Source organism: Peromyscus leucopus, chromosome 8a, assembly GCF_004664715.2.
Source record: "Peromyscus leucopus breed LL Stock chromosome 8a, UCI_PerLeu_2.1, whole genome shotgun sequence".
Lineage (NCBI taxonomy): Eukaryota > Metazoa > Chordata > Mammalia > Rodentia > Cricetidae > Peromyscus > Peromyscus leucopus.
In genome coordinates, this window is record NC_051085.1 from 5,661,632 (window position 1) to 5,938,692 (window position 277,061).

A 277,061-nucleotide genomic window follows, 5' to 3' on the forward strand; every position below is an offset into this window, starting at 1 on the left:
AAAGTCTAGACCAATGGTTTAACAAAATCACTTTGCCAGTATCCCTTCTACCCAACCCCAAGATGCCAAAGCATGTAATTCCCAGCATGTGGTTTTTCCCTATAAAAACTCTCTACCCCTGGGCTCACTGCCTCTGCATCTCCCTCCATCTGCCTGGTGGTGGCCCAGGTTGAATCTGACAACAAAAAGACCCTTATGTGCTTGCATCAGAAACCAGCTCCTCGGTCCCTGGAGGTTTCGAGAAATGGGTGCAACACAGAAACTACCAGTTTCCCGCCTCACTTAATCTCTTGCTCTCTTTTGTGGTGCTGGGAATCAAATACAGGGCCTTGCTCATGCTAAACAAGTGCTCTGCCAGGGGGGTCACCTAAGCCCTGGGCCCCAAAATCTCCTATGTTGTGCTTTTTGTTTGGATTTGGTTTTCTTTTTTGAGTCAGGGTGTGGTGGGCAGCCATTCCAACCTTGATCTGGAAGTTCCAACCCCCACTGAGGCTTCGGTAACTGTCATGCCTACAAGGCAGGGCTGAGAGAGGACGCTGAAGACCTGAGATCCGGGTGCACCGTCTCTTTTGGTTCCTGAACCCTGGATGCTGGAGGTAGACCGAGCAGAGTTCTCCAGAGAACACCGCTGGCCCGCACTACATCTTCCCTAGACCCTGTGACCTACCTATCCCTTCATTTGTAAGTTACGCCACTAAATAAACCTTCCTTTTAACTATGTGGAGTGGCCTTAATAATTTCACTAATATCAGGTTCTTATATAGTCCAGGCTAGCTTCACATTTTCTGTGTAGCTAAGGATGACCTTGCGCTTCTGATCCTCCTGCCTCCACCTCCTGAGAGCTAAGATTGCAGCATGTGCCCCCACACAGGCAGTACTGGGCACCAAACCAAGGACTTCATGTAAGCTGCCTATGTCCCCAGCCCTAAACCTTCTTTCAAATTCTTCAGTTTAGGGATAGAGAGATGGCTGGGGGTTAAGAGTACTTACTGGATTTAACCCTGCCCCCACATGGCATTCATGGTGGTCTGAAACTCCAGTTCCAAGGGCACCAGTGCCCTCTTCTCGTCTCCATGGGCACCAAACAGGCAGGTGCCACACAAACATATCTGCAGCCAAAATACTCATGCAGGCAAAACAAAATGAAACAATCTTCAATTTGAAAAGTTTGCTTTTGGGCCAAGAAGATGGCTCAGCAGGTGAAGTCACTTGCTTCTCAAGGCAGGTGACCTAAATTCAATCCCAAGAACCCATGTAAAAATGAAAGGAAGCTGGGCGGTGGTGGCGCACGCCTTTAACCCCAGCACTCAGGAGGCAGAGCCAGGCGAATCTCTGTGAGTTCGAGGCCAGCCTGGTCTACAGAGTGAGTTCCAGGAAAGGCGCAAAGCTACACAGAGAAACCCTGTCTTGAAAAACCAGAAAAAAAAAGAAAGAAAAAAAAAAAAAAAAAAAGAAAAAAGGAAAGGCTGGGTGGTGTAGCAAAGCCCTTGAGTCCCAGCACTGGGAGGCAGGGGCAGGAGGATCTCTGTGAAGTCATTTCAAGAGGGTGGTGCAGAGAGGGACTTCATGTTTGCTTCAAAAATCGTCCCACAAGGCTGGCACTGGTCCGGATGTACGGACTCAGTCACCAACAGCCTGCTGTGAGTTAACTGGAAGGTTTTTTAGAGATAGTCTATGTAACATTCATTGATTGGCTGGAACTCGCTGTGTAGACCAGGCTGGTCTAGTTACTGGGATCCGCCTGCCTCTGCCTCCTGAGTGCTGAGATTAAACCTCGCCCGGCAAGGAGGTTTTTTCCTAAAGCTGGAGGAAGACAAACAGCAAAGAGAAGGGTTTTAGGCACAGGAAGAAAGGAGCATGTACGGCCAGTAAAGAAGAGAGTGGGGATTTCAGAACAGGATGCGGGGTTGGGAAGCTGGCTCAGCAGGGAAGGGCATTTTGTTGTTGCAAGTTTGAGAAGCTGGGTTCCTAGTCCAGCACTCCTGTAAATAGCTGGCTATGTTCAGGGACGTGTCTGTAACTCCAGTGTGTTACACTGGCGCGGGGGGGGGGGGGGGGGGGGGATATGCTGGGAGACAGGTGGGTCGCAGTGCATGTAGATAGCACTTGGGAGATGGAGCCAGGGATATCAGGAGCTCAAGGCCAGTTTGTGATACAGGAGACGCCATTTTTTTTTTTTTTTAAAGGAGGGGACAGAACAGAGATCATAGAAAGCAGAAAGGTGGGTGTCGAACAAGAATCCAGCATGTCACCTAAGGCAGATGGAATGGTAGGTTACATGTGAGGCAGCTGGGTCAGAAGCTCACCATTTAGCTCCCCGTCTTCTGTCAGAGGCGCTCAGGGTTCCCCTTTCCTCCTCTGGATCTTCTTTCTGCAGCACGTTTACTAGATGGTCAGAAACGCTAACTTTTATTTGTTTATTTATTTTTTCTTTCAGACAGGATCTATTTAGTTCAAGCTGGCCTTTGAACTCACTCTGTAGCCTAGCCAGGCTGCCTCAGCCTCCCAAAGTGCTGGGTTCCAGGTGCGGCCACTCCAGGGTGACACAAACTCACAAAGTCAAGCAAACCTGGGAGGGACTACTTTGTTTAAGCTCACTGTATAGAGGGGGACATTGAGTGATTGAGGAGTGACTTTTGAAAGGCCACACAGTGAACTAGATCTGAGGCATGGCGCGGCTCCCTGTCTTGTGTAGCTACCCAGCAGCATCCAGACTCCTCCTTGTGGGAAGTTAATGATTAGAACCCAGCCAGAGCTATAGTATTGGAGCCCTAGTTACTAATTAAGCCAAGTTCTCCGAGAAGAGCCATTTCGAACAGAGTGGAATGCTCTATGGCAATCTAAGGACTACAGAACAAGGTAGTGTGTAAGCCGTTCAATTATCATGGAGCCCACTCATCATACCTTAGCCTCTGTAGGTCCCATTTTCTCCTCACTGCATGCCACATGCCGGGTCTGGACGAAGCTTTTGGGAGGAGGATCAACTCAAATAACTTCCCCTAGTGTTTGAGTGAGGTGGGTAATACAATCTGCTACTGTGTTTGCTGTCTCCAGATAGGGCTGTAATTACACCACACAAGCAGGGAGGCAGCCGAGTCTCGGTGGAGATCATTTATGTAAACTCAGCCCTCTTGTCAGCGGCATCCTCACATTGCATTGTGCAAACCACAGAAACCAGCTCCCGTGAACCTCGCCGAGGCAGTGTCCGATTGCAGCCTGTGTGATTTCTTCTGTTCTTTCTGCAACTCTGGGTCTGTGGCTCAAGACCAAACAGTGACATTCTGAGGTTAAAACAGAACTCCCAACCAATGAAGTCCCACCACAATCATTACATTCCTGAACGCTGTAAAAACCAGAGGTAGTCTCTAAATCAGTGTCATAAGTCAATACACTGTATTTGAAATTAAAACATTGGCCTTTGAAATGTGTCGTGCTTGTTTTTTTTTTTTGAGACAGGGTTTCTCTATGTAGCTTTGAAGCCTTTCCTGGAACTCACTCTGTAGACCAGGCTGGCCTTGAACTCACAGAGGTCCGCCTGCCTCTGCCTCTCAGTGCTGGGATTAAAGGCGTGTGCCACCACCACCTAGCTGTCTTGCTTATTTTTGAGACAAGGTTTCTCTGTAGCCCTGGTTGTCCAACAACTCACTCTGTAGACCAGGTTGGCCTCAAGCTCAGAGATCCACCTGCTTCTGCCTCCCAAGAGTTGAGATTAAAGGCGTGTGCCACCAGGCTAGGCTTGAAATGTGTCCTAGACTTGATCTTTAAGAAAGAAAGGCAGACAATTTCTGATACAATTGAATCAACACTTGGCAACATTTTAATACCCAACTTAAAGTATTTGGCAACTTTTTAACATTTTCCTCACCTCTCCCAAACCCGATAAAAACCACAATGCACAAGCCTCTCACATTATACCCACAGAGACATGATTTTGAGACTGCAGCCACGCCTATTTTCCCTTAACTCGTAGAACGATTCTTTACTCCAATGGACTGGACTGGTCATCAGGTTTTGATGTGTCCTCCCTGGCTGGCATCCAGTGTTTCTCTTGACACCTGCAGCCTCCAGCTTGCTCTGTCCTCTTCAGAAGGAAAACCACAGCCATCGCCCTGGCGCCATCCCTGGCTTGGTCCAATCAATAAGGGCTTATTTCCTGTCCATTTGCTGAGGTCACAGGAGTGAGTCTCATTAATTATTTCTGTTGCTGCAGCCTCAAGTGTGCTCTGGCGTGACAAGTGAAAACTGTGTGACCTTTTTTCCTTCTCATTTTGTTTGTAGTGGTTCCAAAAAGATAGATTCATTAAGTAACCGAGATAAAAGAACAGGAAAAAAAATACTTACGTTTTAAAAATCATTAACATCTTAGTTATTTCATCACAAAGCTCTCCTGTCCACCCCATTCTCTGGGATTTCAGCTAAGGAACAATAGTGTCTTTTTAATTTGGTGTCATGAAAATCTGGTCACAGCAAACACAATGTTTTCTAAAGCTGATCTGGCCTCTGAGGGAGGGAAGCTCTCCAGGGCCTCCAGGGCCTTGTTTCCATGGTAACGACACAGGTCAATAGCTGAAGTCACACCTTTGCCAGCTTTGATTGTTTCTCGCAACTGTTAAGAAATAAAAGCACAATAAGTCAGTTTTTGGTGGTGCAGCGAGGACTACAATTTAGCTGGGCTATGTGCTGGGAACAAAGAAAGGACAGACGTGAATCCAGTGTTTCTGCACGGAGGAAAAAGGCCATCATTCCAGGTCATCTCAGCACCGTCCCTAAGGCTGCAGGAGTGAGCTCCAGGGCAGCACCTAGGCTGCAGTCAGCCCCACCACATCTCCTCCCACACCCACCCCTTGATCTGCTGAGAGGGCCATCCGTGCTGGGAGGGCAGGAGAAGGCCAAGGGGGACTTCTCTGGCATTTGGAATTCAGCAGCCCGGTGTTTCATTCCAGGAAGCCTCCTCTAACATCTTCATGCAAATTTAGATTAAAACAGTAACAGACAACAACCAAAACCTCATGTTAACACAGTAATCGAAACGAAAATTCAAGGAAGACATCTATTATTAAATCTGACTATGACTTATTTAAAACAAAAAAACTCTACTTGGAAAGAATGAAACAAAGCATTTTTGTAAAGAATAAAATAAGCTCTCGTGCCGGGCGGTGGTGGCGCACGCCTTTAATCCCAGCACTCGGGAGGCAGAGCCAGGTGGATCTCTGTGAGTTCGAGGCCAGCCTGGGCTACCAAGTGAGTTCCAGGAAAGGCGCAAAGCTACACAGAGAAACCTTGTCTCGAAAAACAAAAACAAAAACAAAAACAAAAAAAAAAAAAAAAAAAAAACAAAAAAAAAGCTCTCACTACCCAACAAACTGACTTCCAATTTCTCTCTGTGACTGTAAGAAGGACCAAGGCTGAGGAGGAGTGGCACTCACCCTTAATCCCAGCACTTGGAAGGCAGAAGCAGGTGGATTTCTGGGAGTTAGAGGCCAGCCTGGACTGCATGGCCAAACCCTATTTCAAAAACCAACCAACCAACCAACAAAAAACAAAAAGAGGGGTGTAGATCTGGCCCAGCGTGTGCTGTTCCTCAGAGGACCTAGGTTCAGTTGCCGGCACTATGCGGGCAGCTCCCAACAGCTGTACTCCAGCTCCAGGGGATCTGGCTTCCACAGGCAATGGCCCTCCTGAGTACAGACCCATACACATAACTAATGATAAAAAATCTTAAGAGAATCAAACAGAATGATTACGACTTAGGGCTGGAAAAGGCTCCCTCTGTTGTCCTTCAATTACTATGCTCCAGTGTGATAGTCTTATCAGTGAACTCTTGGAAGGCATCTCTCATTCCTGCAGTCAGGCACCAGGCAGCCCAGGCTAGCTTACCAGAGGCTGAATCCTAGAGCCTGGGTGGGGCCAGGAACAAGACTCCATCTATGAGTCATGGAAGATGCATGCTACTTATGGCTGCAGCAAGGAACTGCCCTTGTGAATTCCTCTAGGGCTTTCCCTCTGGCACTGGGGACAGCCACATAGCAGAGATACTCTTCAGCCTGGATACCTGAGTCACAGCAGGGAGTGCTGCATGTCTCTCCTGCCTGGGACAGATGTGGACATTTTCTTTTTGTTTTTTTGAGACAGGGTTTCTCTGTGTAGCCCTGGCTGTCCTGTTACTCACTCTGTAGACCAGGCTGGCCTGGAACTCAGACAGGCCTACCTCTGCCTCCTTGAGTGCGGGGATTAAAAGCGCGTGCCACCACGGCTCGGCTCTGATGTGGACATTTCCACTGATGCCCTCCTCATGGGCCCTCATGCATGCAGCTCCGTTGGAGCTCTGATTTATGCTTCATTCTTTTCTACTGTGCTACTGGGGAATCTCATCAGCCCCCAGCTAGGTTATATTTCACAATTACCTCCTAAAGAGCTTTCCCAAACCATCCTGCACTCCCATACTCCATCCACCACGCCACATTGGCAAGAAGATTTGCAATTTCTACTATACTGCAAATACAGTCTTGTCTAAAATCTGTTGCTACCTTCTGACGGCCTTAGCAGTCCAAGCTGTTCCAGGAGAATGTCAGTCCTTTTCCAGTCTTGCTCTACCCAGCTTCATTTTCTCCCGTCATGCCTTTGCTCATGCGTTAAGGGGAATAACTTGCATTTTCCAGAGCTGACATACCGGCTCTCCTGGGGTCATCTTTCCATGTGTAGTAAGCCCCCCAGATCTCACTTGGATGGAAGGCCCTCTGCTCTAGGATGACGGCACTAGGAGTTAGCTGCTCTTCTTCCTCTATGCTTCCAGATTATCCTGTGTACTCCTGGAGCACAGTATTATTACAGTGTTGTGTTCTCATTTTCTCATTACTCACTGACTTCCTTGTGAGACTTTAAGCTACATACTGCATAATTCATGAAACAGGAATAAAAACTATATGCTGGCTTATTATTCTAATTATACAATCAAGAGGTCAGAGGTCCAGAGAAACTCGGTGACTCAGGATAATGGATGGAACGTAGCAAAGCTGAGATCAGAGGTCACATTTTTAATTTTCAGTTTTTCTTACACCGTGAGCACATGCACCCGTGTGTGTGTGTGTGTGCGTGTGTGTGTGTGTGCGTGTGCGTGTGTGTGTGTGTGTGTGTGTGTGTGTGTATGTGTGTGTATCCACCAAATCATGGATGATGAGATCAGGCTCTCTCCTTCTACCTTTACGTGGATTCTGGGGGTCAAACTCATACCAAGCTTGTGCAGCAAGTGCCTTTACCTTCTAAGCCCTTTCACTTTTTGGGGGGGCAGGGGGCAATATTACTTTGCCTGTCCTACTCACTACAGTCCCTGTCTGCCTTACACTTCAGCCTCTCCCAAGAGGTGGGATTACAAGCACGTACCACCACGCACCTCGGAGGCTGCATTCTCTGATGCCGTATTCTCCAGAGCCACTACTAAACTTCAGATTCTGGGCACCCACACCGAGAGTATTCCAGCCTAGGTTTCCCTAGTTCCCCGCCAATGGCAGAGTGCACAGTCAGCTTCAAGTTTCTGTTGTAGCTTTGCCGTTTGAGGGAAGCCCCTCAACTGTTCTCAGCTCCAAGTGAAGATGGCATCAGTTCCTCGGGGGAGGGTTAGGGGCTTCCTGAGAGAGCACAGATCACCGCGTGGTGTAAGTCACTTTTCAGCTCAGCCTCTTTAGCTCTCCTCCGAGGCCTCAGCTGTTGTGGCCTAGGCCATTCCCCCTAATCAGATCAGATCTGTTTGGGTTTGACACACACAGGAACCTCAAAGGCAGCTGGACTCAGATCCTGAAAACACTTAGTAGGTAGAGTATGCCACCATTCTTTATCGGCAATCTCCTTGGACCTTAATGGACAAGTCAATATTTTAAATTCTAGGCTGGCAACTGCAGGCCTGTGGATATCTACAATAATTATGCTGAGTTTCTAAGAACTCAAGGAGCACCTACTGCATGCAAGAGTGGAATGATCCTTTTCTGCTCATGGATCAGGAGCTAATTGAAGAGAAACCGAAACGCAGCAACACCAAGGCACTAATGTGGAGTATAGGTGCAGGACAGCTAACCAGGAGGGACTCCAGAAAGCCTTGCAGAGTGGGCTTGGATGAGCAGGGGCAGGGGCAGGGGCAGCAAGAGGACTGCAGGGAGAGAGGGAGAGAGGGCGGCAGAGGGCGGCAGGCAGGGTGTGCGGGAAGGGACGCAGCTGAGGAGGGCACAGCTTGCAGAATCAGAGTCAGGGGACCCAGGGCAGCTCTGAACCAGGCTAAGACGTTTGTAATTCTTCTTCTTTTCTTCTTCTTCTTCTTCTTCTTCTTCTTCTTCTTCTTCTTCTTCTTCTTCTTCTTCTTCTTCTTCTTCTTCTTCTTCATCTTCTTCTTCATCTTCTCCTCCTCCTCCTCCTCCTCCTTCTTTTTTGAGACAGGGTTTCTCTGTGTAGCTTTGCGCCTTTCCTGGAGCTCACTTGGTAGCCCAGGCTGGCCTCGAACTCACAGAGATCCACCTGGCTCTGCCTCCTGAGTGCTGGGATTAAAGGCGTGCGCCACCAATGCCCGGCTTCTTCTTCTTTTAAATATAGAATATTTGAGAGCTACAATGCTGTGTGTGGTAGGTACTGCATCCCTGTAATCCAAGCATCCTAGCACTTTGAAGTTGGAAACAGGAGGATCAGGAGTTCAAGGCCATGTAAGAGGGGGGACGGAGGGAGGGAGAAAGGGAGAGGGGGAGAGAGAGAGAGACAGAAAAGAAGAGGGGGGAGAGAGAGAGAGAGGGAGAGAAGCTGCAGGCAGTGGTATGCTTGTAAATTAGCCCTCCATGCAGCATTTGAAGATTTCTGTGGTATACTATGTCTATCGTGGTTGATTTCAAGCTGCCATGGGGCATGGGGTCACAAAATTCTTAAATATTTAATAATCACCATTAGGACTGGGCTTGGGCACACCCTGGGCAGCAGGGCGCTTCGCCCTGGTTTTCACTTGTGTCTCCAAAGAACGTTCGTTCACATAACCACAACACTGCGATCCCACAGCAGAGCTAGCTAGCAACATCTTCAAAATCATTGTACTAGTTACTATTACTGTGTGTGTATGTGAGAGGGAACACTGGCCCGCGCATGCCACGCTGTGAATGTGGGGACCAGAGGACAGTTTCAGGACTTGCTTCTCTTCTTGCTTCATGGGCTCTGGAAATGAAACTGGTTCTCAGGCTTCCAACAAGTGCTTTTACCTGCTGAGGCCCTTGCCAGCCCTGAGAGTGAACTAGAACAGTTAGATAATTCTGTTATCTTGGCTTTAGTTCTTGTCTTAGCCTCAGCCCAGTATTTTTAACTAAAAAGAAAACGTGTGTGGGTTTTCTGTCTGCATGTACCACGCTCATGCAGCGCCCGAGGAGGCCAGAAAAGGGTGTGGATCTCCCAGAACTGGACTCACAGACAGTTGTGAGCTGCCGTGTGGGTGCTGGGAGTTGAACCCAGAACCTCTGGAAGAGTAGCCAGTGCTTTTAACTGCTGAGCTGTCTCTCCAGCTCAGCCTAATGAGTTTTGAATGAAATAAAGAAATAAAAAAGGAAGGACATGACTGCTCCTAGGTTTGGTGGAGGAGAAAGTTTATTACAGATATGAGGGAGAGCACAGCCAGAGGCAGGGACATCTGGGAGAGTCCAGGGTGAATATGGCACTGACCTAGGCCATTTGAGGAGAAGGGGGACGGGAGAGGAACCACTGACCAAGACGGGTGGCCTGGGCCAAGAGACTGGCATAGCCAAAATGGCTGATTTATATAGGGGCCAGAGGAGCTGGGGGGAGAGAAGCCCACAGGCTGGAGAGAAAGTTCAGGGTAGGGGGTGGGTACCCTAGTCAGGAAGGCCTTGTGAGGGATGCAGGGAGACCCTGGAGCCAGCATCTGCTTTGATATGTTAATGGATACTTCCATCCATTTGTCCCAGGTTTGAGACCTAAAAGTTTTCAGCCTTTTTTTTTTTTTTCAAATGATGATCAAAGTTCACATATTACATTTGTCTGCAATGACATTTTTGGCTTTTCTTTGCTTGTTTTGAGATAGGCTCTTACTAAGTAGCCTCTGGCTGGAAAGATCCTCTTGCCTTTGCCTCCCATTGCTGGAATTACAGGCATGTACCACCATGCTCAATTCTGGAACAACATTTTAGTATCTTTATTATTTGATCCTTGTCTGTTTTTCTTTTTCCTTTGGAGACAGAGTTTTGTTATGCATCCTTGTGTGTGAGCTAGTTTTGTGTCAACTTGAACAAGCTAAGTTGTCTGGGGAGAGGACCCTCAGTTGATATACCGCCTCCATCCAGATGCCCGTAAGAGCTCTGTAGGACACTGTCTTGATTAATGATTGACGTGGGTGGCTCAGTGGTGATGCTGCCCTGGAGAGGGTGGTTTGAGTGGTATAAGCAGCAGGCTGACATGAGCAAGCCAGAAAACAGCGTTCTTTCATAGCTTCTGCTTCAGTTCCTGCTTCCAGGTTCCTGTCCTGAGTTTCTGCCCTGACTTCCCTCAGTGACAGCATGTGACCTGAGTTGTAAGAAATAAACCCTTTCCTCTCCAAGCCGTTTTTGGTCATCACAGTAATAGAAACCCTAACTAAGCAAGGCTGTCCTGAAACTTGCTATGTAGTCAAGGCAGGCCTTGAACTTCTCCTAGTGCTCTTGCCTCTGTCTTCTGGGTACCAGATTATAGGCGTGGGGACACTGTGCCCAACGACACAGTCATTTAAAAAGAAACAGGCTATGCTGTAGATTATTTTTAAAATAATTTATTTTTATTTTCTGTGCATTGGTGGCCTGCATGTGTGTCTGTGTGAGGGGTCAGATCCTGGAGTTACAGACACTTGTCAGCTGCCATGTGGGTGCTGGGAACTGAACCTGGGTCTTTTGGAAGAGCAGTCAGTCGTTGCTGTAAAATATTTTTATGTTGCCAGGCGGTGGTGGCGCACACCTTTAACCCCAGCACTCGGGAGGCAGATCTCTGTGAGTTCGAGGCCAGCCTGATCTACAGAGTGAGTTCCAGGACAGGCACGAAAACTACATGGAGAAACCCTGTCTCAAAAAAAAAAAAAAAAAAAAAAAAAACAAAAAAAAAAAACAAAAACAAAAAAAAAAAAGAATTTTTATGTTGTAAGATATTTTGTGAATTTTATTTTACTTTTGAGACAGAGTCTCATGTAGTCTAGGCTGGCCACCAACTCACTGTGTAGCCAAGGATAATCCTTGAGCTTCTGACCTCCCTGTCTTTACCTTCTGAGTGCAGGGATTACAGGCCTATGTGCCACCTGCCTCCTTTATTGAGCCCAGGGATTCATATATGCTAGGCAACTGTTCTTTCAACTGAACTACACCTCTAACCCTTCTGTGAACTTTACCGAAACAGGTTCAACTGAATATTTGATGGTAGCTATAGAGCATTTAATCTTGTAGTCTGGTAGACCACTTTCCCTAGAATGTTCAAAGCCTTAAATTTCATTCCCCCCAGAGCCCAAGGGTGGAATGGCAGAACTAACTCTCAAAAGGTGTCCTCTGATCACAACACATAAACCCTGGCACACATATGCCACACACACATCACAATAGATAGTGTAACATTATGGGTAAAATGTTCTTTGAAAAGATACATTAATTTGAGCTTTAAAAAGCTGATAAGATTCACATAGGCAACTTTAAAAAACCAATGTGGGCACATGCTTTTAATCTTAGCACTCAGGAGGTAACAGGACCAGGCTGGTCTGCATAGCAAGCTACAGGTCAGCCAGGACTACACAGTGAGAGCCCGTCTTAGAAAAGAAAGAAAGGACCAGATGCCACTAGACGTGGTGGTTCACAGCTGTAATCCCAGCATGCCGGTATGTCTGTCTGTCTGTCTGTCTGTCTGTCTGTCTGTCTGTCTGTCTCTCTCTCTCTCTCACACACACACACACACACACACACACACACACACTCTGTAGGTGCCAAGGTCCCACTCACAAAGATGGAGTTAAAACCTGAGAAACACTTCCTAGATCACCCCCTGTTGTAGAATATTATTTTAAGGTGTGTTACTTTTGTTTATGCTGCATTTGTTTAACTCTGTGGAACTGTGTTACTGTGCCTGTCTAAAACACCGGATGGTCTAATAAAGAGCTAAATGGCCAATAGTGAGGCAGGAGAAAGGATAGGCGGGGCTGGCAGACAGAAGAAATAGAAGGAGAAATCTGAGAGGAAAGAAGAAATGAGAAAGGAAGGAGGAGGACTCCAGGGGCCAGCCACCCAGCCATGGAGTAAGAGTGAAAGTAAAATATACAGATGTAAGAAAAGGAAGAAGCCCAGAGGCAAAACACAGATGGGCTAATTTAAGTTAAGGAAAGCTGGCCAGGACAGGACAAGTCAAGCTAAGGCTGGGAATTTATAAATAAGAATAAGCTTCTGTGTGTGATTTGTTTGGGAGTTTGGTGGTGGGGCCCTCCAAAAGAGCAAAAACAACCAACAATACTTTGGCATCCAATATAGGGCCCGGATTTCCATGTAGGGCTTAAGAAAGCTGGAAAAAAAAAAAAAAAAAAAAGAGGCTACGGCTCCTTTAAGAGTTTTCTGCCCTCTGGCAAGCCCTTGAGCAGCCAGTCCATTAAGCAGGAACAAAAAATTAAGTAAAAACGCCTGCCACAGTGCATGCATCAGCATTCTAGAGCTCTAGGAAGGCTGAATGCAGTTCTTGGTCACCTACCTCTGACTGGGCCCTGGGTTTTAGACGTGGCTTTCAGGACCTGAGAAGGGGCGGAGCCAGCTAAGAGCTACTCACAGAGAATCAAAGTGTAGATTAGCAGTTTAAAGGTTTGCTCACATGGTCAAAAAGGCTAAAAGATATGCAGTAAAAGAGGTCCAGATGGGAAAAAAAAACTCTAAACAGTTACAGTGTGTTTTACAATGTATGTAGGCTTAAGAAACAAAGGAAAAGGGTATAGTCATAGAAAAAAAATGAATAGTTTATAAAATAGTCTTTAAAGAGAGAGTTAAAAAAAAAAGGAATAAGTCATGTAGAGCTGGGAAATATGCAGGGAGTCTGGATCCTGTATACTATTGTGTTAATTTTGAATTTTTTGATTGCTGATGGGCAAGAGACAGCTGCTGACAGACATGGGATTACGAACAGGACTGCAAAACTGAACCAGTCTAGATACCTTAGGGATATCTTAACTTCAAAAAAGAAATAAAAAAGAGTATTTTTCAAATGGAAATAAAAAATGCTTTGGAGTTTTGTTCCCATAGGAGACGAGAGATTGTGGATTCCTTCTAGAATGAGATGGATCATATTTGATCAGGGAAGACCTCCCGAATCTTTTTTTTTTTTTTTTGGTTTTTCAAGACAGGGTTTCTCTGTGTAGCTTTGCGCCTTTCCTGGGACTCACTTGGTAGTCCAGGCCTGGAACTCACAGAGATCCGCCTGCCTCTGCCTCCCGAGTGCTGGGATTAAAGGCGTCGCCACCACCGGCGACCTCCCGAATCTTGACAGGTGATATCTATCAACAAAGATTATAGCTGGTCTTCCCAGGACTTGATCATTACCTCAAAATTTTCTCAGGGATCCCTGGGGATGCCTTCACCCACAGACAACAGGAAGCATTTGGAGAACACAACATCCACATTCCCAAGAGGGGTGTGGGAGGCTTTTGGTTATTTGGTGGGTTATGGTTATGTTTCTTATCATTTAGGGGAATATAGGAATATAGGATAAAAAGATAACTATTAATCTCAGATATTTTGAATTGGCATAAATTTTGGTATATTAATACAAATTTAAGGTAATTTTTGTTACAACATATTGTGTATATGTTTCTACTCTTGTTTAAAGGATTTTGTATACTGACGCAAATTTAAAGTTAATTTTGTTACACTGTATATATATTTCTATTCTTGTTTGGGGTATTGTGCTTATGCAGGTGATTTAAAAATGCAATGTGTGAATAAGAAATGAGGTTAGTAGTTAATCTATAATAATCAAACTTGTAGCACATTAATTATGTTTTCTAGGTTAAATAGGTATATTTTAGATAGATAAATGGTCTTCAAATACTTCAAAGACCTATAGAATATGGCATTTAAAATGTTTTGTTAACATAAGATTTTTCATGATAATGAGATACATCTATCTGCTCCTGGCAACACCAATTTACTTCAGAGATGATGGGCACTGAAGAAACTGCTTATGGAGTTTGCTTCCTTGTGGCAAGGTTAGCCACTGGGCAAAGAAACTGCTCTTTCCTTTGAATGCTGACAATGTGTTGTGCAGACGGGACATGCAGGACACACAGGAAAGTGACTGATGAACTTTGCCAAAACAAGGCAGAACAGTCCTTCAAGGTTCCTGCTTCATAGAAGAAACTGTCAGACATTCTGCAGGACACAGAGGAAAGTGATTGACAAACTTTGCCAATATAGGTGCGACAGTCTTTGATATTTCTTGCTTCACTGAAGAGTCTGCCAGACCCTATGAGCCTGTAGGCTGAAGATGGATGCCCAAATCTTACAGAGGAACTTTGGGTGATTTTCCATGCAGCAAGATATCTCTGTCATTCTAGAGTTTTTGGAAGTTGTCTGCAATGCACTTTTTGTTTACTTGAATAATAATATATCCTTCTGGGGTCTTTGATGGAGTTGAAGACTAGATAGTTACAGCTGCAGTTTTCCTTAGATATGATAGAAAGTAAATCAGGTATAACATTTTAGATTCACTAAGATAGGATAGATTATGGAGTATTTTCTTTAAATTTACAAGACACAAATGAATTGGAATTCAGTACATTGTGAATGTAATCTTTACTTGATAATTGTTCTTACTGTATATAGTCTTAACTATGTCAAAGTTAAAACCTTTCAACTCCCTCCAGGGATTATCCTAATTTGAGTGCACTTTACTTCATGGGGCATTTATTTTGGGTTACTGTGTTTTATTAATTTTGCTATTGCCTAGGCTGGCCTAGAGTTCCTCGGTTCATATGATTCTTCTGCCAGTCTTCCAAGTGGCTGGGATTACAGAGATGGCGCCTGGGATTATACCATATGACACCCGGTAAGAGCACAATAATACCCATGTGCTGGTTAGATGGCTTCAAAAGGTGTTTGTCGTATGAGCCTGGGGACCTGAGTTCAACCCTCAGGACTGAGGCAAAGGTAGAAGGAGAGAACGGACTCACCACAGCTGTCCTCTGACCTCCACATCCACACCGTGGCACAGGTGCCCACACGTCATGTACATACACAGGCACAGTAACAACAAATAAGCAGATTTTTAAAATTCAAAAACCACTTCTTCACTGCTGGCTTCACGCATATTTTGACCGGCCAAAGCCAAAGCTGATGGACAGAAAGCATTTTGGTTCGAAGGCTTAAAACCACTCTCGACACAGGATACAACACAGGAGATATAAGACACACACACACATACAACACACACATACAACACACACACACATACACACACATACAACACACACACACATACACACACATACAACACACACACACACACAAAGGCGATTTGAAAACCACTTCAGACACAGGACATATAAGACACACACATATATACAACACACACACACATATACAGCACACACATACATATACAACACATACACACACACATATATAACACACATACATAAATACAAAAAGGTGGCTTGTCAGTCTGTTTATTTCTCTGATACAGCACTTATGGGCACTAAAATAATTAAATCTAGATGCCAACCTTATAACTGTGGAAGTGCAGTCCACCTGAAATAAATTAAGCAAATCCCCTGCTAGAGGATCCAATTAAAGACATGCACAAAGAGAAGAGCGGGAAAGACGAAGTGCATTCTTAACATTTATTAAACACCTTCTGAGCAACACATGCTGCTCATGTGAGACCTGTCTGCTCTTGGAAGTTCAAGTTCTTTTAAAACATTAAAGAAGTTGCTGGTTATGGTGACCCCCCACGTCTCTAACTGTAGCACTTGGGAGGCAGAGGCAGGTGGATTCTGTGAGTTTGAGGCCAGTGTGGGCTACATAGTAAGATCCAGGCCAGCCAGAGTTATATAGTGAGACCTTGTCTCAAAAACAGGCCAAAAAAAAAAAAAAAAAAAAAAAAAAAAAAACCCTCAAAATCTCCAAGGGGGGTTCCTGGCATGGGATGTGACTGGTTAGAGGTGGAGGCAGCAGCCATTCTGCTCAAGGACACCAGGGAAACAACACCCCACCTCCTATCTCATGTTACCAGAGGATACTGGGATGGGATGACCAGTGATGGAGACAAGAGCCCACAGAGAACCAAACAACCAACCAGCCTTCCTTCCTTCCTTCCTTCCTTCCTCCCTCCCTCCCTCCCTCCCTCCCTCCCTCCCTCCCTCCCTTCCTTCCTTCCTCCCTCCTTCCCTCCCTCCCTTCCACAATCCTCCTGCCTCAGCCTACAAGGGCTGGAAATACATGCAAGCCACCACCCCTGGTCAGAGAATTTTTTCATAGGTTTTTCTATGTAGTCCAGGCTAGCCCTGAAATTATGGTTCTCTTGCTTCAGATTCCCGGGACAGGAATTCCAGGCTGTGATGATAACCCTACTGATTAGAAAGTAGGAACACTTTTTGCTTACTTATGGCCACACATTTGGATAGAAAGGTGACGAGCATCTTGAAAACAAACAAAAAGCATGTCCTCTTGACGCTAGAGGAAAGCCAGGCTTGGTGGATTGCATCTATAACCCTAGTACCGAGTATGTAGTGCTATGAAGTGAGCTGTGGGCCAGGCTGCGCTACACAGGAGACCCTCTGTCAGAAACCAAAGCCCAAACCAAACCAAGTGACCATCATTATAGTCTCAGACACAAGGTGACAGCTGAGGAGGTACAGTGCAAACAGATCAGCGAAGCACCATCTAGGGTCATGAGCAGGAACGGGCCCAGAGAGGAAGAGCTGAGAAGCCAGGGCTCAGCAGCAGCACTCCCGCCTCCCTGTGGGGCATGGCTGGCACGTGCTCTGTACACAGCCCCAGGTGGTGACTGGGCTCTCCCGGATTTGCAGGCCCTGGCAGAGGAGAGGGCCACAGCTGTACAAACCGAAGACAGAATTGTCCGCTGGACACAGCCAACACAAACCAAAACACTCCTTTTTCTTTTCCTTTTTGGGCAGGCAAGGCTGGCCCTGAACTCCTTCTTCCAACCCCCGGGTGCTGGCTTTCTGATTTTTGTTTGTTTGTTTGTTTTTACAGCAATCCTCCTACAACTCACACCTAAGAACACTGGTGTGTGCCACCATGCCATGGTGCTGTAAGTGGCTTTAGACATTTTAATTTATTATTGCTGTGTGTGTGGGTAGTGGGGTGAATGTGGGTGCGTGTTTGTCACAGCTGTGTGGAGGTTCGGAGGATGACTTTCAGGAGTTGGTTTTCTCCTCTTTCCACTGTGGTCCAGGGATCCAGTTCAGGACACCAGGCCTGGGAAACAAATGCTTTACCTGGTGAGCCATCTTACCAACACTGCTGACAAGCCTTTAACAATTATGGTTTTGTTACGGCATCTAATGAGTTTAAGAGAATTATTAATGCCATGAACAGACAGACGGAGGGGAAAAAGCATGAGGGTTCTGAGGAGAGTTCAGGCCTGAGACTAGAGATGCACAGCATGGCCAGGTTTTGGAAGAGACTCAGAGCCTCTTTGAAAATTTTGTATTGTTAATGGTATGTATACTAATTGTATGTTAATTGTGTATATATACATGTGTCTGTTAGAATGTGCACATGAGGGGCTGGAGAGATGACTCAGAGGTTAAGAGCACTGCTTGTTCTTCCGAAGGTCCTGAGTTCAATTCCCAGCAACCACATAGTGGCTCACAATCATCTGTAATGAGATCTGGTGCCCTCTTCTGGCCTGCAGGGATATATGCAGGCAGAACACTGTATACATAATAAATAAAATTAAAAAAAAAAAAGAATGCGCACATGAGTGCAGGTACCCACAGAGTCCAGAAGAGGGTGTCAGAACCCCTGTGACTGGAGTTACAGGTGTTGGGAGAGCACCCAGGTCCTCTGCAAGAGCAGTGGACTGTATTGACTGCTGAGTGATCTCTCCGGTCCTTGGTAAGGGCTTTACAGTATTGTTCCAGACAGAAAAATGTTCAGAAACAATCTGCCGCTAAGGCCCAACTTTAGAATCCCACAGGACTTGACTGATGGTCGAGAGGAGTTGGGGTTGATGACAAAAACCAGGATTTAAAAGTGTAAAGTCCGAGACAGTCGTGGTGACATGTACTTAGTTCCAGCACCCAGGAGGCCGAGCGAAGACAATTCTGAGTTTGGGTAAACACATAAACAAAGCTGTGCCTACTGTTTTCTGCTCAACAGACAGATAAACTGACTAACAATAAATGAATTAGGGGCTGGAGAGATGCTCAGGGTTAAGAGCACTTGCTCTCCCAGAGGACCTGAGTTTGGATCCCGGCACCCACGTCAAGCAGCTCACAACTGCCTCTTACACTATCAGGGGTCCAGTGTCTGCTTCCGGCCTCCATGGGCACCTGCCCGCACATGCACGTGTGTACAAGCAGAGATCTACCATGCACACATAAATAACAAAAAACACTATCAGGGCCATGTCTGCCCGGCCTCCATGGGCACCTGCCCGCACATGCACGTGTGTACAAGCAGAGATCTACCATGCACACATAAATAACAGTAAGAAGTAAATCTAAAACAAAGAAAAAAAGACTAAGTAGGAACTGGAGAGTGCTGCTGAGTGGTTAAGAGCATTCTGTGGTGGCTCACAAGTGGTGGTCATTTCAGTTCAGGGAATCTGACACCCTCTTCTGACTTCCATGGACACCACCAGGAACACACATGTGGTACACATGCATGTATGCTGGCAAAATACTTACATATCTAATATATAAAAAGTAAAATAAAAATAAATTAGTTTGAGTCTGTAAGCTGAACAAGAACAAGAAGTAGCCTCTAGTATCTGAAATGACAAATCTGCTATTAACGGAAGACAGACAGGAAATAGAGCAGCTGCGGAGCGAGGTGAAAACCGTAAAACTGCGGGTGGGATGGTGGCACACACCTGTAACCCCAGCACCAGGGGACGCGTGAGGATCAGAAATTCAGGTCATCCTTAGCTACACAGCAAATCCAAGGCCAGTGTGGGCCACATAAGACCATGGAAGGAAGGAAGGAAGGAAACAGACAGACTGAAATATACACTCGGAACACAACCCTGAAAGGAGACACTGTACACTGAACCAGCCAGTCCCAGGTTGTCAAGGAGGCCTTGGCTGCAGCTGTGAGCTCGGGACTCATTTTCGTCTAGCTTCTGCATCTGTCTCTCTCCAAGATCACCCATTCCCATCCTGAACATAACATTAGACCCCAAGACAAGCGACTGTGGGTCACCCAGCAAGCCCCTCCCTCATCAGCTCTGTTCGCTTCCTAAGAGCTCCCTCCACCTCCGTCTCCACCCAGGGCACCGTCACAGTGTCCACCCACTCTACTCTGCTCTGTGTGCAGGGACTGCACATGAACGTCCTTCCCAGCTACTGAAGGGCTGTGAAGACTCCCAAGAGGTGACAGCAGCTGACTCACGTCTTCAAGCAGGGACAAAAGTGACTCCAGTGATGATGAGACAGAGGGCCACGGATGCTAGGAAGACAGCCATTTCATTGTCATGGTGTCCCCAGCAGAGGTTCATTTTCTTAGAGCGGAGCCCAAGCCCTTGCAAATATCAAGCTCACGCTTTTTCACTGAGCTACACCTGCTCTCATCCCCAGGGTTGGGAGTAAAATGGCCTACTGAACGAGAACTACAAATTGAGATCAAGCCACACTTCACACTGATGGGCAGTGATTCGAAGGCTGTGCAAGAGCAGGAGAGGGACAGCGAGAGCACGCAGCAGCCCAAGAGCACGCAGCATCCCATGAACAAGCCAATCATAAGCCATTCAAGACTGAGAGGCAAACTGGGGCTTGGGACCCAGGCATCGCTGGGCTGCTCTTTTCGCCCCACACCCCAGTGCCACAGAGAGTGCCTCAATGTGGGAGAGAGTGTGTAGTCCTTCTGTTAAAAATTGCATTTTTGAAACAGGCACTGAATTCTCTAAAGTAGCTGAGGATGACCTTGAACTTCTTGATCCTCCTGCCTCCACCTCCTGAATGCTGAGATTATAGGCATGCACCACCACACCTTTTACTTTTATTTTTAGATTTTATTTTTCCTGTATATGGATGTTTTGACTGCATGTATGTCTGTGTACCCCATGCATGCCTGGTGTCATCAGAGGTCAGAGAAAGGTGTCTGACCCCTTGTGGCTGGTATTACAGATGGTTGTGACCCACCAAGTGGGTGCTGGGAATTGAACCCAGGTCCTCTGGAAGAGCAGTCAGTGCTCTTAACTGCTGAGCCATCTTTCTAGGGGATTGAGCCCAGGGCTTCAGCATGCCAGGCAAGCACTCTTCAAAGGGATATATGTCCTCAGCCTACACTCCGTCTTTTGTTTATTTTAAATTTATCATTACTGTGTGAGACCTGTGTGTAGTCTCATGTACCATGCACACATATGGAGGTCAGAGGGCACGCTTGGAACTGGTTCATTCATCTTTACGTGAGTCGGGGATCAAACTCTGATTGCCAGCAAGCCTCTTTAAGCACTGAATGAATACCTTTTTTTTGGGGGGGGGGGCATTTGACTCTTAGCTTCAGAAATAGCAGTGATTTTAAGGTTTAAATTTTGGAAAGTCAATCCTTCATGGCTAAGTCAGGGTTTGGTAAAGAACATGATAATACGGACTGGAACCTATGAGAGGTGCACACTAGAAAACGTTTGACAGTGCATTCGTACTGCAGATGAAAGCATCTCTAGCGCCATGCGGCCAGCACTCAATACTGGCTTTCTTTCCTTTACCACATCTCTATGAGCTACTTAAATGAAGATGAAGGGGGAATGCATATGGAAATTTAATTTTCAAGATGTCACACTGCCAGAGAGACAGCTTACAAATGGACAACATCAAGACTGGAATGGTTCTGACATGCTGGACAACAAACCATTGCTAGCCAATGAAATGTTCAACAGTGCTAATGGTGTAGCTGTGCACCTGGGTTTAAATAATTGTAAAAGTAAAAACTGATTTGGCAGGGACTCATAGAAAGTCTCAGAATCTCTGAAAACTACATTCTTTATCTAAGCCAAGACCATGTTGTAGATATAAAAGGCAAATGCACACTTTGTAAGCACTACCAGATGGTCCTGTCCAAAATACAGGTGTGGATGGTCTCACTGCTGTCTTTGAAAGTTAACTTAAATTTAAAACCAATGTTTAAGCTAGGCATGGGAGTGCATACCTTAATCTCAGCACTGGGGGCTGAGGCAAGGCAACCACGTCAATAACACAAGGGCATTCTCAAACACTACAAACACGAACATTAATATAGGGAGACCTGTATTTGTTGCTTTTCTTTTGCTGTGATAGAACATGATGACGCGTGGAACTTGTAAAAAGGAAGTATGTTTTGGCCTGCAGTTCCAGAGGGGCATCCATGATGGCGAGGGAGGAACGGCAGGAAGTTAACAGTCACATCTGCAAACACAGGCATGAACTGAGGTGGGGCAGCTTACGAGTCTCACAGTGCCCTCCAGCAGTGGACTCCTCCAACAGTGCTGCACCACCTCTCCAAACAGCACCACCAACTGGGGCCACGTGTTCAAATCCCCACCAGCCTATGAGAACATTCTCAGTCAAGCTATCACTCCCCTTCAAAACAAAACAAAACTGGGTCTTACAGACTGGCCTAATACTAGCTACCCGAGGAGCAGGATTGTACCTCCAAGGTCAACCTATGCTAATGGCTGGCAAACATATTAGTAGTTAAAAGCACTTGCTACCATGCCTGATAACCTGAGTTTGACTGCTGGACCCACACAGTGGAAGGAGACCCAAATAGTAAAAGAAGACAACCAACTCTTCTGGGTTGTGCACATGCATACTCTACTGCTGTGGGATAACGCTTTTGTACACTGGTTTAATAAAACACTGATTGGCCAGTAGCCAGGCAGGAAGTATAGGCGGGATAAGCAGATAAGAATTCTGGGAAGAGGAAGGCTGAGTCAGGAGACGCCAGGCCACCATCCAGGCAGCAGCATGTAATGGCACACAGGTAAAGCCACAGAACATGTGGTGATGAACAGAAATGGACTGAGTTTAAATGTAGGAGCTAGTCAATGGGAAGCCTGAGCTGATGGCCGAGCAGTTTTAATGAATATAAGCCTCTGTGTGTTTACTTGGGTCTGAGCGGCTGCGGACCTGGTGGGACACAGGAAAAACTACAGCTACAAATGGCACCAAAACGCAGGGCAAGAGTTTCCACCTAAAACCTGAGAAAGCTTAAAAAAAAAAAAAAAGGTTCTAAAATGGAGCTAAAAACAGCTGACTAGTGTCTCTCTCAGGCCAGCCACAGCCTGCGGGCTTGAGCTACTGTATGGCGGGTTTGTAGCATGTGGGCTTGACCGGCAGCATGGCTGCAGATTCCTGCCACAGCGGCACCATCTCCAAGCAGCACAGTGTACTGCATCATGACAGATTTAGCTTTTGCTAGTATACACACACACACACACACACACACACACACACACACACACACACACACACACGTTTCTGGGCTACACACTGCTGGATGAAAACATAGACTCTCTGCTGCCCATACTTGGTGGTGAGCCTGGTTCCCAGAGCTGGTGGTAAACATACCACAGCCATGTTGGGAAGCTGAGGTGGGCGGAGCCAGCAGCCAAAGCTGCCATTTCAGTCCTAGTAATGCTGCAGTTTAAAGCAATAGATTCACAATAAGACAGATTTAGATGGAACAAGACTTTAAATGGTTTATAGTGTGTGTAAAAATGTACATAGTCTTGGAAGAGAGAAGAAAATGAATATAGACAGTTATATAAAGAAATAGTTTTAAAAAATAAAGTCTTTAAAGGTAGTATAAAAAATAAGCCACATAAAGATGGATATTATACAGAGAATCTGGATTGTGTTGTTTTTGATATTTTTAATTGTAGAAAGACATTGATTGTAAAAAGGCTGCTAAATTAAGCAAATATGTGTATTTTAAAGGCATTCTGACTTCAAAATTTGGATCTAAGGATATGTTGCTTTGGAAAGGAGGCTCTGCTTTTGTTTCCACAGGAAGCAAGCAGCTGTGAATTTGTTCCAGGTGGATCAGGTTTGATCAAGCCAGACCTCCTGAACATGAACAGATGGTGTCTATCAACAAAGGTTATAGCCGGTCTTCCCAGGACTTGACCATTATCTCGAATTTCTTAGGATCCCCTTAAGACTACCAGTGCCCCCTATCAGCAAGAAGTAGCCTAGAACACTACGCCCACATTTCAAAAAAAAATGGATTATGGATGTTTGCCTTTGTTTAGGTTGTTGGTTACAAATTGTTATTGTTCACAGTCAGTCTCTTTCTAAAAGACAAAAGGAGGATATGATATAGAAATATAGGATATAGATATGATAGGATGAAAGGGTAGAGTATTGAATCTACAGGCTGTAGTTGTCTCTAAACAGGTGTACACAAATCTTGTCAGGAGTGAACCAAAATACAGGTCAGCGTACTTGTTTTAGGACTAGGGCAGGGAGCACTTCCTCAGGGGGCACCATTGCGCTGTGTACTAGGCAGCCTTTGTGATGAGCCTGGCTTTATGATGTTGTCACGAACAGTCCAGTCCTTTCACTGAGCTAGGAAGCCAAGGGTTGAGGGACAGGGATTTACTTAGCCCAGTCTCTACTTGACACACACACCACCAACTGTGTTTGCTGGTCCTGCCAGCTCTACTGTTACCTCAGTAATTCTGCTTGAAAATCAAGGGTGCCCAGCCCCCTGGTTATACAGAAAAGATGGCTAAGCACATTACCCAGGATCAATACTCTGTCAGATGGAAATGGGGGAGGCTTGGTGTGCTTGCAGGAGCTGTACAGAAAACACTGGGGGATGGCTTCAGATACACCAATTACAGAGATTATAGCTTTCTCATGGACCAGACAGCTCGATAGCTCAAAACCCCTCAATTCTGCATAAAACCAGACTATAAGAATAGTGTATGAGTTTGCCAATGACAAAGACTTCTGACTTACTAAAACCACGTTCAAGCTATACAGAAGTGTCCCTCTTTTCTTCTCTCTCATAATTTCAGAAAATCTATTCCTCTCCACTGTTTTTTTAAGAGGAGGAAAAAGCACTCCCTTTTTATCTACTTCAAACCCATTTTAATGACCCAAACCAGCTCTCCTAGGGGTCAGAAGGCTCTACCCTCTACATAAAGACACACAGGCTCTCCCTGTGCACAGGTGGTTCCCGATGCCACAAACTGGGAGAAATAATTGAATGCAGCTATCCCACAGAGCAGCACACTCACGGACAGCATTAGCCTGCAGGGCATTCTTCCACAGCTTTCCAGACTACGAGTCTAAAGATCTCCCCAGCTAGGGCTTTGTTTCAACCCAAGAGGTACAAGGAAGGGAAGACGTAACCATTTGGTTACACATATAGATCAGGAGATCTTATGGAAGGGGGACAGTACACAGAGGGTGATATAAAGGAGAAAAGGGATTAACTGGGAGGGGCATTTAAGTGGAGAGAAAGAGGAGGGTAGGGCAGAGGAGGGGGTGGAGTGAGGGTTAACGAACACTAAGGATGCTTGAAAAGTCATATGGAAACCTATTTTTTTCTTTCTTTCTTCCTTCCTTTCTTTCTTTCTCTCTCTCTCTCTCTCTTTTTTTTTTTTTAAGAGAGGGTTTCTCTGTGTAACTGCCCTGGCTGTCCTGGAACTCTATACACCAGGCTGGCTTCAAACTCACAGGGATCCCCCTGCCTCTGCCTCCAGAGCGTTGGGATTAAAGGCATGTGCTACCACACCCAACTCAGGAAACCTACTATTTTAACACACATGCATGCACACAATTTATTGGCATTACCCTACAGAGAAGGTAATTTGCCATAGGTTGCCAAATAAAAGCCCAGTTTTAATTGTGGAATACCTGCCCTCAAACTGTTGTTCAAGGGACCTTGGAGGCCCCGGAACAACAGGCCATTGCCATTGCTCTAATTTGCCCACCAGAACTTGATAGTTAGACCTTATGCTTAAGACACCAAAAACTTCGGTCACAGAAAATGGAGAAATCGAGTTGGCATTGACCAAGAAGTGTCCCTCCTGCTGGCTGGCTTTCATAGTACCAGAAGGTGCTGTGCAGGTTGCTCAGGGACAAAAGTCATCGACAGTTACTCAGTTGTGAACACTATGAGCTATCCAATAAGGAACGGCTGGCAAGAAATGCCCATGAATGCAATAGAGGCATGAATGTCATGGGGATAACCAACTGCTTTCTGATTGGATTAAAGTTCTTCTCCATAGGAGGAAATGCCTCATGCTGTAAATCTGGCTCTAGGGTGAACCTAATACTATTATTTTGCTAAAGAGAAATAATGTCACCTGCTCTGTAAACTTGTATTTCGACACCCATAGATTAGTGCAGATCTCAGATTTCATCAGAGAAGCTTCTCTGTGCAACAGAGAGTGTTTAATGCAGCAGCTCACAATTGGTCCAAGTGCAGAGAACACGTGTCTATGGAGTGCTTGACCACAACGGAACATCTGTATCTTACTCCATCCCCAGGAATCAGGTCTATCATGGAAGAGGAGGTGGAAAAAGTATAAGAACCAGAGATCAGGGAGAACCAAAGTGAAACCATGTCTTCTGGACACAACAGGATCATTGCACTCGTGAACTAACACAGTTAATCTGCACAAGATTAGACCAGTCAATGGTACAGCATAGAGGGAGGAGGACTCATGAACCTCTATCCTTAGCTGAGGAACTAACTACTGACTCTCTCTCTCTCTCTCTCTCTCTCTCTCTCTCTCTCTCTCTCTCTGTGTGTGTGTGTGTGTGTGTGTATTCTTTAAGGGTGTGGCCCCTGGAAGGCTGCTTCAGTGGATAGCCACACATACAAGTATATGGGCAAAACAAACTGGACTCAGTGGGTTATTAAAGAAAAACCAGGCAAAACAAAACAACAAAAAAACCAAGAAATTAAATTGGGAGGGAGGGTTAGGGGAGTGGGTGTTAGATCTGAAAGGAATTGAGGGAGAGTTAAGAGGTACTAAATATGATTACAGTACATTGTATGCATTATGGAATTCTCAAAGAATTATTAAAATATTATAATATCTAGGAGTTGACACATACTTTTAATCTCAATACTCAGGAGGCAGAGGCAGGCAGAGCCCTGTGGGTTTGATGTCATCCTGGTCTACAGAGTGAGTTCCAGTCTAGCTGGGTTGCATAGTAAGACTGTCTCAAAAATATATATAAATTAATATCTCGATCTCTATCTATATAGATCTAGATATATAAACATATATACTTGAGAGAAAATAAGAGGAACAAAGGAGGAGTCTAGTAGGTCTTATGAATTGGTCCAGGGAGATGTACAAACAGATGGAGCATCTTTAGTTATTTATCCATCCATTTATTCAACAAATATTTATTGGGAAGCAATTGTGTGTGAGGCCATAAGCCTTCAGAGTACAGTGATAAACACACACACACAATTCATGATTGCAACCAAGAATTAGTCTTCAACAATAGAATCTGCTGTAGCCTCAAGAGAAATGTTAAGTATTAAAATATGAAAGCCAGGGGCTGGAGAGATGTCCTAGACCCTGGCTCAGTTCCCAGCGCTCACACGGCGGCTCACAACTACCTGTAACTCCAGAGGATTCAAGGCTGCCCTCTTTTGGGCTGAGGGTCTGCATGCATGTGGTGCACAGACAAACACGTAGACAAAACACTCAAGGGGCTGGAGAGACGGCTCAAACAAAAAAGTGAATTTGAGAATGGCCTGGGCTGGCTGTGGCGGTGCACACTGGTAGGATTTGCTGAAGGGGAGGTGGGGCACTGCAGGATCACAAGTACGAGGCCAGCCTGGTCTACAGAGCAAGCTCCAGGACAGTTGGGTATCATAAAAAAAAGAAAAAAAAAAAAAAAAAAAAAAAAAAAGAAAAGGAAAACAGAACAGGATGGATTGTTCCACTAATTATTATTATTACTGTGAGCTAACCAATTTAACACTTTATCTAAAACATTATAAAGCAAATATCAACAGCAAGGAATATTTGAAGAAAAATAAGAGCAATTTACAAGGGCCAATATTCAAACAGTATCAACAGAAGTTGGGCTAATAACTGAGAAGGAGACATACTTTATAATGCTATAATGTCATAAAAGAGGCTTATCATGGAAATCACTTAATAATTTTATTCATGATCCACAAGGAATAGATATAATGATCACTGACTCTACTGATGTCATTGAGGTGTGTAGGATTGCTAATACCCAGAGAACGAGAATCTAATTTAAAAATAACATTAGGAAATTAGAGGACTACATCGCCAAAGCAAGACAATGCCACCGGGAGTGTGACGCTGCGCACTTGAATAAGGAGGGCACGTCAGGAGAGCTCATGGGAAGAAACACTGCCTGAGGAGACTGGTTATTGCCCGTGTGACTAGAAAAGGTTATTTTGAGACAGGATATTGCTATGTAGCCCAGGCTAGTCTTAAGCTATGCGGGGCTAAAGCTGGCCTGGAAGTGAACGTCCTCCCATCCCTACTTTACAGGAGGGCATCACTCTCGGCATTGGAGAGGAAAAAAAAATTTTTTTTCTTTTTTTTTTTGAGATAAGTATCATGTATCTTAGGCTGGTGGTAAGTTCCTCATCCTTCTGTCTCCACTTCCTAGATTACAGACGTGCACCACTGTGCCCAGCCCCCACTTCCCCAGCACTGGATTACAGACGTGCACCACTGTGCCCAGCCCCCACTTCCCCAGCACTGGATTACAGATGTGCACCACTGTGCCCAGCCCCCACTTCCCCAGCACTGGATTACAGATGTGCACCACTGTGCCCAGCCCCACTTCCCCAGCACTGGATTACAGATGTGCACCACTGTGCCCAGTCCCCACTTCCCCAGCACTGGATAACAGATGTGCACCACTGTGCCCAGTCCCTATTCTCCAAGCACTGAATTTAGACGTGTACCATGTCTAAAAAGAAATAATTTTTTTTGACAAAAAAGTTTCATATGTCAAAAATCTTTTTTTTTTTTTTTTTTTTTTTTTTTTTTTTTTTTTTTTTTTTTTAGTTTTTGGAGACAGGGTTTCTCTGTGTAGCTTTGCGCCTTTCCTGGAACTCACTTGGTAGCCCAGGCTGGCCTTGAACTCATAGAGATCTGCCTGCCTCTGCCTCCCGAGTGCTGGGATTAAAAGCGTGTGCCACCACCGCCTGGCCAAAAATCTTCTTAATAACATTTATTTGTTTTAAAATATTTTATTTTTTATTTTATGTGTATGGGTGTTTTGCCTGCATGTATATCTGTGCACCAGGGATGTTCCTGTTGCCTGGGGCGGGGGGAGCTAGATCTCCTGAAATAGAGTTACAGACAGTTATGAGTCTCCATGCGGGTGCTGGGAATTGAGTGTGGGTCCTCTGGAAGAAGAGGCTGAGCCCAGCACAAAAGCCTTTACCTTCGGCTCTGGACAGCAACTGGTCAGTGAGGGGCTCAGCAGCTGAGAGCATGCGCTGCTTCTGCAGAGGACCTGAGTTTGGTGCCCAGCTCCCAGGTTGCGGGGCTCAGAACTGCCTATAACTCCAGCTCCAGGGAATCCAACATCCTCGCACTCATATACGCGCACACACACACATATACACATAAAAAATAAATCTATAAAAAAGTTGCTGGGGATGGAGAGATGGATCAGTGGTTAAGAGCATTGACTGCTCTTCCAGAGGACCTGGGTTCAATTCCCAGCACCCACATGGCATCTCATAACTGTCTGCAACTCCAGTTCCAGGAGACTTGATTACCCATGGCAATACACCAATGCACATAAAAATAAATAATAGTAAGTTGCTATAAACTGTCTTAAGCCAACACAAATTTACTATTTAAATAATAAAGAAAAAAGAAGTCGATCAATTATTATTTTTCTATCACCTTGAAGAAAATTTGAAATCAAAGCAATGACTGCTAAAAACTGACTGAAGTAAACTGTTACAAACAGATTAGTAGGACCTAGTGGCGCACATCTTTAGTCCCAGCACTGAGAAAGCAGAGGCAGGTGGTTCTCTGTGATTTCTAGGCCAGCCTGGTCTACATGGTGAGCCCCAGGTTAGCCACGCCTAAGCAGTGAGACTCTGTCTCAAAAGAGAAACAAACAAACAAACAAACAAAAAAACAGACTAAAGACAGTCTACTCATGTTGCTTGTCAGAACCGTGACTGCCCGGAGAAAAACAGCCAGCTTAACAGTGACTGACAGGAAGCGGGGCCTGGGGAGTCCCCGGAAGGAAGGCAGTTCTGGCCTGCAGTGCAGTGCTTTTCCTGGTGGGGCCACGAGAGCCACGCGTCCAGGCCTGTCCCTGGACTGGCTTTCCTCCTGCTCAGTCGTGCTCAGCTCCTCGGCTGCTCCAGGAGGACAGCACAAAAACAACTCACACTTCCCAGCTGGGTGTGGTGGTGGCTCAGCTGGAAATCCCATTACTCAGGAGGCTGAGGCAGGTGAATCACTCACTACGAGTTCATGGCCAGGGTGGGCGAGAGTGAAACCTTGTCTCAAAAAAACAAAAACAAGAGCTGGCGAGATGGCTCAGCAGACACAGGCACCTGCTCGGTAAGCCTGGCGGCCTTGTCACCCACGTGTCTCTCTCTGTCTCTCTCACAGACATGCACGCACGCACGCACACGCATGCACGCACGCACGCAGACAGCAAAGCCAGACCCTCACAAACAAGTTCTATCCCCAGATGTGATTCCTGCCTGTTGCCACAGATATAAGCAATTTCCTAGAAGCTTAGATTTAAATTCTGGACACTTCACGAGACACAAGACTTTAGACAGTTTATTTTCAATTCTCACCAGTTTAGGCCATATCCCCCCCCACCCCGGGAGCTGAGGACCGAACCCAGGGCCACCACTGAGCTAAATCCCCAAACCCTAGGCCATAATCTTAAAAGGAAAAAAAAATCCAATTCAAATCAGAGCCTATAATTAAAAAGTGAAAACCTTTAAAAACTACAATGTATTTCTTCTTTACAACATGCCTTTATTCACATATTGTAGTGTGCTAGTCTCCAGTCTTTATTAGCCATGGACTTTATTAAACATTGTACAGTTACACCCACGTCATACGGTTTCTGCAATTGGAGTTTTCCTTTCAAAGGCTGCTATAAACATCTTGTCTCCTGCACTGCAAGCCCTTCAGGAACAAGGCAGGACAGAGAAGGTCAATGCAGCGAGGCAGTCTCCATAATTACCACTAATTAAAACAGGAACACTAATGGTAAAATATCTTCAGGAGACTGGAGGAAATGAGAGACTCCGCGCCTACCCTGATGCTGACACAAAGTCCCAGGACAGGAGAAGCAGCATCTGCCCCAGAAAAGGGGACAGGGAGGAGGAAACAGCAACATCTGGTGTCTAATTGTGCCAATATGAAAACTTCGCAGGGCCAGCGATCCAGGGCTGTGGGAACGCGTGCCACAGAAACTGTCTGTTAGAAATAAGTCAATAAGCACAAAAACAAACAAGTCTGGCTTTGTGTGTAAAGAAGGAGCGATAGTACTTCAATTTTTTCAATACTCAGTTTCCAAAAAAAAAAAAAAAAAAAAAAAAAGGATTCGGGACTCAGTTTCTAACAGCTCAGTTGAAGCATTTATAAACAATAAAAAGAAATGGCTACCAGGGCAAGTCTTGGGAGGGAGAATCATGAAGTAAGAGGAAATACTCTTTTTCTTCTCAAAGGAAGGGATGATGTGACTATGTGAATGCAAATGTTAGTGGACATCTTTGCTGGTGGGAAGAGAATTTTAATGTGCACTTTATGCAAATACATCTTTCAAGGACTTCGGGAGGCTAAGAGGGCAGGAGAGAGCAGCGGCTACCAGGCCCTGATTCTGAGAGGCATCGGTGGCACAGCTGGAACCTGCTGTCCTGGACCAGGAACCAACCCTGAGAGGCAGCAGGAGCCGAGCCTGCCATCCCAAGGGTCGCTCTTACACTTGGCAGGGAACTGGATGCCCACAGAATTCCTATCTGCAGGACTTTTCCTTGCCCAGTGCGTATCCTTGAGCTGTTCTGGGTTTAGAGGGAACCTCCTAAGAGGACGTTAGGGGGCTGGAGAGATGGCTTCAGAGTTAAGAACGCATTCTGCTCTTCCCAAGAACCTGAACTCAGTTCCTAACCCCTCCTGTAATTCCATTCCCAGGATATATATCTGATGTCCTCTTATGGCTTCCATGGGTAGACGCACCCACTGTTTACACAGGTATACAAGGAGGTAAGATACAGACACACACACACACAATAAAATAAAGAACCTAAACAGCACAACAACAACAGGGCCAGTGAGCCGGCTCAGTGGGTGAAAGGCCACCCTGACAACCGGAATTCACTCTCCAGATCCGACTGCGTGGAGGAGAGCACTCACTCCTGAGCTTCCTGTGGGTGTGCACCATGCACTCTCACACATACCTCTCACACAATAATAACAAAAATAAACTTTTTCAAAAAGCGGGGGGAAAAACCCACCTCACTTGTGTATTGAGTCACAGGCCAAACGATAGGAAATGCAGAATAAAGCAGAGTAAGTGTAAAAGGAGCCATTGGGACTACAGTCTCCGTGTCTGCACGAGCATGAATGTCAAAGGCCATCTAAGGCTCGGCTCAGGCACTCGGGAAAGAAGGAACAGAAGGCAAACTCCACAGTGCTTCACAGAGTCTGGTTTTGATCAAGCGATTTTTGCCAAAACCTGTATAGCTGAAGCAACGATGTAAAAGAAACCGGGAACAAGTCTGTGTCTCTGTGATGGAGATATTTAAACAAGCCATCTTGAAAATGTTAAAAAATTAAAATTGTACAAAGTCGAACCATAGGTGCCATGTTTTGCCTGAAGTGGTAAAAATACCATCTGCCTCAGTCTTTTAGCAGCAGCTTATTTCAGTAGCAGCCGGCTCAACGATGGCAGACACGCGCCCGCCCGCTCGGCTCCAGCTGGGGAAATACACAGACGTTTGTAGATGTTGTTCTAAGAGTCGTCAACATACTCGCTTTCTTTTAGACATGTATGTTAGTTGCCATAGCAAACCAAGTGTGAACGTGGTCCGAGAGGCTTCTGCACCAGCCCCGGGGCATACCAGGGATTCCTGCAATTCAATAGGTGGTAGGTACCCTTCCCTCCAGCACTGAGCAGAATCAGCAGTGCTTAATGCTGGGGGGGGGGGCAGCTGAGGGACAGGGAATAGTCTGAGAGCTGTCCACCCAGGCATACAGACCGGGCACCGTCACTAACTGTCACACAGCACTGTGTGCAAGACCAAATCTTGGCACAAGCTACGTGGTCACAATTCAGTTCTGGTAAGCACGTTGCATCTTACAAACCTCTTTTTGGAGTCTTTTTTTTTTTTTTATGTGCATTGGTGTTTTGCCTGCATGTGTGAGGGTATTGGATCCCCTGCAAATGGAGTCACAGACAGTTGTGAGTTGCCATGTAGGTGCTGGGATTGAACCTGGGTCCTCTGGAAGAGCAGCCAGTGTTCTTAACTGCTGAGCCATCTCTCCAGCCCCTTTCTGGAGTCTTAACTGTGCAAGTAAGACAGCTATTCATTTCCATCTGACATTCTAGAACTGCCACCCTTGCCCAGCTACCTCAAGGGGAAGGATTTAATGAATGGAAACTTGTTGTGTGCTTTGCTACCTTAAGAATAAAGATACCACGGCAGCATAAAACATCACATCTAGGATTGAATGCAACCAGAACTCAGTTAAAAAGTAATGCAAAGCCAGGGGTGGTGGCACACGCCTCTAATTCCAGCACTCAGGAGGCCGAGGCGGGAGGCTGAGGAATTCTAGGTCAGTTTGGGTTACATAGTGAAATCCTGTTATAAAACTAAACACATGCCCAAATAAAAAAGGAACAGAAACTTAATATCTTACCCAGTGAATGTGAAAAGTATTCTGGAAATCAAGTTGGACTGATGTAAAAATGATCACCTTTCCAGCCCTCCCTTATATCCTCCTCATCTCAGACTGGTAGATTTGAGTGATGGGGTATAAAGCTAGCATGAACAACTGAAATTAATTTTTTATAGTTTTCTGAAACTGATTTTTTTCTTTTCGGATAAAATTAGGCTCTTGGGAATGAAGGAGATTTCAGCAGCAAATAAGTTTCAGCACAATCTCCTGAAATGGCTGCTGAGTTCTTCAAATTCTATCTTAGAGATAATCCTATCAGGGACCCCCACGCCACCTACCACGCTGCCTGCATTAGCTCGAGCGAACATCCGTCATTAGCAATGAGACCACACGGAGCAGAACAGAGCTGGAGACCTGAAGTCATCATGTCTGTGCTTCCTCAACCCCACAGTGCACTGCAAATGTCACCACGAGCGGCACCTTCCACATCTATTTCCTGTGAGAGAAGGACAGACTGTCCCCTCCTCTCCCTGTAATGCCTGGGCTTACATTTGTGTCAGGGTGACAAGATCTGGTTAATTACTGGAATCTATCCAGACCAACTGTGCTTTGCCTTTAAGTGTCACAATAGCACTAGAAATTCAGGGGACACTTTTTGTCTGCTGAGCAACAGTGACCCAGCTTTGGGAGAGGCAACCAAGGCAAGCAGGGGCTGGCCATATTCTACAGTGAGTGTGCTCTTAGAAGTTCTGAGCCTCCAACTGTGGACCTCACACTAACACACGCACATGCACACGCACATGCACACGCACCCACGCACGCACGCAAACTCAAGCACTGACAGCCTGGGCTGGGAGTAGATGCACCTGTGAGTGTGGTTGGACAGGCTGCTGCTTTCAGAATACTCACATTCTGCTGGGAAAGAAACAGTCACACTGATGGTCGGCTTAGATCAGGACAGTGCTAAGAAAGAGAGGAGAGGAGTGTCTAGACAGGGAGGCTTGAGTCAGGGAAACTGTGGTGTCAGGCCTGTGGACGCTTGTTCATGTGGTCCTCATGGTATTAGCACAAGGAAGTACAAGGTAGCCGGGCGGTGGTGGTGGTGGCGGCGGCGGCGGCGGCGGCGGCTCACGCCTCCCAGCACTTGGGAGGCAGAGACAGGTGGATCTCTGTTTGAGGCCAGCCTGGACTACAGAGTGAGATTCAGGATAGACTCCAAAACTACCCAGAGAAACCCTGTCTTGAAAAACAAACAAAAAGAAAACACAAGGTAATTAAGTGACTCATACCAGGTTCTGCAGCAAGTTGGTAGGTCTAGAAATGCCTTTTCTTTTTCTTTTTTGAGACAGGGAACTCATTATATAGGCCAGGCTGGCCTCAAACTTACAAAGATCAATCTGCCTCTGCCTCCCTCATGCTGGGATTAAAGGTGTGCACCACCACCACCCGGCTGTCAAAGTCCTTCTTTGAGAAATTCTATGGAGTGGTTAAGAGCACTGGCTGCTCTTCTAGATGACCAGGTTCAGTTCCCAGCACCCACACAGCAGCTTCCAACTGTCTGTCACTCCAGTTCCAGGAGATCTGGTGCCCTCACACTGACACCAATGCACATAAAAAAATAAATAAATAAAAAGAAAAACTCTAGGAAGTCTGTAAGTGCTCAGTAGTCACCTCCCCAGATGTTCGGACTCACGCCGGCTTTTCACCGTCCTTGTCTCCCTTACCCCAGCCTTCTGGAGCTCACTTCCTCCCACTGTACTCCACAGGCTCCATTCATTCAGTACTAGGCAGGAAGTGTTAGGCACCAGTTACAAAGGCCAAACACCAACAACAACAAACACCAACCGACCAACCAAACCACCCCCCAAACAAAAGCAAACCCAGCCCTGTCCTTGCCCTCAAAGAGCTCACAGTCTACCCTCTCAGCATGGGTCGCTGTAAACAACGATGACATAATGAGAGACGTACAGTGTCTAAGATAGAGGGAAGTGGCTGATCCAGCCCGGACAAGCGCAGAGGCCTCCTTACAGGCGATGATGCTGAGTTTCATGTTATAGGAGGGACAGGAGGATGCAGAAAGCATCCTTGGAAACTATCTTCCCAGCAGAGCAGACAGTAAGAGCCAGACTCAGAAAACAAAGCCAGGTCTGTGACGCAAGCAAGCCTGTAATTCCAGCTCCTTGGGAGGCCGAGGCAAAAGCAATGCAAGCTCCAGGGCTGCCTGGGCCAGCAGGCCAAGTTCAAGGCCAGGCTGGTCACAGCGAGGCTGTCTCAAGATAAGAAGGGGGGCTGGAGATGTGGCCAAGTGGCACAAGTGGCAGAGGGCTTGTCTAGTGTGAGTGAGGCGCTCGGTTCAACCCCCAGGAACAGAACACGACAAAAGGGAAGACACAGAGAACTGAAGAGTGTGCAACGTGCTCTGGTGCTGCTGCTGGGGAGATGGGAGGTGAAGCTGGAGTCTTCCCAGAGGTGGATTACACAACCCTACCTAAGCAGCCCCGCGAGCTCTGAGTACCCTGCAGACGGCCAGTCGGGGGTTGGAAGCAGCACACTGGAAGTGTGCACCTTACCTGGCAATGGGTCTGTGGTGACAAAAGAGGCAGGGAGACCAGGTGGTCGGATTTTCTGTGAGTCACATGGGGAGATGTGAGTCCAAGCAAGGGGAAGAGGCGGGGGATGAGAAAATGTGGGGTTTGAAACTGTGTGATCTAGTAATAGCACACAGTAAGCGGGTGCAGTTTCTCACACAGTTGACTTACGGTAGGAAGACAGTGTCAGCAACATCAGAGTAAGTAGAGTGGACTAAGGCACAGCACCGAGTGTGAGCTAGACCCTGCTGAGAGCAGCGCTCTGGGGAGAGTGCCTTATCAACAGAGGCTCGTGGATGACCTTTAACGAACCGATGGCTTTGGTGTGAAGTGAAAGGCTGTATGGGAACTCAAGTCTTTTACTCAACCTTGCTGTGAACTTGGAACTGCTCTAAGAAGCAAAGCCATGAAATAATAACATTTAAATAGCCTAGAGATGCTAAACTGGGTTGCTGATGCTGGAAGGCCCAAGAAGACATGTCCAGAGCCACAATCAACAAAGTTCAAAGCCACCATGAGGCTCAACCTTACATCCAAGACACGACAGAAAGGAAGCTAAGATACATGCCACTAAGAGTAACGTATGGAAACCAGCTCTAGGTTTACAGACCTTCCATTACCTAGTCTTCTTAGAGGCGCAAAGACTTGTGTGGCAGAGCAAGGTCATGAGTTGGAGCAAAACATGGAGCCTCAGGCATGCACCTCTGGGCTGCCTGTGGAGTGCAGAGTCCACTCAGCCTCAGAAAGCGCAGACACTTGTAGATGTGCTCACCCTCCAGATACTCTTGCTTGTCACATAAGTCACATGGTTAGCATGGCCCTTCAGCTAAGCAGCCATATACATGCTGTACACTTGAAAAATGTTCCTTTTTGCCCTGAGGGGAAAACAGAGTGTCACCTAAATGTGTTCACAGGCCATACTGTGTCCTGAGCTCTAACGTCTTGCAGATTTATTTATTTAAAAGGCTTTTTAATATTTATTCATTATTTTATGTGTATGTATATGTACCAAGTGTGTGCCTGGTACCCCTTGAAGATCAGAAGAGGGCTTCAGATCCCCTTGCAGGGTTACAAACAGTTGTGAGCTGCCACGTGGGTGCTGAGAATCAAAATACAGTCCTCTGTAAGAGCAACAAGTACTCTTAACTGCTGAGCTTATTCTCCAGCCCCTCACAGGTTTATAGTTTTGGTTTTCATGAGATAATGTCTCTTAACATAAACCTGGCTGTTCTGGATCTCACTGTGTGGATGAAGCAGGTCTTGAACTTGTTATGTAGCCCAAGATGATTTTGAAAACTCGTGATCCTCCTGCTTCCTCCTCTCAAATACTGGGATCACAAGCATGTGCCACTAGGCTTGGTTTCATGTGGTGCTGGGAATGAAACCCAGGACACCGCACATGTGAGGTAAGCGCTCTGCTGAGGTACACAGATCCACATCTTACTTAATTGTATTTATTTAATTTAATTTCACTGGGTGTATCGGTGTGTGTGCACATCAGTTTCTCCTTCCATTGTGTTGGTTCCAGGGATGGACTGGATCATCAGGCTTGATGGCAAGTGCCTTCACCTGCTAACCCATTTCATCGCCATCCCCTTTTAACTAAAAATTAACAAATATTTATTATAATTGCGTGTGGGTGTATGATGTGACGGTATGAGTGTAGGCACAGGTGGAGGTCAGAGGACAGCTCTGGGAGCTGGTTCTGTCTGTCCACTGTGTGGTCCAGAGACCGATCTCAGGCTGCAGACTTGCAAGACCACTTTACCCACTCAGCTACCTGATTGGCTCAAAGGTTCTTTAAATTCAATCATTCTTTTCTGTTTTGGAGATGAGGTCTCATGCAGTGCTGGCCTCAAATTCCTGATCCTCCTGTCTACCTCCCAAGTGCTAGATTGTAAGTGTCTGCTATGGTGCCTACCATATTTTAAGAAAGGAAGGAGATGTGTCAAAATGACCTGGGGAGGCTGTCAATCATCCTGTCTGGCCAACCTTGCTCTCTTTCTCTCTCTCTCTTTTTTTTTTTTTTAAGACAGGGTTTCTCTGTGTAGCTTTGCACCTTTCTTGGATCTCGCTCTGTAGACCAGGCTGGCCTTGAACTCACAAAGATCCGCCTGCCTCTGCCTCCCGAGTGCTGGGATTAAAGGTGTGCGCCACTACTGCCCGGCTAGACTTGGGTCCTCTTGATTTCACAGCATGCACTCTCACCTGCTGAACCACTGTCTGAGCCCTGACCCTCTCTTTTAACAATATGCTTGCCAGTGACTTTATAACTTATACAATGCTCATAGTTCTAGAGGCTGGAAAATACAAGTGTGGTGGTTTGAATAGGAACGGCCCCCATGTGTGTGAATGCTTGGCCCGTAGGGAGTGGCACCATTAGCAGGTGTGGCCTTGTTGGAGGAAGTGTGTCACTGTAGAAGTGGGCTTTGAGGACTCATATATGCTCAAGCTATGCTCAGTGTGGCAGTTTACTTCCTGTTGCCTGCAGATCAAGATGTAGAACTCTCAGCTGCTTCTCCAGCACCATGCCTGCCTGCATGCCACCATGCTTCTTTCCATGACTAAATCTTGCCATGATGAACTAAACCTCAGAAGCTATAAGCCTGCCCCAGTTAAATGTTTTCCTTTATAAGAGTTGCCGTGGTCACGGTGTCTCTTCACAGCAATAAAACCAAACCTAAGACAATAAGACACATCATAACATGGTGTGTTTTGTTGTGTGCACTTTCAAAAGCTCCACAAGTGATGTGGAATTTGTGCTCACACAGTCCATGTTGTACCATGTGTCACTGATGCTATGGTTTGAATGTGCCCCAAACTTGATTCCCCAATTGATATGCTGACGGTTTGGGGAGGGGAACCTTTAGGGTGCAATCAGGACTAAGTGAGATTGTGAAGGCAGGGTCCCCATGATGCATTAGAGGAGATACCCCGCTAGCATGCCTGTTAGCATTTAGGCATCTGTACTGGCTGCCCTCAGGGTCCTGACAGGATAAACCTCAGCTGCAGTCACTAAGAGCACCCCCTGTGCACATTAGCTACGTTTCCTTATAAAAGGTGGGCCTTGCCCACTTCCTGTCTCTTTCTCTTTCTTCACTCTCATCCCCAGGTACCGGCCTCTGCCCCTTCTCCCCTCCCCTCAATAAACCTCCCATGTGGCCCTGTTGTATGGTGTGACTCCTCCCCACCATTTTAAAAACACAACAATGCCTGCTACTTCTAACCACATAATGCCCTCCATCTTTCAGGAGCTGGTTCTTTCCTTCTACCATGTGGGTCCTGGGGATCTAACTCAGCCCATCAAGTGTGGCTTCAATAAGCTTGGCTGCAAGCACCTTTACCTGCTGCGCCATCTTGCTGGCCCTTACCATTTTATTCCCGATATCTAACACACTGTATGGAATAAATACACACTGTTGAACGAATCTTATTTTATCTGCTAATGACAATCTCTCAGCTTTAAACATCATGATTCTTTTTAACTTATTCAAATTAAAAAATTATGTATTTTCTTGTGTATGGGTGTTTTGCCTGCATGCATGTTTATACGCCATGCATGTGAGGTGAGAAGAGGGTGTGGTATTCCCTGGAACTGGAGTACAGATGGCTGTGAGCCATGGTTTAGGTGCTGGCAAGCTAATCCATTCTATCTATCTGTCTGTCTGTCTATCTGTCTATCTATCTATCTATCTATCTATCTATCTATCTATCTATCTATCTATCTATCTATCTATCTTTGAGACAGGGTCTCACTATGCCGTTCTGGCTGGAATGGTAGTCTCTTTGTAGATCAGACTGGCCTAAACTTACAGAGATCTGATTGTTTTTGCCTCAGATTAAAAGCTTGTGCACCATGCCCAGACATAATGCTTCTTTTTTGACGTTTCACATGTAAAAAGTGACCAAACTGTATAGTAGGATGCATGCAATCTACCCACCTTAGTGTAGTTCAATCTTCCTTTTTCTTGAGCCTAAAATAGAAAAGGAGAAATTAATTTGCTAGTTCTGTTTTTCCACCTTTCTTTTAGGACTTATCTAGTGTCTTGTTTCTTAAAGGATAAAATTCATGGGGCTGAGAAGATGGCTCACTGGCTGAGAGCATGTGCTGCTCTTTCGTTGAACACAAGTTTGGTTCCCAGCATCCATGTCAGGTGATCCACAATCACCTGTAACTGCAGTTCCTGGGGCAACTGATGCTTCTAGTCTCAGCAGCCACCTGGCCCCACATGCACACACATTGAACCACATTCCTACCTATAGCCAGTGATTTCTTTTTCTTTTCTTTTTTCTTAAAGATTTATTTATTTATTATATATACAGTGTTCTTTCTGCCTGCATGTATCCCTGCAGGCCAGAAGAGGGCACCATATCTCATTATGGATGGTTGTGAGCCACCATGTGATTGCTGGGAATTGAACTCAGGACCTCTGGAAGAGCAGCCAGTGCTCTTAACCACTGAGCCATCTCTCCAGCCCATGGTTTCTTTTTCTATATATACATTTATATGTAATCTGAAGAGTTCTTTCAACTTTTGTTTGAAATTTATACACATATATACAAACATAAACACACATGCACACATTACATGCATGTACATACAATACGTGTGCATGCATGCACACACACACAAATACACACACACACATACAGATTCATTTGCCCCTGCAGGCAGGCATGGAAGCTAGAAGTTGATATTAAGACTTCTTTAATTGCATCAATCACTTCTCTACTGTACTAATTTATTTATTGAGGTAAGGTCTCACAGCTTGCCTTTGGGCCGTAAGGTACACTGTTACAATATGCTTCACCCTGGAGCCATTTTCCTCCACACTTTGTTTACAGACCAATTACCACAGAGATTTCTAGCACTGTGAAGCACTGTGATGGACACACACTATTTTCAAACCGAGGACTCCCATTTTCTTTGTATTTCCAGCTTGTGTGCGCCCCCCCTCCACCCAGCAGAGATGTCTACACTGGCCAGCAGGCACTGGATGTAGGAAGAGGCCCACAGCACAACAGCCAGTTTCTGCAGACAGACAGACAACCTGACCAGACTGTGACTACTGCTGTATGGCCCACCTCAGTGTCCTTTGAATTTTATTTCTTGTTTTTTTTTTTTTTTTGAGACAGGGATTCACTATGTGGTCCAGGCTGACTTAGAACTTCTGATCCTCCTGCCTCAGTCTCCTGAGTATTGGGATTATAGGCATGTGCCAGCATACTTGATCTGAATATCCTTTTTATTTGTTTTCAGCAAACATTTTAGGTCTGTGAAACTATTTCATCTAGATTGCTTAGCTAGCGTGTAAAAGGATAATTTCTTTCAGAAAACAAATATGGCAAATATTTAAACATTTAGATGTAAATAATACATATTCTATTCCCAGTTGATACATACGTACATATATGCAGCAGGGAGTAGCCACTGCCATAAAGGTTTTTATAAAAAGCTCCAGAGTTCTAGGGAGAGTTAGAAGCGAAGAGCACAGTCTGATTCCTCGCCGTCACATCAGTGGTGTCATCCAGTCAGCGAACACTCCAGGAGCAACTGCTGCCCGGGAGGCCGTGCTCGGGCACAGGGGGGCCGTGCTCGGGCACAGCCGTGACAGAGCAGACGAGCCCCTGACTGCTCACGGACGTGGGAATCACACAGTGTTCTCTTAGGCAGGCTTCACAGAGACCCCCCTGAACGAAAGCTCCATGAGGGCCCCGAATCCGCTCTTTCCTTCTCACTAGATTGGTGTCTGAATGAATGGGTGGATGGAGATGAACGTCTTCTGTTAAACACGTTGCTTTGTACTGTCTCTTCCAGAGAATGAACTAGTTTACTACCGCTAGGAAAGCTGGATGAACTGATATATGGTAACAAGGAGTCCTTATTGATGCCCTACAAACGTGTGTGTATTGTATGCGTGTGAGCATGTGGGTGTCCATGGCCATTCTGCACACGTGTGGAGGTCAGAGAAAATGCAGGCTGTCTTCCAACTGTTCCCCACCTTATTACCTTGATACAGGTCTCTAGCTCAGTCGGAAGCTCTCATTTTTGGCCAAGCTAGCTGGACAGTGAGCTCTTGGGACCCACCTGTCTTTGCCCCTTAATGCTGTAAAGGTTCAGGCATGTGCAGGCGTGCCCGGCTTCATGTGGATGCCTGGCATCTGAACTCAGGCTCCCAGACATTACGCTTGCACAGCAAGTGCTCTTATCCACCAAGCATCTTACTAGCTCCCAGCAAGTTCCACCTATGTTGTCCAGTGTCGCTTCCTTTCTGTTTACAGGCAGGTAACAGAGAATCTAGAGTACCAACTTTACAAAACAACCTCAAAGGCTCTGTTAACACAGACGAGCAAAGGCCTCCAACTGGACTCTCAGATGGCTCCGTGGAGAAGGGCACTTAGTGCTAAGTCTACGATTCTCAAGACCCACATGGTCTAGAGCGAGAATTAACTCCTTTGACTTCTACATGTATGGTACGTGTGTACACACACACACACACACACACACACACACACACACACACACGTAAATATAAAAATTAAAAAAAAAAAAAGAATACTGGACAGATCAGAAGTTCCCAGATTCTGGGCTCTCTCAGATTCCAGGCTGGTGGTTTTAGAATCACCCAGGTAGATTGTGAAAAGCAGAGATTCCAGTTCTCTTTCTGAGAGACTGATTTGTCCGAGACCGCTGGCCTGCTGTACGTCTAGCATCCTCTCTGATTATGCTGCTTTTTGCGTCAGTGTTACTGGGAGAACAGCTACAGGGGCTCCCTAGGTCCTGAGGAGAACGCACCGCTGTGACTTCCCCTTCTCTGGCACCTGTCACTTGTCATGTGCATTTCCAGCAGAGCAAGATATTGTGAAGATAACTTTCTCACTGTTCGGGGCCCGAAACACGCGAACACAAAACAAGGCTGTGATCCAGGGCCAGCCCTGCACCTCCCCCGCCACAGCGTTCCTCTCCCCCCTGTGAATTCTGCCTCGACTGACGATCCCCGGGGGCTTCATTAGGAGGGTCTTCAGAAGGGGCTCACTCATCTCTCTGCCTCCTGCGGGGGTCCTTTTCAGTCCAGGTCAGGAGCTAAGAAAGTAACTTTTCCCAGTCTTTAGCAGTTGACAGAGAATGTGGGGTTTGAACCTTGTTTTCTCTTCTAAAAATATGAAAATAGACAAGAGCATGCTCCAGTGCTCACGGCACAGTGCTCACGGCACAGAACTCCTCAGACAGCCTTGGTGAACACTGTAAAACAATGTTGCCTACAAAAGCACCCCCAGACCAGGCTCTGATCAGGGGGTGCGGGAAGGATTCATTCCAAAGGGTTATACTCAGGTGCATGTGGACCACGGCAGACAGATTCCTGTTGGTAAGCAATGGACACATAGTATGGACATGTGCTTTCTGTAAGTCAGGTAACAAAGGATTAGGTGACATAAATGAACTGTTCCCAATTCCCAACTACTATTGTCTACACGTTGAAGGTGCAGATCGGGACACCTTTTTTTCTAAACATACAAAAATGAATATTCCACTGTGGGGGAGGAGGGGATTGCAAGAGACTGATCATCTCTACCGATCAGGCTATTTCCCCCAAACGTTATCCGTTATGTCTTACTTTGTATCTTAGGCTGGCCTTGAACTCACAGCAATCCTCTTATAGCTTTTCAGCTGCTGGTATTCCAGGCCTGCCGTGCTGGGGATTGGACCTAGGGCTTCATGTGTGACAGGCAAACTAACCAAGCCACATCCCTGGCCCAAAGGGTGTCTTTTTAAATCTCCAGGAAAAACTATTGCCTTCCCTCTAACCTTTTTCTCCTATATCGATGAGGACACAACCTAGGCCTCCCTCGAGCTAGGCGAGTGCTCTGCACTCAGCTCCGCCTCCAGCACCCCAACCTTTCTGTTGCCACTCACCCATCTTTCCTAAGTTACTGCACACTCGCTACCTTTGACTGTTCTCTTTCTCTAGGTGATCATTTGCTATTCGGGATTAAGTTACAGTTGCTATGTTGTGTGTGGTCATTAAAACAAGAGTGTTGTAAGTTCAAGGACAAGCTGAGCTACACCCAGTTTGAACAGTCTCGCCCTACAAAAACTATACTCTGTTGCTCACCTCTTTTAAAACTATTTATGTATGTGTACCACATCAGTGCAGTACCCACAGAGGCGAGAAGTGGTGTCAGGTTCCCCTGGAACTGAAGTTACAGGCCACTGTAAGCTGCTGATAGAGGTGCTGGTGACTGACCTAGACCTCTGCAAAAGCAGACAGTATACTCCTAATGCCAAGAATCTCTTCAGGGAAGCCATCTTGGCTGGTGACCTCACCAAGATGGAAGCCACCATGTGATAAACTTTTCAAGGTCCTTTTAATTCTCTGTGTTTCCTAGCCTCTAGAGGGCCAGAACTTAAAGGAAAAGAAAAGAAAACAAACAAATAAACAAACAAAAACAAAAAAGAAAACAAAAAAAACCCTCTCCAGCCCGATGTTCATCTTAATACTTCAGCATTTACCTTCTAAGAACACAGCATCCCCTGCGTAACCACAAAGTCATCATCACATCAATAAGTCCGTCATTCATTATACATGATATTTATATATGCTATACCTATATACAGATGTATTAAATTTTATTTTTATGTGTGTGGGTGTTTTACCTGCATATATGTACTCAAATGTATGGTGCCTATGTTGGCCAGGTAGGGAGGCAGGTCCCCTAGAACTGGCAATACGGATGGTTTTGAGCTGCCATGTGGGTGAGGAGGGCTCACCTGGGAGCTCTATGTAAGAGCAGCAAGTCCTCTTAACTGCTGAGCCATCTCCCCAACCCCTCATCTTATTACAGTTTTATGTTTCATTCTTTTCCCACAGTGGTCAGTAGGCAAGATAATTATACACATGACTTCTCCCCACATAGTGAAGTTACCTATTAGCCTGTCTCTGTAGTATTGATGCTAAGCATGTCCACTGCTCCCCTATGGGTTTAATAAGTTGTATGTAGGCTCTGTTTGCTTCTTTACTCACCATTCAACCAACCATCCACTCATCCACTCATCCACTCATCCACTCACCCACCCACTCACCCACCCACCTACCCATCCATCCATCCATCCATCCATCCATCCATCCATCCATCCATCCATCCATCCATCCATCCATCCAGGAAGGGTGTCACTCTATAGCCCAGGCTGACTTCAGACTTGTGATGCTCCTGCCTCTGCCTCCAGAGTACCATCCATTATTTGAACTGTCCACTGATGACTCTTTATATTAGTCACTCTCTCCTCACTATCATAAAACTCCTAACAAAAACAAGGTAAGGAGAAAGGGTTGTTTTGGCTCACTGTGAGGGAGCACAGCGCCCCCATGATGGGGAAGGGAGGCAGTCATGTAGCTGAAGTTTTCCTGGTCCTGCTCGGCTTCCTTGGTCCCGCAGTCCCGCAGCCGCTCAAACCCAAATGAACACACAGAGGCTTATATTAATTAAAACTGCTCAGCCATTAGCTCAGGCCTACCACTGACTAGCTCTTACACTTAAACTCAGCCCATTTCTGTTAATCTATATGTTGCCACATGTTCCATGGCTTTACCTGTGTGCCATTACACGCTGCTCCCTGGACGGCAGGCTGGCGTCTACTCTCAGCCTTCCTCTTCCCAGACTTTTCCTTGTCTGCTTATCTCGCCTATACTTCCTGCCTGGCTACTGGCCAATCATCATTTTATTAAACCAGTGTACAAAAGCATTATTCCACAGCACAGTCAGGAAGCAGAGAGATGAATGCTGGGCCCAGGACTGTTGCCTCGCACAGCTGGGTGGGTCATTCCACAGTCTAATCTAGCAACACCCTCATAGACATGCCCAGAGGTTTGTTTCCATGATGAGTCTAAATCCCATCAAGTCGACAATCAAGATCAATCACTACACCCTTGTTTGGCTACAAGAATGACATGTTTTAAAAAGTTTTCTGCTTTTATACTGGTAAAAGTATCAATGACCACTGGGTCCTTTATAGAAAGCAAAAAAGAATTTGTTTTGCTTTTTGAGACAAGGTCTCACTTTGTAGCCCAGGCTGAACCTCAAACTTGTAGCAACCCTCCTGCCTCAGCCTCCTGAGCTGGAATTCCAGGTGTGTACTCCCATGCCCTGCACGGAGAAAACAGATCTTCCTGAAAACCATTCCCGGGGCGTCTGCACTGAGAGGGCCCGAGAGGGGAAGTATAGTGCACATCTAAAAAGGAGGTTCCAGAGGGCAAAGGGCAAATGGGGAAGCACATCTCCACCCTCCTCCAGAATGGTTTGCATACAGTGAGACAGAATAGACCAGATCCACTTGCCCTGTAGTTAGAGCAGCTCACAGTTCTGGCTAAGCAGAAGCAGGCTTCCTGCGGCCAGGCTGTCCAGTTACAAAGCCTGGGAAGCAGCAGAACACAGGGGAGGCTCGCCATGCTGTCTGAACCATTCTTGTCTATCAGTGATACAGCACAGGAGGCATCTGACAAGGAAGTCATCCTCAGAGGATTGCTAGACACGGGACAGTGTTTAGAAGGAGTCTGGTGGAAGATCCACCTCACTCCTCTCTCCCCATCTCTTTCCCTAAACCCGCCCCTTCAAAGCCTGCCAAACACAGCTCCTCCCTCAGAGAGGCTCAAGGCCACTCCCAAGGGGAATATATAAATGGCATCCCAGAAAACAGACTTGTGGTTCTTGCGATCTCCTGTCCCTGTCTCCTCTCTGCAGGGCCAGGGAATCGCCTGGGAGTGCTTTACCCATTAAACCTGGGCTTTCCAATTTGGGCTGATTTGGTTTGTCACAACTGGGGAGAGGCCTTCAGGAGGCCTAAAACTTATCAGATTGTACCAGTTCTTCATTTGGGAAAGCTTACCAGTAACAGGAGGGACATGTCAAAGATGGCGGAAGTAGTTCTTCCGTCTCCTCCTTCGGCCCACTGGGAAGCGAGGGAGCAATACATAGACATGGACAACTATGGTGACCAACTCTTAAAAGAGAAGGAAGGGGCTGGTGTTTTTTATTTAATAAATCTCTCTGCTTAGAGATCTTAATTATCCTTTGCAATCTGATTTCCTATGCTTTTGGAGAATCTGGGGGAGACATGAACTTAAAGTTGCCCAGTTTGACCAGGAGAAAACAAACAAACAAAAATCTACTGCTGCCTCAGAACAGCCACGAGCAAGAAGCCAGGCTAACCATAGAGGTGGTTTTGCTGTAGAAGGCCCCGAGACGATGGCTGTCAACCTGTAGGGCGCACCTCAAGCTCACTATGTTGAGACTCTAACAGACTGGCTTTTCCATTTATGTTCCTCTTCCTGTTACCCAACCTTGGCACCCTGCTTGCCTCCGACTGCCTCTCCCAGCCCATACCTGCCAGCTCCTCTACTCTTCCCAGCTTATAGTTCTAGCTCTGGCACAGTTCTCCTTGAACTTCCTTAACTCCCCATTCTCACTGACAGTCCCCTGCTTCAGACGCGGCACCATCGGCAGGGTCCTCCAAGTGTCTTACCTGGTCTCTAGCATCTGCTCGTCCCTCCGATCCCATCGATGTAACCATTCCCATCTTCAGAATCAAGCCCTTCTTCAGGAGCTAGGTCACACGCCACCATTCCCAATGCCCTGTCCACCCCTCCCCCGGCATTAATTACATGATATTCACACATCTGTACATTACAATCTCAGTATATTTCTCCTACCACCTCAATAAAAACAAGACCTCAAGGCAAATTACTGCTGCACCCTCTTTAGTCAGTGTCTTCATTCTCTGTCAGTACAACATATGAACGCACGCGCACACACACACACACACACACACATACACACACATACACACACACACATACACACATACACACACATATACACACACATACACACACAATAGTTGTGGTCATTTGTTGGAGACAGGGTCTTTTTAAAAACATACTTTTTATTTTTTATTTTATGTGTATGGTGTATGTTTTGGCTGCATGTATGTCTGTGTGCCATATGTGTGTCTGGCACCCATAGAAGTCAGAAGAAGGCATTGGATCCCCTGGAGCTGGAGATATAAATGGCTATGAGCCGACATGTGGGTGCTGGGAATTGAACCCAGGTCCTCTGGAAGATCAGTCAGTGCTCTTAACTGCTGAGCCATCTCTCCAGCCCAAGACAGGTTCTTGATATGTAGCCCAGGCTGGCCTCTAACTAAAAATCTGCCTCCCTCTGTCTCCTGTGTGCTGGGGTTCTTCTTATCACAATTTATTTATGTGGTTTTGGGACAGGGTCTCAAGTAGCTCAGGCTGGCCTCAAACATCCTAGGTAGCTAAGGATGACCTTTGACTTGTGATCCTCCTATCCACACTTCCTGCGTGCTAGGATTGCAGGTGTGCACCACCATGCTAAGTTTTATGTGGTGCTGGGAACTGAACCAGGGTGTTGGACATGCAATGACCTTAACAACTGAGCTACATCTCTAGCCCATGGTGGGATTACTTAAGGAATATTTTAATTCAGAAGATATCCAGGCTTATGTCATAATCTGCAGTCACTCCATATAGTTCTTTCAAATACTCACAACATTACTTCTTAGAAATGCCTCAGAGTGACGCAGGCATGATGGCCTAACCTGTATCCTAGCACTTGGGAGGTGGAGGAAAGACTTCAGGAATTCAAGATCATTTCAGGAGCTAGGCTGGGATCCATCAGACAGTCTCAATCAATCATACACATGCTCTTCCCCACAACAAGAAATGATTCAAATTATCTTTAAAAACTAGGAGAATTTCACATATGCAACTAATGAGTGCTACTACTGTGTATCGCCTTAATATAAGAAACTGCATGTATTTTCATGCATAGTGAACTTATCTGGCAGTCTTTGTTTTCTTTTTTGAATAAAAAGTAACAGAGAATATCCAGGGACAGTGAGTTACAGCTCAGCAACGGTAATGTGTGATACGCTTAAGGTATTTTATGGCTAGTTATGACAGTGTCAGAATGTTGCAAGCCTAAGTGACATTTCAGTACTTTCAGGAACAGCCAAGAATATAATCATAATTCTTATTTCTTCAGGTGACTTATAATGGCAGCAGAAAACTAGTGGGATCATTAAAAATAAAGCTTGCTGACCTGCAATAGCCCCTGGATGCCCCGAGAGAGCCGGGACATTGCTGTTCTCTGAAGGATACAGTCTTTTATAAGAGTCAAAATGAAAACTGAGTAATGACTTACCTCCCCAGGTGAATCACCCATTCACTAACTGTATTTTCACCTGATCATTATTTTTCAGCAGCTACCAATTTAAATTTAAAATTAAGGTAGTGAGGGATCTGTTGAATTCAGTATGGAGACAATGCTCAACAGACATCCAGCTGTTATGGGGCCCGGGTTTCGTTCCGAAATCTCTCCTGAGGAAGGATGTATGTGCTCATGCCTCAGGGACTGGCAGTACAGCATCTAATCAAGACGGCTGCAGGAGGGCTTGGAGGGAGGCAACGCCTGCTACAAAAATTCCAAGGTGGTGCTCTAGCTTCCCCATGCTGAAGAAAAAGTCATCTTCTCGCTTCCGTAGCCGGTCAATAGTCCTCCCTCCCTACACAGAAAATCAAACCTGCTGGACAGAGCAGAAAGTAACTCTACATGTGATAAGGAGATATCACATGGGTCTCCCAGCATCAGGAACAAGATTTTGTTTCCAAAAGCATTTCTTCTAGATTTATTTATTGTATGTGGATGAGTGCACCCTTTGTGGCTCACGCCGGCAGCGGACTGAAGGGGTGTTAGGTTCCCTGGACCCAGAGTTACAGACTGAATCATTATGGAGGTGAGGGAACCACACCAGGGTCCTGAGCAAGAGCAACAAGTGCTCTCGGCTCATGGGTCATCCTGTCGGCCCCCGTTCTCTTCTGAGACAGTGTTAATGCTCTGTGGCTCTCCCTGGACAGGAACTCTGTACACCAGGCTGGCTTTGAGCTCAGAGACCATTTACCTCTGCCTCCTGAGTGCTGGGAAAGGCATGTGCCATCATAGCTGGCTTTTAACTGCATTATTTTTACATTCCTATTATTTTCGAGGGAGGGCACATCATGTGTGGTGGTAAGAAGACAGGGTATGGGAGTGCTTTCTTCTCCCACCCTGAATGTGCTCAGGTCCTCAGGCTTGGCAGCAGGCGTCAGCTGCCTCACCCCACCAGTCCTGGTGTAAGTGTTAACAGAGATCTACCTTTTTCTTGTATTGCATCTCTTAAGAAATCTGTGTTTCAGATTCACTGGAGAACTAAACATACTTTAGAAATCACCCAGTTCAATGCCATAAATTTACAGAAGATAATAAAAAGGATATGAGAGAATGTGATTCCAGTTACACAATGCTGCAGAGGCCAAATCAGAACCTAGGCCTTCTAACTCCCATCTTCCATGGGCACTTTGCTTATACCAATTTGACTTTATTTGACAAAACAGGCTGCCACCAAACAGCCTTACCCAGAGACAACCAAATGTGCACACACATACACACTTTTGGACAAATGGGTAACTACACCAAGTACCTGTTCCAGGATTAGTGGTAATTAATAAATGAATTTGCTATTACTCTTAAGGATCTTACAGTCAAATTCAAAATTGGAGGGAGACAGGATCACAGAAATAATGGAAGGGTAAATCACTGAACACACTGGAGTTTATCAAGTAACCCTCTTTGGAATTTAGAGTCTTAAATGACAGATTGTGTGTACTAAGAGGCATTCACGGAACCAGATCATTATCTTACTGAGGGTCACACAAACATGTAACTGCAATCTAGGTGACTAAGATAACTCAAGGAAAGCATTTTTTAATCTGAAGAAGGAGATCCCCACATAGTCAGAAACTAATTGCTCTAAGTGAGTGAGTCTCTTTTCTCTTTCCCGAGGACTCCTTCACTACTCAGACAGGAAAGCTAGTGGCCGGCCAACAAACCAGTGTTTCCCAGGGGATGAGGACTTGCAAGGGTCTACTAGGCACCTGGGGCAGAGGGTGGAAATTGCTTACAGCATCATCTCAGTGCTTACCGGCCTCCACAGCAGAGCCATTTGAATCGAGTTGATGCTCAGGAGACATGCTTTTCCAAATCGGTTCCCTTTAAATATAAAATCAGTCTGGGGACAATGACTTAGATTTTAGGAAATTTTACCAACTGTTTGGGTTTTCCTAGACTACTCTTGCGAAGATTTACAACTATGTATGTCTGCAAAAAACCCACGAGTGCTAAGATGCCTTCCCCTAAAATTCATATCTATGTTATGCCTTCATAAATATCTCTAACTCTAAAGGAGAGCTGTTAACTTTCCTTTAACTTATTCAGTGTATCTTTCAACCAAAATGTAAATCTGCAATGTATTCTAATGCAACCCAATTAGAGTTAGTAAGTTAGTAGCACCATCTGTATGTATGTATGTATGTATGTATGTATGTATGTGATGTATGTATGTGTGTCTATATATACATATATATATATTTTCAGTTCAGCTGCCAAAATAACCTCATATACAACCTCAGCTGTGTGATAGTTCATTGGCTCATACTTTTTCATGTGTTTGTTTGTTTTGAAACAGGGTCTCATGAAGCTGGGGATGACCATGAACTCCTGATCCTCTTGATTCTACCCTGGGATTTCAGGGATAAGCCACCGAACCCATCTCACAAATTTGTAAATGGGTCAATTTCAATTTTTTTCCTTTTACAATTAATATTTTAGTATGTTTTTCCCACATCTCTGAAAGCTTTCTTATGACTGAGGCCTAGGAGTGAAATTAAATTATAGTTTTAAAACAAAAACAAATAGTATTTAAAAGTCATGCAGTATAAAACTCTTAAAAAGAAAGGCCCAGCACCCTGAAGATCTTCTCTTTAGTCTTTTCTTCTATTTTCAAATTTCTTTCCTGATTTAAAAATTTTAGACATTATCCATTGATTATCCATTGATACATGAAAGAAATATTAAATCTTACACTTCCCGGCTACCTTCCTCCTACTCAATCATACTTTTTGGTTAGTCCATATTCTAACTGGTGCTAGATGATGAGAAGTTCAACCCCTTTGTGGCTTTGGACTGCAGCAAACCCCACAAAAGCCTCTCCAAGGCCCTCCGTATGTGGGAAGGCTGTGTGTCTTTCCCATTCCCCAGGGAACTGCTGCAGTAGACACCTGCTCCCTTCCTACCGGGAAGGACGGTGCCATTGAGGGGGTTCAAAGACACTGCAAAGGCCAGCAAATGGCAGGGTAGTTCAGATACCGAGAAGAAGAAATGCGACACTAATATCCAGAGCAGGGTGAGAAGGCACCCACACCATAGTCCTTGTAGGCATTCACCTGAGCTAGGCGCTTATCGCTAGGCTAAAGCTGGAAGAGGGCTGAAGAAAACTCCTGAATGCAGAGCCAAGTCTCAGCAAATTAGACGAGAAAGGCAAACCTGAGGAAGAGCTTGGTGAAGAAGGCAAGCAAGAATGGCACCAGATCTGGCACAGTGTGGGCTGACTGAGCTTTCCACATCATGTGTGTTCTGTGGAACTTGGCATGATGTCTCTCGAATGCTTTTCACTCTCATTTTGGCTCAATTAATCTACTTTTACAAATTTGATTAATAATTTTTGAATAAAAATTGGAAATGTTTCCTAACTCTAAATGGTATTTGCATCATTTCATAAACAAAATCCAATTCTTATAAAATATTCAGGACTTAAATTTTTATGCTATATAAATATTAGTCTCGAAGCCATATGGAACATTGTGATTACACTTTCTTTCTTATGCATTTTTAATTTTTCTCTACAGACAGGCTAATAATTGCTTCATTTTATTCCATGTATTCAGTGTGGCTGTTTTTTTACTGTTGTGTAGTTCTGGGGATTGAACCTAGGGTCGCACACATGCAAGACAGCCCTTTAAAACCAAACTCACCCGGCCTATCCTATTTCTCCTTTCTATTTTGAGAGAGGGCCTCACTAAATTGCTCAGCGTGGCCTTGAATTCTCTCTCTAGCTCAGGTAGGCCTTGAACTTGGGATCTGCCTGCTTTAGCCTTCTGAGAAACTGGGATTCCAGGCTTCGCACATTCTGCCACTCAATTCCTTGGACACTCTTTTTTGGGAAAGGGAGTCTTTGAGATAGGGTTTACCTGTGCAGCCTCGGCTGTCCTAGAACTGGCTTTATAGACCAGGCTGGTCTTGAACTCTCAGAGATCCCCCTGCTCTGCCTCCAGAGTGCTGGGGTTAAAGGTGTGTACTACCACTTCTTGGCTAGACACTCTTGAATAGAAAGGTGAGGGAGGTCTTTGACCTCTTGCCTCGATTCCCTGTGGGCCTTTGGGGCTAGATGGCGTGAGCCCACGAGGCTGCTGGGAACTGAACTGGGGTCTTCTGCAATGTTAGCACGTGCTCGTAAGCACTGGGCCATCTTTCTAACTCCTAATTTTTATTTTTTTATTTTTCAGACAGGGTCTCATGTAGCCCAGGCTGGCCTCAAATTGGATAGTGTAGCTGAGAACGACCTTGAACTCCGAATCCTCCTGCTCTCGCCAACAAATGCTGGGGATACAGGTGGGAACCACCACGCCTGGCCGTCTATAACTCTCAACATGGCTGAGGATATCAGGTAACTTATCAATCCCAGTCTCTACTCCAGTGGGGCAGGGCAGATGGCTCAGCAAGTGTTTGGACCCCCAGAACCACAGGAAGGCTAGATGCAGGAACGTAGTCTGTTATCAAAGTGCTCCGGTGGGGAGATGGGAAGCAGAGACAGGAAAGGCCTAGGAGCCCATGGTGAACAACAAAAGGCCTGCCTCAAACATACTGGGAGCAAGGCCTGACATCTGAGGTTGTCCTTTCACCTCCACATGTGGGCTGTGCATGTGTGCAGTCACTGCCATACACCAACACCCTCACACTCATGAACACACACACACACACACACACACACACACACCACTTTAAAAAAGAGAGGAGTTTCTCCTGGAGCTCTCTGTCCTCTTGTCTCAGTGAAGCTTGCATACATAGCCATCAGCCCAAGACTTGACAGCATGATACATAGGGAAGCATGGTACTTAGGGATTCAGACTGACTCTGCAGCTGAACTGTTTGGGCTTGAATACTGGATATACAACTTGGTTGCTGTGTGACACCTCAATAATTACTTAATCTCTCTGTGCCTCAGACTCTTAATTGGAAAAAAAACTTGATGTATGGTATGTGCTGCTTGTAGGCCTTATTATTGTTTATGTCTGCGTCTAATGACCTACTTTTTAGACCTTATTTCATTTATTTATTTATTTTTTGGTTTTTCAAGACAGGGTTTCTCTGTGTAGCCCTGGCTGTCCTGGAACTCACTTTGTAGACCAGGCTGGCCTCGAACTCACAGAGATCCACCTGCCTCTGCCTCCCGAGTGCTGGGATTAAAAGCATGTGCCACCACCACTCGGCTGACTTTATTGTTTTTTAACGATGCTGAGGCTGAACCCAGGGCTTTCCGAATACCTCTGAGACATGTCTTCAACCCTGTATTTATCTTGATAGAATACAGTCCATACTCTCAAGAACAAGGACAGGGAAAGTATGGTTCCCGAGTCTCTGTAGATCTTGGATCTCACAATGTCCCTTCCTTATCATCATGAGCACAGGGAACGTAGGGACACGTCTCCATGCCCAGCTGCTTATTTGACTATTCTAAGCTTGTTTTGTTTTATTTTTAATTCATTTTTACTTTTTATAAAAGCACTTTGCTTGTGTGTATGGCTGTGTACTACATGTGTGCCTGGTGACCCCAGAGGCCAGAAGAGGGCATCAGATCCCCTGGAACTAGAGTTACAGACAGTTGTGAGTCACCTAGTGGGTGATGGAAAATGAACCTGGGTCCTCTAGAGAGCAACAAGTGCTCCTGACCATTGAGTTATCTCTCCAACCCCACAAGCTTCTTACTAAATAAATCTGCATTATTTTTATGTTTTACAATCCAATTTCTTGTTCTGGGTTTGTCCTTTTTCACATACGACCTGGTCCAGTTTCTAGGCTTACTACTGTGCTGAGGGTACTATCACAGTGTGTCTAAAATGTCTGAATTGTCTTGGTTCCTCTAAGTTCCCTTTCATCAGTTTGGTTTAGACTCTCTTTAATGGCGGTCATTTTCTCAGTGCCCTGTGGTCCTCTCTTCCATATTCTTCTCCACGGTGAGGCAGCTGAGACTCTCCATGGGGCATGCTGAGACAGGTCCTTGTAGGGGACTGTTCACGGATACAGGATGTTTACTGAGTGGTCCCTAAACTGCCCCTTTGCCACCCTTTTCTGTGGGGCTGGACAGCTTCCTAAGAATGAACGCTTCCCGCTTTCTCGGGTGAGTATGAGCGACTTGAAGCATTTTGAGAGTCAGTACAGGAGGAGGTTAGGAGAGGAGAAATTTCATCGTTCAGAATTCGGATCCTCACTTAGGCTCTGTTGTAAGGCTGCTCCCCTATCGCACCCTCAGCTGTGCCTGTAACCATTCCCACATCCACAGACTTACACAACACTGCCAATCACAACCACAAAGTTAAATAAATCCCACGGGACTCTGGATGGAAAGGGGTCCAGTTTCTGCAGCAGTTTCTGTACTAAGAGAGCAGACAGGCCTCTCCGGTGCCAGCCCCGGTCTACGCCCCTTTGCTCCCCCACTTCAGCAGGCTCCCGACCCTTCTGGCTTTGACAATGTCTCAGAATGGGTGTTCAAGGCCCAAGTTTGTTTTAAAATAACCCCAGGAGCTAACAGACGGAGCTCCTGCCATTGTGCAATGTGCACAGGAGTCCACAGATGGGAAACTGCCGTCAGTTCAAGGGTGCTGCTACTACCATATCCAATTCCCGAAAGCCATCAGGAAAAATCCCAAAGTTAATTAGCATTCGCAACAGGCACCAGTGCCGCGCTGCAGCATCCATGCATTCAGACAAGCAAATACACTAGTGTGGCCTCGAGCTTACAACGAATGGTTTACCACGCAAACATGGAGGTTACAAGGGATCCACCTGTAAAGAAAACGGGCTTCCAGCATGCATTAGGAATTGTCTTCTAAGATCAACTACATACCAAGGGTATCGAAAGTAGGAATGATTTCAACTTACCTCTCCAATCTGCTTAATCCACAAATCTCTTCCAAGAAGCTCTTGATGTAAGACTACAGGTGCTGAGTTCAGGTTAAAAGTCGTGGAGCCACTGGTCTGGTCTTTCATAAAAGGCTGGAGGTCAGAATTGATCTAGAAGGAGCAGTCAGGGGAGGTGCATGAGTACAATGTATCAGTTCAGGAAGCACCAGTCACAGTGTCTCCATGCACTGTAACAGGACTGTAACAGGAGTTAATGAGCATCAGCATCCTGGGCGGCTTAGCGACGACGATCTTTAAAATTCTTCAGAATTTCATTTTCATAGTGTGTGTGCCTCTGGGGATGAGCGTAGGACCTGTGTGTAAGCAGTCACTCTGCCATGGAGCTACATCCTTAGCTCCTTCTCCTTTAAGTGAAAGGTAGAGACTTAAATAAACACTTAATAAATACAACCAGTTTATAAAGAAACCCAAGTTTTACAAAAATATGAAAAATTCATCTGGAAATGACACACACACACATATACACACACAGAGACACATAGACACACATACACGTATATGCACACACAGACACAAACATGTATGTATTCCTGCCTTGTGTGAGTTACGTAACATCTGAAAGTATGTGACTGAAATTTTGGGAGTAGTATGCTGTTTTCTGAGGCAGAGTCTTTCTATTATGGAACTCTGGCTGCACCAGGTAACCGAAAATTTAAAGTCGGATGGAGGACCACAAAGCAACGGGTCTAGTGGTATTTTATTGTTCATATGTCTTTGAAAAGAATGAGTTATTAAGTATTTCTCCCTTTTAGCCTCTCCTACTCTTGGGAATGCTCTCACGTTTTCTAATAAATTTATGCTCCAGTGTTGATAAAAAAAAATTAAATCACATATTAAAATTAAAGCTTTCAATTTTATTCAGTACAATTTTATGAACTTTTCATAATTTGTCTATCATACAGATTTAGAAGGGAACTATAGCAAAAATAAAAAATAGTCTACCATTCTGTGGAGGTGATATTACATGTTATTTAGTAATTTGAAGGAGTTATTTCAGAATTATTTCAGGTAGTAAGAAAACGTAAACATCAAAATTACATAGTATTTGCCAATTATACTGCTTATATAATAACTACCACCCTCTCTGACAGACAATTTTACACATACAATAAACATTTTTCAAGATATAAAAGCAGCTTATTAAGTGCCAGCAGTTTTCTGTGTACATTTATCATATTTCAGTATGCAGAAGATACCTTATGACTCATGGCCATGTGCTTCCCATACTGAAATGCCATGTCTTGGACCTCAGCATCATGCTTCGCTAATTCCATTGCGGCCTGGCAGCTCTTCGCCAGCAAGGCACAATGGGACAGAAAAGTCTGCTCCTTCCAGGTCGAGATTCCAATATTCTCTGTGATAGAATGGCCCTAAAAATGGAGAAAGGCCAAGATGAAAAGGCTTAGGTAAATGTACTTGTGTTTTTGAAAGATAAAAGCTTTAAGAGCTGGACAGGTCTGGGTGGTGTACAGTTGCAATCCCAGTAAAAGGCAGGAGGACTATAAATTCCAGGCTAGGTAGAGCTACATGTCTTAAGAAAACAAAAACAGAAAAACAAAACAAAAAACAAAGTAAGGAACAATTCCAAACACTCCCACTTCCTCAACAAGACAGAACTAAGAAGCTGAGCCCTGGCTCTAGGCACCAAGAGCAGCGCACTGGGTGACTGTTTCATTTGGGGTAAAAGCACTTTCTGTAAATTTTAAGCTTGAGAACTTGTATAACATATATACTATCATTTAAAACAAACGTATAGAAGCTTAGGCCTCTAAATTGATGCCTGTCAGTTCTTGAATGTCACTGAGTGTTCTGAAACCGAGGATCCTGCTGCATTCAACTCATATGGGAATAGTAAGGGCATAAAGAAGACAGCATACACCAGGGAAACTAGAATTACTACAAACAAGAAGACTTTTGAATATACCAGCAGAGGGCACAATCAATAACACAGTCAACTATAAAACTAATCAGAAAGTGTTATAGACAAGGTCTTTTATTCTACTATATACACATATATTTAAAAACAGAGAGCTGAGCATGGTGTCACATACCTGGGGAGGCAGAAGGATCAAGAGTTCAAGGCCAGCTTGGACCACATGAGACTGTTTCAAAAACCAGACCCAAACAATACAACAAATTAAAGGCTATGAATACGTTTGGTCCCGATGGGATGAAGGTGAGTGAGTGAATATAAAGATGCATCATGTTCAAGTGAGTGGGACCCAGGAAGCTAGTCCAGGGCAGTTAACAGCACCATCCCGTCCTGAAAACAGGCAAGTGGATTCTAAACACCACAAAGGAGGAGGAACATGCATGCTCCGTTCCCTGGCCAGTGCCACATAACTACCAGCTGAGCTTCACTGTGAACCAGAAGAAACCTCTCCTTTCAAAAGCAAGGAAGGGTGGATGGGAGAAGGAAGGGTGTCTCAGTCACTGTTCTATTGCTGTGAAGAGACACCATGACCAAGGCAACTCTCAGAGGAAGTGTTTAAATTGGGAGCGTGCTTACAGTTTTAGAGTGTCAGTCCATGATCATGATGATAGGAAACAGACAGACACGGTGCTGGAGCCGTAGGGAGCTTTAACATCCCGATCCATCTGCAGCAGTTGAAGAGAGAGACACTGGTCTGGGCACAGGCCTTTGAAACCTCAAAGCCCATCCCCAGCAACACACTTCCTCCTCTGATTAGGCCACACCTCCCAATCCTTCTACTCCTTCTCAACAGTTCCACTCCCTGGTGACTAAGCATTCAAATATATGAGCATACAGAGGCCATTCTTATGCAAACAACCACAGAGGGGTAAAGGCAGGAAAGAAAGGAGAAGGAGAGAAGGAAGGAGAACATCAAGGACAATCTTGAGAAAAGAAGGCCATGTACCATTATATGAGTCTGGAGTGGGGTATGGCAAACAGGAACAATGAAGTTCACCTAGCCCCACCTGATAATGAGGTGCTAACAAGACTCAGAAATTAAAAAAACTATGGTGGTATTTTATTTGTACTGAAATGTGATTTTGATTGTATGTTAATAAATAAAGTTACCCGGGGGTCAGAGCTATTAGAGCCATAGAAAGAGCGTGGCAGTGGTGGCACACGCCTTTAATCCCATAGATCTCTGTGTGTTCAGGGATACAGCCAGCATTGGAGACACACGCCTTTAAGACCTAGAGGGCTGTACATACAGACAGTGACGAGGCAGTCACGTGCACCGCAGGAGGAAGGGTAAGATTTTAAGCTCTGAGCTCTGACCTCTTGGCTTTCTCTTTTACATTGGTTCTGAATTTCTTATTTAATAAGACGGTTGGTTACATCTACAAAAAACAAAAAACTGGAGTTGAAGAGATGGCTCCAGGGAGCACTTCCACTCTTGTAGAAGACCTGAGTTCAGTCTCTAGCATCCATGTTGGGTGGCTCACAAACACCTCTAACTCCAGTTCCAAAGGATTCAAGTCTCTTCTGGCCTCTTTGGGCATGTATAGATCTACATGTGAGTGTCTATGCATACATACAAATATATGTATACATACACATAGTTAAAGATGGAAAATAAAAATATGTCTTTTGTACAGACAGATAATGGAACAAAACAGGAAGTCCAGACAACCACCAAACCATATGCCAAGTTCACTCTATTTTATGGAAGAGTTGAGTTGGACCCCGCAGTAAATGTATCATTACTAGAAAGAACTATGTGGATAAAAGTAAGATCTGATCTGCTCACCTGTCACAGGTAAGTCAGCCTTCTAAATCCCTGGAATCTGTGCAGGTCACCTTGCACAACACCCAGGCTTTAACGACCAGATGGAATTTAGGATTAACTGGTGGGCAGTCTGTAACAGGGTCTTTACTTCTCTGTTTGAGGCAAGGTCTCAGGTAGTTTAGGTAGACCTTGAACTCACTATGCAGCCAGATGAGCTTGCTCCTGATTCCCCTGCCTTCAGCTCCTCAGTGCTGGATCAGTTATGCACACTCACGCCTTATTTACACGTCCTAGTAAGAGAGGCGCCAGAATCAGGGCTGTAAAACAGCACTAGGAGCCAAGCAATGAAGGTTAAAACTAGGAAAGGGTCTGGGCAGTGGTGGCCCATGCCTTTGGAGGCAGAGGCAGGCTGGTCTCTAAGTTCGAGGCCAGTTTTGTCTACAGAGTGAGTTCCAGGACAGCCAGAGCTACGCAGAGAAACACTGTATGAAAAACCAACTTCTCCCCCCTCCAAAAAAAAAAAAAAACAAAAAAAAACAAAACAAAAAAACCTAGGATAGGCAAGGGCATGGATTTCCCTACAGAAGTCTCCAGAAGGGATACATTTCTGTCCCCTTCTTGATTTTGTGGCTTCTCATACTTGGCTGATGGAGGGGGAAACTAGATGGAAATTTCTGCATTTCTATCAAAATTACACTAATGTATTTGCTCCACTACCTAGGTATGCATTACACACACGTACAATAGAACCAGTAGAAGGTCACAGTCTCTGATCATCTAGCTGCTGCAGTGATGTCTGTTTAAAAACAGAATCCAGAATCACACCAGCCTGTAGGCTATGTGCACTGCTGAAATCACCCCGGCCTGAAGGCTATGTGCACTGCTGGAATCACCCCGGCCTGTAGGATATATGTACTGCTGGAATCACACCGGCCTGTAGCCTATGTGCATGGCTGAAATCACACCAGCCTGCAGGATATATGTACTGCTGGAATCACCCCGGCCTGTAGGATATATGTACTGCTGGAATCACACCGACCTGTAGGATATATGTACTGCTGGAATCACACCGGCCTGTAGGCTATGTGCACTGCTGGAATCACACCAGCCTGTAGGCTATGTGCACTGCTGGAATCACACCAGCCTGTAGGATATGTGCACGACTAGATCCTCACTGCTTTCTGTTCTCTGCTCAACATTCCACTTCCCTTTAGCCATCAATCTACTTCACTTTCTGGCCTTTCTCTCCTTCCTCTGCTTTAAACAGTGTCTCTTTGATCATGTCAGACTCCTCACAGCCTCCTCTGGTGAAGGACTTATTGTCTGTCTCCTTCATCAGAGTATAAGTCCATGAGAACAAGGATGGCAGTCATCCTCTAGGGACCCACAGGCACAAAGCTGGGTGGACATGTAAGCACCTACAACAGCAGGTGAGGTATGTAATATGTATTCATCAAATCTCTTCTCCGTCTTTGGTATTTCCTCTTTCTGTTTCCTTTGTGCTCCCTACCTTGGCTGAAATAAATAATCAAAATCACTATCATTTAGTGCCTTTTGTTCGCTCATACAATCTAATACCTCTAAATCCTAACAGTTAACCTTCCCTCTTATGGTTAACAAGCAATACATGTTTGCCCCAATTCTTACCCCAAATGTCCTCCATGAGACTCGTATCGCACTTACACAGGACACTTAGTTATTTCTTGAATACTACTTTTATATTTGTAGGAATTTTGAAATAATATCCTTCCTCTTCAAAGGGATTATTTCTCTGTCCACTAAGCTGAATATCTCCAGTATAAAATATACTTTGAAGAATATTCTCAAATATTCCCACAAATATCTGCTTCTTTTGAAAAATATTGCCCAGTTGCAGTTTGATCCAGGGCTAAATTCCCCTAGTTGTATGAGTGATTATATATCTGTTCCTCTGACAGTTGACCATAGGTCACTCCTAGTCACTTTCATATTTTTTAATCATTTAGGCATCATGTAATTTTTAATAACTTCTAGTTAAGTGACTAGAATCCTGCTTTTCAGTTGAATTTACTATGTAGTGATGTGTTAATTTTAATTTTAAACCTAAAGGCTACAACTAACATGGAACATCTTGTATGATATTAGCGGACCAGCCTTAATATTACATATCCCAGGGGCTCAGGAGAGAGAACTACTAACGGCGAGGACTATTTTCAGGAAATAGAATCTCAGCACACCGAGCTCTATAGTCCACTTGCTTTAATTCCTCTGGCATAACATCCTATTTACACAGCTTCAGTTCTGTTCTCGTGCCTAGCTCCTTTCTTGCCTGATTTCTCTCTATTTATCTACTGCTCCCTCTAAGTTCTGTCTTAATTCTCTTGTCTTAATTCTGCCTCATCTAGGTCCTTTTCATCTCATTCTTACCCAGCTAGTACTTCCCCATCTGACTCTTCCTCATCTTCCATCTCATCCACACGTTCTCTCTGGTCAAAATCCTCCTTGTCCCTCTCCGTTCTCCATCTCTCCGTCCCCCCAAGTCTCTCCAGAGTCCAGTTATAAACCCAAGCAATAGCAGTCCCCTGGTTGAGCAAGGTCACCAAGCTTGAATTCTTGGGTGGTCATAAAGGCAGGTAAGAGTTTCCTCAGGCAGTGATTGTCAGGCTTCCGGGGTCAAAACGAGGGGTGATTAAGAGTCACATAGAGGGGCAGAAATTGTTAATTATCATTTGCAACCCAAAAGGGAAGTGACTAATGAATTAACTAAAGGTAATTTGGGTAATATCTAAGAAGAGGGATCTTATGTGCTCAACTATAATCTTAAACGTGATTGGTAGAAAATGTTAAAAATCTATAAGTTGCTAGGTCAATGGGAGAAAATAAAACTGTCTTCTTTTTTCCTGTGGCTCCTATCTGTTCAAGCTATCTGCCGTTTTTTTCTGCAGGGTGGGGGAAGGTGTGTTCAGTTGCTAGGCAACCTGTATACAGCTGGATGCCTTTGGTGATAGTTGAAGGGAGATCTGGAACTAGAGGTAAAATTTGAGAAAGGAGGTAATTAAGCTTAATTGGCACATCCGCCAGGCCTTCTCAAACAGGTAGTCTGAACACTTAAGTCTGTTCTTAGAGAGTACAGAGATATCTCTGATCAGGCACTTTCCTCCATCTGGGGATGGACCTGGCCGGATGCTGCCAATGACGATAATTACAGGGAGGCTTGAACTGGGGTTCTGGCTCTGCATAGCTTCAGTGAACAATGTTATCTAAATATTCCTTTGGTAGAGGGGAAATGGTGCCCAATAAATGATGGAAAAGCTACAATAGCACATGAGAAACTCATAGCAGGAAACGGCTGATAGTCAAAAGTCAAATATCACCAAGGCTCTTTGAGCCTCGGCTTGACCTCTGGAAGGCCCTCGGCTTCTTCCAGGTATTAGTTTTGTCATAATCAGCTGAAATCCCGCTTTGTATATTTTTTGTGGCTTGCAGCAGAACTACTCATACACGGTATGCAGGGATGAACCTCAAACAGGGTGCTAACTGAGGAGAAATGACGCAGCACACATATGACAGCTCACCAATGTGTGTAACTCCGGTCAGAGGGAACCTGCTGTCCTTTTCTGATCTCCACGGGACCAGGTACACACAAGGTACACACATGCATACATGTAGGTGCATACATTAAAAAAAAAACAAAAACAAAGAGTTACTTGAAAAAAATTACTCAATTTATGACTCTTGATCAATTTTGGTTGTTTGTGTAACACACTCACTTATGCATCATGGGCCAGATCTCTGCAAAGCAATCCAGATATGAAGACTGATAAGCAGCTTGTCCTCAACAACCTCATGGTCCAGGGATAGAAAAAACAGAAACATCTGCACATAGAAGACAAAGCTTTCGACACATTAGGGGTGGCTACCATACCATTTTCTTGGTATTTTAAAATTACATATTAATTTTAACTGTGTATTACTGTATATGTGTATATGTAATTGTGTACATGTAAAAGGCTAATTGCAGGGCCTGAAACCACGGAAGATTTAGTTCTGTTCATTACATATTTCTTACTGGGATTTAGACTCCTTATTATTCATCACTTTTATATTTTTAAATTATTCATGGAACATACAATCCCTGAAAAAGATTATTCAGATAACCAGAAACAATTAATTTATGGTCCCCTGAAATCTACTGCCATAACTTAATTGGACCATAAGTTAATAACTCTGCTCCTAAGTTAATCAGAAATGTTATTCCCTGAACATCAAGTTATTACCTATTATGAATTTGGTTATTAATGAAGCAAAACCCGTCTATTCATTTCTACCAGATTGTCACGTATATACTAGGTAAATAAGCTCTAGGAAAATTAAGGTATAATTTTAAAATGCCAAGAAACTGGTATGACAGCCCACATCTAAACCAGTCTCTTTAAACATCAGATATATAAAATGGGTGCGAAGTGGCTGAATGTAGTCAGAATAAGAGATTAGGATATACTTACTGCAGCACAGAATGTGCAGGTTTAAAAAACATTTTAAATTTATTCTTTGAGAATCCCACACATGCAATCTTATTTATTTATTGACTTGTATATTTATTTTGAGCTGGGTTTCATGTGGGCTAGATTGGCCCTCAACTTCATACGTTCAAGGGTGATCTTGAACTCTGGATCTTCTCACATCTACCCCAAGTGCTGGGATATGGACATATGCCACCATACCCTGCGACAGAAAGTTTTCTTTTTCCCTTTGTGGTACTGGGGATTGAACCAAGGACTTCCAGTATGCCAGGTAAACACACTATCATTGTGTTATACCCTGAGAGAGAGAGAGAGAGAGAGAGAGAGAGAGAGAGAGAGAGAGAGAGAGAGAGAGAGAGAGAGAGAGAGAGTCTTGACTATATAGTTTAGGGTGGCCCTGTAATTGTTATTCTCTTCTTTAGCAATGTAAGTGCTAGGATTCTAGGCTTGTGTTGCAATGCCCAGCCTTACAAAGTTTGTTTGTATATTTATCTATTTATTTGTTTGTTTGCGATAGGTTCTCTCTCTCTATAGCCTTGGTGTCCTAGAACTCATAGAGGACTGCCTACTTTTGCCTCCCAAATGCTGGGATTAAGGGAGAGTAGAACCATCCTGTCCCTACATGAAGACTTTACTGAAGATTTATTTTATATAAAAAGATGATATACTCAGTGAATATTTACTCTTGATGGACTTCCTTTATTTTAGGAAGGGGTAATATATGTCATTATACATATTGAATAACCGTCAGAGGTATCTTAATTAGACTACTGTAACTTTGCCTGGGTAAAGGTGTTTGAAATAACTGACAGTGGGTTGATGTTGCCCGAGATAGCAGCACTAGTGGTATGTTCCCATGAGTATGGACATCAGGGATGGGATGGCTGTGGACACTGGTGTGTTAGTAAGAATCTGCTTCTCTCTCACTTTTTGTCAGTGAGTTGCACACTCTGAGTTGCTTTGCTCATGCGGTAAAACATTTGTTTCTACTCATGGGAGACCATTTGTTACTGTGGCTGTGCGGTAGGTCCTTCAAGGTTAGGCCCATGGTCACTGAACAAACACACCTAATGTGGGTTGGATAAGTGACTAGATTCCCTTAATACCACATTCTAATGCTTAAATTACTTCATTTGAATTGGTTTTACTTAGAGGGGGTGAGGGGGTTGCAGGGTCTCATAGAGTTCCAGGCTCGCCTGGAATTCATCACATAGCAGAGGAAGGCCTTGAATTTCCGAGTGCTGGGATTACAGGGGAGGCTGCCATGCTTAGCACACCTGGAAATAGAGTAAGGGGCTGGAGGGACGGCTCAGTCATTAAGAGCACATACTGCTCTTGTGAGGATTTCAGCACCCACGTCAAGTGCCCACAACTGCCTGTCCCTCCAGCTCCAAGAATCTGACACCTGGAATTTGAGGGCAATGTATTCATGTGTACTCTGCCACATATAGATAATTAAAAATAAATAAATCTTAAATATGAAAGTAAGACAAATATAGAAAAACTTCTCAACTCTCTGAAGTTCGGGGCTAGGAGGAAGTCAAGGAGACAAAGGGAGCCTGATTTGTCCTGTTGGTTAATGACATGATGATGACATTTTTGTATTACTTAACATGTAGTTAAAACTTAAAACCCCAAGTACGTAGTATCATAATTCTTTTTTTTTTTTAAGTTTTATTTATTTGTTATGTATACTTGCATGTATCCCTGCAGGCCAGAAGAGGGAGCCAGATCTCATTACAGATTGTTGTGAGCCACCATGTGGTTGCTGGGAATTGAACTCAGGTCCTTGGAAGAACAGTCAGTGTTCTTAACCTCTGAGCCATCTCCCCAGCCCACGTATCATAATTCTTAATTACTTAATAGGGAAAGAAGTTCAAGAACATATTTTGAGCAAGACCAGGCACAAATAAGTGGTAGAGATACTCCTCAGATATACGGCAGCTGGATTCTATTTTGCTTAACATATAACAGAAATATATGCATGCTTAATATGATTTTTAATTTGAAAAGTTTTATGTGTATGAGTGTTTTGTCTGCATGCATGTCTGAGTACCACACATATGCCTAGTATCTATAGAGGCTAGAGGAAGGTATCAAATCCCTTGGACCTGGAGTTATAGACAGTTATGAGCCACTATGTGGGTGCTGGGACTTGAACAAGGGTCCTCAGGAAGAGTATCAAGTGCTCTTACCCACTGAGCCATCTCGCCTGCTCTCTTAATATCTTCTAGGGTAAAAAGGTTGTTAGGAGTGAATGATGCATGTCATTAATATTTAGAAAAAAGGCACTTAACCCTCTATACAAGCTTAGTAGAAATGCATTAAAGAGGACTGTAATGAGTATGTCTTCAGGAATCATTAGGCAATACTTGGGGGAAAAGGATGGTGTGTTAACAGCCTCATCTAATAGGACAAAAATCATTTATTTTGATTTATATCCTAGTCACACAGGAGATAGTAAAGTAGGTATCTGTAAGTTTCCCATTCACATAAATCATTTAAAAAGCAACTGGAAAGTTGTGACAAATGTCATCACTAAAACTCTTCAGAAGTGTTTCTAGGGGCTGGGGACATGGCTGAGTGGGTAAAGTGCTTGCTGTTCAAGTATGACCTGGGCTTCGATCCCTAGCATCCATGTCCAGCCAGCGTGCATCTGTAGCCCCAGCTCCAAGGGTGAGAAAGAAGGGCAGAGACAGGTGGGTCCCGGGGGCTCATGGCTCAGCTAGTCTAGCTGAAGCAGCAAACTCTGGGTTCAGTGAGAGACCCTGTCTCAAAAAGAGTAAATCTTTCCTCTTGACTTCCTCAGGATTTGACAGCAGTGAGTGAAACTAATACATGCTCCTGAGCCTATTCCAGGGATTCCTAGCAGGAAGCTTTAATTCCTTGCCACAAGGCCGCTATGCAGGACTAGTTACAAGATATGAGAACTGGTTTTCCAAAGGGAGTGAGGGACTGACGAGGAAATGCAAGAGCAGAGAGAGCTGGAAAGGAGAGCACAGGGAATACTAAGGGTGGGGCTCACTGATGATCTGGGGGGCTGGCTACCACAGATGGAGTCTGTGATTACATTTATTGGTTCAACAGTCCCAACAGTTTAGTCTCTTCAAACAGTCTACCAAATTGCATTCCAGAAAGAGGCTTCTGAGCCACATACTGACTGGCCAACTTTGAGACTGTCTTGCCTCTGACCAAAATTACTATTTGGTTGTTAACAAGTAAAAAGTACACATCATTACAACCAGAGAAGTCATTTCACTGATTAGCTGATTGCATTTCTTCTTTTACACCTTGATCCATGCATAAATTTAGCTTAAGTGAGGACGAGCAGGCAGCGGGGTAAAGCCAAGTGTAGCCTATGTGTCACTGACGATGGAGTGAGGCACAAATAAGGTACTCTTGACTACTGCTACAAATGAACATCTGTGTCTTCTCAAATGGAAACATTGAAGCCATGGTCCTAAGCATTGCTATTCTTTACAAGAAAGTAATTAAGGTTACATGAGGTCATAAGTCAGTGGCCCCAACCAGTAAGATTAGTGCCCTTGATCATTATTAGATACCAAAACTCTCTACTACTGTAAGACAAACTGCTAAACAGTCTGATTAATAAAGACCGGAGCCAGATATTGGGAATATCTGGAATAGGACAAGCCAAAGCCAACCTTACCTTACAGACCCTCAGCTTCCAAACAGACCTACTTCCTGTATATCCATGCCTTTCTGTTCAGCTAACTCATTTCCTCTCTCCACCCAGCTACATCACTTCCTCTTCCTGCCCAACTGTCACTTCCTGTCTGTCTGTACAGACCTCCAGACCATTATGGTTAACTAGTGTTGGAATTTAAGGCGTGTGCCACCATTGCCTGATTTCTATGACTAATATAGTGGCTGGCTTTTTTCCTCTGATCCTCAGATAAACTTTTTTGGGGAACACAGATAAAATATCACCTCATACTACTGTCTTTCTTTGCCATGTGAGGATACCTCTAGACAGGGGATGTCCTCAGACAAGGAATAGAGCCCTCACTAGAGATGAAACTGCCTGGAACTTTAAATATGTAGTCTCTGGACCATGATAAATAAATGTCTACTATGTATGGCAAGCCCAGCTGACTTACACAGTTACACTCTCTCTACAGTTAAGAACTTAAACTAGTAGTCTTTAATATTTTTTCTTTTTTTGCTGGGCAGTGGTGATACACACCTTTAATCCCAACACTTGGGAAGCAGAGGCAGGCAGATGTCTGTGAGTTCCAGGCCAGCCTGGTGTACAGAGCGAGTTCTAGGCCAGCCAGGCTACACACTGTAGAGGGTGTGTGCTGAATGGATTTCTTTCTTTGCAGCCAGGTCTTACTACATGCCCTGGCCGGGCTGAAGCCTGCAGTGCGCTTCCGTCTCTGCAGTGAAGCCAGTGACTGTGGGGAGCAGCATCCCTCTTCGCTTTTGACTGTGCCGCACTGTGAACAGCTGCTCTGCACTCCGCCCACTGGGCTTCCCTGCCATGATAGACACACCCAGAGTATGAGCCAAGGCAAACCTTTCCTTCCTCAAGTTGCTGTCAGATACTCTGTGACTAGTAAACATATTTATACACCTCTTCCCATATCTTTCAGCATAGTCTGAAAAACCAGAATGTTAATAAATTGTCTTACAGGTTTTTGAAAATATCTACATTCTGGTTATCCATTTCAATTCATCTCAAAATTAGTGGCATAAAACAACAGTCATTTTATTATTTGCAGATATTTTTGTGGGTCAGAACTTTAAATGAGGCTCTGTGAAGATGGTATATCTCTGTGTCATAATGGATCTCAGTTGGGAAGGCCAGAGATACTTGGGGTCAGTCGGAAGGCTGGTTTGTTTGTTGAGACAAAATACCCAACAAGATGCTCTCAAGGGAAGGAGAGTTTATTCTGGCTTATGGTTCCAGGAGACACAGTCCCTAGCGGGAGGCTAGCTCGTCCCAACGCAGTCAGAGTCAGGAAACAGAAGGAGAAGAAAGTAAAGCTTGGCTGTAGAACCTCAAGGCTTCTCCCCCAGTGTCCCACTTCGGTTCCACAATCTTCCCAATCAGTGCCAACTGGAGACAAGCCATAAAACACAGGAGCCAATGGGGGCATTTTACTTTTAAACCACAACAGCTGGGGATAACTCCAGTGGCTGGGGGTGGACTAGCTGAACTGCCAGGGATCTGATTCCAGCGAGACGAATTATTCACGCACTCGCCAATCAGTCCCATCTGGTCCTGGAGAGTCTAGGAAACTTTTCACAGACAGTGGTTGAGTCCCAAGGAGGTACTGTGAGAAGGAATGCTTCAGGAGAGCAATGAGAGACCCTCCAGTGACTGGGGGGCCTCACGGGACCACTCCAGTGATAGTCCACTGCCTGTGGTGTTCTTAATCCCTCTAAAATTCCCAGGAAAAAACATGAGTTCCCATCACCAAATAGGAGGCTATGGGAAGAGACTAAAAAAATTTCTGTTCCCCTCATTTTTAACTAATATAGGCTATTATTATTATCTTTATTATTTATTTGTTTGTCTTTTGAGACAGGGTTCCATGTAGAGCAGACACTAGACTCACACTCACCTCTGTGTCACTAAGAATGGCTTTGGACTTCTGATCAGTCTGCCTCTATCATCTGAGGACTGGGATTGCAGGACTGCTCCATTATGCTTGGTCCATGTGGTATGGGGATGAAACCCAGGGTTCCACGCATGCTAGGCAAGCTCTCCACTAACTGAGATTCATCTCTAGCCCTCTTTTTTTTTGAGACTGGGTCACCTACATCTCGGGCTGGCCTTAAAATTTCTATGTCATGGAGGATGACCTTGAATTCCTGACCTTAGTTCAGTTCACACATCTGGTCCTGCATGTGCTCACCCTGAGATGTTCATGAGGGTTCAGGAGGGAGTGTTGAGTAAACAGCTAGCGTCAGCTTCAGAGCTCAGGAGTGGCTGGGAGAGAGGCAGAGTGGAGACTCAGTTACGTACAGATAGGTCCTGACCGAGGGCGTGGGTTCCACTTCCGAGATTGTTCTTGTCCTCTGAACAGAACGGTATTCTTTAATCTTTCAGGACTCCTCTCTCTCTCTCTCTCTCTCTCTCTCTCTCTCTCTCTCTCTCTCTCTCTCTCTCTCTCTTTCTGACTGTCAGACTGGGTGGCAAGCACCCTTACACACTTAGCTATCCCATCAGCTCAGCTCTATTGCTAATAAAGGGTTCATAATGACAACCCGACCAGATTCCAATAGAAACAACTGAATTAGATCTTATACTCCAATCTCTTCACTATGTCAACTATCAGGAGATGGAGTTCCTTTTCTGAGCGAGAGTGTCTTTACTAAGACACCACCGCTACTCTCTGGTTTCTAAGTGAGGTTGAAAACCAGTTGTTTGTAATTTTTTGTTGAAAGCACCACTCTTACATAATGGTTTAACAAAAAGAGAAACGGCTGGGCGGTGGTGGCGCACGCCTTTAATCCCAGCACTCAGGAGGCAGAGGCAGGCGGATCTCTGTGAGTTTGAGGCCAGCTTGGTCTCCAAAGCGAGTTCCAGGAAAGGCACAACAGCTACACAGAGAAACCCTGTCTCGAAGAAAAGATTCTTCTAAAGTGCCTGGATCAAACTCAGGACCTGGTACCTGCTAAGCAGTCACTTGAGCAATATCCCCAGCCCTTTGTTTAATGTTTGGAAAAAACAACAAGAACTCTCTGTAGCATTAGTAATCAAATAATGCAAACTCCAGAACTATTGTCTTTTAGTGTTCGTCAAGAAGAAATGATGCTAAATTCAAAATCCAATCACAGCAGAGAAGGGTTGTGCTACAGTCACTCCAACTTGCTCCCCATAGTCTCCATTTCATTTATCCTTCTCTGTGCACCAGTACCCATTTACTCGGCAGTCTCCAAGGATGAATCTCCACTCCCATCTCTGAGCTCTTGACGTTTGTATCTGAAAAGTCTGCCAGACGCCCACATTAATCTAACCTCAAGTACACTGATGCACTTTTCTCTAACAGCAATCCTCCTTTACAGCGACTTTATCACCTTTTCCTCCCGGTCAACCAGGCACAGAGCTGGTGTCAATTTTTATTTCTTGTCCCATGACTGGCGTGCTTGACACACACCCCGATGAGCACTTAGTATAGCGACAACACAAAGGCACTTATATTTCACAAGGGGGGGAGGGTGTTGTGTTTGTTATTTTATAAAAAAGATGTTATAATGTAGGTCAAAAAGTCTTTTGGTCTAGCACTTCTGGCTAAAATACATGGAACAGGATGATCACAGTCAGTGTCCTATTGCTGTGAAGAGACGCCATGACCTCAGCAACTCTGATAAAGCCAAGTATTTAATTGCGGGCTGGCTTACAGTTTAGAGCTTTAGTCCATTATGGTCATGGAGGGAAGCATGGCAGCACACAGGCAGACATGGTGCTGGAGGAGGAGCTGAGAGTTCCACATCCTGATTTGGAGGGCAGAGGGTGGGGGAGGGGAGGAGAGAGAAGAAGAGAGAGCCAGAGCAAGCGAGAGACAGAGACAGAGAGAGGAGGGAGAGAGAGAAAGAGAGGGAGAGAGAGAGAGAGGGAGAGAGAGAGAGAGAGTTACATATATACATACAAACAGACAGACAGACAGACACTGGGCCTGGCTTGGGCCTGTGAACCCAAAGCCCACTTCCAGTGACATACTTTTTCCAACAAGGCCACACCCCTAATCCTTTCAAATAGCGACACTCCCTGGTGACTAAGCATTCAAATCTACGAGCCTATGGGGGCCATTCCTATTCAAACCACCACACTCCACTCCTTAGCTCCCATAGGCTTGCAGCCATATCATAACGCAAAAATGCATTCAGTTCAACTTCAAACGTCCCCACTGTATCATAGTCTCAACACTGTTTAAGAGTCCAAAGTTCAAATCTCTTCTGAGAGTCATGGCAATCTCTTAACTATAAATGTTATTTATTAAGCAGCACATTGTTATTCATTAAGCGGTGCTGTTTACCATGTGAGAAAAGCCACAAGGTACGACAAAACCCACTGTAAGAGTTTATGAGGGGAAGGGAACAGAAGGGGGTGCTTAGGCCTATGGAAAGATCGTGCAGGAAAAAAGGGTGGAGGGATGAGTGGGACCTGCTTTTATAGATTCCCCGCACACGCGCATAAGGGCTTACATAGCTATGCCACACAGATGCACAAGTTACGTGATCATGCAGCACTGCGGATTATGTAGGATGTAAGGCCCTGGGATGACTAAGCATCTTGCCAGCACATGCATGGTCATGGGGGAGTGGCTAGGAGTTCTAACAGTAACCCCAGTATAAACAAAACAAAGAAGCAGATCACATACTTCCAACACACAGTGGCACAGGAAATACATACCATTCCAAAAGGAAAGAATGGGAGTATATCGAGAAAATACTGGAATAAAGCAAAATCTAAACCCAGCAGGGCAAACTCCAAACTCTGCACCTCCATGTCTAATGTCAGAGTGCTCTTTAGATCTCCAACTCTTTTCAGCTTTGTTGATTGCAACACACTTCTCTATCTTAGGCTGGTTCTACTCCCTGTTAGCAGCGTTCCTAAAAAGGATCAAATCATTTAGATAATTTTGGAGTCAATGATGCTAAAGGTTAATGTGCCTGATAACGGAGCTGTCAAAAACATGGAGGAGAATCAGATAGAACTAGAAGGAGAAATAGAAATAATCCACAATTAAACTCACTAATTAATTAACTATGCTAGGCTTCGTTCTTTTCCAGACAGTTTCACGTCCCCAGGCTGGCCCTGAATTCCTGATCCTCCTGTCTCTATCTCCTGTGTGCTAGGATTACAGGCATGCACCCTATGGCCAGTGAAAAACCATTATACAGACTCCAATACACCTTTCTCTCAGTGACTGACAGAGCAAGCAAATGAAAACAACAAGTCGTGAATACTTAAATGACATCACCCACCAAACGGCTTAGTGGCTGTTGAGCTCCAGGAACAACAGAATGTGTGCTCCCTTTAACTGAACATGGAACACTTAGCCAGACACATTATATCTGGGCCATAAACAAGCCTACAATAAATTTAAAGTAACTCAAATTGGGCTAGAGAGATGGCTCAGTAGTTAAGAGCACTCGTTGTTCTTTGAGAGGGCCTGAGTTCAATTCCCAGCACCCACATGGCAGCTCACAACTGTCTGTAACTTCACTTGCAGTGGATCTGATGCCCTCTTCTGGCCTCTGTGGGCACTAGGCATGCACATATTGAACACACATATATGCAGGCAAAACACCCAAACACATAAAATAAAATAAGATAAAATAAGTTAAAAATAACTCAGATTTGATCAAAAGTTTTCTAATAACAATAGCATTATAAATCAATAATAATAAATCAAGACACCTGGAAAATATTCCACATATTCAAAAACAAAGTAACAAATTTCTTAACCACAAGTCAAAGAAAAAAAATGAAAATGAAAACTGGTAAGTGGTTTGATGTGTGTGAAATGAAAGGCAACATAACAGAGATTTCTGGGATACCATTAAAGTAGCATACAGGATTGTCATCCAACTAGAACATCCTAGCTGAAATACTGGAAAAATTCAACTTCTAACTTAAACCCCAAGGAAGAAAGAGAGAAAGCATAAACTCCTAGTATTAGGAATGAAAGGAGTTACAAATTCTGTGCCAGTGAATCTGCTACCTTGTGTGAAATAACATCTTCCTATGGGACATAAATTGACTGCCAAAGCTCCTGTGAAGGACACAGTTTAAACAGTTCAGTAACTATTAGGGCAATCGAACCCGTAGTGATAAACAAACACACCTATTCCCACACAGACCCACACAGCTTCACTGTGAGGGTGGCGAATGTTTCACTATCGTCTTGATACTCACACCAGGCAGATATACAGTCAATCCCAAATAATACCAATATTTTCACTGAACACAGATATACATATTAACAAAATCTTAGCATTGCAAAGTCAATAATTTATAATTTATAAAAAAGAGATGGTATTATGCTCAAGTAGGGCTGTATGGTCTCATATTTGAAAAATCAATATTTGCCATATTCATAGATTATAAAATAATCTAAAAGGGTATGTATGAGGCCACAAATTCTATTTTTACTATAGCAAATAAATAAATAAATAAATAAACCCCCAAACAAACCAAAAACCTCAAAGAAAGAAAAACATTTTTAAAAAATGGCCATTTCAATAGTTATTGAGAAAAAAATTCTATAGAAATCATGTGTGAACACACACACCCAACATCAATTTTTTTTAATTATTTTTATTATTTTTTTTTAATTTTTTGAAGGTACAATCTTGCTTGGCAGCCCAAGTTGGCCTCAAAGTTTTGATTCTCTTTTGTGTGCCACTATGGCTGTCTTAAAATCCAGTGCTAACTCCTGGCAAAATTCTTAGGAAGCCAGGGAACTTCTCTGCTAAGCAAGGGACTCTAAAAAAAGGCAAGAGGATCTGGGGAAACAGTTGAGTCATGCACGTGTGTGGACTGCGTTTTCATCCAAAACCTACGCAAAGCACTTGGTTTTCATTCCAGTGCTGCTATGGCAAGAAAGGAGCATCCTCTGCAAGCTTGGAGGTGAGTTAGGCTCTCATTTGCAGCAGTGAACAACAGGATCCCCTGCTCCAAACGAAGAGGAACGTGAGGACTAACACCTGAGGTTATCCTCTGACCTCCACAGAGGTGCAAGAAATGTGTGTGCCTGCATACACAAGCAAGCACATCTCTCTCTCTCTCTCTCTCTCTCTCTCTCTCTCTCTCTCTCTCTCTCTCTCTCTCTCTCTCACACACACACACACACACACACACACACACACACACGCACACACCAAAACAAAAGAAAAATAAAGCCCTAGAACCAAAAGGCCTGCAGGTAACATCGGGCTGTCCATCCCTATCACTTCTACATTATACACTTATATAGGATGTGGTTGTTGGGTTGAGGATTTCCTTTTACCCCACACAAGTTAATAAGCTAGCTTTTATTATTTTATGAATGGTAGTAAAAACACAATGCTCTTGAGTTAGAGAGGAAGGACTGTGCAAGGAACATGTGCACCATGTGTTTGCATTAGTTACTTTTGATCCAACTCCTGCAGAGGCAATATAACGGTTTAGATGGATGCTATGATTTTGGAGGCATTAGTCAAAGCTGAAGACCCGAGTTGGGAAGATTTGAAGGCGTGGGTCAAAGCTGAAGACTGGAGTTGGGAAGATCTACTGCTTTTGTTGCAAGCAGTAAGCAAGATTGTTAGCTCATCTTTCAAAGCAACAGACTACATGAAATTTCTGAAAAATGTCCTAGGGAGGGTCTGCAAGGTAGTTCAGCAGGCAAGGATACCTGCTGCCAAGACGGATGCCTCAAGTTCAATCCCCAGGACTGACATGGTTGAACTGACTGGTGAAAGTTGTCGTCTGACCTTACACATGACCTCCACAGTGACCTCCACAGTGGCACGCACACGCTCATATACATATACAAAATAAAGAAATAAAATGTTAAAAAAAACCTTGCAGTTTTGGATAACCTTGAAATATGTGTAGTAATGACAGTGATCTAGGGAACATTTTCTCTACCAATATTACCTAGTGCAAGAAGACAAGAAAAAGAAACAAAAAAAGCATTTACTTTGAAAAGAAGGGTTTGTTTATTCAAAAGGGGTTATGACTGTCTACATGGGGGTTCCACAGAATCTACAAAATCAAAGGCTATTATGACTAACAAACTAGTAAGATTGTAGGATGCAAGATAAAACAACAATGAACCAACAACCAACAAAACTGCCCAACCCCCCCAAAATCTCCCCAACATCACACAGCCCAATTAAAATGGGCAAAGTATTTATAGAGGCAGTCCACTAAAGGGTATTAATAGCAAATAAACATGAAAAGATGCAAGACGCTCAACACTGTTGTGGCTAAAACCACAATGAGCTTAAACCGCAAGATAGACCAAAATTATATTTTAGAATGTCACATTAAGTTTTAGCAAGGTGTGGAAAAACTGGAATTCTCATACATGGCTGACAGAAATGTAAAATGACTCAGCAGGTGAAAGCATGTCTTCAGGTCTCTATTGCTGTGATCAAACACCATGACCAAAGCAACTTGCGGAGGAAAGGAACTATTCCATTTACACTTCCAGGCAACAGTCCATCACTGAGGGAAGCCAGGGCAGGAACTCAAGGCAGGAACCTGGAGGCAGGAGCTGATGCAGAAGCCATGGAGGGTGCTGCTTACTGACTTGCTCATGGCTTGCCCCGCCTGTTTTCTTATAGCACCCAGGACCACAAGCCTGGGGTGGCACCACCCACAGTGAGCTGGTACCTTCTACATCGGTCATCAATCAAGAAAATGCACCATAGGCCTATCTGGTGGGCATGCTTTTTTAATTGAGATTTCTCTTTCAAAATGACTTTAGTTTGTGTCAAGTTCATGGAAACTAGCCAGCACAGAGTACTATATACCCATTGTATGACACACAAAGTCCTCTATTAGGTTTCTATCCAAAAGAAACTAAATAGCAACATGATTATTCCTAGGTAAACCCAAGAGAAACAGTACATATTTACATGGGCTGTTCACATATGAATGCTGCCCATTTAGAATACTTTAACACTGGAAACATCTCAAATGTTCACTAGTAGGTGGATCATAGACTGTGGTAGATCCCTACAACTGAATACTACTTAGCAGTAATGAACTATTTATATATGTAGGATGGATGCATTTCAATATAACTATTCAAAGACCCCAGTCAAAGTATTGATATTTCTAGATCCATTTATATAAACTCTATCAACTTAATTGTGACAACAGTTTCTTTGGTCCATGCATAACATATATCTAGACATCAGGCAGTGTACTTTTAAGTATTTCTAGTTTATTGTATATTAATAATCCCTCCAAAAATATGAGAAAAATCTTCCATTACAATCATTCTAGATCTTTTGAAATAATTAATTTAGCAACAGGTGGGTGGGGGCCACTACTGATATGCCAGGTACTGTTTTGGTATTAGAAACACAGTGGCACTTACATTCTTGTAGGAAGAGACTCAAAGTTGGTAAGGATGATAAAAAACACCAGATGGTAACACTTTTGATTAAGATAAAAATAATTAAGTAAATATCTATTAAAATATTTCCAACTGGGTATGTAGCGTGGATTCTGAAAAGGTAATGCCAGCAGTGGTATGAATGCCGAGAAGGGCAGAATGTCAACCATACAGTAGTTCCCTTGTTTGTCCTTCTCCAGTTTCTACGATGGTATCAGCTCGACATTCTGGCAGATCTTCCACCATCGTCATAAATCATCCCTGTGGGTTCCTCTTTTTTTTTTTTTTTTTTTTTTTTAAGATAGGAGCTCAGTTTGTAGCCCTGGCTGACCCAGAACTCACTATGTAGAACAGGCTGGCCTCAAACCCAAGAGATCTACATGTGTTGTAGAATATTATTTCAAGGTGTGTTACTTTTGTTTATGCTCTGGAATGTTTGTTTAATGATGTCAAGATGTGTTTGATTAAATAAAATTCACTTGCAGTCAGAAGGCTGCGTCAGCAACTAGCTGACAGGAAGTAGAAGGGAGGAGCCAGGTGAGAAAGGGTTTATAAGGAGGGGCGAGGAGAAGCAAGAGGGCTTTTTGGAGGACATGAGCAAGGAGAGGAGGTGAGCGACTTGCTATTCAGCCTCTGAAGAGCAGAATTCCACCTTAACTTTGGATCTTGGTTCTTTAGAGGGAGAGAGGTTTAGTTAAGTTCCCTTCATAGCACTGGAAGTGTCCGGGCCTGAGGAAACATAATTCCCTCTGGCTACGGCCCTTGCGGCCTAAGCACTGCTGGTAGTAGTGGAGTTACAGCTACTGATTCAGACCGCTGTGGCTTAAAAGGCAGCAACAATTTTAATAAAGGACAGTGTACCTGCCTCTGCCTCTAGAGAGCTGGGATTCCAGGCGTGCACCACCATGCGGTGCAGTGTTTTTTTTCCCTGCTCCTTTATTGCTACGTGAAAGAAACCCGATTTCAACTGTTTTATCATGTCATTCCTCTCCCTACAATGCCCTCCATTCTATACATCCCCTCCATCCTTCAATGTCTCCATTCTATACATCTCTTCCATCCTTCAATGTCTGCATTCCATACATCTCCTCCATCCTTCAATGTCTGCATTCTATAATCCCCTCCATCCTTCAATGTCTACATTCTGTACATCTCCTCCATCCTTCAATGTCTCCATTGTATACATCTCCTCCATCCTTCAATGTCTGCATTCCATACATCTCCTCCATCCTTCAATGTCTCCATTCTATACATCTCCTCCATCCTTCAATGTCTGCATTCCGTACATCTCCTCCATCCTTCAATGTCTCCATTCTATACATCTCTTCCATCCTTCAATGTCTGCATTCTATACATCTCTTCCATCCTTCAATGTCTGCATTCCATACATCTCCTCCATCCTTCAATGTCTCCATTCTATACATCTCCTCCATCCTTCAGTGTCTCCATTCTGTACATCTCCATCCTTCAATGTCTCCATTCTATACATCCCCTCCATCCTTCAATGTCTCCATTCTATACATCTCTTCCATCCTTCAATGTCTGCATTCCATACATCTCCTCCATCCTTCAATGTCTCCATTCTATACATCTCCTCCATCCTTCAGTGTCTCCATTCTGTACATCTCCATCCTTCAATGTCTCCATTCTGTACATCTCCTCCATCCTTCAATGTCTGCATTCTATACATCTCTTCCATCCTTCAATGTCTCCATTCTATACATCTCTTCCATCCTTCAATGTCTGCATTCTATACATCTCCTCCATCCTTCAATGTCTCCATTCTGTACATGTTCTCCATCCTTCAATGTCTCCATTCTATACATCTCCTCCATCCTTCAATGTCTCCATTCTGTACATCTCCTCCATCCTTCAATGTCTCCATTCTATACATCTCCTCCATCCTTCAATGTCTGCATTCCGTACATCTCCTCCATCCTTCAATGTCTCCATTCTATACATCTCCTCCATCCTTCAATGTCTCCATTCTGTACATCTCCATCCTTCAATGTCTCCATTCTGTACATCTCCTCCATCCTTCAATGTCTACATTCTGTACATCTTCTCCATCCTTCAATGTCTTCATTCTATACATCTCTTCCATCCTTCAATGTCTGCATTATATAATCCCCTCCATCCTTCAATGTCTGCATTCTGTACATCTCCTCCATCCTTCAATGTCTCCATTCTGTACATCTCTTCTATCCTTCAATGTCTCCATTCTACACATCTCCTCCATCCTTCAATGTCTGCAATCCATACATCTCCTCCATCCTCCAATATCTGCATTCTATACAACTCCTCCATCTTTCAATGTCTGTCTCATACAGCTGACCCTTTTTAAAAAGATTTTCTGATTTCCCCACCTAGATGTGACATCTTGTTTACATTTCTCTCCTGTCATTTTCTCCTTGAGCACAATTATCTTGCTATTACATTTTAGACAATGGCATAGAGCTCTGCAGGCAGGAACAGCACCTCTGATTTCTAGAAGACTCAGTTACCTTATTTTTATATTTGACTCGAAAGCTGCCTAAGCGTCAAAGGAAAGAAGTATAAACATCAGACAATAAAAGAAAAAGACTTATCTTGCCCCAGAAATTCTATGACTAATATGTAAAGTATAAACTCTGCTTAAAAAACCCAGTCTGGATCTCTACAATTTCAGTGGCTGTTAATTATCCAGAGAACTAGAGTAAAGCCTCTTATTTGGGGTCCAGGGCCAAGCCCCCAGCATAGTCTGCATGAAGACAGGGAAGCAGTGGCTGTTTCTCTTCTTAGTATCAGCGAGGCAGAGGCATGGCTTCACAAAGGACTGTGGGTAAATTCCTAAGGCAGAAGCAGTAATCGGTGAAGAAGAAACAGATACAATTTCAGAAAATGGGCATGTTAGCAGTCCTAACCCACTACTCCAATTTTTAAATTGTTTTTAAGTGTATTTATTTTTATGTATATGGTGTTTTGTCTGCCTGTATTTCTGTTCTAGTTTTATTTTATGTGCAGTGCCAGTGAAGGCCAGAAGAGGGCACTGGATCCCCTGGGACAGGTGTCACAGATGGCTAGGAGCCTCAGTGTGGATACTGGGAATCGAACCCGAGTCCTGCTGGAAGGGCAGTGAGTGTTCCCAACCACTCTCTCTGTCCAGTTCCTGTCCCCCAGGTCTGAGGATGTTAGGAAATCACCTCGAAGGCTATAGGGTCGAATCACAGTTACAGTAAAAAATAATTAGAATGGAGCCCGGCAGGGGTGGCGCACGCCTTTAATTCCAGCACTCGGGAAGCAGAAGCAGGCGGATCTCTGTGAGTTCGAGGCCAGCCTGGGCTATAGAGCGAGGTCCAGGAAAGGCGCAAAGCTACACAGAGAAACCCTGTCTCGAAAAAACAACAACAAAAACAAAACAAAACAAAGCACATGTGTAGATGTAACATATTCTTCAGAGTTTGTGTGTGAGAGTGGAGCTGCTGGAAACTTAACTACGGTCTTGGCACAGTCTAGGCAAGTACTTTACCACTAAGCTTCATCTTTAGCTCTAGATTTTTTTAAATGCAAACTGTGAAATACAGCAGAGTTATATGCATGAAACACAAAATTTGTATAATGGTTCAGTAATTTATAGTATAGTACTATAAATAAACTATTAAATAGCCACTCAAATCATACTTTGAAAACATTTTTAAAAAATATTTTTTAATAATATATTTTATTTCATGTGCATTGGTGCTTTTGTCTGCATGTGTCTCTGTGAGGGTGTCAGGTCCCTTGGAACTGGAGTTACAGACAGTTGTGAGCTGCCATGTGGGTGCTGGGAATTGAACCTCGGTCCTCTGGAAGAGCAGTCAGTGTCTTAACCACTGAGACATCTCTCCAGCCCCTATTATATATTATTTTATATAGGTACTTTGTATGTCTGGTGTGTGTCTCATGCCTTTGGAGGCCAGGAGAGGGCATCAGATATCCTGGGACTGGAGTAACAAAGTTGTGAGCTGTCACGTGGGTCTCTTCTGGACCTTTTGCAGTGTCTCGATTATGGTTTAGACTTTAACAGTCTCACTAGGCAGCGCTGGGTGGCCTGGAACTCTCTCTGGAGATCAGGTTTGTCCTGAACTTGCATCCGTCCTCCTCTGCCTCACAAGTGTTAAGATCACAGGTCTGTGTCATCATATGTGGCAGCATTTTTAATTCTTTATTGATCATGTAGTTCTTTTACTAATGAGAAACAAGTGGTAACTTTGTTGAAATGTTTAGCTATTCTGGTTTGTGACTCCAAAGTCAATGTTAAGGTATAGATTTCTCAAGTACAATGAGAACATTAGTGTTCTGTATGAGCAGAACTTACATTTGTAAAGCACTTGCCTACTGTGCATGAGACTCTGGTTTGCATCCCATACTGACCCTCCCAAGGAAAGTATTCTGGCAGTTTGTTATCTGCAATCTTTAAACAAAGGTTCTTGCTGTGGGATGCCTTTCTATATGCTGTGAATATGTGTTGCTGTGATTGGTTGATACATAAAGCTACACTGGTCTATGGCAGGGCAGGATAAAGTTAAGAAGGGTGGAGTTGGGGAGATGCCAGCCTGCCACCCAAGGAGCAATAAGATGCCAGTAGACTGGTAATGCCATGGCAACATACAGATTAATAGAAATGGGTTGCATTAAGTAAGAAGCGCTAGTTAACAAGAAGCCTGACCCATAGGCCATACAGTTTATAAGTAATATAAGCCTTCGTGTGTTTACTTGGGACCAAGTGGCTGCGGGAGGTGGGTGGTGGGAGAGATTTGTCCCTACCAAGGGGCTGGACAGGACCAGAGAAACTTAAAGCTACAGGTTCTAGTCTTGGCATTAATTTTAAAACCACACAGTACTATCAGTAAGAAGATCAAGAACATCAGAGCTGACCTGTGCAGTAGTTTTTTCACTGTCTTAGGGGCAGGAGCGGCATGGTTCCCCTTTGCACCACTGATACATATGATAATGCTTAGAGAGTTTCACTGACTGCATTTGAATTACTGCAAACAGTAGCTTGCTTTTTAATCTATGTATAGTTGGGAGTTTAAGAAGACACTTTATTCCTTGCTATAAAAATGAACTGGTGTGAGAATTGGAAACTGTGTATAATAAAGCAGCATGGGCTGGCAATGCAAATATATGGTAAATGACCATTTAAAATGCCGCTTCTCTACTTAACTGGTTTATTTTCTTTGCTTCTCTTCCTCCTCATTTTTTTTTTTAAAGATTCATTGTTTTTGTGTATGTATGTGTGTTTGCCTGAGTTTATGTTATGTGTACCACATACAGGCAGGTGCCCCAGGAGGCCAGAGGGTCTCAGATTCCTTGAAATGAGTTAAAGGCATTGTGAGATGCCTAAGTTGGGTGCTAGGAATTGAACTCAGGTCCTCGGAAAGAACTGCAAGAGCTCTTAACCCCTGGGCTATCTCTCCAGCTTCATCTTTTTCTTTCTTTCTTTTTTGAGACAGGGTTTTACTATGCAACCTTGGTTGGCCTGGAACTCTATAGACCAGGCTGGCCTCTGCCTCCCAAACACTGGGATTAAAGGTGTGTACACTACACCTTGCTTTTAATTGGTATCTTTAATTAGCTATTATAGAAAAAAATGAGGTAAAAAGTTTTTTTTCTTATACAGATTTTTAAAAAGTCCAAGGGTTAATTTATATATATATGTATATATACATATATATATATATTATTTTACAATACCATTCAGTTCTACATATCAGCCATGGGTTCCCCTATTCTCCACCCTCCCACCCCCTCCCCTTACCCCCAGCCTATCCTCCATTCCCACCTCCTCCAGGACAAGTCCTCCCCCGAGGACTGCGATCAACCTGGTAGACTCAGTCCAGGCAGGTCCAGTCCCTTCCTCCCAGACTGAGCCAAGTGTCCCTGCATAAGCCCCAGGTTTCAAACAGCCAACTCATGCAATGAGCACAGAACTTGGTCCCACTGCCTAGATGCCTCCCAAACTGATCAAGCCAATCAACTGTTTCACCTATTCAGACGGCCTGATCCAGCTGGGGGCCCCTCAGCCTTTGGTTCATAGTTCATGTGTTTCCATTCATTTGGCTATTTTTTTTCAATAATTGAGTAAAACTGAAATTTATTATATGCCACAGTCGTCCTAGGGACCTCCATGCTATATATATAGCCTCTATGGTTCTATGGGTTGTGGTCTGATTGTTCTTTATTTTATATCTAGAATCTACCTATGAGTGAGTACATACCATAACTGTCTTTCTGGGTTTGGGTTACCTCATTCAGGATGATTTTTTCTAGTTCTATCCATTTGCCTGCAAATTTCATGCTTTCATTGTTTTTCTCTGCTGAGTAGTACTCCATTGTGTATATGTACCACATTTTTTTCATCCATTCTTCCGTTGATGGGCATCTAGGTTGTTTCCAGGTTCTGGCTATTACAAATAGTGCTGCTGTGAACATAGCTGAGCATGTATCTTTATGGTATGAATCAGCATTCCTTGGGTATATGCCCAAGAGTGGGATGGCTGGGTCTTGAGGTAGTTCGATTCCTAATTTTCTGAGAAACCGCCATACTGATTTCCACAGTGGTTGTACAAGTTTACATTCCCACCAACAGTGGAGGAGTGTTCCCTTTGCTCCACATCCTCTCCAACATTGGTTGTCATTGGTGTTTTTGATCGTAGCCATTCTAACAGGTGTAAGGTGGTATCTCAGAGTCGTTTTGATTTGCATTTCTCTGATGATTAAGGATGTTGACCAAGGGTTAATTTTTATTATAAGGAAGAAATGGCTCACAAGCTAGTAAATGCAAAAGTAAAAATATTTTTACAATAAGTAGAGCAAAGGATGAATTTCCTAAATTACTTTGCATGTTTCCATGATCACAATTTACCTATAATGTGTTAAATACTAGTAGTGTAAGTTGTGTGTTTTCACTGCTTTAAGGAAGATTAGGTATATATAAAGCACTTCTGGAGAAGGTGATTTATAAAGCACCCAGTTCCAATTACCTCTCACTTTAATGCACTCAGAGTCCCAGAGATACTGCTCCACAGAACGCTAACTCACTACTACCAGATCTCCATCACTGCATTAACTTGGCACATAGAAAACAGACTGCCATTGTATTCTTTATCCCTAGAGGGATGAGACGATCTGCAGCTCACTTGAATCTCAAAGCAATTCTGTGATGAATCGATGAATTGGTTCAAGGCTGAGGAGGTTGAGCAACAGAGACCCACAGCATGGGCCTCACTTCCCATATGACCTCTGCTTGTCCTGACTTCTCAGTCATGCCAGAGCATGCCAGCCCGGTCTGTGTGTTTGTGTGTGTGGGAGGGGCTGTGATCTCTCCCTTTCCTGGAATGGCAAGCACATTCAGGAAGGCTGGGCCAGGCACTGGGCTCTGGTTAGGAAGGAAAATGGGGTTAACTTAAACTGGACCTGGGGTGCGAATGGAAGCTGTACGAATCACTCCAACTGCTGTGGTCCACTATGTACTTTTGTTTTCATTATTGAAAAATCACTGATCTCCCAATGGTGTAGCTCTATTCTGAATCTTAACTGCTTTGAAAAGATTCAAGTGCTTTAAAGGACCTTGATGGGGGTGGGGGTGGGGTGGGGTGGGGCAGATGAACAAGGCATTGTTGTGTATTCTTTTGAGACAATGTATTAGCTAATGAGAAAACATCAGTAACCCTTCAAAGTCTTTGTTGTTTCTTCTGTTCTCTTTCCAAACACATCATATATTTTAAAAATTGCATGAGACTTGGAATAAAAAAAACCAACCAACTACCCTGAGTTCAAATCTAACCCTCTAACCCTCAGACAAATTAATGAGTTTTAGACATTCAGCTTTGATGCTGTTTATCAGCTGTAAATAATAATAATTTCATTCACAAAGTGCGATTATCCCACGAGTGTGGCCCGTTCATCTGATGTGTGAAGGATGTCCTGTGAAACTGCTGCTGCTGTCTGTCTGACAGAGTACTAACAACTGTTCCCACGATCACTAGTGAAGCGGGCAACCACAGCGCACAGGCAGAGGAGTGGGTAAATTCACCAGACCAACAGCAACGCTCACTTCAAGATCTCAAGTGAGTGTGGCACACCTATGACCTCAGGGGGGCAGGGGAAGGCTAAGGAAGGCAGAGGCAGGAGGATTACACTGGGTACACTTGCTTTTGTCTCTCTGAGGCAGTCCCACTTTATATCTCAGGCCTAGATGGTATTATGTAGTTCAGGTTAGCCTTGAATTCATGGCAGACTGTTTTGAGTCCAGCCAAACTTATCAAGACATTTTGTCTCAACAAGTAAACACCCTAAAAAACAAAATGGACAGAGATTAGTAACTAATGAATACCTTATATGGGATTGAGTTGAGTGCCTCTGAAACATGCCAGGCGAGAACAACGTCTAACCGCATCAACAGGTCACTGTAGAGATGATTTGGTGAGACCTTAGGTAAGGCCTATGGAAGCTGTCAAATCAGGGTTGGTTAAGGCAGAGTGGGGTAGAGAGCGAGGCTAAGAGCAGAGCGCTGCAGTTCCAATCCTTGGCAGTAAGTTGTGTAACCTTGAAAGATCATTCAACCTTTTCTACATTTCCATCTTCTCTCTCTCTCTCTCTCTCTCTCTCTCTCTCTCTCTCTCTCTCTCTCTCTCTCTCTCTCTCAGATCAAATGAAGAAGCAGGCAAATCATTTAAAAGGTCACTTGCTTAGCTGCCATCATCTTCACACTTCCGTTGAGTAGGCCAGATCATTTGCTATCACCCTTCAGTCACAGACAGAGCGCCACTCTTGTCTTTGAAAAACCTTGCAAAGAGGCTCGCTGTGCTCTACATCTTGTGAGGTCCCCACACACCCACATGCTGCTTAGGTGAGGTCAGCTATGCCTCTTGGGGATAGTGCTCCCCTGAATCAAATGCTAGCAATGCCCACGGTACAAACTTCTTCACATTTACTAACCACTGTTGTAACTTTCCAGAGTTCGTTACTTCAGATTAAAAAAACGTCTTTTAAATCTAAGTTGCTCATGCCCTGTTTCACTTCTAGTAAAATCTGACTTTATTTTTTTTCAAGTGGACGTGTTAATGCTTAGGATGTGCACACACATGTATTTTTTTCTAGTTTGCAGTGAGTGAAATCTGCTAACACAGGCGTTAAGGACGTTAGAATAACGAGCCATTGAGAGGACTCCCTTCTAACAGCAGGTATCACAGTAAATGACGGTGCCGGGCAACGGAGCATGCACCTCATATCTAATTCCCACTGAAATGAAGTAACTGCATTTCAAGGAAATAAAACCTAACCTTTCTTGAGATGACCTGTTAAGTGAGTCAAAAAGCCCTAATTCTGAACCTATAAAATTAATCAAAACAATCCAAGTGTGCAATGGTCCTAGTTTCTATCACAGAGAGTCTAATAACGCGGTAAATTCTGGACCTTGGATAGAAAGCCGCTTTGCTCTCCTGCCCGCCCTTCCTGCCAGCCAAGCCGGAGCGCACAGACACAGGGCCTTCTTTCTCTGGGCCCAGCCCCTCCGCACAAACGCTCCTTCCTGCCAGCTGCCCTTCCGACTGCTACCTGCCAGCCAGCAGTGCCCTGGTGTCGCCCGGCTGCTGCAGACTGAACAGATTGGGGTTCCAGCCAGAGGAGAGGAGGTTGCACTAATTGGCTAAAGCTGCCATGTACCGAGCGTATGGCCATGAATTTGTAGCCAAAACACTAACCCCCCCCCCCCCCCAAAAAAATCACAGAGTTTAAACATGAAACAAGAATGAAATGTTTGTTGTCTGCCCCTGGCTCTGCAGCAGCACTTTTACCTAACACTTGACAACAAGCCTGCAATTCTGTACCTTGGCCGAAGTAGAGTTTTCCTGGTATACTCCGTGTACCAAGTCCTTAAGAGCACTTGTTAAAAGTTCCACAACCTAAAAGACAAGAAGAAAAAAAAATTGAAAGAACAATTCAAATGTGTAGCTCTTTTTTTTTTTTTTTTTTTTAAACTTCAGGAGGCTTGGTCATGATGCAGGATTTGTGTTTGACAAAAAAACTGGAGTTATGTGCAAAGATTCTGGCAAATGGATTGCCCACCTGGACATTAAGGCTGTGATCCAACTTTTTTCTCGTCATAATTCAAGCAAAAAGAAAATCTTATAAGCATAGCATTTCACCAATAAACATGAAAATCCAGTAGCTACCATTTTGAACCTAATTTTAAATTTCACATAATGAATGGACTATTAGCTCAATTTCTTTTCTGGATGTTTATTTCTGTCAAGTGGATACTTTTCCAGTAGCCTATTCTGGGAACCATTACAATGCTAATTCTCATACTTAATTCTGAGAGAACACACAACAGTAAGAAAACGGCTCCCCTTTTACATGTCTGTTCTACTGCACTTAAAACACACGGAGCGGGACGTGGCACTCCCCAGGCAAAGCGGGCAGATCTCTGTGAGTTCAAGGCCATCCTGGACTATGTGTAGTCCAAATTACAAAATGGCCGGCGCTATGAGAAAGACCCTGTTCTCAGAAAAACCCAACTGTTGTGGAGTATTTACCAGAGAAGACGCCTGGACACGGGTTTAAGACAATAGAAAGTTTTCATTAGTCGGCTGGTGACTACACGGAATGTCTGGGATTCCTGAAAGCCCCAAGCCTTTCTCAGGGTATGCTTTTAAGCACAAAAATCAAGTCCTCAGTTGGCATACTCAGTTACCAAGAACAGGCAGCCGGAGCACAACCACAGAAGCCAATAGCAAGGTTGGTGGATTCAGAGACTTTCACAACTCTGGACTTGCGTGGGTCAGGCCCTCGTTTCAGTTTTGGCAGGTGGTGCCGTCTATGTGTTCAGTTTACAACCTGAACAACGGTACTGCCATCCTGGAGTCAGGTGTGCTAAGGTCCCGGAGCTTACTAAGTCTGGGCCTGGCACACCAACAACAATAAAAAATGCACTATGGGTGTATTTGTATAGGACCCTGGGTCAAATATACCACAAACACTGAAAATTTTGACAGAACTCTAAATATTGAGAGCAAATTTATTATTTGGCCAACTACAAGAAAATAAACAAAGAAACAAACCTAAGCAAATCAGAGGTGTTGAACCTGTTTGTGAATCAAGCAGAAAACAGGAAGTGGTCTCTTTGTAAGTGTTCACATGAAGCATCTTCATTCAAGATGCTCACATAGCTGGATAACTGGTGATGTTCAATGCAGCCATTTCAAACAGTTCTTCAAGGCTGCCCCACCCTCTCCTCCCCGGTCTTCACACTGGTCTATTTAACTTCCTATGCTACAGCAGCCTGTATCTGGTTTCTACTCTTGGCTTCCTAAAATTCAGCTCAGTTCTGATTGAATTAAAGGATTTGGTTTCAGCTTTTATCATAGCTGTAATTGAAGTAAGCCAAGGGATACACACTCAAACATGAAGATACTTTAATTTCAGATACCTCGTATTTAATAAGCATTTTCTTAGAGGCAAGTGACATCGATTTGAAGACTTGCTTTAAAATTTTAACACATGAACATTTAGCTCTATTTACATTCATACTGCATACTGCTACTGATATGGAAATTTTGCTGATTAAAGGCAGTTTTTTTTTTTCTATCTCTGCACTCAAGCTAATTTGTGAGACCCACAGTCTCCCCCTCTTCTTCAAACCACATTGTCCTTTAGGAAACTAAATACTTAAGGAATATTATAGCTATATAAGCTACAGAGGAACTGGAAGCACAATGATCCTACAATACTACCAGATGTGCTGAGTTATTTAAGTGGGGAACAGAGAAAAATGAATGGATGTTTTTCCCCTGAAAGTATCAGATAAGCCCTATTCCCAAATCCAGAAGGATTGAATATCGCCAATAGGTCTAGGAAAGACTGTAACTAAACACACAGCATCAGATTGGATTACAGTTTATACAAGCAACATCCCAAGATCTCCTTGATGGCTGGACACATAATACAGATCAATCATTCGCTAAGAGATGCCATGGTTCTGAAACAGTCGGAGCTTGAGAGTAGCACTGGTAACATGAAGAGGGATTTACCAGAGAAAGTCCAGCGTGGACTTGTGGAAATGATGGCATGAGCTTTTAACAGCAGATCTGGCTCTGGATGACCTGAAATTTCCCCCTGAAATTCCAGACGAGGCAAAAGCAACAAAAGCATGTTGTTCTGACTCTTTTCTCTTAACACAATTGTTATGTTCATAGTTGACTAATGAACTATACTTATAGCTGGCTGTATCTGAACATATACCTCTAGCTATGGCAACCAGAAAAGAGAAACAAAAGGGATAGCATGAAAAACCGGAACAGCCTAAAGGAGTTGACTGTATCCTAGGCTAACGTGTCCACTGTACATGTAAAATGTCTTTTCATAGCCTGGAATGTTCATTTAAATAATCATAACAAAGAAAAATGAATTTAATTTTCAACCTGCTTTAAAACTGCAAATATTTATATAAAGAACTCATTCATAATGCAGTAAATTCATTTAACATTTGTTTGTTCCAGTACTGGTTGGAACTCACTATGTGGGCTAGGCTGGCCTTGAACTTAAAGAGATCTTCCTGTCTCTGCCTTTGGAGTGCTGGAATTATAGGCATGCCTGGTTCAGACTCTTAAAAAAAAAAAAAAACCAAAAAACCAAAAAACACCAAACCTCAAACCAAACCCCATTTTATTTATGAGCACGTGTGTGCTTGCTCGTCTGTATGCGCACCACATGCTTACATGTGTCCATGGAGCCAGAAGAGGGTCTCCTGGGACTGGAGTTACAAGCAGCTCACAGTTGCCTGATGTGGGTGCGGGACCAAATTCAGATCCCCTGCAAGAACAATGAACGGTCTTAACCACTGGGCCATCTCTTCCACCCCAACTTCAGGTTCTTGGGAAATAACTTCCCATCCAAGGTGCTTGTGGCGGGCTGTCAGGAGTGGCTCGGTGTGCAGAGCTGCCAGGCTGCCAGGAAGTTCAATCCCCAAGACCCACGCGGTGGGAAGGAAGTCAGTGATCCCACAGTGGTCCTCTGACCACCACATGCGCACTCGGGGTGTGATTTAAAGTAATGTTAGAGGGGTGTGTGTTATGTGTGCATAATTAAACACGGTGTTAAGAGCTAGTGAAGATAATGGCACCCGGAGGGGAATCTAGGACCTCAACTCCAGACCTTCTAAGACTTCCTCTCCAGGCTCCCTGGTGCTCCAGACAAGAACAACCTTGAGAAATATTCAGGGAGCTTCTTCTTCAGATCCAGGGAAAAGCAAAGTGTCTCAAGTGGAGCCCCTGGCAGCCCAAGGGGAAGAGAACAGAGCAGACACCAAGGGTGAGAACATCCTCGTTCTGGTCCAGGGCTGGCCACGGATTTCTGTTGTGAGACTTAAGGTGGATCAATTCTACTTCTGGTTTCCTTAAAATGTAAGATGAAGGAGGGGTTCAGAAGAGGGTTTGTGAGGGTTCTCTGTAGCTTGAAAATTCTACCAGAAATACGAATCTCAGCCAGGTGTAGTGGCACATGCCTTTAATCCTAGCAGTTGAAAGGCAGATCTCTGAGTTTGAGGCCAGCCTGGTCTACAGAGTTGAGTTCCAGGACAGTCAGGGCTACACAGAGAAATCCTGTCTGGAAAAACCAAAGGAGGGGAAAAAGCCAAACTCAGAATTTGTAATTAGGCAGGACACCAGCAGGCTTTCACACCGCTGTGAGGCAAAATCCTTGACAGTAACAGCCTCAGGAAGGGGAGAGCTGGGGCTCGTGGCCGCAGACGGTCTAGTTCACAAGAAGGAACCATGGCTGTGGGACACATGGCAGGAGAGCGTTTATGCCACCGTCGTCAGGAAGCAGCCAGCGAGAGCAGACCCGCAAGAGCTAACCAAATCCCTACTTCCTTTAGCTAGGCCCCACTTCTTCAGGTTTCCAAAATGTCCCAAATTAATGCCACCAGCCAAAGGCCAAGTGTCTCCATGATGCTTGGGGACATTGCTGACTTAAACCATAACAGCAAATAAACAGGGAAAAACTTTTATATATGAACATGGAAGGAATACCTCCTAATTTGATTACTACATACATATTTTTAAAAACATCCTCTCCTCTACACTGTATATTTTTGAGGGTTTAAATTTTATTTTACTTTTATAATTTTTTATTTTTGAAACTGTAATATAGTTACATCATCCCCTCCCTCCTTCCCTTTCTTCTCTTCAGCCCTCCCATGTACCTCCATGCTCTCTCTCAAATTCATGACCTCTTTTTCTTAGAATATTCTCACTCTCTCCCCTAAATATATAAATGTGACCTGCCAAGTTTCTATAATGTTGTATGTATATAACTTCAAGGTGGACCACTTCCCACTGCATACCATTAGGGGTGAGCTCTACCTGGAAAGGACTAGTTCTTCCATTCTTAGAGTCCTGAGGGCCTGTAGCTCTTTTTCTGGTGGTGTGGCTCCATGCAGTCGCCTCGTCCCATATCAGCATGCTGAGTGGGACCGTCCTTGTTCAGGGTTTGTTCCTATGCTATACTTTTGTCTACCAGCCTGTCATGGACCTTACCCTCTGTGGTTTTCTTCTTCTCTTTTTGCTGCTACTGGGGACTGACCCAGGGCTTCATTTATGTAGGACACTCTACCATGAGCTACGTTTGAGCCTTCCTTCCACTTTATCTCGAGGAAGAGTTTCACTAAGCTGCCCAGGCTGCTCTTGAACTCACTCTGGCCCAGGCAGGCCTTGAAACTGTGATCCTCCTGCTTCAGCTTCCTGAGTAGCTGGGACTGTAGGCCACACCACCAGATTCATCTGACATTCTGATTCCCTTCTCTGTGGAATTTTCTGGACGCATCTCTCTTGGTTCTAAGGCATGAAGAATGACAATAAAACCATTTCCACTGGGAACTATTATGACTCATGGCCTACCTTGATAGTGGGCAGCAGACAGAAGCTGTAGTTGAGTCAAGGAAGGATGCCATGGCTGGGACTGGGGCTGGGACTGGGCCCGGAGCTTCGTGGTGCGGTGCTCGCTTAGTAGATGCAAGGCCCTGGGCATCTCGAGGAAAACCCAAACCAAACCAAAGCAAAAGAAACAATGCTGAGTCCTGAAAACTCTAATAAACTGTCTCCACAAAGAATGGAAATTGAGAAAGTAGATAGTGGTAAGAGAAAAGCAACAGCCTCTCCCCTAGGAAAAAGGGTTCTTGTATCACTATGTAAAGATGTCTGTAAAATATTCATAATCAAAAAAGGCTGGCGATAAAACAGAATAATCTGATAGGTGTTTTTAATGCATAATGAGGCCAGTCTGTTTGCGTTTTATACACAAAGAAAAAGTCTGAAAGGAAAAGAGAAAAAGGGAAAATGATAATGTAAAAGTGAGAGACTAGAAAATTTTTAATTAAAAATTTCCAGTCTTTCTAAATCACTCATATTTAAAATGGCTAAATTTACAACTGCTTAAACAGATCACATATTATAATCCCACCCCCTTTTCATTATGCTGCTTTTGGGACTGGGTAAAACAGTAAGTTTTCCCCCTTGGGAGAGGGCCAGCATATTCTGTTTTTATTCTCCGAGGGGCTCCAACTGAGTTACATCCACAACTGATTTACAGGATATTGTCAGTCAGTAGTCTCTAGACTAGCCAAAATAAGATCAGTAAGTGCTGCTAAGTATTCTGTGTGGACAAGCCATGCCTTTCTCAATAAACGTGATTCAGGAGTCCCGTCAGCCAGCAACTGACAGATGGACTCAATTCAAGAATGCCAGGGATGTTTAGTCAGTGTACCAGACCAGTGTGGATTAAAAGCTAAAGCAAACTATAACTAAATCTTTAGGGGAAAGATGACTATAAACTTGTGTGGCGGCTGTAGGGCTCAAGGGGTTGAGCTGATGCAAAAGGCCAAAGTTGAAGGTCATCTTAGGGGACTTAGAAACAAAACACCAGGAAACTGTCATATCCTTTTTTTTTTTTTTTTTTTTTTTTTTAAGACAGCTTCTATGTAGCCCTGGCAGTCCTGAAACTCTCTACATAGACCAGGCTGGCCTTGAACTCATAGACATCCACTTGCCTCTGCCTCCTGAGGGCTGAGATTAAAACTGTGCTCTGGCCTGGCTTTTAAACATTTTAAGAAAAACAAAATATGGTTTTAGCATAAATACAGGCCATTCATATTATCAGGAAAATATAGAATTACGGGGGGGGGGGGGGACGGACGGACGGACGGACGAAGGACGGACTAGAGAGACAGCTCAGTGGTTAAAAGGACTCGTGGTTCTTGCAGAGGATCTAGATTTGGCTCCCAGCACCCACATGGCAATTTACAACCATCTGTAACTCCTGCTCCAGGGGATCCAACAACCTCTTCAGGCCTCTGAGGGTGCCAGGCACACATGTGGTACACAGAAAATAAAAATAAACACATCTTAAAAAGAGAAAAGGAAAGGAATAGCGATAGAATTAGAGGAAGCTTAGGGTATCAGAGCAGTGGGGATCGTTCTTAGTTCTCTCAGCACAAATGAAGCACAGGGCGTGTGAGAGACTAAGCAAAAGGTGGGAAGACGCGCATTCCAGCGTGAGGCTGCGAGGGCCTGGGTAAGTGTAGCTTTCTCCCATAGAGACTGATGATACCATTAGTGTCTGTAAGGGCCTTTACCATTTACAAACTGGGTTCAAACACCTTGTCTTGTTTCAGGTGGATTCAGTCCCCAGTGCTCAGCTAGAGCTTCCAGGCTGGCAGGCAGCGGTAACTATGGCCAAATTAGGGGTGCAGTCTACTCAGCCACCAGCTGGGCACGGAGAGCCCAGCTGAGCCAGCCCCATTCTGCATGATTACTATAAATGAGTGGCTTTGATCTAGCCATGCTGCAGTCTCTGAAAGAAGGCTGTCCACGCCATCCCCAGACCAGGACCAGGCTTCCTGAAGTCACCGAGGAAAGCTCTACACACCAAACACAGCACTAACCAGAAGTTCTGGAGGAAGGCTGTGTGAAGGCAGGCTTTTCAACGCTGCCAGGCGTGGAAGGAAGGCCTTGTGTTTCTGTGGGAGGGCGACAATCTGTTCTGCTGAGCTAAGTTCTGGCTAAGGAGGGACAGCAGGGAAAGATGGCACGGCCATCAGGACAGGTGCAGCAAAAACGCTGCAAATTGATAATCTTCACCTTTAATTTAGAGCAGCTGATGCAATGCTTAATAAACTACTGGTGACATGGGTTTTGGAAAACTTCAGTTAACTAAATGACAGTACAAAATCATAATATATACAACTTGAAATAGACCCATAAGCTCAAGAAGATAGAGTACAAAGTGCTGAGATTCCATTCTGTATCAGCTAGTGTACTCGCTGCATAAATGCTTGTTGATAACTTACAATATGGCTGGCACTGTACTAAAAAACTAGTCTCATTAAGTCACAATTCCTTTAATAAGGATCAGCAAGAAGGCTCATGGGCAAAGGTGCTTGCCACCAAGCCTGACAGCCTGATTTCAATCCTGAATGTCCATAGGGTGCAAGTGTAACCAGCTTGGCAGATGAGATGCTTGTGTGGCCAACATGCACCACCACGCCTTTAATTCTAGCACTGAGGAGGAGGCAGGTGGATCTCTGAGTATGAGGGTAGCTGGTCTACACAATTAATTTCAGGACAGCCAGGGCTACACAGTAGAGAGAGAGAGAGAGAGAGAGAGAGAGAGAGAGAGAGAGAGAGAGAGAGAGAGAGAGAGGGAGAGAGAGACAGAGAGAGACAGAGAGAGACAGAGAGAGAGAGAATGAAAGAGAGAGAGAATGAAAGAGAGAGAGAGAGAGAGAGAGAGAGAGAGAGAGAGAGAGAGAGAGAGAGAGAGAGAATGAGAGAGAATTCAGTCTCTCAAACAATGGGCCCCACAGAAATGAGAATCTACCCAGGTATTTCAGGCTGGAAGAAGAAAAAGGCCAGAGGAGGAACCTGTCTCCCAGAAAGAGATTTTCCACAGTTCCAATGACTTGCCAGACCACCTTACAGGAGAGATGGTGGTTTGTCTATCTTACAGGACAGATGGAAGCCCAGACAACGGTGGGTTAAGGGTGGGCAGGATCACACCTTCACTGTGACTGTCTAGATGGTCATGTCTTTGGCTCTCTGTTTAAACTTTGATCACAACTCCAGAAGATGGACTTGGGGTGTTTGCTTGATCTCGTTTTTCCCTCTTCCCAATGTGGTCACTAAATAAATCTCCCTTTTTTTGCTGTCTTCTTTTAATTTGGCTTATTGAAGATAGGTAGCTGGACCTGTATTGTAGCACAGACTGTGACCCTCAAGTTCAATAACATAAGGGGAGAAATGACCCTGCAAGTAAGTTGTCCTTCCACACATTCGTACATGTGTGGACGTCATGCACACAGTGTGGAAGTCATGTACACAGTGGTACATGTCCTCCGAGACCCCCCAAGTAAATAAAAACTTAAAAATTCCTTTAACTAAGTGGCATCCTTAAAGAGGTTTGTGGTTCAAACACCACTGTGGGACTGTTCGGTCTCAGGAAGCCCATACATCCAGAAATGAGCTCAAGCTGGACTGTAGGACTGCTGGAAGTTTTATCAAAGCCTCAGGAACTTGTGAAACTGGTTCCCACCCACCAAAAGGAGTCATTTCCCTTATGTCTGGCAGAAGGGACCTATGGCTACCTGGGGTGGCTATCAGCACACCAAAACTCCTGTGACCTCCAGGCTCCCTCAGTCTCTACTTACAAGCACTTGTTAGACATTCAAAGTCCACCCTAGCCTCCTGACCCGGTCCTCCTATAACTACGCATCCTCCTGAGAGCTCAGCTACCCTTGCTGTTCTCTCTCCCTACGCTCATTCTCTATCTCCTGCTTTCTGATCATCTCCACTCTTCAGTCCCTCCACAGACAGGCATGGCCATGCCCAGGCTATTTCCTTCTCTCTGCTTTGGATTCTTCTAGATGTCTCTGGATAGTTTCTCTCTTATTCACAATAAAAACCTTTCCCTCATAAGGGAGTGGTCAGGGGCCATGCTTAAATGAATTCTAATATGCAACTTTATCACATCTGACATACTCTGTAATATATTCAACGGACACATCCTTTGTCTAGATCACTAAGACAGATACACACAGATGTGCTTTAAGCCCTCAGCTCATCCAGGTAATTTCTCTGGGTCTCATTTTACCTATCTAGGATTACCAACAACCAGCTCCATGTTCAGACGTGTCTACATTTACATCAGATCTGCATTCACAACTGTAGTTTCTATTTTGTCTGAGATAGGGTCTCATGACTTTGTAGCACAGGATGGCTTCAAACTTGTGACAATTGTCCTGTATCAAGCTTTTACAGATATGAGCCACCACCTCCAGCTGCATTTAAAAATTAACAACTGTAAACACAGCTAGTTTGTTAGCTAAAATCTTAAAAAAAAAAACAAAAAAAAAGCAATCCAAAAAAATTGCTACTTTTTGAATAAAGGTAATTTTTTGCCATTGACCACTGATTATTTACCACTGACCAAAGCCAAGTAATCACCAATTTAAATGCCAAATTGTCTCCTGAAAAAATGCAGATAATTTTAAAACCTTAAAAATTTGTGTAAAAAAGGGAAAAATGAGATGCTCGTGGAAAAGTTGTCTGGCTAGAACAGGTGCTGAGACTTGAAATACTACAAAAGAAAACGAGGCAGTTCCGACACCGTGATGGCAGTCACTGTCTCCGTTCTACTCTCCACTTCTCCAACACGGGAACTGCTGAAGATGGAGTCCACTGTAGCTGGGATGCCACACTCAGCGCTTTGTATCCTCCGGGCACTGTCACAGTTAGGCTGAACTTGAAAAGAATGTGACTACTATTTCAGTGATTTGCCTGTTTTCTTTAACGGGGCTGACAATATCCATGTTGCTTACAGTGTCTCACCCAGGGATTCTCAAGGTGGCCGCTGAAAGATGGCGGAGTGCGGCCTTGCACACGTTGCTTTCAACGTTTTTAAAAGTGCAACCTCACAATAAGGCCTACACATACATCCTGTGTGCACTTACACAGCTCAGTTGTTAGTTCCCTTTCTAATTGGGCCACACTGGAAGGCAGACATTTGCAATTCCACAAGAGTCCTAGGTTTGTACAGTAAAAGGAGGTCTGGAAATACAAGCACGATTTGTACACTAAAATCCACACAGCTTGTCCAAAACTATACCTGTATTTTTCCCAGACACCTGTACAGCTCTTCAAAAACCTAGGATTCAAGAACTCCAACAGTGTGTTCTTCTCGGACTGTACTCCAAAAATTAGGGAATTCTCCCTTCCATGTCAAAGAAAATGACATGGTAGAAGTTTGGGGCTGGTTGCATCATACTCTGGGCTAGTCTGTGGTCAGAAACTCTTCAGACTATTGAGATACACAATAAGCATTTTCTTGGAGGAGTGGTAGATTGAACACAGCATCCTGTGCAGGCTAAGCCATACATATCCTCTATTACAATTGGCTTTTTATTGTTTGTTTGTTTTTGTTTTATTTTGTTTGTTGAAACAGGATTTTGCTATGCAATCCATTGGCTTGGCTGGTCTGGAGCAGACCTGTAGGCCAGACTAGCTTCTAAGCTCCCAAACTACAAAAGCAGGAAGGTCACTGGAGTTGAGGAGGTTGAAGAGATGAGGATTCACGAACAGAAAAGACACACTTTATTCACACAGACCATTAGGCAGACTTGCAGGCACATGGTAGTACATGAAGACCACACACAGACACACACACAGACTGGTGAAGGCAAAAGCAAGGGCTCACACCTCTGGCCTCATGGCCACATCTATACAAAGCCCACAGAAAAGTGTCATTCTGCCATCGTTACATAACAGACGCTGTCACTGCTTGCCTTAAGGTTCCCTGGAAAGCAGGTGTCAGCCATCTTTTCCTGATTCATAGCTTCCCAAGATGCCCACCATTAGCCATCTTGGTCCAAACTGTATGTCCACATCAGTGTCATGTTGTCTAAACATGTACTCTGGCTCTGTGCTCCCCAAACCCAGTTCTCAAGTACTGGGACTGCAAGTGTGTGCCCACATGCCATTTATAATCTGCTTCCCTCTTCCCACCCATAATGTCAACATAGTTTACTAGGGAGTGATGATAAGGGACGCAAACAGGCAGTGGCCAAAGGACCAACGCAGAGGAACACTGTTGCAGGACATGTGATCACTGTGAACCCTGAGACTGTGTTAGTTACTGGAAAAACCTGTTTCTAGTTGTGGTGTGGCTCAGCCCTAGCACACATCTTTAATCCAAGAGCTTTCTGCTTGAATATTGTAAATAGGATTAAATAAAGTCAACCACAGGTCAAGAGGCGGAGCAAGCAACCAGTTGACAGGAAGTGAGCATAGGATTATTATGGGAGCTAAGAGCATGGATAGAGAGACACACAGGAAGTGAAAGGGAGGAACATTCAATTCGAAGAGTCTTGTTTGAGATGGCATAGGAGGAAGAGGAGGCTTCTGGGATGCTGGCTGAGGAGGAAGGTCAGCTGGGTGCTTTCTCTGCCTCTCTGAGCTAGTAGGCTTTTACCCCAACATCTGGCTCCCGAGTCTTTATTGGTAAAATCAAATGATTAAGATTTTGTTAAAAACAACAGAAAATACTTTCTCAGCATGAGAGTGGACAATGGCTTGAGAGACCAAAATGGCTTTTAAATTATATCTTCACTGCTTAGCATAATGCACATAAAATATTTTATTGTGTGCAAACACCGCTCTAATATGTGAATTAGTTGCATGAAATCCTAACTATTTCACAAATAAATCTGAAGTTATCACTTTGCTGCATCATCATCTCAGAAATTTATATTTGCCTATTACCATATGTATTTTAAAGTATTCAGACAATGAAGTCACTTAAGTTTCTCCACACTCACCTACCGGGAAGAGTAAACTCAATGAACTGCACTGTTGTTAGAATCCTGTAATATGTTTGAAATTCTTCACATCTGGGACATATCTGAAAGACTTTGGGTTCTCTAAGTATGACTGACTTTATTAACTTGAGTGTTTGGTTGTATTCACATACTATGCCATCTCCATGCCAGGATCAAGCTCTACATTGCCAGTTTTGACTCTTTCCTACAACTCTCAGAATTAGAGTATCAGAACTGTCGAGAATCCAGAAGACAGACATGACGTTGCCTTGCCTTTATAGATAAAACAACAACTGAAAACAAAAACTGCGCTTGCTTATTAACTACTTTCCTAAAGTTCTCTACGAAGTCTCCTTGATACTGTAGTAGAATGTTTAGTTCTCTATGAAGTCTCCTTGGTACTGTAGTAGAATGTTTAGTCCACTACTTACGAGTTAATAGTTAAGGTGCTACAAATCCCAGGATTGATAAGTAGTCTGCAGAAAAAGATGGCTGACTTGAACTTCAAATTCTGAGAGGGTTAAACAGCTAATTGAAGAAATGAAGGAGAATAAAGAGAGGAAGAGAAGGATGGGTGGGGTAAGAGAAAGGGAACACAGCTTGAGCTGAGGATCGAGCTCAGTTGTCTAGTGCTCACCTAGCAAGTAGGAAGCCCTTCGCTGCTGCTGCTGCTGCTGTTGCTGTTGATTTTGTTTGTTTGTTTGTTTGTTTTTCAAGATAGGGATTTTCTGTGTAGCCCTGACTTTCCTGGAACTCAACTCTGTAGACCAGGCTGGCCAAAAACTCAGAGATCCACCTGCCTTTGGGTGCTGGGATTAAAGAAGTGTGCCACCATGTTTTGTTTTTAAAGACTGGGTCTCTATTATGTAGCTCTGGCTGGCCTCAAACTGAAGATTTGTCTGCTTCTGCCACCAAAGTGCTGGAATTAAAAACATATACCACCACATTGGGCAAAGCCTTGGATCTGATCCACAGGGTCAGATATACTGCATAAACTGGGATTATATACTATAATCCCAGCACTTGAGACCCTGCCTTAAACAACAGCAGCAGCAACAACAAACCCAAAGCCAAAGTTCACACTTCACGCTTTTTTCTGCTTTGTTGTATCATACTTCACCCCTATAAAACAGGTACGTACTACATGATGTTTGGTGCTTCCTAATCTCCTGTTGACTATTGTGACCCCAGAACAAAGGCAATTAAAGAGAAACAGCTGGGTGGGATGACATAAATCTAAAATCTCAATACTTAGGAGGATGAGACAGGAGGATGGCAAGTTTGAGAGTAGTCTAGGCCACACAGCAAGACCACAGGAGAGAAATGAAAAAAAGACAAAACTGTATGAATAGCAACAAATAATCATCCTTGGCACAGCCATACTTTCTAACAACCCCACTTTAATGTTTTCACAGTTACAGCATCAGAACCGACCTTGGGGTCAGGCATTGTCAGCTAATGACCTGTTGGACTAACGGCCTTAAGCTTTGCCTTGGGCACACAACTCCAGCAGGTCATTAGCTGCCAGAAGGGCTCTCTCCCCAGTCACTATTGCTAAATAAATAAAATCTGCTCCTGGGCTTAGGATCTATAAGCCAACTTTGGCTGGTAGTGATTTTTTTTTCCTTGAGTGTTTCCAACTCTAATAGTGTTAAGAAAATGATGGAAATGCTAAAACAAAATTTATACCACTACAACCGAGCTATTAATGAAAAGTGGCCTCAGTTGATCCTCTGACTCTCTTTGGAGTTCTTTTTCATGGTGTTAGAATAGAGCAGGTATCTGATTACAAACGTACCATGGTTTGCAAGTGCACCTGCATGTCAGTTGTCTGGAGCCCGAGCCACACTTTCTAACAAAACTAAGTTAGAAAGAGGTGGCCTACAAAAGCCTGGTTACTTCATACCATTAGGAATGCCATCATCTTGTAATTAAAAAAGAATGACTAGAAAACAAAACTCTTATAATATTTAAAATTAAATAAAGTCTGTGTGTGGGGAACCAAACAAGCATTTGTTAAATTGTCTTTAAATATTGGCTTAGTAAAAGGATGAGGATGAGGGTATATACACTTATTGTATTTCGGGATTATTTCATTTTTAAATATCACCCCCTCTCCATTTTAAAATTTTGAGATAGGGTCTCATGCAGACCAGGATGGTTATATTGTTCAAACTTGTTATATAATGCACAATGCCCTTAATCCCATGATCTCCTGCTTCTACCTCCCAAGTATGAGGATTACAGTCATGCATTACCATGCTTTGATTTTTTTTTCTTTTACAATTTATTTAGCTTTCATAGTGCTAGAGGGTGGTACTCATGTACTACTGGAGGAGAAAAGTATTTATCATTCTCCCAAGCTGTGAAACCTGTAAGTTACAATAACAACTGGCTTGAAGAGAAATGCAGACTGGCGCGATAGCGATATAAATGTTACGTGAGTAACCATTGACTTTCTGATTGGCTCTAAGACCCACTCCATGAGATGGAACCCATTCCTGGCACTGTTATCAGGGTCAAGAACTTGTGGCTAGATAGTTCATAGGCCCTAGGGGAGAACCTACTACTATTACACTGTTAAAAGGGCATAGTATTGTAATGACTACTAATGCCTTATTGCTATACTCACAGATCAGTACATTTCCCAACCCTCATCAGAAAAGCTTCTTCTTGTAGTAGGTGGCAATTAACATAGAGACAATCAACTAGTCGGCATACAGAATATATGCAACTGTGGAGTGCTCAGCCCTAAATGTGATGTATATATCGTAACTCTTCCCTCAAGACTCGAAACTTCAGGGAATAGGAGGTGGAAAGATTATCAAGAGCCAGACAAAGATGATTTCAAGGAAACAGTATTTTCCAGATATAACAGAGAAGTCACACATAGGAACACATGGTGTTTTGACGGCATGGGTAATCCAGACAAAATCCTAGCATAGATGGTGGGCAAGGTGGGCACAGAATCCCACCACTAGCTGAGGGATTGGCATTTGAAAACTATTGGAAGTGGAAGCATTAGCTTCCTTCAAAGCTGGTAGGTCAACCATACTCCAGGCCAGGCCCCACACCCACAAGTGATCAAGCAAAACAAACTGGACTTGATGTGGGGCAGGGGACACACCCCGACGTTGGGTGGGTAAGCAGGTGAAGAAGGAAGATATGGGAAGAGAACTGGATGGGGGATAGACATGCTAAAAATATATTGTAAGAAATTCTCAAAAAATGGATTTCTCAAAGAATGTAAAAAATATTTAAAAAATCAAATCAAGTGTCAGGCAAGACGGCAAACATTTTTAATTCTAGCATTTGGGATGTAGAGCCAATTTTTTTTTTACTTATTAATACTGTGTGTGTGCATGATGTAGAAGATAGGTGTATGAGTACGTGTACATGTATGGTGCATGTGTGGAAGCCAGAGGACAACTTTACAGAATTAGTTCATGGATCCTGGGGATTAAACTGTCAAACCTCTTGACCTGCTGAGTCATCCCACTGACCCTCTTGACCTGCTGAGTCACCTCACTGACCCTCTTGACCTGCTGAGTCACCTCACTGGCCCTCTTGACCTGCTGAGTCATCTCACTGACCCTCTTGACCTGCTGAGTCATCTCACTGACCCTCTTGACCTGCTGAGTCAGCTCACTGACCCTCTTGACCTGCTGAGTCATCCCACTGACCCTCTTGACCTGCTGAGTCATCCCACTGACCCTCTTGACCTGCTGAGTCAGCTCACTGCCCTCTTGACCTGCTGAGTCATCCCACTGACCCTCTTGACCTGCTGAGTCAGCTCACTGGCCCTCTTGACCTGCTGAGTCAGCTCACTGGCCCTCTTGACCTGCTGAGTCATCCCACTGACCCTCTTGACCTGCTGAGTCATCCCACTGACCCTCTTGACCTGCTGAGTCATCTCACTGGCCCTCTTGACCTGCTGAGTCATCCCACTGACCCTCTTGACCTGCTGAGTCAGCTCACTGGCCCTCTTGACCTGCTGAGTCATCTCACTGACCCTCTTGACCTGCTGAGTCATCCCATTGACCCTCTTGACCTGCTGAGTCATCTCACTGGCCCTCTTGACCTGCTGAGTCATCCACTGACCCTCTTGACCTGCTGAGTCATCCCACTGACCCTCTTGACCTGCTGAGTCATCTCACTGGCCCTCTTGACCTGCTGAGTCATCCCACTGACCCTCTTGACCTGCTGAGTCATCTCACTGGCCCTCTTGACCTGCTGAGTCATCCCACTGACCCTCTTGACCTGCTGAGTCATCCCACTGACCCTCTTGACCTGCTGAGTCATCTCACTGGCTCTCTTTAACTGCTGAGTCAGTTCACTGGCCCTCTTTACTTTGGTGATTTACAACTCCAAGAAAAGGTTCTTAGCTCATATTTTTCTCTCAAAAGGGTAGGAAAAGTCAAAGAAAAAAGTGAATATCTTAGGTGAAATAATAAATAAGAGAAGGAAAGCTGTATTCATTTCACAGACTGGCTGAGGTGAAATGAACTGAGGTCTAAGATACAAAGATGGATACCATGTACCAGCCTGTGGGATGAAGAAAGGATGGAGGGTGTGAGAGATACTAGATGGGGAAGCTAAAGATGCTGAGAACAGACAGAGCTGTTCATTAATTGTTCATGAACTCCCAACTCAGGAAGTTTCTAGGCAAGATGGTTATAAGGCACCATAGTTAGGAACAAGTCAACTTTGAAAATAGCTTCTTCTGCCCCATAGCTTCAAACAATTTATACCAATGAAAATGGAAGGAGGCAAAGCTGATTTCATAAAAAGGACTTCTAGAAAATAGAGAGTGGGAATTATAAAAAACAGAGGTAGCTAAATGTGAAAGATCACTGTACCTGAACTTGGTGGTATAGGCCTGCAATACCAGCTGGAATTGGTAGGTGGAAGCAAAAGAATCTGGAATTTAAGTCACCCTTGATTACAAAGGGAGTTCAAGGTTAGCCCCTGCTACATGCAACTGTGTCTAAAAAAAACAAGAAAAAGATTACTGTAGCCAGTGCCGCCAACCAGAGTGTGGACTCAGCTCAACACGTTTCAAAAGTTGTACTTTGTAGAATGCAGGGATTTTGTTTTGTTTTCTAGGGGTGTTTTTGAACTCACGCTTTTTGCCTCTTCTATTTTGTTGCCAGGTTTCCAGATTGTCAGACCGTGAAAGAAACATTCACTTTACATGATGGCAGGTGCTTGCTCTGCCAAAGAAATACTATATAGTATTACATTGTTTTCACTAAAGGTTTTAATGAGATACTACATTTTAAAGGACATTAGTTTTCTTTCTAGTTTTTTACTATACTTTACTTATACTAATAGTATGTTACTTTAAAAGCCAAGGAAGCAGACTTAGAAAATGAAGTCTATTTAATATGTATCTGTTAGCAAATGATAAGGAAAGAGCAGAAGACAATAGTTTGTTTTGGAATTCTGAAGTATTTGCATGATGGTATTTTGAATGTTCTATTTAACTGACATAGAGGCGGCCTCTCATTGTTACAATATTTAACAGTCTGCTTTCCTTTGCACTGATTTCCTCTGGCCATGAATACCTAGACACAAGTGGGTTACATGCAGGGCAGAACATTAATCTTGTCAAACTGAAGAGGCTTAAGATATTAACACAATAATTGCTGAGTGTGTGGTGGCACATGCCTATAATTCTCAGTAGGTGGAGACAGGAGGATCAAGAATTCAAGGTCAATCTCAGCTGCAAAGCAAGTTTGAGGAGAGCATGGACTACATGAGACTATGTCTCACCAAAGCCTCACCCCCAAACAAATTATTTCTATAAGTAAAATACACTAGTAAAGGTATAAATGCACGTTACCATAATAATGCCACTTTAGGCCTCTGGTCCCGAATGCTGGGGACAAAGCCTAGGGCCTGCAAGTACTCTCTACCACTGACCTAGATCTCCAACCTCAGAAGTGCCTATATTAATTATAGATGACGGGGAAGGGAACCCTGCAGTTCATATAACATAGCATGGTTTTAGAGTCCACCTTTGATACAAATTAGAAGGCAAAATGAGTGACAACAGACAGGACAAACAAACAACAACCCCAATGGCAGCCTGTTTATGTAAAATACATGGGCGAGGAGTGGCCTGGCCAGTCAAGCATCGCCACGCAAAGATGAAGGCTTGTTCTCCAGCACCCATGGAAAATTCCAGTGTGGCAGAGCATTCCCGTAACCCCAGCACAGGGGAGGTAGAGAGAGGAGGCTGCCCAACCCCCACAGTCAAGATTCAGTGGGAGACCCTGCCTCAAAAACCCCGAGTGTTGGCCAGACATGGTGGTGCATGCTTTTAATCCCAGCATTCAGGAGGCAGAGCCAGGCAGTTCTCTGTGGGTATGAGGCCAACCTATTTTATATAGCAAATTCTCGGTCAGCCAAGGATACAGTGAGCTCTGCACTTAGATAGATAGATAGATAGATACATAGATAGATAGATAGATAGATAGATAGATAGACAGATAGATAGATAGATAGATAAATAATCAGGTGGCGAGCAATTGAGGAAGAACTTGACATTGACATTTGGACTTTACAAGTGTACGCATATGCCATTCTTCTCACACCCACATGCACACACACCTAAATAAATGCATACATACACACAAAAAATATACAATACACACAAATATATATAATACACATACATAAATATATAAAAGAGATTTATATGCATAAATTGAACATATTTACACAAATTTCTCCCTGTAAACAGCATATTTATGCCTGTAGGAAGACAAAATTAACATAAGGAGATATATCACTCTGTAAGGAGTACATCTGTGCTGCCAGTTATTTAGAACTCTAAGTCACTAATGCTTAATGGGACAGTCCCCAACAGTGACATCATAACAGTGCTCTTGGGTGTCAGACAAGATCAGGCTGACTCCCAGTCTCTCATCTCAATGAAAATGATTTTGGAGGCGGGGGATGCAACAGGAGCTTATTTCTTTAAATGTTAGGCTGATCACTATAAAGTAAGGACTCTCTCTCTCTCTCTCTCTCTCTCTCTCTCTCTCTCTCTCTCTCACACACACACACACACACACACACACACACACACACACACACACACAGAATGGCAAATAGCAATTCCTAAATACAACAGTCTTATTCGCACTTTGGCATAATCTTAAAATAGACATCAAGTCCATATAAATCCTGAAGAAAACCTGTAACGGTAAGTTATAGCAGCTGAGAGATGGTTCAGCAGTTTAGAGCTCTTACTGCTCTTGCAGAGGGCCCAGGTTCAGTTCCTGCACCCACAAGGTAGCTCATAACCACTGTAACTCCAGTTCTAGGGAGAACTGATGGCCTCTTCTCATCTCCAAGGGCTCTTGCATGTATGTGGCACATACACACTCACATAATTTCACACACTACACATTACATTTTTTAAGTCTTTAAATTATAAATTATAATAATGTTTCTATTTTATGATCCTCCCTCTAATTACTATGTCTATGTGATAACTTGATGCTCAAAAGCAAGAAGTTTAGATTCAGGAATGAGCACATGATCAGAGCATTATAGCATATTCTACATGAGCAACTATATCAATGGCGTGAGGAAACTTATGGCTTCGAAGCCTGAGGTCTTTTAGTCCAGGTCTTTTATATAATGAAGTACTAAAATAAAAAGTTCCATAATTGAATGAATGAAAACCCAATCATTAATTTTTAAAGTCATTCTTGAATTCAAAATCTTGTTAACTTGTATTTTTGACTCTATCTATAATAGTAAGAAGACTACTGCCTCAGGATTAATATACCAATTTCTATATTCAGGAATATTTAAAAACCTAAGTGTTACCTATGGCAATTACCTAGAAGACCCCTAATATCTTTGGGAAGAGCCGAAGGGAGACTAATTGACTTTGCTAATTTTACCCTTGGCAATTATAAAACAGCTCTGAATTTCATCTGACTGCAGAAACCTTCAGCTAACGGTCTATCCCTGGAGGGGCAGAGAAACATACCATGTAGCTTGTACACAAACCCACGAGCAGAAGAAAATCGGAAACTGGTAGACGGAATAAGCCATAAAACACTAAAACCGCTGCAAACATGACAACTTTATCATCAAATTAAGTATATATACCCTCAAAAAAAAAAAAAAAGGCTGTCACTGTGAAAAACAGTGACATATTATAAACAAATTCTGTATCACATTCTGCCTGATCCCTCATTACTGTAGTATCTATTTATTTTGTCTTTATTGACAATTTTTTCTTATAAAAGGAAATTAAAACATTAAATAGAATCTAAGTATACCATGATAGTAATCCTTGTTAGAGGTAAGTCTTGTTTAATAAAATAGGTCCTCTGCTATAAGATATTCATATTCCTTTAAGTACTATTCTGAGGAAAACAGAAGCAAGCGTTTCACTGAAGGGCTGGTTCTGACTCTGGGGAGGTGCTTTGTCAAAGAGAACTCTTGACTTCACACACTCCATTTCCCCTTCCTGTCTCTGCAGTTCCAAATACCGTTCAACAATTTGGACCTCACCTATCATGATCAATGAGGGCTGTGAGAAGCCTCGAGTTGGAGATTAATCACGGATTGCCATGGTACTCTAGTTCTTTCATAGAAAATGAGCTGGTGAAGCATCTTTTGGAACGGAACCTGCAGAACCTTTAGAGACCCTTTAAAGAACAAGGCTAAGAAGACCCATGTGTGAAATAAACAGGAGGGATGCACAGGAAAAAGGCTTAAGTTGCCATAACCATAAAACTCAGAAAGAAACCTATAGTAGTCTAAAAAGGAATTTTTTGCTGGAGGTGCTTAATACAATGCAAATGTGAAGGAGTGGTGTACGCAGAGGCTGTGGAGGTACGGGGTTCCCAAAGGGAGGGATCCTGGTCATTCTTATTTCTTGGGCAACTACTGTTGGACATGTTGAGGTTTCTTTTTTCTTTTTACTGGCCTTCTCTTTGTAAATCAAGCAGTGCTACTGAAATCCGGTGCCTAATGGAGCAGATGGTGGAGGTCTTAGGATCTGGAACACATATAGTGATGCCTTTGAATGCTAAACACCAAGAGCAGATTTCACAGGCTGTGAATCTGATTTGATTTTGATGGTAATAAAATTCCCATTTTCACTGAATTCAAACCACAGTGACTGACACAAGCTAGTTCAGGAAAAAGAATGCTTTAAATATTATTCCCACAAAGGGAAGTAGTTAATCAATTATTTGTTTACATCATTATGGCATGACTGTACTTTCAGACAAAGGCACCTCTGCTCTTTTGTAATACAGCAAAAGTAGCTGGGATAACACTCACTGGTGCTGTGCTTGACAGTCATGGACCCTGGGTTCATCCCAGTTGCAGAATAGCAGAAAGTAAATTCAAACTGTCAACGGAAGGAAAACAAAGAGAATTTCCGGAAAGCATTGAGCCTTAGTTTCTTTTCTAAGGTAAGAACATATTGAGGCTAATTCTCAAAATACAGAACTAGGTACAATTAAGTGATAGATCTAGAATATTTCCTCCCTTGGGTCTTTGGGTCTAATCCATTGTGGCCACTGTTTATGCCTACAGGTTATCCTGTGCCCAATGCACCCAAAAACTACCAAACTTTCACATGTGGAAGCGTTCCCTTCTCCAAGTAAGGCCATGCTCCTCATAGACCACAGCAGTCTGGTAGAAAGGCAAGAGAGATCATGGGGTCAGTGACTCCCAGGGACAGTTAGACTCACTTTTGCTTCAACATGTGGATTCCATTGATAAAATCAATAAGACCCAACCAAGTACATGTACAAAGAGGAGAGAAGTCTGAGGTCAGGCAAGCAAGCTAGCTCAACAGGGAGGAGATCTGAGAGTCTTAATCTGTTTCATGCAAGTAATTCCTTTTTCCCATGTGGGTAGGAAAGAGATGTTCAGCACTCTCCTACTGTATTCTCCTTTCAAAGCAGTGGATCTAGCTCATGAAATAGTGCAAAACCATGATGGAAATGTCAGGCAGAATGGGACTAGCTCTCAGCATCTCTCAAGGCACATTCTTAGCCTCCTCCCCTGAGAGGGTGACCAGGCCACTAAATTCTGGCCAAGAAGATATATGCAGAAGGAGCATAAGACCTCTGAGAAATGTTTTAATGTGTAGACATTGCATTATCCACACAAAAGTGTGAAGATAGCTAAAATATGTCATTTTCTGAAACAAGTACTTAGTAACAATTGACTTTTTTATATTGGTAGACTCAAGTGGACACTTTAAAAAAATAATTTAGAAAGAAATTAAAATAACATATATTCATCTATATAAAAATAAGAACTTTAAAATAATGATTATCTGAATACTAAAATATAACAAATAGAAGAGGCTAGAGAGAGCTCAGTGGTTAAGAGCACTGGCTGCCCTTCCAGAGGAAGTGGGTTCAATTCCCAGTGCCGACATACTAACTCACAACTACCTGTAACTTCAGGTTTCAGGGGATCTCCTGGCCTCCACAGGCATCATCTGCACATACATGGCACACACAAACTCATGTAGGCCACCCCTCGGCCTCCAAAACAAAGTAGATCATCCATCCATCCATCCATCCATCCATCCATCCATCCATCCATCCATCCATCTATCTATCTATCTATCTATCTATCTATCTATCTATCTATCTAGTGTGCTATTGATTTTTGAGGCAGGCTCTGGTTGGCCTGGAATCTGCTATGTAGATGAAGCTATTCCTCTGCCTCTCAAGCAATGAGGTGAAGATGTCTGCCACCACACCCGACTTAGAATAATTATTCTTGATGCATATTCATATACTTTAGTTTGTTTCTTAGCCATATCTAATATTATATTACTGATATTTTTGTTTTGCCTGTGTGTATGTCTGTTCACTAGCAGTGACCATGGATACCAGAAAATGGTATTGAATTCCTTGGAACTGAAGTTCTTTACAGTTGTGAGCTGCCACATGGGAGCTGGGTATTGAACCTGGGTCCTTTGGAAGAGCAGCTGGTGCTCTTAAGCGTTGAGCTATTTCTCCAGGCCTCTATTTTCCTAAAGACTATTTTTTAAGGCTGCGAACTGGTAGGATGTGCCTGGAATCTCAGCATTTCGGAGGCTGAGGGAAAACTGTCATGTCCAAGTCCATGACAGCACACAGAGGCCATTCACCTGAATCCGGGCCAGCGGTCAGGAAGCACCAGCAGTCTCTCTGTCTCTGCACACTTGTGAGTCTGAGCCAACAGGACCACTACAAACTTGAGATCACACCGTCCACAAAGACACAACAAAGACTCTTTACAATCCCACTAAGCAGTGGACTAATGAACATTTTGATGTCTTTCCTTGTACTTTCTTACTGTTGTTTCCTCATTCCTTTATAGATGGGGACTTTTTTCTGTAACATGGTAAGAACTTGCCTAAGGTGTGTAAGTTTTTTAATCCTATTTTTCAAGCACATTTTATGATGTGGACACTTTCCTTTGCCATTAAACATTTTTCATAAAGTTTTAATGTCTATATAACATGCATTTGGATACATCACTTAACTCTTTCATTATTTGATATTTAATCTGCTTACCTTTTACTACAACAAATAGATCTACAATGTTGCAACTGACAGACCTGAACATCAGTTTTTCCCATTCCAGATTATGTAGTTCAGATAAATATTTTCAAAGTTCAAAGGGTTTTAAGCATTTTAACCCTCCCTCCCTCCTCCTCTGTCTCTTTCTGCCATTCTTGTATATGCTAGGCAAACATTCTACACTGATCTATATTCCCAGCCTTGTTCTTTTATTTTGGAGATCATTCTATAGCCCAGAATGGCCCTGAACTGATGATAATCCTCCTGCCTCATCCTCCTAAGTACTTTTTTTCCTTCTTTTTTTCTTTTTTTGAGACCAAGTCTTGCTCTGAGGCACAGGCTGGCCTTGAACTCATGATCCCTGCCTCTGCCTCAGAGTGCAGAGGTTACAGTCTTGTGCCACCACACCTGCTCTTCAGCAGTGCTTCCTAGCATTCATCGCTTTTCCTTCGTGGTGACACCGCCGTCACCACCTCCCACAGTTCACTGAGCATCCACACAGGGGAGCGGAGCAGCAGGACACACAGACCCCGTGGCTTCACTAACCAAGCGTGAGACACCCGGAGGAGGCCATGCAGGCACAGTCGTGCAGGCACAGTCGTGCAGGCACGGCGAACCCTGTCTGTTTTTACCTTGGTATTCTGGAGAAGAGCTAGTCCATTACAGGCATTTGCTAGAAGAAAGTCTCCACTCAGGATAGCTATTTTGTTTCCAAACTTCATGTCTTTCAGTGGTCCATCGGAAGATTGTAATTCACTCAAATTTACTATCCCACGATGCACGAGGAGAGCAGTGTGTATAAGTTCTGTGATCTCTGCCAAACTTCTTTGACTAAAACATAAAGAAAAGGTTTGTATAAATGTCAAGACTGTATGACTTTATGACCAATGCCAGGATTCAGTTCTCAAAAACCATGCACACATGGTATTGGCGGTGTGGGGTGGGGGTGAAGGAGCCATGTCCCTTTCTAATAAAGCTTTTAGAAGTTTCTCTATTGACTAGTCTGGACTAGTAATCCTCCTTACTCTAACTTACCAGTCACCGGTCTCAGAGAAATGATGGCCAGAAGTGCTACCCTCCCGATTCATTGAGATACCTTGCTCTCAAGGCACATTTCTTCTTCACCTAACTTTAAGATTTCTGGGAATTGTCAGTTACATTATCAATTAAATGTGAATGTGAGTAAGGCATGGGATAAATACTTTACATACATGATTTCTTTTAGTCCTAAATATAAAGCTGGGGCATTTTCAGAAACATGGTCTCTTTCTTCAAGGACCAAGTCTTCCACACTGAGAATGGAAGTATACACACCTTCAGTAGGAAATAAGGCAGAAAGTCCCGAGGAGTCCGTAACTCAGGACCGTATCTCAGGAGATGTCAGGGGATACCTGTTTCCTTTTATGTATTTTTCTACAGTTTGGACACTCTGTATGAGAATAAAAGTATTCTTTTTATAATCAAACAAAAACTTCCATGTATTTTGATCCTGCAAAATGCAATCTGATGGAATCAAATACACGTGATTAGTGGAACAAACAGAAACTAAGGTCAGAGTACGGTGGCCTATGCTCACAGAATCAGCACCCAGGAGGCAGAGCAAAGAGGACTGCCATGTGTCACACACTGAGTCCCAGCCCAGCCTGCCTTACAGTGTGAGGCCTGGTCTCAAACCACACAGACACAGAAACTACCCCCTCACATACATTAAAAGCAAACGGCACTGAAAATCTAAGCCTCCCCTCAACCCTGTCACAGGTATGATTAATCCTCAATTATGGGGAAGAAACTGGTGCACACAAATGAAATGAGTTCTCGAGGGCACAGTAATGTGGAGCTGGGACTCTGCTGGAATCTAACTTCGCTAGATGAGTCAATGTGAATATAACGTGGTTTCCAGGTCCCGTTTCAGCCCTCCACATTAACCCCGGGCTTGGCTGTGCTACTTGCTTGTCCAACAGAACATCAATCAATAAACACGTCGAAAGGAAAGCTTAAGGGAAGTTCCCAAACACACAAGCTCAGGCTGCTTCGGGCAGGGGCAGCGCTGCAGGAGCCTGGGCAGCAGAGCCTCTCGGTCAGTTCAGACACCAAAGAAAAGGAAGAAGGTGGTGTCAAGACACCGCAATATACAGCGGCTGGCTATGAAATATCAGGTGTTCGGTAAGGAAAGTAAATACTCAGGAATAGCGCTGCTCTAACAAAAGGCCAAACTGAGTCTGTGGGTTGAGTCTGAACAATGTGGGGGGCTGAAAATGGTTCAAGCTGAAAAGGCAGTGAGCAAGCTGTTCCTGGAAAAACTCTCCTGCAGTAACCGGAAAGATAGGCATCCTTTCCTAGCTAAAATAAATCATACTTAACAAACTTAAGAGAGCTAGGTAAGGAGATTTCAGGTAGAGTGCTACAAGTATTGGCTAGCTTTTGCTGTATAATATAGTGTACATGGATGCATCTACAATACAAGGGAGAGAAAAGAAAGTTGTTCAATTTGCAAGCAGTTTAGAACACAATAAAGGAGCAAAGACTTGCCAGGCCGAAAATAAAACTGTTTCACATTTTTAGTATTTCCAGAAAAAAATCCCCAAAGGAAGAAACAGTATTAGGAAAAAGAACAAATTAAAAGTGTGGGCCAACAAGATGGCTCAGCAGATAAAGGCTTGAGTTTGAGCCTCAAATCCATGTGAAAGTGAAAGGAGAGAGCCTGTTCCCTAAAAGTTGTCCAGTGACCTCCTTGCTGTGGCTTGTAAGTAATGATGACGATGGTGGGTATGAGTCGGGTATGGTACTTACAATCCCAGAGTTTTGGGAGGTGGAGGTAGGTCAGTTCAAGGTCATCCTCAGCCACACAGTGAATTTGAGATTAGCTGTGATGGTGATAGTGATGGAAGACCTCTCATTCAGACACACTCCAGGCAGTGGGCTCACACAGGGCACTCAATGTGCTCTGTTTGGGTAGGTTTTGTCTTACTGATTTTCCCTTTTTAGTTTGTCTCTTTTGATTTTCCTTTTTTTTTTTTTTTTTTTTTTTTAAAGAGAAAGACCATGAAGCTGTGGGAAAGAATATGATCAAAATATACGAAACACATTTTTAAATAAAATTAAAAAACGAACAGTAGACCACTACAGAGCTCTATGCGGGAAGCAATTCTCACTGAAAAGAGAGGCAGCTCAGAGGGCAGAGCAAGTGTTACAGAGAATGGCGAATCAGGAAGCTGCTTCTAGGTACTAGGATTGGGCCCTAGCTAAGAAGTATTTCTTGCTTATAGAATAGCTAGTTCTAACAGCATGATTTGGATTTCTGGACAGCTGGACTTCAGAACTGCTGTGCACCAGTGAGATTCACTCTTTAAGAGATGAGGTCTTATTACTATACAGTTCTCAGGCGGCTCCCAAACTCCTGGTCTCATGCAATCCTTCTTTACCTGCCCAGCTATCTTGCTGTCCCCTCAGAAAACAAGTTTTAAGAAGTGGTGCTAAGCTATAAAACCACCCTTTTAAAAAGTGACTAAAAGAATTAAGAATTTTATTATGGGGGCTGGAAACACAGTTCAGGGATCAAGAGTGCTCCTCATTCTCCCAGGGGGCTGTGCACATCTGCAGCTCACAGATGCTCTGACACCCTCTTCTGGACCCTGACAGCGCCCCTATACACATGGCATACTCTCACACAGACATATACACAAGTAAAATGAAATCTTAAAAAAATTATTACTATCTCACAAATACTTTGTTTTTATAAAACTATTCCCTGAAAAGAAAGAAAAAAAAAAAAAACAAAATTGGGGGTGGAGTGGGGTGTGAGATCTGGGAAGTATTAAGGGGAAGAGTGGGGAATGATTATGATCAAATACATTGTATGCATGTATAAAATTCTCAAAAAATTAATAAAACCAGGCATGGTGACTGACACATGTCTTTAACCGTAGCATTTGGGAGGCAGAGACCCATAGATCTTTGTGAGTTCCAGGCCAGTCTGGTTTACAGAGTAAGTATTTATGTAGCTAGGGCTACACAAAGAAACCCTATTTCAAAACCAAAAGAATTAATAAAAGTCTTTTTTTATTCATATTGTAACATTTGACAAAAATTGCACAATGAAATCATGAGCAAGTATACAGCACAGAAGGGTTAAACATTTAGGTTAAGTCCCTCATGCAGTTTACCTCAGGAAAGTAAAGCCCAGCAAGCCAGAAGCTGTGGGTGTTCTGAACTACCCTAAGGGTAGAAATGAGTAACTGTGAGCATTGAATAAAGACATCTATAATAATAGACAGCATTCATTAGATAAATAAGAACCTTGAAATGCCACGTCACCAGAAACAAGAACAACTGTAGTAATAATTCCGTGAAAAATCATCATGTACTGTAGCCTGCACTTACAAAGCACCTTCATTTGTACCACCTACTCGCCCTTCCAATTACAGCAGGCCCAGGGAGGGTCAATACTTGATCTAGAGCCTGAAGTTTGGAAAGAATAAAAGTACAGTTCAGAGCCACCTTGTCATAGTGACCAATGACAATGTAAAATGTTTATTGACCTAATGAATAGTAAGTGTGTGTCGAGGGGAAATAAGTCAAGGATATTAAAGTATGTAACCGTGGCATATGTCCACCATGTACTCATCCAGCTTTCAACCTCATTTCTTTCTTTCTCTCTTTCTTTCTTTCTTTCTTTTTTTTTTTTTCTTTTTTGGTTTTTCGAGACAGGGTTTCTCTGTGTAGCTTTGCGCCTTTCCTGGAACTCACTTGGTAGCCCAGGCTGGCCTCAAACTCATAGAGATCCACCTGCCTCTGCCTCCCGAGTGCTGAGATTAAAGGCGTGTGCCACCACCGCCCTGTGGAAAATAACTTTTTAAAGAGACAAAACATTAAGCACAAGGTGGCCTTCAAAAACACCCTTCTCTAAGGTCTCATTATGTAACCTTGACTGTCCTGGGATTTGATATGTAGACCAGGCTGTCTTCAAACTTGAGACCTGCCCTCCTCTGCCTCTTGAGTGCTAGGATCACCACACCCAGCATGACTTGTTTTTGCTTTTGGCTGTTTGTTTCTTGGTTTTTCATATTTTATTCTTAATTATGTGTGTGTGTGTGTGTGCTCTTCCAGGACCTCTGGGAGAGCAGTAAATGCTCTTAATGTCCAGCCCCAAGCATGCCTCTTTTAGTTCCAAGTAACTAAGAAATTAATCAAATTTCCCCACGTCATTTGATTAGAACCAAATCAATAGATTTGCCCTAGTCAACAATCGAGCTTGAGAATAATTCTACTTCTGCCTGTGCCACAACACAGCTCAGGGTGAATGCCCTGCACACTCAAGTCATGGGGCTCCTCATCACTGAAAGGAAGCCAGGAACCCGAAGAACAGATCTCTCCAGGGTTCAACTTCTTAGGTTCAGGTTCTTGTTGTTTTTCATTACTTAAGACTAGCAGGCAATTGTAAAAGAGAGAAAAAACTGTTGCTATTATTGGTCCCCACTTTCTGTAGGAATAGGAACAGACTGTTCAGTTGTCTTTAAACCTGTTCAGTACTTACCACCTAGCACTGTGCTCTCGACTTCCCAGATTTTATCAGATGAACAACTCTGGATCACACTGTGCAAAAGTACAATATAGTAGCCAGCAGGGAAGCAATTTAAGTGTAAAGGAATCTTAGAATTTGCTTCTTATTATTTTAGTCCTATTTTAGGTACCCACAGTAATTCAGTTAAGCTTTTGGTGCACTGGATCTAAAAATTACTTTACAAAAAAGTCCCCATGCCATTTTATGTAGATATTTTTATACTCTTGGTTATTTATCCTTCCTGCTTAGCCTTGATTAGAAAGGAGTAATAAATAAAAAGCTGGACACGATGGTACTCATGAGGATCACGGTGACTTGGAGGCCAGCCCTGGCTACTAATGAGGTACAGAGTGAAACCTAGGTGAGCCAATGTTATGAGACCACAGACTCAGCCCTTCCCAGAACCTCTAACAAAACAAAAACAACAACAAACCCAAACCAATCTACTTACAAAAAGTGCCCAGGGTAAGAAAGCAGTTGCTGCCTGAAGAAAACGGAATGCTTTTTTATAAGAATTTATGCCTAGCAGCACATCAAGATGTCCCCAGGGGTACAACAGTGACAATTATATCTTGGGGGTAACCTACAGCCACCGCATTGAACTGAAGGCCCACCCAATAGGAGGGACTTCATGCCTTGCACCGTAAACTTAGCCAACCCCTGCGCACGGAGGATCCTGGAGAGCCAACTGCTGCAACTCCCCAAGCGCATTCTAAATACCCACTCTGTGTCTACAGATAAGCACAGCTTCTTTCTGCAGCAGACGGAGGCCACCCCAGAAACCCACAGGTGGTCACAATGAGGAGAAGAACTGGCTGTGGGCTGTCCATCCACAACTGACACATCCACATACGATCCCGACACCTCAGGCTCAGGGGACATCAGAGAGGAGGGGCAGAAGGATTGTAAGAGCCTGAGCTCAGAACATCTCCTCCAAGAATGTCTTCTATACAGGACAGGGAGCTGCACCCATTAAATCCTACCAGGTTCTATTTATACACACATGTGTATGCATGTATGTAGGTTCTATGTAACAATAATAAAACGGCAGGGGTCATGGCGCTGATAGCAAATGGGGGGCACAGGAGGAGCTGGAGGAGGAAAGTGTGGAGTAGAAATTATGTAAATATAGGACTCATGAAATTTTCAAAACAAAGTTAGAAGATTTATACCCAATCACTCTTTGAATTATATATTAAGCGATTTCATTTTATTTCATTTTCCTTTAATATTTCCCTAAGATTTTAGCATCCTATGTTTCAGAAATAAGAGCAGCAGACATTGTTAGTTATCTGCTCACCTAACCTCCTTCTAGTAATAAAGCTTTATTAGGTTTGAAGTGGCCATGCAGTCCTTTAAGATCTTCTCATTAGCTGGGAATGGTGGCACAGGCCTTTAATCATGGCACCTGGAAAGTGAAGGCGAGAGGATCTTCATCCTTTACATAGAGTTCAAGGTCAGCTTTGGCTACCTAGCTCCCCCATGTCAAACACAACCAAACAAAGCCCCAAAGATCCCTTCAGCAGCTGAGGTAGCTCTATATGGTGGCATTTTATTTGTACTGAAATGTAATTTTCATTGTATGTTAATAAATAAGGTTGTCCGGGGGTCAGAGCTATTAGAGCCATAGCAAGAGCGTGGTGGTGGTGGCGGCGCCGGCGCACGCCTTTAATCCCAGAACTTGGTAGAAGAGCTAGGTAAATCTCTGTGTGTTCAGGGATACAGCCAGCATTGGAGACATATGCCTTTAAGACCTGGAGGGCTGTACTTACAGGCAGTGACGAGGCAGTCATGTGTTTGGGTTTACAACCAATGAGAAGGCAGAACAGAAAGACTATTTAAAGACAGACACACAGGAAATAGCTCTCTCTTTTGGGGAGGTAGGAGCACTGCAGGAGGTAAGATTTTAGCTCTGAGCTCTGACCTCTCGGCTTTCTCTTTTACATTGGTTTTGTGTTTCTTATTTTAATAAGATGGTTGGTTACATCTACATCTGGCGTCCAACGTGGGTGCCACAGTTAGGAAAAAGGCTAAGCAAAGGAGATTACATTTAAGGTTCTTGTTTAAAAAAAGAAAGAAAAGAAAAGAAAAAGACAATTACTAGTTTTAAATACTTTACATTGGATTAGATTGTTTTATATTGTATACAAATTTGAAATTGATATTGTTAGAAAATGCTATATGTATATTTCTAATTGTATTTATACCATTCATTTAACAATGTAATGCAAATTTCTGATCCTTGAATGTTATTATTACCAACTATTAGGATATAAAGAAATGAAAGTTAGTAGTTAGACATTACAATAGAACTTGTAATCATATTAGATATGTTTTAAAAATTGAGCAGATATATTTCAGGCAGGTCATCTTCAAACCCTTCAGAGATCTATAGAATATGACATTTAAAATGTTTTAATAACTTAGAAATTTTTTTTTTGAGACATGTCGGCTCCTGGCAGTACCAATCTACTTCAGAGAAATTATGGGCATTGAAGAAACTGCATATGGAGCTAACTTTCATTGTGGCAAAAGTTAGCCACTGGACAACAAAGTATCCTTGAATCAACAGGACAAAATGGATAGACAGGATACGAAACAAAGGACTACTGATTGTTGCCAAAACAAGTGTGGTTATGGCTTTATCAAAAGGCATCTTCCGAGGTCAGGACAATATGGCACCATCCCTGAAGTGGCCTTCGCAATCCGGAAAAGGTACAGTGCCCTTTTCTTCCAAGGCAGCTGAACAGGCAGTGGGCCGATGGCTTCTGTTGTGCAATGGAACAGCAGCTGAAAGCTCACGCCTCTCAATAGTAGACTGGCATTTAATAGAGGGATGTGGAGAAGAAGGGGATGCTGAGATGAAGCCATATATACACATCCAAAAAGAATGGACAGCTGAATTAAAAAACCGTCAATAATTTCCAAAATTTAAAATCCTGAATCATGACATAACACTAGTGGATTTCAGGTGTTTCTGGTACATGGACTGCTCTCACCCAATGTGAGGTTGAACTTTTGACCTTGTGTACATCCTACTTCACAAATGAGTCTGTCAGATACACTAAGCCTATAGGCTGAAGATGATGCCCCAACACTGCGGAGAAACCTTAGGTGACTGTCCAGACAGCTGGCTGTTTCTGTCAACTCACAAATTTTTTGGAAGTTGCTTGCATGCACTTCCTGTTTTTATTTTTGTTAGCTAATATTATTTCCTTCTTGGGACTCTGAGGGAGTTGAAGATTAGTTAGTTATAGTTGAAGGTTAGTTAGTTATAGTTGAAGATTAATTAGGATAGAAAGTGAATTAGATACATTTTGGACTTTCCAAAATAGGATAGATAAGGGAATTATTTTCTCTGATTTGTCAAATACAAATGGACTAGACATTGTTTAGGTATTTGTTACTTGTATATATTGTATATAGCTATTGTACTTTTGTATATAGTTTTTCTTTTGTTAGTTATAACCTTTTGCCTTTTTTCTTTTTATTAAAATAGAAAAGGGGAAATATGGTGGTATTTTATTTGTACTGAAATGTGATTTTCATTGTATGTTAATAAATAAAGTTGCCCGGGGGTCAGAGCTATTAGAGCCATAGCAAGAGCGTGGTGGTGTGTGGTGGTGGTGGTGGTGGTGGTGGTGGCACACACCTTTAATCCCAGAACTTGGTAGAAGAGCTAGGTAAGTCTCTGTGTGTTCAGGGATACAGCCAGCATTGGAGACACACGCCTTTAATTTCAATACCAACCATAGAAGACCTAGAAGTCTCTACAGACAGGCAGTGACGAGGCAGTCATGTGTTTGGGTTTACAACCAATGAGAAGGCAGAACAGAAAGACTATTTAAAGACATACACACAGGAAGTAGCTCTCTTTCGGGGAGGTAGGAGCACTGCAGGAGGTAAGATTTTAGCTCTGAGCTCTAACCTCTCAGCTTTCTCTTTTACATTGGTTCTGTGTTTCTTATTTTAATAAGACGGTTGGTTACATCTACAGCTCTATAATCACATGACAAGTCTAGCCAAGGATATATACACAGAGGTCTAGGAGGGATCCTGAAAGTCTATTAACTCTTAGTAGGAGGACACAGACTGATTTAGTCGGTGTGCACCTTTGACCTTTGGGGCTTCACCCAGCTAGACTATGACTGGACTTCTTAGAGGTGCAGGGGAGACACAGGGGTCTAATGCAGCCCACAATCTGTGGGAGGCAGAAGAAGACGAGAGGAGAGCCTGAGCTCTAGGGGGCTTGGGCTCCACCTGCCCTCATGTGCTACCGCTGATTTTGTGCTGTTATGTCTGTTTCTATTTACACCCCCTTCACCCCTGCCCTGTGCTGGTAACTGAGCCCAGGGCCTGGGGCTGCCAACCAAGTACTCCGCCATTAGCTACACTCCCAGCAATTAGACTTATCTCCTGAGATAAATAAATATGGTATTCTTAAAGCTACTGCTATATTGGGCCTAATCACTTCCTAAGATAGAAGGTCAATAAAAAATTGTGCCAATGGGAAGACACTTATGTTTATCTTTCTGCACTCTGATTTTTTTTCAACTAATATTATGTCTTGGAGATGCTCCACATTATTTACTGGCAGAGAATTCACTCTTGCTCATTTAATATATCCAGAGAGACCACTGTGTACGACAGTGCCATACAGTTCTGCTGTTCTAGGGTGAGTACCAGGTATGTGTTGTTGAAAGAGTTTCTTCTGATTTGGTGTGTGTGCAGGGGTATGTTCACACGCACTTGTGCCATGATATGTGTAGATGTTAGAGTACAAATTTCTGGAAGTTGATTCTGTCTTTCCATCTTGCCTTTGTTTGCTTGTTTTCAGACATGGTCTCCTTGGGGTTTCGGCTGCCTTGCTTACTCCAGGCTAGCTGGCCTCTGAGCTTCCAGCCAGTTCTCTCTCTGCCTTCCAATTCATAGCCATTACAGGTGGATGCTACACACTGGCTTTTTACTTGGATTCTGGGGCTTGAACTCAGGGCATTGGGCTTGCACAGTTGAAATGTCTAAAAATCACCTCTAGCCAGGTATAGTGGTGCACACCTTGGTCCCGGCAGGAGCAGGAGGATCTGTGAGTTTGAGGCCAGTTGGTTTATTTAGTGAGCTTCAGGCCAGCCAAGGCTACACAGTGAGACTCTATCTCAATAATGATGATAACAATCAGCTTTATGCCACTTTTAAAATAAAGCTTTCCCTCCATTTTTCCAGAATTAACTCCTTCTGTACTTAAAGGTCTTTGAAAATAGTTCAGTCATCCCCCAAATCTTTTCATTTCTACATTTTAATTATCTCCTTCCATACACTGCCTAGAAAGTATTTGTTAAAGGAGCAATTTGTTACTTAGCAACAGCTTCAGAAAGGCCTCAGGACTGCTAACACTGATTTCAGAAGAGGAAGCAGTGGTCTATACTAAAGTCCAGCTTATAGAGACACAGTGGTAACTCCTTAGGGTCAATGAACCTTCGATTAGCTACGTCACGGGCACTCAGTTGCTGCTGAACAGTTGAATTAGGTTGTTCTTACAGAAACGTGAAATCTCTATATGCTTTAGACTTAGGTTTGGGTTAAAACAGTAGGACAGTCAAAGTACTTCACCATATAGGGAGATTAAAAGACAATGGAACCTTTTTTTCCTAATTCCCTGTTTTCTTCTCTATTCTCCCATCCTTCCTTCCATTCCTTTGTTTTAAAAAATATAGACTGGTACAGTCATTATTTATGTTGTCTTCTACCTAAATGTTTACATGTTATCATTTTTAGCTTCTAAAGATGCATTTAAGAAATAAGACTTTTATTTGAGGAACATACAAGTGGAAAATACTTCATCAAGAGCCTCGACGGACTGACTCATCATCAGCTTTGGCCACTCTTGCTTCAGTTACAGCTTTTGCTCTCTCTCCAGATCACTTGGAAGGAAGTAAATGTCACACATTGTCATTTCATCGGAAAAGACCTCAGATGTCCTATTAAAAAAATGGATAGTGGTGATTATGGCTGCACTTACTTTGAGCCAATTATTGCTATACGCTGAGACCCTGTGTAAAATAATTTTTGCAAGACTAATTCAGCTGACTAGTAAATCAACTGTTACTTCAAACAATGGCTCTTCGAGGTAAGCAGTGCTGCTCCTGTCCAGAAGGGAGCTCAGCTGACAGGCTCAGTCCACACAGCTGGTAACCAGCAGCTGGACTGAAGCCCAGGGCTGTGGGTTCTAAAGCCGAGGCTCTTTGCATATCAATAGCAAACTCATCAAAATCCCAAACGCAACATGTACAAGATTTAGGGTCTTTCTGAAAGTGAAATGGTAGGCCAGAGTCATTTATTTAAAGTCATTTTATTTGAATCCTAAAACATTTTTTTGTTAGAAAAATGACTTTTATTATCATGTAGGAAGAATAAATTAAAAAGAAGATTTTAGAAAAATAAGATTAGATTTAGGTTTTAATACCTGTTATGAAGCTATGACTGCAGGTCTTGGTGTGTGTGTGTGTGTGTGTGTGTTTCCAGTACTATGACCTGAATCCAGGATCTTGCATATGCTAGGCAATCACTGCACAATACTTTCAACCTCTGTAGCTTTAATATATATATTAACAGCACAATTGACAAGTATATATTGTTGGTGGAATCCAGAAAAAGAACCAAATATGTTTGAAAAATCATTTGTGACAAAGATAACATTTCAAATCCTTACAGAAAAGATATGTGTATTTTTTCAAACAAATGCTGTTGAGCCTACTGGCTGCCACTTGAAGGGGTAAAAGATCTCCACTTCACAACCTGAATAAATACATACTAAGATGGATTAATTATCTAACTGTGAAATATGATACTATAAATCTAGGGAAAAAGTATATATTTACTGGAAAATATCCATGAATGTCCTTTTACTAAGTGACATATAAACCAATGTTTCCCACATTTTCATTTGGTCACATCTAGGACATTCATAAATTTACTAGGTCTATTTTGATGCATGCCTGTTGATGGAAATGGGGCAAAGTAGAGGAATGCAGTAAAATCCATCAGCAGGCTGTAGCTGAGGCTCAGTGGTTAGGGCCATACTGCTCTCACAGAGGACCCAAGTTCCATTCACTCATTAACTCCAGCTCCAAGGGACCTGACACCCTCTTCTGGCCTGGGCCATGGGCACATGTCCTCAAATGCACAAATCCCCCCACACATACACACGAGCTTTACATTTTGCTGGGTGTGGTGGCACATGCCTTAATCTCAGCACTCAGGAATCAGAGGTAAGGGGGTCTCTTGAGTTCCTGGACAGTCTGATCTGCACAAGCATCCCAGCTAGCTGGGGAAACCCACCCTGAGTCAGAAGCAAACAAACCGGAGTCAGTGCAGTCATGAGGGACTCATAAATATACTAACCCAGATGATAACCACATTAGAAAACATTCGTGGAGAAAGTCTCCTAAATGTGACAGAATGCTGGAAAGCCATAAAGAAGACAACAGATAAATGTCAGTAGTTAAAAATGTACAAGAAAATAATAGCAAAATATAAACTAAGACTAATAAATACAGACTTGAGGGAAAATATCTCGAAAACATGTAACAGAAAAAAGATTTATGTTCAGAGTATTTATGGAATTTGTCCAAACTAGGCATATTAATATGGAAAAGATAAACATCATAATAGCAAAATGAGAAAGGACATGATGAATTAATTCCAAAAACCACAAACTGCCAGAAAATCATATAAAAGGATGTTTCACTGTGCCAACACTTGGGAAGGGAGTGTACTACCGAAACAATGCCGTGGTTCACGAGCTGTGGAGAGGAAAGACGAAGGACACCCAGTGTCAGTGGGGGTGGGAACATGACACTTTATGACCCCGAGGGATGTGATCTGGCAGTCAGTATTTTCAAGGAGAAATTGAATCCGGGCCTTTGATGTTCTCCTCACCTCACCTGTGTCTCCTATACCTTATTATACTTGGAGGGCCATTCCTGAAGGCAAGCAGTTAGTTACTCACCTGCCCCTCATCTGCCCTACACCTCCCCTGGGCAACCCGTAGGGCTGGCCCTGAAGGTCCAGGTGTGGAGAACCGACCCCGAGGACAGGAAAGCCCAGAACTGGCCCTGCCACTTGCTCCTCTCTGCAAGGGGTGAACTAGTTAGGGCAATGCTGGAGAGCTCACCCTGGTGGTTAAGACAGGAGAGAGCTGGTGGGCTGACCAACCTTGCAACTACCCAGGCCCAGAACCAAGGTTACGTGTTGGCCTACCCCAACACCCACCCAATCTATGATCTGCTAGAGTGTGCGTGCAGTGTGTGTGTGTGTGTGTGTGTGTGTGCGTGCATGCGTGTGTGTGTGTGTGTGTGTGTGTGTTGTGTGCGTGTGCGCGTTCCCAGGATGTACAGGAAGAGTCCCTGTGACGGCCCACTGTCGATGGCATAGCAGAGACTGGGGCCTTGAACAGCCAATGACTCTGACGTGTATAGATGGAGGGTTACTGCTCCATTTACAGTGTCACACTGCAGCTCCCATGACAAGATGCTCCCCTTCTCCTTTCCTTCCCTTTTTTCTCATAAATTTTGTTTTGTTTTATTCTGGGGGCGGAGGGAGATGGATGGGATTGGGAGGCATGAAAAGAAAGTTAAAAGATATACATACATATTTTCAAAGTTAAAAAAAGAATAGCTGAGTAGGCACCACAGTTGGGTGGGTGGGGCATTATTGTTGATTTTGAAAGTTCTTTCTACCTCTCCAGTAATTTACTAATGACATGATTAGAATGTAGCCTACAAAGTCACAACAAAAACAGGTAACAAGTGATATAAGATGATCTGACTGGAAAAGCTGCAATACAGTAGCACCCCTCAGGGCAGAAAGATACAACACTGTAATACCATACGGAGATTCCTGAACCTATGAAGAACAAAAACCCTATAAACATCACCAACACTACACTCATGATAAACTCTATAGGCATGATAAGATATTGACAGGAATAAATAATAGAACAGAATAATTATAACAGTGTTATAATAAAATTATGAGATGTCTGTAGCATGACTATTATGGGGGTAACCTACCACTTTCTGTTTTCGAGGACTGTTCCTTCACTGCAGGGAATGCATGCTCACTACCGTAAACCTTGTCAGTGGACATGTCAAATTGATTTAGGAATATTTGTCTATATCCACAGACTAGTGGTGCTCTCAGCCTTCATCAGAGAAGCTTGCTTCTTTTGCTGTGAGTGGCAGTTAATGCAGACTCATAACTTATCACAGTACTGTGAGTAAATGATTACTGTATGGTCATCCCTAAGTGGGACATCTACCATGTCACCACCACCTGCCAGACTCAGAGGACATCACGGAAGAGAGACAGAAAACACAGGAGGGCCCCACTGCAGCTCTGGTTTCCCGAAAAAGACCTGTAAAAGACTGGGGAGGATGGGGAGGAGTTCGTGATGCTTCACCCCTTCCTGAGAGGCTCATAGCAGCTAATGGCTGCTGGGAAAGGTGTGGTCATTGATACAATAAGTTATCCATGCTCCAGGAAATAACTCCCCAACCCACACAGAATCATGCAAGCAACTTTTATTAAACTCAGTGGATCTCAACAGATAAATAAGAAAACCAAGAAGATGACAGGGACACAGAAGTAGAGGTGAATGTGTTAGGAAGCAAAGCTTTAGTGAGAGGAGGGGGAGAGTGAAATGAAGTGGTGAGATAGGAGGGAAATGACCAGCTCACTTAGATACATCGATGAGTGCCCGCAACAGGTGCTATTACATAGTTGGGGCTGTTAAGTTAAACAATGGTTACTGAGTACATGCACTGTGATTCCTATGACAGATGATCTGATAAAGTAGATAGCTACTGAGTGACGACATACAGAGTGGAAACACTGGACAATGGGAAATATCCTGGGCACGAGGAAGTGAGACTGCAGTATTCCACCTTTATATTCAGAATGGCAGCCAAAACTGATGAATTACTTTTATATCTAAAAATTTTCATTTAATATTTTTGGACTATGGCTGCTGTCAGGCAATTAAAACTCAAGTAATATGTATTGTGGGAGCCCGTTTTCTCGTTCCTCGTGGCTTTACCCAGCAGATCCGCATAGAGAGGCTCATTAGGACCACGGGCCTCAGTGCAGATGTCTGAGATGGTCTGCACTTGGCTGTGCTGGGGGAGGAGGTCTTTTGCTCCACCCCTTGGCGTCTCTATAAAAACCCTGGGCCAGAGACAGTCGGGGCCCGTTGGAAAAGGTTCCAGGCCCTCTCGAGGCTATCCTTTATTTTCTATCTGTTTATCTCCACAATATAAATCCTTCTATCTAACATTTCCTGCTGCTCACACTCAAGGAAACTCTGGGGAGCTGTGGGGTTGGTGGGTAAACGCCCCACAATGTATGTATATGGAAACTGCTATATTGCTGTGTGACTGAACATGGAAGACGAATGAAAGGTATTTTTCAGATGTGAGATTCAAGTGACTGGTAAACAGTAAGACAAGGGAGGCAGCATGAAGATGACGAGACCTGACACAGCTCTCTGTCTCACACTCACTGTAAAAGGCCAAGGTCCCCAGAGTGGACTCCAAGAACCAGTATAATCCACCAGTGTCTCTATCTTAATTTCTAAGTTCTTTTCCTCCAATCATGTAAGCATAAGCACGTGCACACCCCCGCAGGTACGCAGGTACGTGTGCTTTCTCTCCGCTCGCAAAGCTTCCTTATTGGTTCTTAAACACGCCGAGCCCATCCTTGCTTCAGGGCCTTTTCCTTTTGCTCTCTCTGTACTGTATTTCACTACATATTTCCAAGGCTTAGTGCTTCACCCCTGCAGGTCCGAGTGCCCTCTCTGCAAGGCCTCCCCGACCAGAGATGATGGCAGCCACTACCCCACTCCTTTGCCGCACAGCATCGCCTCCCCGTTTTCTACATTTTACACTGATAGCACGCACGGCCATTGGGCACACACATGCGCTGTTTTGCTTGTTTATGTTCTGTTTCCTTCCCTATCATCTCTGGATAAGGGGAAGCAGACAAAACAAAAGAATTCCTAAAACATACTTTAACAATATCACACTTAGAGCATTCACTAAACATAAGTGGGGCTTTGGGTTCGATTCCCTCAAAAAATAAGAGCTAAAAAGCAGCCATCAAAGGGTTGGTGACATGGCTCATCCGTAAAGACGTCAGGCCTGAAAACCTGAATTCAGTCCTGGGATCAACGCGGTGGAAGGAGAGAACTGACTCCTGAAAGTTGCCCTCTGACCTCTACATGAGTGCCCTGTCATGATAATGCCCCCCAACAAAACAAAAACAAACAAACAAAAAACCTGCCAAAATAAATAAACAAAACCAGCTATGATAAAAAATGAATATGGCCGGGGCGGTGGTGGCGCACGCCTTTAATCCCAGCACTCGGGAGGCGAGCCAGGTGGATCTCTGTGAGTTCGAGGCCAAGCCTGGGCTACCAAGTGAGTTCCAGGAAAAGCACAAAGCTACACACACAAACCCTGTCTTGAAAAACCAAAAAAAAAAAAAAAAGAAGAATATGCTTTCACAAATCTCTGCCAGGTAAACAGGGATCCTCATAAACTAGCTCAGGAGTCTTATACTTTCAATTCTGAAGCAGGGTCTCTCCTTCTCTCTTTATAGGCTTGGTTATCCTTGAATTTAAGAGATCCGCCTGCCTCTGCCTCCCAAGTGCTGAGATTAAAGGCCCATGTCACTGCACCCCACTTGCCTCTAAACAGTTTTAATTAGGTGTCAAACATGATCTGTTCCCAGTGCCCAGGGACAGAGGCAGGCAGATCTCTGTGAGTTTGAAGCCAACCTAGTCTACAGAGTGAGTTCTAAGATAGCTAGGGCTGTTACATGGAGAAATCCTGTCTCAAAAAACCAACCAACCAACCAACCAAACAAACAAACAACCAAACAAACAAACATTATCTGTTTCTATAAATAAGCTGGACTCGAAAATCCTAAGAGATTAATTCAATTTAAATTGTAATCATTGGAGAAATACTAGGGTTTTCCTATTTTGTAATTTATGCATGCTGATGGCATAATTTCGATGGTTCTTTGAGGTTCTCCGTGGTCACAACATTTAAAATTAACCATATCTTATTTCTGAATTTGAAAATAAGACTTACATCTTTAAAATAAATGCACAAAAACGCCAAATCCTAACCATTAAAAGCAAAATGCCAGCCAGGCGATGTGGTACACATCTGTAATTGTAGCTACTTGGGAGGCTGAGACAGGAGGATTCTAAGTTTAAAGTTGAAAAGGGCTACACAGTGAGTCCAATGCCAGCCTGGGCAAGTCAGTCACATCCTGTCTTTAGAAAGAAAAAGACATCTGTCGGGACTCTGCATTTTGACTGGTTGTGATGTTCTGTAATGGGCTCGTCTGTTGGAGATGTTTCTTTGCTGAGGGATGAAGACTACACACAGCACTATAGGCTCTGGTGACGGTGACCCCCCCCCTCCCCCGTAGTGATCAAATCACAGGTCCCACAGCTGGAGAGCATGAGCAGGCGTCCTGTCCGGCTGTGCCCATACACTTGAAGCAATCACTGCAGGCCCCAAGGGCTCTGAGTCTCTTCCGAAAGTTCACCCATACTACAAGTGGGAGTCGACAGAGACTGCCACCTGAGTCCATGTTGGAACCCCACCACAAATGAAACACACAGTCTAAACCCAAAGTACCTCCAGGAGCCCCACAGTGGAGCCCTCCAAAACACACGCGTTTTCATTTAAAGAATTTGTGCTCCCACTCACAGTTGAAATAGAATTTTTAAAAAATTACAACTTAACACAAGCACTAGTGCTTTCTCTTTTCCATCTTGACTAACTTCCAAACAAGAAAACACCTCTACACAGATGTGCTTTGTAATGAATTCCCGCCATACCCACCATAGATACAAGAGGTGAGCTGTCTTATGTGGCCACACTTCCAAGAACAGAGGGATGATGGGACTCAGCAAGGGGCAACACATTTATCATTCAAAACTAACGACCCCCTCCCCAAGAAGTCTGTATTATACTTTCAAAGCCCAAACATAGTGGATGGAGCCCTGCTTAGTGGTTCTTGAGCACACCTGTGAGCCTGCTTTAATAAAGTACAAATAATCCAGGCCTTTACCACCTTTGAGAATATATTCTTAAACCTACTACCTGGGAACTCAAAGGCAAACACAACACCATCTACATGTAATTACCCCTCAGGCCAATCAGATGTTCACACCGGGAAGAGGAAGCTGGCTAGCAGCATCTACTTTCTGGAAATGGTTAAGCTGGGCTCTTTTATGCCAGAAAAACAGAGCAAGTCTAGCTAGTCCTCCTTATGTGTCAGAGTCCTTTTGGGTTTGGGTTTCACAAAAAGGGTTAAAATACTTGAGACTACCAAAAAAGACCAGCAAGGCATCTGGGCACCCGGGCTGTCAGCGTCAGGCAGCCCTCGGAGGGAATGCCCGGACCAATGCAGGTTATCAGATGGACGGCTGATCAACACTAAACAGACTTGCTCTGGGCAGGCTGAGCTGAGCTGCTGCCATGAATCCCAATGAGAGCCCTCTGCACTCCACCACTGAGCTTGGCCATTTTTCACTGCTGCCGCTCCCTGGACATATGGGAATCCCTAGTGATGAGCACATAAAGCTGCCTCCAACTCAAGTGACGGCTCATTTCCCCCGGCTGAAGGCAGACATTAATATCCTGAGGAGATCACACCCGCCTCTCTGACCCCATCTACCCAAGCAAAACCACTGTGCTATTTCTTCATGTAATAAGCTTTTAATGAAGAACCCCAAACCTCTGCTCTCACTGCAATGCGGCTCTACATGAAAAGGTTATACAAATACATCAGGTCTCCTGTCAAAGTTTTCCCAAATAACTGTGCTCCGCCCACAGGACAGTCGGCCTGTCATTTCCCCTCCCGGGGAGCTCATTCTTTCTCCAGAGGCAGGGAGTTCAGTTCTCCGCTCTGATAATTACCATTTTCTCCCGGCATGGCAGGTAGAGGATTAAAAAAGTGATTACAAAGAGCACGCTGCTATCTCCATTTTCATTACAAACCCCTCTCTTCCAGGGCTCATCATTTAGACATGAAACTGCTTCAGGCACAATCAAGACTGGGACAAATGACAGTCCAGTGGCAACCTAGATAATATACCAGCAAAGAACCCAAGCTAAATTAGAATATGAGAAAGCTAAAAATACTGGATAAATTGGAGTTGGCACACACGTTAGTCTCTGAAGGGTTGGTGGGAAAAATGCGTGAAAACAATTGAAGAACACAAGCAGACTTTTACCTGTGCGTATGGAGACTGGTCACAATAAAAAGGATCTGAGTCGTGACTGGCATTTAGCAGTGGGCCCAGTGGCCAGTGCCACAACTCTGGAGTTCCGATGCTTCAGGAGAGGTGGAGTTTTCTCTCCTCCTGAAAGCCAGTGGGGACCAGGAGACACAGGGCTGTATGAGCAGCACAGGGGAGAAATACCATTCCACAGACCACTGTAACTACGTAACAAGAAGGACTGATGGACAGAAGAGAATTCTGGCAAGCTTCACTTAGACTACAGAATATGTCCAGAGCTAGGAGACAGGCAGGTAAAGTGGGAATAAAGGGCAAAGATCTGTTTCCTTTGAAAAAGAATGTCAGGACACAGGCAGTTCAGTTACATGCTCTAGATTACTGTTTCTCAACTCATCCAGACACCTGGAGACACAGCAGTGTCCCAGCATGTTTAAACCAGCCATGCCAACAGATGCCATAGGCAGGCACTCAGTATAGGGCTGAACACATGTCCACAACCCTCGATGTCACAGACATTAGGACTTATTTGTCTGTTTTTTGGTGTGTGAGTGTGGTGTGTGTGCAGTATGTGCATACATGTGTGTATGTATCCATTTGTGCACTGTCCAGTGTTCTGATCTATCATGTTTTACAGTATTCCTCTGAGACAGTCTTCCACTTAACCTGGAACTGAAATGGCAGTCAGGAAGACATAGAGAACCCCTAATCCAGTGGTTCTCAACCTGTGGGTCATAACCTCTTTTTAACAAGGGTCACATCTCATATCCTACATATTAAATATTTACATTATGATTCACTTTGCTACTGTTATGCTGTATACATATATACAGCTATGAAGTAGCAATGAAATAACTCTATGGTTGGGGTCCCCACAGCATAAGGAGCTGTGTTAAAGGGTCGCAGTGTTTAGGAAGGTTGGGAACCACTGCTCTAGTATTGTCCTCCAGCACTGGGGTTCTGGATTAGCAAGCATCTGGCTTTTATGTGGGTGTTGGATCCAGACCAAGTCCTCAGGCCTGCACACCCAGACCAGGTCCTCAGGCCTGCACACCCAGACCAGGTCCTCAGGCCTGCACATCCAGTGCTCTCACCCCCTCAGCCACCTCTCCAGCCCTATGACTTTAGTATAGCATCTCACTTAACTTTAATCACGTTTAGCTAACTAATCTTGTTTGTTTCTCTCCCCCAGGGCTGGGGGCTGACTCTAGAGCATTTGTTCTCACTTGCGGGTTGGAACCCTTTGGGTGGTTATATATCAGATATCCTGCACATCAGATATTTGCATTACAATTCATAACAGTAGCAACATTACAGTCATGAAGCAGCAACACAATAACTTTATGGCTGGGGTCAGCACAACACGAGGAGCTGTATTGAGGCTGCCTCATTAGGAAATAAGAACTGGTGTGGAGCACCTCTCATCATGCTAGGCAATAGTTACATTTGAGTCGGACCTCCAGCTCTCAACCTTGTTTTATTTATGAGAAAACGGAAGCCCAAATATGTTAACTGATTTGCTGAGAGTTTTATGACCACTAAGTAATGGGGCTAGATTTTTTTAATAAAATAACTTTTGCTAACGTGAATTGCAATTTTCCTGACATCTATCATTTTTTCTTATATAACTCTGTTGAACAAGTGACTTGGAACAAGCATGTGGCCCACTCAAGGGTGCTCAGATTCTCCAGGTATCTGAAAATGAGAATTGTCCCAGAGCTTTTAAAAGTCTGGAGTAGAGCTGAAAACCTTGAGTGCAATCCCAGCACTCAGGAGACTGAAGTAGAATTATCTCGAATTCCAGGGCAGCCTGGACCTCAAAGCAATACCAGGAGTAAGGGTGGGAGATTGTGAACAGAGTGTGAATCCTATAAGTTTAAAGGCTAAGGCAGGGGGGTTGTGAGTTCAAGACTAGCTTGGGCTACACAGTTCAGACTCTGTTTCAAAGGGGAAAAAAAAGACTAGGGTTGAGGCCAGATGGCTCAGTGGCAGTTCTGCCTACTATGTCTGGGTTTGATCACCAGCATCTCAACAAAATGAAACAAACAAACAAATCCCCCCCCAAACAAAAGTAAAACCAATAACAACAAAAAGTACACTTTAGTTATCCACACTTTTCTGCTCCTAAACTTTTAAAGTTTTCTTTAAATCCTCTCAAGCATAGAGCTTAAGGGTGCAGATTACAGTCAAACTTCCTGCATCTAAACTCAAGCTCTGTAGCTTACGTAGCTTACTACCTAGAGCAACATGCTCGGCCTCTCTCTAGGTCTGGAGAGAGTGCTCAGCGGTGAAGGGCACTTGTTCTTGCAGAGGACCTGGGTTCAGTCCCCAGCAGACACATGCTGTCTGGGTTTGAATGAAAATGGGCCCCATAGGCTTATATGTTTGAACATTTAGTCCCAGTTAGTAGAACTGTTTGGGAAGGGTCAGGAGGTATGGCCTTGTTGGAGGAGGTGTGTCAATGTGGATGGGCTTGGAGGTCTCAATACTCCACATCAGCACCACCACCCCACACCCTCCCTTCGGCCTGCAGCCTGGGGATCAGACATGCGCTTGCAGATACTGCTCCAGTGCCATGCTTATCTGACTGCCACCTTTCTCTCTGCCATGATGCTCATGCACTAACCCTCTGAAGCTGTACACAGACCCCAATCAAATGCTTCCTTTTGTAAATTGCCTTGTTCATGGTACTTCATCACAGGAATAGAAAAGTAGCTAAGACAGTGACTCAGAACCATATGGAACTCCAGTTCCTGGGGAGCGGGTGCCTTCTTCTGACCTCCACGGGCTCCAGGCATGCACACGGTCACATAAACACATTCAAGTAGAATTCTCATACACTTAAATAAATCTAAAAAAAAACAAAACGTGTTTTCTAAATGGTAGTAACAGAACATCTGTTATACTGGTGTGGTATTTATATGACTGGGTATTTCTTAAAGAATGATAATCTTACATAATAAATGTTACAAAATATTAACTATTACTACTTTAAAACCAATCCACCTTTCTATTTAAATATTTAGAGAAAACTTTCCTTCTGACTCTATCACTGAAGTCATTCCTAAGGTGGGGGCAATCCTGAGCTTGGCACAGACCACATGTCCTTGGAATTTCTGGATGCTCCTCTTGGTAACAGGCGATCTTTTCTTGTTCTTTCAGGGCCTCCTTAGTTCCCTTCCCTGATCATTCATTGCATAAGCCACAAGGGCTTTTGGGATATTATCAACCTGCTCAGTAGCAGAAAAATCTATTTCTAGTTACACCACTGCTTACTGGTCCAAATGCCTTCCCATCCTTGCCCTGGACAAATGTGGTGAATAGTAAAGCTCTCAGTCAAGAAGCACATATGATGTGCTGCTCTAGATACTGGGATAGAGTAGATTGTAATCTTCTTCTTCTTCTTCTTCTTCTTCTTCAGATTTATTTATTTATTATGTATACAGTGTTCTGTCTGCATGTATCCCTTCAAGCCAGAAGAGGGCACCAGATCTCATTACAGATGGTTGTGAGCCACCACCATATGGTTGCTGGGAATTGAACCCAGGACCTCTGGGTTAAGTTAAGAAGCCAGTTTTCTTAACTACTGAGCTATCTCTGCAGCAAAGATCACACTATTAAAGACACTGCAGGGGACTGGGAAGGGACTGGCCACTGGACTTAGACCTCAAGCTAGAGTCAAATATAGGACTGTTTTCAGAACTACAGAAACACCGGGGCCCTTGGATCCTGATCATGCAACCCTGCAGCCTCATCTTACAGCTTTTAGGGATTCAATAACTAAATAAAAGCCTGGTGGTTATCCAGAGACCATGTGTCTGACCTTGGCCACACAGGTAGCCACAAGTGTAAATCCTCTTTTCTAACCTTTTTTATATTTCATGCTGTCCTAAGGAGCCAAGAAAACTAGTACAAGTTTTCTGGTTGGAAATTTCCAAAAACACTCTGGATAATGACAAAATCAAATCAGGTAACACAGAATATTCAGATTCTTTTGTTGCAATGTCTACAGTCCAGATACAGAATGATGATAAGTAGTACTTGACAAGCAATCTTTGATTACACAGTATTAAGATAGTCAAAGACAATCAAAAATGAATTTTGAAAATTGTTCATCTTAGAAAATCTAAGCTTGCACAATAGGCTAAGTTTTTAAAACCTACCTTCTTCCTCAGTCACATGTCTTCATTCTTGTGTCTGACCATGAGTTCTACTTTTGGCCTGGGGCTCTACAGCTCATCTCCACTTCTGGGGCAAGTAGGTAATATTGATCATTAAATTATGCACATATTTATCTTTTGAATTAATTTGTATGTCTGTGTATCTACATGTTTTCATGTGTACATTCCTGTCTGTGCACACACCTGTGTGTACCACGATGATGAGATCATTGGGTATCCTCCTCTATCATACTCTGCCTACTCTTATGAGGCAGAGTTTCTCCCTGAATCTAGGGCTCAAGTTTTTTAGACTGGGCTAGAAACCAGAAAATCCCAGTGATCCTCCTGTGTCTGCCCACTTCAGAGCTGGGTTAAAGGTATGCACAGGACACTCAGCATTTCATGTAAGTGCTGGGATCTAAATTCCAGTCTTCATGATTGCAGAAGTGTGTTTACTTACTGAACCATCTCTCCAGCCTCTAGAACACACATTTTTTTAAAATTATATTTATTTATTTGTTGGTGTGTGTGTGTGTGTGTGTGTGTGTGTGTGTGTGTAGATGCTAATGCCACAGTGTGAGCCCTCTGTAAGCCTTTGAGTGGCCAGGCCCCACCCCTGAGGACCTCCAACTGTCAGGCTCCACCCACAGAACACTCTAAAGGCCATAGCAGCCAGACCCAGCCCTCCAAATGCAGGTGGTCAAGCTCCACACTATAGAGTAAAGAGCCCAAGATCAGTTCACAAAATACCACCAATCCCAGGCCACACAGGGAGGCTCTGCCTCTAAGAAACCTTTATAAATAAAGCCTGCCTCCTGCTGTTTGTTGATGCTTCTTGCCCAAGCAGCGGCAGCCACTCTCCTGTGTTTTCCCCAATAAATCTCGTGTGGGGTTTGTTTCACAGTGTGACTTTGGCTCCGACTGCCAGGATACTTTCCCCCCAAGAGCTGTAACACTTACACACAGTGTGTGTTTGATGTCAGAGGACAACTTTTAGGAGTTGGTTCTCCATTATCACTTGGGTCCCTGGGATCAGGCTTGGCAGCAAGCGCCTTTATCCTCTATGCCATGCTGTTGGCCCAAGAGCACACACTTTTAACAGATGGTGTAAAATGTACCTTCGAAGGATGGCCAAATGTTCACACACTTCTATCCTGTTCTGGGAGTACTCATTATGTACTTGTGAGCTCTTGAAGCCACACCCTGTAAGAGTTCTGTTCTCAAGGCACTTCAGGATGGCAAGGATAAACGATGATAAGCAGAAACACAGATACAAAGCTTTGGTAATGCTCATTGCTCACCTTGGAAAATACCTGAAACTACCAACAAACATTCCAACAAACTAAAACACTGGGCAGCAGCTTAAAAGGTTTGGTGTCAAAGAACTAAATGGGGAGAACTCATGTGATAAACTCCAAACTCACAGATAGGAAATGTCTGTTCCCTGAGTTTTCTGCACGCAGGAAATGGGAATGTGGTCGTCTATATTATTGTGTCTAATCACCTGCATGACTCTAAAGTTCCTAAGTGCTCTGCAGGTGTGAAATCACCGATCATGCTTTTCTGTATGTCCATCTAGTCATCTCAGCTCTCGGACACCACTACTGTCTTCTCTCTTCACTGCGTAGCTCACTCTTGTGTCCACATATAGTTTCTCTTAAGGAAGTCAGTGGCCTTTTTTTTTGCCATATATATATATAAAATTTTATTTTACAATACCATTCAGTTCTACATATCAGCTACGGGTTCCCCTATTCTCCCCCCTCCCACCCCCCCCCTTACCCCAACTTACTCCCCATTCCCACCTCCTCCAGGGCAAATCCTCCCCGAGACTGCGATCAACCTGGTAGACTCAGTCCAGGCAGGTCAATCCTTCTCCCAGCTGAGCCAAGTGTCCCTGCATAAGCTCCAGGTTTCAAACAGCCAACTCATGCAATCAGCACAGGACTTGGTCCACTGCCTAGTTGCCTCCCAAACTGATCAAGTCAATCAACTGTCTCACCTATTCAGAGGGCCTGATCCAGCTGGGGGTTCCTCAACCTTTGGTTCATAGTTCATGTGTTTCCATTCATTTGTCTATTTTTTTCAATAACTGAGTAAAACTGAAATTTATTATAAGCCACAGTCGTCCTAGGACCTCCATGCTATATATATAGCTCTATGTTCTATGGTTGTGTTGATTGTTCTTTATTTTATATCTAGAATCCACTTATGAGTAAGTACATACCATGGAAGTCAGTGACTTTTTACCACTTTGCATGCTTAGACTTTTTTCCAATCAAGGTCACTCATTGAGTAATTTGAGCCTATCCTAATTATTTTTTTTAATATTTATAAGTCCTCTCTCTACAAATGGGTATATTCAAAGAAAGTTTTAAAAACAGTAAGAATATGACAAGCTGAAATATCTGAGTAGAAGCCACCCAATTTCCTCATTGGAAAACTTCCTAAGAACAGATGATAACAATGGTTCACAAACTGTTTTGAAAGCCCAAAATTAACACAACATTTTAAGAAACCAATTAACCAACATTAGATTTAGATTATATGGTGTACCATTTTAACCTAAAATACACTGACCTTAATCTAACATTTCACAACCATGTCTATTTTTTGAGCTAATTTATGACAAAAATAAAAAATATTTTACTTATAAATTAAAAGAGTCAGAAAAGGTACAGTTGAGAGAATTAACCTAGATTACAAAAAACAACAACAAAAAAACCCCCAAAACAAACAAACAAACAAAAAACCAAGAACACTCAGGCATTTCTTGCTGTGGACCAGGCTTTAGAAAAAGTATGCATACCAAAGCATGTAGCATATAGGTATCCTTCTTTCAAATGAGGTTAAAGCACTGTCTAAGGGTTCAAAGTTCAGCTGGACATAGAGCACGATGACAAAAGATTCAGCCAGAATGCTATGGAGAACACAGTATAGCATGAACACTACAGTCCAGAATGCTATCACGGTACTCAGTGACAATTCCTGAGGAAGGGCCCACTCAAGGGCAACAGAAGAGCTGATCATGAGAGGCAAGGCTGCTACCACCTGCTCCCAACTCCATACCATGACTGGTGTTGAAGCAGATCTCTGGAGGTTCCAGGTCCTAACAGACAATGTTCCTGCCAGACAATGCACAGAGTTGGCAAGGGTCGTGGAGTTTGAACGTAGTGGTAGCTGGCAGACTGAAACTAAAATAGGGGTGGTGCACAGGCTTGGGTGCAATCAATTCCAAGTTCATTTCAGCTCTACAGATTTCTTAACTGTCTATGAACATTGTTTTAGCAATGCTATTGTGTTCTACCAAAGCTATCCTGATTTATACAAGTATAAATAAATATCTCTTTAATGCATAAAATGGAAGAGAGAGGAAGTAATCTCTTCTCAGAGTCTGGGACAGCTTCCTTTTCTGGTCAGGGCCTCAAATTATTTGGATAAGTTAAAGAGAATGAAATGACTGAGTTTGCTACTATCTGCCAAAAGTCATTTGCATGCAGAGACAAACAAAAATTAACCATCTTATTCTATATTTTGCTTAGTAAGATTATCTAAGCTAAAGAAATATTGAGTTGACAGTTGGATCTCAGAGACCACAGAAGAATATTCACTGCCAGTTAATTATCAGAATGTCAAGTCGGTATACTACCTAATTTCATCAGTACACTTTTTGTCTGGATGCAAGTGCCCTGCTGTGGCCTTTAAACAGAGGCCATCTTATTAATTAGAGCAGCTTTATAGAGTTAATTCAGTTTTAGAATAGTAAAGAAAGAAATGAGGTGAATGTAGCCTTTGTCTTCATCCTCACCCTGAAGAAAAGCTTTCTAGCTCACACTTGATCCCCACAGTGCACCGAGTGGGCTTGGTGGTGCATACTTATAGTCCTAGCCCACAGAGGAGAAGACCATCCTCAGCCACACAGTGAGTTCCAGAACAGCCTGGGATACATCTAACCATATTTAAAAAACAAAAAAACTCAAAGCAGGGTGTACTGTGTGACTCACTCTGTCACATTATGGCTTCTATATTAGTTTAGTTGTTTTTTGTTTTCTCTTGAAGTTGGTTTTGGGGGAGGTTGGAAGTGCAAAGGGTGGATATGAAGGGACAGGGAGATGGATGGGATCAGGATTCATGATGTGAAATACTCAAAGAATCAATTAAAAAAGATAACAATGTACCTGTTCAGCTTTCCCTGGTCTTGAGTTTCAGTATAATTTGGGTGGTTCCTAATTGAATTGCTCTTGTATTGTCTTTGACCACAGAAAATAACTCGAGTCCCAAGAGGAGAAAAGGCTGGGGCAGCAGTGGTACCCACACTGAATGAAGGGTAGGATGCTGGGGTACTTCCTCAGATGGCTTAAGACAGCAGACTGTCAAGTCAATTGCTCTGCATTTCTACACTGGGTACAATTTTTCTCTTCCATTCCTATTGCCTTCAACTGCAGTGAATGAGTCTAGGGCCTCATGCATACTAGACAAGCACGCTATCCCCGAGTCTCAGATTTGTAATAGCATATCTTGAGTTATGGTACTTCTCACAGTTAGATATTGAACATGTTCAATAGTCAATGTGAACATTTCTTCAAATAAATTCTAAAGAGTACCAGCCAGAGTCATCTGAGAGGAGGGAACCTCAAATGAGAAACTGTTTAGATAAGATCAGGCTGTAGGCAAGCCTATAGGGCATTTTCTTAAATGGTAATTGATGTGTGAAGGCTCATATCACTGTGGGCAATGCCATCTCTGGGCTGGTAGTGCTGGTTCTGTAAGAAAGCAGGCTGAGCAAGCCTTGAGGAATACATCAGCAAGTAGCACTCCTCCATGGCTTCTACATCAGCTCCAGTGTCCAGGGTCCTGTCCTGACTTCCTTTATGATGAACAGTGATGTGGAGGTGTAAGTAAAATGAACCCTTTCCTGCCCAACTTGTCCAATAGTAGTCACACTATTTTGTCACAGCAACAGTAACCCTAAATAAGACACAAAACACAAAAATCTAGAATAACCTAGAATAACTCCCTGGGCTACCAACACCAGTAACAAAATAAACAAAGACAACCCAACTCCAGGCTAGACACTATCTTCTAGTTCTAGAGCTAGGATTTCACATCAAGGAGCCAGCAGAGTCAGCTTCTGGCTTGCAGACTGCCCATTCTCAAGGAGCCTCTCTGGTCTTCCTTGTGTATGCACAGTGCAAGAAAGAGCTTTTTGTTTCTCTTCTTCTAAGAACTGTACTGTGACTTCACTTAATCTTAATTGCTTCCCGAACAGTTCTGTCTCCAAACCCAATCACAGCTGGGGTTAGGACTCCAACATATAAACTCTTGAGGGCCATAAGTCAGTCAATAATGCCTACTAAAAAATAACTGTGTGTGATCTTCATAGTTTTCCAATATAGCATATCAAAGGAAGCTACATTAAAATTAGCCCACTGCAAAGCATATTTAAAACCCAAGAATATTCAGTGGAACAAGCACATTTTGATAAGCATCCTATCTTTCTTCTCTAAAGCACAGTTTTGACAGGATTTGATACAAATTATGGGTAACATACAGAGCAGTCATTATGGAGCTATCTTCTTACTATGAGAAAGATAAAAGCATATAATACAAATAAAACTTGATGAAAACACTACAGTTATTAAGGATATGTGTTTAAAGATCTGGCTTAAATCTCAGAGCTACTACCTCTTGCCTATGTAGATTTTGGGCAATTACTTAACATCTCCAACCTTTACTGTTTTTATCGCTACCACCGCTGACCTTGCTTTGAGGGGCTGCTGGGAAACATAACCAAGAGAACAAATGTCAAGTGTTTTCAGCATGCTGCCCTGCCATGTGATCCGTGCTCAACCCACGGGAGCTATCCCTAGCATCACCACTCACATTTGTATAGTATACTATGACAGCCCAAAAAAGAAGACTTAATGTGGAGATCAGGGAAGGATTCCTGCAACAGGTGAGAGCACAGCTGTACCCGAAGAGTTAACCAGGTGAAGGAGCAAGGGAAGCTGTCCTCACAGAAATGTCCTGGTCAAAGCAGGTCCTCTTGTCTGGCTGCCTATGGCACAATCCATACTCTCTTCACAGGGTTTGCCAGGCATCCTCCAGACTTTCCCTACTCACTCTAAAAACCATGTTGGCTTTGCCCTAAAGAGGACCAGGGCCCTCTAGACCCTGGCAGATCTGGTTCTTTCCCCCTATAAACATGACCCTAGCCCAACTATGTCACTTTGAGCAAATTTTGTTGTTGTTGTTGTTTGAAAGCCCTGGATGCTTCAGTAGATCCTACTTGTTAGATGGGATTGATAACAGCAAGCTTTACCTCTTAGGATTGCTGAGGATTGAGTGAGTTAGTCTGTAGAGGACAACCAGAAGAGTGTCTGACTGGATACCAAGACGTGGCTAGCACAGCCCATCCAAATTAAAGGCCTATTTCATAGAGGAGACACCCTCAAGGAAACAGAGAATGTGTTAGACTGGAAATGTGGCTGTCTGTGTGGAGAGGAAGAAGAGAGAATCAAAGGGCAAAAAGAAGAAAATCAATGTTGTTGCTTTCCTACAAGGTACCAAAGTCAGAACTTGTATCTCTTTTCATGTGATAACAGCTCCACTAAGGAGGCAATACAAATCCACTGCATCACTGTACACTCAGGGCTCAGAGACATCAAGAAATGTGGACAGGCCCAGGGTGCAAATCCACACGTGGATGAATAGTAGTGTTCTCTCCACAATTATTTCTTTCCACTCTCAAGAGCCTCCATTTCCCGGGCTCGAAGGTGATGTCATACTTGACTCACTTGGAAGAACCCCGAGCCCTGCCTTATTTTTCAGATGATTTTCTAGGTCCTCTGCAAGCAGTAGTTCATGTTCTCATTCACATGCTATGCTGAGCATTCTGTTTCATAAGAATTCTGAATCACAGTATATAAGCCTAGAGTACACTTTCTTGTCCAGAAACTTAGAACATATAATTACATAGAGACAGCAGAAATATTCTTCTCTTAAAACTCAAATTCTGTTTTCAAGAAGTTACAATTAACTAGACCTAAATGTTTTCTAAAATAAAGCAAGACCCAATTCTAACCTTGAACTTACTTTTCATCTGCAAGTACCATACATAATATTCTATAGGCTTTCAATATTCGTGATTCATATTTCATTGCAGTTTGGCTTGCCAGACATCCTTCCACTTCTCTTCTCAAAGGATACAGAATTCTGACAAAATGAGAATAAAGCTTTAGAAAAGGAAAGTTTAAAAAAGGAAAACATGGGAAATGTGAGTAAAACTGACCACCACAAATGTAAGCATCAATTTCAGCTGACCCCAGATGCAGAGACTAGGTTTATGAGACAAGTTACTCATGTGCTCCTAACACACACAAGTTACTCATGTGCTCCTAACACACACAAGTTACTACTCATGTGCTCCTTAACACACACAAGTTATACTCATGTGCTCCTAACACACACAAGTTACTCATGTGCTCCTAACACATACAAGTTACTCATGTGCTCCTAACACACACACAAATTACTCATGTGCTCCTAACACATGTGACTTATACAGTCATTTCTTCACCAACAGAGACCCTCCTCCCTTCTTATATACACACCACCCCTGCATGCACACACACCTTGTCATACGTTGGCCTCTATTCTCATAAAAGAACTCAAATCCTTAAATCTAATCCTTCAAATTTTCTAAGAAGCTAAGAGAGGGTGGCACAGACAGATTTTTATCGAGTTTTAAAGATACATATGTATTCTTAACCTACACCAATTTTTTTCTTTAATTACAGTTGCCCAGATAACCATTAGTGGGCTCCAGTGATGCAAGCCGTATTTATCAGAGGCAGCATGTCAGATAGGAGTTGACAATTACAGTCTCTATCAATACATATTATGCCAGACGGTAATGAGCCATCCACAAAGGGCTAGCCATCCAAAATAATCACGCTGCTTTCCAGAGAAATGTCGAAGAGGTTATGGTTTATTACACAGTGCTCATTAGATATACAGTGGCTGCATTAGCAATTTTTCCTTCATTTCTGTCTCATTTAAGGATCTGCCCCCACAAGCACAGGCAAATTAGTACACAAGGTTAAAACCATTATGCCCAGAAAAAAAATTAAGTTGCATTTGATTTTACAGTAATGGTGGATCAAAGGTCTTTGGAATCTATTATTTGGGAAAGCATTATCTAACACCGAATATTAACAAAAGGGAAGAGAAAAGCAATGTCCTGCCAGCGTAGCTTTGACAGCAGCAAAGGCACACTGTCTGAAACAAGCAAACACCACATTACTTAATTAAATAACCCTAAAAACTATTTTAAAAATAATACTAAGGTTGCGACATCAACTGACAAAAGTCACAGAATTAAAGTTAATGGCGAGGCACCAACCTATAGTTTGAAATGCCTCATTTACACGAACTTACTTTTAAACATTTTTTTACTGCCTTTGTGTACAATCTGGTGCTATCAATATTTACTTTCTCAAAATGATCGCCAGGTTTCTCTGCTTTGTGACAAGCCAATGCCCACATTTATTGGTATTTAATAAGTTATGGTGACAGGATGAAGCTCTTACAACTAGAAAGGCCTGGTCAAATCTTGTAGAAGTTACAAGTTTTTAAATGGACACTGCTAAAAAGAATACATACTGGGTTTGGGCAAATCAGCAGGTAACTGTCTAATGGTATTGAGTCCCGGCTGAGCAAATGAGTGCAGCAGTGACTGCGAAGGCATTTCCTCAGCACTGCCAATGAATGGGAAAACCCAGTGTTACGAAGACAGCACTCACTGTCAGACCGCAACAGCAGGGCTTCATTCACTGAGTACTTGTCACGTGTCAGATCGGGACACACGAAGACTTCAATAAAGATCTGGGATAAGAGGAGCCACAGCCCTGTGTGGAGATGCTTGAGGCCAGATCAGTAAAGGAACTGGACAGAAAACAACAGATTTCAAATCGAGGCTACAGTAACACCAGCGCAGAAGTAGACGCTGGTTGCCAGGAAGCCTGCAGGATAGGGCCCTGACGCAAACTGTCAGTTACCTCTGGTCATCAGACTATACCATTTTAAGGAATCTTGATACAAGTAAAAAAAAAAATCCTGAAAGTTGGTTGCACGGGCTTCACCAATCAGAAAGTTGCAGACCAGTTCAGAGCAGTAATTCAGCTTTGGATTTAAAAGAGAACATTTCCTGGCGAAGTACACATGTGAGCAATGAAACTGCAGAGCAGGTAAGTGTATAATCCACCAGTGTTACTTGTACATCTTACTGAATAATTTCCCAAGACTAAAACCTGAACTCTGTTGGTTATTTTTCTTAATCTTTACTCTGGCAAATGAGATAAGAATCCTTGTCTTGTCCTTTAGCTGACGAAAGTGTAAACTATGTATGTTAGAACCACTTCAGTTCTACCGTTGCCAGGTCTCAAAGTATCTATAAGAGATAACAAACTCTCAGGTGATACAGAACTGACTTCATTTTTTGGATATGGTACCTAACAAAGTCAGGGGTGATAAGAAGCCTGAGTCACTAGCTCAGAGCCTCTCAACCTTCCCAATGCTGCCACAGTTGCTCATGTGTGGTGACCCCAACCACAAAATTATTTTCATTACTACTTTATAACTGCAATTTTGCTATTGTGATGAATCATAATGCAAATATCTGATATGTAGGATAGCTGATATGCCATCCCTGTCAAAGTACTGTTCAACTTCCAAAGGGGTCATGGACCACAGGTTGAGAACGGTTGTGCTAGAGACATTTGCTCAGTAGTTAAGAGCTGATCTGGACAGGGTGTGACTCATTTCCCAGGACCTATCTGTAACTCTAGTCCAGGAGAGTCAACACACTCTTCTTTGTCTCCTTGGGCACCAGGCATGCACACTGTACACATACACATAAAATAAAAATAAATCTTAAAAAAAAAAAAAGCCCGGACCTAGAGAGACAGTTCATTGGTTAAGAGGACTAGCTGCTCCTCCAGAACACCTAGGTTCAATACCCAGCACCCACATGGCAGCTAACAATTTTAAATCTAGTTCCAAGGAATCCAATGCCCTCTTCTGGCTTCCATTGGCACTGCATACACATGGCACACAGATACACATTCAGGCAAACACTCAAATATAACACAAAAACAAAATCTCAAAGGAAAAAAGCCTGAAAAATGTTAAAAAAAAAAAAAAAAAAAAAAACAAGAATACAGCCAGGCATGGTAGCATGCCTGAAATCCCAGTACTTGAGAGGGGAGGCAGGAGGATTGTTGAGGCCAAGTTGGGCTATATAGCGAGACCCTGTCCAAAAAACTGCCAAGCAAACATACACAAAGTGTTGACAGGTTTAGCACAGCTGTGTATATGGCTCTGCTCTGTGACACACAGACACACAGTTTAGCACAGCTGTGTATATGGCTCTGCTCTGTGACACACAGACACACAGTCTCTTGAGCGTATAAGAGTTCAACTAATATATACATATTTTTTAAATTTTATGATAGCGCAAAACAAACTGTACAAACCTCACACTTTAAATTTTTGAGCTCTGGAGTTGGTGAGATGGCTCAGTAGCTGAAGCCCAAGTTCCATCTTCTGGAACCCACACGGTGGAAGGAGAGAACCAAATCACCAGCTGTCTTCCGACCTCCACACTTACCCAGAGTACACACAATAAATAAATGTAAAAGGTTGTTTTGTTTTTTTAAAGGAAAAAACTGAACTAAGATCAGACTGAGAGAAGGACAAGCATTCAGTTCTTAAAAGTGCACTCAGAAATGGCCACCATCTCTGCAGGGAAACTAAGTGTGAGCACTTCGGTTGGAACTATGGTTTGAAGACACTATCAAGGCATCTCTAAGGACTTTTCATAGTAAGCAAGGAATTCTTCTCAGAGATGAGTTATTTTCCCCTTTTCAAATGTCTAAGGAGAGTCATTCACTACCGGGAAAAGGTATATCTACCAGTAAAAATTCCAATTATCTTTAATTTTATGCTCATTAAAAAGCAAGCAATAGTGTTTATCTCAAGGCCATTAGATGCTCAGATTGGCAGTTATAAATACATCTAATAAAATGGAAAGTAAAGTCATTACTGTTATATAAAATGTTGATAAGCAGACTGCTTCCTTTTGAGAGAGGACATCACTCTGTAACCCAGTGAGCCTCGGGCTGTGGCAATCCTTCGGCCTCAGCCTCCAAGTACTCCTTACGGTCCTGCTCCACCCTGCCTGCCTTCCACTCTGCAAAGGGGCAGAAGCAAAGCAAAGGGAGCCCTGGAGCAGAGGCTGGAAGATGACTGGCACAGAGTTTGTGACTGTTCACTGGCAAAGCCTTCTCACCAGGGCTACTCAAGAGGGCACTACAAGTTTACCAAGTCTTCCTTAAAAATTATTGGGCCGGGCGGTGGTGGCGCACGCCTTTAATCCCAGCACTCGGGAGGCAGAGGCAGGCGGATCTCTGTGAGTTCGAGGCCAGCCTGGGCTACCAAGTGAGTTCCAGGAAAGGCGCAAAGCTACACAGAGAAACCCTGTCTCGAAAAACCAAAAAAAAAAAAAAAATTATTGGGCTGGAGAGATGGCTCAGAGGTTAAGAGCACTGCTTGCCCTTCCAAAGGTCCTGAGTTCAACTCCCAGCAACCACATGGAGGCTCACAACTATCTGTAATGAGATCTGGTGCCCTCTTCTGGCCTGCAGGGATACATGCATACAGAACACTATACTATAAATAAATAAATCTTTAAAAAATGGCTGATAATTAAAAAAAATAAAAATTATTATTGTTGTTTGTTTTTGAGATAGGGTTTCACTATGTAGTCTTGGCTGGCCCAGAACTCACTATGTAGACCAGGCTGGTCTTGAGCTCAGAGATCCACCACCCCATCCAGATCACCAACTCTTTGAACTGGAGGCCAGATGAGGTAGTGGGGACCAGTGCAAGCAATCCACCTTCCATTGCTGTGGGATGGTCTGTATGTCAAATTACTCTGCCAGCCGCCGCCGCCATGACAAGCAGCATGTGAAGATGCCAGTAAGCCATGAGCCACGTGGCAAGGTATAGATGAATGCAAATGGATTAATTTAAGCTGTAAGAACAGTTAGCAAGAAGCCTGCCATGGCCATACAGTTTGTAAGCAATATAAGTTTCTGTGTTTACTTGGTTGGGTCTGAGTGGCTGTGGGGCTGGCGGGTGACAAAGATTTGTCCTGACTGTGGGCAAGGCAGGAAAACTCTAGTTACATTCCATCCTTGGTGCAATGGTTCACCAAAGAGCAGAAGCTAGAAATCCCAAACAACTATTTAAATTTAACTCAATCTGAGATGCCATTAAGTTGTAATGTTTAACTTTAAAGGTTTGAAACAGAAAACAAAACAAATTTCCCAAGTGGCTGTAAAACTTTTTATACCAAAAAGTTTTTTGAAAAGAACTATAGCAGGAATCTTAAAAGTTCTTATTAATAAAATCAAACCTGGGGCCAGTTATTGGGGTGAAATGCTGGATGGTCAGAGAGACAGAACAAGCCACAGCTAACCTTACCTGGCCAACTTCTCAGCTGGTCTTGTTTCCTCAGACTGGAAGCTTCTGTGTCCTCATCCCAATGGCTCTCAGCTGAACTGCTGCTCAAAAGCCTGAAGTTTAACCAGCCAAATGCTTCTAGTTTCTGGTCTCCACACCTTATATGTCTTTCTGTTTTTGCCATCACTCCCTGGGATTAAAGACTCACTTCTTGGGATTAAAGGCATGTGTCACCATGTCTGGCTGTTTTCAATGTGGCCTTGAACTCACAGAGATCCAGAGGGATTTCTACCTCTGGAATGCTAGGATTAAAGGTGTGAGTGTCACCATTTTCTAGCCTTTGTATCTAGTGGCTGTTCTGTCTCTGACCCCAGATACGTTTATTAGGGTGCACAATACAATACCACATTTCCTCTCTTTTTGTATAAAATTTAAAAAAGCTTGTAACTAATACAAGAAAATTATATCCAGTAAGTATACAATATACACAGTCAAGATTACATTAACGATGTCTAGTCCATTAACATTTGACAGATTCAGATAAAAACTCCATTATATATATTAACAATGTCCAGTCCAGTAACATCTGATAAACTCAGACCAAAAAATTTTCATTACTTATCTTATTTAAAACAGGTAGTTCCTTTTTAAAAGTAGATTCCATAATCTCCCTTTTTATCTTATCATATCCACATTCTCTCTTTTTTCTTTTCATAATAGATTCAGTAGTCTACCTTTTGTCATTTTTATATCTTCCCCTTTTTATTTTCAATGTAGATTCACTGATCTACCTATTTATCCTATTATTTATCTTTTTTCTCAGAGTAGATTCGATGATCTATCTCATATCTAGGGAACAATAACAATAAAAATGGCAGTGCCTTGACAGTGACATAAACATCCTATTTTCTCTGAAATAGTAATTACTTCTCAATAAAAATATGGGTTACAGGTGCACAAAAATTCCTGTTTAAATAGATCAGTACCTAAGGATTTATGCGACGGTAACAAAAAAAAAACAAACAAAAAAACCCATGCAATTAACCAACCAAAAGCACAAAGATTCTAGCTTCTAAGCAAACCAGAAAACAGGAAAATGAGGGCATGTTTTGAATACTGACTGTAACAGTTTCCCCTTTCCCCTTCATAGAAGTGTAAATGAACTAGATAAGGTCTCAGCTTGAGAAAGGCAGTTACAGGAGACATAGAGGCTCTTAGCTATCACTTTCTAGGTTTTTACTCGCCTCTTCCAGAACTTTTTTCCTTACAGGCCCGTCCACAGGTTCCCACCAAAGTCAGCCTTACTTCCTTTTCTTCCAGGCTGTGACCAGGTTGAACAGAGGGGTAGAGGGCACGGTGCCCTCAGGGCAAGGTGCTTCCAGGCTTTAGGAGCCATATGAATTCATAGGCAGAAAGTGCAAAGCAAAGAGCTAACAGTAGCTGCATACAACAGGCTGCAGTGTCCCACGGCACCTCCCCCGTCCCTAGAAACCATTCCTGAGAAAGATTAATTTCCAGCCACAGTGCTGCAGACAAGAGAAAACAGAGTTCACATCAGGTACCGTTGAAAACAGCACTGCAGGTATGTCAAAAACAAAAAAATCCAACGTGTAGCCAAAGGCCAGAGAGATGAGTTGGTGGGTAAAGATGGTGTGGCCAGCCTGCCACCGAGCTCAGCCTCTGCATCCCAATGGGAAAGGAGAGAACTGACCTCTGCAAGTCATCCTCTATACTCCACATGTACAGCTGCCTCCACCTCAAGTAAATAAACACATGTAAATGAGAAAAGAAAAGTGAAGCCATGAACTGAATTTAACCCTAACAATTTAGTACCAGTTCATTCCAATTCCCTGATAACTTTAGTTTTTCAGCTTATTGTTTTTGTTAAATTAAAACTGCTCAGGCCTATCTATAAAAAGTTAAAAAGTAAATTCCCCTCCCCCAGAAGTTTTTAATTGAATGACAAAATTAAATACAGAAATGCATTTTAAGTGCAAAGTATCCTTCTCCTGTTGCCAGAAAACAACTAACAAAGGGGAGTTAAATAACTTCATAGCCATATTTTCTCACTCTCCTTCACTGAAACACGGTCATTTGCATGGCATAATAAGCTGTCAATTATAAACACTTTTACATAGCCTGCTGCAGAGACAAGTCTGCCAGGTTTCTACTACATTGGCTAGTGTTCAAGTGCTTAACTACAGCTTTGGGAAGAAGGGGTGGAAACTTGTTTTGCGTCTCAGTTTGTTGGTTCTCTTATGCACAGCCTCTAAAAACCCATTGCATCATTGTTTGCAATGAATATTTAAGTAATTACAGCCAAGGAATAGATGCTCCATGTACTGCGGGACACAATTATCCCTGGATAGCAGTGAACCTTGCAGGTAGATGTCATCCAAACAATGCTTTGAAGTGTTGTCTCCAAATAATGTGAGTGGAATATCAAAATTTTGTTAATACCATAATGTATAGCAATGAGCATTTAAGGACTAATATCAAATGACATGCATTTTAATGTTCACCTATTAGACACATCTGCCTAGGACAGAAGTGTCTAGTTGGAAAAACAAAACTGGTTTCTATGTTAAAGAAAATATCCAGGTATCAGTATTCCACAAAAGATGAAGAACAGATCAGTGAAATGAAGTGAAATATGGCCTGCAGCCATGAGGATTTATCTTTAAGTTCTGTAGCACTCCCCACCTTCACCATCATCCAAATTCAACTTGTCTCAGTACATCAGTAATAATCTACAGAGTGCTTGAATGTTCACTGTAAGTCTGGGGCATTGGCGGACACAGGAAAAGCTGGTAACTTGGTTTCTACACTATACAACTTAACACTGCCAGACTCAGAAAGAAAAATGTGTGCTCAGTGCTAAGGATGGATTCCGATGAGTAAGAATGTGTGTTTAGGGAACCCTAATCCAAAGTCTGCCTATGGTATTAAAAAGAGCAGGGTTCTACGGCCAATTGCTTTACTAGATGATCTTGAACAAGCGACTACATTTCTCTAAGTCTGTTTTCCAAGTGATTTGTTACCAGCCAGGGTTGTGAGGAATAACATTTAATACACATGAAGAACACAGAATAATACCAGATTTACAGACATCCTTGTACATGTGAGCTACAGTAATGCTTATTATAGTTCTATGTTTATGACACAGCAGCGCTCAACAGATGTTGGCTGAATCAATCAATGAGCAGATGAACCAATCTAGTACAGGGATAAAACAGTTCAACAAGCGACTGTTTGTCTAGACAGTAGAGGAGAGCCTCAAAGGTCTGAACCACAGCACAGGCCATAGTGACAGGAAGGTGCCCAGGTGGAAGAGGACGAAGGCAAAGGCCTTCTCTAGAAGGCCCTTCGGGGACGAAGCACCCATGAATGAGTCACCATAAAACTGTGTTAAATGCTTCAATAATTCACAGAGCACTGCCTGTAGGTTCTGGCTTTGATTCAGCCAGGGTTTTTAGGTTTATCTATAGAAGCCTCAAACGGAGGAGGGGAGAGGGGAGACCAGGCCTCAGACTCGCCCCCTAACTGGGGAAAGCACTGCTCCTCTGTAGTCGGCTCTATTCCCATCATCACCCCTCTTGACACCCTGTGTTTTCTTGACGGAGTTAAGCCATGTGACGCCCGCCTTGTCACCTGTCTACTCAATACAACCTACAGGTGGCTCCAAAAGGTCCATTTTTGCTTACTTGCACCATGACCATCCACAATTGTTCCACATGAAACTTTCAGTCTCCTGCATTCTACTCACAACCTAACCATCTCTCAGCTCACTCAGTACATTGCTCACTCTGCCCCCTTTCATCCCTGACTATACTCAAATGGCATTGAATCTATTCCTTGTGAGTGCTAATGTCAATGTTTCCACCAGGCATCTTTCAGCTCTTAATAAGTTCTTCTCTTTAAAGTATACCACCCAAAGATCGGCTTTGGACTGCAGACTCTCAGGACAATTTCAAGGTGGCCAGCTGAAATAGTAGTGCAGCCTGACGCACTACTCCAGCCAGGACTCCATATAAGCTTGCACTTTCCCATTACACAGAGACTGGACAACAAATGATACAGCTAGCTCTCCCAGGACTTGACAATTATCCCAATCTTCTCAGGGTCACCTTGTAGAATGAATCTTAAAAGTTCTTATTAATAAAATCAAACCCAGGGCCAGTTATTGGGGTGAACACTGGAAGATCAGAGAGCCAGAACAAGCCACAGCTACCTCACCTCGCTGGATCCTCAGCTGGTCTTGCTTCCTCAGACTGGAGGCCTCTGAGTCCTCATCCAGAATGGATCTCAGCTGAATTGCTGCTCAAAAGCCTGAATGCTTAACCAGCCAAAAGCTTCTAGTTTCTGGTCTTCACGCCTTATATACCTTTCTGCCTTCTACCACCACTCCCTGGGATTAAAGGCTTGCTTTTTGGGATTAAAGGCGTGAGTCACCATGCTTGGCTGTATCCTTGAACACATGGATTTCTGCCTCTGGAATGCTAGGATTAAAGGCATGTGCTATCACTGCCTATCTTAAGTATCTAGTGGCTTTTCTGTTCTCTGACCCCAGATAAGTTTATTAAGGTACACAATATTTTGGGGAACACAATACCACCACATCACCTAAAGATGCCACTGCCCCTAGACAACAGGAAGTAATTTTAAGAACACAACACCCACATTCCCAAGAGGTGGGGTGGGTGGTTTTTGATAGTTCAGTGGATAATGGATATTTGTCATTGTTTAGAGGGGTTGGTTACAAGTTGTTACTGGTAATGATCTGGAAAAAAGCTAAACAGAAAAGTTAAATTCAAAGATCTTTTTTTAAAGAAATAAAGGGGAACATGATGTAGAAATGATAAGATAAACGGGTAGATTATTGAATCTACTTTTATCTAAAAATAATCATTAATCAAAATATTTTACACTGGCATGGATTTTGGTTCTATTGATATAAATTTAAAGTTAATTTTGTTATACTATATGTATGTTTCTACTTTTGTGTATTGTGCTTATGCAGCTCATTTAAAAATGTAATATAATTTAAAATTATAATTAAAAATACAGGTTAATAGTCATCTATAATAAACTTATAGTCATATTAGGTATGTTTTAAAGGTTAAACAGATATATTTAAATAGATGACCTTCAAACACTTAAAAGACCTACAAAATTCCCGTAAAGGAATTCTCTGTGTACAGAGAAACCTTGTCTCGAAGAAAAAACAAAACAAAACACCTACAAAATATGGCATTTAAAATGTTTTAATAACTTAAAGCTTTTCCTGATAGTGAGACACATCTGCTCCTCACAGGACCAATTTATTTCAAAAGAAGATGATGGGTACTGAAGAAACTCTGTATGGAGTTTACTTTCTTTATGGCAAAAGCTAACTATTTGGGCCAAGAAACTGCCCTTGCCTCAATTGCTGACAGTATACTGTCCAAACTAGACCAGCAGGACATAAAGAGACAGCCAAATTTTGCCAAGACAAGGTAGGGCAGTCCTTCAAAATTCCCTGTTTCACAAAAAAGTCTGTCAGAATTCTAGGCCTGTAGGCCAAAGATGGATGCCCCAACATTACAGAGGAACCATGGGTTGACTGTCCAGACTGCCAACTGTTTCTGTCATTTCTATAGTGGTTTTTTGTTGTTGTTGTTGTTGTTGTTTTTGGAGACAGGGTTTCTCTGTGTAGTTGGTGCCTGTCCTGGATCTCACTCTGTAGACCAGGCTGGCCTTGAACTCACAGAGATCCACCTGGCTCTGCCTCCCAAGTGCTGGGATTACATTTCTATAGTTTTGAAAGTGGCTTACATTTCACTTTCTGTTTACTCAGGTAATATTATATCTTTCTGGGGTCTTTGATGGAGTTGAAGACTAGACAGTAACAGTATTCCTTAGTTATGACAGAAGGTAAATTAGCTACAAAACTTTGGACTTACAAAGATAAGATAGATAATAGAATATATTCTCTAATTTTGCCAAATACAAATGGACTGGATATTGTAACTGTAATTCTTAATAACTATTTTTGTTGTCTTCCTTTTTAATTAGACAAAAAGGGAGAAATTCTGTGGAATAATCCTTTTATATACTGTAAAGATTTTTCACTCAAATTGGTTTAATAAAAAGTTGACTGGCTGGTAGGCAGGCAGCAAGTGGGACAACCAAACTAAGGACACTGGGAAGAAGGAGGGCAGAATCAGGGAAGTCGAGAGCCAGATGCAGAGGAAGCAAGATGTGTACAAAATGAGGTAAGGAGCCATGAGCCATGTGGTAGAACTTAGATAAGAAATATGGGTTAATTTAAGTTGTAAGAGCTAGTTAGTATAAGCCTGAGCTACTAGCCAAGCATTTATAATTATTTTAAGTCTCCGTGTTGGTTATTTGGGAACTGGCGGGTGGGAAAGAAAAGTCCACCAACAGTCCCTACTGTCTGACTCATCCTGACCTCCAGTCCTACCATCACTACATCAGTTAGGGTCTTGCACTTATCCTTTCTTGGTGGACAAAGAAAATGTTCTAGATGACACTTTCACCTTCTTTGTGTCACCTTAAGAGGAACAGGAAAATGACAGCTGTGTTATCGGGAAATGTTTCTTAACCCTAGAAGGAGTGAGGTGCAGGTGAAGAATTAAGGGTATTCTACTCAAACACTTGAGGTGGGTGGGGATGGGGAGATTACAGTAACAGAAATGTAGGACTTAGGATGCCAGCAATGTCAGAGAGTAAGGATGCCATGATTGGAGAGAACAAACCTAAGAATGTGCCCTATGCCTCTATTATTTGGACCACCAGTCTTGAGGAGAGAAAAGGAAAAAGTTAAGAGCATATGAGGAAGGGGTTCCCTGGGTTCTAAGTCTGCTGTAGAAGCTAATTCTCCAAGGGGTGGTAAGGACTATTTATCTTTAAACAAAGGCACAGCCATTGGACATGGGTTGATGGTGGCCCCAGTGGTGAATGTGGATTTAGCTCCAATAGTTACACCAGAGACTGCTCTTGGACGTGAAAGTGCACCAACAGTGTCAGGGAGACTGACTATCAGATGCATGACTTGTTTTCGTTCCTTGTAGTGTGGGAACAAAGACTATTTCATATTTGTATCTGTCCAACAGAGGAGAAGTGGACAGAGCAGGAAAACTGGATTGCAGGTAAACTGAACCTAGTTGGACATGTGCCATTGCTAGTGAAGCTGCTGGTGTGAAATTCATTATTATCCCACTTTATAGATGAATATGCTCTATTTGACTTGCTTAAGGTCAAATAACTAACCAGCTATAGATTTGAGACAAAACCCAAGATGTCTCTTTGACAACACACTACTTACTACTTGGGATGCCCTGAATTTTGGCTTAAAGAATCAGGAAGAGCATTAAGTCATAAAGGTAGTAAATAGAGGCTTCCATTAAAATAACTTTTTTGAGATAAAGTCTGGGTATGTTGCATTGGCTAAACTTGCCTCCTGCCTCAGCTTCCCAAGGGACTGATTACAAGCATGTGCTATATTACACATTGGAATAATTTCAGGTTTTCTACACAGAACATTTTATGTATACTCCCAGACACAGTTATCACCACTGTGAGCTTTCTCCTTGATCCCATTCTATACGTTTATACATGATTGTAAGTAAAGACCACTAGAACCGCTTTTAAGCACAACACACCAGGAAGTCAATGCTGTTAAGATGTAGAACTAGACACTGGATATTGCTGTTGGCTTTGGCCTCCTATTAATCAGCAGACAGCATTCCCTAAAGAAAAAGACTTAACAGACTTAGCATCAAAAACACCCCAGCACATTTATGCAGCTCAGTTTTGCTGTAATGTAGTCCGGCAGGCCAATGTATATCGTGTTATTTATATATGATCAACTACCTCTCAGGATGAGTACATTAGCAGCTTAGCCCGCCTGCTTTTGGTGGTTAATTATACTTGTGCTGTAAGAGGCTGGTCTTAGATTGTGTTCTTCCAGACACTCCGGCAGAGCAATGGCGTCTGATGTGCGCAATGTTGAACATAAAGCGCCTTCCCTTTTCATTCAACATGTAATTGCTGTATTTGTGCATGCTGTGTAAGTTGAAAATAACAATAAAAAGTTAATGAAGAAAATAAGTACTGCCTCTAATGAATCAGTAATACTGCTAGATTTGTATGTGCATTTTACTCTTGTAAGTAGAATACCATCAATAGGAATATGTAATCAAACTGCACGTTTTCTTGAAATCGCTCTGAAAAATAGCAGAGGTATCTTTTGAAATCATTTACAAAAGCCCATATTAAGTTAAATTATCCAGCATAATCATTTGAAATCACTGTCAATAAGTCAATAAGCACTCAGTTTTGGGGGTGTTTTGGTTTTGTTAGTTTGTTTTGATTTTTTTTTTTTTTTTTTTTTTGAGACAGGATCTTGCTAGGTAGCCTGAGCCAGCTTCAAAATAAGGTGGTAATTCTCCCACCTCAGCCTCCTATAGTCTAGGTATGTTCTACATTGTCCAGCTTAAGATTCTTAAAATGTAAACAGATCAATTTCCTATGGTGGTTTTTACTGCTTTACCACTACAAAATATAATTTTCTTTTGATTTTCAAATGGACTTTTAAGTATACAGAATAACATGGGTATATCGTTTAAAAACTAAAACAGTACAAATAACCCCTGGACTATTTCCTCATACTTGTGCTCACCCATCCCTGGCGCCCCTGGACCCGGTCAGTTATCACCACTCGGAGCTTTTGCCTTGACTCTGTTCTGTACATTTACACATGATCTTAAGAAACAACCATTACAATAGTTTTTAAGCACTATTTTTATTTTACTACCTATATTTTACTGTAATATTTCAATATTATGTTTATATAGTTAATCCTTAATAAATAATATTATTAACATGTTCCTGCTTATGCTTCATTTCGCAAGATGCTTTTTAATTTCATCACTCCCCAAGGCAAATACAGTTTTGTTATGTTTGGCATTTTTTTTTTTTTTGGTTGGTTTTTTGAGACAGGGTTTCTCTGTGTAGCTTTGCGCCTTTCCTGGAGCTCACTTGGTAGCCCAGGCTGGCCTCGAACTCACAGAGATCCGCCTGGCTCTGCCTCCCGAGTGCTGGGATTAAAGGCGTGCGCCACCAACGCCCGGCTATGTTTGGCATTTTTAAGTACTAGAAGAATCCTAATGTATGGAAAGAAGGTGAAGGCTGAGAGTCACAGCCTATTGTTATTATAATTAGAAGTCATCACCTGCTACTTAATAATATTATAAAAAGCAAATTATGAATTGTAATATTTACAGCTGAGACCAAGTCCAATTACCTGAATTTGAAGGTTAATTAAAACACAACAAAACGCCGGGCGGTGGTGGCGCACGCCTTTAATCCCAGCACTCGGGAGGCAGAGCCAGGTGGATCTCTGTGAGTTCGAGGCCAGCCTGGACTACCAAGTGAGTCCCAGGAAAGGCGCAAAGCCACACAGAGAAACGCTGTCTCGAAAAAACCAAAAAAAAAAAAAAAAAAAAAAAAAAAAGAAAAGAAAACACAACAAAACAAAACCCACCCTGGCCTTTTCCAGTTTTTAAATATTCTCCACATATAAAGAGTGGTTCGTGTAGTCCCAGATGTATAACACACTGAAGAGTTGTTCTCACATGTGAAGAGCAGTTCACATGTCCCATGATGTTCTCCACATATGAAGAGTGGATCACATAGTCCCTGATGTTCTCACATGTGAAGAGCAGTTCACATGTCTCATGATGTTCTCACATGTGAAGAGTGGATCATATAGTCCCCTGATGTTCTCACATGTGAAGAGCAGTTCATGTAGTCCCTGATGTTTTCACATGTGAAGAGTGGATCATGTAGTCCCCTGATGTTCTCACATGTGAAGAGTGGATCATGTAGTCCCCTGATATTCTCACATGTGAAGAGCAGTTCACATGTCCCCTGATGTTCTCACATGTGAAGAGCAGTTCACATGTCCCCTGATGTTCTCACATGTGAAGAGCAGTTCACATGTCCCTGATGTTCTCACATGTGAAGAGCAGTTCACATGTCCCTGATGTTCTCACATGTGAAGAGCAGTTCACATGTCCCTGATGTTCTCACATGTGAAGAGCGTTCACATGTCCCCTGATGTTCTCACATGTGAAGAGCAGTTCACATGTCCCCTGATGTTCTCACATGTGAAGAGCAGTTCACATGTCCCATGATGTTCTCACATGTGAAGAGCTGGTTCATATGTCCCTGATGTTCTCACATGTGAAGAGCGTTCACATGTCCCTGATGTTCTCACATGTGAAGAGCATGGTTCACAGTAGTCCCCTGATGTTCTCACATGTGAAGAGCGGTTCACATGTCCCTGATGTTCTCACATGTGAAGAGCGGTTCACATGTCCCTGATGTTCTCACATGTGAAGAGGGTTCACATGTCCCTGATGTTCTCACATGTGAAGAGCGGTTCATGTCCCTGATGTTCTCACATGTGAAGAGTTCACATGTCCTGATGTTCTCACATGTGAAGAGCGGTTCACATGTCCCTGATGTTCTCACATGTGAAGAGCAGTTCACATGTCCCATGATGTTCTCACATGTGAAGAGCGTTCACATGTCCCTGATGTTCTCACATGTGAAGAGCAGTTCATGTAGTCCCTGATGTTCTCACATGTGAAGAGCGGTTCACATGTCCCTGATGTTCTCACATGTGAAGAGCGGTTCACATGTCCCCTGATGTTCTCACATGTGAAGAGCGGTTCACATGTCCCCTGATGTTCTCACATATGAAGAGCGGTTCACATGTCCCCTGATGTTCTCACATATGAAGAGCGGTTCATGTAGTCCCCTGATGTTCTCACATATGAAGAGCAGTTCACATGTCCCCTGATGTTCTCACATGTGAAGAGCAGTTCACATGTCCCCTGATGTTCTCACATGTGAAGAGCAGTTCACATGTCCCCTGATGTTCTCACATATGAAGAGTGGTTCACATGTCCCCTGATGTTCTCACATGTGAAGAACGGTTCACATGTCCCCTGATGTTCTCACATATGAAGAACGGTTCACATGTCCCCTGATGTTCTCACATATGAAGAACGGTTCACATGTCCCCTGATGTTCTCACATGTGAAGAGCGGTTCATGTAGTCCCCTGATGTTCTCACATGTGAAGAGCAGTTCATGTAGTCCCCTGATGTTCTCACATGTGAAGAGCAGTTCACATGTCCCCTGATGTTCTCACATATGAAGAACGGTTCACATGTCCCCTGATGTTCTCACATGTGAAGAGCGGTTCATGTAGTCCCCTGATGTTCTCACATGTGAAGAGCAGTTCACATGTCCCCTGATGTTCTCACATGTGAAGAGCGGTTCACATGTCCCCTGATATTCTCACATATGAAGAGCAGTTCACATGTCCCCTGATGTTCTCACATGTGAAGAGTGGGTCACATGTCCCCTGATGTTCTCACATGTGAAGAGCGGTTCACATGTCCCCTGATGTTCTCACATATGAAGAGCGGATCATGTAGTCCCCTGATGTTCTCACATGTGAAGAGTGGGTCACATGTGCCCTGATGTTCTCACATGTGAAGAGCGGTTCACATGTCCCCTGATGTTCTCACATGTGAAGAGCAGTTCATGTAGTCCCCTGATGTTCTCACATGTGAAGAGCGGTTCACATGTCCCCTGATGTTCTCACATGTGAAGAGCGGTTCACATGTCCCCTGATGTTCTCACATATGAAGAGCGGTTCACATGTCCCCTGATGTTCTCACATGTGAAGAGCGGTTCATGTAGTCCCCTGATGTTCTCACATGTGAAGAGCGGTTCACATGTCCCCTGATATTCTCACATATGAAGAGCAGTTCACATGTCCCCTGATGTTCTCACATGTGAAGAGTGGGTCACATGTCCCCTGATGTTCTCACATATGAAGAGCTGTTCACATGTCCCCTGATGTTCTCACATGTGAAGAGTGGATCACATAGTCCCCTGATGTTCTCACATGTGAAGAGCAGTTCACATGTCCCCTGATGTTCTCACATATGAAGAGTGGATCACATAGTCCCCTGATGTTCTCACATATGAAGAGTGGATCACATAGTCCCCTGATGTTCTCACATGTGAAGAGTGGGTCACATGTCCCCTGATGTTCTCACATGTGAAGAGCTGTTCACATGTCCCCTGATGTTCTTACATGTGAAGAGCGGTTCACATGTCCCCTGATGTTCTCACATGTGAAGAGCTGTTCACATGTCCCCTGATGTTCTCACATGTGAAGAGCGGTTCACATGTCCCCTGATGTTCTCACATGTGAAGAGCTGTTCACATGTCCCCTGATGTTCTCACATGTGAAGAGCGGTTCATGTAGTCCCCTGATGTTCTCACATGTGAAGAGCAGTTCACATGTCCCCTGATGTTCTCACATGTGAAGAGCGGTTCACATGTCCCCTGGTGTTCTCACATGTGAAGAGCAGTTCACATGTCCCATAACGTTCTCACATGTGAAGAGTGGATCATATAGTCCCTGGTATTCTTTTCCTCATTGAAGAGCGGTTCATGTAGTCCCCTGAATGTTGAAGCTCCTCATCTTCCAGTCCCGACCTGATCCATTTTCACTCAGAGGAGAGAGTAATGTTAAGATCAACACCCTAATTTTAAGGTGTTTTCTAGATTGACTTACAGGTATGTTTATAACACTTTAAATTTCTTTTTAATTATTAATATTGTGTGTGTGTGTGTGTGTGTGTGTGTGTGCGCGCTCATGCTATGTGTAGGTGTGCACACCACAGCATACATGTGGGGGCTGGAGGACAACTCTGCATTTCGTCCTCTCCCCCATCACTACTTTGGTTCTGGGGACTGACTCAGTCACCAGGCTTGCATGGGAAATGCCTGTATGCAAGAAGCCACCTTACCAGCCTTATAGACCTTTTGTGTGTGATAAAGCCTCCCACGCCACTTGATTGTTTTGAGACAGGGCTTCACTCTGTAGCTCTTAGCTTGTCTGGAACTCACTATGTAGACCAGGCTGGCCTCGAACTCAGAGATAGGTCTGCCTCTGCCTCCCGAGTGCTGAGATTAAAGGTGTGTGCCATCATGCTTCTTAGTTCTTTTTGTTTTGTCTTTTTAAGATTTATTTTATTTTTAACTATGTGTATATGTGTGTATTTATGTGTGGGCATGTTCATGTGAGTACAGGTACTCAAGGATCCCAGAAAAGCGTCTTGGAACTCTGGGGCTGAAAATATAGATGGTTGTGAGCCATATAACTTGAGTACTGGGAACTAAACTTCTGTCCTCTGCAAGACCAGTGCATGATTATAACAACTGAGTCCCTCGCCAACGCTGTATGACAAGTTCTTGAGGCCCAACAATTACCTTACAATCTATACTACTAATTTAATCTTAATTACTTCAATTAAAAACTGAGTTGAATGAAAAATTAGCAGTCATGGTGTCTACTTTAATATGAATGTTCATTTAAGAAAGCTAATCTGGAGGCAAGCATTGAGGTACAGGACTGTAATCACAATACTACAGAGGCTGAGCTATAAAGATCACAAGTTCAAGGTCAGGCTGGGCTACATACACACAGAGACTTCCAGACCACCTTTTGTTACATAACATGACATCTCCTTGAATGGGCCTCCAAGAGCATCTGCTTAACATGCATCACACTGCAAGATGTTTATGAACAGGAAGTAGTGAATAACACTTCTAGAGGTTTCCATCTATGATGTGAATTATTTAACATTTGAGGGAAGTACTAAGTTGGAAGCTTTTTAATTTATCTCCGAACTACTGGGGTTACATTGTTGATACAACACCACTTTTGCTCAAATCCTACTGGCTAGATTTCAGACAGATAACCCAGCTGACTGCAGGAGAAGCTGGAAAGCATAGCCTAGCCGGGTAGTAGGGAAGAAAAGCATATGTGTTTGTTAAACTTGTATTCAGTCTGTAGGGATTGGTTTGGTTTTTGACCCAGGGTCTCCTCTATAGCTTGGGCTAACTCTGAACTCACTATGTAGCCCAGGCTGGCCTTAAACTCGTGGTCCTAGTGCCTCGGCTTTAGCTTTTCATGTTCCAGTTCATGCACCAACGTGTACAGTTTATGGTTTGTTTTTAACTGCTAGTTACAAGAATACACTGAGTGGTTCTTATAAAACAACAAAGAAAGCTGAACCATTTGGAAAATTCACCTGGCCTACTGTGTTGGTACACGCTAGTACTCCAGCGCTTGAGAGGCTGCGGCAGGAGGATCACGAACTCAGTAACATCCTAGGCTACACAGCCAGGTTCAGGCCACCCTGGACTCTATAGCAAGGCCACACTACCAGCGTAATACTAACAGCAACAACAACCACCTGAATTCTTTAAATTTAATAATCATGCTACATTAGAAAAATCTCAATTCAAGTATAATATGTATTGTATTTAGTAAAAATTTCTTTTGTACACAAAACAAAAACATTCTATCACTAATAGAATGGAAAGTTGCAAGTATTCTCATTATGGTAAAGATAGTTGTGAGTTTAGTTAAAAATTTTTTTATAATAGAACCTGAACTAAGGACTAGACCACACTCGGCAGATGCTCAACCCTAATGTCTATCTCCAGCCGCAGTTACATTTTTTTATTGGCCTTAGAATCAAATTTTTAAAAGTTAAGATTGATGAAATAAACTCTAAAACTGATATCTTGTTGCCAAAAGGCTTAGGTGGATGTTTACAGCACATTTTTACAAATGTGGGTCTCTTGACTTTTCCCAACTACACTTATTACATTGTAGCCTAAATTCTGTCTCTCTTAGCTATTATGTGATAAGTTTGCAGACACATTCACAGCACCAGTTATATCCTGAGGCCAAACAAAAAAGATCACCTAACTCACTTTGGGTCCCTTAGGTAATTTACTCAGGCCCCATTAGCTGACATCTAAGTCAAGCTAAAGAGAAAAAACCACCAACAATATAAACCCCAGTAGTTGGAGGTAAATTAAAAAGCTCCCAAATCAGTACTTTCCTCAAATGTTAAATAATTCACTGTGGCATTATAGATACAAGCCTCTAGCAAAAGTTACACTTGAATAATTAAGGAAGCAGAGACAAACAAATTGACTTCAGTGGTACAGAAACAAATTGGCTGCTTCTCAAATGCCTATGCCAAATTACTTTTTTACATTAGCAAGTGTGTAAAACACCCCCAACTGAGGAATTACTAGATCAAGTTTGATTATAGAAAGTGGCCTGGAATTATATGTCAGGATCATTCTTAAACATAAATAGGATTCTACATGCTCAGTTGTAAAATGTGTTTAGATTGTTTGAAAAGGTTTCTGTTTTTTTGAGACAGGGTCTCATTCTGGAGCTCAGACAGGCCTCCAGTGGGATCCTCCTGCCTCAGTATTCCAAGTGTTGGGATTGCAGGCATGTGTTCCTCTGCACAGCCTGAGCTGAAAAGCTTCTCCAGGCCTGCTGTACACCTATTCTCTCACAAAGTTCTACTCAGGCTGCTTAGACTCTGCATGTCAAGGATGAACAATATAGTTGTTTCAGAGGGTAATAAAGTAGAAACCTGAGCAAACATCATGGGATAACCACGTACATATGGATAAGTGCCCCTGAATTACAGAACCCCCTACCTATCTAGAATAAAAATATTCAATTCAAATTTGTCACCTCCTATCTAGGAGATTTTTGATAAATCTTAACTTCTGGAATGGTTATCTCTTCTGTAACATGAGAATGATTCATTTATGAACAACTCTTACATATGGAGTGGTGTTTTAAAAAGGCTATGAGAAATAATAAAATATAGCTGGTGTTCATCTTATATACCTGTGCACAGTTATCTAGATGTACAAGCAGACAGTTAACAACCAGGGCAGGATCAAAGTCAGAAAGCTGAAAAATCAAAGGATTCCAGATAGGATGGAGATGTGTGACCCATTTGCTTTCCACTGCCAACGGGGTTGCTAATAATCATTCTAAATCTTTGTGTATTTTCTCTTGTAATCAAAGCTAAATTCGGTCAAGAGTTTTCTATAAAATGTATAAGGTAAAGTTTTGAGCTCCAACACAGAAGCAGTTTGGAGAAGATAGACACACATTTAAGTAGATTTTCATTTGCAAGCTTGTCAGGGGATCTTAGGGGAACACACCAATTTAATATCTAGACTAATGTACACGAGAAGTGAACTATCTGAAAAAGAGAAGACAGGTGAACAATGAGATTTGGAGACAAGCGATCTAGAGTCGGAACTTCCTGTATTTGCTGCATGTACCGTGAGAAAATGCTTCAGGGTTTTGGGATTTGTTTTCTTAAGAGTAGACAACTCTTCTAGCAGCATTAGAAAGATCGCAAGAGTAATTCACAAGATGGTTAGTAACCTAACAACATAAACAAATTAATTCAAAGTGAACAGAAATTGAAACCAATCCCAGGATATCACTTCTACTGAAAATACTTAGATGTGTGTGTGTGTGTGTGTGTGTGTGTGTGTGTGTGTGTGTGTGTGTGTGAGAGAGAGAGAGAGAGAGAGAGAGAGAGAGAGAGGAGAGAGGGAGGGCTGGCTGTAGTGTGCACACCACTGAGTGTATCTGTGGAGGTCAGAGAACAGCTTTTGGCAGTTGGTTCTCTCCTTTCACCATGTAGGTCCTTGGGCATCAAACTTAGGTCATTAGGCTTCTCAAACAGCGACCCAACTCTATTTTTATTGACTTAGAATCAGAAGGACTAGGCCGAACAGTGAGTCACAATCTAGAGGGCAACGCTGGAATACTTACCATGAGTATATTCCACTGACCATGTCGTAGTTCTGACAGTTCTCAGCACTGGGTCCTGCGGCTTTGGAGATGAGCAGTACCACCAGGCCCCGCAGCTGGAGGTTATGCCGGCTGTCGTGCACAAAGCCCCTGGGAACAGAGAGAAGAGGATTCTCAGACTCGCCTAGAAGTGGACAAGGGCTACAACAATGCTCACATTTCTAAGACAGCACAACAGGACTTTTTCTAAAATAAAGAGAATTGTAGGAGGGAAGAATAATGGACAGAAGCAGCAAGTTCAGAAGACAGCTGGAGACCTTAACATAGGTTTAAGGTGACATCCCCAATGTGGGCCTCACCCTACTGGCTAACCCCTAACTCTCACTCTTTTGTTTTTATTACTGGCACCAGATTGGAACTCATGGCTTTCCAAAGGCTCAATAAGCTCTCCATCACTGTGCTACACTCCAAGCTCTCCTTCACCAACAAAATTTGCTCAAACCTGCCGAGTCACACTGCAACAGTGGGCTCCAGGGCCAGAAGGGGCTGCGCTGGATGAGCGCTTTGGTCATTCACTACTTGTATGATTCAGAGGCTACCACCCTGCTCCAGGAAGCAAGAGCAGCAAGTGTCGACTTTCTAGTCCTGAATGGACGGGCAATGTGAATGAAGTGTGGAACACCATGGGTGGCATGGGACGGGAGCTTTTCATAAGCTCCATTCTCTTTGTTCTGGCAACCTATCTTCAATTAACACTCTCTCTCTCTCTCTCTCTCTCTCTCTCTCTCTCTCTCTCTCTCTCTGTCTCTCTCTCTGGTTTTTTTAGAGACAAGGTTTCTCTGTGTAGTTTTGGTGCCTGTCCTGGATCTTGCTCTGTAGACCAGGCTGGCCTCAAACTCACAAAGATCCGCCTGGCTCTGCCTCCCGAGTGCTGGGATTAAAGGAGTGCACCACTGCCCGGCTTTCTTTCTTCTACTTTCGTTACCTACTCTTCTAACAAATACAATCTCCCATAGTTTTCTACTTCACCACATAGTAGATCTCCAGTGGAATTCTCACCCCAATGTCATCTCACTGAAACATTTGCCTCTTTCAGTATGTGGTACTGAGAGATGAGAGAAAGAATATGTAATAGACTGGTTGGCAAAACAAGAGAATGTTTCAAAAAGCACACCTTTTGACCCTTAGTCATGTAAGACTAGAGTTAACAACTAGAGGGCAGATGAACAGTTTGAGTAAATGAAATGTTTCCCAAACAGAGTCTCTTTATCTCCATAATCCCTTAAAAACAGCGCTGGGGGCTGGGCGGTGGTGGAGCACGCCTTTAATCCCAGCACTCGGGAGGCAGAGGCAGGCGGATCTCTGAGTTCGAGGCCAGCCTGGGCTACAGAGTGAGTTCCAGGACAGCCAGGGCTACACAGAGAAACCCTGTCTCAAAAAACCAAAACAAACCAACCAAACAAACAAACAAAAACAGCACTGGGATAAACTGATGTGATAACTCTCCGAAGCTTGAATATTCATTCACAGCCAGAAGAGAACATCAAGTCTTGCTTCCTGGCATAAGAACTTTGGGATTCTCAAAGGACAGTGCTAATCTTACATACTATAATCTAGGTCATTGGGGGACGCTTGTCTCAGTCAAAGGTATACTGGCAAGCTGAACCATATCCAGAGGCTGGCAAAACCACAGAGAGGTTACAAAAGTCTTGGGTTTTGAAGCATTTCTACTTCAGATTGGGGATCCTCAACCAGCTTCAAGTCTACGCAAATACTTCCCAATCTGAAAAACCCTGAAGTTGAAATAATTTCTGGTCCCAAGCATCTTGATAGATGATACTCAACCTGTATTGCCCAGGTATAGATGTCAGGGAGGAAAATGGTGATGTTGGTGTTTTCAATTTTATTCCGTCAAAAACTCCGTGTTGGGAAGAAGCAGTGGAGGAGTCGGGTTGGAGTCTCTGTGAGGAAAATGTTCTACAGAGAAGTGACGGTGTGAGGTGAGGTCTCACACAGTGGGAACAGTCTGAGGGCAGGAGCTAGAGAAGGAACCCAAGAGGAACACTACTCACTTGAAAGGCTTCCACAGGGAGAGGAAAAGGTTGGACAGGCTTCAAGACTGACACTAAGAAACCTCAGCAGCCTCTGGTGATGCCTAACCCTTGTTGCTAGAAATGTCTGAGGTTCCACAGAAGCCTGGGCTATTTGACGTCTAGTTTTTCTTATTTTGTGATTCTGAATAACTTAATTTTACTATATTATTTGATACCTCATAATAAGTATAGCAAATATAAAAGTGAGAAACCCTTTCCTGTTATCAGTATTGAAAATGAAAGCAATGCTTAGTATTATGTAAGCCTCATCACCAAAACTCTGCAGAACTGTTTATGTTGATACAAACAAGTTTCATCACCCCCATATTCATTCACCCAGTGAACTCTGAAGCCTTCCACACACGAGGCCCTGTGCTAGGTACAGGTGTATGGCCAGTAAACCACTCATGGAGCTTAGGATCTAGCAGAAGAAATGGAAATAATCACTAATAAAGTGTAAAATCATCATAATAATAGATGCTTCCTGGGACAAAGGGAGAGAGAGAATACCATAAAAATTCATAACAGAATTATCTACATCAGGAAAGACAGGCTTCCTTGGGGGAAGTAATGACTGAGCTGACATTCAACGGAAGAACAGATGAAAGGAATATGAGAAGGGTAAGAAGAATGTCTTCACAGCACAAGAGCGACTTGGAGGCACGCAGGGACTAGGCTATGCAGGTTCAGTGTTCTATGGCAAGAGGTCTGCTCTCCGTCCACACGACAATGGGGAGGTTCTGTAGTGTTAAAGCAAATGAAAAATCAAACAACAACAACGAAACCTAGTGTTGTTGTAGAAAGACACGGTGTCGGTGCTGGGCAGGGATGTGACCAAGTGGTGTAAGACATCTGAAGAGGTGGCTCTTGTTGTACTCAGTGAGGATAACTGGGCTAGCTTAATGCACAGCTAGAGAGGGGTCAAACTAAAGTAACATTTGATTCAATTCAAGGAGATATTCCACTTTTTACAGTCCTAGAAAATTACTTTGTATAAATATATAACAAGTTTTAGATCCTATTAATTCTGAAAAGTCTGTAAATTATATTTGGGGGTAAAAATCAAACCAAACCAAGCAAACGAACAGGAAACCTAACCCATTCTGCAATGGGCTGACCTGAAATTTACTGTTTAGCCCAAGCAGGCTTTGGCTGGGATTGCAGGTGTGAGCTACCATGCCCACCTTGGTTGAACAGCTTTTCCTCCCCCAGAATTCTAGTGTAGATCTCTGATGACCGACCAGTGTGAGGAGGACTGAAACTCTAGTAGGTGGGCTGAGAAGGTGAAGCTTTGGGCCAGGCAGCCGCCACACATTAGAAGGCTGGCTCAGTTCTGCTGTACCATCACACCTTTCCACAGCTGCTAACACACTACTCTTCCTTAACGCTATCCTCCACCTCAAGTTCTCAAATCACTGCTGTGCACTTTTTAAAAACTACAGCCTCTTAAATTCTGTCTTAATACAAATGTGTCAAGCTTGAAGGACAAAGAAAAGGAGCTGTAAGAAAACATCTATCACAGAAAGCTCATAATATATTTGAATAGATACTCAATAATGTAAAGAAGAGCACACAGAGAACAGCGCACGGTGAAACGCTTCTTGCTGGAGGTGGCCCTCAATACCCAACCAAAAGATGGTCAAATTTTCTTGAGTAGAGAATGGGAAGACAGTGAGGCTGGGGCTCCATTATTCTAGTGAGGAAAAGGAGTATATCTCACAAAAAGGAGCAGGAGGAGCAGGGACAAGAAGGGGAGAGTGGGAGCAGGTTCAGAAGCTGTGGGACTATCCATTTAGGCTTGATATTCTCGTTAACAAGCCCACTAAAACCGACGACAGGCAAAGAACGAAGTGCCTTGGAACTCAGGTGTAGTCTGGACTTCTGCAAGCAATCTGGGGGTCTGGACAGTTTGTCAGTTGAGACAGGAGTGCAATCAATTAGCACTACAGACTAAAACCATTCCCTGGTCTAATGCCATGGGGATGGCATGTTGGGTGCAGAGGAAAGGAGAGGGAAGACCAGTAAGGAGGCACCTCATCCAGTAGCCTGCGGAGAGATGATGAGGGCTTCAATTAGGGCAGTGGCAACAGGGATGAAGAATCATTGGAAGACGCAGCAGCATGGCAGTGGCAATGGGCGGTAGGGCCCGCTGACCGGGTCAAAGAGACAGGGAGAGAAGAGGAGACCACAGGAAAGGCAGCGGCTGAATTTAGAGTCAATCTGTTTGTTAAAGGTAACGATGCTATACTTAGTAGAGCTTGGAAATAAGTCTGATAGGGAATTGATGTGTTTAGTTTTTGACATGTTAATTTTGAATGCAGGGAGGATTTCCAGATGGAGATGCCCAGTGGGGAGTTGGAAATGCTTTGGGTACAGATTTAGTAGGCTTCTTCATGGAAATGATGGCTGAAGGGGTTTGGGAGGGGAAGAAAAGATAAGGACAGGGAAAAAAATGGCAAAGAGCTGAGAAGAGGAAAAAGGCCATGTGTGGTGGTACATATAAGAAATTCACTTTCTTTCTTTTTTTCTTTCCTTCCTTCCTTTTCTTTCTGTTTTTGTTTTTTTGAGACAGGGTCTCTCTCTACATAACCCTGGCTGTTCTGAAATACTCTATGTAGACCAGGCTGGCCTCCACCTCAGAGATTCACCTGCCTATGCCTCCAGAACTCCATACTAGAAATTGTAACATGCAGGAGGATTGAGGGTTTGTTGCAAGCCCAGGCTACATAGTGAGTTCAAGGCTAGTTTTGGGCTACAAAGCCAGACTTTGTCCTAAAAAACTACTTACCTACCTACATACCTACATGGAAATGAAATCTCGGGAATTCCTAGGTTTAGGGGACTGGGAAGATTGGTAACCAATATGAAGGAATGCATTCTACCCACAAGTAAGAGTTCAAGCATGGATAAAGAAATAGATGCACACTGATGGTGGAAGCAGAGGGCTGCAATCACGCAGTATAAAGAAACAAGGCCAATGATCGCCTTTCAAAACACACTACACTATATATACTGCCTAGCTTTCTGTCAGCTCAACACAATCTGCAGTCATCTGGAGAAGACGAAACCTCAGTGGAGGAAATATCCCACCAGACTGGCCTACGGGCAAACTGTGGTGTGTTTTCTTGATGGTGATTGATGTGGGAGGCCCCAGCTCACTCTGGGCAGTGCTACCCCTGGGCTAGTGGTCCTGGGTGCTATAAGAAAGCAAGCTGAGCAAGGCAGTAAGCAGCCCTCCTCCACAGACCAGTGCTCCATCAGCTCCTGCTCCAGGTTCCTGCTTTGACTTCTCAGGATGATGGACTACAAGGTATAAGATGAAATAAACCTTTCTTCCTCAAGTTGTTTTTGACCATAGTGTCTTATCACAGCAATAGAAAGCCCAAGGAACACACACTTTCCTTTTAAATATTTATTTGTCTGTGTGTGGGGTGGGTGGGCGAGGGCTTATGCTATGCAAGCACGTGTTTGAAAACACAAAGGCAAGAATGTGGAGATCAGAGAACAGCTTGCAGGAATCATCCCTCTGCTTCCACTATGACACAGTGACATATGACACATGTGGGTCACAGGATCAAACGTGGGTCATCAGGCTTGGCAGAAAGGCTTGCCTTTACCCCTGGGCCATCTCACCAGCCCAGTGGCTGCCTGATTTAGAGGCTTTGGGAATACTTACTATAAACCTCTAGCTCAGCATTTAACACACTAAGTAATAAAAGTGATTAACACAACGACACGGACAACAACTATAACATACCGTGAAGCAAGCATCAGCTGTTTTCTCACAAAAACCATGCCAAGAAACCCCTAGTAACATCTCTTTATAAATGAGGAAAATTAGCAAGGAGGCTTAGAAAAGTTTAATAATTACTGGCCATATTAGTCAATTAATAATGGAAGTGCCAAGATTTAAGCAGGATTTGGGCTTGCAAACCCAGTCTTTGGTGCCTCGAGACAACTATGCAAAGATTTCAGCTGGCCATCACTGTCACAATCCTGTATGAACTCTAGATGATTCCACAACCATTCACACCTACAAGTGTTTCCCCTAGAGGTTTAACACAGGTATTGTTGTGACCAGTGACTGGACCAAAACACAGGCAAGACACTAGAGCGTCTCAATCTGGGGACAGAACAACCCTTTCACGGAGGCTGAATATCAGATATCCTACATATCAGTATTTACATTACTATTCTTAACAGTAGCAAAATTAAGTTATGAAGTAGCAATGAAATAAATTTATGTTTGGGGGTCACCACATCATGAGGAACTGTATTAAAGGGTCTCAGCATTAGGAAGGTTGAGAACCACTGCTCCATGGCTGTGACTGGACCAAATACTTCTGGGGCTATAAACAGAGTCCTCAGGTGCAGTGAGTCAGCTGAACATACTTCCCTATGCTGCCTGCTCGGGTCTGGCAATCTCAGGCAATAAATGGCTTCTCCTGCTCTGCTTTCAGGAGCACAAACGGGGCTAGCAACAGAAAGAAGCAACAGAAAGAAAGGACAGGTGGGTGGTAACAGCAGAGAGCTCCTGCTGACAGTGGTCACGTTGTGGAAGGGCCAGGCAGCCAGCTCTTGGATGGACGATAAGCAGAGGCAGCTGAATCATTCCAAGTGCCCAGGGCAGAAAAGAAGTGCAGGTAGAAGATGGCGACAGAGGGCAGAGAACTGACACTACAGATGGAGAAAAGGCTGTGAGGAGGCGAAGGTCTGATCACCAGAAAGCTGTCAAGTTTTCAGGGTGATCAGACCTCAGTTGGGAGGTGCAATACTGGCCACTCCCAAAGGCTGAGGAATCTTGATACCTAGGCCTGCCTGGGAGCAGCAATACCACACACAGGGAAGGGGTGAGGAAGCCTGATTTCCCAGGCCTATGAAGAGCTCCTACTCCTAGGGCTAAAAGTCCCCTTATCTGAGGCTTCTTAAGGGTTTGAGGACTAGGGGTCACACTCGCTGCCTGCTGCTCTACACTGCTCAACAGTGGAGGAAACTACAGCTGACACTGACCAGCACTTGAACTGCCCACTGCTCCATGAGTCTATGCAGACAGAGCCAAAGCACCCCGAATGGTTATACTACCAGCTAAGTGATGATACTATATGATATATATTATATACTAATATAGCCATATACCAAGCAGCTGGTAATATAGCCATTCCATTCTGAAGTCCTGGGCTCCTCTTCCTACTCTAGTGTATGTGCTGCCGAAGCAAGCATGAGTTCCTCTTCCTAAACTACGACTCCTTTAAAAGTGACAGTCACACACAGTAAAAGCTCCAACACATTCTAACAAATATGCTGTGCTGTGTTAGCTGAATTCTATGTTGATGAAGTTACTACTGATAATAATGGGCCATACCGAAGGACCTATTCCTAAGTTTTCCAGAGAAGTGAATACATGGTCTCTGTGCCTTCTGTTTTCATTTGAAAGAAGGAACGGACATCACTGTTAGCTCAGTGCCCTGCCCTCATTTTGAAGAGAAGGTGGAGGTACTGTCAGATGAAGGCATTGGTGGGTATCAGAACTGGAGAATGGTAAAAAAAAAAAACCTCTTTCTTTGAAAAGTATGGCTATTTTTATTATTTTAAGTTATGTGTATGTGTGTCTGAGTGCAGGGGCCTGCACTGGCCAGAGGCACTGGGAGTCCCTGGAACTGGAATTACAGACAGTTATGTAATACCTGGCATGGGGATGGGGAAGTGAACTCCAGACGTCTGTAAGAGCAACGCTCACTCTTTTTTCTCTTCTTTCTTTTCTTTTTTCTTCTTGTTTTTTTTCTTTTCTTTTTTTTTTTTCTTTTTTCTTTTTTTTTCCTTCTCTTCTTTTGCAACGCTCACTCTTAACCACTGAGGCATCTCCCCAGCCCTATGGTAAAGATCTTTTTAAGATTCATGTTTAAGAGTTCAGAATTCAGCCAGGCGGTGGTGGCACACACCTTTAATCCCAGCACCCGGGAGGCAGAGGAAGGCGGATCTCTGTGAGTTCGAGACCAGCCTGGTCTACAAAGGGAGTTCCAGGAAAGGCGCAAAGCTACACAGAGAAACCCTGTCTCAGAAAAAAAAAAAAAAAAAGAGTTCAGAATTCTAGGCTGGCGAGATGGTACTTGCAGCCAAGCCTGATGACCTGAACTCAATCCACAGAACTCAAATGGTGGAAGGAGAAAACTGACTCTTGAAACTTGTCCAGCAGGACAAAGAGATCCCAGGGTTTACTGGCCAAACAGCCTGGCAAGTTCCAGGCCAGCCCAATGAAAAACCCTGACTCAAAAACAGGTGGATGCCACCCAAAGTCATCTTCTGGCCTCCACATGAACATACATGCACACCTACACACACAAAAAGAAGAGACTGTTATCATTAAACAGACTCAAAGCCCCCTCTCTGTAAAAAACTGGGTGGCAAAGAATCACACTCCAAAACCTAGAAACAGAATATGTTTTACTATTCACTACCCATGCAGAAAAACACAAAAAGTAGATGCCAAATTCTAACAAACATGAGGTTAGGTTGATTAATAAAACTCTTAATAACGCTTATAACTATGTCCCCAGCTAAAACAGAAATTACACACACGACTGAAGCACCAAGACTGAGCAGAGCCCTGGGAATACTCGGAGCTTTTCCTACCTTGGGGTTTTTGTTGGCTTGTTTGCTGACTGAAACTCACTAAATTGAATTTGCAACCAACTAATGAACTACAACTGCAGTTTTAAAACCATAGAATATAATATGTTAGATTAAAAGAACTGGGAATGATATAAATTTAATTAAACAAGAATAAGCCACTCGTGGTAGCACACGCCTATAATTCCAGCATTTGGGAGACAGGAGCAAGAGAACTGTTTGTTTTTCACAGACTATAGGCACTCAGGAGTTTTTAGATTTATTTATTTGGGGTGTGTGTGGGGGGGGCACACGCATGCACACGTGTGGGCGCACGCACGTACGCATGCACGAACGCACGCACGCACGCATGTGCGCATGTGGAGGGGCAACATATGAGAAGCAGTTTTCTCCTTCCTTCCACCAGGTGAGTCCTGGGGATCAAATTCGGACCATCAGACTTGGCTGCAAACACCTTTACACACTGAGTCCTGGCTCTGTTTGATTTTGGAGACAGAGTCTTACTGTGTAGCCCAGGATAGCCTTGGATTTCTGCCTTAGTGGTTGGAATTGAAGGGATATGCCAACAATTTTAAAGGCAGTAAGTTTTCCCATTTGAAGAAATAGAATAAAAGAACCCATATTTGATGATTTCTCCAAAACCTGTACTAAGATTTAGACACAGAGCCACATAAATAGTATCAAGGAACTCTCTCTCTCTCTCTCTCTCTCTCTCTCTCTCTCTCTCTCTCTCTCTCTCTCTCTCTCACACACACACACACACACACACACACACACACCACACACACACACACACACACACACACACAGAGCAATTTGATGATAATATTACTCAGGTGTAAAAGAAAAATCTAACACTCATGAAAATAGTTTTAAACTACTGTAATTTGAGAGTCACTAAAAATAGCCCAGATGTCACAGATTGTTGTGTGAAATTAGCAGACGAGCTAGAGGTTGATTTCCATTGACAAAATGACCCAAATCATATTATTACTGCCACCTCTATCCTAAGACTAGATTGTCCTAGACTTGAAACAATTTTAGGGCCTGAGGTGACCAGCCTTTAGAATCTGGGAGTTAGAGCAGCCACTGACATGGCTTGAGGGCCACATGCACAGCCCACCTGAATTAAGTCCCGAAGGACGACAGTGCCAAGAACTGCCTCACCAAAAGCCTCCTGACATTGCAATTAGGTTTGATGGGCATGTGGCAGAAGACACAGCTGGGAAAAAGAGAAAAGAGCAAGTGGAATGGAGAGGAAAGCAGGCCAGGGGCTTTGCAGAAATGAGTACCGACCACCAGCGGTTTCCTGAAATAATTAAGAATGAAGCAATGTCAGACACGGTCACCTCTGCAGACAGACGTGGCCCACCACCTTAAAATTAGACCTACAGCAGGAAAACGACAGCAACAGAGATAGAACTGAGTAGCTGTAAAAACACTAGTGGGATGAAATGAAGCAATAATCTTTGGCTACACTGAAAACTGTTCAGTGATCTCATAGAATAATTGCTATGCACAAATCCCCTTTGCTCACATCTTACAATGCCAACTTAGTGTTGAGGCAAGGGGTCAAGGAGACAGGGCTGGATGGAATACAAGCATCATTGCACCAACAGACACAGAGACTGCACACCACTCAGGCAGTGACATGGTTTACTGTGCATTACTCTTCTTCCCACTACCACAGCCCGTCTGTGCAGAGAATGAATCCAACACGTTTTCAAAGTACTTCCTGCTTTCCTCCACACAAAGTATCAGTTACAATAGACTCCCCACTCAAATGCAACAAACCTAACAGCTCTCAGATTAATCTATCATTTTCTATGGCTTTACTTGGTCTCCTATGTAGGTATATTTAATAATGACTGCTGTACCTTGGTGCAGTAGGAAGGGGCTTGGACCTGCCTAGGCTCAGTGTGCTGGGCTCTGCTGACTCCCCATGGGAGACCTTGATTTGGGGGATGTAGGGATGTGGGGTGGCTTGAGAGAGAGGGCTGGAGGGTGGGAGGAGGGAGGAGGGGGGATCTGTAGGTAGTATGTGGAATGAATAGAAATTTTTTTTTTTTTTTCGAGACAGGGTTTCTCTGTGTAGCTTTGCGCCTTTTCCTGGAACTCACTTGGTAGTCCAGGCTGGCCTCGAACTCACAGAGATCCGCCTGGCTCTGCCTCCCGAGTGCTGGGATTAAAGGCGTGCGCCACCGCCGCCCGGCAGAAAATTTCTTAATAAAGAAAAATGAAAAAAATTAGAAAAAATAATGACTGCTGCAAAAAGTAATGCACATGCTAAGAAAATCACTCATTTTAGCTAATGAAGAAGTCCAATTGTGCAAAATAGTGAAAATGTGTACTTGAACAAGGTAGACAGTCATATAGTTAGTATTTACATAACATATTAAGCAGAGGAGAAAGCCAAATGTAAAAGATACAACAGCAGATGGAGGAAGCCAGTAAAAATCAGCAAGTTGGGGGGGGAAAATGGTGATATAATTTACAGAAAACCAGATAATACCTCCAGGGCAAATCAGAAGGAGGTAAATAGCAATGAGAAGTGCAACAGATTTTAGCAAGAAAAAAATGTGTTTTCAAAAGTGACTGGAAAAATAACACAGAACAATATTATTGCAATAATATGCTTCAGAAGAGGAAAATTTTAAAGGAAATCTCATTAATTTTTCCAAAGTCAACACTAATCTAGGGTACAAGAGAGCAAGACATGGGGGATTACAGGTGACAAGGTCAGTAGGGCACACATCATGTCTGTGCCTCTCCCATCAGAGAAAAGAACCTATGACTAACTGCGTGAGTTAAACCCATCAGCCCTCACAATCAGGAATGTTGCCACCTAATTAACTTCAAGACCTTGTAGATATTTAAACTGGCCACCGATGGAGGTGGTAAAAGGAAAGAATTATCATGATAAGACCATCTCTCAAATTATGTGTCAATAGCAAAACACAATTCAATTTCCTAGAGTTTCATTTACATGCCAGTTAATGAACAGGACGGCACCTGCCTAGCAGAGAGCTGCTAATAATGAACTACGTACAGGTTATCCCAGCACTTTCCACCTGGGAGAGCAGTAGTCACTGCTTTGTTAAGAAAGGCGGGGAGAACTCACTCACAGACCCGAGCAGGCAGACTTCCCCGTCCAGCAGTGTCTACCAGCTCTCACTTGTGCCACCTCGCCTGTCTCAACAACCATCCCCTCTCTGCTGTGACAGGGACACTAAGACGCATGGAGATTACCAGCTGCTGTCATCAGACATGCTACGTGTTTGTAATCATGCATGTTGGTTGTCTTCATAGCCTACATGCGTTGTAAGCATGCTACAACACACAGACTTATCCTACAGCTGTACCTTCAGTGTTTAGACTAGTGCCCAGTACACAAAGACATTCAATTTTAATGAATTAATAGTGTATCCTGTCTAAAAGTATGTAACTGACAAGCAAGAGACCTGGGGTTCAATTTGGTATCTGTCTCTGTAGTTCATATCCATCCAATATAGGGAGATAATGCATGCAACAGAACTAAAATAAGAGTAAACAGGGATGACTGCTTTAATTAGGGCTTAAAAGTACTTTATGGGTAAGAGATGTACAAAAAAATTTAATTCACTCTTCCTGCATATTGCTTTGAAATGTCATTGGGTTCCAGGTCTGATATGCTGAGAGCTAGACCAACAGAACGGTGCAGCTTCTTCCTTAGTTAGGGGGATGCTCAACGAGGCTCCCAGGCAGGAGCGCCAGGGCTGTGGAGACTCCTTAAACATGGCCATAGAAGCTTGAATAGCTCCCATTCACACAAAGACCTAAAGAGTTTCAGTACACTAAGAGTGCTGTGCAGTTTAAAATCAAAACCTTTTAGTTTAGCATTAAAAAAAAAAAACCCAAAAATAAATAAATAAAAAATAAAAACCAAACCTCACAGACTGAAAGAGAAGCTAGGGTCTAGCCCCTAGCCAAGGAGTGTTAAACTGAAATGAAGCTCTGCAAAGGCCCAGCTTGTGGTATATGGCACTGTGCCCTTCTGGTGGGCTGTGACCGACGAGCCTCTAAAGGCCTCTAAAACAGCTCACAAATTCCCAACTTTGGGGGAAGGAAATCATGCTTTCTGTCCACTGAGTATCTTGAGCACTTTTTTTAAAATTGGGGAAAATATTAATTTCTCCAGAGAAATAATTTATACATATTCTATATTTTTATTTCCAGCAACAGAAAGATAGGAAACTTGAATTTGAAGCTTAATGACTTAAGGCTTTGCTGACTTTTCTTCTATCCTGTATGAAACAAAAACACATATATTTTGTCCTAATACGTATTAAAATACAGCTTTGCAGGGCAAGTGCTTTACCAACTGAACCAGCTCAAAGTAATCCACTTTTAAAAGACACAAAGGGCTGGAGAGATGCTCGGTGGCTAACAGTGCTTACTGCTCTTGCAGAGGACCTGGGTTACCTTCCCAGAGCCCACACGGTGCTCACAACCACCAATGACTCCAGTTCCAGAGGATCTGATGCCCTCTTATGGCATCTGGGGGTTCTTGCACACATGTGGTGCACATAGACTTACAAAGGCAAATACAGATAAACTTATGTAAAGCTTAAGATAGGCAACAAAGAATAAAGGATAACACTACATCATTATAGCCTAGAAAATGTTGACAACACTGATAACTGTTAGGCTGACATTTCTCCTTCAGTTTTCCCTCCAAAAAGCCTTCATTTCACTAGGAATGAGAAAAGAAGCAATGGAAGCCCCAGATTCTCCCCTAACTGCCTAAATTCTATCTCCTCCTTTTCACTGATTTTTATGAGACAAATTGGTGGCCAGTAAGGCTGCTGAGACAGGAAGCAATTCACACTGGTACAGCATACCCCTGAACTCCCTGCTGTCCATGTCTTTGCCACATCACCCACTATGACAGCAGTGACGAAGCGCGGCTAGCTGGTGTGGCCTCCCCAGGGTCATGTTGTACTTGTCACCTCTTCAGGCTCCTTTTTGTAGTTTTCCCAATAAAAACATTGTCTGAAAAAGCCATTTATTGCTTATAAATGATATATGGTACTTCTCAAAACACCCAAATTCTCAAATTAAGAGCCCCCAACCTAATCGATGAGATTCAGAGGCAAAATATCAGTCTTGGCATAAATTTTACAGAAAAAAATACTTTCAGAGAGGAAAAAAAAAAAACCACTGGACATTTTAATTTTTTTTCTTTTTTTGGGAAAAGGCTTATGACTTTAAAAGATTGGAGAATTTAAGCAAACACTCAGTGGTTTGGGAAATGCAGTTTCCATGGCAACCAACATGGTCTTCTTTATATAGCATTATAAACAGATGGTAAAGAGTGGTCATGTTTGTTTCTTTGCCAGTATATCAATAAAACTGCTGTAATTCTGTATTGAATACACTTAAACTATTTAATAAATTCAACATACTAACCACAAGATGTAGTAATTCGAATGAATATAATTAACTAGTATCTGGGGTTTTTCCCTTTTAATAAACACATGAAGATCTTGAACAGTGAATTCACTATACTCCACACAGGCAACAGTCTTCCTTGGCAAGATGTTGTACAAATGTTTTCCCAGCACTTGCCATGCAGGGCGGATCGCCACAAATATGAATCTGATGAGAGCAAATAATGGACTGAAACAACAAGAGCAGCACCATGTCTGCAATGACGCTCCTATGCCATGCTTTGTTGAAGAACAGATAAGAAATTAAGAAATGCAGAGTTTTATTGACCACCTCCCCCGAGGGGTTGTAAAGCAATATTGTTCTTTAAAAATCCATTTCCATTCCAGGTACATAGTAGTGGCTTTCAGAAATACAGGTGCTATGAATTCCACTGTGGTAACTTGCTAGCAAATGAAAAGCAGCCAAGAAGTTATGAATGTGATTAGTCTGCCAATAAAAGTTGGAGCAGCCATTCCAGTGTGCATTAGCAACGTGGTGGAAGCACTTAACCTGTGCTGCAGAAGTCAGTCCACAGGGCTACACAGGAGGCTGGGGACCCATGGGGTCATCTTTGTACAAGCTCATCTTAGGGGTGATGTGTTCCCAAGCTAGGTTTTAGAATGCTGTTGTGGGATAGTCACATACTCTGTAAAGGTATATTGCTGAGAGAGGTCTAATAAAAAGCTGAATGGCCAATAGCTAAGCAGGAGGTATAGGCGGGACTTCTGGGCAAAGAGAGAAAACAGGAGGAGGAATCTAGGTCTGAGAGGGAGGTGCCAAGAGACACAGAGAGGAAACAGGAGGTCCAAGATGGGAGAGAGGTAACACCATGTAGATTAATATAAATGGGTTAATTTACATTATAAAAGCTAGCTGGGGACAAGCCTAAGCTAGAGGCTGAGCTTTCATAATTAATAAGAAGACTCTGTGTCATTAATTGCAAGCTTGTGGCCCAAAGAAAAATCTGACTACAGAATACTGACCTTCAGAACAGCTGGGACAACACTGCTATTTTTAATTATATAAAATGATCACTTGTACTTTCTCGCTGCCCGGCCATCTTGGCGGCTGGTCTTGGTTGGGGGCCGTCCTGCACCTGAGGCAGGAAGATGGTGGCCGCAAAGAAGACGAAAAAGTCTCTGGAGTCGATCAACTCTCGGCTCCAGCTTGTTATGAAAAGTGGAAAGTACGTGCTGGGGTACAAACAGACTCTGAAGATGATCAGACAGGGCAAAGCGAAATTGGTTATCCTCGCCAACAACTGTCCAGCCTTGAGGAAATCTGAAATAGAATACTATGCCATGTTGACTAAAACTGGTGTTCACCACTACAGTGGCAATAACATTGAATTGGGCACAGCATGTGGAAAATACTACAGAGTATGCATATTGGCTATCATTGACCCAGGTGATTCTGATATTATTAGAAGCATGCCAGAACAGACTGGTGAAAAGTAAACCAGGAAAGTTTTTCTTTAATAAAACTTTACCAGAGCCCCTTTAAAAAAAAAAAAAAAAAAAAGGTTAACTTGTATCACATTTACAAAGCAATATTTGGTAAATGGTATTTGTTCTAAATTCTTCTTCTATAAATTCCTATATTCATACATCTGCCCCAAAGTTTGCCCATTTCTATTATTTATAAATCCTACACTATACAATAAGTCATGATGGAAATAGAAAAGGGGGTATGCATATTTACCAAAGGCAAATATAACTAGGCAATGTAAGATGGGCGCATTGATTCAACAGAAAAACAAAATCTTCCTTTAAAACAGCAGACTGGGCACTGGGGGTTGGGGAGACACAAATGTCCACAAATATGATTCTAATACACAGCCAGGACTTAAAAGCACTAGACTGTGGCTCACCTCCCTTCCCCCTAATAGGAAGAAATCTCACATCACCACTTCATCCCTACAGGACACACACCTAAGTGGTGTGCCTTTCACAGTAGACGGCAGAAGGGGAGGCATTGTATTGACTATCCAGGCATAGAAAATAGCAAAGGAGTTCAACAAATACAAGAGTGAGGTGTGAAGACCTTTCCCTGTGAATTATTCCAGACAGCACTGTCTCCATGTCAGAATACCATTATCAAGAACTTAAAATTAGTTCCTCCATGATGAACAAAACAAATGCTTTCTGTGTTTCCAGTGCCTTAACAGAGAGTCCACCCTGAATAACTCATTGAAACAATCAGTAATGTGACTCTTATCATTTTAAAGATAGCATATTCATTTTTCTTTCAAGGATGACCTTTATAATTCACAAGCAGTAATGAAAATCCAGGTGTTTGAAGTGTGCACTGAAGTGTCCTGTTCCTCTCACCCTGTCCCCTGCTTCCAAGGCACACTTGTGATATATATTCTACAAGGCTGACTGAGATTAGAATCCTGTGATTGTGGATGGAGCCTTCAAATGCTAAAGATGGTTGTGTAGCAATTTCCTCTGAGATAAACCCTACCAGCTTAGAGGGAAGCTTCTTAAGATAGAGGATGTTCAAAGTGAAGTGAAACACTAAATCCTACAGAGTTCCTGAGGTCAGGAAGTAAACAACTCAAAGGCTTCAGGTCCCCTGAGAATGACCAGGTAGACTGGGCCCCGCCCTCCATAAGCATCTATATATGTAGTAAGTACTGGCAGGAGATTCAGACCAGCCAAGCCACCAGGAAGAAACAAAAGAGCCAAACTGCCTGGAAGCAGCAGAGGTCAGCTAAACTGCCTAGAAGAGACTCAATGGGGGTGGCTCAACTGAGCTACCAGGGGAGGGCACTCTCCAGCAGACTGAACCACCAGGGGAGGGCACTCTCCAGCAGACTGAACCACCAGGGGAGGGCACTCTCCAGCAGACTGAACCACCAGGGGAGGGCACTCTCCAGCAGACTGAACCACCAGAAGGCACTCTCCAACCTGCTGAGCTGCCCGCAGGCACAGTTCAGCTTGCTTCAGGCGTTAGTGAGCTGCTACCCATGCTGCTATGGGTTTGGGTGATGCAGGTGGGTTTGGGTCACTTCTGTTCCCATCAGTGACCCCTCCCCCATACTCCTCTAAGTGACCCCTTGGAAAGGACAGGTTCACCTAAGGACTCTGGTGCTGTCCTTCCCTACCTGGGATGAGTAGATTGCTCCGGTCTCCCAGGTCTTATGTCACACAGCACAGATCCAGAGCCAAGTTACTGTGGGCTGCCTTTCCCTCATTTAATAGCAGCCACTCACTGCCTACCTTTGCATCTAACCTAACAGCCTTGTGGATTATCAGGTAAATCCTCTTTGGAACATACTAGTTTTTAACAAATCACAAGTTTCCACCATCCCCAAAGCCAAGAATGTTATCAGATAGCATCTGAAAACTATAGCAGGAGCGGGAATCAGGTGAACTTTCTACCTGTCGTTAGCTGGAAACCTGGCCACACAGGAGCATCTGCAGACCTGGCCACTTTCTCCCTGTATTTAGCTGGTGCTTCATCAGTCTTAGGAGAGACTGACTGCTCTCTGTAACCTGCCTACCTCATGTTTCCACTGATGAATCTGAAAAGCACTTTGATAAGTTATTTTCTTTTGTTACATAACTATAAAACCTACATGAGACCATTCTCACACTCGAATATGGTTTTGGGGGCAACCTGAAGTCATCTTCTCAGGCTATGGACACTTGAAAACTCTTACTCCCTTTAAGGTGAAGGTGTGTTTCATGGCAACAGGACAGCTTACATATTTCTTTTCTAACATACTTTCAAAACGTGTTTTTAAACACCTATTAGTACACTGTCCTCCAAAGAGAGTACGAGTGAATGCAGTAAACCACAATGTGATGTCAACTACAGTCTAGTGTGTAGGAAAGAGCTGGTGTCTGACCGACTATAACAATCTCTATCCATGTGCATCTCCATTTATAAAACCAGAGCACTGTTTGCTTGGTAGAAAAAGGAAACAGAAATAAAGTAATTACAAATTCTCCGAACTGTCAGTGATGTAAAATACAAGCAGGTGGACAAGCGACCTCCGAGGATAAACCATGACCATATTACAGCAGCGGAAATGGTGTCTCCATTTTTTGTTTGCTTTCTTCCATTTCCACAGGCCACTGAATGCCACAAGCCATTCACTTGTTCCTTGAGAAACTTCTCTTGCGTATCCTTGTGTATCTGGTCCTATTCAGTTATCACCATTTTATACTGAGCCCTCACAAAATACCAAGGTTGAGGTTTGGTTCTTAAAAAAATAATTCAAAACCCAGAAAAAGGGGGAAAATACCAACCCTAATGCATTTAGGAAGAAACAACCTATTAGAGAGAATCAGTGTGTCTGGAGAAAACAAGAGGAAACAGCATTCCTTAATGTCATTTAAATATGCACACAGGAGACAGGGAGATGTGCTAGGACAGAGAATCAACAGGAAGTCCACTATTTCTGCACACACAATAGGGCCTCATTAGCAGTAAAAGAACAGGTGTCTGGGGACCCATTTATAAAGGCTATTAACTATTATGAGCTGCTGGGACCCAGATTTATTTTAGTACTAGGCAACAGATTTAAAAAGATACAAATTTAAATCTACCCATTAGCATGTGAAAGCAACGGCCAGCTTTGCAGTCTGGTTTAATAGGAAGGTATTTTCCTGTAGTCCTGACCATGAGGACGGTGATGTTCACAAGCATTTCCTAACCCCACAGCCATCTGCATGTTATTCCTCATTTGAATATAAAAAATGGAGGAATGGTCTTTTGTTTTGATTGTCAAGATGAAACAGGATCAATCTACAAACTTAATCTACAAGAACTAAGTTTTTAGTCAGACTTAAAAGGAATAATGACAAACATAGCCTTGTTTTAAGAAGCAGAAGAGGGCTGGAGAGACTCAGAGGTTAAGAGCATATCCTGCTCTGGCCCAGCACCCACATGGCAGCTCACAAATCCTGTAACTCCAGTTCCAGGAATCCAACACCCTCTTCTGGCTTCCACAGATACTGCACACATATGACGTGCGCGCGCGCACACGCGCACACACACACACACACACACACACACACACACACATAAATAGAACATAAAAATAAACCCAAAACAATTGGGGAAGGGGGAGGAAAGGGAATCACAACGCAGACCTCCTGTCCCGAGTCCAGCACACTTTTCCACATTTATATTTACTTTGAAAACCACCGAATGGCAACAGTTTGTCTTCTAGTAATATTGTACTCTTTCATTTCAGAAGACTAACACATATCTCTTCCCCTCTTCTCCTTCTTCCCTCTCCATACCCTCTCTCTCTCCAGGTCTTGCTAAATTGCCCAAGCTGGCCTCAAATTTACAATCCTCCTGCCCCAGCCTCCTGAGTAGCAGGGATTATAGGTGTGCATCACCACACCAGTTTCCTCTAATACACTTACTTCCAGAACACAAAAATAAGTATAGTTAAATACTACAGCTATTACAGTAGCACCCAACATCCAAGGATGGTATGAAAGCCAATAAGCTAACTGTTATTGTTGGTACTATTTCAAGCTTATACTTACCTGTGTCTGGTAGCTTAGGTTTGATTTATTTGATTGTATAAAATTCTGATAGTATTAGGAATAAGTGAGAAAAATAGCACTAGGAGATTGTATTTGTATCATATCTTATAGACTAAAGATCTATAGCTATGGGCATTCAAAGCCACTGTAGACAAGAAATCGTAAAATTAAGAAAAAATTTGAGATATTGATAGGAATCATGGTTCTTATAAATACAGTGATCTTTTAAATGGAATTGATTTCATAAGGCTAAGGACTCTCCATTGGGTATTAATAGCATTTGTCTATTGTGAGGAACTGTATGGCGTAGACTGTTTAATAGCATCCCAACTTCTATCTACTAGGTGCCAGGAATAGGCTACCTCCTCCCAGTTGTACTAAACAAAGTTGTCTAAAAGACACTGTCATTGTCCCCACAGGATAAAAGTCAGGTTGAAAATGAAAACTGGTAATGAAAACTACTATATTTTGTTAATTTTTCAAACCAATGATATGTACCAAGTGTTACCTAAAGTAAATGAATAAGTAGCTCTAATATTCTCTCAAATAGTTTCAGATCGAAGGCATTAAATTTTAGGATAACTGAATTAAGAGACAGAAGCATGTGTAGTCAATGTCCAGATAAAGCTCTGGTTATGATTTTATGGATTTTGTCAGGAACTTGACAAAAAGTCCAAACAGGAAATTAAGAACACGAGTCCACATTACTAATGAGAGAGGGGTATCTTTCTTTATACTAAGGCTTGTCAGATTAGAAAGAACCCCCACCCCCATCCCCACACAAGGACCATTAGTATTTCTTTCCTACACTCCAAAATACCTGCCATTTTGCTTACATACAGATTTCGGTCAAGTACATTTTGAGTGTTAGGAGCAAGTGACGTAGTTCCTGCTTGACCTAGCAATGGTCTAGGAACATTAAATAATAACCCAGTGTTTTGTTTAGCTCTCTGTGCACGGATTTTGTGGGCAAAAACCAAGTTATAAAGCCATTCTCAAACTTTTCAAAGCTCTCAGGAATACTAAAGGGCATAGTATACAGAAGTAAAATGTCAGGCCAGTGGTATGAATTATGCAGACGTGGGGAACCCCCGCTGGCCAGGCCAGGGTATCCCACACATGAGGGAAACTTGCTGGCATGCTGGGCAGATGCAGCAGCTTTTACGTCAGGGTGGAGGGCTGCGCCAAGGGGTGGGATTTCAAAGGGCGGTCAGAAGTTTAACACCCAGCATTTCACAAGACTTGTGCTGGCAAACACACAGTAACCTTACTGAACGGAAGAAAGGGAGTCTTCGCTTCTGTAGTCACTTGCTGAAGTATGAAACTCTCAACTATGGCATGCTAAGAGCAATATCTGATTAAAAATGTGGGGCATAAAGAGGTGAAAGCAGTCCAACACACACCACGGAAGCCCCCAGAAAGAAGTGTGTGAGAATCAGTGAGCAAATGTGGGCTGGTTCAGAATGCAATCTAAACAGAACCGAGCCCTCTGGAGGGTCAGCCTAAGGCGAGCGCCCTGGACTATTCCTTAGAAGCTCTTCAGTGAGAACAGCCTGGACAACTGCGGAATGAGAGTCAAAGTTACCAGGAAGAGTTGTTCATTTGGGTTTTGACTTTTCACTGGAAGAGTCACCAAGTGGTTTCTAGTTCTCACATTCAACAAGTTTGTTTCCTCAAGGCTGTAAAAGAAGAGTGGTTTGTGTTTTCACAAAGGAGTGCACAGGCTGAAAAGTTCTCTCAATACTGTTCTGTTTTGACTCCATGTAGAGTGATGTCTCCAACACCAGCTATTTGGACAGAACTTGCTACAGCTTAATTTACATACTGGGCAATATTTCCTCTAGGAAGAATAGCATTTTGTAGTACACGAAAATTTAAAGCAAGTGTTAGAGATACACGAATATTTGATTTCTATAGATGACTATTTTTAGTTGGAAAACTGCAATGCCAAACTATTTGGCATTTAATTCTATAATTTACATATATTACAATATTCAAAATACTCAAATCCTATTTGAAAACTTGGAATTAGAATTTTAACAAAATTGTACTTCACATTTTAAAGAATGTTCTCATTTAAAAAAATAAACATGCCAATTTGGTAAATGATTTTCAACTTCTTACTAATAAACTGAAATTCCTTTGACATTCCTTGAATAATTTTAAATATCTATAATATAATATACATTATACTAGTGATATTATATGCTATATACATAATACAAATGCCAATAATTTCTAAATCTGTAAGTTACATTGGCATCCTACGTTTTATACAAGTTCCTGTGGACATGTCAAATGAGCAGAGGATTAACCTAACAAAGGATTCTCTCACAGTAACAGACACGTGCCGCCTCATGCTGCAGAGCAAAGGGTTCTGAAGTCAACTGGGCTCTGTGAGCTGCTTTACTTTCCAACCTGCACTCCAAGAGAAAATTTAGGAGTGATATTTTCTACTTGATCCTTTTAGTCAAGAAAGCATCTTTTCACAAAAATACTCTTTCATTTGAGTAACACAATGGTAATCAGTCTTCCTTCAAAAAAATACTAAGCAAGTGGGGCCTCAATTATGAATAACACACATGAAATATTAATTACAGATGAGGGTCAGTGAGAAGGCTCAGTGGCTAAGGCACTTGCTGCCAATCCTGAGGACCCGTGTTCAACCTCTGGGACACATCTGGTGGAAGGACCCTCACTGTTGTCCTCTGACTGCCACATACACACACACACTAGACACCAAGTGAATAATATAATTTTACACATTAAGAGCACTTCTACAATCCACTAACACTTGGAGTCTGCACAGAGATTTTGAACTACTGCAATGGAAGAGCTGGCTAACAAACAGGAAATTAGGAATTGTGGTACTCTGCAATGCAATCGGAGGCAGACTTCAGGAAAATCTACTGAATTCTGTGTCAGCACAGCGTGAGCTTTGCCAGGGCTGCCTCGACTTTCCTCACCTAGCTCTGTCAGTGCAGTAGGGCAGAGAGACTGTGAAAACCACTAGCCTGCCCCCTCTGCCAGAGGAGACTCACTTGCCAGCTAACAATGAGCTCCATAACCAGCGGAGATGGCCTGTGGCTCACGGGTCAGAATAAGCACATCTAATTAGAGCAAGCAGCGGAGTAAGCAGAAGCCAAGGATTTAACAGGAAGGGGACATCTCCATATCCTTTGGGTTAATCAGACGCTGTATGCACTGCAGTTGAGTTCAGAGAAGGCCCATGCATTCCTGGTGGATAGAGCTCGCAGCATGTGCTGATGAGACATCTGAGTCCAACAGGGAGCAAGCCCGGGCAACCTGAACCTTCAATGTGCTTCCCATCTTGCACACAGATCACTTGGAGGAGCTGGAAGCCATACTGATTTCAGGTGTTTCAGCAGAGCTTATGACCAATCTTTGGCTGACCACTAAGATACACAAGACACCAGTTAAATCTGGAGAAAAGAACTGCAAAGCACAGATTCTGTAGCTGCATACCATGTAGTCTAGGCAAGCCATAAAACAAGCAAATAACAGCCAAATTGCCCACAGAGAGGAGAAGGCCAGAACTTAAGAGTGGCTACAATATATTATCTAGAATGTCCAATATTCAACAGAAAGTCATGACTCATGAAAGAAATAAGAACATGTGATCCATTATTATGAGGAAAAGTGACCCCCCAGGTATAGTGGGATAACAATACAATTAATAGCTGATTAATTTTAATTCACTAAATTTAATTTCTAATTCTTTAGAAATAATGGGGGCTAGAAGAGCACTAGCTGCTCTTCCAGAAGCCCTGAATTCAATTCCCAGCACCCACATGGTGGCTCACATCCATCTATAATGAGATCTGGTGCCCTCTTCTGGCATAAAGGCACTCATTCAGATAGAGCACTCAGACATAAAATAAATAAATCTTAACAAAAGAAAAAAGAAATAATGGTGGCCAGAAGGCAGGGAACAATATTTTTAAATTGCTAGGAGTGGTGTGTGTGTGTGTGTGTGTGTGTGTGTGAAGCCGGGTGTTGTGGCACACAACTTGATGTTAGATCTCTTCTAGTTTGAGGAAAGCCTGGTCTACATAGTAAGTTTCAGACTAGCCAGGGTTACATAGCAGGATTCTGTCTCAAAAAGATAAAATAAAATGTGAAAAACAAATATTCTGAGACAAAGATGTGTTTGTTGCTCTTGACTTAGCTTATTAAAAAAAAAAAAAAACCTAAAGGAAATCCTGCAGGCTATATGGACATGATGCTAAGTAGTATCTGAGGCCACAAGAGCTCAAACTTTAGGAATTAGTTAATATGCAAGCTAAAAAGTCTATGATTTTTTTCTCATTTCTTCTCTTAATTTTCAGCAAATATATGAACACAACATAAAATTGATAAGGTATTACAACATATGCATATAATATATTTTTAAAAATAATACAGGGAGGAATGAAGATTATACTGCTAGAATTAAAATGTTATTTTTGAAACAGATTGTTAAGATATGTTGTAAACCCTATGAACAATGACTAAGAAAATAATGCAAAATCACATAGTTAAAAAACCAATTCAGGTATGGTAATACACACCTATATTCACAGCATTGGAGAGATTAACACAGAAAAAATTCAAAGCAAGCCTGGGCTGGGCTATCTAGTGAGACTGTCTCATGGGAGCAAAAACACAAGCAAAGAGACCCATGAGAAATAAAAATAAAACAATAAAATTTAAATGGTACACTAAAATATATTTATACAAAGGAAGAGAAAAAAGAGAGGAGAATAATATGAAACACAAAACAAAGAACAATGAAACACATATCACAAATACTGATAATTAGATGGTGAATCAGTGAACTAAATAATGCACCTAGAAGGCAGTGACAGATGGAATTTACAACCAAGGTCCCACCTACATGCTGTCTCTAAAAGATGCATTTCAGATAAAAAAAAAAAGCACGAATTACTTGAAAGTAAAATGTTAAAAAAATACACCATGGAAAGTCACCACAATAGCTGGACAGCTATATTAATACTAAATTCAACAGACTAAGAAATATGACTAGATTCACTAAATATGACTAGATTCTACTAAAAAATTAGTAGGAACAACGTAGACCATTTCATAACCACAAAAGCAGCAGTGTATCACAAAGATATGACAATTATAAATGTGTGTCCACCTAATAATAGAGAGCCAAATGAAGCAAAGACTCAACTAAAGAAAACAGCAGGCAACTCAGGCAGGATAACTGTGGAGTTCACTATTTCTCTTCGAATGAGTGATGGAACAACTACAGGACACTCAGCAAAGACACGAAGACTGGGCAGTGCTGCCGGCCGTCTTCATACGTGTCAAAGGGGAAAAGCACACAGAAAAATCTAATATTTTCAGCCGAATGAAGAGCCTCAAATCAGCAATTTTCACTTCTACCTTAAGATGTATCTTTCCTGTGACTTCCTTATGTGAAGATCTTTGTACATTTGTTCTGAATGATTTTGTTCTACTGCTTCAACTAAAATGCCCTTTGCTTAAGGAGGTATAAGAATGTCAAAACAAAAGGATACTTCAGCTGAGAAGATCCCCAATCCACTGTATTTCTCAGGTACTAGAGGAAGCTGTGTAATGCAAACAGAACATTAGATTTTTGTAAGTATTTAATTATTTAATGTGTGTGTGTTCCTGAGTATATGCATGTATGTGTGCACAGGTGTTCCGGTGTCCATGGAAACTGGAATGTTAGGTGCCCTGGAACTGGTGGTTGAGAGCTGCCTGATGTGGGTGCTGGATCCTCTGCAAGTGCTTTTAACCTCGGAACCATCTCTCCGTCCTCCTTTAGTGAGAAATCTTAAAGTACAGAAAGAAGTCCAAAGACTCTTCCTAAACAACGAAAAACAGTTTTGTTCATTCCAAACTTCTAAACCATTGTACCACTAGAGAGATGATGGAGTGATGGGTGTGGGAGACCCTTGAGAATATCACATTACATCCTGTAATTTAAAGTTCTGAATTATGCTCAAGAGTTTGGATGGGTTTGCTAAAATTTTCAGTAGCAAGAGGTTCAAATATTTTTAGCACACATTATGGCAAGGACTTGTAGAATTCAGAGAATATTCACCAACAATTGATAGGATGTTTCAGTAAAAACATCAACAATTTCTCATTAAATTATTTATACAAGATCACATTCAGAGGGGACCTCAATTTGGAGACGACCAGACCATGAAAAGATCTAAATATGCTATCAATGACTTCCACAAAGAATTTCATCAGTAAAAGAAACTTCCTGAGCTGCAGTTTCCATTGGGAATTCTGCACTCAATAACATCTGCAAAACTAAAGAATCTCCAAAGATCATAGAGTGGTTTACAACATTGAATTTTAAGTCCACCATTTAAATGTAGCTAGAGTGTATTTCAAAGATAAGGAAGTGCATGTTAAACAATAATGCAATTTTAATTTCTCCCTCTTTGGTTACAATGCAGAGTATTCAAGTATCAGTTTTGTTCACTCCCCATTTAGCAATCATCAATTGGAGACCCACAGATAGCAACTTTGAATAGTTGGTTCTGCCACTTCGTCTCAAGTGGCAAAATGAAAGACAGTTTTTGATGATACTAAGAAGACCTGTACTTTTGGGTCTCTAGTTTCTAAGACTGCAAACAAAGCAATCCTCCTTTTATCTCTTTAAGTATAGATGAAGTAAATGTGTTAGCAAAATGTCAGCTACCAGAGCAGTACACAGAATGTGAAGGTTTTCTGCAAACCATCAGTAAGAAAGGCCTATTTTAACTCAGGAAAGTAGAGCAGTTTCTTTTTGCCATAGGGCTCAGAGTACTTAAAGTTTAGGTATACGGAAAGAACACAAAATAGCTTAGGCCTTTTTTTTTTTTTTTTTTTAACTTTTACATAAGGAAGAGGACAAGTCTTAAGATTGAACTGCATGTAGCCAGATTAAAGAACAGTTTGAAAGAAGCACAGACAACCATCTGCAGGTTCACGACCTTATGCTTTCATTTGCTTTAACTAATGTTATGATTTCAAGTTTCACCTATAATCAACTATACTATACAATGATTCTAGTTCTTTCTCAACATGCTCTGTAGCATGTTGAATGATGTTATTTTAAAGTGAAAATACTCATGAAGAATATGAAACCAGCAATAATACAATAGAGTCAGTAAGAACAAAGACAGATAATTCTTTTTTTTTTTCCCCGAGACAGGGTTTCTCTGCGTAGCTTTGCACCTTTCCTGAGACTCACTTGGTAGCCCAGGCTGGCCTCGAACTCACAGAGATCCACCTGGCTCTGCCTCCTGAGTGCTGGGATTAAAGGCTTGCACCACCACCACACGGCCATAAAGACAGATAATTCTTAAACCAAGAAAACCCTATAGGGTCTTAAAGCACTTAAGGATCTAGGCTACCTAAAGGCTAGTTCTTCAAGTAATTGTTAACCAATCAACCATTTATCAATAACTTTAACAAGAAGAGCAACACAGCATCTGCTGGCTTCCTTTTCTAATGCAGGGCACACTATGCTGGGAATACCTATTATTTCATGTAATCTTTATGCCAAAAGACAGGTATTTCTTTCACTAACTTACTGATAAAAATTCTGGGGCAGTGGTGGCGCACGCCTTTAATCCCAGCACTCGGGAGGCAGAGGCAGGCGGATCTTTGTGAGTTCGAGGCCAGCTTGGTTTACAGAGCGAGATCCAGGAAAGGGGCAAAAGCTACACAGAGAAACCCTGTCTTGAAAAATCAAAAAACTAAAAAAAAAAAAAAAAAAAAAAAAAAAGGTGTGTGTGTGCCACTATGCCTGGCACAAACAGCAATGGGGCTGGAGAGATGGCTCAGTGGTTAAGATCACTGGCTGCTCTTCCAGAGGTCCTGAGTTCAATTCCCAGCAACCACATGGTGGCTCACAACCATCTGTAATGAGATCTGGAGCCCTCTTCTGGTGTTCAGGTACATGAAAGTAAGCAGAACACTGTGTATAGATAGTAAATAAATAAATCTTTAAAAAAAAAAGTTCTGGACTCACAACTTGAAGGCAAGACCCTATTGCTGAAGACCCCACACAGGAATCGAGGTGCAACTGACTTGGAAGTCTCCTCCCTGAGGACTAGCTCTCACGGAACTGGAAAGTGCTATTCAGGATTAACAAGGGAGAAAAACCATCAAGAGTCCTACCCAAGAAAGCCTAACTATCCCATCATTGCTAGAGCTGCTTTGCAAATGCTTAGTGGATAAAGTGTGAAACCATGTTTCAGGAAAGATCTCTTGAGCTGAGAAGAGAAATGCAGAACAAAAGATGATCTGTGGCTAAACACCTTCTGCCACTAAGAACTTCCTTTCCATTCAAGTTTAAGTATTTCATTGTTAAAGACAGATAAGAATGAGCTGGCTAGCTGGACAAGAAAGTCCACCTTATTCCTAAAATCAGTGGTGAACTGAGAGTCCCTCAGTTATCAACTGTGGATGAGAGATAAGGAAACCAAACAGAAAAGTGTTTTAAAAGAAAAACTCATACCGATAAGGGGAAAAGGAAGCTACTTGGTGCTGGCCAGCCCTCTCCTAGGCTAGTACCAAGATGGATTTTTAAATCAACACTGTACAGCTGTGTCTGCTGTGGGAGGGGCTGATGGTACTTCTTCAGCTAGGGGCAGAAACTGCAGAGTGGACACAGCAGTCACGTGAAAGCAAGTATCAATTTCTCCTTCTTTGGTTACAATGCAGAGTATTCAAGTATCAGTTTTGTTCACTCCCCATTTAGCAAACATCAATTGGAGACCCACAGATAGCAACTCTAGAATGATTGGTTCTGCCACTTCATTTCAAGTGGCAAAATGAAAGACAGTTTTTGATGATACTAAGAAGATCTGTACCTCTGAACATAACTGCTTCTCTCCCCCCACCAAGGTATAAGGGCTGAAGTCTTAAAGAGTTTCAGATTTACACCACCTCCATTTCCCACATAGTGGACAATAACTAGAATTACTGCCCAAATTACTTTCCAATATCTTCAATATATTAATATGGATTATGACTAAACCTAACATACTGTAACTCTTACCATTCTTTCCCCACAAAAATCTACCTTGTTTGTTTGTTCATTCAACACTTTCGTTTCTATATGTCTTACTTAGGGTTTCTATGTCTGAAATGAAACACTATGACCAAAAAGCAAGTTGGGGAGGAAAGGGTTTATTTGGCTTACACTTCCATATCATTGTTCATCACCAAAGGAAGTCAGGACAGGAACTCAAACAGGACAGAAACCTGTAGGCAGGAGCTGATGCAGAAGCCATGGAGGGTGCTGCTTATCAGCTTGCTCCCCATGGCTTGCTCAAACTCCTTTCTTATAGAACACAGGACCACCAGCCCTGGGATGGACCATCCACAGTGGGCTGGGCCCTCCCCATCAATCACTAATTAAGAAAATGCCTTACAGCTGGATCTGATAAAGGCATTTTCTCATTAAGATTCCCTCCTTTCAGATAACACCAGTTTGTGTGGTAAGTTGACATAAGATTAGCCAACACACTATATATAAGTATGTTTTGGATGTTTCATAGGTTTTTGAAAAAAATGATACATGTTCATTATTTTAAAATTCAATTTAAACAAGTACAAAGATGTCATAATAAGGGAAATTTATTCTACAACCTACTATCAGAATTTAACATTTGGTTAAAAAAAAAACTAAACATCTCTCTTTGCTAGTCACAATAAACGTTTTATAAAAAGTAATTCAAAAAGAAAAGTGCATTAAAAATTTTGCATTTTTCAAAAAATGCACTTTAGTCATTTTTCAGGTAAGATAATTTTCCCAAAAATAGCCATCAATTTTTAAGTTTGAATTTTGTATGAATACTTGTCTAAGTTTCTTTGTTTACTAAAAATAATCTGATAATTGAGCCCAACTAATTTCCTTACAAGTATTATAAAACATTTATCTAGTTAAAAGTCTGGACACCAGCTGAAAACAAATATACAAATATGCATGATTTAATATGACCAAACTTACAACTACTTGCTTATAAGAAACTCAACAGAATGTAGTCCTTTGCCTGCACTGCGGATTTCAGCTTATCCCATGGGGGGGGGGGGTTTAGAATGGTCATCTGCCCCAGCAGTGAAAGGTACTGGGGTGAAGCACACTTAGTGTTTAGAGTCACCGTGAAAAGGAGAGAAGACACGAAAGCCGTTGCATGTTTTATCCTGATGCTTCGATGCCCGTCCTTTTAGATCCTCAGAAGAAAGCCTTCCCGTTGTCTGATACAGGTCTTGTCAGACAGCCCAAGCTGCCCTCGAACTCATGATTCTCCTGTCCCGGGTCCCAAGTGTGGGATTACAGGAGCGGCCCACCACACCTAGCTGCTGTGTCCTTCAGACAGAAAGTTCTAAAGTAACTTATAACTGATCATAGCCAAAACGCTGAGATGTAATGAAAGTAACTTAAACACGATTCACTAATTTAAATCTGAGTGAAAAAACACTAACATCAGTATTTTTGGTGCAGAAATGGGCCAAAGAATTGTCTATTTCAATCACCAGGTTTGATCCACATATTTTTAAAGCCCTGATGTTATATATGCGCTGTACCAGGCTTTTTCTTTTGGAACACCAACAGCTCCCCAATCATGGCATGGAGACTTCTTATTAGTTGTAAATGCTCGACCTAGCTTAGTCTCATCTAGCTAGCTCTTTTAACTTAAATTAACCTGTTTCTCTTTATCTACCTTTTGCCTGAGGGCTTTTTACCTTTCTTTCCTTCTGTATGTCTTACTTTCGCTGCTTCTTGGGTCTGGCTGGTGGCTGCCTGACTTCTCACCATGGGCATGTCCCTCCTCTCCTGTCTCATTCTTTTTTTAGCCTAGATTCTCCTCCTATTTATTCTCTTAGCCTGCCAGCCCCACCTATCCTTTCTCTGCCCAGTTATTGGCCATTCAGCTCTTCATTAGACCAATCACGTGTCTTAGACAGGCAAGGTGAAACAAATGTAACACATTTTTAAATAATTAAACACATACCCTTACATCATTAAACAAATGCCTAGTTAAACATCTTTAGCTAGTTAAAATAATATTCTACAACAATGTGCACATTAAGAATAATGTGCATAAAGATATCTTTATGAACTGACTCCTCTACATCAGTAGTTCTTAACCTGTGAGTTAAAAACCCCACAGGGGTTGCAACTCAGATATCCTGCACATCAGATATTTACATTACAATTCATAACAGTAGCAAAATTACAGTTATAAAATAGCAACAATACAATTTTATGGTTGGGTGTCACCACAACATGAGGAACTGTATTAAAGGATTGCAGAATTAGGAAGGTTGAGAACCACTGCTTTACATTTTAAAATACTTGTTTGTACCTCTTGTAATATTCTTTGTTCTGAAGTGGAGTTTTAGATTAGTACAGTCAATTTTCTATATACTACACACTCTTCTACTCTTTGGGTCTCATTTAAAGAGTTTGATTTTTAATTAACTAAGTAAGCTGTTTTATTATGAAACTTACATACATAATTGTATTTTGCTCATTATCCCCATTTATCATCCTCCCCACTCCCCACATTGGTCCCTTCCTCACTCTAAGCAGGCTCCCTTCTGCTTTTCTGTCCTTTGCATGTGATTTTTCTTTTTATAAATACATAACCTGAAAATAGTGACTTTTTTTTTTTTTTTCGAAATTTTTCGTACTTTCGTTTTGAGTCACTTGTAGACCATGCCTCGATACAGAGATATGTCTTGATCTATTAAACGTGCGAACCTGAAAATAGTGACTTTTAACTGGAGTATTTTGGCTGCTTACAACTCATATAATCATTGACAAACTGGGTTTAGATCTACCTTTAATTTTAGGGTGTTTTTTTGTTTTTTTTTTTGTTTTTTTTTTTTTATTGATGCAGGGTCTCACCATGTAACCCTGACTCACCGACCTACCACTCTCTATGTGGACCAGGCTAGCCTCAAACTCAGTCATCTGCCTGCCTCTGCATCACCATGCCAGCTCTAAATCTACCATCTTGTCGTTTGTGTTCTACTTGTCTCACTTGTTCTTTCTCTTCATTTTCCGCCTTCTAGATTGAGTGCTTTTCAGCATTGCATTTTATTTAAACTCTTAGAATTGTTTCTCAAATGTCTGGTCTAGATTTGTAGTGCTCACCTTTTACTTTATCACAATCAATACTTCAAATATTATTATACTCTTTTTCAGGTACTATATTTACCTTTCAACAGCACAGCACTGCCCTAGTGAATGCCTCCAACTATAGACAGCAGTAAATCTTATATACATGCAACGTGTACTTAAGCAGTCAATATGATAACCAAGACAGCTATGAAGTATATACAGCACATTCACTGGTAGCATAGAGAGCATGGACTTCTCAGTTCTGTCTAAAAAAGTATTCAACTCCATTAATGAAGGACATTTTTAGTGAATATAGTAATGTAAGTTGTTTTTCTGAAGATGTTGAAAATACTCATTCATAAATTCTTGTTTTAAGTTTCTGTTATGTTGAAGTAAAGATTACCTTGCTCCTCTGTGCTCAATGTGCCTTTTTTTTTTTCTCCATCTGAATATAAGTGGTTTAGTCCTTATTTTCAGCCATTTGATTATAGTATATCCTACTGGTTTGCTTTATTCTACTTGAGGTTTGTTGAGATTCTGGATTTGTTAGTTGATATTTTTCATCAAACTTGAAAACTGTAGGGCTTTACTTCTTTAAATGTTTTGCTCACTGATCTTCTCTTCTGCAGTATCTAACTTTCTTCAATCCCATCAAGTAGAATTCATTAAAGACTTCAAATTCCACCTCGGTAGGTTCTGTTTCGGTCTTTAGATTGCTCCCTCTCTGCCTACAAGTGTCCATGTTTTCCTGTAATTACTGCACTCTCTAAAGCTATCTCAGCAGTGTCTAATCCTGTCATCTCTGCTTTCCAAATGTACTTCCTCATTTTTCAGTTACACGTTGTAGTTTCCTGTTCCTAGACCTGTCTAGTATACTATTTTTGAATATTTTGTCTTGTTATCTTCGTGTAGAGAGGGCTGAACTCTATTTTCGTTGGCAGTTAAATTACAAGTGAACTAACTTCTCTGATGTGTTCTTATACTCAGAATGGATATAGAAAAGTTTTTTGGTTTTTGAGGTAGGGTCTCAGCCCAGTTGTTCTGAAACTCACTGCAATCCTCTGGCCTCAGTCCCCTGAGAGCTATGACTACACACTCAGCTTTACAATGCTTCTACTTAGAACTAGTTTAGCTATAACCCAAAGGTGTGGGCTTCCAAAGCCGCCCTCTGACTACCCCATGTGTCCCACGAGGACTTTCAACTGACCTCTAGTTGGTCTGAGCACCAGGAACTGCGCCGAAGTTTTTCTTTGCCCAGTCTCATGGAATTTGACTCTACCCATATGAAGGACTTGAAACGACTTACACAGATATTTAGACCCTATCTGCAAAACTCCTTCCTGCTTAATACACGGCCTCGTATGTTCTACCCATCAGGACCTCCCAGAACTCTCAGCTGTGTCCCGACAACTCTGCACTAATAGGGTGCTGTTAAAATTTCTCTTCCCCGCACCACAATCTGGCAATTACCTCTAGGCAGAAAGCCAAGACAATCATAGCGCTACCTCTTCTGTTTTCCTTCCCTGTGGGATGACGGTGCTGTGTTGCTTGTTGTCCAGCATAGCAAGACAGTTGTTTCGTGTATATTGTCCAGTTTCCTAGCTGTTTATTAAGAAAAGGCAATTCCGGACCCTGCTACTCCCTTGTGGCTAGAAGCAAAGTCTTTTCTCATAACACTTGATTGCACTACATATAAGTGCAGTGGCTGCGGTTTATACCATTTCCCACCGCGGACTTGCTCTTCCCTCCGTTAATGACAGGAACTGAGCTGGGATGGGCCCGGACAGCAGCTGCAGTCAGACTCTGCTTAAGCTCTAGGTTCCAATGCCTCCCAGGCGAAGCTGTCACTCTGTGCAGGCATCTTCCTCTAGTTTAGTAGTTCTCAAAACATGGTCTACGGAATCCAGGGCCCCTAACTGTTTTTCGGGGGATCCACACCATAAAACCTATAATAATACCAAGATTTTTTACCCTTCCCACTGTGCTGACATTGTCACTGACGGTGTAAAAGCAATGGTATGTGAACTGCTGGGACCTCAGCGCAAATCTAGTCAGTGGCCTCAACCACAACTACATTCTTCAATATCATGTGCTCCACAGTAGAAAAAAAGGGACCGTTTTTACTTACTGTCTTTGATAAATAGTAAAACTGACTAATTATAGTAACTCTTGACTAGAAGCACATGTCTTTTTTATGAATTAAGTTGTAAAATGAGTACTATGTGTCAAGTATTTTTGCTGAAAACCAAACTGTGGTTGGTATCTCAAGGAAAAGCATTTGTCTGGTTCTTTGATTTGCAAGCTGGATTAATAATCATCTCCTTTGCCTCCATAAACATTACTTGTACTCAAAAGAACAGCCAATAGCCAAATTATGACCCATCAACTTTAATGGTTAGTACCTGTTTCCATTATTTACCTAGACTTTAAAAAAATATTTATTTTATGCACATGGTATGGGCTTAAGTGTATACACATCACATGTGTGCAGGTCCACAGGTCAGAATAGGCATCGGAACTGGTGTGAGCTGCCTTGTGAGTGCTGGGAATCAAACCCAGGTCCTCTGGAATAGCAGCCAGTGCTCTTAACTGCTGAATCATCTCATCTATGTTTTGTTAAATGAGGTCAGTATAGTGTTCTTAAGGACAGTATAATCAAACATGTCAATGTTCAGAAGATCCAGCTACTTCAGTGAGCCAGTATTTCCATATGACCAATGCATGGAACAAAATTAAACATAGGTAAAAGACTATTTTAAGTGTAAAATACATGATAGATCAATGGGCTTTAATGTAATAACACAAAAAGTTCATTGATTTTGTTTCGGATTTCACACTATACCTAAGAAACTACCAAAGGACAGGAGCAAAGAAGAGTCACACTACCTGGAAAGATTACTGAATTACTCTTCTTTTCTTCAGCTACCTAACAATTCTCCTCAGTAACATTTCTTGGGGAAATTTTTAATTATTCTTTCCAAAGAAGTTTACTAATAATAGCACATGATGCGCTAATTCATATTTAAAATCCTTTCTTTCAATTTCTAAATTTCAGCCATAATAACTATCAACAGACATAAGCCATAGGAGCAACATCTCGCAGGGATCTTCACTGCTCTGTAAGACTGGAATGAGGTCCAGAGACCCACAGTTTTAAGATCTAGCAGGTCTCCTAGGCAGCCTGAGACTGCAGGAGATTCAATTTCTACGCATATTTTAGTATCGGGGCAACAGAATCAATGTGCACTTGTTCTAGCTTTATCTCTATTGCTATGTTAAAATATTCTGACCAAAAGCAACTGAATGGGAGGAGGGGAAATCAAGGCAGGAATTAAATCAGCCCATCACATAACATCCAGTCAAGAGCACAGAGAAGCTGGGCATGGTGATACACGCCTTTAATCTCAGCACTTGGGAGGCAGAGGCAAATGGACCTCTCTGAGTTCAGGGCCTGCCTGGTCTATACAGTGAATCCAAGAAGAATTAAAATACACAAATGTAGGAACGAGCGTCAGAAAGCATGCACCATGTGTGTGCCTGCTTCTTTGCTACTCCTCCTCTCTTCTAACGTTTTCCTGCTTTTCCTAGCTCAGGACCCCTCTGTCGAGGGACAGTACCATCCACAGCAGCCTGGGTCTTCCTACAGCAACTATCACTTAAGACATGCTTAGAGACCAAGTTGATAAAGATAATTACTCAATCAATACAATATTTTGGTTATGGGAGGTTCTAGTCATAACAATTTTGTATGTGTGTACATATGTAGTATATGTCTGGGGAGGCACATGTGGGTACAGATGCCTGTGAGGGTTATAGATTGCCATCAGGTGTCTTCTTCAACCATTTGTCACCTTAGTTTTTGAGATGGCCTCTCTCTCTGAACCTAGAGCTCCCTGACTGATTGGCTATACCAGCTGGCCAGCAAGCTAGGGATCCTCCCGCCTGCCTGCCTCCTCAGCACCGGGACTGCAGGCACACACCACTGTCCTGACCCCGCCTGCCTCCTCAGCACCAGGACTGCAGACACACACCACTGTCCTCAGCTTTCATGTGTAGAGAGGGACTGAGAATCCAAGCTCAGGTCTTCATGCTTGTACAGCAACCAACCAAGGCATTCTCCAGCCCCAGCGGTCCTATTTTCTCATCTATCTGTCAAGTTTCAACTCTGCCCTATCAGTCCATTGCACTGGAGCTCCATCTTTGACACCCAGAAGTTTGGAAAGGGGTGTGAAACGTGTTTAAGAAAGAGAGACTGTCAGCAGTGCAACAAGGGTGACATAAAGCAGTAACCATGGTACGATGTAGTTTAGGGAAATGACAAGGTTAGCAGCCAAAGTGGGGCTTACACCCCACCACAGCCAACACGGTGATCTGGCCTTCGTTTCATTCCAGAGAGACTTTCTAAAGGTCAAAATGCTACTACTTTCAGATCATACACAACAGTATTTTTTTTTCTAAAAAGAAGCTCAAACATACTCTTAGAGAGGGCTCTTGAATAATTCACACACAAAAAATATCACAGATCCAGAAAACACTGCCAATAGAAGGAAATATCAGGAACCGGAGTAGGAAGTAGAAATCGTGGAGCCAAAGGAGCAACAAGGAAGTCAATGTTCTCCAAGCAAATGAGGCCTGAACTTGGGAAAGGGGCTTGTCTTGGCATTAGCTCCCACAAGGACACACACATTCCCAAACACAGCCGGGAGCTAAGAAGGACACAGCTGCGAAACTGCACGCAGCACAGGCCTGGCTGCTGAGAAAGCCGCCTCCTGCCCCTGGTAATGAAGTAAAGGTATTCAGGGCATTTCACAATCCTCACTGTTTTTCATAGATGGGATAACATGCTACATATAGCCATGAAGAGGTAGCAAGAGAGCCCAGGGGACAGAAAGGTCAATCAACCAGTGACAGTGTTTGGTCAGAACCACACTAGGGCTGAGGAAGACCTAAGAATGCCCATTGCAGACTCCAAAACCTGGGACTGTGGGACAGTGGCAAATATACAAAGAACAGGGTTGATGTAAAGGGACCTAACCATAAAATGCGTGTTTATTTACGACAGGGTTTTACTATGTAGACCACGATGGCCTTGAACTCATGACCTTCCTGTCTCAGCCACCACTGTCAGCCATAATAACAGAATCATTGCTTTCTTTTTTGTTATTTGAAACAGGGTCTCATGCTGTGCTGTAGTTCAGGTTGGCCTGGAGCTTATTATGTAGAATAGGCTGGCTTCAAAATCATGGCAATTTCTTCTTGCCTCAGCCTCACCAGTACTGGGATTACAGGCCTGAGCCACCACACCCAGCCATAATCAGAGAATCTTACCTCAGGGAGTAAGGCCTTAGCTATCATCTGATTCAGGAAAAAGTGATTCTATACTTTTCAATGTGTAAACAAATACAAGCTCAACACCTGGAAGACACCATGGGTCAAGCAGTTCCTGTCCAATTCTGAAGACAATTTCTAAGCTCACCCAAGCTGACTTAGTCAGTGTTCTGCTGCTGTGAAGAGACACCATGACCATGGCAACTCTTATAAAAGAAAACATTTAATTGGGGTGGCAGTTTACAGTTTCAGAGGTTTAGTCCAGTATCATCATGGTGGGACATGGTGGCATGCAAGCAGACGTGGTGCTGGAGAAGAAGCTGAGAGCTCTGTATCTTGATTCTGCAGGCAACAGGAAGAGACACTGGGCCTGGCTTGGGCTTTTGAAAACCTCAAAGCCCACATCCAGTGACACACTTCCTCCAACAAGGTCACACCCCTAATCCTTTCAGATAGCGCCACTCCCTGGTGACCAAGCATTCAAACCTATGAGTCTATGGGGGCCATTCTCATTCAAACCATTACACATGTTAAAAATGACATGTTCCTTCAGAAAACCAGAACAATATTTTCTCTTCTATTTAAAAGCAACTTGGGCTGGGCAGTGGTGGTGCACGCCTTTAATCCCAGCACTAGGGAGGCAGAGGCAGGCGGATCTCTGAGTTCGAGGCCAGCCTGGTCTACAAAGCAAGTTCCAGGACAGGTTCCAAAGCTACACAGAGAAACCCTGTCTCAAAAAACAACAACAAAAAAAGCAACTTGGATGAAAACTGAAAACCAAATATGTCATAGCACTTGATGTGAGATGTCCTTCTGTAGGCTGTGAATATGTGTTGCTTTTATTGGTTATGAATAAAGCTGCTCTGGCCGATGGCAGGGCAGAATATAGCCAGGTGGGAAAGCCAAACTGAATACAGGGAGAAAGAAGGGCAGAGTCAAGGCAAACGCCATCCAGTCGCCCAAGGAGCTGTTGGAGCCCACTAGGTTTCCTAGTGGCTGTACCCAGCAGGACTGCATGGGAGGTTGATTGGACCATGGGCCTGGGTACCAGGTATTTGTAAGGGTCTACACTTGACTGTAATTAGCAAGGGGGAGTCTTTTGCTCCACCCCTTGGCACTGTTATAAATAGCTCTTTTGCATAAAGTTCTAGGCCAGTGGATAAGGATCCAGGCCCACCCAAGGCTATCCCGAGTTTCTCTCTGTTTCTCTTCCCTCTTTATTTCTAACTAAGTCTCTTATCCCTCATTCCTCAAGAGTCCCTGGGGTAAATAAATGTGGGGGCTGGTTCCCCACAAGGAGCAAGATGCCAGCAGACCAGTAATGCCATGGCCACATGACAAAATACAGATTAATAGAAATGAATTAATTTAAATGTAAGAGCTAGCCAATAATAAGCCTGAGCCATTGGCCAAACAATCATAATTAATATTAAAGCCTCTGAATGATTATTTACAAGCGGCTATGTGACCAGGAGGGATGTAGAAAAACCTCTGGCTATATTTGGTGCCCACCATTAGGCAATAATTTCCACATAAGCCTTGAGAAAGCATTAAAAAAGAGTTCTAGAACACATAAACGGGACCAAACACAGCTTGCTAGTTGTGTCCCTCATGCAGGCCTTCGTGCAGAGATGCCACTGCATTCAGCTTGAGTGCAGGATGACAGGCTTCCGCTACAGTACACAGAGGCGTCTCCAAGCTTCACAGTGCACTGCATGGCCGATTTAGCTTTTACTCATACAGACAAAAAAGGTTTGTGGGCCAGATGCATGCTACCTGGTGACAGCCTGGACACCAGAATTGGGGGTAGGCTTGGGAGAGAGAGGAAAAATATTATAGGCAGTTATATAAAAAAAAATAAATAGTTTTAAAAAATAAAGTCTTTAAAGAGACAAAAGTAACATAAAAGAAATAAGCCAAGTAAAGATAGAAAATACACAGAAAGTCTGAATTATGTATATTATTATGTTTTCTTTGAATTTTTTGACTGTTAATGAGCTAACTGCAGAGAGACATTTGATTGTGGGGGCTACTAAGTTAAACCAACATATATGTTTTAAATGTATCTTGACTTTGAAATTTGGGTCTAAGGATATGTTGCTTTGAAAAGAGGTTCTGCTTTTGTTTCCACAGAAGATAAGAACCTGTGGATTGCTTCCAGGTTAATGTAGTTTGATCGAGCAAGACCCCCTGAAAGGTCTCCAATGGGAATGATGGCCCAGGTGATCTAATATCTATAACAGCTTCAAGGCTACTAGCTGAGATGGACCAAACACATACAAATACCCCATCAGGACTTGACCATATTTTCACAGGATCCCCATAAAATTACCAGCACCCACAATCAGCAGGAAGTAATATAGAAAACTATGCTCACATTCCCAAAAGTAGACTACAGATATTTGTCTTTGTTTAGGGGGTTGGTTACAAACTGTTATTGGTCATAGTCAATCTCTTTTAAAAGAAGAAAGGGGGATAGGATATAAAAATGCATGATATAAAAATGGTAGAATAAAGGGTAGATTATTGAATCTACTTTAATTCAAAAAACAACTATTAATCTTACATGTTTTACATTAATGTAAATTTTGGTTTACTGATACAAATTTAAAGTCAATTTTGTTATAGTGTATATATATATATATATATATATATGTCTACTCTTGTTTAAGATATTATGTTTATGCAACTCATTTAAAAATGTAATGTGTAATTAAGAAATACAGATTAATAGTCACCTATAATAGTCAAACTTATAGTCATGTTAGTTAGGTTTCTAGGTATAGAGATACATTTCAATTAAATAGGTAATCTTCAAACACTTCAAAAACCTACATAATATGGCATTTAAAATGTTTTAATAACTTGAGACTTTTCATGACAATGAGACACATCTGCTCCTGGCAGCATTAATTTACTTCATAAAAGGATGAAAGAAACTCCATAGGAGTTTGCTTTCAATATGGCAAGATTAGCCATTTGGGCTAGAAACTGCTTTAGCTTTGACTGCTTAACTGTATGTTGTATAAACTGGTGTTCTAGGAGTAAGAGCCTAGTTCATAAGGAGATACTCTCACGTCAGGGTTAACATTCTCTCTGCTTGCTAAAGATACTAAGTTGGATCGGCAGATTAGACCACTGAAGAGGAATCTGGAGGCTGGAGAGATGGCTCGGCAGTTAAGAGCACTTGGATTCTTGCAGAGTATCCAAGTTTAGCTCCCAGCAGCAACACTGAGCAGTCACAAGCCACTTTAATGCCAGGCCCATGGGATCTGGTGCCCTCTTCTGACCTCTGTGGGCACCATACACACATGTGGTCTATATTCACACACACACACACACACACACACACACACACACACACACACACACACGAGTCTGAGGAAAAGGAAAAAGGGGTGTCTGAAGTAGGAAAGGCAATAAGCAACTTTGTTGTAGCTCCATCTTAGAAGACTGGTTTACTTAAGTTGTTTTATGAACTGTTCTGTACACACACACAAGCACATCCTTTAAGCTTGCTCTAATGCCCACCTAGCTAAGTAGTAAGTCAACTGAAAAAATACTCAAGCTTCTAAATCCCTCTGTGGAACTAGCACCAAAGGCTGTTCATCATGCTGTCAGTCTAAGTGGTAGAACTATAAGAAAGAATACCAAAGACCCAGACTCTGCTCACAGGTATGCATTCTCTGCAGGCAGCTGTCTCCGATCACAGGAGTAGGTAGGCTAGTTTGCAGTCTAATACACATGCCCTGGTTTTGGACCAAGAAGGAAAGAACAGAATACTAAGCATGTGACCACTGTAGGCAACATTTTTATTTCCTTTCAGTGGCAGAACTCTCGATAGTTCTTACAGTAAACAAATCACACATCAGTTCACTATGGTGACACGGAGGGAGATGCATCTTATTTCTATGGTAAAACTACAAAACTCTGTTCCTAGGGTTGTACCTAACCCTTATTTCTAGAGAAAACAGAACATAAACAGTGTTCCACCTTACAGCAGGCAGGATGGAAGCCCACAGATCACAGCATGGGAAACAAACAGGAAAGACACCCAACTCAGCAGAGGCACTTGAGGGTAATAAATATATAGCAACCCAGAGGATGAACGGTTCATGTTGTTTATGATTACAGTCTGATTATTCCTCTAAGTGCAAAGGCTATCCAGTAAGTCATATCCGGGTTGATTTGTTAGCAAGGTACTTTCATCAGATAATAAATTAGAGTGTAATTAAAGTGCATTTTGTCTGTTTATTGTGGACTAAGATGGCTTTCTATACTTCTCAATTATCTGCATGAATACACAACGACAGCATGGGGAATAAAGCTTCTAGGACAGGGCCCCAGACGTCTTAGGCCTGGGCAAAGACTGCTAGACTTCTCCAGTTCTCTGAGAAAACTTTTCCGACACTAATACAGATACCCCAAGTTCTCACACTTTATAACCTGTCAGCAATCTACTAAGGGCATGACTAAACCAGAACGGACAGAAAAGAGCTGCAAATTCAGCACAAGCCTTTTTAGTGGAAAAACCTGTGTACAAACAATGGCACGATCGTAAAGAAACATAGCAGCATGCCAATTAAAAGCTTGTGTTTAAAAGAGTGCTTGTAGTGTTTAAGACAACTTCACTATGTAAATCTTGTAAAGATTAGCAATAAGACAACTGACAACTTAAGATCAGTGAAGAGTTAAAAATGTCAGAAAAAATAACAGAAACTTACTAAAAAACATACTTAGGTCGGGACAATTTTTTTTTTTTTAAATAATTAGTTAAAGTCTTAAAATAATGACCAATATGGTCTGGCAAAAGCCAAGTAACATGGACAGTCTGCTACATTGCTGATAGTGCTGTGACATGGTTTGGACTTTTCAAAACTGCAATCTGGCATTCTGAATTAAACATCTCACAAATGCTTATCATTTTAGGTCAGTACTACCACATCATGGACTCTAATAAACAAAAATACTTATCACAGCTTGATCCCTCAATAATAAAGATCTGAAACACAAACCACAGGTGAGCCAAGTTATGCATGTTATGCAACAATTACATGCAAATAAAATGTGCATATTAGAAAGGACTAGGAAGGAAAACTATCAAGCAGATGCCAATTTTGCTAAGGTCGTGTGGAAGCTAAACAATCACCTCCCAGATGTCTACTTCCTAACCTCCTGCCTATGGGTAGTACTTTGTGTGGCAACAATAACTTAGGTTTGAAATGCAGGGAACTGGAATCAGGGCCTCAAGCATACGAAGCTAACAACTCTCATGCACTACAGCCATGGTCCCCATATCAAATAATGCAAAAAAAGGATTTCACTAGGGGAGACTTATCCTGGAAAATGTCAGCTGTCCCAATTCAGTCACAAAGGTTGGAAGAGGGAGGCAGGATGGCAGAGACAGCAGTCAAGGAATGCAGAGGGCCCTGGGGACGGAAAGCCAAGAACATACTGCTCCACAAGAATGCAATGCTGCTTTCAGATTCATTCCAGGCTTCTGGCTTCCAGAACACAAGTTAGTAAATGTCTCATAAAGTGATGCTTTCAGCCATAAACTCATAGTAACTAAATGTAACATCAGCAGGAAACTTTGCATATCCTAAGACTGACATTGTTAAACTTCCTATAATAGTGCATATTACTTTTGTTTTGTTATTTTGGAGACAGACTCTCTGTGTAGCAATGACTGCAAACTTCCTATACTATTTTATATTACTTTTATTTTATTGTTTTTTGAGACAATCTCTCTGTGTAGCCCTGGCTGTCCTGGAACTCACTCTGTAGACCAGGCTGACCTCAATGCAGAGATCTGTCTGCCTCTGCCTCCCGAGTGCTGGGATTAAAGGTATGTGCCACTGCCACCCAGCTGTATTTCACATTACATCTATCAGTGCACTGTAAAACAAAAGCTGAGCTAAGATTTGTAAGTACATATTTGACCCCTTTTGCTGTCATGGTGCTCAGTCTGTAGTAAGCATGAGTATCAGGAGATGAGAGTTAGGAGAGAGAGAGCAGCAATGCCATGCCTTTTCCAGCACTCAGATCCTGACTAATTCTAAGCTCAGATACTGATGGCTGTACACATTAAGTGTGCAGCCAGGGTTGTGGACTGCTGTAGTCAGTAGCAGTTCACAGAAGAGCAGTGTCCCCAGCCCAGGGTGTCCTTCACCCAAAGCACAAACCAATCAACTGAACAACATTTTTCAAAAACAGACAACAAAAACAACAAATAAAACCACCTGGTGATAGTCTATATTAGCTTAAAATTTTGGACTGGGAATTGTGTTCTGGTTTAAACCCTTTTCAAAGGAAAGGTTTTTTTTTTTTTTAAAAAAAAAGTAGTAATAATAAAGTCATTGTGCTTTCTGGTTGTTTTTCTTTCTCGCTGTCAAAATGCTAGTCAGAGAGAAGTTCTCCAAGGGAAAAGGTTCTTTAGCTGTTAGCCTGAGGAAGCGGATCCGAGCGGAGGCCCCTGCGTAACTATGCTTTCTTCACTCTTTACTAACAACGGACCTTACTATAAAATGCCTAGAATTACATAAAAGTAGGCTCATCTTCTACAGTATGCGTTTACAATGGTAGGCTCTAACCCTAACAACGAGCTCTTTTTTACTTTTGTCAAAGCAAGCTCTTACTCTGGTAGCTCAGGCTAGCCTCAAATTCACTATCTTCCTACCGCAGCTTCCAGAAGGCTGGGTAGGAAGTAGGGGTCATCGTGTCCTGCCTGAAAACATTTTCTTAATCATGTGTACACATGCAAGCATGCATCCGTGTCTGGGTGTGTGTATGTGTGTTCCTACGGATCAAATCCAAGGCTTGTGACCACTGAGCTATATCCCTGTCCCTTTGACAAAAGGATATCTCTGTGTAGCTCAAACTAGCCTTGAACTTGACAGATAGCCCAGACTGGCCTCAAACTCAGTCGATTTCTTACCTCTGCCTCTTAAGTGCCTGGATTCCATGTCTGCATCACTATACCTGACTTGATAAGATGCTTTTTCTACCTGTTTTTTGTTTATCTCACTATGTAGCCCAGGCCAGCCATACACTCATGGCAATCCTCCTGCTGGAGTTTCCCAAGTGCTTGGATTAGAGGTTTGAGATACCAGGCTTGGTCTGATATTTTTTTAAGAGCCATATTTCCCTCCTTTTTAGGTATTGTATCCCCACATTTATAGAAGTTGCATAATCTGTAGTATGTTAATAAGCAAATGCTTTCAAATGTGAGAGTAAGGCTACAGAATAATTAGTAACAGTCACACGCATCTCTTGGTCAGTTTGAAGCAGCATCTTATATTCTTTCTCAGCAACAAAATTCACATATAAAAGACATCGTTATCAACTCAGTGTGTCCAAAGATTGATCTCCATAGCAACTGTAACTCTGCTAGATGTAGTGTATAAGGCCTCAGAGCTAACACCACATGCACACGGAGCATTGGTATTATGTAGTCCAGACTGTGGTTGCTGTAGAAACCTAAACTCAAGTCCCTGACAGCAGAGGAGAAAAAGAAAACAAGAACAAAGGGTCCTTGAGAATTTCCCATTTACTCCTTTGCTCTCCAGAAGGGCGATAACGTTCTAAACACTGCTAACAGCCCTGCATTGACAGCACTAAAGGAAATTTTTTTCTACAGAAAGATTTTAAATGATGTCAAGTCTTTGTTCAACATTAAGAGCCACTTCCTATTGTCTAAGCCCCCTCCTCCTAATCACTGCTAAATCAGATGTTTAGAGGCTCCTTCTAGCCTTGGCCAGAGCTAGTCCTACACAGGCAAAGCCAGAGAGGTGCCAGATTTGAGCTGGTACATAAAAAGTACGTATTTACAGGATCCCATGTGAAATTTCAACATATTTATATAATGGTAAAATCGGGTGACCATATGTATCTCCTCAAACATTTATCATTTGCTTATACTGAAAACATCCCAAATTCTTTCATCCAGCTTCTGAAAAACATATGCTATTCTGCACAGTCATACCACTATGCAGGACATCAGAACTTCTATTTAAATTTGTGTGTGTGTGTGTGTGTGTGTGTGTGTGTGTGTGTGTGTGTGTGCATGAATGCGTGCACATGCCACAGCTCACATGTGGAGGTCAGAGGACAACTTTGTGAGCTGTTTCTTTCCATCTTTACTTAGGTTCTAGGGATCAAACTCAGTTTGTAAGGCTTGTATAGCAAAGTCTTTATCTGTTTAGATATCTCGCCAAACCCCAAAACATTTTTTGCTCTTATCTAATGACAACTTAGCTCCTACTGGCCAATGTTCCTCACTTCTCAGTTCTGTTCCTCTCTCTCCTCTAAACTTCTACTAGATCACCTTTTACATTCCATAAGTCTTCTACCAGGCTTATTTCATTTAACATACTGGCTTCTAGTTCCACACATACTGTCAACAGGATTTCATCTTCTTTATGGCTAAATAGTATTCTGTTGTGTATATCCAGAACATTTTCTGTATTTATTCATTGGTAGATAGACAAGTAAAACATCCCGTTTCTTGGCAACTGTAAATAGTGCTGCAATAAACATTAATGTACTGATGTCTTAACAGACTAACTTCAGTTTCTGACACAGGGGTTTTTCCCCCTGTAGTGGGATTGATGCACTATATCACCTATCTATTTTTAAGTTTTTGAGAAGCCTCCACAGCATTTCCCACAATGGCTCTACTAATTTACATTCCCACAAACAATATGCAAGGGTTCTTCTTGTAGAATATTATTTTAAGATGTGTTACATTTGTTTATACTGTGGAACATTTGTTTTATACTAAGTGAAGCTATGTAACGTTGCCTGTCTAAAACACCTGATGGTCTAATAAAGAGCTGAATAGCCAATAATGAGGCAGGAGAATGGATAGGCAGGACTGGTAGGCAGACAGAACAAATAGGAGAAATCTGGAGAAAAAAAGAAAAGGCACCAGGGGCCAGCCATCCAGCCATCCAGCCAGTCATGGAGTAAGAGTGAAAGTAAGATTACAGAAGAAAAGGAGAAAGCCCAGAGACAAAAGGTAGACAGGATAATTTAAGAAAAGCTGGCTAGCAACAAGCCAAGCTAAGGCCAGACATTTATAGGTAAGAATAAGCCTCCGTGTATGATTTATTTGGGAGCTGGGTAGTGAACCCCCCAAAAGAGCAAAGAGTAAAGAGCAAAAACAACCAACAACATTTTGGTGTCCCAACGTGGGCGCATAAAAAGCTAAACAACGGGTTCTCTTTGCTCCACATCCTCACTTGCTATGTTTCTTAGTCACTGCTCTATTGCTGTGAAGAGACACCATGAGCACAGCAACTCTTATAAAAAGAAAACATTTAATTGGGGGGTTGCTTACAGTTTCAGAGGTCAGTCAGTCCATTATCACTGTGGCAGGGAGCATGGTGGCATGCAAGCAGGTGTGGTGTTGGAGAAGTGGCTAAGAGTCACATCCTGATTCACAAGCAGAGAGGAAAAAAAGACACTGAGCCTGGTGTGGACTTTGTGAAACCTCAAAGCCAGAGCCATACTTCCTTCAACAAGGCAACTCCTACTCTAACAAGGCCACACCTCCTAATCCTGCCAAATAGTGCCATTCCCAGATGACTGAGCAGATATATTAACCTATGGGGATCATTCTTATTCAAACCAACACAGTATGTTTTGTCTTTTTTGATAACAGCGATTCTTACTAAAGTTAGGTGAGGTTTCACTGTGGTTTTAATTGTATTTTTGGGGTGATTGGTAAAGTTGAGTATTTTGTCATGGCCCTTTGTATGTTTTTTTTGATGAATTTCTACTTATATATTAATCCATTCAGTTTCCATTTCTATTGGTTATGGGGTAATCTAATTGACTTATTATATTCTGGTTATTAGCTCCTTTTCAGGTGTATATTTTCTTTCATTCTACTGATTATCTCTTCATGTCATTGTCTCTTTTATTGTACAGTTTTTAATCTGATGAGATCCACCTGATTTTTGCTTTTGTTTTCTGTGCTTTGGGGATTTTATGTCCACAAACACTTGCTCATTTCAGTATGCTAAAGCATTCCCCTATATATTCTTCTTAAAGTTTTACAATTTCTTACAATTGGGTCTATAATACATTCCAAGTTGATTGCTTTGTATCAGATGAGATGGGTCTGTTTTCATTTTTCTGCTTACAGAGACCCAGTTTTCCAAGGCACCACTTATTAAGAAGTTTGTCCTTCAGTGTGTGTGCTTATTACTTCTGTTGGCAATACACTGGAGAAAAGTCCTGGGTTTAAGCTCACTCTCTATTCCATTCCATTGGTCTATATGTCTGTCCATTTTTATGCAATTACCATGTTGTTTTAATTACTGTAGCTTTATATAGATGTTAATGGTTAATCTGTTAACACACTAGTAAGTACACTCTTGAAAAGCTGAACAGGAAAAATGGTCAAAAGAAAACAATGGTAAGAATGGTGATATATCTTCCTTCAAGTGATCTTGAGAAAAAGAATCATACCAGTTCTGAGGATGAGGAAGAAGAAAAGTGCACAATGATTTTTTTCCTCTTTAGACTGGTAAGAATAAAGATCAGAATCTTCAAAAGTTTATTTGATGGTATGTAGTTACCAAGCTTTGTTCAGTTCAAAGTTCAGGTTTCTCCAGTAAAGATACATGGTTTCTTCACATACATTCCTTCCTCAGGAAAACTGCTTGGATTATCTGTTTAATAATAAAATACTGCTTCTTTCAGAGTGAGCATTTGGAACAAGATCCACCTGCATTTACAGCATTTTAAAAACTTGTTTTTGTTCTCTGGTCCTAAATGATGATAATTTAAAATATGCTGAAACCATCATGAGGTTTCTGGGGCTTCCTGAGTCAAAGTTCTCTGATTTTTTTGTTTTGTTTTGTTTTTTACTCAGAATTAACATAATACTAACTCTGCTCTCCCTAACTTCCACACTTGGCTTTGTAGTTAGAAGGAAGACAGAAGCCACTGATTGCTATCCATGGTCCATCTATATAAACTCTAACAGTCTTCAAGCAACTTAATGTGCTTTTCTTCCATCAGTCATTGATTTAGTTAGCCCACAGTGATTTATCCTGAACATCTGAGACTCGTGGTTAAACTCCCTTACCGATTAGTAACAATTATGTTTTCTTCTGATCCAATATCATTATTTAAGTTTTCACATGCATACATCTAGTTTCCTTAAGAATATGCTAAGTTGTGGTGGTTTGAATAAAAATAGTTCCCACAGGGAGTGGCACTATTAGGAGGTGTGACCTTGTTGGAGTAGGTGTGGCATTGTTAGAGAAAGTATGTCACTGGGGGCAGGCTTTGAGGTCTCAGATGCTCAAGCCAGGTCCAGAATGGCATCCTCTTCCTGCTGCCTGCTGATCCAAATGTAAAACTCTCAGCTCCTTCTCCAGCACCATGTCTGCCTGCTCACCACATGCTTACCACCATGACAATAATGGACTAAACTTCTAAACTGTAAGTCAGTCCCAATTAGATGTTTTCCTTTCTAAGAGTTGCCATGGTTATAGTATCTCTTTACAGCAACAGAAACCCTAAGACAGTTGTTTTTGAGAAACCTTTTCTACTTCAACATCCCCTGGTTAGATTTAAAGCACAGCAAAAGCCACTAAACTTTTGCTGACTTCTTGTGATATAAGTATACTTTCAGTTCCATTCTTTGATACTAGTATTATTTCCGATGCTTAGCTATTATTTTTCTACTATCCTGTCTTACAAAAAGAAAACTACAAAGGAAAGGGGGAAAAGTAGGAACTTTGAAGGGCATGCTTCCTGTTTGTGCAAAAGAGAATTAAATGAATGTATACTTCTCACACATGTCTTTCAAAATAAAACCATTACTTAACAAGAAAGTAGCTGCTCACTAGAGTATGATTAGAAAAGTCAAGGGAGAGATGCCTGTGGGCTAATGTGTTACATGCTCTCGAGGCACATGAACAACTCCACTATCGGTTCCCAATTGTCCCCCAACCTGTGTACGCATGATGAGAGCTTGTATGAATACAGACTTTTAAAACTCAATTATACGAATTCTATCTATCCAAACTTTTTTTTTCCACCACCAGAAAGAGGTTTCTGATTTGGTTAAGTGGTAGGAACAGGGGGCCCAAAACCAAAAGAACCCTCCTATTAGAAATGTTTGCCATTCTGTCTTAAATGAGCCTAGTCTTGTAGTATTACTGGGAGGTTCCAGAATTTAAATTTATGACAACCCAGGTAAGATGCCAAAATTTAAGGATTTCCACTGCATTGTTACTTTAAAATAGGATGTGTGGTTAGCATACATCAAAATTATTTTAAAAATCACAATCACATAAAACAGTTGTAACGAACTGACCAATGATAGGAAGTCGTATTTAGAAACAACTGTTTCTAATAAAAGAATAAATTTTGGAATGACAAATCCTACATATTTTGTGGAGGTTGTGCACCTGTTGATTAGAATTTGTTCTCTAATTACAAGTAAATGTCCAATGTCCTAAAACCAATATATTTTCATGCTATACACTGAATATAATCATATTTTTCTGAAACATTCAGAGTGTTCACTGGTACATTGTACAGACTCATACATAATTTTACATTTGCCTTTGCTTCTATCTTCAAGGTGCATGCCAACTGCCTGGAAGATTTCAAAATAAAAGTTTGCAACTGCACCTTGTAGCAATCCATTCTTAACAAGTATTACAACCATGCAAAGTTCCCCCACCTAATTTTAATTAACCCTGCTAGAATGTAATTGCATTTTCTCTTGGTTTCCAGGAAGTGTTGATTCCTTATCTTTAATCCATGAAGTGTGTGTAAGATGGAACACCACAATCTAATTAAAGTAATGACTATGGCAAAGGGCAGGAAAAGGTAAGAGCCTCTGTTTAGGAAAAGTTTTATTCCCCCCACTTCAATTCTGTGTGCACTTACTGACGGTTTTCTGCATTGATTATAGGTGGGGCAATGGGAATACAAAGAAGAAATCACCTATTTTGAGTTCACAGTCTTGAGAAACTTATTCTTAATATTGTCTATTTTATGTGTATGTCTGAGTGTATGAATGTATAAGCAGAATTGCCAGAACTGGAATTATAGATGGCTGTGAGCTGCCATGTGAGTGCTGGGAAGTGAACCCTGGACCCCTATAAAAGCAGTAAGTGCTCTTAACCACAGAATCATCTCTCTAGCTCGGGAGACACTTCTGCTTTTGGAGCAAAGGACATTATATTTTACAAGTACACTGAAGAATGCTGCAATGCCTGCTGCCTGCACTAGTCACAGTCCTGGGTCACAAGTCCACACAACCCTCTGCAGCTGGACCTGTGGTGGCAGAAACTTTCCTCTGGCCATAATTGTTTGCTGTGACCCCTACATTATCTTCAGAGTAAAGACAACCCATCTTTTCTTCAGAATGACTTCTGTTATTGAGTGACCACTGCTGGATGGACCTTTCTCTTAGCTTTGATTTGTCTTTCTTAACTGTGACCATCACCATGTTGCCCACACCTGCAACAGGAAGTCTGCCCAGCCATCCCTGGGTTCCCTTCACAGAAATAATTCACAATTTTTTGCTCCTATGTTTTCAGCACAGTAGATCATAGCCCCTACCAGAAGATCCAAGGAAATCCAGAATTTCACTCTGGAGGTCCTTGTTTCAACATCTTGACCACTCAGAAAAACAGGAACACTTAAATTCATAATTCAAAACACAGGGACCAGGTTGACCGATTTAATCTGTAGTCATCTTGAAGAAGCAGCTCAAAAGCTGGGTGTAGTGGCGCACCCCTTCAGGCCCATCACTCAGCTGGCAGGGGCAGGTGGAGCTCTATGACTTCCAAGCCAGCCTGGTCTACAGAGTGAGTCTAGTCCAGTTAGGACTATACAGAGATGCTGTACCAACAAAAAACCAAAACAAACAAACAAACAAAAACAACAACAGAAAAACAGCAGCTCAGATGGTCATCTGGAGGACATTTACTAGACTAGTGGAAACAGCCACCTCTTGAGACAACAGATGGAGGCCACAAGGGAGTGCAAGTCAGTGATGTCACAGCTGCTAATTTTGGGGAGGACAGAAGGGGATAAGCAATATGACCTGCAGCAACCTGAGACTGCTTAAGGAAAGAGGAAACATTTGCTTTAAACCCTGTGGCTAAGCAGAGCTTCCTAAATGTGAACGTAGGGTTATTTCTTGCTACTCCAGCTTAAGGCAGAAAGTGGGGAGAGGCAGAAAAAGCTAGACAGGAAGAAAGCTCTGCAAAAGCCTACCTGTATCCTCCAGAACACTGGGTGCTCCTGAAGCCTTTAATGGAGGCACAGAAGAGAAAACCATCTGTCTGCAGGAAACTTCGCTAAACTGGCATTGGTACAACTAAAAAAGTTCTAAAATCTAATTGCAAACCACATTCTAGTCTAGTAAAGCCCACTTTATCCTAAGTTTATTGATAGAATATTATGTTGTCTCAAAAAGGATGGCGATTTTGTCAGGGATATTTCCTAGTCTCTAGTTAGGAAGGAGAAAAAGAGCAATGTTGTGGCCTATTGCCTGAGTGTTTCTTCCAGTGAGCCTTCAAGGTAGTTTTAGTAGTCCTCAATATAGGAATTATTATTCCCATTTTGCTGATGAGAAAACTGAAGCTCTGAGTGGCTAGCTTGTCTAGAGGTAGTAAATAATGTAAGCTTCTCAATCCCAAGTCAGATCTGCCTGCTTCAAACTATCCTCTTTCCAGTACAGCATGTAGCTTTAACTGCATGTTTCTAAGACTGTTGTCATGGTCTTGTTTCAACCTATTTGTACAACAGAGCATACTTTTGAGATCATTTTAACCTATAATATTTTTTTGAGCTCCTAACTATACTTCAAGGGAAGGTGTTGGAGGATGATGACTAGCCTGAGACCACAAAGAAATCATTAGACATAAATAATAACTAATAATGGCAGCTGTGTTTGTTAAACACATAAGGCAAAGCTTTTATAATATGTTATATATAATATGATCCTCATTATAATCCTGTGAGGCCAGAATAAATTGTAGCTGAAGTTTTCTTCAGTCCTGCCTGGCCCACGGTCAGGACAAATCTCTCTCACCCGCCAGTCCCACAGCCGCTCAGACCCACCAAGTAAACACACAGAGACTTATATTACTTATAAACTGTACGGCCATGGCAGGCTTCTTTTTTATCTAGTTCTTCTATCTTAAATTAACCCATTTCTGTTAGTCTATAAGTTGCCATGTGGCTCATGGCTTACCAGGTACCTTACATCTCGCTTGTCATGGTGGCGGCTCTCTGCCTCAGTCTTCCACCTCCCAGAATTCTTCTCCTTCTTGTCTCACCTACCCTATCCTTCCTGCCTGGCTACTGGCCAATCAGTGTTTTATTTATTTACAACATACAGGACATCCCACAGCAATAAATATCATCCCTTCTACAAGTGAGGAAACAGACCCAAAGAATTCTGTGGCTCACACAACTGGGAAATAGCAGTATTAAAATTTAAGGATTGGTAGGTGTACAAGGCAATGTTCTTATGTACAACATTATACAGGCCTGCCCCCCCCCAAAATTGCAGTGCTCTTTATAGATAGTATATATTTGCCATAATTAAGTTAAACTAAAATTAGAATTTCAAGTATAAATTAAAATCAGGATGCATTCCCAATTCAGTGCTGAATGAATAGGGAAAAGGAGCGAACAGGTGGCAAGATAATGTCTACCAGGAATTTCACCAGGTAATAGACACAGACAGCCAGGAACATCATGTGGGAGAAATGAAATCATCAAGGCCCAGGCTATCCTCTTTGGGACAAAAGATATTGCCTCAACAATTTAACAAAGACATCATTCTTCTAGCGAACATTCACAATCAAGTATGTAGAGACGTTCATCCGATGAAACAGCCTAACCAGGAGAGATGAAACAGCTTCATCCCCAGCGTACCCACTGGGCTGACTAGGCAGAGTGTTAAGAATTTGTAAAGTTAGATTAAAATGCTAGGTCTAGCACCACCAAGTTCTGTACACTCACTTTGCATTCATGAAATCATGTCATGAATAATCTATTGTCATGTAGTCATCTCTAAAAAAAATGTGAGAAAATTATTTTTAAAAATACATAAAATGCTTTTAATAAAAGTCTATATTTGCCATAGAATTTGTCTTGGGAAACTAAGCAGCATTCCTTTCGAGCATACAGCAGCAGAAAACAGCCCAGGCTAAGGGGCACTGGAGCAGCATGCTCCTTCAGGGCATCTTTAGGAGCTAGCACCCTATCAGAAGATATCAAGGCCCAAATGAAGAACTGTAAGCCTGTCCATTCAACGGCCACGTGTCTGTATGGAGATACAGGCCAGACCAGCAACTTATTGAAGAATCACCTGGACTTCCACTGTTGCAAAAGATGACACGAAATGGATCGTTGCAATGGTGTGTCACACAGCAGTTTGCTCCCAGTCCATCTTACAAGAAATCTCATTAAGACACAGGGGTCATAAAGACTGGTGAAGCTTCCATCCTGGGGGGTGGCTCCTAAGAACTCAGAAGTAAACAGCTCCAGAAGTTCTGGAACCTGACGATTCACTAGACGTCCTGCCTCTCCAAGCATATGGAAGCAGACTGCTGAGACGCAGACCAGCCCGGAAAGGAGTCTCCAACTTGCTGAGGTGTCTTGAGGCTGTACAGTGTGCTCCAGGTTCCCAGCTTCTGTGGGCCATCATCCTTGTTGTGGTGGCTTTGGGGATGCAGCTGTCTTCAAGTCATTTCTGCTCCTGTAAGGAACCCCAACAAATTCACTGGCTCAACAACTGGACTCTGGGGGTACCCTCACTTCGGTTTGTCGTCAGTTCCTTATCTGGGGTAAGTAGATTTCTGTTCACATCTTGTCAGAAATATTGTCACACAACAGGGGGCGATAGCCCCAGTGCCGATGGCACTGCTGATATGTAAGTCTCTGTCTCTGTCCTAGGTTCCTGTCTTGCACACTGCTGGAATAAAGCACTTGACAAAAGCAACTTAGGATAGAATCGTTTATTGTTGCTCACAGTTCAAGGTCACATCCAGCATGGAGAGAAACAAGGTGGCAGAAGCCTGAGGTAGCTGGTCACATGACATCCACAGTCAAGAAGCAGAGTGATGGATACCCGTGCTCAGTTTACTTTCTCCTCCTTCTTCAGTTCAGAACCCTGGCCCACAGGAATGGTGCTGCCCATGTTTAGGGTGAGTATGCCCACTTTATTTAACTAAAGATAATCCCTCACAGGCCTGACCAGAGGCTTATCTTTTAGGTGATTCTAGATTCTGTTAGGTAGACAACTACTATTAACCATTACAGACATCATCTAGACACAAAGCAGCTTTCCAGGGAAGATGTGGTTGTGCCCTACCTCTCCTCCAACCTCAGGTAGTGATGGGGAACCTAGGACTCTAGCAGTCCTTACCCTGACATCTTGATTCACGTCTTTAATAATGGGGAGGGAGCCTAAGAAAGACAGGGAAGAATGGAGTAAGAAATGACCTGAAGTTAGAGAGGAAAGTCAACAAAGCAGAAGATTCAAAATGGCACTTTCATTCCAAGAATAAATTTGATTTGGTAATATTTAACAATCTGACAAAAATCATGTCACAAATCCCTTATAATTATTATTACAAATGCTATCAAGACTATGTTCATATAAATTATCAATGTTTGGCAAATTCAAAACATTGGAGTATAACATAATATTCATTAGACCTCTCTATACTCACAATGCTGTAAATAAAACCAATTCAGTTTGCTTTAAAAAAAAAAAAAATCTTTGAAGCCAATGAAATAACATTCCAAGGAGATTCTGGAAGAATAGTAATGTTTACAGCTATTTTTAAGTGTTTGTTAAAATGAAGTTTCAGTACACGAAAATAGAAAAGAAAAATAAAAGTCTGTGAACCCCCGGTGAGTCAGAGAGGAACAAAGCCAGCTGCACTGCCGAGGGACAGTCTGACTTCTGGAGCCTGCGCCACGTGAGTGCTCTCTGAAGGGCTAACCCCCAGGACCCACTTGGGAAACCTCCTCGAGGAGCTGTTTTCAGAAGAACCTTCATTGACTCTTTCCTTAAACCACAAGCACAGATGAGTACTTGCCGGGCCAAATGAGCTGCTAAGATGTTTTGTTTTTCCTTGTTTGTTTTCAGACAGGTCTCACATGGTACACACTAGTTTTGAACTCTCTCTGTAGCTGAGGATGATTTTGAACTTCTGATCCTCCTGTCTCCACCTCCTGAGTGCTGGGATGACCAGGAGTGCCATCACCACGTCGCATGTGGTGTTGGTAAGAACCCTAACGAACCAGGGCTTTGTCCACGATAGACAAGCACTCTACCAACTAAGCTACATCTCTTAGGGGTTGCTGAAGAAGATTCTGAATCCTATGGAACAGTAAGAAGCAATCCTGTACCACAGTAATAATGGAGACCAACTGTGAATACAGTAGTAATGATCAAGATAAGAAAAATGTCTAAATTCTAATTTGTCAAAATCTAAACAAAGAATTAATGTAAGGATTATAGTACTTTAAGCAACAGGCAGCCAACTAAGATTGGTTTTGATTTAAATAACTAAAGCAACTCCAGATCCAATGACTTTTTCTGAGATATGAGAGAATCAAAAACTCGCACCCAAACCAAAGAGCCCTGAAGAAGTTCCTTGAACGATAGAGAGGCATGTGCTTTCCCCAAATGAATCATAACCTAGCAAAAAAACAAAACAAAAGAAATAATAAAATCTGTTGGGAGCACAAGACGAAGGTCCTTGTGCCCAAATATCTCCAGAGAAACCAGGAATGTTAAAGCACACAAGATTGTCCTCTCAAAGTAACAGACATAAAACGGATCCTTCCATCCAGAAAGTTGGGAATTAGAGGTCATTAACAGCCTGGTGACCTGCGTTGTCTGTTGGGCAGGCCATACCAAGCTCCGACAATGAGGACCGGAGGTGGCTAATAGTGTAAACGGCCTCTACAGTATCTGTATGACCGAGACCAAGCCAGATCCTCTTTAGGCCCTCGAGCTAGTACAGGCAGCCTATCTCCAGAAGCCATCTTCTTGGAAGACATGACAAGTACTCTGAGGTGAGTTCCGATGTACTTATGCGTCCTTGTGTACCAGGGAACTGTATTACACCAGGAAATGTTTCCCCAAATTATACTGGTTTTAAATACGCTGGCAAACACCACCTGGCATCAGACCTTCTGGACAAAGTTAAAGTGAACCAAGTGAGTTTTCACCTCTTCATGGTCCGTTTTCCTGCAGAGACTCCATCAACCATCCACTGGCCCTTTACAGTTATTAGCACGGGGCTGGAGAGATGGCTCTTGCAAAGGACCCAGGTTCAGTCATCAGCACCCACACAGCAGCTCACAACTGTCAGTAACTCCAGTTCCAGGGGATCCAACACCCTTTTCTGGCCTGCAAAGGCACCAGTACACACATATTACATACATTAATGCATATAAAACACTCATAGACATAAAATAAAAATATTTTCTTTTGAAAGTTATTAGCACAGGTCCAGCTAAATAGCTCAGTGGGCATAGGCGCTTAACTACCAAGTCTACCCACCTGAGTTCAAACCCCGGGACCCACCTGATGGAAGGAGAAAACTGACTCCCACAAGTCAAGAGTCTTCTGAAGTCTACACATACATTGTGGTATGTGTATATCCATACATACACATAAATAAAGGGAAAAGTTGGGAGAGAGAAGCAGGGGGGAATATGGTCAAGATACATTGTATACATGTATGAAATTGTCAAAGAATAAGTAAAAATACTCTTTTAAAAATGTTAACAGTGCAGGTCCATTAGTTGAACTGGTAAGGCACACACACACACACACACACACACACACACACACACACACACACACGAATGAAGCGGGGTGGAAGGAGGCATGTCCTGAGTCAGTCTCCCCTCACAGTAGTCAACATGAGAGCCCATACAGTTATCTAAGTTTCCGACAGTCCCATATGCTGTCAGAGCCCTCCAGTGACTCTCTAGGTCATCGGGGAGGACTATTGTATCAAGGCACACAAAATGGGAGCTGATCAAATTCTCTTTCTTTCTTATCACTGCATTCCACTGTACTTAGAAGTTCTGAAGAGAGTGTACTGTTAAAAGACAAACATACTGACAGGTTCTGGATGGAGCACTCTGTGTATGGACAAATCTTCTTCCCCCACTTTCTTATTGGACAGACGATTTTTAAAATGTTTTGACATAACATGATGTTGTATGAGCCTACGAAAAATTCTCAATGGAAAGAGCTCTAAGGTTTTGCAACAAGCCAACAACCATTTTAGCAAGCAGCTAGAGTAACTATTTCCCTTTGAGAAACAGCTCTTGGCTTACCACTGGACTCCAGTGAAAACTGACTAGAACATTAAGTGGCCATGCAGTCAAGCTGCTCATCATTAGTTATTATTGGATGCATTTAATTCGAAATTCTAGCAGCCCCAAATGGATTCTCAAGGCACAACTGAGTTGTAAATCAGACTGCTGGCAAAATATCTAAGTATCCTCCTGCTATGTCCATCTAGCTCTCAATCTGCTCCTATAGCTTCTTGAGTTCCCTGTGACCACCAAGCTTGAGAGGGATACAATGGCTCCCTGGTTACAGAAAGACCCACATACTGTATTAGAATTAGCAGAAGTGCATGGTTACTGCACACTCCATTCAGGGGGTCCTGAGAAGTAGGTGAGATCTTCCCCTATGGGGAAGACAGAGAGTTGGGCATGCCCTTATTCATTATGTTTCTTAAGTAGTCTGGGGTTAGGATTCACATGGCAATTTTGAACATGTCTAATAGACTGGGGCTGAATGACAAGAACTGAGATGGGGCACGTCTAGGTAGTCAGTGACAAGGTGGTTTTGAGAAGGACAATTTGGGTAAATCTCTGGAATGGGACAACACCTGAAAATATGTGTTCATGTGACCATAAAACTACCTCACTAGAAAGAAAGAATGGCCTGGTCAATTCAGCCCTTCATTAAGTGGCAGTTCTGACAGCTGGAAGGCTAAGCATGTCCTCACTAACAAGGACATCTTTCTACCAAGGCTAACATGGTGGCATCAGTGCTAAGTATCACCAAAATGTAAAGTCCTCCAGATGAGCCATTTACTCAGAAGGAGCAGAGTCTGGTGACTCCTCACAACAGAGATGTTAGCAATCTGCCAAACTCCTCAGAAGAAACATTGATTGTGCTTGTATGTGATTTCTTTGTCATACTGTTACCAACGCAATGACCTGTGGACTGACTCGTGTTCACATGACATCCAATTCAACAGTACCTCAGATGAATAAAACCATGATTAGCTGGTAATCGAGGGTTTCTGTGTGCTTAAACATGCATTCTCACCACCTTCCAGAAGCAACTGACTTACATTATGGTAAAACAGCCCATAACCACATGGGCCAGGCTCCTACAAGGAATTGCCCTGTTGGAAAGTTGGGCTACTGTTGTGGAATGCCGTTTGTGAGTTGAACTCACAACTATAACTAATGATTTCTCAAGATTTTGTTTCCTCTAAGACTAGGAAAGGTTTTGTGTCCAGGGAAAGAGTGCTTCTGCTAAGAGACTCAATAGTGCTGTTCTGAACTACAACCTAAGATTGCTATCTGGTTCATCATGGCAGAAAAAAAGCAAGGGAGACTTAAATACAGAGATACAACAGTTACCAAGAAGGTGCGTATATATATTCTAGTCACAATGGAACCCAAAATGAGCACAAAGAGCAATTTGTCTTTAGAAGAGATGTGTATTCTGTGTTTGTGACTCTCCTGTCATCCTACTTTATAATTTCTACAAACAGAGCTAGGCCATAAATGATTAAATTAAACCCTCCATGACGAGGGTAAGAATCAACCCACCAAGTAAATAATCCTAGCTAGCTGAAGTCATGACTATTTGCAACTATAACCCAAGAATCTCACTTGGTACATATTTAGCTATGATCCAGTATTACTGTTTGTTATTTAAAATCCAAACTAACAGTATAAGCAGTAAGAAACATTTTCTTTTTTATGTAAAAGCAGGCTAGAAGCGGTCATACAGAACTATGTGAAAAACAGCATGGATGCTTCCCACTGTCCAGTCCAGCATTCACAAGATGCGGCACTCAACCCTTACTTCCAGACCCCACTACACCAGCATTCAAAGCAGCAGGGTGAGAGAAGGGGCTGGGGTTCAGGAGAGAGCCCCCCAACTCCTTTTGAGTATTTCTACGCATTTTTCTTTCTCCTTTTATCTATTTTATTTTCCCAAAAGTTAATCACACGCCACTCCTAACAACAAGGAAGGTCAGGAAATACAGTCCTTTGGCTGGGACCGGAAGCACTGCTACCCTGAATAAACTCTGGGGGAGACAAAGTGAAAGTGGAAAGGTGACCCTAGCCATTGCTTCTGTGTCCAGGCTTCATGCTATCTCCTCCCTTGCCCTACTCTGTTCTCTATCTAGATGGGCACATCTATCGTTTAACTCACAATTTAAACAACCAGCAAGCCCAGGTCATAAGTCCCCCAAGCAAGACCACCACAGAGCCAGTATCCAATGCAGGCACACAGAGGTTTTTAATAACAAAACAAGCAAGCTTGGTCCACCACCCAACATCCATACAGACACAGCAGGTGCAGGAGGACGGCCCCGAGCACTCACTTGAAGGGGTTTATATAGGAAAGGTTTACATGCAGCTTGGGATTGGATGAGGGGGCTAGGGTGAGGTAGTTCTTTGAAGTTACTGGCTGAACTATAAGCATGAGGTTACTGATGGCTAACAGGATTCAGGGTATCTACAGAGAAATAAGTTTTTACTCCCTATGTCCTGCTTTTGTTGAACCCAGGATATATACATTCAGATTTATTGTCGTAGTCTTACTCTCCTCTGAGGTCAGTTGAGCCCATTACTGCCCATATCTTGTTTTGCCAAGTCCAGGATACATAGATTTATTGTCCCAGCCTTATAAGTTGAACTTCTGGTCACTTCTAAAACTGCTGATCAGCAAATACCTTTGGAGGAGGGGAGGGGGAAGCATCTCTCAAGATGGCTACTGATTTTTCCCTTTCAAGCCACAGTATGATTAGAGATCAGCTGCCACTCAGAGGCCTAAGCTGGACAGTAAGTGACCTTTCTGGAGAGGCCGTGAGGACTAAGTGCATCAGATTAGGTAGGGCATCCTTTAAACTATCTGTACAATAACAGAGCAGGGGCACAGGAAAGTAAGGCAAAGGGCATGCATGCTACCTTTTGTCTTGCAACATTTCACTTCTTCTTTAGGGAAATTTCTTTCTCTTACTCTGTGAAATATATCAGTTTATCACCCAACTGACCAAGAGGTGGCCAAGACTTACGCAGGGCTGATCAAAAAACACACTGCTGGCTACAGGAGAACTCATTTGGACTAGATTTATGATGCAAGAAAGGCCAAACTGCCTCCCATGGGACTCGGAAGCTAGAGGATCCATCCAAGGATTAATCCGTCCAGAGCCAAGGCTTCTGACCCAGTGCTGCCCTAGAGACTGGCCATTCCTGTTTCCGACTTCCCGATCACTTCGCCATCCCCATTAGAGGTCCCAAAGCCCGATTAGCTCCCCCTTGTCAAGTTACCCCAAGTCAATTTGCTTGTAATCAAATCACGTAGACACATCCTATGTACTATCCTTCAGAGACTGGCAACACTGTGCTTTCAGTCTGACCTGGCTGAGCACCTCCAGCTCTGGCTCTGGTGTCCACCTTCCTTATCGGTACCTGATCCACCTCTGACTGCATTTTAGACATCTCTTCATGCCACGAACACTTAGTAAGTACACAAATTTCTCTCTGTGCCCTCCAAACATCCCCCTGCAAACAGCCCCTATTACCTCCAGAAGCAGCTACTCAGTTCACTTCAGGTGTGTTCTCTACAATCACGTTCTCTGAGTCCCACTTCATGAAAGTCCTTTGAACCCAGTCTTTCCTCTTCATTTCCACAGCTGCTACCTAAATTTGTATTCCACCCTCATCCGTAGGTCCCCAAGAACAGCTCCATGTCAACGCTCAGGAATCTACCCGAGACTTCTCAATTCATTATCCCTGACCGGGAACCTCTCGTCCTTCTTGTGTCATCATTTCAGTTTTAAACCTTTTAATCATATCATCAGAACATCTATGTATTGTTTTATTGCCCTGATGCTTTTATATGTCTCTTTTATTTAACTAGGAATCTTGGTAAGGAGTAGGCCAATGTGACTGACTTAGTATCTGGTGGGTTTTGTATTCTCTATGATAAGCACAGAACCTGGCCATTAGGGGACACATTTAACTAGCAGCTAAAGAAGAAATTAATGAACTATAGCAGTCTTCTTTCAGGTCTCCCTGCACCCAGCTTATTTTTTCTACAATTTATGATCTCTACAACTGCTAAAGCCAGCTTTTAAAAGGGCTCATTTGCTCATGTATCTCTTACTGACAGTGGGATAAGAGTATATCTTCTTTTTATTTTATTTATTTACTTTCGGGTTTTTGAGACAAGGTTTCTGTGTAGTCCTGGCTATCCTGGAACTCACTCTGTAGACCAGGCTGGTCTTGAACTCACAGAGATCCACCAGCCTCTGCCTCCCAAGTGCTGGGATTAAAGGTGTGCGCCACCGCCACCGCCACCACCACCACCCAGCTAAGATTATATCTTCTTAATGCAATGTAAAGATCAACTCAATATCTGGCCTCAACTTTTCCTTTGTCACTTAAATCAACTTTGTTTAGTTCACAGATGCTTCACTAACAGGAGCCAAAAACTAGAGAGAGTCTCAATGTTTGTGTACGGTGTATAGGTAAACAAACTGCCTTATTTCTGTGCAGTGGACGAGCCTGTCCTGAATGGTTTCTGGTCAGTCTGAGAAGAGGCATCCCAGCTGATCAAGTGCTTCCCTCACGTTCCCTGCAGGCAGCCCGTGGAGTGTTTTCTTGGTTAATAATTATGGTGGAGTGCCCGACCACTGTGAGCCCCGTCACTCCTGTGCAGGTGGTCCTAAGTTACACAGCAAGCAGGCTGAGCCAGGTGTGGTGGCTCAGCCTTGAATCCTCGGGAGGCAGAGGCAGGAACATCTCTATGAGTTCAAAGCTGGCTACACGCTGATACCCCATTTCAAAAAAAATTAAAGGAAAAAACAAGCAAGCAAGCAGGCTGAGCAAGCCACGAGGAGCAAACCAGTAAGCAGCACTCTTCCACGGCTTCTGCTTTAGGTTCCTGTCTTGAGTTCCTGCCCTGAGTTCCCTTCATGATGGACTGTAACCTGTGAGCTGAAATAAGCCCTTTCCTGCCCGAGGTGCTTTTGGTTATGGTGTTTTATCAGAAACCTAACTAAGAGAAGCTACAAACAAGAGTCTTCAGCAACAAAATGAAATAGAGTTGTTGCCTACGCTCTGCCCAGTTTTCTGGTTATTTACAGGACAGGAGCAAGTCTACAGTCATCACTGCTTACTCCATCATGAAGCAGACATTTGCAATCTCTTCTGTTGCTTCATCTCATTTCATGTTTACCCTATAACACTGCACATTTTCCTAAATTTGCCAAGCAGTTCTTGTGTCTGTATTTTCCTGCTTCAGTCCCTTCCTCTTCATCCAGTGCAGGTCAGTTTCCAGGCCACGTCACCTTTAGAAATCTTCACTTTCACCAGGAAGACATCTTTTTCTCCTTGTCTGTACAGCACACTAGTCACACATGCCACAGTTCTCTCAAGGCACTCTGAAGCTGGGCTTGTGTTCCCGCTAAAACAGATTTCTAACAGCAATGACAGCTGCTGCCATCTGGAGATCTGCTACGTGCCAGGCACTGTTCTAAATACTCGATCCACAGTAACTCATTTACTCTCCTGAAACGCTGACTTAAGTACACCCTTATCCCGGTTAGGGCACAGGAGCTGAAGGAAGCTGCCTCAGATCACACAGCTCAGAGGAGGCGGGGCCAGAATGCAAAGCCAGCTGAGCCAGGAGCTCCTGCTCGCTGCACTGTCTCCCATGAGTCCCTGGATGGCAACAACTGTGTCTTATTCGTGTTTATACACCCCATGCCCAGAGTACCTCAAATATTTGTGGAATGAATTAAAATTTATAATTTTCTCTTAGTCATCCAAGAAAAAGCTCTTTGTAAGTAATACAGGTTTATAGTCAGTAATTACAGAACTGAATCTAGAAAGGGTCTTTTATAAACATAGAAGACTAAAATTAAATTTCTAATAACAAATTGAAAGAACACTAAAGGATTTCGCCATATTTAAAAAAACAAAAAGAAACTAAACAAAACAACCTAATGGGTTCTCTCGATAGCCAAGTGACTAAAGTGGAGGGGAAAAGCTGTCTCTTCTAAGGAGTCGACGCCCCTAGGAGAAGAGACTAGAGCTATGCTTTCTCTCCTAGCATATCGTACTAATGAATCTCACCTATCTGAATCTAATAGACAACAGAGCGCTCTGAAGGCACAGGCAAAAAGGCAAGGTATTGAAACAAAATCTTAACCCTAAAAGCCTAGTATGTTCAGAATAAATCAAATAAATAAATCAAGGAAGTCGGCATGTACACAGCACTCTGAGCAGTCTCACACAAGGCCATCTATGCCATCTTTTAAACAACCAAGCACCGTCCAGGAGAGCTCGAAGCACTCACGCTATCCCCAGTAGACAGCCGCTCTAGTTTGCTTTGCTTTCACTGTGATAAACACCGTGACCAAAACCAACGTGGGAATAATAGGGTTAATTTCCTTTTATACTTCCAGGTAACAGTTAATCACTCAAGGATTTGTAGCAGGAACTGAAGCAGAGACCATGGAGGAATGCTGCTTACTGGCTTGCTTTCAAGCTTACCCTCTGCTAGCTACCTAGCTTGCTTTCCTCCTTTTTCTTCTTGTTTGCTTGTTTTTTGAGTCAGAATCTCACTATGTAGCCTTGGCCATTTTAACTCACTATGTAGACCAGGCTGGCATTGAACTCATAGAGATCTGCCTACCTCTGCCTCCTGAGTGCTGGGATTAAAGGCATACCAGGCCCTGCTAGCATGCACGTCTTTGTGCCTGGGATGGTGTGGAGTTGTCCACAGTGTGCTCAGCCCTCCCACATGAATCATCAAAAAGTCATAACCACAGGCCAATCTGATCAAGGCAATTCTTCAACAGAGGTTCCCTCTGTCCCAGTGACTCCAAGTTGTGCCAAATTGGCAATAAAAACTAGCACAATAATATACCAAGGAAACTTACAAAAGCTAAAAATACTTAAATATGAATGATCCATGCAGAAATATAAATGACTGAAGTATATATTATGCACAAGTGGGTACTTCATTGAATTAGACAGGTGGCAATGAAGCCACAGGACACAAATTATGTTGGCAGGAAGGGACAGGGTGACTGACTATGACTACCTTTAGCTTCCACACTAATAATCTACCTGGGCATTCCTATAGATCACTGTCCAGCTTGAATAGGTCCACAGTCCCTCATCCAAAGCCCCTTGTCTTAGTCACTGTTGTACTACTGTTAAGAAACATCATGACCAAGGCAATTCTTATAAAAGAAAACATTTAACTTTAGTCTACTTTCATCATGGTGGGGAGCATGGCAAGAGCATATGAGCACTCACAGCACTGGAGCAATAGCTTAGAGCTACATCCTGATCTGCAGGCCAAGAGAGAGACAGACTGGGCCTGGCATGAGCTTTTGAAACCTCAAAGCCCACCCCCAATGTCACATTTCCTCCAACAAGGCCACGCCTACTCCAACAAAGCCACACCTCCTAATCCTTCTCAAATAGTGCCACTCCCTGATGACTAAGTATTCAAATATCTGAGCCTATGGGGGCCATATTCAAACTACACACCCCTGAAACAAATATCTTTCAGGGTGTAACTCTTTTTTTGATTTTAGGAAGGTGCTTTAACTCTACACTTCAGCAAAAACTAAGCAGACCTGTAATCAAACATTAATGTTTCTGCAACAGAATGAATATTCACATTCACTGGGTTGAATAAAAGCTATAAAGTCTCATATCCATTAAGGTTCGCTTATGAGTCTGAAAAATACATTCTGTTTTCTGAGCTTTTAAGATTTCTACATTGTGAGAAAAGAACCATATTCATTGCACCAGTACATTCAATTTTTTTTTTTTCACTGAGAAGGTCTTTCTTACAAGCCAAATCCAGGTCCAACAAGTCTTCCAACAGTTCAGAACTGGCAATTCCATTAGAAATCACCTTGGGAAACCCCTTACTTCCCTGTTCCGTAACTGAAAGCCCAGGAAGACAAAATGAGTTGCCTGGGATCACATGCTGTATACCTACAGAACTGAAGTAAGTCTACGGTCTCTCCTTCTCTTCCACTCACTCCTAGTCTCCTCCCATTCCCACTATGCCTTGATTTGAAGTGATGTATCTCTAAGTTTTTAAAATACTGAAGTAATCATAGACAACAAGTTGTGAAAACAGGATAGATTTCTCTGTACCTTGGACCCAGCTTCACTCAACAGTGACAAAGTTTAACTTGTAGCATAATACTGAAATCCTACCCCAAATCAACTTTATTCTATTTTCGTTTTCAGCAGCTTCTCAATCTTGTATTCAGTTTGTGCAGCTTCATCCCTTGTCTAGATTCATGTAACCACCATCACAAGACTCCAAACTGGTCCATCAGCATGATACAGCTTTTCATCATTTTTATTCCTCCCTGTTCCCCACAATGTCACCTATCTAGAAATCACTTATCTGTTCTCCATCTCTACAGTTCTGGTATTTTTAAATGATCTAAATGTTGTCTTAGTTTGGCTTCTATTGCTGGGATAAAACACTGACAAGAGGCAGCTTACTGAGTGGATGATTAATTTGGCTTACATACCCGAGTCATAGCCCACTGAGGAAAACCAAGGCAGGAGCCTGGAGGCAGGAAATGATGCAGAGACCATGGCAGGTGGCTCTTCACTGGCTTGCTCTCACTAGCTTGCTCAGCCTCTTCCTTATACAACCTAGAACCACCTGTCCAGGGTGTAGGACCACCCCAATGGGCTGGGCCCTCCTATATTAATCATTAATCAAGAAAATATACCACAGTCTTGCCTACAAGCCATCCTGAGAGGAGCATTTTCTCAATTGAGGTTCTTTTTTCCCAGATAACCCCAGCTGTGTCAAATTGACCAAAATAAAAATAAGATTAAAAAAAAACATTGTATAAATGGAATTATACATAATATAAACTTGTGGAACTGAGATCTTAAAAAACTAGTGTTAGAAAGCTGGGTATGGTTAATCCCAGCACTCAGGAAGCAGAGGCAGGGGATGGATCACTGAGAGTTCCAGGCCAGTCAGGGTTACAGTGTGAGGCCCTGTCTTCACAAATAAATAAACAAACAAACTTTGATGAAGTGCACTGCCTGTCCTCGTTGAAGTGTCTATAGTTCAGTAGTGCTAGCATGACCGCTCTTCAGTGTCTACCCTTTTCCTCTGAGTTTGACTACTTGGGATGTTCATGTAAGTAGAATCACACAGTATATATGTTTTTACGGGTTGCTCATTTCACTTAGTATATATTCTCAAGGTTCATCTCTGTTGTAACATATGCCAGTTGTTTTTTTAAGGTTGATTAACATTCCATTGTATGTATACACCACATTTCATTGATGCATTCACCACTGATGAACACACGAGCTGTTTCTACCTTCTGGCTATTGTAAATAATGATATAAACATATATAAATATATAAATGTCTGAGACTCTTGCTTTAAATTCTTCTGGAAATATATTTAGAAGTGGAATGGCTGAGTCACATGGTAACTCCTGATTTTAAAGAATAAAATTAACTTTTCTCACTTCGAATAATTCCTTTGGGATTCATCCAAGTTGTATGCACTGATATCAATTTTCTTTTTCCTTATCAAGTAGTGTTTGTGTTTGGGAGGGCACATATATGTTCAAATAGATGTGTATACCTTATATTTTGAGACACTGGTCTCTCATTGAACTCATTGAACTCAATTTGTCTCTCACTGAGCTCATTAATTATATAGGCTGGTCAATGGGCTCAAAGGGTCAGCCTGTTTCCATATTGCACCCCAACACTCAGGTTACAGAATCCATTTGTACAACTCTTGGTGCCTAGCTTTTTTGTGGGTACTTGGAATCTAACCTCAGATGCTCAAGCTTGCACTGTAGGCAATTTAGTGACTGAAACATCTCTTCAGCTCCACCAAATAGAAATTTTATGGTCATGTATGTATCACAGTTTGATCAATCATTCACCAATAAATGACGTTTGGGTTGCTCAGGTTGAGACTATTCTAAATATTCATGTTAAGAGTAACTTCCTCTTAATTATCCACATTTTGCTGACAAGACTTCGGCAAACTTATAGCCAACTTTCAACATTATAAACATTCCTGTATATAGACATGTTTATTTCTTTGGGATAAATGATTTTGTTTTGTTTTGTTTTTGTTTTTTGAGACAGGGTTTCTCTATGTAGCTTTGCGCCTTTCCTGGATCTAGCCTCGAACTCACAAAGATCCACCTGCCTCCGCCTCCCGAGTGCTGGGATTAAATGCGTGTGCCACCACCGCCCGGCTTCTTTGGGATAAATGTTTAAGAGCTGGATCAATGAGATGTATAATATATATTTATTCTTATAAGAAACTGCCGTTTTCCAGATTGGCCATACCAATTTACATTTCCTATAAGCAACGCATGCAAAATCTGTTTTTTTCTGTTTCTTCACCAGGATGTCAGATTGTCAGTGCTTATTTTATTCCTTCTCCTAAGCATGTGACAGCATCTCACAGTGATGCAAATCTGCATTTCTCTAAGAGCTAATGGCATTGAACAATCAGAAGCCCACCTGCCATCTTTCTGTCCAGCTGTACTGTTTCCTTTTCCACTACTGAGTTTGAGACAAGGTCTCTTGTTTAGCCCAGAGTTTGCTGGTTTAGCTAGACTAGCTAACTAGCAAGCCATAGGAATTCAATTCAAGCCAAGGGCATCAATTTCAGGTCGCCGTGTTGGCACAAACACTGTACTGGCAAAGTTATCTTCTTAATGTTTGAGATGAATTACAAATCGAGAGGTCTGAGTTGTCTTCTAAACGATAAATGGTTTTCTTAAACCTAAAGGCAGGTTTAACGCTGGTCTAGCATTAAGTGGTAAAAGCCTCAAGATCATGACTTTTACATGAATAATCCTATACCTGGATATGTGTTAAGAGCTGTCTACTTTGTTTGTCTGTCTCTCCCGTCTTAATCTTTCTGTAGGTGAACACTTCAGTAGTGGGGAAATGAAAATTAGTTTATTCCACTTTTAAAATACCACTTCTTGAATATGACTAAATAAATACACGTCTCTGATTGTTATCTTCACAAGTCACTGAAGCATCTGCACCTCTAATAGTTAAGCGAAACTGTGAAAACCTCCAAGTTTTTCCTCTTAAGAAGACCACTTATCCACTGAGCTGAGCCGAATAGAATAATGTTAAAGAGACACTAAAGAATGTCTTAAAAGGTCAAAGGAAAAAGGTATTAAAAAAAAAAAAAAACTGGCCAGGCTCAGAGCTAGCATGAGCGTTCTGACCAGGTGAAAAAGAAAAAAGGACGGAGTGGGCACGGGTGACGAAAGAACTACCCAGGCTCAGTTAGCGTGAGTGTCCTGGCAATAATAACGACGATGAAAAGGCGGGCAGGTACGGGTGGGTCGGTGGGTGGCTCACCTGGCCGTAGTGAGCAGAGGATGCTGAGTGCCCACCAGCTTCCGCAGCTGCATCGCGATGTTGCTGAGCTCGTCACTCAGCAGGCAGCGGAGGCTCATGAAGGAGGCGGGATAACCCACGATCTTTTCGGCCTCCGATACCACCTGGTTCCAATGGGCTGGAGACCTGGAGGACCGACCACGCCGGGAACCTACGGACGAGATGGTGTCGAGGGACCTGGAGCACCACCACTGGCGATGTGGGGGACCAGAGGCCCCCAGATAACCGGACAAGCGCGACAGCAGCTGCCGAAGGCTCATGGTTTGGAGTCTGAGAGGGTCAGGCACCCAGAGAAAGGTGTCCAGAGAGGGCACGGGAAACAAGGGCTGACGAGGAACTTTCACAATCTAAAAGTTAACAGGCCCTCGGAGAAATGTGGCTTTTCTGGAGCCGTAACCGGGAACAAAGTTTGCTGCTTCTGCAACCCCAGCTGGCGGGACGGCAGCCGCCACTCAGAACTACACGAGCCACCTGTGGTAAAACCACAGCCACGGTCTACATGGGGGGCGCCATATTGGAGGCATGGAACGCGGCCTGCCGTAAGGATAGGGGCGGGCTGAGGAACGGCCGGGAGGGCGCCTTACTTTACGGCACAGCCGAGACCGCCCCCGGAGGGGCGGGGCTTTGGAGGTGACCGGAAGGCGAGGGGACAGATGGCAGCTCCTGCCCTTGGACCTTAGTGTCCGCCCTGCGGGGATGGGCTAGGGCGCCTCGCCTCGCCTCTGGATCTGGACGGCTTCGGGGTCGCCAGAGCGTTTTCCCCCGGCCCAGCGCAGAGTGAAGCTTATGTAAATGATTATCTGTGTCCTGAGCCGGCGCCTGCCGCGAGGTCGTGGGGCCGTGGCTCGGGCTCGCGGGGAAGCCTTTCGCTTCCGTCCACCTTAGGCCCTCGGTGGTGGGCGCGGACTCTGGAGGGGCCGCCCCTCCAGCTGGGCGACGTCTGCGCTGCGGACCCCCGCAGAAATGGGACCCATGTCGGTCGGTGGGGCTGAGCCCAGGTTCCCTCAGCAATCTGGCCGACGTGTTAGGGTTTCTCCCGTGAAAAAGCCCAGACAGAAGCAGCTTTGCCTTCTGCACAAGGATGCTGTGAGGATGGAATGAAATGTTGCCTGCTTCCGTCTCCAGGATTGAAAATTCACTGGCCTGACTGCATTTCGCATATTGGCTTCCTTAATCTTTTGTTGCATTTTAATGATAATACTATTCCCTGCATTTTGGGAACACTGAGTGCTGCACAGCCAAATTGTAAATTACTATGATCAGTTTAAGCAAGCGTGTGAACCCAGGCCTCATGCACGAATGCTAGGCTGGTGCTTTACTTCTGAGCCACATACCAGACTTAACAGTTTGCTTATTTGAATACATACTCTTAACAACAACATTAAGTAATATGCTTCCAAAAATTCTTTCCTTCTCGTTGCTAAAGGATTCTTGTCTGTATGATGATGACTTCAGTATTGGATGGAACTTTTTGTTATAGGCCTCAGTAGCCTGAGATTTACTATGTAGCAGAGACTGACCTGTAACTTGTGATCCTCATGCACCTATCAAATTCTGGAATTACAGATGAGGACCACTCCACCTATTCAAGTATGTCTAGCATCTTGCCTTTCTCGTTACTCAAAACAAGTGTTAAAGTCGCAAAACCCTCGGTACAATGCGTTGCGCCCCCCCCCCAAAAAAAAAGTAAAATTAAGTAAAGTAAAATAATAAAAGACTTGTTACCTACATTTTACAATCAGGAATAGTTTTTAAAACTCACTTAGCTTTCAAAATTAATAGTTAATATTTTTAATTTCACATCATGTAAGTGAAATAGACTTTTAAACTACATATAAAATTAAGATTTAAAAGACAAAAGAACATGTTCACATTGTAAAACAAAATGCTTTTATCTACAGAAGGTTTATTAGCTGGAGATCTCTTTGAATACCAGATCTCCTGTGATTTTAAATTTCTCTCTTAGGGCCAGAATAGTGGTGCTTGCCAGCGCTTGGGAGGCAGAGGCAGAAGGATCTCTGAGTTCAAGGGCAGCCTGGTCTACATAACCAGTTGTAGGCTAGCTAGGCAAGGCACCATAGTGAGACCCTGTATCAAAATAAATAAATAAATAAATAAATAAATAAATAAATAAATAAAAATTCTACTTTATTTGCAAAAAATTCAGTGTAGATAAAAGTTAGGAGTACATTTTATTGAAGGTGAATTACGTTTAAAAACAGTCTCCCCACAAGGGAGGTAAACTGATTTTTAGAAATAGTTTTTATATAAGAGATACATTCCTAGCAATAAAGCCCAAGTCTGTTACTGTGTAAAAGTGAATGTGAAAAGTGAAGTATTTTACCATTCTAAAAAGTTCCAAGGCCTGAGCTTCTGGGTTATCCAAGGAGAAAGAAGTCATGAAAATCCAGAGAGAGAAGAGACTGAATGTGATATATTGTGCACCTGAGGCTGTTTCTTTGCGATCCTGGTACCTTAAGAGTAACTTCTCATGCATTTGCCTTAATAACAATTCACAGCATGTACTTTAATTTCTCCACAGAAGCCAAGTACATTATTCTCTGGTCATACTCTATTAACCAGGTTTTTGATTATTCATGGGACTTCTGGTCTCATTTACTTTAAATAACCAGCACTTTCCTTTATACTTACAGTTAAAAGGTTGCATTATACCTAATGATAATCAGTTTTATAAGGCTAAAATTATATTTGTTCTTTAATCCTCCAGATAAATACATATTTCCTTAAATCTTTGTAGCTAAAGAAATGTCCGAATTGCTGGTGACTTTTGCAGGAGCATGGAGGTGGTGTGTCTGAGATTTTACCCTTCCTTTGCCACTGACAATAGTGTGTGTGTGTTCATAAAGAAATACAGGAGAGTTTCCCAGCTTCAGCATTATTGACATTTTGAAACATGATTCTTGCTTGAGGGGAAAGAAATCTGCCCTAATTCTTGTAAGATATTTGGCAGCCTCCCTGACCTGTGCCCACTAGATTCCCAGAAGTACCTTTTCCAAATTGTGACAACCAGATATGTCATCTCTAAACATTGGTGAGTATCTGTCCCCAGTAGGGCAAACTATCCCACTGGAATAGGAGAGATACTGAAAGCAAAACCTATCTCCAACCATGATATTTATTCCCCCGAAAGCATCAAGGGAAAGCCCTGCAAGATTGTAGTCAGCCATACACAGAGACTCCAATTGGCTAATGGAATTTTTCCAAAGACAGCAAACTAACAAAAGATGGTCATGTTTCTCCTCAGAATCCTTTCTCAGTGAGTAGACTTACTTAGACAACTCTCTGCATTTAGTCAACCTTAGAAAGAGGCAAGGCCATATTTTGTGGCTTCTTCTTTGACTGAAAACAAGTTAATCTTTAGAAATACAAGTATTAAGATTGGTGATGCTGGGGGCATTAGTATTCTCATGATTTTGTGATTAAACACAGAGACATTGCTACCACCCATCTGTCACCCTTTGTGCAATCACCCCTTGTTAATCCTGGGAGAGTTCTCTCATGAGCAAAGGAGAGCATTGTTGTACACATTGAAGCCAGATGATAAGGGGATCCAAGTAAAAAAAAACCCACAAGTTTGATCACCTGCTTGATTGACAGCCTAAGAGAAGTAGGAATGGCACCTACTGCCACTGAGACTACAAAATAGTGCACAACAATTAGATAATCATGATATTATTATGTATATATTTGCCCTTTGACCCAGAAATATCAATTCTAAGAACCAATTCCAAAATACAAAGTGACTGAAGTGGTTGTAGGCAGCAGTTTTCCTGTCCCAACCTCCCAGTCCCAAATAACTGACTCAGAGTCTGAATATGAATTATAAATGCTCAACCAATAGCTCAGACTTATTACTAATTAGCTCTTATATTTAAATTAACCCATATTTCTATCTATGCTTTGCCATGTGGCCTGGTACCTTTTCTTAGTACAACGTGCCCATTTGCTCTCTCAGCATTTGCTGGTGACTCTCAACTCTGCCCTTTTCCTTCCCAGCATTCTCAGTTTGGCTCTCCCACCAAACCTTATTCTGCTCAGCTATTGGCCAATCAGCTTGTTTGGTAAACCAATCACAGTGACAAATCTTCACAGTGTACAAAGAGATTATTCCATAACATTTCCCCTTTTTGTCTAATTAAAGAGGAAGGTTTTAACTTTAACATAGTAAAATCATGTACAACAAAAACAGTTATCAAGTAAGAATCACAATCATAATATCCAGTCTATTTGCATTTGACAAAATCAGAGAAAATACTCCATTGTCTATCTTACCTTTGTGAAGGCAAACTTTTGAACATAATTTACCTTTTATCATCACTAAGGAAAACTATAACTATCTAACCTTCAACTCCATGAAAGACCCCAGAAAGGTGAAATGTTACCTAATGACAGGGATATCTCACTGCCTGGACAGTCACCCAAAGTTCCTCTACAACATTGGGGCATCCAACTCTGACCTACAGGCCTAGCATATCTGAAAGACTTTCCTATGAAGCAGGGAATTCTGGAGGACTGTCCTACCTTGTCTTGGCAAAGTTCAGCAGTTGCCTTTCTTGTGTCCTGCTGGTCCAGTTTGGACAGTAACTGTCAGCAATTGCAGCAAGGACAGTTTCTTTGCCCACATGGCTAGCTTTTGACATAAAGAAAACAAACTCCTTACAGAGTTTCTTCAATGCTCATCATCTTCTTTGAAATACATTGGTTCTGCCAGGAGCAGACATGTCTCACTGTCATAAAACAACAACATCAAAACCCTTATGTTATTAAAGCACCTTAAATGCTGTATTCTGTAGGTCTTTGAAGTGCTTGAAGACAATGCAAATGGACTGGACATTGTTAATGTATTTCTTACCTATATATATATTTGTATATAGTTATTGTACTTACTGTATATAACTTTATTATGTTAGTTAAAACCTTCACTTTTTATTTAGACAAAAAGTGGGAAATGCTGTATGATATTTTGATTGTGTTCTGAGAAATAAAGCTTGCTTGGAATCAGAGGGCAGAGCTAGCCACTAACTGACCATAGAGGTTTGGAGGACTATAGACAGAAAGAAGACAGAAAGTGGTAAGGCAGGGTGGAGAGAGAATCTCAGCCCTTTTGGATGAAGGAATGGGAGAGGTAGGAAGTGACTGTGGCTGCTCCCCCAGCTTCTCTGATCTTTCAAGTTTTTTTTTTGTTTTTGTTTTTGTTTTTGTTTTTTTTTTGGTTTTTCCAGACAGGGTTTCTCTGTGTAGCTTTGCGCCTTTTCCTGGAACTCACTTGGTAGTCCAGACTGGCCTCGAACTCATAGAGAGTTTTTACCCCGATATCTGACTCTCATTTTTATTGATAAGATTAATTAATTATATGAATGCTTGAAGTAGTTGTTCATTACTATGCTGTTTTAAATAGAAAATAATCCAAACAACCTCAAAGTGTAGACTAATTGAATAAACTAAGGCAGATTCATCTTGAGACATGTGACAACTGACAAAAAATGAGGGCCATCCCTACATATATCTTTCAGGATATATATCAAATTAAAAAATACAGGGTACAGGTCAGTATAACATTTTTTGAAATAGATAGGTAAACCCTGAATATGTTTTGGCATCTATTCTGAACAGGAAGGAACAGAGATCAGCATGGAGACTAGTAGCTGTTCTATTGGCTGTATAACTTTGGTTTTAGAATCATGTATAATTTTTATATGTTCAAAATAATTTGAAATATAAAAGAAAAATCTAATACCTAGAATTTGAAAATTAACTAAAGCAAATGATGTAACCGCACATTAAGTTGCTGTGTCATAGCCACACCAAGTAAATAACGAAATGACTTAAGAGAATGGTATTTTCGCCATGCATTGCCCATAGAATACATTCCCTGCATGAGCAGGTCTCATTCTTACTGTTCATAAAAATATAGATGCTATTACTTCAAACTGATCTCATATGTTATATACAAAAACAAATAGGAGAAATGTTAGGAATGAGGATTTTTCAGAGTAAGTAGAATCCATATAATACTAAAGTTCAACTAAAAATAGTAAGTTTATGACTTTTTCTTTTAAAAAATGTTTCTTATATCTCAGTAAGAAATTTTTTGTATTTATTGAAAAAAGCATTTGCTTGCTTTACCCCTTAAGAAGGCCTGGAAGTGATGACAATTGTATAGTATAAGAATATTTAGTGCTGTGTTGTATTTTGACACAATGCTTTCATTTGGTGGGGACGACATTGTTTTCTTTAAAAAGTAAGGAGGTTGTAAAATTCTTGTGCACTGTTTGCTGGCCCAGGTGGAAAGATCTTCACAGTGTGCAGTTGGTCAGAATGCTGACCTTTGGTAGTTGGGGTGCTTTGGGAATCAGATCTTTGGCACTTGGGGTGCTTTACAGGTCCTTAAGAAGCTGGAATAAAGGGATAAAACCTGAACAGAGCCAGCAACTAACAAATCAGGGTGGGGCTCGGTGAGTTGTGGGGGGGAAAGGACTTTTAGCTGGGTGGGGGGAAGGGACGGGCGGATTTAATGTAAATATGTTATAAACATTTATAAAACTACCAAAAATAAAGTAACTTAGCAAGAAGTAAGGAGGTGCTTTGGAGAAATAGTAGATTGCATACTGGGACAAAAAAAAAATGTAATAAACCTGAAATAGCCTGAGGACCCAAAAATTAAGAAAGCTGTTTAAATCTTAAGGATTAGTGGGACAGGACAAAGATGCAAAGACACCAACATAAACGGGCTGAGGGGGACAATGTGAGCAATCGAAAAAAGTACTAAAATTGATTGGCATTAATTGATTACGTCTGAGCTCATGAGTTCATAACTAAATGTAACTTGGGCAACAATCTGAATATCGTCGATTGAATGAAAGAATCAAGTGTTTATTCTGCCTTTCCTGTATGAATTCTATTTAGTGGTCTCTTATCCTGGCATACCCCCTTGAAAACCGAGCCTGAGACAAGGGCTTCCTTTTTAGGCGGTTGATTTTGGACAGTGGTCTCAGGAAATAGCAGTGGATAACTAGGGAAAGTGAAACAGGGAGAGTCAATATGAGAGTGTTCTTGAATTAGTCATCACTGTGGGCAAGGAGGCCTTGAGCCACGGAGAATATACTTACTAACTGCCAGCTGATGTAAGGAGAGAACAGTTATTTAGCGTCTTTCACCTCCAGTTGGTCTAAATTTCCCTCTTAGGGCTCTCCTTCACACCTCCAGGGTGTCATAAGTGTGTTAGGCAAATGTATCCCACACCTCATGGAATCAGAAGAGATGGAGACACAGAGGCAGAAATGAGATGTATACATGTCCAAAATGTATGCCAATGTATACAATGAGGAGAGATGCTGCTGGTTTATAAGAAACAGATAGCCACAGAAATGGCCATTGCGAAAGGTGGCTTGGGAGGGTGTAAAACAAGGAACAGGCCCCTACTAGTGGGATAATCAACTTGCTAGATCAACGAGAAAAGGCTCTTCATGATAAAAATAAGTCCACTGAATAAAAAAAGAAAGGGTAGAATTAGGAAACTGCCATTTTGTAATTCTTTATAGATTCGTTGATTCAAGCATCAGTTGTTCATCAGTGAGAAGCTGGCAGAGCACTTTGCCCGGGAGAGCGTGGGCTGAAACCCTCTGGAAAGAGTACTCTGTCTCGGTGCCAACGGGGAAAGTCCATGCACACATGCCTCCTCATGGGGGCATCACAAAGCACACACCACCTAAGCGATATTTTATCTAAAATCATTAACTCTAGATGCCTTCAGCTCTCTAGTTTCCAATCTTTAACAACTGTAGGGGAATAGAACAATTAAAATGCCATCGCAAGGAAACTGACCAAGAGATCCAGCCCTCGGAACAACTGTAAGCAAGCTGCATCAGTTTCTGCAGCAGGATAAGGAGAAAAGAGAGCGCATAAAGGGATCCCTCTAGACGGAGTTTTTAAGAGAACTAACTAACCCTGTGCGACATACAGACTTGTTTGGACCTCACTCTAACAAGCTGACTATAAAAACTCAAATGTGAATATGCTTTTGATATATCGAATACCGCAAAGGGGTTATTAATTTGTAGGTCTGTAAGAAAAATGTCAACATTTTAAAATGATGCACACTAAAGCATATAAGAATAAGATAACAGTATCAGGAATTTGCCTTCCAGCATGAAAGAAGCCAGGATTTGCAGACCTAGTGCTGAGGGCCGCAGGAATATCATAAGAACTCAGCTGGTTATGGCAAAGTCACTACCTGGAGGGATCATGGAATTCCTCCAGAGGAAGCCAAATCCCAAGGAGTTTTTGGTGTTACTTGACTTGTTATATATCAGCTGTATTCTGTTATGAAAATCATGTGTGCCTTCATAGTTTTCCCAATTGATTTTTCCCTAAGAAGTGGACTGATCACTCTCTAGACATACACATTCCAGGCATTTGGAGAACAGCCTCAGGAAAGGCTTTCTCTGGAATCAGATATCTCCCCTAGCCACTTTCAAGGACTAAAGGAGACATCACCCAGGTGGTCACCCAATTTCCGAGGATTAACAGTGATAACAACCCACAGGCGAGTCTCCTGACTTAAGGTAAATTCCACAAGGGGACACCGCCTAGGTCAGGTAGACATTAAGTAATAGCTTTACACAATTTAGCTCAGACCCCTCCTTTCTTACAGCCTTACTAACTTTATAGACCTCTAGCTACTTACCTAACCACTTCTAGGAATATTTAGATAACCTGTGCTAACAGCTATGCTCAGCCAGAACTCCCAGTTCAAGCCTCCCTGTAATTATCATTTTTGGTAGCATCCGGCCAGGTCCATCACCGGATGGAGGAAAATACCTTATCAGAGATACCTCTACTCTCTAAGAACAGACTTAAGCATCCAGGCTACCTGTTTGAGAAGGCCTGGTGGATGTGCTAATTAAGCTTAACTTCCTCCTTTCCCAAACCTTACCTCCAGTTCCAGATCTCCCTTTAACTATCACCAGAGGCATCTAGCTGTACACAGGTTGCCTAGCGACTGAGCACACTTTACCCCACCCTGCAGAAAAACGGCAGACAGCTTGGACAGATAGGAGCCACAGGAAAAAAGAAGACAGTTTTATTTTCTCCCATTGACCTAGCAACTTACAGATTCTTAACACTTTCTACCAACCATGTTTAAGATTATAGTTAAGCACATAAGAGCTCTCTTCTTAGATATTACCTGAATTTAGCCTTTAGTTAATCCATTTCTCCATTGGTCACTTCCCTTTGGGGTTGCAAGTGATAATTAACGGTTGTTGCCTCCCTATGTGATTCTTATCACCCCTCCATTTGCCCCTGGAAGCCTGGTTTTGCACTGCTAAGGGAATACTGCCTGTAAGTGTATATATACCAGAACTCCCAGGGCACAGGACAGAGAAGAGAAAAGAGAATGGAAGAACTAGATGGGTAAGAACTTGAGAGGAACGAACTGAGATGGGGAAGAACTAGATTGAAGGTCTAGAAGAGAGGACAAGAGGAACGAGATGGAAGATGAGGAAGAGCCAGATGGGGAAGAACAAGATGAGGAAGAGCCAGATGAGAGAGAAGGAGATGGGAGAGGAGCTGATAGGAGAAAGAACTAGATAGATGAGAACCTAGAAGGGACAGAACTAGATGAAGGAATTAAGATATAACAGAGGGGATCGCAGACAAGTGTAGAGAGAAATCAGGCCAAAGATGATCTAAATATGAGAGCAGAATATAAGCTTGTAACTGTCACAGAATAATAAAGTATATGGACTAAGGAGTTTCATGTACATAGATTCATTTCTTCTCATCAACGGTTAATTATCAGCTGGTTGTAGATTCTTCCCGGACCCTGGGAGGGGACTTTCGAGGGGCTGGACCCCCATAGTCCTCGATAACCTAGGCCTGTGACCCTAGCTACTCCAAGAAAGAGCGGGGGATCATAAGATCAAGGCTCCCCTGGGCTTCAGAGTAAACTCAGAGCTGGTCTGAGCAACTTTGTGAAATTCTTACTTTAAAAAATAAATAAATGAATGAAACAAGTACTCTAAAATCCAGGACACTTTTGATTTTGGTTTCTAGGCAAATGGTATTGATTTTGCCCTTCTACCGTATGTGCAGATTTCCTGTGAGAAAAGTAATTGTTTTTGAAACAGGTGTCATGAGATAGCCCAGACTGGTGTCAGACTTCTGAGACTCAGTCTTAACAAGTGACAGGATTACAGGTATGTGCCCCATGTCAGGCAGGATTTAAAAAACTGGAGGAAGCAAGTAAGTGTCTTCATCTCTACTGTACAAATAGAAGGAAGTGAAAGAACTTGGCCAAAGGAAAAAAATTAGAAGGTCGAAGAGTCAGAATTAAGTAAATTGCAATAACTAACACAATTATCTATTATACTTCATATCATTTACTAAAGTGGATCTGCCACTAACACATGATAGACCAGTGACAATAACTTAGTGCTCTCCGTGGAGACACTCTCAGTTCCTTTTGCCACTCTACCCCGAAGTTGTCTTTATCTTTTATTTATCATTCCTTAAAAATACTATTTAATAATATATGTATTCCTAAAAATATATCATTTGGCTTGCTATTTTTAACTTAAAGCCGAAGTTCCGTGCTAGTGGCAATTTTTAATGTTTTCTGTTTACTCAACATTATTTTGCTGAGATTCACCTGTAGCAATGTATATGGTGGCATTTCAATCACTGTCACTGCTAAATAGCATCCATTGTGTGACAACACTACACTTTCTCCCTTCACTTGTTGGAGAATATTTGAATTACTTTGATATATAATCCAAATATTCTCCAACAAGTGAATAAATGTGTATTTATGTATATAGTATGTGTGGTGCACATACATATGTATATATGCATGGTCTCATGTATGGGAGCACACGTTTGTATGATCACACATGCATATTGTGTATATTCGTGGAAGTTGACCGTCTTCTCTAATCACTCTATACTTTACTTACTTAGGCAGAAAAATCAAGCTGGATTCAGGGCCTGACAATTTGGCTACCCTAGCTGGGCACCTTGCCCCTGGACTCTTGCCTCCCTTCCTGAGCACTGGAATTGCAGGGCACGGGCTTCCTGATACTTTACTTGGGTTCTGGGAATCTAGACTCCAACCCCGGCACTTGCTCGGCATGTGCTTTATCCACCACATCATCTCCTATTAAAATAATGTCATCATGAACAAGTTCATGGATGTGTCCAGGTGCATATGGCAAAAGATTATGGTTTGCAATGGAATCTGCTTTGGGGTGTGTGAATATTCAACTATAATAAATTGTTTCAAACAGCTTTCCAAAGTAGCTTCTCCAATTTATACTTCATCAGCTACTTATGAGGGATCCTGTTGATCAGGTCGTCTCAAAACATGACATTGTCAGACTTCTTCCAACAAACAGGCGCGTGGAACCTCATTACTGTGAGTGTCTGCTCCTGTCTTTCCGCTGGATTACGGACTGCACGTTCTCCGTGCAAGGAAGGGGAAAGTGTTTAAACCCACAACTCTTCACTGTGCCTCTTCTTCCCCACGTGCTCATCCTTCATAGTCACAACAGCCTTTTCTTGCCATTTCCTTCCAGTGTTCGGAGTGTTTGACCTTAGAACTGCTGTATTTGGGGAGGAAATGGACCACGACCCATGCTCCCTTTTCTAGTTTCTCTTCCTACAGGCCCACGGTGTGGAATCGGATAGCAGGGCAGCTAGTTAATTTCACACTAGGATTAGCTCAACAGGAGAAGTTGGTCTTGCCAGGGAACTATTTTCTTTAGAAACTTGGATGGGGAAGATTTCTGCTGAGGTTTTCACTTGAACATAGACAGTATTATAAAAGGCCAGCCACCTGGGTTTTACAGCTCTGCCCTGAATAACTACATGGTCATAAGGCTCACCTTTTTGTTCCTCTGAGTTTGAAGTTACTCGTCTGTAAAAACAAAAGTAGGCAATCCCTTGGGTCCTTTTAAGTGCCAAAATGATTTTAAACAAAATTAGCGAGCAGACTGATGCTTGGGGTCGTTTTCTTCTCCCTGTGTCTTCGCTTTCCTCTCCCCAGCCTGACGGATATCAGTGTTAGCCTTGGCTCAGAGCTGAAGTCTACAGAGAGGACCGAGTCCAGAGAGCATCCTTTGTGCTGCATCTCTTCTTCTCTTCGTTTATTTGAGACAGATTCTCATGTTTCCGTCCTTGAGTTTGCTAAACAGCCAAGGATGACCTTGAGCTTCTGACTCTGCTGCCTCTGCCTCCCAAGTGCTAGATTGTAGACATACATCACCAAGTCCACCTAGCATGAGTCTTTAGACACTGTTGGCCACTGCCTCCCAAATGCTCAATGCTGCTTTTGTTGGTACCTTACAGTGTCTGTGGTCAATTGATGAATAATAAATAAACGAACTTATTCTCCTTTCCCACTGTCACACACTCTGTCTTAGAAGTTTTCTGAATTGGGTTTTATGTGTCACCACACCATCTGAATCAAAGTCTCCAGGCTTGAGGACCAGATATCAGTATTTTTCGAATACTCTCCAGGAATTTCTAATATGCAGTCAGGTTGGGATTACTTTTCTAAATGATGATCTAGCTTTTTACTGTTGTTCCCTTTCCTCCTCACTTCCTAACCCCCTTCTCTTGTCTTCCCCTTACTCCTCTCCTTCATTTTTTTCTTTGCTTCTTTTTCCTTTTTTTAGAAAGATAGATAAAAGTCCATTTCCTAAAATTCTGGTGAGTTTATATATATATATATTACTTTTGTTGTATAGAATGTAATATGAGGTAAAGGAGACATACATATATACATAATACACACATACCTACATAAATTATACAGTGCCATGGCATCATATCAGCAACTAATACCCTAAAGTATGTAACTCCTAAAGGATATGAACAAATTTCTTCTGTCTTAAAAACACATTTTTTCTCTAACACTGGACAATCTTTCAATCAGGGTCACACACACACACACCACACACACACACACACACATGCACACACCAAAAAATCCACATCAGTAAGCAATCACTTTATACACATTTGTGAAAAAGCCAGTCAAGCTTTTTGTTGATAAGTTCAGTGACCAGTTGAGTGAAGTACCATGTGCTCGCTCTAGTTCCTTTCTAAGAACAGCTATGGCTCAGCGTCTGTTTAAGAGTGCTTGCTGTTCTTGCAGAGAGCCCCAGAACAGTTCCCAGCACCCTCACGGTGGCTTACAACTCCAGTTCCGGAGGATCTGGTGCCCTCTTGTGGCCTCTGTAAGCACGAGGCATGCGCACAGCGCACACACGTAAGAGAGACACAAGGGGGGGGGAGCTTTGTTATTAACATTGCTAATATGGGCCAGGCGGTGGTGGTGCATGCCTTTAATCCCAGCACTCGGGAGGCAGAGGCAGGCGGATCTCTGTGAGTTAGAGGCCAGTCTGGTCTACAAAGGGAGTTCCAGGAAAGGCGCAAAGCTACACAGAAAATCCCTGTCTCAAAAAACAAAAAAAACAAAAAAAAAAAAAAAAAACATTGCTAATATGGAAGCAGTGCTATCAACTTGACCAGCTGCGAAAAATTTGCTAAAGATCATTCGAGAAGATCAGGTGGTAAGGGCAAACCATGTCCAGCTGATTCCCAGAGACCCACGTAAGAGAGATGCCACTGTCAACTACCATAGTATCAGAGCAGTTTCTTAAGATTGTCCTTGTTTAAATCACCCAGAGGAACTCTGCTGTATTCTGGTCTTTGAAACCGTGCCATAAATAAACATCTGTAGTAAATATGTTTGAACATTATAGGGCTTGTAGGACCATGTTGGGAGTAATTGGTTTGAAGTGCATAACAAAATAAAAGGAATATGCTGATGCCAGAGCACTAAGAGTCACTTTAGTTTTCCAAGAATAAAAGAGACTATGTCTCTAAAGTCTAAACAAAGAATAACTACAAAGGCTGTTCTTTCCATGGACGGTGACAGAGCTTGGTGATTAAGAGGTCAGACATGGGAGCCGGATGCCCTGTGCTGACATCCAGCTTTGCAGTTAACCAGCAGTGCAATGTTGAAAGATCATCTAAACTACCAGTACTGCAGCTTTCTCGTTTGTAAAATGGGAAGAAGAATACTAAGCACTATCAATGGGCAATTATTAAGAATAGCATGAGCTCATAAATACAAGGACCTTAGCTCAGTGGCTGGCATAGAGTAAGCTTATAATACAAACTCCCCTTGGCCTCCAGTATTCAAGGGGAGGGCTTTTTACCTTCAAACCAAAAGGGAATATGAAGCTCTTTTACTTCTTAAACTTTTAGGAAGACAGCTGTTTCTAATTTCCAAACAAATAATACAATTTACCCACATAGCATAAGCACATAGATGCAAACAGACAATTGAAATGCTGTGATGCTTTTGAATGTCACAGTAATTTTGTTTTAAGGCTGTTCCCACTTATAGGGCTTAAAATTTGTAATTTAATTAAATTTTTTAAAATTTGAGACATGGTCTACCTCTAGCCCGGGCTTACCTGGAACTCACTATGTAGCCCAGGCTAGCATTGAGCTCACCATAATCCTCCTGTCTTATCTTCTAAATTGCCAGAATTACAAGAATGAACTACCATGCTGGCTTTTTATAATATTATTTTAGAGATTATTATTTATTATTAAAGACATCTTTTAAAACTTTTATTTGTTTATTTTATATGTATGTGTGTGTGTGTGTGTGTGTGTGTGTGCCTTAGTGTATTATATGCACCATACTCATGCAGGAGCCCTGTGGAGGTCAGAAGAGGGCGTTAGATAATCCTCTGGGACTGGAATTACAGGTTGCCATATGAGTTGCCATATGTGTGCTAGGAACTGAAACTCAGTCTTCTCGGTTCTCTGCAAGAGCAGTAAGTGCTCTTAGCTGCTGAGCTGTCTCTCCAGCCCTGAAGAGATCTTTTGAATTAGGCTTCTCATGATGTTGCTTGTTTTTATTATATATAATTTTTGTTCTAGTTTTTTTCTTTTAAAAAAGATTTGTTTTTTTTTTTTTAAATCATACACACACACACACACACACACACACACACACACACACACACACACGAGTGTAGGTGCCTAAGGAGACTAGAGGCTTTGGATTCTCTGGGGCTGGAGTGACAAGCAGTTGTGAGTCCCCTGACGTGGGTGCTGGGAACCAAACTCAGTCCTCTGCGAGCACTTAACCACTGAGTCATCTCCCTAGCTCTGTGGTAGAAAAATGTTAACCTCACACAAAATGAAAAAAAAAAAAATAGAGCGACAAGCCCTTATGCACTAGTTTGAGCAATTATCAGCATTTTGTAGTCCCCTTCCCAACAGTGCCGGATCATTTTTAATCAAATCTCAGATAATATAACATAAACATTTCAGAAGTAAATACCTCCTTTCAAAAAAAGTAATCCCAGGACAACTGTGACTAACACAATCATCACATTTCTTACCATTCAATCGGCTTTAGAAATGTCTTTATAAAATGTGCTTACTTCAGTTTATAAATATTTGGCTTTGAAGTTTGGAAGATGGCTGACTTCACACTTCCTCCACAGGGAGGTAAGCTGCTACAGAGGCAATCTGAAATGTCATTAACAATCACCAGGCTGGAGAAATGGGTCTCACAGGAGGTCTGCGCATGTGTGTAACGCTGACCTAGGATTCTGGGACATGACATTGGATTATCTTGCTGCTGGAGAAAGAAGAAAATAATGCTTCTAAAGAGTCAGGGCTCAATGACTAAAGCATGTGCCATTGAGCCTCATGAGCTGGGCTCCGTCTCTGGAACCGACATGATGAAGGAGCAAAAACAACTCCTGAAAGTTGTCCTCTGATCTCCACGCAAATGCCTGGGAACATATGCACACATCAGCACATGAAAACAAGGCCTTAAATGACTGCTTAAAAAATTAGAGTGGAGACAGGTGGTGGTGGTGGTGGTGGCGGCATCGGCGCACCCGGGAGGCAGAGGCAGGCAGATCTCTGTGAGTCTGAAGCCAGCCTGGTCTACAAAGTGAGTTCCAGGACAGCCGGGGCTACACAGAAAAACCCCACCCTGAAAAACAAAACAAAGAAACAAATTAAAGTGACTGTGATGTAGAAAGCAGAAGGAGCCTTCTGTGGGCATGCAAGACCCCTATGCTGTTTGGATCTGGCCAACATCTGTCTTCAGGAATCTTCCGGGTGTGGTCCCAGCTGTCCGTTGATGCACTCTCTTCCTTCAAAATATTTCACAGGACTTATTTGTGACATTTATACTTTTGTTCTCATATTTTATAGCCATGCCTAAGGCTTCCTTCCTTCCTTCCTTCCTTCCTTCCTTCCTTCCTTCCTTCCTTCCTTCCTCCCTTCCTTCCTCCCTTTTTTTCTTTCTTTCTTTCTCTACTGAACCATTTGTATACTTTTGAGGACTTACATCTGCATTTTTTATTGGACTTCATTTTTAGTGTTTTTAATGTTGATTTAATGGCTGCCAAAGCAGCCCCCGAGTATTTGAATGAGGAGACACTTGGTAATTACTTTATAGGTTACTTATAATTATCAGAATAACTAAGGTTTCCCCCTCAAAGTAGGTGGACAGAAATAAGTAGCAAAGGCGGTGTTTAAGCAGATAAAATGTTAATATGTTTGTGTGGAGGAAGTCTAAAAATAAGAGAAGCCGCATTCTTCAGTGGGCTCCTACTATACCCCTTTGCAGCCAGGAAAGCAAATGAGAACAACATCTTCATTGACTAGACTCTCAAAATAGCTGATTTTTATCTTGCCTGCTTATTTTCCTCAAGTCTGATTTCTTATTACATATTCAGCCTTGCTGTTCTTTTTTTTATATATTTTTAAATTTTCATCTATCTATCTATCTATCTATCTATCTATCTATTTTGCAATGCCTTTTGGACTTTGGTTTGTGAAAGACATACAGAATAGCTAAGATGCAAGGCTCTAGATCAAATGCAATGTATTAAAATCCTGGTTTCATTATTTCTTGACTGTGTCTCTGAGCAAATCATTTAGCCTTCTGAGCCTTGGTTTCTTCGCATGTAAAACAGACACACACACACAAAAAAAAAAAAAAAAGAGAAAATGAAAGATATAAAATACCTATATCCCTTATAGTATTTTTCATTTATTTTATTTTATTTTATTTTTTTAGTTTAATAAATATTTACCCCTATTTCCCTTGAGGTAGAGTATTGCAGAATGTGAGCAGAGGTCATGTATGCTGGTTCCAAGCCCGGCATCATGTAGCTCCATTTACTTTCCTGCACTTCTACCAGCCCTGTGAGAAGAACACGCCTCAGGGCGCTGGAAAAGGATACAAAACATGGAGAAGACCTGACTCAGCATGCACCCTGGGCGGAGCAGGCCAGAGCTGCAGCAAGAGCTGTGCATCTGCAGAGCTCAGCCTGGAACATGTAAGCCTAGTCGGCCTGCAGACTGTTATGAAATAGCAGCCCAAGTTACGGCTTTTTGTGAGTGGTTTGTCACAATGATTTACTTTACAGCACTGAAAGCTCACTAATACATAAAACTGTTGTCTTGACTAAATGAGATAATTTACGTAAATCGGTCAGCAGGGTGCTGGGCACAGAGGTGATGCTCTGCTCCGTTAGGGTTAACAATATTATAATATTATTATTATCTTGACAATGACTTTCATCTAGTTTGCAGGAAGGAAAACCCACTTCACACGCACGTGTTCAAACATTCGGCCTCGTGCTTATGGCACCAGCTTTTGGGTTCCATTTGTCACACCTTCCTTCTCTGGCTTCCACAGAGAACACTTGCATCTGGCTCTCTGGGCTGTGGGGCATGAGATAAAGAGGAGGGAATATTTGGTGTATAAGCCAAGAGCATATTCGAGAGTAAGGGCGGGGCAGGTGAAAACTGTTAAAAGCCGCAGCTAACCTTCCTGGGCTTGAACTCACATCCATTTAGTTACGCTTCCCATTTCAGCTGGGACCTGAGGCTGCGGTGTTGCATGTGCTTTCTAAGAGGAAATGTGTTTACCAAGAAAACTCTCATTACAAATATGAATGCTATGTTGGCATATATGTAATGCCCAAGCAACTGGGACTATATCTTGTACTGATATATAACATGTGTGATGCATCCTATAGTCTATGGAGTCAAAGATATGAATTTGATCACATTTTTATATCTCTGAAATCAAAGGGTAACTTAGAGTTGATGGCAAGTAGTAGCTGAACTGCTATAGTGTTTGTTGTGATTATCAGTCTCTCAGTAGCTTTCAGCGATGCCTATTTGGGGTGTGTGTGTGTGTGTGTGTGTGTGTGTGTGTGTGTGTGTACACATGAAGGCTTTGGCTCTGTTGGCTTTTGCTGTGGTTGATTTGGCTGGGTTTGGCAGGGCTTAATGCTATACAGCTAAACTTGTTATTTTAGAACCCAGACAGGACTAACCACAATCTTGGACTCTTTGGGTGCAGGAAGGAGAGCTGATTCAAACTTTACAAATGCATACAGCTGCTTGGGCAAGGCTCATAGTTCGCGTTCTGTTTCTGGGACAAAACACTATGACCAAAAGCTACTCTGGGAAGGAATGTGTTTCTTTCTCTTACACTTCCACATCACAGTCCATCACTGAGGGAAGTCAGGGCAAGAGCTCACGCAGGCACCTGGAGGCAGGCACTGAAGCGCAGACCACCACAGAGGAGTGTCGCTTACCGGCTTGTTTCCCAGGTTACTCAGCCTGCTCTTATACAGCACAGGACCACCTGCCCAGGGTGGAACTGCCCACAGTTGGCTAGACCTTCCCACATCAACCATCAGTCAAGAAGACGCCTCCACAGACATGCCCACAGGCTTGTCTGATAGGGGCATTTCCTCAATTAGCGTCCCTATTCCCAGGTGACTCTAGTTAGTGTCAAACTGACAAAAACTCACCAGCACATATGGTCTTTGTCATCCCCGCTTTCATTCAATTGGCCGAAACAAGTCACATGGCCAGGCCTGACAATGGAGTGCAGATGTGTGCTCTACCCACTGTGAAGCTGAGAAGGCATGTGGGGACAGAAATTGAGAACAGCAACAAAATTTACCATGGCAACATTTTTCCTTTTCTCGTGGTACTTAAAACAATGGTGTGTTTCACAATGGCTGGCATCTTAGAGTCAGTGTGATAGACTATATCACGGCTGAAAAGAATCTCTCCTCTGAGCATAATATTTTTATAAGCTCCTTTCTTTTTATTTTCTTGCTTTCTTTTTCGTTTTTTTTTTTTCTTTTTTCATGGTTGAGCTTTACAAGAAAATAGAGACTTGTCTATTGTTTCTTTGGCATTTTCCTCTCCTTAAATCAAAACACTTGATGGTGGCGATAAGGGAGACTTGTTGATGTCTTTCTGCTAATCCTTAGTTAAATCATGATTGTTACCTAATTTTGTAGATAAAGGAGGAGGTTGAATTATGGGCAAGTGACTGGAGGACTGTGTTCACAGCATTCTTAACTATTAAGTCATTATTAATCATTTGACTTTTTCCACCCAGCAGAAACTTCTACAGCATCTGCTACGGTAATGTCCTCTCTTATCACTGGAAAGCCACAGGAAACAGCATCCGTGGTTCTTGATCATACGGAGTGGCAAGTGGCAGCTAGGCGAGAACATTTCAGATGCCAGCGGCAGCCATGAAGAATAGTGCTCCCACTTTTGGGGTAGAAAACCAAGGTTACTTTAAATAAAAGAGTGAAGTCTAGTTGCAAGGAGTCAGCCTTACAAAGACCTGGGGGAAGCATCCCAAACAGACCAGCAGCTGCGTAGATTTCAGAAGTAGCAGAAGAGAAAAAGACCTTGGGATGGAACTGGTGAGCGGTTTCAGGGTGTAAGTTAAAGTGACTTACATACGGGATAAAGCCTTGTATTGGCCTCGTGACGACAGAAAGGCTCAGACAGACCTAGCTTGCTGGCTGCCTTGGCACTTTGCTGCTCTCGCCATGTGACTTCCATCCTGTGTCGATCTGGTCACCAGCGCTTACGTCCCCTTACCATCTGCACTGACATTCCAGTCAACGGGAGTGAGGGAAATGAAGTAGAACATTCATTATTTCTACTTAAAAACTCAAACTAGAGGGCTGGAGAGATGGCTCAGCAGTTAAGAGCCCTGGCTGATCTTCCAGAGGACCTGGGTTCAATTCCCAGCACCACATGTCATCTCATGATCATCTGTAACTCCAGTTCCAAGGGATCTGGTACCCTCACACAGACATGCATGCAGGCAAAACATCAATGCACACAAAAAATATAAATAAATCTTAAAAGTTTGCACACATCACTCTGCTCATGTCCTGCTGATCGTAATTTTGTCATATGACCATCTATAGACCACATATATGAGGGAAGTGAAGAAATGTCCTTACCCTAGATTCATGGAACTGGATAAACTTTGCTGACTGTTCCCAATCAAGAAGGAAGTGGTTAGCTGTTAGAGGATAAATATGTTCATCTGCAGTGTGAGTGGTAAAGTTGGTAAAACAGGCAGAATCCTGAGTATGCAAAGCCGTGCAGACCATAGCAAGGAGTCTGGACTACATTGGAAATGTATTAATTATCTATTGTTGCTCTTCAAACCCCACCCCAATGTGGAAGCTTAAAATCAGTGTTTCTCACCTCACTTTTTTCTGTGGATCAGAAATTTGGAATATGTACAGTGGGGTGGGTTCATCTTTGGGTCTCTCAGGCCACTGACATGGAGCCCTTGGCTAGGGCTATAGTCATCTGATTGAGGCAGGGGGATCCACTCCTAAGGTGGCTTATTATATATTTATTGGTAGAAAATTCAGTTTCTTGCAGGCTATTGGCTGTAGGCTTCATTTCTTGCCACATGAATCTTTCTAGAGACTTCCTTCAGTACTGTCAGGACATGGCAGCTGACTTCTTCTAAGTAAGTAAGCCAAGAAAAGAGAACAAGAAAATCACAACACGTCTCATGCCCTAACCTCAGACACCCCCCATTGATGCTTTGATGCATTTTATTTCTTAAATGCTAAGCACAGCCCACTGTCAAGGAGAAGGGATCATATTCTGCTTTTCAAGAGAAGAGTGTGGAATTATGTATTTATTTAAAAACTACCACAGTATTGCTTGGGGAATATTTTAAGCAAGAGTCTATATGATCTGTTTTATATTTGAAAGAATTGTTTTGTCTACTTTGTGTGTGTGTACACACACACACACATACACGTATGTAACATATTTTGCCTATGTGCATGGTGGAATAAGGGAGCCCAGGTAGATGGCTGTTACTTAGTTTTAGCAATTAATAAATGAGTAGAATTAAGCAGTAAGGTACAAGATATGTCTCAGATGTAGAGCAGAACAGACATACTATTTACTGATCTCATGTTACTAGGTGTCTTCCCTTTTCACAGCCTCGATGACAGTGATTTCTCAAACTAGCTGATTATCAGAAAAACGAAAAAAGTGTGAATTACTTCTCTTCATTTCCAGACAGTCTACTTCGGCAGGACTAAGGCAGGGAGACGATCAATCAGCACTGGAAACTGGGCTGGCAAGATGGCCCAGCAGGTAAAGGTGTTTACCACAAAGCCCGACGACTGAGTTCAAGCCCCAGGACCCACATGGTGGAAGGAGAGAAATGACTTCCCAAGCTGCCCTCTGATCTGCCACATGTGTACCTGGACATGTTTGCAACACTCCACCTCCATGATGAATAAATAAAATATAATAAAAAATGAAAACAATGACAACAAAACGCGGAAACCACACCTCTCTCTTTCAATTAATAATTTTTGTTCATTGACCATTTCATACTGGAATGTATTATATACATATAATACACTCCCTCCCATCCCTCAGATCTCCCCTCATCCCACTTCTTTCCTACAAATCTTTTTCCTTTTACTTATACCTTTTTTGTTTTATTTTATTTTATTTCCTGTGGAGTTTAACCAGGGCCATCTCCATGGCCATGGGTTTGAAACTATCAATTAGAGCCTAGTGGGGTCACTTATGGGGACACAACTAGATACTGTGCTCCCCGCTCCCACAATCTGCTAGTTGTCAATAGTTCACCAATAAGAGGTAAGGCCCTATGAGTTCTTTCCTCAGTCGTGGCCGATTGTTGGGTGGACCCTACTCTATGGGCTCAAGGCTATGACGTACAGCTGCTCTAAGTTCATGATCACCATGCATGACTAAGTCATGATTATAAAATTGCTCTTCAACCTTCCTTCCCATCTTCCAGTTCTGAAATTCTTTGAGCTGCCTCTTCTGAAATGTTTCCTGAGCCTTAAGGGAGGTGTTATAAATGCCTTGTTTAGGAGTGAGCTCTCAACTATCCTTTGTTTACAGCATCTTGTGTAATGACAGATCTCTGCATTTGCTTCCATTCACTACAAAGAGAAGCTTGTCTGATAAATTGAGAATAGCCTTTTCTACAGATTTAAACATAGATATTTAGAAGTTATTATCTTAGTCAGTGTTCTATTGCTGTGAGGAGACACCAAGACCACTGCAACTCTTACAAAGGAAAGCATTTAATTGGGGCTTGCTTTACAGTTTCATAGGCTTTGTCTATTGTCATCATGGCTGGGAGGATGGTGGCAGGCATGGCAGGCATGGTGCTGGAGACATAGTTGAGAGCTACTTCCTGATCCACAGGCAGAGAACACAATATTGGGCCTGGCATGGGCCTTTGAAACCTCAAAGTCCACCCCCCAGTGACACATGTCCTTCAACGAGGCCACGTCTCCTAATCCTTTCAATCCTATCAAATAGATCCACTCTCTGGTGATTAAGCTTTCAAATATATGACCTTATGGGGGCATTCTTGTTCAAACCACCACAACAGTCATGGATTTTTTTTTTTTTATCAAGTTGGCCTCTTGTGGGGAAAACCTCAACTCCAATCAGGGAGCAGTTAATTACCCCCATGACAGTCATGGCACATAACACCTTTGGGCCCATCGTGGCTAGCTGTTTGGTTTTGTAGGTCATAGAGTCCATAGCTTGGTAAAACCATGAAGGCCGCCGAGTGGTGGCAGTGGCGGCTGTGGCAGTGGTGGCAGACCACGCCTTTAATCCCAGCACTGGGGAGGCAGAGCCAGGGGGATCTCTGTGAGTTCGAGGCCAGCCTGGGCTACAGAGTGAGTTCCAGGAAAGGTGCCAAAGCCACACAGAGAAACCCTGTCTCAAAAACAAAAGCAAAAGCAAACAAACAAAACCACGGATGCCTTTACTCCCTGTGGTGGTTTGAATGAAAATGACCCCCTAGGTCCATTTGAAGTAGCGCTATCAGGAGGTGTGGCTTTGTTGGAGGAGGTGTGGGCTTGTTGGAGGAAGAATGTCACTGGGGATGGGCTTTGAGGTTTCAGAAGCTCAAGCCAGGCCCAGTGTCACTTTCTTCCTGCTCCCTGCCGATTCAGATGTAGAATTCCTGGCTCCTTCTCCAGCACCACGTCTGCCTGCACACCACCATGCTTCCCACCGTGATGATAATGGACTAAATCTCTGAACTGTAAGCCAGTCTTAGTTAAATGTTTTCCTTTATAAAAGTTGCTGTGGTCATGGTGTCTCTTCACAGCAATAGAAACCCTAACTAAGACAGAAGTAGATACCAGGGACTGGGATATTGCTGTAATAGACAGGACCATGCTTTTGTTTGGAGGAATATGGAACACTTGGGGGCTTTGAACTAGAAAAGTGATTGGACATTTTAAGCAGATCTTAATGGACCATCCCAGTAGGAGCATGGAAGACAGTGGTGTTGAGGGTGACTTGAACTGTGGGGGCCTGACTCAAGAGGTGTCAGAAGAGAATAATATTGGTATGTGGCCTAGAGACCAGTCTTGTGGTATTTTGATGAAGAATGTGGCTGCTTTTTGCCCTTGTCCAAAAAAATCTGTCTGGGGCTAAACTGAAGAGCTATGGATTTTTTGGCAGAGGATGTTTCCAGACTGACTAATATTGACTGTATTCATTGGCTATTAGTGGCCACGCTTATGCAGATCTGTAATGAGAAAGAGCTATCCAGTTAACAGCACTCTTCCATGGCCTCTGTATCAGCTCCTGTCTCCAGATTCTCACCAAGGTTGAGTTCCTGTCCTGACTTCCTTCAGTGATGGACTATGGATATGGAAGCATAAACCAAATAAGCTCTCTCCTCCTCAGTTTGCTTTTGGTCATGTTGTCTCATCATAGCAATAGAAACCAAACTAAGACACTCCCCAGGAACCTGCAGAGTGCCTGTCTGGCGCTAGGAAAACTAGCAGGCAGGGAAGAAGTTTCCAGCTCACTTCCAGTTAGACTTCTCTATATTTTATCTCCAAGATAGGTGATATTTTCAGCAATACAGTCTTATTGATTAATTCTTGTGGGCAACCAAGAGGAATGGCAAGAGCCTATATAATTTGTGAGGGGCCTGGGGCCACTCTGAATAAGAACTGCAGAAATGTGCCACATTGCTTCCAGGACCAACATTATATAGCTCTGTAGGGTATCTGCCCTCAAATTCTCCTTTATGTTTTTAAATTGGGTAATCAAATAGTGTTTTCCCCATACCCCAAACCCTCTCCTGGTTTGTACATTTCTATCCCAGCATTCCACTTCTCCGTCCTCATTTTACCTGTGTGCTACAGTCTCCATTCTCTTCAGGCAATTCCCTCTCCCACTCCCTTTTCTAGTTTCCTGACTTCTGGGTGTACTTCAAGTTAAACCCATAAAACTAAGAGGTCAAGTCTAGGATCCACACACGGACGAGAACATGAACTATTTGTCTGTCTGGACCTGGGTTACCTCGCTCAACATAGTGTTTTCCAGTTTCATCTATTTAACTGGAAATATCATAATTTTATTTTTAATAGCTGAATAAAATTGCATTGTGCATATGTACCATGTTTTCATTATCTATTCATCAGTTGATGGACAGTTAGGCTGGTTCCATTTCCTAGCTACTGTAAATAGAGCTGAAATGAGCAGGAATGTGCAGACATCTTTGTAGTGAGATATAAATTCTTCTGGGTATGCACCCAGGATCAGTGAAGCTGGGTCAGATGGTGGTTCTATTTCTAGTTTCCCGAAGAGCCTCCAAACTGATTGTCAAAGTGGCTTCACTAGTTTCCATTTCTACCAGCATTTGTTGTCATTTGTTATCTATCTATCTATCTATCTATCTATCTATCTATCTATCTATCTATCTATCTATCTATCTTTGGTTTTTCAAGGCAAGGTTTCCCTGTGTAGCCTTAGCTGTTCTGGAACTTGCTCTGTAGCCCAGGCTGGCCTCGAACTCACAGAGATCTGTTGGTCTCTTCCTCCCAAGTGCTGGGATCAAAGGCGTGCGCCACCACCGCCCAGCTGTCATTTGTATTTTTGCTGATGGCCATTCTGGCTAGAGTGATATGGGATCTTAAAAGAGTTTTAATCTGCATTTCCTTGATGGCTAAGAATGTTTTAAAAATTTTAAAGGATTTCCTAACCATTTGACTTTCTTCTTATGTTATTGAGATCCATCACCTATTTTTTCAAATTGGTTTGTTTTCTTCGAGTTTAGTTTTTTGAGTTCCTTGTATGTTCCTTGCTAATCTGCTATCCAACGTATGGCTGTCAAACATTTTCTCCCTTTTTGTGGGTTGTCTTTTCACTTGATTAACCTTTTCCCTTGCTGTACCAAAGTCTTTTTAGTTTCATGAGATCCCATTTGTTGATTGTTGGTCTTACTTCCTGTGACACCAGTTTTCTTTTCTTTTTTTTTAAACATAATCTTTTTTATTGATTCTTTGATGATGTCACATCGTGCATTCCTACCACATTTGCTTCCCAGTTCTCCCCTGTCCACCCCTGCCCATGTGACCTCTCCCCAACCCCCTACCCCCCCCCAAAAGGTCCGACTTACCTTATACTCACTGGAGCGTGGTCAAACTCTCAGTGGCCTGCGCCTTCACCCCTGAGGGAAGCCTTCCCCTCTGTTCCCCTGCCAGAAGCCCTCTATTGTGGAGAGCAGACACTTCAGTATCCTGTCACAGTTCTTAAGAGCTCTCTTCGATGGCTTCCTGCTTAGGCTGTTACTATTTGGGGGTGGGGTGGAGATAGGGTTATCACAGAAGTCTTCCCTGTCCCGCTTTCTCAACTGGGCATCTGCAGTCATCGGTATCACTGCCAAAAGTAGCTTATTTGCTCTTTGCGCTCTGAGGGAGCACGGTTCCTGGCCTCCACATGGTTTCTGGTGTCAGCACAGAACACGAACAGAGCTCCCGGTTGCAGTAGGGCCATGGACCCAGACGTGGCCCTCCGATGATGAAGTTGGGATCATGAACATCAACAAGGCTTCCGGTCACAGTATAGGCCTCGAACATCCACATGTCGTTAGGTGATGACACTGTCCTCTGGCATCAACTCCACTCTGGCCACATCAGGGCCATTGACCCACACATGGCCCTGAGTGGCATCATGAGACGCGGTGGTCCTTCGAGGAGGTCCAATCTAGAAAGTGGACAGTTCCTCATCTCGGGCCTCCGTCATTGCACCAGGCAGCAGTTTGTTCAGGGGCGGAGTCTGCATCTGCTTAAGCTCCGGGCGGCTGCTCACCATGCTGTTGACCCCACTGGACAACGACACGACCCACTGTTGACCTCAGCCCTCTCTTGCACCTGTCGCTGTTGTGACACCACCAGTTCCGCCTCTCTCCACAGTGAGTGCACAGCTCTGCTCCTCCACCATTTCCGTCTCTCCATCACCTGTTCCCTCCTTGCGTCGTCTTCTTCTGTGGCCCACAATGAGGTGGGAGGTCATGTCCACCCAGCTTCGGCTGGGGTCTACCATGCCCGGATACCAGAGTCTTACTGAGAAAATTCTAGGAGCCGGGTGGTGGTGGCAAACGCCTTTGATCCCATCACGCGGGAAGCAGAGGCAGGCAGATCGCTGTGAGTTCAAGGCTAGCCTGGTCTACAGAGCAAATTCCAGGACAGCCAGGGCTACATAGAGAAACCCTGTCTCGAAAAACAAAACAAAACAAAACAAACACAGAAAATTCTAAACCAGGTCTGTATGGTAAATTAGGGTACTCCATACTTTCCCCTCCTACAGGTTCAGGGTGTCACTTCTATTGAGGTCTTTGATCTATTTGGAGTTGAGTTTTGTTCAGGACGAGAGGTAACGGTCTAGTTTCAGTCTTCTACATGCTTCTACAGGTTTCCCAACACTTGTTGAAGGTGCTGCCTTTTCTCTAGTGTTTATCTTTGGCTTTAATGTCAAAAGTCAGATAGCTGTAGTAGTGTGGACTTATACTTGGGTCCTCTCTTCTCTTTCATTGATTGATGAGCCTGTTTTTATACTGGTACCATGCTCTTTTTTAGCTCGGTCAGGTATGATGATAACTCTATCAGTGTTATTTTAGGTGAGGATTAGTTTGGCAATCTCTGGTCTTTTGTGCATCCATATACATTTTAAGATTTTTTTTTCTATTCTGTGAAGAATGTCACTGTAATCTTGCTTGAGATTGCATTGAATATGAAGTTGCTTTGGTAGTGTGTTCATTTTCAAAATCCCAGTTCTTCTTATCCATGAGCATGGGAAATTCTTTCCACTTCCAGTGTCTTCCTGAATTTCTTCCTTCAGAGTCTTGATGTTTTCATTGTAGAGGATTTTCATTACCTTGGTTAGATTTATTGCTAGTTTGTTTAAATGAGATTATTTCACTTACTTTTTTTCAGTGTGTTTGTCATTGATATATAGAAAGAATACTGATTTTTGTGTTTTAATTTTGTAGACTACTTCTGGGAGAGTGCTCATCAGCTCCTAAGAGGTTCTCTTGGTGGAGTCTTTAGGGTTTATTAAGTATAAGATTGTATCCTTTACAAAAGGTTATGTTGATTTCTTTTGCTATTTGTATCCTTTATTTCCTCCATTAACTAATTTTTTTGTACCAAAGACTTCAAGTATTATATTGAATCAGAGTAGAAGGGGACATATTTGTCTTGTTCCTGATCTTGGGAATGTTTTAAGTTTTTCTCTACTTGTATAATGTTAGCTATACATTTGGAATAGATAGTCCTTTATTATCTTGAAACGTGCTCTCACTATCCCCAGGTTCTTTGCAACTTTTTTTCTCATGAAGGGATGTTAGATTTCGTTGAAAGCCTTTTCTTCATCTATTGAGATGACCAAGTGGTTTTCCATTATACAGTAACTTGTGTTTACATATGTTGAATCATCCCTGCATTCCTGGAATCACCTCAACTTGATCATGGTAAACAATCCTTTTGATGCAATCTTGAGCTTGGTGTGCAAGCATCTTTGCACACTTATTCATCAGCAAGTCCTGCAATTTCCCTTTTTGTTCTGTCTGTGTCTGGTTTGGGTACCAGGCTGATAGTGTTTTCAATACAAGTTTGGAGGCATTCTTTCCTGTTCTCTTTTGTGGAACAATTTGAGTGATTGCTATTAGCTCTTCTTTGAAGAGGTGGTAGAATTCTGCAGTGAATCTATATCTGGTCCTGGGATGTTTTTGTTGGGAAATTTTTAAATTATTATTATTACTGCTTCAATCAAATTGCTGATTATAGGTTTTTTAAAAAATTATTTATTTCATCCTGATTTAATTTTGACAAGTCATATGCATCTAGAAATTCATCTTTTTTTCTTTTTAGATTTTCCAATTTAGTGGAATATAGGCTTTAAAGCTTCATCTTACAATTTTCTGAGTTTTATTGGCATCTATCATTTTTTTCTTTTTAATCTCTAATTTTATTAGTTTATGTATTTTTCTCTTTTGGTTAAGGGAATTGTCAATATTATTTATCATTTCAAGGAAATCAAATCATTTTTTCTTTGATTCATTTGTTTGTTTGTATTTCACTGATTTCTGCTCTGGCTTTCATTATTACTTTCCATCTATTACTTTTAGCTTTCAATTGATCTTGTTTTTCTAAAGTCTTAAGGAGTATTATTGAGTTTTAATTCGAAAGTTCTCAAAATTTAAAAACTACTTTTTGTGTGTATATGTGTGTGTGTGCAGCAGCTCTCAGAGGCCAGAAAGGCATTTGATCACCTGGAACTGGAGTTTCAGATGGTTGTGAGCTGACATGGGTACTAGCAACTGAGCCTGGGTCCTTTGCAAGATCATTAAGTGCTCCTGACTACTGAGCCATCTCTCCAGCTCCAGAGATCATTTGCTGTTTTTCTGCTGCGAGCTTTCCTCTTAGGACAGCCTTCACTGTATCCCATAGATTTTGGTACATTGGATTTTCTTTTCATTCAAATTTTAGGAATATTTCCTCCTTCTTGTTTTTCAGTGACCCATTTGTCTTTCAACAGTGTGTTGCTGTTGACACCTATCTTTATTCCATTGTGTTCAGACAGAATACAGGATGACATTTCAATTTTCCTGTATTTGTTAAGGCCTTCTTTTTGTCCTAAAATGTAATCTATTTTGGATAATGTGCTATATGTTGCTGAGGATAATGTGTATTCTTTAGTGTTGGGGTGGAATGTTCTTCAGTGTCTATCAAGTCCATTCGATTTATAGTGTCAATTTATATCACTGCTTCTGTATTTAATTTTTGCCTGGATAATCTGTTTATGGAGATAATGGGGTATTGAAGTCCCCCACAATTACTGTGTTGTGGCTTTATATCTACTAGTTTTGTTTTATGAGATTGGGTGCATTTGTGTTTGATGTGCATGTGTTTAGAATTGTGATATCATCTTGTTAGATTGTTCCCTTAATGAGGATGAAATGGCCTTCCTTATCTGTTTAAACTGTTTTTGGTTCGAGTCTATTTTGTCAGATATTAGAATAGCAATGCCTGCTTGTGTACTGGTTCCATTTGCTTGGAATACCTTTTCCCCTCCTTTAACTTGAAGGTAGTGGTCTATCCTTGATGGTGAGATATGTTTTTTGGAAGCAGCAAAAGGATATATCCTGTTTTCTAACTCAATCGTCCAGTCTGTGTGTGTGTGTGTGTGTGTGTGTGTGTGTGTGTGTGTGTGTGTGTGTGTTTTAGCATTTTCTTAGACTTTTCTTTAAGACATGGTCTCACTGTATAAGTCTAGATGGCTCTGAACCCACAGTCACTGTCTGCCTCCCAAATGCCACTACATGGCTTCTTAGACTTTTTTTTTTTTTCATTAAACACCCTGGTATTGTTTCTTTTTTTCCCCTGTGGCCTCTAGGGGGCGATTATCCTTCTCTTCAGTCCCAAATCGTTCCAGCTTCCCCTGGAGAGTTGGCTTAGTAGTAATAAAGTCCCTAGTTCGTCTTGATCACAGAGGTATTTACTTCCTTTTCACTTCCATGAGAATGTTTTCCTGGGTATAGTATTCTGGATTGGAAGTTTTGGTATTCCAGATTTTAGACTATATCTTCCCAATCCTTTCTGGCTTTAACAATTTCTATCACACACATGGTATGTGACTTGGCTTTTTTCTCTTGTAGATTTTAGTCTCCTTTCTCTAGCCTGGGTTTTTAGTGTTTTAGCTACAAAGTACCACTGGGAGTTCCTTTTCTGCTTCTATCTATTTGGTATTCTTTCAGCCTCTTATATGTGTATGGGTGTCTGTTTCTCAGGATTTGAGATTTATTATTACTATTTATTGAGAGCATTTTCTATGCCTTTGTCCTAGAATTATTCCCCACTTCCTCTGTTCATAATTCATAGGTATGATCTTTTTATGGTGTCCTAAAGATCTTGCATGTTCTGTTCATGAGTTGTTGTTTTTTTAATTTATCATTTTATTTGAGTGAGTAATCCAATTTCTCCACCTGTCTGCAAGCCAGATAGTCTGTCTTCAGAGGATCCATTCTATTGGTGAGATTTTTCACTGAGTGTCGTGTGTGACTAACTGAAATGTTCATTTCCAGCTTCGTTTTAGACTAGGTTTTCTTTAGTATTTGTATGTCTTTATTTAATTAAAATTTCATATCATTGTTTCCCTTACTTCATTTAGCTATTTGAGTTGTGTTCAGGGTTTCGGTCAGTTCATTCAGGGGTCTGTTTATGCTCTTCATACATTTCCTTCCCATATCATTTCCTCTCCCATCTCCTTCTCTCTCATCTGGCTCTTCCTCCTCTTCCATCTCGTTCCTCTAGTACTCTCCTGTAGCCCTTCAATCTACTTCTTCCCCATCTCAGTTTGTTCCTCTCAAGTTCTTACCCATCTAGTTCTTCCATTCTATTCTCTTCTCTCTGTCCTCTCGTGCCCTGGGAGTCCTGGTATATATACACTTACAAGCAGTATTCCCTTAGCAGTGCAAAACCAGGCTTCCAGGGTCAAATGGAGGGGTGATAAGAATCACACAGGGAGGCAATAACCGTTAATTATCACTTGCAACCCCAAAGGGAAGTGACCAATGGGGAAATGAATTAACTAAAGGCTAAATTCAGGTAATATCTAAGAAGAGGGTTCTTATGTGCTCAACTATAATCTTAAACGTGGTTGGTAGAAAGTGTTAAGAATCTATAAGTTGCTAGGTCAATGGGAGAAATAAAACTGTCTTCTTTTTTCCTGTAGCTCCTGTCTGTCCAAGCTATCTGCCATTTTTCTGCAGGGTGGGGGAAAGTGTGCTCAGTCGCTAGGCAACCTGTGTACAGCTAGATGCCTCTGGTGATAGTTAAAGGGAGATCTAGAACTGGTGGTAAGGTTTGGGAAAAGAGGAAGTAAGGCTTAATTGGCACATCTGCCAGGCCTTCTCAAACAGGTAGCCTGGATGCTTAAGTCTGTTCTTAGAGAGTACAGAGGTATCTCTGATAAGGTACTTTCCTCCATCCGGTGATGGACCTGGCCGGATGCTACTAATAATGATAATTACAGGGAGGCTTGAACTGTGAGTTCTGGCTGAGCATAGCTGTTAGCACAGAAGGTTATCTAAATATTCCTAGAAGTGGTTAGGTAAGTAGTTAGAGGTCTATAAAGTTAGTAAGGCTGTAAGAAAGGAGGGGTCTGAGCTAAATTGTGTAAAGCTATTACTTAATGTCTACTTGACCTAGGCGGTGTCCCCTTGTGGAATTTACCTTAAGTCAGGAGACTCGCCTGTGGGTTGTTATCACTGTTAATCCTCGGAAATTGGGTGACCACCTGGGTGATGTCTCCTTTAGTCCTTGAAAGTGGCTAGGGGAGATATCTGATTCCAGAGAAAGCCTTTCCTGAGGCTGTTCTCCAAATGCCTGGAATGTGTATGTCTAGAGAGTGATCAGTCCACATTGTTAGCCCTTCTTAGGGAAAAATCAATTGGGAAAACTATGAAGGCACACATGATTTTCATAACAGAATACAGCTGATATATAACAAGCCAAGTAACACCAAAAACTCCTTGGGATTTGGCTTCCTCTGGAGGAATTCCCTGATTCCTCCAGGTAGTGACTTTGCCATAACCAGCTGAGTTCTTATGATATTCCTGTGGCCCGCAGCACCAGGCTGATCCTGCTAGCCTGTATATGTGATCCTATTACTACTGCATTTTATTTTATTTTGTTTATTTACTTTTGTGGTACTTGGAATCAAACCAGGGCTTCCTGGATGCTAGGCAAGTGCTCTGCCACTGAGTTACATCCTCTTCCTCACCTTGTACTTCAATATTCACTGGCTTCCAGAAGCCCCAGGACTAACAAGTCCGAAGCCTGTTAGGATGAGATCACTTATAATCTGGTCTTACCGCCAGGCTGTGGTGGCTCACGCCTTTAATCCCAGCACTTGGGAGGCAGAGGCAGGCGGATCTCTGTGAGTTTGAGGCCAGCCTGGTCTCCAAAGCGAGTTCCAGGAAAGGCACAAAGCTACACAGAGAAACCCTGTCTCGAAAACCAAAAAAAAAAAATCTGGTCTTACCTTACCCGTGGCCTCCCTTGGACAGGATCACCACAGGCACACCGGATTATTTCGCTTACCTTAACTCTGTGTGCACATTCAGATCTTGTCACTTCACTACATCTGTTCCTTCTGTCTAAAGACTGCCTTTTTCTTCCTTGTCGGGCAATGGCCAACTCATTTTGTTTCTAGGTTCAACTCATCTGGTCACCACCTCTATCTGTAATGCAGAATCCATCTTCTGCTTTTAAAAATCCTCACCACACTTTATCAGGCCGGTTAAATATTCCATCGTGGAGTGGGAGACGTGCCCAAGACCCCACACCTTAGAGAGACACTGTTGGCAGCTGACGGCTGCTGAGACGGGGAGTCACTTTCCTTTGCAAGGGTGGCCACTGCAGGTTGCCCAAGCCCAGTGTATGAACCTATACCCACATGCATATATATGGGCAACACCAACTGGACTCAGTAGGTTAAAAATAAATAAATTCATAATAAATGGACATGATGTTGGGAGGGAGATGGAACCGGAAGTCCTAGGGTGTGTTGGAAGGGAAAATGAGGAGTAGATATGCTCAAGATATATTCCATATATGTGTGAAATTTTAAAGTATTATTAAGAAACACTTATTACTTTGACATTCATAGTGCCTAGTAATGTGCTTGTATTTAGTAGAATGCTTGTCTTTTGTTTGTTTGTTTGTTTTTTACTTTTTAAATTTATTTTGTTTTATTTTATTTTTGAGATAGGGTCTCTCTACATACCCCTGGCTCTCCTGGAACTCATTATGTAGACCAAGTTGGCCTCAAACTCATACAAATCTGCCTGCCTCCACCTCCCAAGCTGAGATTAAAGGTCTGCATCACCATGCCTGGCTTATGTTTTGCTTTTGTTTAATTTAAACTTTATTATAAAGAACTTTCAAATAAAAAATTCACACCAAAATTAACCAGAACAGTTTATACATTTCAATGAATGTCTATAAAATGCTTGTTTAAATGAAATAAGTCCGCCACTTTATCTACTGTTTACGCAATGAAAGACAAAAAATAAGCTCATATCATAAGTGTGGTTAACAAAACGCATGAATGTGAACACACACCCTGGGACCTAGGCACACTTAGCCCAGCCCACATCAGCTACACTTTACAATTCCATATAACGGCATCAATAATTCTGAAGCATTGCAAAAATTCTCACAATTCAAATATGTGATTAGAAATTTCAGTGGCAAGGATTGAAATATAAGGGTCTGTGGATCTTTTTTAAAGGCTTAATCATAGCTAGTTAGAAACTTAAGCTAACAAGAGCATTTCATTCCTTAAGCATCTTAATTAATTGATGCTCAGCATATGGGTTGCCAAATTTGCCTTTTAAAGTTTGCATTTAGAGGTTGCAAATATATCTATTAGTATGAATTTCTAGGTCAGTAAGGTTTTGATTTGTAATATTTAATGTTTGCATAATTTAACCTTTGCCTGACTTTGAAAAATTATTCCACAGACCTACATTTACTTTGTTAATGGAATGATTTGCCACAAAGTGGCTACAGGGACGACATTGTCATAATCTTTAGGGACATTCCTCATTGAGTCTGGTCTAGTTGGAATCTCAGAGCTTTACCTCCCGTTCTAGAAGCCAAATGATTCAAATAATCTCTCTGTCTGTCTGTCTGTCTGTCTGTCTCTCTCTCTCTCTATATATATATATATATAGATTTTTCTGTGTGTGTAGCCCAGGCTGGCTTGGAAACTTGCTATGTAGACCAGGTTGGCCTCTACCTGCCTCTGCCTTCTGACTGCTGAGATTTAAGCCATGTTCCACCACATTCAGAATAAAATGTTACATTTTAATTGACACATATTTATGGAGTTCAGCCTGACATTTCAATACATGTGTATAGTGTTTAATGATACTATCATTTTATCAGATCATGATAAATGTCATATTTATTAGCCCATACATTTATCATCTCATATTTATCATTTCTTTGCATTGGGAACAATCAAAGTTCTCTCTGTTAGGTATTTGAAATGTTCAAATAAATAGTTGTTGCCAACCATCGTTATTCTACAGAGCTATGAAACATTAGAAGTTAGTCTTCTTGGGCTTGTGAAAAGGCTTGGCAGTTAAGATCTCTGTCAATTCCAGGCCAGCCAGAGCTATATAGTAAGACCCTGTCTTCAAAAAAAAAAATGTTGAGGCCAGGCAGTAGTGGCACATGCCTTTAATTCCACCACTTGGGAGGCAGAGGCAGTCGGATCTCTGTGAGTTCAAGGCTAGCCTGGTCTACAGAGCGAGTTCTAGGACAGGCTCCAAAGCTACACAGAGGAACCCTGTCTCAAAACAAAACAAAACAAAACAAAACAATGTTGATACAAGAGTTCTTCCTTCACATCTGTATATGGATTTAATACCTTTAATGTATTTAAACAACAATAACAAAAAAACATACAATTGCTATCCCAAGACTCACTATTGAATCTTTAATTTATCTACTTAGTTTTTGATGAATTTTTTCTATTGAAATGTATTATGTAGTCTCATACTTCAACTCTGAGCATTTTCTGCTCAACTCCTTCCCTCTAGGGTGTAATAAAGAGACAACACATAGCCCAACAGCACATATGAGACAAATTCTCTGTGATAGAAAAATGTTTCTTGCTATGAGTGATGTTTCTCAAAGGAGGTAGGTCAAAAAAGATCTCTGTCCTCTGCAACTGTTTACTGAATACCATATTTGATTGCAAAATATTAAAATGTAGTATGTTACTTTTGAAGTGTTGAGTGTTTTGTTACAGATGATTTCGTTTCCATAACAACCATGTAAAAATTAGAATAAAGATGAAATTATAATTATTTAGCACATCCATGAGCTTGATTTCCACCCCAAAAGTGTTAAAATGACTGAGCATAGAAGAGCAGCAGTGTGGTATGGGTCAAACTGTGTTTCATCTCTTGGGGAGTCAGCGGGATGGAATTTGTATTCAGACCTCCTTTTTCCTGGTGGTGTCTTGTGCTCAGTCTTACTTTCCTGTGGTGTAGTAAGGATATCAACTTTCAAGGATGACTAGAAGAAGAAAATAGCATAATATGTATAAGACACAGTTGTGGGATATTTGCTCACACTGTATGAAGATGTGTCTCTGTTTTACCTCATCTACCTAAGGCACAATCTAATTGGTTTAATGAAGAGCTGAACAGCCAGTAGCTAGGCAGGAGAGGATAGGTGGGACTTCTGGGCAGAGATAAGAAATCTAAGAAGAATCTGAGGTATGTGGGATTCGCCAGCGAAACACAGAGGAAGTCCAAAGTACAGTATGGAGGAGAGGTAACAAGCCACATGGCAGAATGTAGATTAATATAAACATGTTAAGTTTTAAGAGCTGGTTTTAAAAGCCAAGGACAAGCTTTCATACTTAATAAAAAGTCTCTGCTATTTAGGAGCTGGTGGTCCAAAGAAAGACCCATTACAAGACACTTGGCTCACAAAAGGGTTGTTTTAATACTTGGTAACCAATATATAGCTTAGCACAGGATTGTCGGAACATCTGATAACATATCCAAGGGAATTATATTATTATAAGTTCACAGTTATATCTCTACAAATCAAATAAAGAGAAGCATTTTTTAAAGGTTGTCTTTATTGGCTCATGGCTGAATTCTTAGAACTCAAGAGGCTGAGGCAGGAGGATTCCCCAGAGTTCAAGGGTAGCTTAGGCTACCTAGTAACAGGTTTAGTGGGGGACTACGTAGCAAGAGTCTATCTCAAAATCAAACAGGGAGGAAGGAAGAAGGAGAGAAGGAGGAGCTTTTATTTCATCAATGAATGCCATCAGGGAAGGCAAAGGAACTTAATTGAGATATTAGGTGAAATTTCCATCTACCAGAATTTCAAACTTTTGATTAATTAATAATGTTGTGTGATTAAATTGATCTTATTATGACATTTCTTTTTAAAAGATTTCATTTTACTATTTTTATTTATGTGTATGTGTGCATGTGTGGTATGTGAACATGAACTGGATCTTCCTGGAGCTGGAGTTAGAGGCAGTTGTGAGCTGCTAGATATGATGGGAACTGAACTTGGGCCCTCTATGACAACAATATGCTTTTGTAACCACAGAGCCATTTCTCACATCCCAAACTTTAATTTTTGCTTTTTTTTGAGAAAGGATCTATGGAGATCAGGCTGGCTTTGAACTCACAGAGATCCACCTGTCTCTGCCTGGAATTTGAAGGCATGCTCACTCACCTTTTGGTGGATATGTTGGTCATTTGAGATAGCCCAAATATTATCTGGTGAGAAATAGGCTTTTCTTAGACTCACTGATTGGAACTGTGTAACAGATACACAAAATCTCAATTAAATTTTGATTAATTAACAATATTTTGTGTTTCAATTGGTCTTACGACATTTCTTTGGAGCCACAAGCTATTTTCATTTCTATTTATATAGAAAACAATTAGGCAAATAATGCCCCAAATTTACTTAAATAGATGGAAAACTCTATTTTTTAAACTGCTAAAAGCAAATTTGAGTCAGAGTAAATAAACGTGCATGCTACATTAATGCGAAACCCACGAGTACTTGCTAAATGTGAACTTTACTTTTTATAATTGAACTTAATCTCTCTTTCATAACCTTGACATGAGGGGGTGAAAGCAAAGTCTCAGACAATCTTCGTGGCCTGGGCTTCTCTTGGCTCCATTCTTCATCTTCTCCTCACCAGGCTGGCCTCTACCCGGGATTTGCAGAGAGGGTGGCATTTGCTTCTTAGCCGTGACACCCTTTCCACAGCCTACCCTGAGACAGAAGAATCCTCCCAGTCTCTTTGTAAACACTTTGGGCACAGTGCTGCAGTAATTCTATAGTGTCTCAGAGTCACAGCTGTCCCATTCTCAGTCACACATGAAATCATACGTTATGGTGGATGGAGAAGACCTTCTTCTGGCCAGGCTCTATGTGCCTGCCTGGACCGTGTCGGGCTGGTGTGTTCGCTAAGGCTACCTCTGTTCTGGCTTCCATCCTGCTCTTTGTCTCCTTCCTTCAGAGACCTTCAGACCTGGCAAGCATTTTACGTGTCCCACCCCCTCCCTCCCAGGCACTGGGATGTGCGTGGGGCTCTATAGTGAGTCTCTCCGATATCGGAGCACCTTTCTTCATCCACTACTACTTTTTCTCAAACTCACGGAGCTGTGATCTCTTCCTGGATTGGGGAAACACCCTTGGGCTTATCATTTTTGTAGACCTCAACCTCACACAGACTTTACAGTATGAATCTTTCATGCCCCTGAGTCCTGATACTCAAAATGCAGATTTTTTAAACTCAATGAAAATATGGGTTTTTTTTTCCCTCTCCAAATACTGCTATTGCTTTGAATTTCAGAAGCCCATTTTTAAACTAGAAAGTCACAGGCAAGTCATGTTGATCTGTGGGTTTCCTTTATAATAGCCTTCCCCTGATGCAACAGACACACCAAAGTCTGATTTGAATGAAAGGATATATGGGATAAAAGAGTTATCAGAGACAAACAGGACACTTCTCACTACATCAAAATCTTATCTTGCCACAGATGGGAGCTGCCTTACACCTAGTCTTTAATCTAGTTTTTCCTTGATTTTGAAACTTATTTTATTTTCTAATTAATGACTTGAAAAAATTGACAAATGGACAGTGGCCAGACCACATATGGCAACAGAAGTCAGACTGTCAGGCTGCTGCAAAAGCCAGAGCAGCCAAACCAGCATCTCTGGCTGCCAGGAGGAAGGTTCAGACTTGGTCAATGCCCGGCAGCTTTCCAATCCCTTACCAATTCCCTTCCAACTCACAGCTAACCAGAAAAGGCCAAATATTATCCTCCCTAAAGCGATCGTGGAGGATACCTTGCTTCTACGCAGCTGCTTCTTCAGTTAGCTTGCCTGTAGCTTTTCCACGTCAGCAGCCTCCAGGCTGAACACACCTGGAGCCCCTTTTCTCTTCCCCTTCCCACTCTCATGCCTGCCTTTGACTCTCTGCCAAGTGCCAGCCATGGTGGCTGTCTCCCTCACTCTAAATAAATATCCTTTGTTCTCATCTGGGTGGGCTTCTTATGCTTCCCCAGGCTTACTACACATAAAGCCATTCTATTCAGATGTGTGCTTTGATAGCTGAGCTTAACTATGGTGTGTGTGTGTGTGTGTGTGTGTGTGTGTGTGTGTGTGTGTGTTTCACAGGGACATTTGGAGTAAATAAATACTGGGCTTTGATTTCTGCCTTGATGAGTAAGAATTAAAAGTCATAACTCCAAAATGACATTGTCCTTGAGTTTACAGGCCCTAGCATGCTTGCCTCAGATGGGAACGACTACAGTATTCTCAAAAGTGTATTGAGATTCCCATCTTTGCAAATTAAAATTAATACATGTTAACAAGTTACTGTCCAGAGGGACAGTATTGTCCATCAATTTGAAAATGAAGAATGTTTTTATTACGTAGGCGATTGTTCCTCATGTGTCGGTTTCCTTCAGTTGGTGATAACTACATTAGTATGCACAAGTAAACTGAAGGCCTTAGTGAAACAATGGTTTTTAGAAGAGCACTTCTGAAAAATAAAAAAATTGCACTTTTGTACATAAAAGGCTGTAGGTTACTTCCAGGTCATTGCAATACATAGTATGAGTCATCTCAGCAACATTCTAAAATATAAGTTACAATGCTCAGTCCACAAATGAAGACTTGACCAGTAAACTAGGATACCAAATTCAGGGCCCCCCATAAAGATGGGGTCCCTCATTCTACTGGAAGTGCCTCAGGTTCACAGGAAGCTGATAGGAACCGGAGAATTTATGTGCCTGTCATGGAAGGAAAACCACCCCTGTTCTTCTGGTTGGGCTAGTCTTCAGCTGGTAGGGCCAAGGATAGGAAGCGTTCCTGGAGCAGAAGCGGGAGGGGATTCCACTCAAGGGTGCTGGGCTATCTCGGTGTTTAATGGCAAAGCTTATCATGGCCAGGGGGCCTGCACACATGGTAGAACTGGAAGGAACTTGGGCCTCCCCAGGCACAGTTGAATGTCTTTCTACATGCATCTGTCCACCCCACTTTTCAAGTCTTTTCCCTTTGCCATGACTGCAGGCCCCTACAATCTTGTTAGATATTCCTTTCTTCTTACCGCCTTCATCTAGCTCAGTGGTTCTCAACCTGTGGGTCACAACCCCTCTGGGGTCAAATACCCCCTTTGTAGGGGTCACATGTCAGATATCTCTATTATGATCCATAACAAAATTACAGTTTTGAAGTAACAATGAAATAATTTTCTGGTTGGGGGTCACTGCAACATGAGGAACTGTATTCAAGGGTCACAGCATTAGGAAGGTTGAAACAAATGAAACACTTCTCAATATATCAAAGTCTTGACCTCACCACAGCCACCTTCAAGTCCTCAGCACCGCTGAGCAGCTGTGCTTCTGCTCTTCTAAAATTCTGCCCACAATGCTTTCTCCCGGAGTCTAGGATCTCCGCATGGCCAGCTCTTCTCGTTTTTCCTGTTACAAGTCCAAAATTTCCTCTCAGAGCCCTTCGTGTTTTAGCTAAAGTAGACTTACCACCACCACATTTTCTAAGTTCTTTTTAAAAGTTGAGCGTGGTGGCTGTAACCCCAGCATCTAAGAGGCTGATGCAGGAGGATTGCTACAAGTTACAGGACAGTTTAGATGACATAGTTCTAGGCCAGCCTGAGCTACCAAACTGAGAAAAAAAATCCAGTCTCAAAACTAACTAGCTAACTAACTAACTAACTAACTAACCAACCAACTAAATAAACAATAAAATAACACCATATGCTTTGTTACCTTGGTTGCTCTTTACTTTCAGACTCTAAAGTCTGTGAGGGTTGGACATAGTGTCACACACTTGGATATGGTGTCACACACTTGGATATGGTGTCACACACTTGGATATGGTGTCACACACTTGGACATGGTGTCACACACTTGGACATGGTGTTACACACTTGGACATGGTGTCACACACTTGGATATGGTGTCACACACTTGGATATGGTGTTACACACTTGGACATGGTGTCACACACTTGGACATAGTGTCACACACTTGGACATGGTGTCACACACTTGGACATGGTGTCACACACTTGGACATGATGTCACACTTGGACTTGGTGTCACACACTTGGACTTGGTGTCACACACTTGGACATAGTGTCACACACTTGGATATGGTGTAACACACTTATAATTCCAGCCTTGGGGAGGCTGAGGAAGGGAATCTCAAGTCCAAGGTCAGCCTAGGCTACAAAGCAAGACTGTCACAAAAAACAAACACGTTGTGAGATGTGAAAACCTGTCAAGTTATGTTTGCTGCTGCCAAGCACCCAGAAACAGTGCTGGGCCTTCCACACATATTTATTGCGTTAATGAATAAATAAGCAATAAACCCAAACAGGTACCCATCCTCAAGAAAACAAAAACAAAAAGCAAACAACAACAAAACCCACAAAGGAGCAGCGTGTCTGTATAACTTCAGGTCTCAGACTCCTGAGAACCCCTCTGTTGTCCATGGTTAAAGCTCCACGTTAACTAGAATTATGCTGTTTCTACAACTCTTCTTTAAATTCATTCTACAATTTTCTTCTTTGCAGTTGGACGTAATCATGAGTTCTGAAGCATATTTTAATCAGAAAGGCCATCACTGTACATTTGGTCTAGATAGAAAAGAGTCCTAACGTTTACACTGGTGGATCCTAACAACTACATTTCAGTGAACTGATGATGTTTGTGATACAAACACTAGATACTTGCCTCTGCTTCTCCTGTCTTCTGGACGACTTGGATGGATTAAACTTCCTGGCTTCCCTATAGGTCGGGCAGATCTCTGTGACTAACTCTAGACAATGTATATGTTCCTGCCATGGGAATTCTCCAGGCCCCCATCTTCTCTATAGTGACTGTGAAAGCATGTATAAATGTGATGTGCATCCCAAGCCATTGCACAGAGGATAATTGCTAAAGAGATCCACCATGACACTTAGCTGACTTTGTTGGAGCTAGAAAACAAATCTTGCTTGTTTTAAGCCTCTGGGATTTTTCCTAAGACTGGTTGTTGCAACCTAACTCAAGGAAATCTAATGCGCTACTGAATGGGAAATATGTTGTTAGCTTATGTACCATTAGCAAGAAATAGATAGCACTTAAAACGTAAGAATTCAAGGTAAAATGCATTTTAATCTTAGATCTGTGGGCCTTAGATTAGGTAAAACATAGATTGTTACAGGAATTCATTTAAATCAGATTAGCACAGTATTTAAAACTCCAGAACTGGAATTGGACAGGAAGTTATGAGTCTACATCCCATTACTTCTTAGAACTTGTATAAGATTCAGCTTCCTTGTGTGACTTGGAGATAACAAAGTAGCTTCATGGGGTTTTATGAATATTAAGTGAGATAATTCCTATCATGTGTTCAACATCATAATTATATTTTAATCTTCACCTTTAGCTAGAGCAGAGAGCTTGTTCAAGATGAACACTCACTTCAAATATTGCACAGGAAAAATTTTAAGATGTCTTTTAGGGTACACTAATCAATTCTGGGTGATAAGTATTTATAGGAGGGGTCTACAGATAACAAATATCTACAGAAGACCACTCTGGGGTCTTCCCATCTGTTCTCAGATGTGCTTTCTAAGTAAAGCAGGCTCAAGTTAAGACCAAGAGCACCCATAAAGAGGGGAAACACGGAAACGCACCTGAGGAATACACAGAAGATTGGACCTGTGTCCATCGTGGTGATTGGCAGGGCTAACAAGAGGGAAAATGAGGACTAACTGTATACCAGGAGGCTTGAGTGCTGTGTGGGGGTGGGGTGGAGGAGTCTGAGGACTAACTGTATACCGGGAGGCTTGAGTGCTGTGTGGGGTGGGGTGGAGGAGTCTGAGGACTAACTGTATACCAGGAGGCTTGGGTGCTGTGTGGGGGTGGGGTGAGGAGTCTTCAGAGAAGTATTTATGTTAATGTTTCTACCACAGTTATACTTTTACAATGAAGTTATCCAGGGAACATGATCTGACTCCATTCCAACTGCATACAGCATCAACTCTTGCTCTCCCGGCGTTCTGCAGTACATTTGGGAAAACACAGATTCATGAACAGGTAGCAATCGCAGCTCCGAAGCGTATGTCAGATAAGCAGTTTTCCTCACATACACTTCTGTGCTTCCATTGCCAGGAAAGACGTGCTTCATGGGTTCTGATCCAGTCTTCTTACCTCAGTCTTCTAGAGGGCACAGAGGAACAGGTGGCTGATTAACGTCATTATTTTTATTAAACACCTGGGCTACTTCTTTAAAGTCCTTTTCTTTGAAAGAAGTACCGCTGCTTCTAAATATAAGTCTGGGTGATAGTTTACCTTTTCTGTTTACTTGTTTCTTAACTTGTGAAACTGTATCTCAGATTGGGGGTATACAACTTGTTACTTGATATCAGCGTGACGGCTCTGGCACCGAAGGAAACATAGCAGACTTAAATATGTTTCCAAGAGACAAAGGCTTCCTATTGCATAGTTTATTTTACAACACGTGTCTGAAGTTTTACACTTTCCGAAAGTAAAAAAACAAAAGTTTTCCCAGCACTTCTTTAGCTAAGAGGACAGAATACAAAGACCAAACTTGCTCCCATCCACATATTGTCTGGGTGAAATTCTGATTTAAAACCCCCCGAGGATTTCCTTCTTTTCTTCTCGCAGTAGCAGTATCATGGAGACACTCCTTGCTTAAAGCTCAGCCCACCAAACACCACACAAGTTAGTCATCTGGAAAGGGGTGTAAATGTAAATAGGCCTGGGCTTCTCTCAGCTTTCTTACTACTGGGTCGCTGAAGGTTTGCCAAGGTCTACTGCAAATTTCTAGACCCAGCCCGAGGACCTGGGCCTCCCAAGCTGCATGCACCTGGATATGCTCCCGTGAAAATCTCACTGAGGCACAGCTGTAACTGAAAATGCTCCCTCGATTTCCATCCCCCCCCCTTTCTTAGTTTCTTGAAAACTTGCTAAGGGTCCCAAATGTTATCTTTTTTACCCCCTCTGGGTGAGAGTCTTTCACCAGGACCCTTAACAGGGAAAGGTGACTCATAGCCGTTCCCTCAGGCCTCCTGGATGGCTTGGGATAGATGCTACTAGGAGTAGGAGCTGGGTACTGCTTCCCTTCGAACTTCAGCACGTGCAAGGAAGAGTTGCTTCCCTAGTACACTCCCAAATATTTGGAATTCGGTGTGTACGAAACAAATTATGCTAAAATGCAAAACAGGCTTCATAGAATATGAATGTTCAGCCCTCCGGAATATGCTCACAGATATCTTTAATTCGATGCTTAAGAGACAAAACGATGCTAAAATGCAAATTAGGCAATGCAATACTCAGAATGAACCCCACTTGATAGGCCGAGCTGAGATTTTAATGAAAAGCTTACTCATACCCCCACACCGATTTCATTCTATCTTTTTAAGTACTTAAAAATGTGTAATTTTAAATTTCACC

General features: G+C 42.5%; 2 protein-coding genes across 3 annotated transcripts; one reads left to right on the plus strand and one right to left on the minus strand.

The window, feature by feature from the left end:
* Positions 1 to 3,789: 3,789 nt before the first annotated feature.
* Pdss2 (decaprenyl diphosphate synthase subunit 2) lies at positions 3,790 to 233,312 on the minus strand. 2 transcript variants are annotated; one of them, XM_028894930.2, is made up of 8 exons: positions 232,722 to 233,310; positions 163,858 to 163,986; positions 111,158 to 111,356; positions 86,921 to 86,995; positions 56,975 to 57,148; positions 55,737 to 55,868; positions 39,569 to 39,601; positions 3,790 to 4,606 (listed from the first exon to the last, which is right to left on the minus strand). In XM_028894930.2, the coding sequence occupies exons 1-8, from the start codon at positions 233,018 to 233,020 to the stop codon at positions 4,448 to 4,450; spliced, it is 1,200 nt and encodes a 399-aa protein (XP_028750763.1). In that variant the 5' UTR covers positions 233,021 to 233,310; the 3' UTR covers positions 3,790 to 4,447. The 2 variants fall into 2 exon arrangements, with proteins under 2 accessions (XP_028750763.1, XP_028750764.1); XM_028894931.2 differs by lacking the exon at positions 56,975 to 57,148 and having other exon boundaries at positions 232,722 to 233,312.
* LOC114710674 (60S ribosomal protein L30-like) lies at positions 179,056 to 179,526 on the plus strand. Its single transcript, XM_028894932.2, has one exon. The coding sequence runs from the start codon at positions 179,135 to 179,137 to the stop codon at positions 179,480 to 179,482; it is 348 nt and encodes a 115-aa protein (XP_028750765.1). The 5' UTR covers positions 179,056 to 179,134; the 3' UTR covers positions 179,483 to 179,526.
* Positions 233,313 to 277,061: the final 43,749 nt, after the last annotated feature.

Coding starts and splice junctions, on each gene's coding strand:
- LOC114710674 (XM_028894932.2), top strand. CDS start 179,135: ATGGTGGCCGCAAAGAAGACGAAAAAGTCTCTGGAGTCGATCAACTCT.
- Pdss2 (XM_028894930.2), bottom strand. CDS start 233,020: ATGAGCCTTCGGCAGCTGCTGTCGCGCTTGTCCGGTTATCTGGGGGCC. Junction 111,357..163,857: donor GTCAGTGGAATATACTCATG/GTAAGTATTCCA, acceptor TTTATGTTTTAG/TCAAAGAAGTTTGGCAGAGA. Junction 4,607..39,568: donor GAAGATTGAACTACACTAAG/GTGGGTAGATTG, acceptor ATTTCTTAACAG/TTGCGAGAAACAATCAAAGC.